The sequence below is a fragment of the Homo sapiens genome, chromosome 4 (genome assembly GCF_000001405.40).
Source record: "Homo sapiens chromosome 4, GRCh38.p14 Primary Assembly".
Classification (NCBI taxonomy): Eukaryota; Metazoa; Chordata; class Mammalia; order Primates; family Hominidae; genus Homo; species Homo sapiens.
In genome coordinates, this window is record NC_000004.12 from 138,257,084 (window position 1) to 138,545,441 (window position 288,358).

Genomic DNA, 288,358 nt, shown 5'->3' on the forward strand with positions numbered 1-288,358 from the left:
CCCACAAATTCAATTACAAGTTATATGGCATTATACCTAGATATTAACATAGCTCCTCATCTGTTTCCTTCCACTTTCCCAGGCTAATATAGTCTCATCAAAGAAAACACTGGTAGAAAAAACACATTCCTCTCAAACACATATGGAAGAGTTACCACAGTTGCCTACATCCTATGACATTTAAGAAATCTCAAAATATTTCAGATAAGACCTATTATACAATTCACGTACTTTGACTGCAACACAATTAAGTTAGAAGTTAGAAACAGGAAAATTAAAATCGGCATTAAAACTCATTGGTCTAAAAGAAAAATAAATGGTAAGAAATGTTACAATTCTTAGAGGTGAATAATAATAATAATAGTATATCTAAATGTGTGAGGAATATACCTTAGGCCACATTGAGAGGGGGATTTACAGCCTTAACTGCTCAAATTAGAAAAGAAGAAAGACCAAAAATTAAAGAGTAACTGTCCAACATAAAAAATTAAAAGCAAGCAATAGGGCCAAAGAAAGTTAAGTAAAGGAGATAATTAAGATAACAAAATAGATGAAGATAAAGTAGAAAAATTCCACAAATTCTAGCTATTTTAAGAGTAGGAAAATAAAAGCAAACTTCTGGTAATATTGATGAATAAAAAGATAGAGACAGAAAATGCAAATATAATATTATGAATGACAAAGGAGACAGTACTAATGATACAACTGAAATTATAAAGAGAACAAGCAAATACTATCAATAACTTTGTTCAAATTAGATTGAAAACCTAGGTGAAATGAACATATTTTTGTTAAAAGTTAACCTAAGAAAACTAACTTGTCAGAATATAGAACACCTGAATGGCACTATCATTAGTAAAGAAATTGAAGTATTGCTAAAATCTCACACAGAATTAATACAAGATCTGGGTGGGTTTACAGGCGATCTTACAAAACCTTTCAAAGATCAGTATAGTAGAAATTTGTATACCCCAAACCCACCAATTCTACTCACAGCAATTTAACTAAGAGAAAACTTTATCCATGTTCACCAAGAGATGTTGACAAGAACAATCAAAAAGCAAAAAATTATAAACAACCCTAATTGCCTTTAACTGGAGAATGCTAAATGAATTGTGTTTTATTCACACAATGCAGCATGAAAAAGACGAAACTACAACTGCCTGAAAAAACGTGAGAAAATCTTAACATAATAAAACCCCCAAAGCAATTCAATATGATACTCTCTTTATAAAGTTTAGCAACAAGCAAATGCAAACCACACACACACACACACACACACACACACACACACACACACACAAATTCCTAAAAGGCAAACTAAACTTTACGGCTAAGGGATGCAAAGGGAGAGGGGTTTAAGAGGTCATGGGTATCCACGGCATTATTTATAAACAAACAGATAAGCAAAAATATGGCCGTGCCTGGACTAATAATGTTGTGTCATAAACCTAGGAATATAATGAACGTCATTCCTCATGCCAGAGGTCTTACAGAAAAGAAAAAGAAGTAATTTTATCTTCTGGTCTCATAGTAACAAATCTTAACCAGCTACTTTACACAGGGAAATAAAAGTTAAGGTTTCACCTCTCTCCAGTTGGCAAATATTTAGGATGATTAACATCCACATGTGGGTGAGGATATGGGGAAAGGAAACCTAAATATTGACCTTCAAATGTAAATTTATACAATGACTTTAGGTAGCAATTTAGAAATATCTAGAAAAGTTAAAGTCGCACTTGCCCTATGAGTTAGGAATTACACTTCCATATATCTACGTTAAATAAATTTCTTTACAAGTGCTCAATGGAGACAAGTACAAGGATCCTTCATTGCAGTGTTGTTTATCACAGCAAAAATGCAGAAACATCACAGAGAAATGAACAAACTGTGGTGTATTCCTACTGGTAAAGTGTATTAACAACTTAAAACCATCAAGTTAAGTGAGAAAAGCAAATTGCAGTCGGATACACAGGATATGATACTATTTAAGTAAAGTTTAAAAGTACACAATACAATTTTGCATATTGTTTATGAATTCATTCAATACTTAGTAAAAGAACATTAGGTTATTACCAATTCCTGAATAGCGAGTAGTTTGCCTATCAGGCAAGAGAAGGGAGGGTTCCAGGGATAAAGCTTTGCTGGGATCCTCAATGTATTATTTCTTTAAAGTAAAAATAAGCTGTGAACTCCAGGAACATGGCAAAATAGCATCTGTTAAACCTAAATCGTGCATCGTGTGTTTGTTACTTTCTTTTTTTCTGTAGGTTTTAATTATTTCATCAGTAAAAATGAATTGAATTAAATTCTATTGAATTATGCAACAAAATAGTCTGCCATCTCAAACTACCTTAAATGCCAGAGAACATCATCCGTTCCACAGCACAACAGAATCATTGGAATCCTTGGAATGGTTTGATGTGTCCAGTCTTGCCTGTAATTATTTCACTCAACTAAGCCTAAATTCCAACACGAAAAAGGAAAGAGATTTTGGGAGGAGTACTTAGCCTTCTGTAATATAAATTTTTATCAATTATCAGAGAATGCTGAAAGTGCTGTTTTGTAACAGATTGTTGAGGTTATATTAAACCTAGACAAACTAAAATCATTCATACATAAGCAATTTCAAAACACCTTAAATAAGGTCATTAAAATCTTTAATTTTTTGTAGTATGTTTCTTTTATAGAAATGTGTAAACTCCAGAGAAAATATATAGAAGCAATGTAAGAAAATTATAAATACATGTATAAATTTAGGTCATATGAACATCTGAAATACCATAATTATGGTGCTGTTTCCATTTCAGAAATTCAACCTATCAAAAAAATGTGGTCCTTGATTTCAATCATGATACTGAGTCATCAAAATGTAACCACAAGCAAGTCTCCACGTGGATTTCCACTCCTTGTTCTTTTAAGAAGCAGGAAATCATAATCTCTGAAAAGGACACACCCATCACCATTAATGACAGCCTATCTACAGTGTAATTTACGTCAACATTCACTTGAATAATTTGTTAGAGACCTTGTACTTCACACTTTGCAGTGGGGAAAGTGATTATTAAAGGAATTTGCCACAGGAAATAGTTACAAATAAGAGAAAAACATTACTGAAGTTGGGGGGGGTGGGCAAGAATCTTAGTCCATAACATAAACAAAATCCATATATTTTAATCTCTTAAATAAAACAAGTAATAAGCAATTAGTTCCAATCTAGTTAAATTCAATTATGAGTTACATGAAAATCTCAATATGAAATTCAGGGCCAGAATTCACTAAAAAGATGTCTATTAAAATGACTAACTCACCATGAGTTGTCACAAAGAACTCTAAACACATTTTAAAGTTTTAAAAAGTGTAAAATAATTTTGCTAAAATTAGATTGTTTTTAAAATCTGTTTATGTTAATAAATATTTGAATTAATTTTACTAAGTAAATTCTCCTTATACTTGAACATCCTTAGGAGGTATATAAATGATATACAAAGTCATATATACCTGATTGACAATTAGCCCTTAGGTGAGAATGTTCACTTTGGACAAGCTGGGTCAGTTCATTGACCTCCTCAGTTTAAGTGTCTCCCCTCTGCATCTGTCATTTTATTCCTGCTTTAGGTAAACATTTAATGACTATTTACCATGTTCCAGGCATTATACTAGGTGGGGATATATAGAGGTTAATAATAATACTAATAAGAGTGTGTAAGTGCCTATCACTGTATAAGCAATTTACAGTCCCCACCATCATAAAATTTACAATGAAGTAGAGAAGACACAACTAATAAATTGATTTCAATTGTAATAAGAGCCAACAAGAAGACCAATAGGAGTCTAAATAACAGGGAAATGGTCTGAAAGGCAGGGTTGGTATCCTTGAGAAAGGACAAGAACACTACCAGTTTCCACCAATTGCTTACTATTTTGCCCCAGTTGCCCCATACAGCTTTTCTCTGAAAACCAATGCTGTATTTCTAAAAACTTTATTAAACCCTTTCCTCATTCTTACCCACTTTTCTCCCATGTCTGATGAGCTCTTCACTAAGAAACCTACACTTGCCCCCCATATGTAGGTAAATATACGTCATCCCACTGAAGATTCAGACACTCATATGAGCATTAATTCACAATTAATTTCCTGCATGATGTTAGTAAAACCAAAGAGAATGCAGGTGTTGCTGATTAAAAGCTGCCTTTCTCCAAAATTGTTACATACCATTTCTACTGCAATCTGTTCTCTTTCATTGCCAGGAAGACAATGAGAGCAGGAGGGCAGAAAAGAAGGGAGGAATAAAAGAAGGTGTATTAGTCTGTTTTCACACTGCTATATAGAACTACCTGAGACTGGGTAATTGATGCAGAAAAGAGGCTTCATTGACTTACAGTTCTGCAATCTTAACAGGAAGCATGATGGGGAGACCTCAGGAAACTTATAACCATGGCAGAAGGCAAAGGGGAAGCAAGGACCTTCTTCACATGGTAGCAGAAGAGACAGAGTGCAAAGGGGGAATGTGCCACACACTTTTAAACCATCAAGTCTCATGAGAACTCACTCACTCTCGTGAGAACAGCACAGGGAAAATCCATCCCCATGATCCAATCACCTCTCACCAAGACCCTCCTCCAATTCAACGTGAGATTTGGATGGGGACATAAATCCAAACCATATTAGAAGGGAAAAAGAAAATAAAGAAAAGAAGAGAGGATAAGAAGGAAGGGAGGAGGAGAGAGGGGCAGCAGCAGAAAATTCATGCTCTCCACATGAAAAGAACTTCGGCACATCTTTTTCCTGTCTTCCTTTTTCCTTCTTCTTCCTCTTCTCTTCTTTACCTCCCTCCTCCTGTTTCTTCTTATCTCCTTTGTCTAACAATACACATAAATGCACAATTTAAAACTGATATCATGGGATATACTCAGAGCTCTTTTCTAAATGCAGTTCATATTGTAATGCAAAAATCAGCTCCTGGATGCAATAAGCACTCCACAGTATTGGAGACGTTTTAAATAAAGCTGACAAATCTCACTTCTCATATTTGCTACAGATTTAGAGTGAGAAGTGATGGCACTTAAATTTCTGCCAGCCACCACTGGCACTGAAATGTTACTTTTGCTGAAGTTTATATCACTACCCTGCCCTTGCTTCTTGCTTATGCCTTTGATTTTCCTCACCTCTTCACCCACTGTACACCGCCCCCAATCATTTCACACCCCCAAATAGCAACCACTCGGAGTTGTATATTTATCTATGACTAGCAGACTAGTGTGAAGTTTTGGTGCAAAGCAAATTGGAGAAGGGCCGTTTCCATATTATAGTGACATAGGGAACAACTTGGAATTAAGAATTAGTTATCTGATTTTAAAGCCTCTTAGCCATTTCTGACGTTGGAGACTTCACCCTTCTTTAATATAGAATGTCAACCATTGCCTAAGTTTCTAGATCTGTCGTTCCCCACCTACTTTCATCTTCTTTCTTGTTCTCAGGCTGCCTAGAGAAGCTCAAAATGCTTCTCACATGACCATTCATAGAAATATGTTTCCCTTTGCCTCACTTCCTACCCAGCCTATTCCTATGCTGAGAGACATTCATTGTTCAACCAAACGGATGGTCTACCATGGTGCTGGTCTCAAGAAACATATTCATTTCACCTAAGAGGAATTCCTTCTCAGTTCTTAAATTAACAGGTTATTTTTTTCTTCTTTCTTACAATTTGAAAGCAGAGTCGTAAAAGAAAAGTAAACATTAAAAAAAGAGCAAGCAAACAGAACAAAGTCTACAAGGAATAATATTGAAAGGTAAAATATGCTAGAATAAATGGTTTAAAAGTCCTGACTAGTGACTTCCAGTAACAGTGCTTCGTTGAAACCGTCATAATGGAATTCTCTCCAGCAAATAGCACAGTGCAACTTTTATTCAGTTTGTATGTGCATGTATGTGTGTGTATCCATCAGTTTCCGAAATTGTAGTAAAAATCTAAATATATGGTGTAATGCAACGTGAGGATGAAGGAAAAAGAATGTTAAGACTTTGGCTAAGTGGTAAAATCCATTAGCAGAAACCTCAAAACTGCAAGCATAATTATGACCCCTGAAAGTCAAATCAATTGTGCATGTCTGTGCGGGGAGTCAGGGTGAGGAGGAGTGGGGCTGAGTTGAAAGAAATGGGAAAAATGAATGTGATTGGTGAAGATGAGAACCTCTAAAGCAGCCACTCAAATGACAAAATACATCAATATGGTGCATTTGTTCTGTCTTTTTCTAAAACTTTGAACTGATCATTCTGCCAAATAAATGAACAAACTGAAACTTAGCCGTCTGTCCTATGCAGCCCTACAATGATTGAATGTACAACAGCTTGTGAAAGAACCAAAAAGGAAAGCCAGGCTGGAGCTAGCCAACAACATATATCATGTGGTAGGAAAGTGTCAATGAATATGGAACTAACATTTTTTTTCGAAAAAGAAATGAAAAGAAAAAAAGATGACAGTTGTTCATGAGAAGGCTGAGAGGGAGAGGGCAGATGATAAGTAAAGCTGACTCAGAGAGCACATGGGTACAGTTTTGAAGTACAGCAGGTAGTTATGCAATGCTTGGTGATTACACCCTCAAATACAGCACGACAGGCAATAATTTAATTTTTCAAACCTCCATGTTAAAAGCAAGTTTTGAATTTGGCAGTGAGGCCTTTTCCTTCCACTAGTGTCAAGTGAGAGTGCAGCCATTTCATTTGAATGCCCAGCTGCAACATTCAGTGCATTTATCATAGCTAGATATTTGACCAAATTTTTGTGACTTCTATTTCTTGACAAGAATAGTAGTAAATTGGACCAGTTTTTGCTTTGAAGTCTTCATATTCAACAATGGAATAAGGGTTCATCTTGTACCTATTAGTATCACATATCTTTTCCTAGGAAACTGAGACAACACTGGTTTCCATTTTTAAAAGAGTTATAAATGTAAGGGGTACAAGTACAGTTTTGTTACATGGATATATTATACAGTGTTGAAGTCTGGGCTTTTAGTGTTGACTGTCACCTGAATAGTGTACATTGCATCCTTAGAGTACCTTCTTACCCTCACCCCCTCTCCCTTCCCTGCCCTTCCAAGCTCCAATGTCTGTTATTTCACACTGCATGTCCATGTGTACACATTATTTAGCCCCCACTTATATGTAAGAACATGCAGTATTTGACTTTCTGTTTCCGATTTGTTTCACCTAAGGTAATGTCCTCCAGTTAAGAAAAGGAAAGAAGGAAGGTGTATTAGCCCGATCTCACACTGCTATAAAGAACTGCCTGAGAGGGGGTAATTTATAAAGAAAAGAGATTTAATTGACTTACAGTTCCACATGACTGGGAAGGCCTCAGGAGACTTACAATCATGGCAGAAGGTACCTCTTCACAGGGTGGCAGGAGAAGAAGAAGCAAACAAGAGAGGAACTGCCAAACACTCATAAAACCATCAGAACAGCACGGGGGAAACTGCCCCATGATCTGATCTCCCCCCACCAGGTCTCTCCCTCAACACCTAGGGATTAAAATTCAAGATGAGATTTGGGTGAGGACACAAAGCCTGACCAGATCAGAAGGTAAGGAGGCAGAGAAGGAAGGAAGAGAGAAAATAAGATATATAGGTAGGGAGGGAGCAACAGAAAGGAGCCACTAAAAAAATAGATGTGCATGGCTGAGTGTTTTATGGTCATTTTAATCGAGAGTATGCTGTGTTCTGAAGTATATATCCTCCTAAAATTCATATGTTGAAAGACTAATCACTATGTGACAGTATTAAAAGGTGGGGCCTCAGAGAGGTGAATAAATCATGAGGGCTCAATGGGATTCGTGTTCTTATAAAAGAGGCCCCAGGAAGCTGCCTTGCCTTTTCCACCATGTGAGGACACAGCAAGAAGGTGCCACCTATGAATGAGGAAATGCGCTCTCACCAGACACCAAAAATGCCTGCACCTTGATCTTGGACTTCTCAGCCTCCAGAACTGTGAAAAATAAATGTCTGCTGTTTATAAGCTACTCAGTCTATGATATTTTGTTATAGCAGCCCAAATGGACTAAGATAGAGTGCCATGAGAAAAACATCCAATTACAATAACTCATGTTTCTATGACACATTTTCAAATATGAGAAAGAAATTGGAGCCAACTATTTTACGGATTTGACAGAACCAAAACATTTTTCCTGTTTTAAAAGATAACGTACAGGCAATCTGTGTCATACAAAGTCTTCCAAAGAGAAAATTTTCAGTGGCACACTTAAAATGGAAAATTAGGAAAAATTTGTTGTTAATATCCTTTGATCATCCTTCCCTCCTCCCTTTTTAGCTGAATATTTTTGTTATATCTTGCTCTATTCCACTTCCCTAATTGTACCCAATTTTCACTAAAGTGCCCCATGACACAAAATAATTCCTTCTTCACTGATAACTTATTTTTCTTTACTTATAACAAAAAAGAAAAAGCAATTTTTGTTGGAGAACTTCATGCAAAATGTGAATGGTTGCTATAAGCCTTAACCTCAAAGAGATTATTTTCTAATTAAAATCAATTAGAGATATATGTAGGAAGGTTTTTTGTTTGTTTTGGTTTGTTAATTGTTTGTTTTAGCATGGAAGCTTTCAAAGTATACCTTGCTTACTCTGAGAGAGTAGCCTTTTATTCCGTGTGTTTTTAGACTAATTACATAACTATTCAGTAGCCTTTCTAATAAGTTGGGGACCTTTGGTAAAAACTGACAACTTATCCTTTTGTTTGTAGCCTTGTGGCATCTTCTTGACTCCTCCCCCTATTTCTAGATTCACTGTCATTGGAGGGTTTATTTCTCTCAAGTGCTACATCAGGTTGATGATGAGAGCAGGTAGTGAATGATCAGCCTCATTCAGTGAGCAGCTATGATTAGAAAGCCTTCTCACCGTTTCCCCAGTGGTCAGGTCCTCAGATACCCCTGCTCACCCACATGCCCAGCCTGTTACTACTGTTCCAAGCCCACCACATGCTAGCCTAGTCCATGTTAGTAAGTTTCTGTCTCAATTTCTCAACACATTCTCTCTTCTGGGACTAGAGCCCTACCATGACTGCATCTCTTTTGTGAGACCTGGACCCTTCATCACCCTCAGAAGCCAGGGTCCCGTAAACATTCTCCTTTACCACCTCAAGTCACTCGCACACACTCACTCAGCCCAGGTCTTCTTATCTGTTACATGGAGGTAACACATCTTCCTAAGGCTCTGAGAAATACATAACGTAAAGAATATAAATTACTCAGCCCAGTGCCTAACTGGAAAAGTTGAGTAAAATAGCTTTGACTATTTTTGCAAAAAGAGACAACAGAAGCATAGATCTCCTAGGCCGGGCGCAGTGGCTCACGCCTGTAATCCCAGCACTTTGGGAGGCCGAGGCGGGTGGATCACGAGGTCAGGAGATCGAAACCATCCTGGCTAACACGGTGAAACTACTAAAAATACAAAATACAAAATAGCCGGGCATAGTGACGGGCGCTTGTAGTCCCAGCTACTCGGCAGGCTGAGGCAGGAGAGTGGCGTGAACCCAGGAGGCGGAGCTTGCAGTGGGCCGAGATCGCGCCACTGCACTCCAGCCTGGGAGAAAGAGCGAGACTCTGCCTCAAAAAAAAAAAAAAAAAAAAAAAGAAGAAGAAGAAGAAGGATAGATCTTCTATTTCTCTCCCTCTCTGATGTTCTGCCTCTCTCTTAAAAGGATGCTTATGATTACATTGAGCCTACCCAGATAATCCAGGATAATCTCTCCATCTCAATATTCTTAATTTGACCACATCTGTAAAGTTGTTTTTGCAATACAAGGTAACATGCTCACAGGTTTGAGGGATTAGGATATGGACATCTTTAGGGTGGTATTATTGAGTCTATAATAAACTAAGATGAGCCTCTCTATATGAAATGCGAAGTGAGATGTGTCTTCTACTTACTTAAAGCTGTGGTTTTTTACTATGTGCATATGTCCACTAACATTTTAAACTAGTTTTTTAGGGCTCTTGAAGAATGTTTAGTTTTGAAAACAATCACTGCGCTTTGAACTTTAACCATATCAGTGAAACCCGAGCGAAAGACATTTCAAAGAGGGTTTAGATTTAAAGCAAATATCTATTCACTCTAATCTGCTTTAAAATCTGTTGTTTTCCTGGAGAGACTTAATCAGGATTCCAAACCATGAATCAAAATGAAATAAGGAATATAGTGCACATTTAAAAAGCATATTTACCATTCATCTATACCGACTAAACACTGTCAAAATATACAGAGCCTACATTTATGAATCAGTGTTTTAAATACTCTACCATAGCTGATAATTCATTTGCTAATTTAAATAATATTTGATATGATTTACAGAAAACTGGTGACCTTCAGTCCCTGCTACAAAATACAGTATGTGGATCTGTGGAGATATTTTCATTCACTCATGGTCATTAATACAAAAGGCAATGTATTTGATTAAACACTATAATTAAACTGCATAGTGGAAAGAACTGAATTAAAAAAAATTTATATACACACATAGGTATAAAATAGTTAGATCTCATTTAATGTCCTGTAGGGGAAGACATATTAGAGTCTGAACTCTAGAACCAGATCTTCTCAATGCAACTCACTAGCTCTGTGATCTTAGAAAAGTTCCTTAACTCTGTAAACTCTTTTTCCTACCCATAAGATAAGGATAATATATGTACTATATGTCATATTATTAGAGGAATTTAATGAGATTATATAATATTAAATCTATACAAGATAGATCTATATTTGGTATATAGTAAAAGTTTGAATAAATATGTTACTATTCTTACCATTTATTTTACCATTTCACATGTTAAGATTTTAAACAAACTATCTTCCTAATCTCCTTTACAGATCACTGAGAACTTGCAACACAGAAGCCAGAGTGAATGTTGCTCTAGAGTAAGTCTTATCAGGTCTCTCCTCTGGCTTACCAACTCAGCCTAAGGGAAAGCAAAAGTCCTTATAATGGCCTGCAAGCTCCCTCAGTTCTTTGATAGTTGCTGCTCCCCCCCAACTCCTCAGTCCACTCCCCATAGTGCCTTTTGTGCTGTTCTTGAGGGAATGCCATCTTTCTTCCTGCCTAAATGCATTTACCCTTGCTCTTCTTTCTGTTTGGAACATTTTAGTCCCACAAATCTGCTGGCTTCCTACCTCTTCCAAATCATGAACACTGACGCCTTCCCTGCCCATCCAGGATAAAATAGCCCTTTGCTCCTCACAACATTCTCAATTACTTTCTGGTTGATTTTTCTCCAGAGCACTTATTCCTTTTCTATCATATGTTATAAATTACCTGTTTTTCTTTTCTATTGCCTGTGTTTCCCATGCATTTATAAACTCTAAGAAATCAGAAAATTTTGTCTCTTTTCTTCATTACTGCATCTCCTTTGCCTAGAACAATGCCAAGGAGATATAAGATATTTTGGTGCCTTTGTTGAAATTGATGCTTTCATTTTCTTTCAAATGAGGGAGAGCCAGACCAGAGCCCCTCATTCACTGTAAACCCCTAATACCATCCTTTGAACAGCATGCTCCCCTCTACTGTTCTCCATTGTCAGGACCAGGTTGTTGATGGGGCTTCCTGTCTAATAATTTTTACACATTCCTGGCTCATTTACTTTACCCCTCACATTTCATGTGGCAAGAGCAAGTATGACTGGAATATATGATATAATGGGAACAGCTTCAAACTCCTTATTGCCATTTGATAAAATGTCCACCCTCTTTATAATAGTCGTCTTCCACTGTTGATGTTTTACTTTGCTAATCACACATGATTCCACTTAATGTTCATGGTAATCCTGTGAAGTACATACTATAATCCCTATTTTACAAATGAGGGAACAGAGTCTCAAGGAGTTTAAGGAAATCTGAAGATGGTGAGTAAGTCCCATGAGAAGTGACTTGGACTTAAAGATGTCTCTCTCCAAAGTCTATGTTCTCAGCATTCTGTTATACTGCCTCTTCAACTGTGGAAAATCTGACACCATTTTTAAAGTCTTGAAACCTAAAACTGCATTATTTTCTGGCATCCCCAGAGAAAAATTAGTAGTTGAAATATATATCAATGTATTTCTACTCCATACAAATTCCAATAAAGATAAATGGTTTCTTTTTATGTTTCTTAAATATGTGTGAATTCCAGATGTAGCTTTGCAACAAAACATCCTCTGTGTTGTTGTAAAAGGCAGTCATCACTTCTGCTGATAAAGGATGGTATAAGAATAATCAGGATATTCACATGAGATTTAAGTCAGACCAGAGAAGAATCTGATTTATAAAGCTGACTAAGTAATAAAGCAGACAGCCATGCTCAAAAGAAATAAACATTGAAAACAAAAGGAGAATGGAGGGAAAAAATGAGTCAATACAAATTATCTGTAGTAAGAAATAAATTAAAAATAAAAATGGAGAAAACATCCTGAGTATGAAAAAAAAAGTCTTCTGGATGAGTAATATCAGATCGCATATGTGCTCTCAGAGTTAGGGTTGAATTGCTGTCAACAGATTCTAGAGGGGCTCGTTTTCCTGACATCTCAATGTGCATATTGCATCTTCCTAAACAACAAATGCTCACACAGAAAGGACATTACCTGGAGCTCAGCCAAGGAGGTTTACCAGTTTACAGGAACACAGTCTATATTTTATTCCTGCATTTTTATTGCAATCATTATTTTAGTCTCACAAATATTTTTCAAAATTTATTCCCACCTTTTTTGTTTTTTAGCCTATCTGAAAAGCATCAGAGCTCAACTCTCCAGTTTTGCAATATGCTCTTCAGTTTAGCATATTATCTTTAACAATTATGTCTAAAAATTGCAACCTAATTGTAACAGACAAAATACCACCATGTTGAGGTGAATGTATTGCATAAATAATTCCTAATGATATTCAAGAATATTTTGTAGTTGAGGACTTATGTCATTCTATTCTTTTAAAAAAATACATTGAAAATATATCCCTAATGTTTGCCCAACCGTAGGTTCTTAAGAATCGTGATCATGTGCCTAGTTGACATATGACTTCATCACGTACTTCATATTGCTTTGGTGATTAAAAATGATTTTAAATGACTAAATTAAAATATACAAATAAAATACTTGAAAACTAGGAAAAGCTAGTAACTTTTAAGGTTACATTATATTTAAATCAAAACCCACAAAATCTAATAAAAAATACAGTTCTGTTTCCTCATTACCTAGGGTGAATAATCAGGAGGCATCAGTCTTTTGCTCTTTTCTTTAGTTGCAATTGATACAGGCACCAGTTTTGCATGTTATAGGTGTCAATATACCAATCTTATTTAACTCTAATTGCTCTATGTCACAGATCAGGGAGGGAGACATGAAGGCAAGTTTCAGCTTTGGCTAAAGTCATTAACTTCTAGTCTCTTAGAAGCAGTGCCTGCTCCAACATGTTGAAGAAACTTGGGCCCAACTATTTCTACAAAGCTCTGTTAAGAAGGCTGAAATTTTGGGTAACCCTTGGCACGTGAGAAAAACATTCAAAACTGCTGTAGACAAGGGGTGGAAATTTAACTAAATTCAACCGGAATCTGAAATTTTGCTGCACTCAATTGATTTTGTTATATTACATTTATTTTAAACAGAAACAGGAAGCCAAAACCAAACATGTGTTCATTAAAAACCCATTTTCAAGGCATGTTTATGTGCAGTGAAAATAGGCACCTCCTGAAAGACAATGAACAAATAAAAATAGTTGATCTACAAATGTGAAGCATCAGAACACTTACAAGATGATTTATTCTGATCTCCAGATACTAAAATGAAGCTTGAATTCACAAATAGCTTCAGCTGTAATGGTTCATTTACTCTCTTGACATTGGTGATATCACTACCAATAATGGTATAACTAGATTTGATTAAACTTATGTTTATTTTCATTTGAAGAGCATTTCATTATGATCATCCTAATTGCTAACTTTTGAAGTTCACTTAAGTTCTTGGCATTTATTTGTCCATTTAATCCTCATAACAAAAGCATTAAAACTTACTCCAATGGGTTACCCTGATGTCTAATGAATTTATATATGTAAAGTGCTTTGTTCCTGGCACAAAATATGAATTTAGTAAGTGCTAAACATTTGGCAAGTAGAATTATTTTCCACATTTTACAATTAGAGAGAACTTTTAAATATAGAGCTGAGCTTCCAGGGTCATGCTCTTGCCCACAGTTCTCTGTTTCATACAGTGTGGACTGTATACAGTTAGAAGTCATGTGCATACACGTCTTTAATGTCTAATTCTCTTCCTATACAGTTCTACATCATCAGTCTCATTTCTCACTACTCTCTCTAGCAATATGCTTTCCTTGCTTCAGAGTGACCTTTAAATCCCAGTGCTACTTCTTACTTCTGGACCAATTTCCAGGAAAGCATATTGTATCTTATGTCTAAATGTTTCACGTATACCTATTTTCTGAGCTTTTTCAGGTTGACTCCATCTCTTTTCAACTTCTATCTTATCTGTATATACCCTGACCTCTTAATATTCTTCATTTCTTTTCTTTGTATAGAGAAGTATGCTTAGGAATACATCTGTTATTCTCTCTTTTGGATTCTGAATTCTTAGGAAGTAGCAACTTTACCTGAAGTCTCTGTTGTTGTTCCATACAAAGTTCCAATGTATTATAAATTGTAACCTTCTAAGGACATCTACGTGAAGAAGACCGCATCTTTGCCAACATGTCCCAAAGAATGATAATAGATCATCAATGATCAAACAAAACTATAAGAAAAATTTGATTATGAAATTCAAATTTTTAACATACTAAATATTGCACTATTGTGATGTAAATTCCAAAGATTCAAACTACTGCTTTTCCTCCATTTAACAGGTCTGAAGTTCAAAAGCAAAACCTTCTATCCATTAATAAATTGTATGCTGTATGTCTAAGAACTGGAGTATACAATTACACAAAGAACCCACAATGTTCAAATAATAAATCACCTTGGTATTTAGAAAGTATTGTGCCATGAATCAAAACCGTTATTAGAATCATAAGATATTTTACTTATGTTACATCAAAGTGACTATGAAATATTACACAGGTTTTTCAGTATGAAGTTATGTAAAATTTTTCTGATATGAGATTTACACATGATACATATTAATATGACAGTCTTGTATTCTAAAAGCATTCTTACACTTGGGAGTGAGTCTGGTAAATTAAGAATGGTCCTGCATGTCTATACTGTACCAGGTATTAATGGGACAATAAACAAATGATTTATCTTATTTAGGTCTCAATTTTCTCATCTGCAAAATGGATGGATTCACACAATCCTGACTTGTTTCTAAATTCTACCAAAAATTTCTAAATATTTCATACAATTTTTAATGATTAGAAATTATTAATAATAATAATTCATTTAGTCATCATATTCTATATTAAATATCTATGGCATTCATAGTTCACTATTGAAAATCCATACTATAGTGCTACACTGCTGATGGAATTATATTATAAGCTGTGCTACTCTGAGCAGTTTTATAATTTATTCTACTTAGAATGTTTCTGTAATGAATATTGTCTTGATCATTATAGGAAAATAATTTCTCTATTAAGAAAGCTTTCAGAGAAAAACTGATAAAATATAAATATTGCACATAAATTTTCAATTGGGTGCTTTTAAAAAAATTAATTCATTAAAGTAATTATAAAAATTAAATATATTTTCAGAGAGGGAGAGGTAAGGATGGTGGTATTTTAGGGTAGTTTGTTATATTATTCGGATGTAAATATTCTTGCCAGCTTCTCCCGCTCTCCTTTGCTTCTGAACCTCTGTTTTTCTACTCTCAACTTATAAATGCAAAGAGAACTAGGGGACATATCAAAAAGCAAACACAAACATATCATCTTAGTAAATCACACCCATTTTCCAAGCATGAACATTGGCACAGTTTTTCTGAAGAGTATATTTCTTTACAGTGATCTCTGTCCACATCGGCTCTGATTATCAATAGTTGTAGAAAACATATTCAGACAGGAGAGACATTCAACACTGAAGACCAGGATGCCAGAGGCAAATAATGACTTATTAGAAATAATTCATTTTAGATAACACTAGGGATTTTTCAAGTAGATGCTCCTGGGTTCTCATGCCTGACAGCTGTGTGAGGTACAGAAATGGTAGCTACTTTCTGCAGTGGCTGTCAAAAGTAACAGCTTCTAAACTTTTTTTTTTTTCAAATGGCTTTTTGTAATGGAAAGGAAAATATCAGAGAGAATGGAAATCAGATTATTTTATGCTCCTCCCTTCCAACAACTTTAAAGTAGATTCAGAGGCTGCCTTGCTAAGAAATTTGCTAGCAACATACAAATAAATCCATTTTCAAAGTAAAATGAACAAAGATGGCATGACTATAAACACATCAGCTACCTTTCTGGATTTGTCCTTATTTATCTCATCACTCAGTTCTTTGCTTCACAAAAGCTTGATTATTCCTGTTAAGATATATTAAGGAAAACATCATTTGAAAGGAAAAGGCAGAGCAAAGATCCAAGTAGTAGAGTATAAGAAGAAAATCTCCATTTGGCTTTACTGTTTTTTTCTTATGATATTGACCTTTATTATTTACTTACAGACTTTTAAAGCTAGAAAGGAAATGACACAATTATCTAGCTCACCTCCCTATTTTAAAGTAAACAAATTTTTGTTTCATTAATGAAATGCAAAAATAATTTCTGTACTATAATACAATATTTCCTAATATGAACATACTTTGATTCTATCTCTAGTATGCTGTTTATTCCAAAGAACATCCCTTTCAGCAGAGTAACTCTTAAAATTGCACAGCAATTGAAGACTTTATTTTCAAATATATTTGCAAGTAACTGTGTCCAATTTTGAAGCCCTAGACTTAGGAACATATGTGTAATTTTTTTTAAGTTACCTGGTAACCTTAGGATAGGTTGCACCTCATCAAACTGGTTATATTATGTGCAGTTCAATGTCAGGCCTGCTGAATCAATTAGAAAAGACATAAACTGAAATATGAGCTATGTCTTGCTAGAATGAAAAATCAGATGTTATGTCTGTTTTTTAGTTTGATATGTGCCCTTGATCTTCAGCTGTCAGACCAACTTTGGATGTTATGTTTTTTATGGTTTACAAAGTATTCACAGGTGTGAGACCCCAATTTTTTTCAAAAAAGGGATTATTTCTTCACAATTCAAATAATCATATATAAAATACCTTGTCTATAAACTACATCTTACTGTTACCACTGAGATATGACATCATGAGTAAAATAGAAATCTAGTCTTACGGTTCTATGTTTTTAAAATGTACCTAAACACACACATATATATTTACTTATTATATACTTATATATATCCACCAACACTTGAATGTGTATCAATTATAAGTCACAGAACTAAAAATCATACAGTATGTGTAATTTTTTATTTGTATTCAAAATCTGTAAACTGAACACAAAGTTTGACAACTTATGGGGTTACAAACCACAAACAGGCATAAAAACATGACCAGAAATTATGGTTTTTTCTCTTTTTATTCTGAAATTAATTCTGTGAAATTTATTCACAATATCAAGGTAAAGTTTGGAGAGATAAGGAATCAGGAACTACTAACATCTGTGACCATTATCTCTACAATATGGGAAAAAAATCTTTAATAGAAATCTATGAAAAAATAACATTGTCAATATTATAACAATTAGGAAGGAAAGAATAGGGAGAAGAAAGAATAGGGAGAAGAAAGATTAGCCAAGCTAATTATGTGTTTAAGTAGATTTTTATCTTGTACTTTATTCCACTATATTTATTTAAGGGTGCCCAGGAATATGTTTTAATTAATTTGTAATATTGTTTCTCAATAAAAAAATCTTCAAACTTTTCACTAAAACATATTATTCACTAAAATCTGCATTGCTCCAAAGAAAATTTTTAGAAAATTGCATTCTATTCAGTGGGCATAATTAGACCCATAAGGCTTCCAAGAACTTTTTAGAAAGTCCCCTTAAATCTTTGCAAATTTTTAAAATAAGAATTCCTGCCATGCACAGATTATTAGGTCAATATTTATATTAAAATAGAGAGAAACAGAATTGTAAAACATGAAATAATTATGTTTGGCTATAATAGTTAACATTCTCCAAAGTGTTTTAATATATTCAAACTTATTTAGTTGAAACAACTCTATATCATAGGTACTTAGTTATTATTACATGGCCCAAGCTTCATCTGTATATCAATTTATCTCCCTGATGATTTCATCCTACCATTGTACCCTTCCCATGGCAACAACAACAATAACCAAAAAACCATCTGAGCTCAACCTGGTAGGCAGGTCATAAGGAATCCATCTCATATGCATCTGTATTTCAAATCCCAGTTGAAGTATTAACAATCTAACATTAAACCCTATTTTAAATATCTGAACACCAGTATGTCCGGTTACAGGGAAAGCCCATTCACTGTTGGTAGAGAGATGATATTGTCTTGGTCTTTGTTTGTGTTTGTTAAAATGCCTCAAAAAATAGGAATATTTTATATGCATTTTATATATATAGCATACCTCTGTATGTATCTGTACATGTGATAACTATTTAAATTACAAGTTCAAAAGTGCAAAATAAGCAGCACCAGAAATCAATGTGATGAAGAATATCTTATTTCTGGACTCAGAAAAATGTCTTTGTGACTTTGGTATACTACCCATCATTTGACAGAGTGAAGAAATACAGATTTTATCTGAGGCCTTCAGGTGCTGGCTTCATTTAAAATTACAAGCACCATCAGCTCATTCAAGTGTTTTGATAATAAAATTGTCAGTAGTCCAAAAGTGATTTCAAGATTTAATTATTCATCACGTGATTAAAAATAAAATTAATATTAACATGCAAATGTGTAGTTTTCTTAACAATATTGGCCAATATTATTTTAAAGAACATCTCTGAATGTTTTCACGTAAGAAAAGAGACTGTCCCAGAAATCCTGGACCCAGTTATCCTGAAGTTTCCTCTGATTCATCAAGTATTTAAGTTTCCAGGCCAACAGAAGCCTGAGGCTCAAATATTTGTAGCAAATCGGTGACTCAGGGCAACACAGCAGAACCCTGAGAAACAATGAAGAAGGAATTGTTTATAATCTTGTGCTCAGTTACACAAAAGATACACATTTATTTTCACCACCACCCACCAAAGACCCCAGAGGATCCAGAGGCTATAATAATAGAATATGTTACCAAAGGAAATACAAGATGACCCATTAAATTTGAATTTCAGATACTCAAACAAAAAAATTTAAAGTATGCTACAGGCACTATTTGGAGTATACTTATACTAAAAAAAATGTTGTTTATCTGAAATTCAAATTTAAATGGGCAATTTTTATTTTTGTTTTTGTTTTGTTATTTTGATAAATCTAGGAACATCTTTACCTCCACATACAATTCAAGGCTGATCAGTGAGGGAAGGATAAGAGTTTTAGACAAGAGGCTAGGCATGGTGGCTCATGCCTGTAGTCCCAGCACTTTGGGAGGCTGAGGTGGGAAAATTGCTTAAGACCAGGAGTTTCAGACAAGCATGGGGAATATAGCAAGACACCATCTCTACAAAAAAACAAATTAGCTGGTTATGATGGCAAATGCCTGTAGTTCCAGCTACTTGGGAGGCTGAAGCAGGAAGACTGCTTGAGCCCAGGAGGTTGAGGCTGCAGTGAGCCATGATTGCACCACTGTACTGCAGCCTAGGTGACAGAGCAAGACTCCATCTTAAAAAAAAAAAAAAAAAAAAAAAAAGGAGTTTTAGATAAAAAATGAAACTGAAATTCTAAACTAATCTAGGCCAGACTGGACTTTTTTCAATACAAAAGTGACAGGAAAGTTTTAAGTCTCCCATAAATCTCATTAAAGGGTGACAAGGAGAAAAAAAGTAAAAGAGTTTCATGTTTTTATGCCCCTCCAATTTCAGATTTTCTCAATAAGACAATTAAATATCCAGAGCTTGATAATTGAGTTCAACTCTGCATTGTTATTAATCCTATCTTAGTCCGTACAGAGTCATCATTACCATCCCTAGAAATAGATGCAATGAGCATTTCAGAATAATAGTTGTGACATTCTTTGAGGACAAATGCAAAAGTTTTGATGTGGATTCTCAGACATCAGTGCAGGTTTGGGAAATACCGACAGCTGAGATGGTGCTGAAAATGAGAACTCTCCAGCCTCTCCTTTAAAGCCTCTGTGACAGACATAAAAGTGCTTGGCTGGATGTTTAAAGTGGGAATCTCATGAATGCATTCTTGATAAAGCTTGCTGAAGATGGTGATTCCTCTGCAGTTTCCAGGGAGCTCTTGTGAGAGAGGGATGTCTAGAAAGTGACATTTAAACACAAACTCAGAAACTGATTTTTCTTTAAAAAATTGAGCCTCTACCTATAGAAATAAGGAGAAAAAAATGTATAAAAGTGGCCGAAGTCTTACATTCTGACATCCCTCCCTAAAGTGTTTGGGCATGCCATAAAAGAAGCAGGCTCATCTAATAGAATGGGCAGAACAATGTATGCTATCCAGCTACTTGGGGAAACTCAGAAGGCACAAAAATACAGGGAATTCTGGACCTGTCCCAGGGAGACACTTTTCAGCCTTGATTAGAATAGGTCATTGAGATGCTTAGAAGACTGATAGCTGATATGAAAAAGAAAGCACCTTTTCCTCTCTGTCCTAGGGACTGCAATGTGCCAAAAATGCCTCTACATGAAAAGATATAAGAAATATCATGAGAGAGCTGTAGGAATAAAATGTTTAAAGATATATCAGAAGGAAAGGAAAATAAATTCTCCACATATATGTCATGGTTATAAACTTTGCTCTAAAACGATGTCCAAAAAGCGATTAAAGATAGCAGAAATGGTAACCAGGTTCAACTGACAAAAGTTGTTGTTGAGGCCATAGTTAACATCTTTGAAGGCAGGCACAAGCTGCAGGAATAACAAAGGAAGCCTACTGTTATAAACTAAATGTCTGTGCTATGGTTTGAATATATCTTCCAAAAGTGTGTTGGAAACTTAATCCCCAATGCAACAATGAGGTGAGGCCTACTGAGAGGTAATTAGGCCATAACGGTGGTGTCCTCATGAATGAATTAATGTTGTTATTGCAAGAGTGGATATGTTATAAAAAGGGGATTTTGGTCCCCTTCTCTCTCTCTCTCATTCTCTCTCATCCTTTCTTACCTTCTCACCATCTACCATGACATGATGCAGCAAGAAGGCCTTTTCAAGATTCTAGCCTCTTGATCTGGGACTTCTCAACCTTTGGAACTGTGAGCCAATACATTTCTGTTCATTATAAATGTATTCTGTTCTAGCAGCACAAAATGGACTAATACAGTTTGTGTCTCCCCAAAATTCATATGTTGAAGTCTTAATGTCCAATGTAATGGCATTAAAAGCTGAGGCCTTTGGGAGGTAATCAGAATTAGATGAGGTCATGAGGATGGAGCACTGTGATATTAGTGTCCTCATAAGAAGAGAAAGAGACACCAAAGTTTCCTGTTTTAATTGCATGAGGACATAGTAAGAAGGCAGCCATCTGCAAGCCAGGAAGAGGGCCCTATACAAGGACCAAATCTGCCAGCACCTTGATCTTGGACTTTCTAGCCTACAGAACTATGAGAAAAAAATGTCTGTTGTTTAAGCCACCCTGTCTGTAGTATTTTGTTAGGGAAGCACAAGCTGATTAAGACATCTACCATTCTCCTAAAGCTAATGAAGTTGATTTTGGAAAAGAAGGATAGAGAGGTCAAAGTCACTGAAGAGAGAAAGAGAGAAAAGACCAAACTATGTACAATCACGAAGATCCCTGCCAGGGCTTTAAGGGAACAGATGATGACTTCTTGGAACATTGTTCATGTGATGACTTCAGAGGCTTGGGAGTAAATCAGACAGACTGACCCTGTTTCCTTGAATGAGTGCTTAAGTATTCGATACCAACTTGGTAGGTCTTCTGCTCATGAACTGATAGGATTCTACCAGAAAGTTAAAAATATACAGAAAGCCCAACTTGTGGCAGGCAAAGAGATAAACTCAGCTGCATAAGATGCTTAAAGAAGCCCCCTCTGAGAATGCAGCATTTAAGATGAGAAGGAGCCAGCCTTGAACAGCGGAAGGCAGAAGAGAAGAGCAGTCCAGACTGACGGGACAGTGCATGCGATCATTTCAAGGTGAAAAAAATCATGGCATGTCTGAAGTACCGAACAGAAGTCAGTTTAACTAGAGTATAGTGAGAGAGCAAGTCACTCAAAAGAATTTAAAGAGGTAAGTTGTAAGTTGAACAGGAAAATAAATGAGTGAATAAATAAATGATTACTCTGAAGAATGATTGCATTCCACTTATTAGACAGAGTTGTGAAGGAGGGATTCTCTAGGTACACAGTGAGTCATGGCAATTTTATAGAGGAAAGAAAGCAAAATGAATTTCTAAGACCTACAGAAAGAATAGCATTTGAAATCTTGGGGGAAAACAACATGTATGTCAGTGGACATGGAGCTCTGTGGTCCAAAGGCCCAGGAAGTAACAAATGGTAAGAAAGACACACTTTTCTTGATGTGCCAAGAAAACTGATGGAGCAGAGATTCCTCTCCCATGACCCCACATTTGAAAAGTACCAGTGCAAAGAAAAGCTCCAGTGCAAAAGCTTGTTGCTTTCCATGAAATTGCAAGATCATCCCTCAAAACAGGTGTTAAGTGGTATCCTGTGTACTTATAATTTTCTTAGTTAGCAAAGAATAGCTTGTAAAACTCATTTTTGAGAAAATGGTGGTTACTCTCATTGATAATTATTAAATATGATATAGTTAATAGTGAGAAGAACTATCTAGATAACTATAACTGTCAATTTCTTGATGCTAAGTAGAATTTAGCCTTCAAGAATGGAGGTTTTTAAATTATTAAAGTTTGGAGCTAGAAAGTAACTTGAAGCAAACGTCATTCTCTCTCTATTTTGCAAATTAGGAAAGTGAAACAAAGATGCATTAATTTAAGAATAGCAATAATGCATTTAATATCGACTAGTTTCGTGTACACTTCCCATTGTTCTTCTTTTGTCCCCAAAGTTAGCATAAACAAGATTTCTAAGAACTCTGGAGAGTGTAAGTGGTATATAAGCACAATATTTTCATTACTAAATTAAATAAATAGAATGGAATGAAGGTTTTTATCTATTTATTTCTGGCAAGAGAGAAATTTGGGGGACTTGACATTTCCTTCTTTGCACGTACACAGTCGTTTTTAGAAATGATGACCTCTAAATCATGCTTGTGTTGTTGCCTAAGGAGCCATGCCTTAGCTAACTCAATAATCTTGCTGCAAAAGTAACCAGTGATCAGATGAGAAGATAAACAATACACTGGTCTCAGAGACATGAGTCTGAGATAGGTTACTAGTCTAGGACCCAAGTAAATTAGCAGGCAAGGATAATATCATCTGCAATTTAACATGTGAAAAATTCAAGTTAGTGTAAATTGTATTATATTCTATGCATAGAAGATAAATCTCACAAGTAAACCCTCGCTATTAGAAATAAGTAAGATTTACAAGTAAATTGACAAGAAGTTCCTCAGGATCATCACTTATTAGTTTGGCTATACGGAAGACATAGAAACCACCCAGTTGCCAAGTACACTGACTTGAATCAAGTGGCTTAGAGAGTAATTTACAAATTTGAATGGCATTATATGAGATATGAATATGCCACAATTCCAAAAACTAATACACGTTCCCATCCCATTCAATTGGATATTATCATTGAATGATCATTTTCTCCGTTCAATAACCACGATCTGTTTACTAATTAAATAATAATTATAGAAAGAAGTCAATATAACAATACATTACAAAATTATCTACTAATTTTTGATGTATAATAATAATACATTACAGACTGTAATAATAATATTTAACGCTTTATCATGTTGGATAAATGCAGGAATCATTGTAAGTGCTTTTAATTAATTATTTGATTTATCACCCAAGCAAACCTTGAAGTAAAAACATTTATTATCGCCATTTCACAAATGAAGAAAGTGAAGTCTAAATAAGTTAAATTACATGCTTGAGGTCACAAAAACTAGTGAGTTGCAGGTGTAAGATTTGAATCCAGAAAATATGATCCAGAGCCCAACTTCTTAATTGTTATTCTACAGTACCTCAAAGTATACAGATAAATGGAAAAACAGCCTTTTCCAAAACATTGTCAACGTTTACTTTAATAGTTTTTAATATCAATCTATTAGTGTTTCCTTGTTATTAAACATCTGTGTGTTATAAATTTATAATATAAAATTCTGCCTCATTTATAGACATTACTGTTACAAAAATACAGATTCTGATTTCAGTAAAAGCATATCAGGTAACTTGTATTAACTCTTAAGAAGAGCCAGAAAATTTGGGGCTAAACAATTTTTCTTTTAATCTGTTGAAGATCTCAAAGAGCTAGCAAAGCAGTCATGAATTTTAGGGCAAAGATCTAGAGGAGAAGGAGAAAACCTAGAGTGGCTAAGACAGTTATACGTTTGACCAACATTATATGAGAGATTTTGGATTCACAGCAATCGCATCATTCTGAAGCACTTACATCATTCTATCCTGTGCAGTTGAATAGAATGTGAGGGGTGAGCCTGGCATTTAGATCCTCTTTTCTCCCAGTGGAATCCACCTAAAAATGAAATAAATGTATTTAAATGATCTAAGATTGCTAGAATTTTTATCTGCCTACTAGATGCCAAGGCAAATCTTCTCTGAATAAAGATAATTGTATCTTAAGCCTCAAACTATTTCTACTAATCTTAAAAGCTAATATACAACACTCAATTACAGAGAAATAAACACATGAAGTGATAAATTCACTTGATCACTTTTGATAAATTAACAAAATAAGCAATAAATAGCAGAAACAGATCCTCAGTGAATCCAGATAAGAAAAAGAGAATTCAAAAGAAATATGCTGCCTAAGCTCAAAAAAAAAAAAAAAAAAAAATGACAGGATTAAGAATTTTGTCAGAAAACTAGACACTACAAAAAAATTTAGGAATTCTAACTAAAAGGTATACTAGTCAAAAAAGAAAACTCAATGGATAGATTCAACAGCAAATTAGACACGACTAAAGAACAAATTGGTAAACTAGAAGATAAGTGAGAAGAAAATAAGCAACCTAAAGCATGGAGGGACAAATGAATAAAACATATAGAAAAGAGTATAGAAGACATACAGGATATAGTAAAGAGGTAAAAGGGTCTATTATATGTGTAATTGGAGAAAAGGGAGATAACAGGGCAGAAGTAATACTTGAAGAGATAATGGCCTAGAATTTTCACTGATTGTTTCAGTCATATATTGGGATACTATAAAACAGTGAAAATGAATGGCCTCCGGGTACATCAGAACAACGTGGGTTAATCTCCTACATGTAATATTGAGGCAAGGAAGCCAAACACAAAGAGTACTATATGATTATGTTAACATAAAATGCAAACACAGACAAAATTATATTGCAATTTGAGAAGTCAGAACAGTGGTTATATCTTGGACAGAGGGAAGGAATACTGATTTGGTGGATCATGAGGCAGTCTTCAGAGTGTTGATAATGATCTATTTCTTAGTCTCAGCACTGGATACCTAGGCATATTTACTTTGTAATAATTCACATATTTTTTGTTTACTTTATTGTATATATGTTATATTTTACATAAAAGTTTAAAAACAAAATGAAAATAATTATTATGTGTTAGTGGGAGAAAAATTATTAATTCAAGAAACAAAAAAATTTTTTCATTCTTAAATCAACAATTACATTTTAAGATTCATATTTGAAATATTTGATTATTGGCTGGGCGTGGTGGTTCACACCTGTAATGCCAGCACTTTGGGAGGCCGAGGCAGGTGGATCACCTGAGGTCAGGAGTTTGAAATCAGCCTGGCTAACTAACATGGTGAAATACAGATACCCCATCTCTACTAAAAATACAAAATTAGCCAGGTGTGGTGGCGCATGCCTGTAATCCCAGCTACTTAGGAGACTGAGGCAGGAGAATCGCTTGAACCTGGGAGGTGGAGGTTGCAGTCAGCCAAGATCACACCATTGCACTCCAGCCTGGGCAACAAGAGCAAAATTTCATCTCAAAAAATAAAATAGAGAAATATTTAATTATTAATAAGACTGGATTTTTCTAATTTTCTAGTCTTTCTATAATTTCTATAATTTAGGACTTTCATGATTTTATAAAATGGTCTAAAACACCTTACTTTAGAAAAAAGAAACTATGATGGTGCATATACAATTTATCTTCTGCTTTCCATTTTTTCTGATTTCCAAAATAGTCAGATAGAATATGTGAATAATAAAAGCTACATGTGAATGTCTTCACTTTTTCAGAATCATGACCCTCTTTTAAATGGTAATACATGCAGGAAAATACTTCTAGTCACAATATTTACTCTAGTTTGGATATAAGGCAGCAAGTAACAAGAGGTGTTCATGTTAAACTATCTGATTAACTCGAATCCTGATTGCTTGCTTGATATAGTATCATTGTTGGGTAATAATCTTTGTGATGATATCTGTGACCTTAAATCATATTTTAATGAGGCTTGAAGAAAGTATGTGCAGTCACAAAGAGTTGAAACTATTTGATAATTTTCACAAGAAAACATCAGCATGCCAAATATAAGTAAATGCATAAAATTATCTTCACATTATTGGGTGTGAATGCTAAAATCGAGAGGTCATTTCACTGTTTAACAAACTCTTGGGAACAGGATACTTAATCATTTATAATTGAAACTGTAAATAACTGTTGATTATGTAAGACATGAATTACTCTGACACTTGCCGAGAGAGGTCTGAAAAGGCGTTTCTTCAATCAAGTGTATGAAAAACAATACCTATCATCCTCAATAATAAATTAATGTTGAAAATGCCAAGAGAAAAGTTATAAGAATCTATATATCTCTGCATTCTTTAAAAATTTACTTTTTAGAGGCAAATCGATCCTCAAAAGAATTCGGAGAAACAAACAAATTCCACTTTATAAATCACTCATAGGTAGGATACCACCCATAATAATAAGAGACTTATAGAGGTCACTCCTTTGTTTAAAACAAAAGTTTATCCACATGCTATTGTTTCTCTACACATTTTACTGGGAGAATTGGAGGGATAGTTTCTATTCTCTGTACCATTTCTCTGGTTATACATGTACCAAATTATTTTTGAAAAATCAAATTTATTTGTAATTGGTTTCATAGAATGATAGTGTTTTCCTTATATCCTTAGCATTTTTGATTAGCCTCCACAGTTCTTTGAGTCACAAAAATTTCTTGTTCGTGCTTGGTAACTAAATTATCATATTTGTTTTGACAATTTGAAAATATCTGTTTTAAAATAATGATGGATAAATACACCAAAAATGTAACTTTTATGTAATCTTATTCTTTTAAAGAAAGATAACTTGCAAGAAAATAAAATTTAAATGTACACCACTATAAGTTTTTTCATATAAATAAATCAGTGAATGAGCAAGTGCTTAGACAGCCAGTTGAACCTCTGTCAATGGGTTTATCACATCATATTAAAATTGTTTATTTCTTTATTCTTCTAGTGCATGTAAGCACTCCATATGTAGGAGCAATATCTTATTTAAATCCCCAGGACCTTATACAATATGGTGCTCAGTAACAATTCTTGAATGAAACTGAGCCATAAAAAGTAGTCTTATTCCTAGAATGCCTCAAGGTTGAGGCAATATCTGCTGGATGTGTTTTTACTTAAAATGAAGATTGAAGAGATGTAGAATGGTAATAGATAAGGCTATTGGGACATGTACACAAACAAATCTTTACTACATTCAGGCATAGACTATTACTAGACAGGATAAACATTATAGAGTTTCTATGAAAAACATTTTTATATTTTAAGGAAATATAAAAACTAAAGTGGAATTAAAAAGGAGGATCTGTCTGTAGTGTTTGGTACACGTGGGTATTGACTAAACAGGAAAGAGACCACGATAGGGAGTAGCGGAGGAACAGGACTTCAAGGTAAGTGTAAGTGGTCTGTCTACAGAAGTAGGAACCAGAGAAGAAAAAATGACTGAGTAATCATGAGTTTAGAGTGAAATGTCATCAGAATTCGTGAGAGTAATAAACCAAGGGAAAATTTCCTTAGTCAAGGCATAATCTAGGAAAGGCATGTTGAGTTACTATTGCTGAGTGATGGTTATGGCACTTTAGGAGGTGCTCCTAGACCTTAAAAGAATTCCCTTTTGGACATTCCATTGAGAGCTCAGTGGCTTATTTCTGCCCTAAACCCCTTTCATCCTCACCTCTTCCATCTGTAGTTGTCCCAACATTCACAGATCTCTCTGCTATTTTACTTTCAAGTATTAGTGTCATGGTTTTCCACCTAAAGTTGGACTCACATAAGAATATCTTTTCTTAGGATCAATTTCCAAGTATGTGCATCAAGCATTTGACTTATCCTGTAGGTCTGGGTAGACTCTAATTTAATCTGTTCTTCCACTTACAATCCCTGGTTAAAGCTCCAAGTGAGGTTTTGGCTACACAAGCTGATGCTAAAAAAGTGCATTGAGTCTAAAAGCACCATTGTCAAGTGAGACTGGAAATTCTCATTCTACACATGCCCAATAATCTGTCTTTTGGGTAATTTCTTCCCAACCCACACTCTTTTCTCCATCAGCTCTGTGCCTATCCTACTCATAACATGCATATACATAATTGCATTTACCGTACATTTTGATTTGATTTTAAAAAGTAGTAGTGTTTTGTTTGCTTCAGGTATATCCTTATTCTTTTACTCTTATATGAATAAATGTCACTAGATTTTAATAAATCAAATATCAAAAAACTTTAGTACTCACCCATAGTCTGTGATAAAATATATTTTGTGGAATGTTTCATCCTTTAAGAAATAGTTTCTCATAAAACTAATATTTCTATCTGCATCTGTGAAAATAATCAAATTTTTCAGACTATTAAACTGTGAAACAAAATGTAATTATTTGATGTTCAGCTCCTATTTTCTTAAAAACATATTATAATAAAAGAAATATTAATGCAAGCAAGAGCAAGAATGAGCCAAGATTTAATACATATTATCACCTAATTTTAAAGTATTTATTGAGTATTTGTTATATATTTAGCATGATGCTAGGCATTATGGAGTCGTGTACGTTTGAATCCTCCTAATGTGTATGGTTACAGATGTTTGGTAGATTATAAATTTATAGAAATAACTATAGTAAAGGTAGGACAATAAAGAGATGAGGACAGTTACTCATAAAACACAAAGACTTTCTTGATGACAAACAGGCATGAACATAGACAGCCTATTTAAAAATAAATAAAAATGGCCGAGTGCAGTAGCTCACGCTTGTAATTCCAGCACTTTGGAAGGCCAAGGCAGGAGGATACCTTGAGCCCAGAAGTTCAAGACCAACACCTGGGCAACAAAGGGAGACCTCGTCTCTACAAACAATTTTAAAAAAAATTATCTAGGTGTAGTGGTACATACCTGTAGTCCCAGCTACTCAGAAGGCTGAGGAGGGAAGATCACTTGAGTCCAGAAGATAGACAGCAATGTACTCTGTTTGTGCCACTGCGCTCCAGCGGGGGCGACAGAGCAAAACCCTGCCTCAAAAATTAATTAATTAATTAATTAATTAATTAATTAAATTAAAATAAAGCAGCTGGTTAAGATAAAACAATTTAACCCCACTTGGAATCAACCAAATGGAAAATATGTTTAAATACACTATTTTTTAAATTGGCCAAAATTTTAAATTATGTCGTCCAATGGTATGATACAAAGCTATGCTGCAGAGCTGTGCTGATAAATGCTTAAGGACTTGCTCTCTGGAGGGAAGTAAAATAACACCTCCTATTTGTAGCATTTGCTGATTTCTGTTGTGTAAATACTCTCACCGTGGCTGATTGCAAGCTACCAAATACACGTCACTAAACACTCGATTGTGAAGCCATGCTTACGATAGGCTTTCCTGAGCCATGTCCACAAATTTGTATACTGAGCAGTTGAGACAGAGAACGTATGATCCACAAAGCCTATAATATGTACTATCTGACCCCTTACAGAAAAAGTTTGGCAACACTTGATCTAGAAAAGAAAGTTCAAAATTTAAATATTCCATGTTTTTTAAAAAAGTTCTGTGAAATTAGATCTATCTAATCATTAGAAAATGTCTTCTGAAAAGCCAAAATGTCTGACTTTACTTCTCTAATTTCCCCAGTCCTTTGTGTGAATGTGTGTGTGTGTGTGCACATGTGTGCTTAGTGGTAAATCCACTTAAAAAGTCAAGTCCATGTACTGTTACATCAGAATTGGAAGATAGATATAAAATGCTCTAAATAAAATAGAGATTAATTGCAAATTCAAATGCATTAACATTATGTGAATGGCCAATTCAATAACTGATTATGTGAAAAATTAATTGCCTGCTTAAGTGGACAATCACACAAAACCACATATCCTGTCTCAGCCCACACAGGTGTTCCATGTCTCCCAGACTTCTCAAATGATTTGGCATTCATATGCCATGGCTAAAAAAGCCAGATGCATATTTTTAACATTCAATTATCTATTCATTCTATAAACATAATAAATGACAATTTTGTATTGGGAACTATATTAGTATTTAGGAATATAGTAAAGAAAGATAGTCCTTGACCTCAAAAAGAATGTCTCTCCCCCACTCCCTCCCCGACCATTGTTATATGTTGTAGGACGCATTCCAAAAAGTACACATTCCTAGGGCAATTAGTTTATGTCTCTGTAATGAAATGGGCAAAGAAATAAAAATGGCTACTGTTACAATTGATACTGAGAAAATGTGGTTTGGCTTGTAAAAATATTTATCAGAGTCTATTGCTTGTACCCAGAATTGCTCCCAGGATGGTGTGGAAAAAAGAGGTTGAAATTGAAAGGAGCAAATTTATTCTGCACAACTAAGTATATTTAACTTTGGATTCTACCTGGTGACTTGGGAAGTTATTTCTAAAACTTGGGAAATGGAGATGGAAGTGGATTTTGGTTAGTGTGACGATGAACTCTGGCAGTATGTTGGGGGGTCTGGAACCAAAAGAAATACATCATGAGTGAGTAATTTCCATATGCAGTCTGACCTAAGTGAGGAATTTCAAAATAACTTGGTACCCAAGTGTAGTTGGTGTCCACACTATAATGAACCTCCATTGTCTCTAAAGCCTGCTACCCAACACAATAGCCTCATATTTGTGCTTCTTTCGGAAAAGGAGACATGTCCACACTTGGGATAAAGCCCTGAGAACCAGGAAGAGACAGGCAGCAGTGGTGATAAGTGATCCAGGACTGACTGCGGAGTGAAAAATGCGCGTACTAGGTGATTGTAAGCACCACCAGGCAGGAATCATCATAAACACCAGAAATGGCACTGGACTCCTCAGATTGTGTGAGATGGAGACTTGAATTATTTTATTGGACATAAAAGAATACTTGGAGACTTGGAAACTTTCAGCTTATTATCATAAACCTGATTTTTGTTTTACATTATGCTTACTTACATCACATCAATCTCCTTCAGTGGGATACAAGCACATGTCATATTTATCTTTATATTCCTCCTGTACCAAGCTTAGTGCATTATAGAGTAGGGGCTCATTAAATTAAGCAGAAAAAGAATTTCAAAATCAGAAAGAAGAGATGATCTTAGCTTCACCATAGAAGCAATATAGAATTGACTGAGGGCTAAACTACTTTTGTCTAGTTGGGTGTCCCCAGCTAAAATAGTGACTCTAGAGTTAAGACTGGAGAAGTTTGGGAAGTGTGAATGTTGGAGAGGAGAAGTTAGATAGGACTTTTCTGTAGCAAAACCTCAAGCTAGGAAAACAAATGTTTTTAAGAGGAGAATATATTTGCCTGTTAGGTAAAGAGAAAAAAGGTGTCCCTAATGTAAATTTGATTTATTCTGTGGATCACACACAATATGGGCCAGAAATTTCTAAACATAGCAATACAATAAAAATCACTAAAAACAGATTTTTTTTAGGTTTATTAAAAGCATATGCCCATGTTCAACCTCATGGGATTCTGATATCCTTGGTCTGGGTGAAAGACTAATATCTATACTTTTACTGTATTTCCCACAACCCGTTAAAATTCTAGAGGAAATTTCCTACTCCTATTGGTCTTTCTAACTTGAGGTCTGGCATGTTTACTGAATTAATTAACAATGTGCTCACCATGCAAAATTGCTCTCTTGCCTTCATAAATTAGAAATTTGTCAATAAAAGTATTTTAATGCAACCTATTTCTCACTTTGTTTTGCTTTAAATGAATTCTCATAATACCAGATACTATATATATCAAATACACTTCTCATTCTGCTCAATAAGTAGAAAACTTAGAGAATGGCTAAAATAAGGCTCTAGGCTAGGAAAAAGACATAGCAAAAAAAAAAAAAAAAAAAGAAAAAGAAAAAAGAGTACTGAATAAACACGTTTTTATTATGTTATCAATGGCCAAGATGATATTGAAAGCACATGTAACAGTAAATATTATTTTCATGCTTCAGATTTCCAATCTACAGTCATGTTCTTGCACTTACTTTGAATACTATGGTAGATGGATGGATGGATGACAGATAGATAGATAGATATAGATAGATAGACATACAGATTCATAGATGAGACATAGATAATAGTTCAATAATATGTAGATGTATAAACATAGAGAGGTGGCTGGAGATAAAGATGGAGTTTTTTCTTAAAGTGAGAAATCTTGGAATTTAAGAAATGCCACACAAAAATACAAAAGAGAAAGGGAAATAAAGATTTCTTTCAATGTAAATTTTTCATTTGCTGTTTTACCTTAAAAATAATAATGTCAATTTCTGTCACATCGTCATGTGATTATATAATGAAGTTGGTTTCAGTATTGTCATTCATCTGTCCTAATTTCAGGTATCAGATGTATTAAGCAGTTCCAACTGAGAGTGTAACAATACCTTTTTAAAACCGTATTATAGATTCAGTGGGTACATGTGCAGATTTGTTGCATGGGTAGGGTTTGGGCTTCTAGTGAGGCCATCACCCAGATAGTGAACCTAGTACACAATAGGTAGTTTTTCAACTATCATCCCCCTATTTCAATTCACTCCCCCTTTTGGAGTTCCCATTGACTATTATTTCCATCTTTATGACCATGTGTACCCACTATTTAGCTTCCACTTATAAGTGAGAACATGTGGTATTTGATTTTCTGTGTTATTTCACTTAGGATAATGGCCTCCAGTCCAGCCATGTTATTGCAAAGGACATGATTTCATTCTTTTTTAAGTACTCCGTGGTGTATATGTACCACATTTTCTTTATCCAATCCACCATTGATGGGTGCATAGGTTGACTCCATAACTTTGCTATTGTGAATAGTGCTTTGATAAACATATGAGTGTAAGTGTCTTTTAGATAACAAAAAATCATTTTCTTTTAGGTGGATGTCTAGCAGTCAGATTGCTGGGTCAAATGGTAGTTCTGTTTTTAGTTCTTTGAGAAATCACTCAAAGAACTGTTTTCCAAAGGGGTTGAACTATTTTACATTCCTACCAACAGTGTATAAGCGTTCCCTTTTCTAGTCATTGTTGTCAATGTCTTTATTTTTTGACTTTTTAATAATAGCCATTCTGATTGGTGTGAAATGGTATTTCATTGTGGTTTTAACTTGCATTTCCCTAATGATTAGTGATGTTGAGCTGTTTTTCATTTTGTTGGCAACCTGTATGCCTTCTTTTGAGAAGTGTTTGTTCATGTCCTTTGCCCACTTTTTAACAGTTATTTGTTTTTTTCTTGTTGCTTGGTAACAGTACACTTTCAAAGACAGTTAAGAAGACATAAAAATTGTTGCAAAGCTCCTTTTCTTATAGTAGGCAGCATAGAAGTTTGGAGTCCACTCGCTACCTACAAATGTTGTGACTTAAGGGTGCCGATTATTTGAAACTATTAAGAGGGAGAAAAAATCTATCCCTCCCCCTTCTCCCATTGAAAGAGCACAATCCTAGGATAGGTGTGCTGACACTATCCCAAAGCTTTCAAAATTGCTCATATATCATCACCTGGTTTCCTTATTACACATTGTACACTCTTAGTTTTCATACACACACACACACACACACACACACACACACTTCTGGTTCTGGAAAAAGAATGTATTTCATAACTGTAGTTTGCTTTCCATGAAAACCACTATAAAATCAAAGGTATATTTTGCAAATGAGGGCATATTAAACTTGAGAACATATTGCATTTATGCCCCCAAATTTTAGTTTATGCTGTAAGCTTAGATCTAGAGAGAAAGGAAGTTCCGTGGAAGTCAAGAAAAGAACTAGGGGAAAGAGTGAGATCGAGATTATGTCTACTGTGCACTTACACCAGGTGCCATTAATTTAGCAAGTTATTAGGCAATCCAAAGGTCACAGCTGTTCCATTACTTCTTGCAGTTCCCATACAGTCAAAAGGATACTGCCCTGTCCTTGCTAGATTAATGAAAACCGACTAAGATCAGAAAAGTAATAAGTTGAAAGAAGATAATTCAGACAGTTCTAAAAGTTACCAGTAGGCCCTGTATTGCCATTTTCCCAGAGAAAGAGGATAACTACTTTCTAGGGGTGCTGGAGCCTGCTCTTGTGGACTCACTAGAGCCTATTAATAAATGTTCAGGAATTTTGTGAGCCAGGTATTACATTGTTGGTCATTTGTAATTGGCCATAGTGGGAGTATGCACAAAACAGAAAGCAGAGAATGCTACAAATCAGGGCCTTTCATTCCCCCTGAGGGCCTATATATTTACCCAGCACATACAAAAATATATCATGGTAGAATGTTTACATTTTTGAAAGATGTAAAAATAACTATTTTGTTGAAAAATGTTTACTTTTAGGCAACTGTTTCTCTTTGTCAAAATTCATAAACCTATGTCTTCATTTTTAGAAATGATCTAGAAAACACTTGCAACTCTATTAATGAGAAAGTATTAATTATCTTTAAAGTAATATTTGGGATTAAAAAATAAATTGACCTAATTTTAACCTAGCCCAATCAACCCAATGTCATTTGAAAATATTTGCTTTTCAGTATTTCCAGGGACACAGAGAGTGTTCTTTCCCTAAACCAAACTATTGACCTAAATTTAAAATTAAATTACACACACACACACACGCATACACACACATGGGTGTGCATGCAGGCACTAAAGAAGGCCACATTGTTCCAATCCAAATACAGTGATTATCATCCACAAAGAAGACACCCCTTGGGGTGTCTGAAATTTACAGGGAAGACAGCTGAGCTCCCAGCAGGCATAACCCATCTGAAGATGTCTTCCTACAAATATCACAGGTACAAAACAATATTGCCTCGCTGTTGAAATTTGACTGCCTGCTGCAATGAAAACACAGGCCTCTGTGAACACTGAATTGAGGATAAAGGACAAAATGTTTAAGTTTATTATACTTTTTATACGTGGATGTTTTGAGACAAAATTATAAAGTTTTTTAAACAAAAATATTTTAAAGCATTGAATTGAGTCCAAATATAGAAAGAAATAGGTCATGAATATCACAGTTTACGTTTATAATTTTTATAAATATTAAAGAACACATATCTTAGGAACATAATGATTTTTATACAATCATTTCTCATATTAATAATTAACTTGATCTCAGTTAATCTGGTATGTCAAGTCAATCTATGCACTGTATCAGGAGAAGACTACAGCCAACAATATTAGATAAATGGAATATACACTTAGTGTATGTTCTATAGGGAGAAAAAGCCTTTATAAAGCTTAAGACTCTTTTTTTGAGACAGAGTCTTGCACTGTTGCCTGGGCTGGAGTGCAGTGGCACGATCTCAGCTCACTGCAACCTCCGCCTCCTGGGTTCAAACGATTCTCCTGCCTCAGCCTCCTGTAGCTGGGATAACAGGTGACTGCCACCACACCCAGCTAATTTTTTTTTTTTTTTTTTTTTTTTTTTTTAGTAGAGACGGAGTTTCACTATGTTGGCCAGGCTGGTCTCAAACTCCTGACCTCATGAGTCGCCCAACTTGGCCTCCCAAAGTCCTGGGATTACAGGCGTGAGCCACCGCGCCCAGCCAAGCTTAAGACTCTTGAATCAAATATTAGTAGCAACTTAAAGCAAAATTGTTTTGCTAAGCATAAGCAATGAGAATGCCTGCTCACCAGGAACTCAAATATATTTCAATACATTTATTTTGTTATTTATTTATAGAAATAAATGACGGCATTGAAGATAAAAGTAATTGTGGATAATATATCTCTATTTCAGTTTTCCTTTTAACTATGAATTACTTTTAAACAATGAATATATTTAATTTAACTCAATTTTAGTTTGGTCATGAATGCTAAATATCCATATCTGAAAGTCTGCTCTAATATGTATTCATTTCTTTGCTGTTCCTTAAATACTTGGATTATTCTCCCACCTCAGGGTGCTTGCATCTACTATTTTCTCTGTCTGGAATGTTCTCTCTGACATCAGGGTGGTTTATTCTCTCACTTGCCCTATGCCTTTTCTTAAGTATCACACTGTTAGTGAGTCCTTCCAATGTGAAAGAGCAAATTATGCTTGTTTCCTCCATCCACATTTCATATTTCTCTTATCATTTCTCCACAGCACTTACTACCAACATACACACACACACACACACACATATACTTTTAAAATTTTATACATACAGACATATATATATGCTTTTTTAAATTCTATTGTCATAAAAGCAGGATTATTAGCTATTTTATTCACCACTAAATCTTGAGCACCTAAAGTGATACCCACATGTAGTGATAGCTCAGTTAATGAATCTTAACAGGGTCAGAAGCAACTCGAATGTTCTCTGATAGCTTCAGCATTACTTAATGGCAAAATCACAGCCATAACCAGAATTAGTACCAAAAAATTCTTCTGTTTAAATACAGTAAACAAGATTTCTGCATAATCCTGTTATGGAATCTATATAATTGTATCGTTCTATATAAAGAAAAAAGGGTTATTATAGCACCAAAGGAAAGCCATTTACAATTTTATTCCCCGAAGAATGCAAACTGTAAGAGAACAAAAAGCTCTATGACCAAAACTTTACCAAGGTGGAGAAAGTATATAGCTAAATCAACAGAATGTTATAAATATTAAATTTATTTTTATATTAGCAAAGAAATTATTATTTTACAAGTGAAAATTATACACCAATCTATAGCTTGAGACTCCATAATTTAAAGGCAGGTCACCTATACATGTAGCCCACAGTAATCACTGGGAATTTTTGCTTCTCACTGACTTGAACTTCTGAATTGGATAATAAACATCTCTATGAGATAAGAATAATCACGATTACTGGAGCACTCTCTATGTTCCAGGAGCTGTGCTTGCACTGGCCACTGTCCCAAAACAATTCTACAAAGTAGGTATTACTTTCCCATTTTTATAGATTAAAAAAAAGAGAGAGCTACTAGAATTTTTGCGCTGAATTAATATTGAAGTTATCAGAGGGCATTTGGGTACCTTCTGACCTTGTGGTTACATTAATTCTTTTAAGATTTATTAATTGAGAAACCATTACATGCAGACATTGCTTAGGGACTTAGCAATGAATAAAAGAGGTAATGATCCTGATACAAATAAGTGATTTAATTAATAAATAAGTGGGTGGAGAAGTGCCAAATATCCTTTACAGAAAAATTCTGAATTATCTATGTAAATATTCTCTCTAAGGATTTGAATCTTAACTCTTATTCATTGATTGTAGACTAAGTGTATTGGCTTATTGATTTGCTTCTAAGGAGTAGAGTGTGGAAAGTGAGGAGAGGAGAAAGAGTAACTTTACAGTGGAGAAACCTGGCAACACTAACTCAGCTAGGTGATCAAGGTCAACATTATTAGTGATGTCATGCCAATAACAAGTGCGCTTGACATGGTGAGATGAGAATGGCATCTCACCTTTGTGATCTTCCTCCTCAAAATACATAACCCTGGTCTAATTATGAGAAAAGCTTTAGATAAATCCAAATTGAAGGACAGTGTACAAAATACCTGTCCAGTACTCAACACTGTCAAGGTCATCAAAAACAAGGAAAGCCAGAGAAACTGTCACACAGGAAACAAAGGAGATTTGATAGCTAAATGTAGTGTGGTATGCTGGATCAGATCCTTGAACAGAAAAATGGCATTAGGGAATAATTAGGAAAATCTAAATAAAGTATAGAGTTGAGTTAATAATAATGTATGTTAGTTGTAAAAATGCACCATAGTAACATAAAATATTAACAATAGGAGAAACTGGGAAAGGAGTAGACAGGAACTCTCTGTAATATCTAGCAACTTTTCTGTGAGTCTAAAACTATTTAAATGCTTTTTAAAAATATATACTTACACACACACATACACACACACACACACACATTCAGCCTCTTAAACAAAAATGCAAAGAGGACATGCCCCCATTTCTGACCAAGCACATTTACTACTCTCCTAACAAAAAAAATGAGGCAAAATGGACCCCAAGATATTCAAACTGGAACCACCATGGAGGATAGTGTTTTACCTTGGATGAGTGAGGATGGCTTTACCGGCTAAGCATAAGAGAGAGACTGTAGAGTATAATTACCTGGATGAAAGATTTGGGGTTTTCTAATTTCAGGGATGGATGGGAGCTTCAAAATCTCAGCTTAACATTAGAACGTCAGGGAAGCTTTCTTTCTTGTGCGTGAGAAAAGGCTCATTAAGAATTTCTGTTACTGGAGGTGAAAATCAGAAGGGGTTACTTTGGAGATATTGGAAGTAGTCTACAAAATAAGCCAGCTATGGGAGCAGTAAACCACAGGAAAACAATTGCCAGAGATGCCTTTAGGGTGCAGGGGCAGAAAAGCTTATCTGCTCAGTGGAATGTGATCGAGTAGTCTGAGGGATTGATTCCTGACTGGGGAGACCAAGGCACCAAAGGCTCTGGTCTCCAAAGTGCCATATGAGCATTGTAGGCCTCAGGTTTAAGAGGTTTTGCCGTTGTAATTAAATATCAAAAAACGCATGAACAATGTTTGCTAGTTACAGTATGTTTTTCCCTTTGTGGAACAAGCTAGTGAACTTTTATCCCCTCATAATATAAATTTGCAATCTATGTTCCTGAAACCTTGAATGTAAAGATTCATATATAATTCTCAATTTAAGAGAAGCCCAAACATGGAAATGGGTTATGCAAAGCAGTATTATAAAGAGTAAATTCAATTTTTGCCTTGATTATTTTGTGTCTCTTGCCATGTCTACACTGATCAAAAGAAAAAGTGGAACTTCTTTTTTCCTTTTTCTTTCAAAATAAACTTTGTCCTTCTGAAAAAGAGACACACACTTCAGGCAAAATAAAAATAGGTACCTTTCTTTTGGGCACTGGCCATTTACTGCTCTTACGTATGATTGCCTTTCTCAGGTGTAATAATTTATTGCCTATTAGTTCACTATTGTGCAGGATCACTTTTCTCCCTTTGGGTGCATGGGTAACTCCATTAGTGGTAATGAACTGTGTCGTGGGTAATCACACCATTAAAACCTATCTACCTTAAACCCCAAAGCTTGAAACCCTCTCAGCTGTCAGTCCGGCAAAGAGAAAAAGAGCAATGACCTGCAAAGGTAGAGACCTGAGAACCTCTGGAGATATTAAGTTTAAGCTTAATAGTGAGTCATTAATAAATAAGATGCAGTATAATTATCAATATGAAGCACATTTAATAATTAATACCTTGCAAACAAAAAAGAAATGAAATACCGAGTGGAATTAGACAGAGGTTATATTCAGTTCCCCTTGACAATCCTGACTTGAAGGAGAATTCACAAACTGTTTAAAATTATGAAAGAGCCATTTCCCCAAAGCTCAAGAAGTGAAGCCACTTAGTAAATAGGATTCTTAACACTCATCTATCTGCGCTCTTACAAACTTTACCCATACTCGACTCTAAATGTACCACTCCTCTCATTTAATTACAACTTTTCATCTTTCAATTAAATATAAAAATGTTCGGTGTATGTGTGTGATTAATAAAAACAAGTGACAAATGTAGCTGAAATATAGCCTCTTTCATCTCTCATTTTTATGACATGGGATTCTTAGAATGGAACTTGCTGGCAGTAACTTCCAGTTTCTACTCACAATCCCAATTTTTGATAACCTATACTTTGTTGAGTAAGGGAAGAGAGCTAATATTTATTGAGCATTCACCAAAACAGATTAATTTTGCAATGGTTACCTTATGTAATTATCTAAACAAGCCTATGTAATTAAGCTTATTAACCTCAATTTTAGACCAGAAATTTGAGGCTAAGAGAGGCAAAATCACTTTCTCCAAGATTACAAGTAGTAGATTGACAATTTCATTCCTGACCTTTCTGATTCTTAAGCCTGCAGTTTTTCAATTCTGTTCCTAAATATATCTTTAAATAGGGTATGAAAGTCTTCTTGCTGCTTTGCAAATGATCATATCAAAGCAACGATGTGTTTATTTATGTAACACTTCAACCAATCACCCATATTATTTAGCAGTTTGTCAACAGGTGGGAAACCAAGGGATAATAGCATTTCTCAAGTCACTGATTTGAAAGAAAATCCAGCCATTGCACTGCATTACTGGCCAGTCAAATCTGTGATGAAAGGAAAGAATCAGGCTTTCACCATCATCAGCTCATAAACTTGGCCACGTCACCAGCCTTCCCCACTGCACTAACCCCTTTGCTCTCCTGAGAGGTTGAAAGAGACAGTTCTAATTTCTTTCTATCACTTTCAGCTTAGCATGAGCAGTTCTAGCCTTCATCATGAAATATGTTCACTTTAGGCTAAATAAAATCAGAGAGGTAACTCGGTATGTTTTAGAGTTCCCAACCGCAATGTGTCCTTTTTTTTTTTTTTTAATTCTCTTCTACTAGAAGACCAACTGCTTACCAGGATATGAGATTTTCTTAGGAATGGAATGTTTTTTTTAGTCATAATGAAGCCACACTTTTACCATCTATGCTCCCAGTGACCCCAATCTCACTTTCTCTACCAAGTGTTTTCCAGCATGCTGTGAACAGTTAGTTGTTCCATACTTTTAAAATTGAATGCCTGAGTTTATGTTTGTATTTCAGATTCTGTTCAAAATACCCCTCAATTCTATTGACATTATTTAAATTTTACAATCAAATTTTACTAAAAAACACATCTTTAAGGTAATAATGATGATAATAATTATAATACAAATAGAGCAACTGCTGTCATAAACTAGTTTATTACTTAACAAGTTTTAATAATTAATAAGTGTTAGAAAAATGACAGAATGCTTACTATCATTAGTGATTTCTTTCTCACTGAATTGAGCAATACAAGGAAGCCTTAGGTTTCAGAAATTCCCCTTCCTCAAAGGTCAGACAGGCAGGTATCATCATCTACTATGACCTAAAGGAAAATGAAAGAGAAATAAAATTGCCATGGGAAATATGAACTTGGTCTAAACTTGTCAAAAGGAATTCATCTATCCAAACAGAATTAAATTAGGATCCCCTATATACGTAGTCTCTCATAATAACAGTTGCAAAATATCACATTCAGCTAATTTCAGGAAATGCCCTCCGTGCTCTTTGGTATCTACCTGAATTCTAGTTGTCTTTCTTTCAAAGCTTCTATCATTGCATTTTCCTCCTGAAGCCATTGTTCTTACTCTGTTCCTTTCTCCATTTTGAGCTCTGTTAAATATAGGATTGTACCACAGAAACAAACATGTAACACAAACTTATTTAACATTGTAAGGCAGATAATGTCATGTGTCATTCTCATCTCTTGCCCAAGAAGCTGAGCCTCTTGAATGCAGAAATGTCTCCTTCCTATATTTCCTCACTGCAACTAGCAATGAGCTAGGCACATGTATTATACTCAATAAGTGCCCATAAACTGACGACTGGGTGAATATTAAATGATCCTCTGATGTTATTGTATGTTTCACTTTGAGCATGTTTCATCATTTGTTATTCTCTTAGTGTGTTTTATTTCCTTTTAATTTATGTTCTGATGTATATTTCTGAACCTGATATGCAAATGCTCTTTCCTTTCCTCTTGATCAATCCAAAAGTAACATTTCATTAAAATCCATCCTTAAATCCAGCCTCTTCCAGGAAGTCTCTGTGATACACCTGTGAGTATTGCTTTCCCCTTCCACAGTCATGATTTCAATGACACTGGCGTGTTCTTAAACATCATTGCCTCACACTATTCTTCAGTGTTTTCTACCACACTTTTTTTCTTTTTTGAGACAGAGTCTCTTCTTTGGGTATCTTCATTTATTTATTTATTTATTTTCTTTCTTTAGAGACAAGGTCTCACTCTGTCACCCAGGCTGGAGTACAGTGTCAAGATCATAGGTCACTGCAGGCTTGACCTCTTGGGGTCAAGTGATCCTCTCACCTCAGCCTTCTGAGAGGCTGGGACTCAGTGACTTGGAGAAGGTGTGGGGAAGAGAGAGAGAGAGAGAGAGAGAGAGAGAGAGAGAGAGAGAGAGAGAGAGAGAGAGAGAGAGACTGTGTTGTAACAGGCATGCTTTTCAGTTGCCAGCCCAATCCCCTTTCCTTAGTAAGAGTCTCCTCTACCCTTCAGCATCAGCTCTTATGGCCCCCCTCAACTCTTTATCTCTTAGTTTCTCAATTTACAATTAATTTGATGAGAATAATAAATTATTTCCTGGCCAGTAAAGAAACTGAATGAGGCAAACATCATTAGAGCTTAATTTAACAAATTAGTGTTCAACTGTGTTGACCCTAAGCAATGACGAGTCCCGGGCATAATAACATGCTGTGTGAATTCTGATGGTGTCTCTCTGTGACTCACAGTCATCACTGCTTCTTGTTGCTCTAGTTGAATCTATTCTTTACTGGCACCCCTTCCAGTTCCTCATAGGCCTGTGGTGCTTTATGTTTTCCACAGCACTGAAGTAAGTTGGAAAAGTCAGTGACATTTCCACAAAGCTTTATGAATAATCAAAAGGGCGAGTCTCACGTCCATGTCTCTTGATTCTACGCATGCTGTTTTCCATGCCCCCTAATCCTGTCCCTTCTTATTCCTTTGCTTCCTCCTGTTTCCCTGTTAAGACTCCCCTAAGACACCTTCTTTTGCAGAAAGTCTTTGCTGACCTCCCAGGCTAGCCTTGCTCTTCTGTCTCTCTGCCTCTGTGTCCTGTGCATCCATCATGGTACTCACTACCTCGGTAATTGCCTGTTTACTTGTCTATCTTCCAAAGCATTCTGTCACCCACATTGAGAGTTCTCTCTAAGTGTATACTTAGAGATGTCTTTAACATCTGTGTCTCTGCTAGAAAGCATTAGGGTGCCTGATAATATAAATTTGAATGAATGAATGAATGAAAATTTGAAGGAAGGCATGAATGAATACCTGTATTCATGAACAGCTATCTCCCTTTGTCTCACAGTCTAGGCTCCTTAGCCTGGTCCCCAGATTTGCCCCCTTCTTCCTTTTCATCTTCATCTCCTGTAACTTTTCTCAAGTTGCCCTGGTGATTCAAGTAGTCCAGTCATCCAGGACTTAACCTTTCTCACTTAAGCCTTGTAGTCTTACACCACAAGTCTGCCCTGGTCATTCTAGTTAAAATGCTTTCTGTTTTGTATGCAGTGAAAATCAAGGTTAGGCTTAAATGTTGCTGCCTGTATGTTCCCTCAGCATTTTGATCATAACACTAATTTAGCACAGATTACATTGTATCCTGGCTGGTGATCTATCTATCTTTCCTGCCACACTGAACCCTTTCTTTAATGATCAAGAGCCATTTGGTTTATCTTTGTACCTTCAAGGAGATTAAATAATTTGCTTAAGATCGTAAAACTGGCCAAAAAAAAAAAAAATGCAGGCAAACCCAGGTATTTTGCCTCCAAATCCAGTACTCTAAAAATATTTCTTCTGAACATCTCTTTCTCTTTCACACTGGCTTAAGAATTTTATTACTTTTACTCATATACAAATACACACATACATACATACACATATATTTTTCTTTGTATCTTCTTTTCAAATACATGTCTCATAAAACTCTGGAAACAAATAAATGTAGTTGGTAAATGCAGAGACCCTTATTAGGGAAAATTCTGAATGGAAAACCAGGTACCAGCATATATTCCCAAAGTTATGCAAACTTCTGTCGTAGTATTTACCATGATTAGGCAGCCTCTTTTGCTGTTATTTCCTACTCCTAAATAGTTTAAGTTCTGATGAATGAGATAAAGACTAATGAAGGCCAAATAAATTGCTTTAATATTCCTACATTTGAAAAAAACCTTTTGAAAATTCCTATATGAAAACCAATTTTGGAGGAGAAACTGCCTGTCAAGCTATAATGAAGCCCAACCAACTGGCCAATCTCTGGTATATTTCTAGGCTGTGTCTCCAGACCTCTTTCACATTTGCTGACAGCAGTTCAAATACTCAACAGAGTGCCCTGGGGGCAGGAGTAAGGGAGGGAGGACTTATTTTAAGTAGGCCAAGTCGGCTTGAAATAAGTGCAGTCTGATCATAGGTCTTGGAATTTGGGGCTTTCTGAACTGTAATCCTAGCTCAGACACTGATCCCTCCTGTGACCTAGGATAAATTACTCAACCTTTTTGCCTTGGTTTCCAGATCCCCTAAATAGGGATAATAATCCTGACCTCAGAAGGCTAGCGTATGAATTAAACATCTGCAAGACCTGATCTTAACGACAGGCGAATGAAGCATCTCATTCTTGCAATATAATAACTTTTTCAACTCAATTTAACAAGAACTATTTCTGCTAAAGAAGCAAAAGGTGGCTGATTCTGGTATCTAACCAGCCTGAAATTGTTGATGCAGCCTCAAAAGGAAATCAGACTCATAAATGAAAAAAACTTGAGGCTGAAAACAAAACATTAACAAAATGTTGATTTTACCCCAAACCACCATGCCTGGTTGGTTCTTTTGCTGTAACAAGACAGTTTCGAGTTTGGCCTTCCTGAGCATTGGGATAGTAGTTAGCTTTCCTGAGCACTGCTCTCCCAAGGTAAGCCTTATCAGTATATTTCTGTTGCTTATTTCAATAGTTTGAAGATATATTTAGTTGAAGAAAGATTCAAACTATGATCACTAACAACTCAAGGACAAGACTTTTTGATAACTGGAAGTTCTATCAAAAGTGATATTTTATACAAAAATTATCTGGGCATGGTGGTGTGTGCCTGTATTCCCAGCACTTTCAAAAGCCTAGGTGGGCAGATCACTTGAGCCCAGGAATTCGAGACCAGCCTGGGCAACATAATGAGACTGTGTCTCTGAAAAAAAAAATTAGCCAGGTGTGGTGACATGCACCTATAGTCCCAGCTACTCAGGAGGCTGAAGTGGGAGGATCGCTTAAGCCTGGGAAGTTGAGGCCACAGTGAGCCATGATCGCACCACTGCACTCCAACCTGGGTTGAAAGCAAGACTCTGTTTTGAAAAAACAAAATATATATATATAGAGAGAAAAGTAAGATTCTGTTATTTTAGCAATACAATTAAATATGTATAGATTAAAGTTACTTTTAGAGTAAGTGAGGAATGTGTTCTAGAACATCATATATAATTCCAAATTCATGCAGATTAAGATTAATATTTCCAAAGGAAAAAAATGTGAAAGAGGAAATGCATTCTTGGAAAGGTTGACTCCAAAACCAGCAAAATGTATCCTTACATTCCTGCTGCTTTTTCTTTTCTTAGCATTATATCTGTCTCATAAAACACAGAGTCGGCCGGGTGTGGTGGCTCATGCCTGTAATCCTAGCAGTTTGGGAGGCCAAGGTGGGCAGATTGCCTGAGCTCAGGAGTTTGAGACCAGCCTGGGCAACACGGTGAAACCCCATCTCTACTAAAATACAAAAAAATTAGCCGGGCGTGGTGGCGTGTGCCTGTAGTCCCAGCTACTTGGGAGGCTGAGGCAGGAGAATTGCTTGAACCCAAGAGGCGGAGGTTGCAGTGAGCTGAGATCATGCCACTGCACTCCAGCCGGGTCGACAAAAAAAACCCAGTCTGTCCTAAATTAACAATAAAATAGAACATGGTCAGTATTTGTCTTTGAATTAGTATCTATTCTGTGTAACAAACTACCCCAGAACTTAGTGGCTTAAAACAATAATATTTACTATCTCACATATCTGTTGGTCAGAAATCTGGGCATGGCATAACTGGGTCCTCTGGCCCAGGGTCTTGCACAGTCATGATGCAATCAAGGTGTTAAAGAAGTTGCAGTCATCTCAAACCTCAACTGGGGGTCAGCTTCCCCGCTCACTTGGAACTTGGTTGCTGGCAGGATACAGTTCTTCATAGGCTATTAGACTGGGCCTCAGTTCCCCACCAGCTATTGGCCCGAGGCCACTCTCAGCTCCTTGCCACATGGGTCTTTCCATAGGGCAGCCCATAACGTAGCAACTCATCTTACCAAAACACACAAGCAAAAAGTGCTGAAGAGAGAGAGAGAGATGGAATATGCCAACAAGGCTGAAGTCAATCTCTTGTAAATTAATATCAGAGGCGACATCCCATCCCATTTGCCATAGTCTATTGATAGAAGTGAGTTGCTAGCTCCAGCTCACACTCAAGGGAAGGAGATTACACAAGGCTATAAATACCAGAAGGCGGAGGTGATCATTGGAGGCCATCTTAAAAGGCTACCTATGGCTGACTTCTGCATACTGTATACTACACCTAACTTCCTTTCCAACATTCCTGAGAGTCAAGAGTGTTTTTTAGTATTAGCATATGCTTTATTTCCCAGTAAATACTTGTATGACATTGCTATAAGATGTTTAAAAACTCTTAAAGATAACAGTATATGTTAAAAAAAAAAAAAAAGGACAAGAGTTAAGCAAATCATTCGGAGATGTGTCACTAACGGTCTGGGGGTCTGTGTAAAGGACAAGGCAGCATTATCCTGTGACAAGAGCAACGACTTGTTTTATAATTCCTTCAGACTGATTCCATGGCTCTCACATAATGCAATTCTTAAAAATTCGGGGGAAAAAAGCTTAGATTTATTTTAAAGCATTAGTTCATGCCCATAAAGTGAGATTTTTACTAACGTGCTATGTCACATTATCTCAAGCTTATGTAAAATATGACCACATTCTATGTCTCTGTGACTATGTAAATAGTGACTATGTGAATGCTTGTAAAAATAAGGCTTATATTCCATATATGTCACTGTGTGAAATGTTTTTGAAATTTAATCCATTAGCTCATTTGGACCATGGTGTTAATTCAAAGTCATATGCTTGATATTCATGTAAGTTTTCTAGTTTTGCAAGAGAAAACATTGTTGCTAAAATTCTTATCCTCCTCTAGGTTGGTTTCATATATATACACACACACACACACACACACACACACATATACACACATAGACATATATGTATATATACCTAAACACGTACATATTTGTACAACATATGTATATTTGTGGGCATATAAAGATTGTGGATAGATGGGGAGAATTTATCACCACCCTTATGAAAACAACTCAAGGTACATTACCTTCAAAAAGAGGGTCAACATCATGATTTATATATTCCTCCTCAACAGTCATCATTTGTTTGCAAAGAAAGTGGTTATCTGAGAATACCCATTCTACTTTTTTTCTGATATTGGTGAATATGAATTTGATTAGAAATGCTACTTTTAATATGTTTGCTTAGAGTCCTGTTACAGTTGTGACAGATACTTTTACTTTTCAGTAAATTCTTTTTTAAAAAAATTTTTCCTTCACTCTGAAATGTTTTATACTTGTTATTTCCAAATTTATGGCTATGTAGATTGCTTTCAGCTTAGTGATCTGAAATAAGATGTATTACAAAAATGTATTTCCATTTCTGCGTCATCAAAGAGAGAAAATGGAGAAAAACAGAAAGTTCATTTTTTTCTCCAAATTTTGTGTCTATGATTAATGAGCTGCTGACTTTGTGGAGAAGGATTCCCCTCTCCACAAGGGTTTCAAAGCATTGTTTGTGCATCCAAAAAGCAGAAGCTCACTCTGAATCCAAAGTTTCAGCTGTTTGAACTCAATGCAACTCATAGTGTGTTGAGGAACAGTAACTAGAAAAAAGAGAAATTAAGCTAACCATTTCTCTCTCCTTTTCACTTGTCAGACTACATCTGTTTAGCCTTGACATTAAATTTCAAATGGGGTATTGCTACATTAAAATGCCAGTGGTCAAAACCCAACGGGAAACAAAGTGTTGTAAAAGATAGCTGAAGAATCTGTAGATGTATTCATTTGCTAGGGCCGCCATAACTAAGTTCCATCACAAACCGGCTCGCTTAAACAACAGAAATGTTTTTTCTCACAGTTCTGGAGGCTAGCTATCTGAAATCAAGATGTTGACAAGATTGGTTCCTTCTGAAGGCTGTGAGGGGAGGGTCTTTTGTCTGTTCCAGGCCTGTCTCCTAGGCTTGTAGATGGTGTCCTCCCTGCAATTTCATATCACCTTCCCTATATGCATGTTTCTGTGTTGAAATTCACCCTTTTTATAAGGAAATTTGTCACGCAGGATTAAATTCCACCTTATAACCTTACTTGAGCTTGATTACCTCCGTAAACACCCTATCACCAAGTAAGGTCACATTCTAAGGTACTCAGGTGTGAAGTCTTCAACACATAAATTTTTAGGGGAAACAATTCAGTCCATAACATTGTCTTATTCCATTCAGTCTAACATAACAAAATATCACAGACTGGGTGTTTTATTCCTCACACTCCTGGAGTCTTAAAAGACCAAGACCAAAGTGCCACTAGATCTGGTGTCTGGCGAGGGTCCTCTTCATAGATGGCTGTCTTTTCACTGTGTCCTCACATGGCAGAAGAAACAAGATACTTCTCTGGGGTCTCTTTTATAAAGGCACTAATTCCATTCATGTAGAAATGTTTTACAGGGTATATAATAACGATTTTCAAATTTCTGAAAGACTGTGCTGAAAAAGAGGGATGAGATTTTTCTGGGCTGCTCTAAAAGACAAAACTAAAATGAATATATAAAATTAGGGAAGTAAAAACTGTCATTAATATAAACAATACATTATTTGAGAACTTGTATATTTCGTAAGAAAGGCTTTGGATTTTGCAGTCATTGAGACAATAATATAAAATCACATCACCAATAATTGCTAGCAGATGAGGACTTATGTTTTTGCCTTCTCTCAGTCTTGGCTATTCCCTTTTAGTAAAATGGGGGTAATAACAGTTTTCATATGATTGCTGTGAAAGCTATATGAGATTATGTATATTTGACATCTAGCACTGTGCTCAGCCCAGATTACAACCTTAGAGAAGATTATTAATATTACTATTACTATTTTGAGTTTTCTAATTATTCTGAAGTAAAGAGACTATTTCAAAGAATTAAAATACTGGGTAGAGGGCCACTTTTCACAGATATTACAGCAATTCTTAAATTGTTTGGAGGTCAAATAAAGGATTTTTAAAAGTGACTTATACATTAATATTTTATGGTTCTAGAAGTAGATGAGAAGCTGAAAGTAGATTGAGTAGCCTAGGTTTTATATCTTCCCCAAACCCCCACCCCCACTAGACAAAAACTAGAGTTTCTATTGCTTACTTTGGTTGTATCATTCCTCAACTACTTAATTTCATAACTTGTAGCAATATTTCCCGTCATTGTTTGATTAATGTTCAAAAATGCCTGTACAAACACCAACATCAATTTTAATATAATCTTCAATGTCAAATATTATCACAAAAACAGCACTGAATATTCAACTGTTGCAGCTCCTTGAAACTGAATGAATGCCCCTAAATACAAATCTGTTGTGGGTTTATTGGAATAAGTACAAATTAATCTCTTCCTCATAAAAGGAAATACAGAGGATCCATCATCCATCCATTCGTTAATTCCTAAGTCATCAAGGTACACCCTGTTGTGTGTCCTGAGACTGCTAGGCATTGGGAATACAAATACTTAGCAGTCTCAGGGCACACAACACGGTATACATCAGGGAAAGTGCCATCTTGCAGGAGTTTTCAGTTTAGTGGAGAAAACATCCAGGTAGACATTTGTTTATTAAAGTGTTACTGCAGGTGATACGGTTTGGCTGTGTCCCCACCCAAGTCTCATCTCAAATTGTAATCCCCATGTGTTGGAGGAAGGACCTGGTGGGAGGTGATTGGATCACAAGGGCGGACTTCCCCCTTGCTATTCTCATGTTAGTAAGTGAGTTCTCGGGAAATACGGTTGTTTGAAAGTGTGTGGCACTTCCACATTTGCTCTCTCTCTCCTGCTCTGCCGTGGTAAGACGGACTTACTTCCTCTTTGCCTTCTGCCATGATTTTAAGTTTCCCGAGGCCTCTTAGTCATGCTTCTTGTTAAGCCTGTGGAACTGAGTCGATTAAGCCTCTTTTCTTCATAAATTACCCAGTCTCAGGTAGTTCTTTACAGCAGTGTAAAAATGTACTAGTACAGCAGGTTACTAAAATGGGCACTTAGCCACAACTTTGATGGTCAGGAAGGGCTTGGCACAAGAAGTGTTGCTAAGCTTAGACTACATGGTTAGTAGTTCACAGGTAAAAAGGAGGAGGAAAGAGTGCTCTGGAAAATAGAAAACTATATGTGAATGTTCAAGAAAGAATATGCATCAAAGAAGGAATTAACCTGGAGTGAGAAGGAACACGATGTGGTGGAAAACTGCATGAGCCCAGAGTCAGGAGACCTTCTGTAGCCATTAAGTAGTGATGCCCATTTCCCATCCGTGAATGCAGGATGCACTGTATAACGCTAAGAATGCTAGCCAGCTTTAGTGTTCATATATTATTTAAGATCTCTTATGCAAATTTTTAAAATGATCACACTCTTATAATGAGATATGAAAAATAGATTGGGGATGACTAGATGTTGAGCTGCTAAAAGCCAAATCTATTTTTTTCTCATCTTTGCAATAACTCAAAGTGCCTAGCATGGTGAAATTATGTAAAATTGAACCAAGATATGCTTCTCTATACAGAAGGAATTTAACATGGAGTCACTCCACAAGTACTGGTTTTTCCAATGGAGAAATGAATAAGAATGGACTCGTTCTGTTAAGAGGAAAGCTCAATCTCCCATGGTGCAGAATGAAGCTGTCTGTGAAGTGCTCTGCAGAGTACTCAAACCGGAAGCCAGATCACGGAGGCCTGGCGTACCTGCAGCAGTGGCTCTCAAACTATTTTACCCCAAAATAAACTTGGTGATTTGTTTAGAATACAAGTTCCCTTGTTTTAGCTTCCTACAGTCTAATTGTGTTGCCCCAGGCAGAAGCGCATGAGTCAGATGTACACTCAAGTTTCATTGCCAGAACCACCAAGTCCTTGCCCCTGACGTTGGGTCTTTCCTGTGTTTTCAACCTTTCGTCTCACTTTAAACCCTACCTCAATCCTTGCTTCAACCACGTGGAAGTGGCTCAAACATACCAGTTTATTCATGCCTCCATGCCTTTGTTATCAGCCCTCCCTCTATTTTAAAATGCTCTTGCCCTTAAAATGCAGTGTTCTGTTTCCCAGGTAACTGCCCACACATATTTCAAGACTCATCTATTTTAAATTTCTTCTCTGCCTTTCTTGTTTAGACTTGACCGCTCACTCCTTAGTGTCTTTACTTTAACCCTGACCTGTGATGTAACCTATAAAACATTTCTCCACTTATTTTTTATACATTTCTTTCTTCTCTATTACAGTATTTGATACGATAAGCACTTAATAAATGTTTGCTAAATGGATAAATGCATGAATGTATGAATGAATGAGATACATTCTAAAACAGTGCCTAAAGCATGGATTCTGCAGTTAGACTGCCTGGTTTCAAATCCTTTCTCTATCACTTACCAGGTGTATGAATTTAGGAAAGTTACTTTAAGCCTCTGTCTCAGTTTCTCAATTATAAATGGGAATGATAATATAGTATCTGCCTCATGTAGCTGTTAAGAGGTTTTAAATAAACTAATATTTGTAAAGCTGTAAAGCACTTAAAAGAATGTCTGGAACATAGTGTTATCAGCGTTTATAAAATAAACGAATATACTACAGCAAAGATGATGAATGTTTAAATTTATATCTAGAAACAGAGATTGAGAGCAGAGACAAATCCACAAGACGTAAGAAGAAAAAAGTGATGGGCTTGATGATTGAGGAAGAAAAAGGACTGGAATGAAGTCTTGGGATTCCAATGGTCACTGGAAGGGGTCGGCAAGCTTCTTCCATTAATTCATTGCCTTTAATTATTTGATCATAGGAAAGGAGAGTCTGGCCTTGTGGAAAAACACACAATCAGTTTCATTAGAAAAGAGAGAGTCAGATGTTTTTAAAACAGCAACAACAATATGCCCTGAATAGTAGAGAAACAAAAGAGCGATTGATCTACAAAGGCAAGACCCAGATTGAGACCACAGTGAACCCTGCAAAACAGAGGAGCCCCTGGGTGGGAGGGGATATAACTGGAACTCTGGGAATGTAACGGGCATGGTGTGCTTGTCTGATGGACAGGGCAGCTTAGGGGAATAAGTCTCTGCAGCGTTGTAGTGAAGAGAGAATACGGGACAACTGCAGGACCACAGCTCAGCCAAGAGTAAGCATAAATTTAAACATATTTCTTGATTTCTCTAAAGTCTCTCTTTTCTGTTAAATACAAATAATAATGCATGCTTCATTCAGCAAGTTATTGTGAGGACTAAATGAGACAGTATTGAAGTTACTATGTAACAGTAAATAAGGTACAGATAATCCTCAGTACAAGCACGATAGTGTGGGACTGCAAAGATGATTGCGCAAAGCAATCTTAATAATCAATGAGAAAACTAATGATTGGGCCTTGGCCTTTAAAAAGTTTTGCCAAAACATCAAAATCTTTCTTGCTGTCATTGACAAAGGTACAAGCAAATAAAAATAGTAAAACTAATACCTAGTACAATATAACTTAAAACATGAGAAATGTTTAAAACTGAAGTTACTTTTCATAAAAACTTATCAAAAGTAGTTTAAACCATGCTTGCCTCCTTGTCATGTAACTAACAATGTGGAGCACCATCTTTCTTTACGCACTGGCGAATTATCATACGCTTTTCTAAGTTCGGATCGGCTTCCCGCATTGTATTCTTCGTTCTTTCAGTGTCTTGAAACACCTCCAAGAGTTTTTTCTAACGTGAAAATTTTCTGCCAGCACTACTTCCTCTAGGACATCTTCATTCTGTTCATCACAACTACCTTTCTCATTTATGTTAAGTTCTCTTTTAGTAAATTTCTGTGGCCTCATACCTAGAAACTGAAATGACAGCAATGTCAATATTCCATAGTCAGCTGTCTTCTTATCGGATCTAATTTCACATCCAGCATTATTGCTTTTCATTTCTTGGCTGCACTTTCGTCTGTTGCACAATTCCTTCTTTTAATCATCCGTTTTGTAAAATGTCATGTGAGTTTATCATGGGAAGACATGGAGGCAACACAATTACATGCTTTGCTGGGTGGTAACTGAGTAACAGATGTGCAGTAGCCATACTGAGGTGATCCGTCACTCATCATGATGTGCATCTGATATTTATGTAGTGATTTCTGAACTGAAGTGCTATCAGTGAGGTTAGAACTTCATGAAATTGCAGTTAATATACCATAGTTAATGAAACGTGAACCATGCTATTGAGGGACTGGTGTTATTTAACTAAATCATGGTAACTGAAATGGATACATATGAATTAGCAAATTGAGAGCTGCCAGTATTTTTAATTTCACCCTTTCAATGTTCTTAATTTCTTTTTAATCAGTAAGACTTATGATTTTATGCACAGCATTGTGATGAGGATCCCCAGGTTTTGATGGTTAAGCTGCAATTTGAGTAAGAGGTTCAAAATTAGGCTTAGTTCCTAACCCCACTCTCTGCGTGATCCTCTTTCCCACACCATTCCAAACATGTCAGTGTGGCACACACCCAGGCTGAGAACCACTGCTCTAAAGCCTTCCACATAATTGAAAGTTTAGTCACTCTAGCTTTGAATTTTTCTGCTTAAAAAAAAATTAAGCTGTTAATTTAGAATTTTTGTGTCTTTGCTTTTAATTATTTCTTCTTATTTTGTTTTTGCTTATTTCATTTCCATTTGCTCATTTCATTGTAAAGAAATGGCTCTGAGAGAAATTTAAATTACCTTTGACTTTTCAGGGTATGCCCCTAGATCTCACTTCACCCCTTTTCCCTCTTTTCATCTCAAGAAACAAAATTAAGAATAAAAGTAAGGGGAGATAGTGTGAGTGAGAAAGAACAGAAATCTAGCCCCATGTAAATTAAAATGTTAAAAATAAAAAAAATCACATATTTTAAAAGGATTTTTCCATTAAACGTAGGAATTAAATAAGAATTTATGTTAGAGAACTAGGTTTGGGTAGACAAAAGCTTTCACGAAAATGTTTATTTTAGGTTTTTTTTTAATATCAAGTATTGTGAATATTTTAAATACGAAATAATAGGGAAATGGCAGAAAAAATATACTAACTAGGTGGAGTATTGCATAAATTTAGTGAATGTAAATGTTAGTTTTAAATACATTGTAGCAAGAAGAAAAAATGCAAAAGACACAATGTGAAGTGAAAAAAGTGGGAAACAGAATACTTTCCATGTAAGACAACAATGCAAGGGAGTTGATGCTTCTGCCCCTTTCCTCACAGCAGGAATGTCATTGCTCTCTCCCTCCCAGCCCTTCTCCCTCCCAGCACAAGCAACAAGATGATGCTTGGCCAATTCCTTAGAGTTACTGCTCAGAAGAAACACTGCAATGAGAAATAGTAACTGGCATGGCAAGGTCCTGTTATCTTCAGGTTCCTGCTATTAATAGAATCAAAATAGTAGACAAAACCCATCCTGATTCTTAACATAAGTTTAATAGTATGCTCCACTCTGAATTTCTAAGCCTACCCCCAACCACATCCCAAATGGTGTACCACTGTGGCCCACTGCCAGAAATAATATAATAATATTCCTCACAGCGGATCAGAGTTATACCCAGAGGAATAGAAGGTCGATCTACCTGGAATTCCTTCTCCTCTTGTTGTGGAGCAGGTTTATTGTGTGCGGGTCACCAACTTGTCTGAGTCCAGTGAGAGAAAACACCTGTGCATACAACAAGCTGCATGAAGAGACTTTTTACTACTTACAGATAGGCAGCAAGACAACAGAAGCCCGTGACACATTGTAAGCCAGTCTGCAAGGCTCAAGAAATTTGCCCAGGATAGATGGAGTGTCCTCCATGCATACCCCACTTGTATCAGCTGAGGGACCCCAGAAAGCCTCTCAACCTTGGTTTTATGCTGTGGGGCAATGAGATTTGCTGGGCTAAAACATTGAAGGTTATCTTATTTCAGTAAAGCGGGGTCCCAGAACAGAGCTCAGGCTGTTCCAGCCAGCCCTCCTTATCTCAGAATGTTGCATTCCCAGAACATTCTACAGCTGTTCTTGAGAACTAGAAATGAGAAAAGGGAGGACAATAGGGCTGGTCCAAGGCCACCCAGAGAACTGTTCTACATTTTTCCTCCCCATCTCCCTTCCCTGCCCCTTTCTCCTCCTCCTCCTTCCTCCCCCTCCTCCTCTTCTTCCTCCCCTTCTTCTTCTTTTCCCCTTTGATACCTATCTGTCCTCCTTAAAGAATTCTAGTCACATCCTGGTAGTGTCCCAGCTGGCTTGAGACCAGAGAGGTTGTCTTTTCTGATAACTTTGCATCCTGAAATGGTGAAAACGAATGCATAAATAACTGATCTTATGGGCTTTTGAAGGCATCTACTCCCCAGTGTGTTTCTAATTCTCTAGGGTAGAATGTTTACAGGAGGACAAATAAACTCCCCTCTTGATAATATTAATCCTCTTTTATAACATATCTGGATTTGTGTCACTTTTCTATTCTCCTTTTACCATGAGTGAGAAGAGAGAAGAATAAAAGGGATACCAAAATATAGGGACTGTGAAATATTGAAAGCTGAGGATTGGGAATTCATAGAAACTATTTCTCTGGATACTATTTTTTCTTACAGCACAACCACATGACTGAAGACAGAGATCATCTGGGTCAGTGTTTCAGAAAATGTTGCCAAGAAACTTCAAATGCAGATTCCTGGACCTCCGTGCAAACTACTATATTAGAAGTGAGAGTGGGGGTGAGATGGAGGAGAGGTGATATTGAGAACCTGCATTTTTTAAAACTTTTATTTTAGTTTCAGGGGTACATGTGAAGGTTTGTTATATAGGTAAGCTCATGTCACGTGGGTTTGTTTTACAGATTACTTCATCACCCATATATTAAGCCTAGTACCGAATAGTTCCTTTTTCTGCTCCTCTCCCTCCTTCAACCCTCCATGCTCAAACAGACCCCAGTGTCTGTTGTTCCCTTTATGTTCATGAGTTCTCATCATTTATCTCTCACTTATAAGTGAGAACATGTAGTATTTGGTTTTCTGTTCCTCTGTTACTTTGCTAAGGCAAATAGCCTCCAGCTCTGTCCATGTTCCCACAAAAAGACATGATCTCGTTGTTGTTTTTTTTATAGCTGCGTCATATTCCATGGTGTATATCTACCACATTTTCTTTATCCAATCTGTCACTGATGAGCATTTAGGTTGATTCTGTATTTTTGCTGTTGTGAATCATGCTTAAATAGACATTCGTGACCGGGCGCAGCGGCTCACACCTATAATCCCAGCGCTTTGGGAGGCCGAGGCGGGTGGATCACGAGGTCAAGAAATTGAGACCATCCTGGCCAACATGGTGAAACCCCGTCTCTACTAAAAATACAAAAGTTAGCTGGGCATGGTGGTGTGTGCTTGTAGTCCCAGCTACTCGGGAGGCTGAGGCAAGAGAATTGCTTGAACCCGGGAAGCAGAGGTTGCAGTGAGCCAAGATCACGCCACTGCACTCCAGCCTGGTGATGAAGCGAGACTCCATCTCAAAAAGAAAAAAAACAAAACAAAAACATTCGTGTGCATGTGTCTTTATGGTAGAATGATTTTAACCCTTCGAGAAATCACCATACTGCTTTCCACAATGGTTAAACTAACTTACATTCCCACCAACAATGTACAAGTGTTTCCTTTCCTCTGTAACCTTGTCAGCAACAGTTACTTTTTGACTTTTTATCAACAGCCATTCTGACTTGTGTGAGGTGGTTTTGATTTGCATTTCTCTAATGTCAGTGATATTGAGCCTTTTTTCAATGCTTGTTGACCACATGTATGTCTTTTATTAAAAAAAAAAGTGACTGTTCATGTCCTTTGCCCACTTTTTAATGGGGTTGTTTTTCTTTGGTAAATTTGTCTTAGTTCCTTATAGATGCTGGATATTAGACCTTTGTCAGGTGCACAGTTTGCAAGTATTTTCTTCCCATTCTGTAGGTTGTCTGTTTGTTAACAGTTTCTCTTCCTGTGCAGAAGCTCTTAAATTTAATTAGATCCCATTTTTAAATTTTTGCTTTTGTTGGGATTGCTTTTGGTGCCTTTGTCATGAAATCTTTGCCCATGCTTGTGTCCTGATTGGTATTGCCTAGATAAGAAAATCTAGAAGAAACTATAAGAAAACCCTAGAAGACACTAGGGTTTTTAGAGTTTTGGGTTTTACATTTAAGTCTTTAATCCATCTTGAGTGAATTTTTGCATACGGTTTAAGGAAGGGGTCCAGTTTCAATTTTCTGCATATGGCTAGCCAGTTATCCCAGCACCATTTATTGAATGTGGAGTCTTTTCTCCATCGCTTGTTTTTGCCACCTTTGTTGAAGATCAGATGGCTGTAGATCTGTGGCCTTGTTTTGGGGCTCTCTATTCTGTTCCATTGGTCTATGTGCCTGTTTTTGTTATCAGTATCATGCTGTTCTGGTTACTGTAGCCCTGTAGTATAGTTTGAAGTCAGGTAGTGTGATGCATCCAGCTTTGTTCTTGCTTAGGATTGCATTGGCTATTAGGGTTCTTTTTTGGTTCCATATGAATTAAAAAATTTTTTCTAGTTCTCTGAAGAATGTTGTGGGTAGTTTGATAAGAATAGCATTGAATCTATAAATTGCTTTGGGCAGTATGGCCATTTTAAGGATATTGATTCTTCCTATCCATGAGCATGGGATGTTTTTCCATTTGTTTGTGTCTCCTCTGATTTATTTGACAGTGTTTTGTAATTCTTATTGTAGAGATCTTTTATCTCCATGGTTATCTGTAGTCCTAGGTATTTTATTTTATTTTTTTTATGGCAGTTGTCAGTTGTGAATGGAATTGCCTTCCTGAATTAGTTCTCAGTTTGGCTGTTGTTGGTGTATAAGAATGCTAGTGATTTTACTACATTGATTTTGTGTCATGAAACTTTGGTGAAATTGTTTATCAGCTGAAGACTATGGAGTTTTCTAGATATAGCATCATGTCATCTACTAACAGGGATAGTTTGACTTCCTCTCTTCCTATTTGGATGTGCTTTATTTCTTTCTCTTGCCTGATTGCTCTAGCTTAGACTTCCAACACGATGTTGAATAGAAGTGGTGAGTGAGAGCATCCTTGTCTTGTATCAGAGAACCTGCTCTTTTTTTCTCAGTGTTTAAAAAAAACTTTTTATTGTAAAATCTAACAGATATAGAAGACTATATAAAATAAACCAAATACCCTTATAACCATAGCTAGGTTTAAAAAATATAATTTTTCCATCCATCTATCCTAATCACAGTCCCTTCCCTCTTTTCAAAAGTAATCACAGTCCTGATCTTTACGGTAATCAAGTCTTTATTTTCTTTGTAACTTTACCACCCAAAAGTTCATGCCTAGTTTAGTTATGCTTTGTATTCCTTTTTCTAGAACAGGACTGTTTTGTTTTTAATTGTTCCTCCTTTCGTTTATTTCTTTTTTTTTTTCCAATGGGGTTTTGGGAACACGTGGTATTTGGTTACATGACTAGGTTCTTTAGTGGTGATTTCTAAGATTATGGTACAACCATCACCCAAGCAGTGTACCCTGTACCCAATGTATAGTCTTTTATCTCTCACCCACTCCCACCCTTTCCCCCGAGTCCCCAAAGTCCATTGTATCATTCTTATGCCTTTGCATCCTCATAGCTCCCACTTGTGAGAACATATGATGTTTGGTTTTCCTTTCCTGAGTTACTTCACTTAGAATAATTGTCTTCAGTTCCAACCAGGTTGCTTCAAATGCCATTATTTCATTCATTTTTATGACTGAATAGAATCCCATGGTGTGTGTGTGTGTGTGTGTGTGTGTGTGTGTATAAAATAATTTCTTTGTCTATTCTTTGAATGATGAATGATGAGCATTGGGCTGAGAGAACCTACATTTTTAACAACTTATTTAGGTGATCCTCAGGAACTCTAAATCGTGGGAATCACTGCTAGCCTATCTCCTTATACACTTAAGAAGCAAGATCTACAGCCTCCAATGTATCACATTTTATTTCCATAAGCCTTCAAAACCGATCAAGGGTGATGAGGATGGCATTATTTATCTCAATTATGTATTTTCATTTTCCTTCCTAAAAGAAGATTATATGCCTCTATCTGTTGCCATGTGACTTGAAATGCTTCTCTTTGGGAAAGGCATACTCCATGGTCTGAGGAGGTCATTTACATCACACTTGGCCATGTAAATTACCATGGCCAATGCAATGTGAGTAAAAGTGATATCTGCTACCTCTGGGTAGATGCTTCAAGAGCCATCCCATGGCTCTGTCACTATTCTTTCCTTTTGCCACAAAACTAAGGTAAGGCTCTTTCCTTCAGTCTCAATCACCAAATAAGGAAGATATGTGAGGCAGACCCACAGCTCTCCTAGAACCTACATTGACAGAGTAGGAAATAAACTGTTATTGTTGTAAAGCACTGAGACTTTGAACTTGTTTTCATTTTTTAATGGAGCATAACATAAAGAAAGATTTTCAATCCATGGAGATAAAGCAATTTTTTAAATTTTCTTTCCCATGACAAAAATATGGCCAAGTAAAAGCGAAAAGTAGCTTGTGCTGCCTCTAAGGTGGTGCAGTAAGTGCAGCTACGAATGCCCATTGAAAGGACAGTCCCAATGTGTATACTAGCTACATACTAGTTTCATCCTGCCTTAGCACCCCCATCCTGCACTGTCTCAAGGACAGCAATAGAGCTTTACTCTGTCTTCAAAACAAGGGAAGGATGGATTATTTGCCCTGCCCTCCTCTTACACATATATACAGTTTGGGCAAAAGGAATACCACCAGGCAAATTGTTTTCAAATCTATCTAATTTCTTCGAGACTTTTCCTGTTTGTTTTTCTAAAATCACCTTCTCTCCTTCCATGGCAACAGGACAAGACAAAACGGTTCTCTTTTAATATTCAAGAGCTGTTGCTCTCAGACAATGTAGTGCTATTCAGCAGAAAAGCCCTATTCAGCATATTAAAAAATCCCATTAACTCTTCCCTTCTCATTACTTGTGAATTACAGATACCCTGGTCAATACCCTTGTCAGAAACTGATTTCATGTTTCTGACATCACAGGTTTTAAACACATATCAGAATGAAAAACAAAGTATATGGCTATTTCTATCTACTCATGTCTCACTGTAAATAAATGAAATGGCAGGGTTCTGAAGTTGATATATAACATTAACTTAATAAATACTATTTGAATCTGGAGACTTATACATGGAAAGGAATTTCCAGAAGCTACCTTTCTTTGGCTCCCAGTCATCTAAATTAATAAAAACATTCTGCAATTAAAAAAAATCTAAAAGATACTGGAAGCAAGTTTAATATGCTGAAAATATACATGCAAGTCTACTCTATACATGAGTGACAAGTAAGTCACATAGAATTATATTAAAGCAATTATTACATGTCATTTGTGCTTCTTGATTAGTCCAGAGTCCCTATATAGTACAAAAGCAAATATCTTTGTTTGATGACAACAAGCCAATAATTCCTCGAGGTATAACTGGAACCATGTCATTTGACACAATATGCTTTAAAATGGTATGTGGCTTCAAAACCCAAAGATTTATCAAATATAATTTTGCAAGTGTGCTTACAGGAGCTAATATAAACCTTAGTTTCAAATATTTTGTTTCAAATGTAAGGAAAAGATGCTTCCATATGGAATAGAGCCATTTAGGAGCCACAATCAATCACTGAAGATAATCAAATGTCCCTGAGCTTCATGACCCAGGCTAATTGAGTTAGAGGTAATGATACTTGAATATCCTCTTGTTGCCTGATTTAGAAGCCCATGACACTGCTGAGATACTTATATTTAACTCTTAACAGGATTCCATTATGGTCCAGAAGCTTCTGAGACTGTTGAGGTTGGAAAAAAAAAAAGGGTGCTCTAAACTCCACCAGGACTACCTCCAAGGGGACAATTCTCAGACCAAGATAACTAGTGGAAATCTGGCAAATTATTTATACAGTTTTTCCTCTTCCTTTCTTAACTACAAGAATTCAAGACATTCCAAGAGGTTTAGGAGCAGTCTACTTGGTCCCACACTTCCTGGAATACCTCAGAAGACCCCAGAATTGTTTTATAACCCCAGGGAACATCCAAATTTCTATAATATGAAAAAAAATACATGCACACTGATTATGGGCTAGACTGTGTGCCTATCAGACTTATATACAACAAACACTTGGATACATCCAGAATCCTTAAATTTTGGGGGTACAAAATATGAGGCTTCATTCATCAACTGGCATTCACCACCACAGGCATTGCGACCCCACCACATTTATTATCACTTTGATGGGGACACGTATGCCCTCCATTTCTCGGGTATTCTTTTCCTTCTCTTACACCTTCTTCTTATATCAATTTCTTCCCCATCACACTTCCAAAATATATGACCATAATAAGAATGCCATCTAGACTGCTTAGGGCATTTGTTCATTAAAAAGCCAACTCTCAGCTAAATGAAGAGCCAAAGATCATTAGAGGTGACAGAGCATGGAATTTTTGAAATGAGTACCTCCCATAAGGCCTCAAATATCACCTTGGCCATTTATGACTCTCTTGGTGTGTATTTTATACACCATTTATTTAAAACAGCTTAGAGAGAAGGTCACTCAGGTATTTGGATGTGGGTTAACATCTAAAATGAACCACGGTTTATTATTCTTCTTATTGTCCACTTACTAAGGATAGTATAGTAGATGGTTGAAGTCTATGGCCTCATTTAAGAAAGTGCAAAAACGGCACTTTTCCTCTGTCCATATTAGAATGAATATCTTGATATTTAAGGCTCTAACCCTTTAGGAGTGAGTGGTAATTTTGTGCATATAGTATATCTGCACTTCATCCTTCTAACTCTTGAGCATAATATTCTAACTCAGGCAGAGAAGAGCTGTGGCAAAAGGATGTTAGTGTTGGCAGCAATGTTCCCTTTAAATGGATTGGATCTATAAGACAATCTTATCAAGCTTGTTCTAGCATAAGTGGCAGCTTTATGTTTAAGAACAAGAGGAGGTAGTGAAGGATACCGTGATGCATCATAAAGCTGCAGGATTTTTACAAGCCAAGATAGATGTTGAGATAATGAGAACAGATTCACTTGTCAGAGGCTCTGATGTCAAAACTGGAGTTTTCCATTATTTTCAAAAAGAATACTTTTTAATACATTCACAACACAAAAGCATGCAACAGCAATTGATGATCCACAGAAATATATGTGATTAATATAAAAAAGAAGCATCTACCTCTGGTTGTCCAGAGTGCCTGTGGGTGATATGATAGTTACTTTAAACATTATATATTTTTGAATGTTAACTTGTGCAAGTCCATCTTGTTTGCTCTCATTAGTCTGGAACTACTTGAAGGGCCATTCTACAAAAAGCAATTCATTTCAGACTATGAGCAGGATTTTTATGAAACTTCTACACAAATGGGAACTGAAGAAATTTAGTCACCATAAGGCAAAAGATGAAGCTCCATCATTAAAATATCTTTGAGAGGAACTGAGAAGACTCAAATGGGTAAGGCTCAGAATGTAAAGAGATTAATACTAAAATGCCCCCAGAGTACAGTGTGAAACTGTTAATGTCCTATGAATTTGTTAACCTAGAAAAAGAATGGGTTGTGAATCTGAAAGTGTGGTCATGTTACAGAAGCATTAAGAGAATTTAGGAATGAGAGGATTGCCAGAGCTACTAGGGGCCATCTGATTTCTTTCTGCGATGCTCTCTGGGTGAAGCATAGAAATAGGCATGATGTCGAATACTTCTGCTTTAAAAGACCAGGACTGAATATCCTAAACAAGGACCAAAGAAAGTATCTTGGATTCTGAAAAGGAAGTGGGGACAGAGGGCATTCTAGTCAGAACTCCACTAGAAAAAGAAATGACTTAACTATTTGTTGCTTACTGATAAACACAATCACTGGACATTTAGGAAAGAAGTTATTTAGTATCAGGGATCAAAAAGAATTTGGAAGGTTCCAACGGGATTAAGAAATGAAAATAGAGGAAGATGTATGAGTAGCTTGTTTCAGTATATAAACCAGTGATGTAGGCATATGGTGAACACCATTTTTTAGTTTGATGAGAAAACTTAGTAGAATTTTATTTAAAAATGTAAAGGATGTCAAGCACTAGGTCCTATTATTTCCCTCAAGACCAGTACCCCCAGCTGCTCCAAATGGAGCAGCAAAGTGAAATTAGCCAATTCCCTTGAAAGGTTGTAGTGGTTCAGCTTCAGGGGGCCTGTTAATTTTCCTTCTCCAGGGGTTCCAAGTGAGGTCTGAGAGCAGAGCAGGGAGGCAGAGTGAAAAGAGGAATTAATAAGCTTTCTAAAGTATTGCTACCCTTACTTCTTTCAAGGGAATTAGTTAATTTCACTTTGTAACTCCATTCAGATCAGCTCAAGTTTGGGAAAATCTCCAATTAAATAGAGGGAGAGGGGAGACAAAGGCAATTGGTAGGAAAGAGAGGGAATGGACAGAATTTAAATCGGTGACCTCAATCCAAACATTGCCCCAAATACTCAAAGTACTTTACAAATAAATATTACATATATTTATGAAAGATCTGGCCAGGACATAAAAAGTTTTCATTTTTGTTAATTTTATTCTTCCTTCGAATCTTGGTAAAACTTCTGAAATATAAATATTTTCTATTTCACCTGAATCACAGGGTTCACAGCAATATCTTTATGCCTGATCCATATAACTTTCTCTCAATTTCTTCACACCTGGATGGTATGAATGTCTCTACCCATTTCTGATATGAAATAACAGTATCATGTGTTTTAAAATTGAAAACAAGAAATAAACACATAGAGGGGACTTCTCCTAAGCACTGCCTTGAATTATAAAAAGGGAAAAAATGACAATTGAATGAAAGAAACTAATAGAAACAAAAATAAAGAGATGATAAGTGGAAGAGGCTAAAAGGGAAGATATACATGAAAATAGTAAGCACATATAAATTACCTATGGACATGAAGTATCATATTTTAAAGGTATTATAAAGGGCTTAAGTCAAAACATTAATTTGATTTATAATATATAGACAATGGACAAATTGTCCCTAAGAAACACATAAAAATCACTGAAATAAATAATATAATACAGCCTTTAGCCTAGTGTAAATAAGTGTTCAATAAAGTACTAGTATTTTAAAATTATTTTCCATTATCTGTAGAACACTACTGTTTATGCTTCTCTAGAATATTTAAGACCTTTTCTTATAAAATAATATTTTACCTTTGACAAACTGGACTGACATGAACCAATAATATTAAAACATTAAGGATATACAGGCTAGTCTTTTGATAGGTAACATGATTAAATAGAAAAAGCACAGTTTTGGTGCCAGGTCACAAATAAAATTTATGTTTTTAGGCAGACTCCATATGTGGCATTGGGCACTTTCCTAGGCCATCTTAAGAAAGAAATATCAATCTTCTTTCAGAAAATGAGGATAATAAGATCTGCTGTGTAAGACTAGGGGACTAGAGGACATGGATGTAAGGCACCCAAGACGGTACATCTGCAGTGTCCAACAAACGATAGCTAGTATTATTGTTACTAAAAGTTAAATATGGGTAAGGCTAGGGCTGAAAAGCCATGTAAGAGCTCATCTTATCAGCAGACTCCCAAACTAGTTTTGCATCAATATAACCTGTATAAAACTTAACAAAAACAGAGATTTGAAGGCCCCACTTCAAATCTGTTCGATCAGAATTTCTGTGAATGCTGTCCAGAAATCTAATTCCAATTCACCATGTTATTTGTATTAATAATACTTAGATGGGCTAGGTCACTTGCCAATATCTTACAGTGTCCATGCAAAAACTAGAATCCTAGTCTTCCTTTGTCTCCATTTGAGCTTGCCTATTATATCACTGTATTTCTATAATCAACTACAGTCTTGTATTCATGGTGTCCTTAGAAGTCTAATTATTATTATTAACCATTTTGTGGTCTGATTTTGTACACCTGGTAAATCTCACTATGTTTTTTTTTTCCCCAAACTCCAGACTCCTCCTGGCAGACAATAACCAAGCATATACTTTGCCCACTTTCTATGGATTCTTCCTGTTACTTTGCCACTGTTTTGTTTACAAACACAGAGCTGAATCAAGAATTCCTATATAGTAGCTTCACTGAAAGCACATAAAAACAATATTTAACCTAAATACAAACTTGTGCTTCTAAACAAGATAGAGTAGCAGGGACCAGATTTACCTTCCTACCTGAAACAACTGAAAATCTGAACCAAATATAGAAAACAACAGTGCTTAAGACACTGGCCATCAGGCAACAAAGGACAGTGATCACTAAAATGTGGGAAACAATGCCTCCCATGCTCCAGCTCACTTCCTAAAGTGAATTTCCAGGCCATCGTGTAGGAAGAGAACAGACTGACAGAACTAAAAAAGGTTCAAATCATACAACGTATTGTTTCTGGCCACAATAAAATTAAATTCAAAATCAAAAACAGAAAGATCCCTAGAAAATCCCCAAATATTTGGAAACTGAATAACCATCTACTAAATAACCTATTGGTCAAAGAAGAAATCAAAGTAAAATTAGGAAGTATTTTGTAATAAATGAAAATGAAAATACACATATCAAAAATTGTCGAATATGGCCAAAGTAATGTATGAGAGAAAGTTATAGCATGAATACGCCTACATTAGAAAAGAAGAAAGGTCTTAGGTTTCACCTTAAAAAAAAGGAAAGAAAATTAAGTCTTTAAGTATAGAAAGGGAAATAACAAAGATCAGAGTGAAAATTAAGAAAATAGTAAACAAAGAAACAATGAAGAACATAAATTATGAAAACCAAAATGCGGTTATTACTGATCAATAAAATCAATAAACTGCTAACCATACTGATCAGAAAAAAAGAGAAAACATAGAAATTACTAATATCTGAAATGAGAGAGGTGCTATCATTACAGATTGTACAGATATTAAAAGAATTATAAAGGGATATTTTTAATAACTTTATAGTAATAAATTTGATGACAGACAAAATGGACAATTTCCTTGAAAAACAAACAACACTTACTGAAGAAGAAATAGCTTGCATAGTCTCATATACTTTAGTATATAGCCTCATATATACTAAAGAAATGAAAGCTGAAATTTAAAAAACCTTCTCACAGAGAGAAGTGCTAAGTGGGGGTGGGGAGGAGATTACAAAGGGGCATGAGAAAATTTTTGGAAATTAATGGCTATGTTTATTATTGTGATGATGGTTTCAAAGATGACTGTCTATGTCAAGATTTATCAAATTGTAAGTTTTCAATATGTGCTGTCAATTGCATTTCAATAATGCTGATTAAAACTGTGATGAAAAAATACTTATTGCATTTAAAAAGCATGTGGTAGTTGGTAGTTTGTATTTGCTCAAGAGGACTCCAAAAATTAATCAGAAACATACAATTCCAATCTTAGAAAATGATCACAAAAAGAACCTTAAACCAGAAAAGTGAGAATCCCTCAAGTTTAATGACATTGTAGATCTTCTAGAGGTGTTTTTTTCCTTTCTTGGATGAAAGGTGATTATTTGAATTTCTAATAAAAAATCTAACATTTTCAAAGATAATGTGTTTACTAATGGTGAGGAGAAAATACCTCTAATCACTATGACTGAAATCAGAGAGGAATAATATCCCCATGTCAAAGTGTGTGCAAGTCTGTCCACACCTGTTTCTATTCATCAACAGTATCTGTGCACTTCATAGGCCTCTCATGAGAATAGAATAAAATAATGCCTAAAAGGAGCTTTTTGTATAAAATGTTTAGTGTTTCTAATATTTTGAATGAACAAGACTCATAAGGTGGAATGGAAAATAATTTTATTCATTTATCAAATCTGCCTTTACATATCATTCACAGGTGATTATTCCACCCTTCACTGCCTCCCACATCCCCAGTTTATATGGAATCTAGGGAAGGTCCCATGATTTTTCTGGTCAAACTCAAAAAAGTAAGAAGTCTTTATTGTCCCAAGCTGTTCTGGAACACTGAGTATGTTCTGCCCAATGTAATACCAACCCTGGATATAATTCAGTGTTAAAGCTTCGCTCCTGATTAACACTGACCACCTACAGTGTGGGAAGAGAGAAGGAACGATTGCCTTCTTCCCTTTTATCCTCTTTGTGCTTCAGCATCTCCTCCTTCAGCTTGCTACTGTGGATTTATTATCTCTCCAGGATCTATACAGAGGAGGCAAAGTAGATAAAAAGGCAGGAGAGTTTTTACTTAGGCCCTGATATGGTTGTGTTGAGGTTTAAAGCAGATCCTTCCTCTTATGAAAATATTCATGGGTTCTTGGGAAACCCTCATCATAGAAAATCATGAAAATCGTTTTTTTAATTATTTTATCATACTTGAAGTTCTGAGAAAATCATGAAAATCTTTAACTAGCAGCCCTCAATGGAAGCACTCCCTAGAGCATTAGTCAGAACTCTTCTCTTCTTGGGTATCTAGCTGTATACTTTCAACATCTTTTTGTTGAGTTTTCCTTGCACCGCCAAGTAGTCCATTTGAAGGAGATCTGAAATGACCCTTGAGCACTCTTTCTTTCTCTCATATGTCTCACAATCTGACCAAAGAAAACTGCCTACATTTTGTATCACTTGGAGCCTAAATACATTCTGTATTACTTTCCTAGGGCTGCTGTAACAAAGTAGCACAAACTGGGTGGCTTCAAACAACGGAAAGTTATTTATTGTCTCATGGCTCTGGAGTTTGGTAATCCAAAATCAAGAGGATGTCAGGGCCATGCTCCCTCTGAACCCTGTAGGGGAGAATCTTTGCCTCCCCTAGCTTCTGGTGCTTGTCGGCATTCCTTGCCTTACAGGTGCATCATGCCAACCTCTGCTTCTGCCATCACGTGTCCATTTTCTTCCTATGTGTCTTTGTCTCTTAACTTGACTCTCAAAATTTCATCTGTCACATATGCCAACCAACACAATGGCAGCCCTGTGCTCTACTGCCACTGGACCCTCAAGCTGATATATGAGGCATTATTCCTCTCTGACTTCGGTGACTTTTTATTAGAAATTCAAATAATCACCTTTCACCCAAGAAAGGAAAAGAATACTTCTAGAAGATCTACAATGTCATTAAACTTGAGGGATTTTCACTTTCTGGCTTAAGGCTCTTTTTGTGATCATTTTCCAAGATTGGAATTGTATGTTTCCAATTGTTAATTTCTGGAGTCTTCTTGAGTGACTACAGACTAACTATTAGGCTTTTTAAATGCAATAAGTATTTTTTCATCACATTTTTAATCAGTTTTATTAAAATGCAATTAACAGCATCTCCTTTCGGAACACGGGTATTGTTAGCATCTATTAGATTAGGGCCTCAGTCAAGACTGAAGCTGAAATAGCTCCATATTTATTTACATACATAATTGTGAGAGTAGAATAACAATAGTTCTATTAAAGCAAATGCATACCAACCACATCTATAGTCAGAAATTTTATTCTTAAGGGTTAAAATAAGAAGCATATGTTGCGCAGAGAATTTCTATCTTCTCTGTTGTTTTCTTGGTGAGGGAAGCCAGATGAGCTTTATTACAAGTCATATGCTATTATTGGCTCATTAATATATAGTGTGACCATGAGTAATAAACCCAAAAGCATAATAACTGAAATCAATAAGTCATTCAGAAAACTAAAATTAGGCTGTAGTATAAATAGCTATCTCTCCAGATAATTTTTGGAGATAAATAATAAAAGTGGTTATTTGATTTCTTTCTCTTCTTTTTTGAGATGGAGTCTTGCTCTGTCGCCCAGTCTCGAGTGCAGTGGCGCGATCTCGGCTCACTGCAAGCTCCGCCTCCCAGGTTCACACCATTCTCCTGCCTCAGCCTCCCGAGTAGCTGGGACTACAGGTGCCCGCCACCATGCACGGCTAATTTTTTGTATTTTTAGTAGAGACAGGGTTTCACCATGTTAGCCAGGATGGTCTCGATCTCCTGACCTTGTGATCCACCAGCCTCAGCCTCCCAAAGTGCTGGGATTACAGGTGTGAGCCACCGCACCAGACCAATTTGATATCCTTCACCAAATTGGTTTGCAGGTGAATTCAGATGAGAATAAAATGGCCAAAAACAAGCATAAAATAGCAAACATGGAAGGCTAAAAAACTTAAAGAATAGGGGCAATAAAGAATGCAATAATTGTGTTAAGAAATGTTGAATACATTTAAAATGATAAAAGGTAAAAAGGAGAAAGTGGTTTTACTGCACATGACTCATGCAGGCAACTAACTTTCTTAGCACCTATTTCTTACAGGAAAATAATTAGCTGCACACATAAAAGCTAAGATTAAATGAGAACAATTTGCAATCATTCTTGAGATGTGGAATGTTCATGATCACATCCCTATAACATGCACTACCACCCACTGCATAGCTCATGGCCCCATTGATCATAATTTCCATCCATCACATGCCAAGAGTTATATGAACTCTTCTTAAGAGAGAGGAATAATAGTTACTCTATCCTTTTTAAATTTCATCAGATAACACCTTTTCTTTTTCCTGCGAATATACTACTATAACTTTATTTGAGCTTATATAATTGCATATGTCCAAACCATTGAGTCAAAATGCTATTTCGTACTATTAAAAATATTTTACATACATGTACAATAGCACTCCTCCTCAATCTCAACCCCTCCAGTTACATGCTAGACTTAAACTGATTCCCTAATGTGTGCTTTATTCAACCATATCAGCTCACATTATTCCCTACTTAGTACTTCTGTGCAATTCAGACCAGCATCAGTGGCTTCCTGTTACACCTATGTGGTTAGAATTACAAAGGGTTTTGGTGAAAACCCAGCTGTGACATTCTCCTTTATTTCACCCCAGTCAAATGTCTGGCTCTTAGAGACCTTCCATTCTCACATAGAATCTGCTACCAACAGGCTCTCTTTAGTTTCCATTTTATGAATAAAAATTTTCAAACTTTGATCTCAGCTCCAGCTTCATTATCCCAAACTTTCCGTGACTTAGAATGAAATTTCAAAACAAATACAGTGCTTGAGGAACAAACACTCCAAGCAATTCAGGGTTCAGGTATGTGGGACTGAATGAATAACCTTAGGATATTTGAGAAGGGAATACAGTTTTCACTCCTGTCTGGGACAGTCACCTTTTCTAAACCTTATTTTCTCCCTTTTCTTGTCTGTTCTTCCCTGACAGCAAGATGCTTTGTATTCTTCAGCTCTCTGTGACTGCCACGATAATTCATTTACAAAAAAAATGTGTTATGTGTCTAATAAGTTACATCTTAGGAATATTTAAATTTCTAAATAATACCAGACAAAGGGAAGAAACTCTTTAAAAGGGGGACCAGTACAAAAATCACTGAGTTATAAAACAGGAAGTGACGCAAATTCTTCTTCCTTGGGTTTCATTGTGTGTGGTAGCTTATTCATCCAATTTTTCAACAAATATTTTTTAAGAGCCAATATATACCTTCATGGTGCTTGAATTCTTTTATCTTATTTCAATTTGTTCTGTACCAGTGTTAGCTGGACATTTGTCTAGCTTCCCTCTCACTTGTGGACTAGTTTCAAGAACAAATTGAGCTGATTGTATGGTACAGTAGTGCCTTATATATAGTACTCACTCAATAAATGAGGAATTTAATTCGTTCTCATCTAGTTCCCCATTGGAAAAAAAGTGCATTGTAATCTTAAGGGACTTTTGCAATATTCTACATCTGGTCAGTGGAAAACAAAATAATTCACTAGCATTTTAGGTGCCAGTATAAAAAACACTTTTTGCATAATGTTAACAATCAAATCATACCATATTGGCACCGTCTGATTCAAATTTGAATCTTTAGCACCAATTTATTTGAAAATTATACTTTTAATTTTTACGTTCTCATAACTATTAAGTTAACTATTCCTGGTTGGTCCTGATGCATTATAGAATTTTATGATCACTATGCAGTGTGGCCTGACAGGATCTATGGCAGGAACAGCCTCACTATGCTCAGAGTGCATTCGTAAGAAAAGCTTCAGTTTTAAGAGGAGTGATATAAACCTAGAATGACAGGGGAAAAGGGTGACCAGATGTAGGATGAAAATACAGTTAAATGAAAAATGGCTAAGGAATCAGAGGATTTTGGACCTTGAATATCAAGAATTTCAGGGGCCCCATTAATGCTATTTTCAAATCTTTGAAGGTGTTGAATTTAGTAAATGAATAAATGATTTATGTGTGTCTTCAGAGACAGGAATAAAACCAAAGCTGAAGAAAAAGAAAATCAATTGCTATCAGTTTAACTATAACTAATTTATTGAATCAGTTGGACTCAGTAGGATACAAAAAGGAAGAGCAAGAGAGTGAGTGAATAAGAGAGAGAGAGAGAAAGAAAAAAGGAAGAAAGAAAGAGAGAAAGAGGAAGGAAGGGGAAAGAAAGAGAGAAAGAGAAAGAGAGAGAGAGAAAGAGAGAAAGAGAGAAAGAGAAAGAAAGAAAGAAAGAAAGAAAGAAAGAAAGAAAGAAAGAAAGAAAGAAAGAAAGAAAAAGAGAAAAAGAAAAAGGGAAAGGGAAAGGAAAGGAATGAAGGGAGGGAGGGAGGAAAGAAAGAAGGGAGGGAGGGAGGAAGGAAGGAAGGGAGGGAAAGAGAGATAAAGAATAAGCAAGCAAGCAAGGTTTTGCCCTCTGACCTTTCATATACACCCCTAGGGTGTTTCTCTTTCCTCATCATTTATTGGCATCTAGGACAAGCCTCTCTGCCCACATTTAGTCACAAGAACAGTCTCATTTCAGTACTTTTCAAAGCCCCACCCAATAATATAAAAAGCTTTGAATCTTATCCTATTTGAAGCTTCTCCCTTCCCCTGTATCTGGCTGGAAATATGAAGTGCATGAGAGATTGGCCTCCTCTCTCTTCCCAGCTCCACTTCTTCCCCTCACTCCCTAGCTACTCTGTGATGGCTCCCAGGTCAGACCCAGGTAGTGAGAGAAGATTAGGCAGAAGCGGCTCAGTTGTATGCGGTTGGTTGAGTTACTTTCAGGGCTTTTTTGCTGACAGTGTTTCTCAACAGTGTTTCTGCAGATTCCTAGAAACTCTTCTACTGGGTATTCCTCCACTGCCGGTCAACCTGGGCAAGGCTGCTCCTCCAGCCGGCTGCTTAGGACTAATCTGGGCTTCTGCTGGGTCCCTCTGCTGTGCTCTCCTTGTCCCTTCAGGCAGTCCTTTTGGGTGGAATCCTTTTCAAGCTGACCTACAGCCAATTCCTTTTGGTGCGATTTAAATCTAGATAATAGTAAGGACATGCATTTGCCTACAGCTGGAGCAAGTGCAGCTCGTTCTATAGCTCACTCTCAAAGTCATTTTTCTTCCTTTTGACACCAGCAAAGCACAGCTCCAGCCACAGCCTCTCCCATTAGACCAAGAGTAACTCAAGTATCACATCTTCACACATCAAGAGCTTGACCAAAACGTTATTTCAGGGTTTTAGCCTGATTCTTCCTTGAAGGTTTCTCACTTAGAGTGCGGTGGAAAGTACCTTCTTCTCCCCTTATCCCAGTGACACAGAAAATGTTCCCCAAAGAAATGTCTTTCTGGAAGGCTTTCAACCCTGGCCTTTTATAGACGCCTGTGAATGAGTGATAACTAGTACAGGCAGGTCTAATTTAGGATCACCCCCTTTGCAAGTCTAGCTCCATGATTTAGAATGTTTTGTTCTCCAACTTTGGGCCTCCGGAGACAACAGAAAATAATTTTAGTGAACATCCTTTGGCTTACCTAAAAATGTTTCAATAATTCAGAGGTTCAGAAAATTTAACTATCAGCCTTATCAGCCTTGTGAACCCCTAGATAATTCAAGTCGGGGCTAAATCTCTATTTTAGACTGTGAGAGAACAGATAAGTCTCCAGCATAGATTGAGAAGGTGATAATCTCTAAGTTCCTTTTAGCTCCTAGGATTTGCTGATCCACAGGCTGCCTCTGTCAGATGAGCCGAGTGGTCTCCTAGTCTTCAAAAACAAACAAAAGGAAGAACATCAACAGAAAACCAGAATGTGATGCAACTCAATAAACATCTCCACATATCCTACTTGGCTATTATGTATTTGATCTCTTCTCATTTTGTTTGAGTTGGCAAATCATGATAGCACCAAGATTGTTATTTCAACTCTAAAATGAAATCTCTAGAGGGATAAAAGGAGAGTTCTGAGTTCAGATGTAATAAGTATTAAGATAATCAGTAGAGGCTTAGAAAAGAAAATAGTAACAACATTGGAACAATTAAGCAATGTGGAAATCTTCAACTCTATTTAAAAATAATTACAATAATGATAATTAAAATAATTTTATTATCATTTTCGTTTCCTTCGGGGTCTTTCATTTTAATTGCACTTAGGCATTTTCTTTCTCAGGCCAGAGTTAGTATCCTCCCTGCCCCCCATAACTTGCTTTGGTTTGATTTCTCTCCAGTAACTGAAAGAATTAGGTTAGCTTTTTCCTAATCTTCCTGATACTGAGGTGATCAGTAAATGCATTTTTTGCTCTCTGAGAAAACTTGGGTGCAGAACTTGTTACTTCTCTGAGTGGTCCTATGGAATACACACATACCCCATAAGTGTGAAATGTAGATTTGTCACCAGAAAGGGGTCCTGATCCAGACACCAAGAGAGAGTTCTGGGATCTTGCTCAAGAAAGAATTTGGGGTGAGTCCACAGAGTAAAGTGAAAGCAAGTTTATTAAGAGAGTAAAGGAATGAAATAATGGCTACTCCAGAAGCAGAGCAGCCATGAGGGCAGCTGGTTGCTGATTTTTATGGTTATTTCTTGATTATATGGTAAACAGGGGGTGAATTATTCATGCCTCCCTTTTTAGACCATGTAAGTAAATTCCTGACATTGTCATGGCATTTCTAAACCGTCATGTCGCAGGTCAAAGTATAACAGTGAGGATGACCAGAGGTCACTCAAGTCGCCATCTTGGTTTCAGTAGGTTTTGGCCAACGTCTTTACTGCAACCTGTTTTATCAGCAAGGTCTTCATGATCTGTATCTTGTGCTGACCTCCTATCTCATCCTGTGGCTAAGAATGCCTTATCTATCTGGGAATGCAGCCGAGGGGGTCTTAGCCTTATTTTACGTAGCCCCTATTCAAGATGGAGTTGCTCTGGTTTAAATGCCTCTAACAGATTTTCTAACATTTGCATAAAGAAAATGGAGAAGAAGGTTAACATTTTGCACCCTAAATCAAATAATTTAAAATTTCTCATATATTCTTGCCTCTGAAACCCCTCTTCAGCTAAACCTCCATGGAAGATTTTTTTTTCTTTTGACTTTTCACTTTCTTACTGCAATATCTTGACTTTGGATCCTTTTCTCCTCTCCCCAGGTTTTCCTCAGAAATTTCTCATTCTTTCCTCTACATGAGGAGTCATTTCACTACCTCAGCACCTATTGCACATTTTTTATATTCAAACACATTCCAGTCATGTTCAGCAAACAAAAAGAGCCTCAAACAGCTCCTGCCATCCTGAGAATACAATTTATCCAAGAACTTTGGCTACTAAAACACACTGACCACAGTTTATCCTCCTCATCCTTAAGGTTTATCAAGGTAGTCTTCTGAATGAGATGTTCTCCTTCTGTATTACTCAGTTTTCATGCTGCTGATAAAGACATACCCAAGACTGGGAAGGAAAAGAGGTTTAATGGGCTCACAGTTCCACATGGATGGGGAGGCCTCACAATCATGGCAGAAGGTGAAATGCACATCTCACATGGCAGCAGAAAAGAGAAGAGAGCTTGTGCAGGGAAACTCCCCTTTGTAAAACCACCAGATCTCCTGAGACTTATTTACTATCAGAAGAAGAGCACGGGAAAGCCCTGCCCCCATAATTCAATTACCTCCCACTGCATTACTCCCACAACACATGGGAATTCAAGATAAGATTTGGTGGGGACACAGCCAAACCATATCATCCTGTCCCTGGCCCCACCCAAATCTCATGTCCTCACATTTCAAAACCAATCATGCCTTCCCAACAGTTCCCCAAAGTCTTAACTCATTTCAGCATTAACTCAAAAGTCTACAGTCCAAAGTCTCATCCAAGACAAGGCAAGTCCCTTGCGCCTACAAGCCTGTAAAACCAAATGCAAGTTAGTTACTTCCTAGATACAATGGGGGTACAGGCATTGGGTAAATACAGCCATTCCAAATGGGAGAAATTGGCCAAAACAAAGCGGCTACAGGCCCCATGCAAGTCCAAAATCCAGTGGGGTAATCACATCTTAAAGCTCCAAAATGATCTCCTTTGATTCCATGTCTCACATCCAGGTCACACTAATGCAAGAGGTGGGCTCCCACGGCCTTGGGCAGCTCCACCTCTATAGCTTTGCAGGGCATAGCCCCCCTCCTGGCTTTTTTCACAGGCTGGCATTGAGTGTCTATGGCTTTTCCAGGCACACAGTGCAAGCTGTTGGTGGATCTACCATTCTGGGGTCTGGAGAATGGTGGCCCTCTTCTCACAGCTCCACTAGGCAGTGCCCCGGTAGGGATTCTGTGTGGGGACTCTGAACCCACATTTCCCTTCTGTGCTGCCCTAGCAGAGGCTCTCCATGAGGGCCTGCCCCTGCAGCAAACTTCTGCCTGGGCATCCAGGCATTTCTGTACATCTGATATCTAGGCGGAGGTTCCCAAACCTTAATTCTTCACTTCTGTGCACCCGCAGGCTCAACACCAATAGAAGCTGCCAAGGCTTGGGGTTTCCACCCTCTGAAGCAACAGCTTGAGCTATACCTTGGCCCTTTTTAGTCACAGCTAGAGCAGCTGGGATGCAGGGCACCAAGGGCTTCACACAGCAGTGCCCCACTCTACTGGTACCAATTTACTGTATTCATCAGTTTTCATGCTGCTGATACATACCTGAGACTGGGAAGAAAAAGAGGTGGTAATGGACTTTTCAGTTCCACATGGCTGGGGAGGCCTGTCAGTCATGGCGGAAGGTGAAAGGCATGTCTTACATGGCGGCAGACAAGAGAAGAGAGTTTGTGCAGGGAAATTCCCCCTTTTAAAACCATCAGCTCTTGTAAGACTTATTCACTATCACAAGAACAGCCTGGGAAAGACCTGCCCCCATGATTCAATTACCTTCCAGCAGGTCACTCCCACAACATGTGGGGACACAGCCAAACCATATCACCTTGCATTGATACATGTAATCTCAATGAAATAATGCAAATTTTCTTTATGCTTTGTTTCTCTGTTCTGCCAACTGAAGCTGAGTGGATAATTTGGGGTATTATTTTCCTCGGTAGTCACAGTAATCACTTTCAACCAGATGGCACAAATATATGAGGAAGCAGTTGTGCAAAGTGAAGAGGGTTCTTGGATCTTGCACAGCTTTCCTGTGCTCTGCATTTTGAAGATTTCTGAGTCAGCAAGCCCTGAAGACATCACCAATAGGATGCTATTTCTTCCCAGGGTCTGCCCATATTTCTCATGGCTCCAAGAACTACATTCCACAAGATTATTTTTATGTCCAACCATACATCTAGAAACTTGTTTAGATGGAAATAATGACAAAAATGACCCAGATGATTATCCTTTGAATTTATAGGGTACTTTTCTGAGGGACTCCAAATTCTTCTAAGGCTAGAAGTCTCCCCGTCACTTCTCCTCCCTAACTACCATAATCCAAAAAGTAGTGATTATACCTATACATGAAGACTTATTTCAAGAATTTAAATACTTTTTAAAGAGTTAACCATAAATACAGAGTCCTGGCATGTTCCACCCATACCTGACGCCAGGAATTATGAAATAGGAAGCTGGCAGTGAGTTACGGTGCCTACTCTGGTTGTAAAGTAGTTTACTTTCTGCCTGAGTAAAGCATTAAGACGTGCGTCAGGTATCGTTAGAGAAGTTGTTCAGCAACTGTCAGCCCCCAAATAATTACAGACCACAGTTTCTCCTAAGATGTGCTCCCCACTTTCCACCATGGCAGTAACTGCCTTACACCACCTGTTCCATCAGCATTGCATGTGAGAATGTGAGGGACAGGCCTGCTGCTTGCCTGAGGTTAATGATTACCCTGTGGATTTTCTCTACGATTTACACATTCTGATGTTTTCCTGCTGTGTATGATCACCTGGCAACTTTTACAGGGAAAGAAAGAAGTGCACTGCAGGTCAAGATTACCCATAGACTTTCTCACTGACTCTGAGTGTGTGTGGGTGTGAGTGTCGATGTGTGTGGTGTGTGTGTGTGTGTGTGTGCGTAATCAACAACATTGCTGCAGTACCTTTGAACCACATTGGAAAAGGAGGAACCAAAGGCAAGAAAACGACTTGAATCAAAATCATCTCTCCAAGTGTATTATTGATCCATAGAAGGAATGTTCTTGTAGGGTAGCAAAATGACTTTCATGAGGGCTATGTGCATACTGCTTAGGACAGATATTACTGCTCTATATATTTAAATTGATGTTTTGCAAAATAAACACACAAAAGCACATGACATGAACCTTCGTCAACATTCCTTAAATACTGCCTTTACTAAGGAAAGCACAGGTCCTCATGTGGTTAAGAGACCATAATTTTGGCCTAGGAAGCTAGTCTTTACGTTGAGAAAATGAAAGCCCTTCGAAAATTAATAGTTCTGCATGTCTTCATTCACTTTACAAGGGCACAACCATGCTGATTCCTGCACTGTAGCAATTTAAGGAGAGTAAGCATCAGCCTCACCTGAGAGATATGAATCATGATGTAATCTTCCCCAGATTGCCCCCATTCATCCAGCCTCCCACAACTTCCCAGTTCACTACAGTAATACACATCTCCTCCAGACACTTCTGAGAGTTGAGGCTGGACATCTCAGTAAATATGAACAGAGCCTCTTTCCCAATAAGTTAGCTAATTTAGGTTAGTACATTAAAATTCCCTGAAATGGTATTTGGAGTCTCTTGGAACATTTTATTCCTTAGGCAAATGTGGCCCAAAATAAAATTGCATATCCCCAAAATGCATCTGTTCCAGGGTTCAGGCCCATCCACAGAAAAATACAGCTGCCTCTCTGTGGCTTACCCTGCCTGGATCCCTAATGAGGCTCTGCTAATCTCCAATTCCTATAAGCGGCTCATTTCTTACTACATCTTGGGCTTACAGCTGTGTGGCTTTTGGGATGAGATTCTTTTTAAAAAGCTATGTTGAAAGGCAATCCATTTGATCAGAGGGAAATATCTTGACTTCATCTTTTATCAGTTCCCAGTGATACTTGGGCTGCAGGTGGAATCCTGCAGTTACCTTGTTTAACATTAAAAATAATTTCATTTTCCTGCCAGAAGCTGGTCTTACTGATCATGTTGCTGCTTAGAAGCCTGGAGAATCATGACTTTTACCTAACTTTTAGTAGTGAGAGATGGCAGATAATTCTAATTAAGAAAGAAACACAGATGGGGAGAAAGACTGCAATGCAGAACAAGAATAACAAGTCTACTGTAGTAGTGATTTCCATAATCCAAAAGAGAAAGGGAAATTGTCAAGGCAGCAGGAATTGCTTTCAAGAGCAGTCTCTACTCCAAGAATAAAGCAGAGATGCAGCTGAACTTACTCAGATGCTCTACTTCTTTCTTCAGTACGGTTGAGGATTTCAATTTAATCTAGTGCTGCAAAACCAACAGTTCAGTAGAAAACACCACCAATTCTGAAGGGAAAATCAGTTTACTATTGCATTAACTATATTTAAATTCAGAAGGTCTGAAGACATTTTCCCCAAGGCATTACTTATTTTCTTTACTTCAAATCATTAGTTAAATCTTCTTTTTGAAGATTTAAAATTGATAACTGTCAATGCCTGTAGTCCTGTGACTTGCTGTAATTGATAGTCTGCTGACTTGGGTGTCTAATACTGTTGTCAAATGATTGAATGTTTATTAATTATATCCCTGTGCCATGGCAATGGCTATTACCCAGGGCAGCATAACATGAATGCTAAATCTGAATACAGTACAGAGAAAATCTAAGATTCTCAATAAATCAGAACCTATTTGTATATATGGCTCTCATAACAGACAATAGATCTTCTATGTACAAGCAATAAAAAACAAGAAGCAAATCTACCTCTAGAATTAGAGAAGTCATAGCTTTAGGGTCAGCTAAACCTAACTCCATGTAAACACATGAAGAGTCTATATTGCCTTCTGGATAATCCATTTATTCACAACTTGAGTGGTTTATAACAGATACAACCAACTCAATAACTCACAAATGGAGAAAGTTGTGGAAATTGATCAAAGAAATACTAAACACCAAGTATCTCTCATTCAACACTGAAAATTTACAAAAATAGTCTTTAACATTCAGAATCTAAAGAATTGTTAATGAGCCTAAAGGACTTACCAGATCAGTGTCAAAGGTCCTGTAACCGAATGTAGAGAGAAATTTGGGTTCTGTTTTGGCTAGAAAGGGATAGTGAAACAATTTCAATTGGTTGACTATTGCGTATCTCACATTTTTTATATAGCTCATTTACTTCTCATGGCAGTGCAGATATTATTGTCTCCATTTTAAAGAAAAATAAATTGGGACCAAGATAATAGTAATAACACTTACAATGATTGTTTTTATTACTATTAGAGTTAACATTTGGAGGAAAAATATGTCAGTTAACCATACTAAGTCCTTTAACTGTATTATCTTACAGGAACCTTTCCAGAAAAGGTCAATATTTTCATCCTCAATTTATAGATGAAGAAATTGAGGCTTGCAGAGTTAGAATAATTCGCCCAAGATTACACAGCAAAAACAATAATGCCAAGATTAATACCACAGTCAAAAGCAGCTCTTTCAGAATTTGTCTAGCAGGATTTCTAGTTTTCACCGGAAAACCTCCCACAAAAATAAAACCAAACAACAACAACAACAACAAAAACCCAGTCACTTCTACCACCAATTGGGACAGATATGATATGCTTTACTTGCTATAAATCTGATAATTTTTCAAGTTACTGGTAATGTGAAATGTGATGGTCCTCTGTAAATTACCAGTAACAAGTGCAATAATTGAAAGTGTATGGTATTCACTAGGAAAATAAAGGCAATATTTAAAATATGAAACCTAGACCAGGCCCAGTGGCTCACACTTATAATCGCAACCCTTTGGGAGTTGATTGCTTGAGGCCAGGAGTTTGAGACCAGCCTGGGCAACATAGTGAGACCCTGTCTCTACAAAAAACACAAAAACTTAGTTGGGCATGGCGGCAGACACCTGTAGTCCTAGCCACTAGGGAGGCTGAGGTGAGGGAGGAAAGACGATTTGAGCCCAAGAGTTTGAGGTTGCAGTGACCTATGATTGTGCCACTGCACTCCAGCCTGGGCAACAGACCCTATCAAAAATACATAAATAAATAAAGCATGAAATCTAGTGTCAGGTATTTGTGGTCTAGTCAGTGATATACTCAGCAGGAGTATTACAGTTGTTAGTCCCTGCATTAGTATAGCAAATAAACAACTTCCATGAACTTCTTACCAAAAAATTTCATGGTGATACCAACATTGCTTTGAGCACCAATAAATACATTCATAGCTCATTATCCTCATCAGTTAACCTTCATCTTATAAAAGCACAATTAACTATTGACTTCATGATTAAAGGTTGTTCTCAATTTCAAGAGTGGGGACCCTTGAAGATTTTGCCAGCCAAGGTTACATTTGTTTTTTGATTATTGCTGTCTCAGCAAAATTATGAAATACCGGCCGGGCACAGTGGCTCACGCTTGTAATCCCAGCACTTTGGGAGGCCAAGGCGGGTGGATCACCTGAGGTCAAGAGTTTGAGACCAGCCTGGCCAATGTGGTGAAACCCCGTCTCTACTGAAAATACAAAAATTAGCCAGGACTGGTGGCACGCACCTGTAATCCCAGCTACTAGGGAGTCTGAGGCAGGAGAATCGCTTGAACCCAGGAGGCGGAGGTTGCAGTGAGCCGAGATCACGCCATTGCACTCCGGCCTGGGCGAAAAGAGTGAAATTCCATCTCAAAAAAATATATATATATATATATATATATATATATATAATTTATATTTATATGAAATACCTTAAGATCTACAAATTGATAAACAGAAAGTTCCAGGAAGAAGTTTGGAAATATTCTTGAATTGTACTAAAGCACCTACAGTATTTCAAAGTAATTTGCCAGACATGTTTTCTAATGTAGGTTTTATAGTTTCTGGGGTTTTTCTACTTACTGACTGCGTGAGGGGCCCAGGAACTATTAGAGTGTGCATATAACAGTGTGTGTCTCTCTACTTCCCAGGCTCCCTTGCAGCTGAGTTGGCCATATGACTGACAGCAAGCCCTGGAATGCAGCCAGAAGTGATAGAAGCCTCTTTCACACCATGCTCCTAAAATATTCCAAGAAATTTTCCAAACCTACTCTTTTTAGTCTGTGCATCTGGAAGTGAAAGTTTTAGAAAGGGTAAAGTCACTTAATGGAAAGGGCCCAGATCTAGCCCCTCGGAGCCAAGCTGTCCAACTAGAAATTCTGCATTAGTATTTGCGAGTGAGTATTAACCTTTGTCGGGCTAAGCCATAGAGAATTGTTTTAATTGCAGTCAGCCTGATTTTATAGTGACCTTGGATCCAGAATATTACTTAGATATTACTAGTATCTACTTCATAAAGTCTCTGTGAGGATGGAATAAGATAATGAACTCAAATGTAAAGCAACTCCTTCTTTACATGAGTTTGAGTCTGTAGTATAAAAATTGTAAGTTATGTGTTTTATGATATATGCCTCTAAAAATAAATACACATGCAATTATACACACACACACACACACACACAAGCATATATATATGTTTGTAAACTTACACCTCGCTCAGTCCATATATTCCTCCACTGTGAATAGAAATGTATAGAAAGCAAGCGGTCTTTAGGGTGGCTATTTGGTGGTTACCAGACATAGAAAAAGAAGGTAATAAAATATAAATTTTAGGACAGTCTTTCGCTGATTATGCCAGACTCCTACCAGCATCTTTCCACACCAGATCAATGGAACAGAAAATTCAATCATGTAGACTCATAGAATGGCAAGCCCACAGGGTGAATGAACTCAATATAGCTCTTTATATCGAAAGCCGAGAAATAGAGAATTCAGGTTTGTGTCTCAATATGATAGCCTCTGCATGTTACTATAAAGCAAATGTGAGCTTTTCCCAAGATAGAAAACTATTGTGACTGATTTCTGGGACTTTTAGAAGCCCCTCTATATGCAACTGAATTAGATAGCCAAAGAACTCTTCCTAACAGTGGTTATTTCTGCATCAGGTGGTAGAAAATGAGGATCACAATTTTAGAAAAGATCCCAACACTTTCTCACTAGAAGTTACAGAAATCATCAGAATGACTAGCATAGGTAAAAATCAGTTATACCTATAGGTTTTCAGAAGTAAAAATATGTCTTTTGGATTTGCTTTTTTTTTTTTTTTTTGGTTAAATAAATATGTATCCTGGAACTTAAAGTAAAATAAAATTAAAAATTAAAAAAAGAAAGATGGACAAAGTACACTAGGCAGTTAATTAGCACAAATAAAATACACGTTGCCAATAAACAGAAGAAATAGTTAACCAAAAAAATTTTCTAAAATTTAGCTTATCTTGAGGCAATCTGGGGAGCTTGGACATTGGGTATATACAAATACCGGGGCTATTTAGGTAATTGTATCACAGGAACCCAGCATTTTTCACTTTTCTCCAGCTCTGTTAAAAAGGAAGGAAAAATGTGTATACTCAGTACAACATTCACTTAATGCCACCAATTCACTTAATGCATTGTTTACATGTGCAATAGATACTAGTTACAGTGTTGAATATAGAAATGTGTACATGTGAGTTATATAGTTCCTATCCAAAAGTCAGGAGGCCCAAGACCCAGGAAGAGTTGATGTTCTTTGTAACATATGACATCAGATCACAAAAAATACCAGAATAGTTTTGTTATATAATTTTCTTGAGTACTAAAATTTTATAAAATTATTCTATTTTTAAAATATGTTATCTTAACATACTAATATTTTGAAAAATTACTTGGCTGTATTAGATATATTCCTATGCATATAGTTTTGTAGGAATACCATAACAAAATATCAAAAGCTGGGTGGTTTATACAGCAGAAATGTATTTTCTCACAGTCCTGGAGGCTGGAGGGCTGCGACCAGGTAGCAGCAGGGTGGCTTCTTCTGTGGCCTCTCTCCTTGGCCACCTCTTGCAGTGTTGTCACGTGGTTTTTTCCTCTGCACATGTATCCCTGGCATCTCTCTATGTATCCAGATGTCCCTTTTTTGCAAGTACACCAGTTAGATTGGATTTGGGATCCACCCTAATGGCCCCATTTTAACTTAATCATCTTTTTAAAGACTCTCCAAATACAGTCAGTCTGAGGTACTGGAAGTTAGAGCTTTAACATATGAATTTTGAGAGTACACAATTCAACCCCTAACGCTATATCATGAATTAAATAATATAGGAGAATATAATAGAATAATCATGGACTTTAGGGGAAATTATATTAGAAACAGATTCCTGGTTGATCCAGAAGTAGATGCATCCCATGGTGGTTTTTAATCCAATGGGGGTCTTTGCCACTGGCTAAGTCATTTAAGAATATGCTGAGTGTCTTCTTCAGGCCAGATATTGTGGCAGGAGCTGTACAGGTCAGCTACAGTCCCTGTCTTAAAGAAGCTCAGAACCCAGTGAACACCCAGGAAAAGACATGAACAATAAAAATTTAATGTAATAATAAATAAGCACAACCATAGAAGAATAGACAGGGCATTAGAAGAGCAAAGGTAACTATCTCATTCTTCCTGGAAATAAGGAAATTTCCACAGTATAAAGGACACTTGAGTGAAATAAGAAGTTGAGCAAGAAGAAGAAAAACGAAGAAAGAGCATTTCAGAGACAGGAAGCAACCTGGGTGAAGTTTAAAAAGTGGCAAATTCTTCTGTATGCCTAGATGAAGATGTAAGCTAGAGAATAATGATGATTTGGTCAGAAGAAGGAAGGGCCTGGTGTACTCTCTAATGCACTTGGACATATCTAGTGTAACGCTGCCAAATAGAACATTCTGCAATGAGGGAAATCTTCTGCATCTGAGGTGGGTTAGATAAGGTGGTCATAGCTCTCTTAAAGAGGAACAAACCACCCAACAGTGCACAAACCACATCTTGGGCTCATGGTTAGAACATCCTGCCACAAGCTGGTAAAAGAGAAGGGGAGAAAGTCCCCAAATTTTTACAAGCACAGAATCCCATGATCAGTGTCTTTGGGCTGACCTATGCTCATTATAATAGTTAAAAACATTGCTATGTAGAGAATTAAGATGCTAAGGAGGCATGCAATATATGTACTAGGATGGCAGCAATAGTGCATATGTGTCCAGAAGACCACAGACAACATGCATAGCAACAATGCCCATTCCCATCCCTTCATGAAAATCATGTAAGACTCTCATAAAGGGAGTTTCCCCAGCATCAGTCGGTGCTGTCTTACTTTTGAGCAGCCTACTTTGATCAGCTGTCAGAGTGCACTTTTACTTTCCAATAAACTCCTTTATTTTTTTTTATTTTTTACTTTTTTGAGACAGAGTTCTACTCTTTTTGCCCAGGCTGGAGTGCAATGGTGCGATCTCTGCTTAACACAACCTCTGCCTCCTGGGTTCAAGTGATTCTCCTGCCTCAGCCTCCTGAGTAGCTGAGATTACAGGCATGCAAACCACGCCCAGCTAATTTTCATATTTTTAGTAGAGATGGGTTATCTCCATGTTGGTCAGGCTGGTCTCGAACTCCTGGCCTCAGGTGATCCACCCGCCTCGGCCTCCCAAAGTGCTGGGATTACAGGTGTGAGTCACTGCACCTGACTTCCTTTGTCTACTTTTATTTGGACTCACTGTCAAATTCCTTTGTGTGATGAAATCAGGAACCTGAACTGGCCCACCGACAACATGTCTGTGCTGTGCAGTATGGTAGCCACTAGCCACATGCAACTATTGAGAATTTGAAATGTGTCTTGTGCCACAGAGTAACCCAATTTTTTAAAAATTTTATTTAAATTGTTTTAAATTTAAATGTAGACAGCCAACATGACTCATGACTACTGTATTTGACAGTGTAGATTTAGAAAGGGTTTTTTATCTTTTTTCTTCATCTATACTGTCCACATGCATAATACACTCCAATCAGATACATTTTTCATTACATGTGAGATGTGTAGCACGATGTTTAAGTGGAAATTTGGCTATGAATATATGGCAACAAGTATTAGAAACCAAAATGAGTTGCAAAATAGATCACCAAGTCAGGGTTCTTCAGAAAAACAGAACCAATAGGATGTGTGTGTGGATAGAGACAGAGCCAGCAAGCTGGAGTTGCAGGAGAGCTGAAGGTGGAGCGCCTGTCCAAGAGCCGGCAGGCTCATCATCCAAGAAGAACTAATGTTTCAGTTTGAGTCTAAAGGCAAGAAAAAGCTGATGTCCCAGTTTCAAAGGAAGCAAGGCAGGAGGAATTCTGTCTTACACAGGGGAGGGTTGGTGTTTTTGTTCTATTCAGACCTTCCACTGACTGGATGAACCCATCCACATTAGGGAGGGCAGTCTGCTTTCCTCCGCCTATTGTTTTTAGTGCTGATTTCATTCCAGAACACCTGCACGGAAACACCTAGAATGTTTGACCAAATATCTGGGCACCTGTAGCCCAGACAAGTTAACTCATAAAATTAACCATCACACCAAGTGAAAGTAAAAAGAGTACTTATTAGAAACTTAAACCTCTCATGCATGTGAAGAACATAAGAGTTTAGACAGCAGTTGTGGAGAGAATTAGTGGGGACCATAGAGAGAGCTACTCATGGGTTAATCTGCTGTGAGAAACACCAGCTCCAAGGGAAAGGATCTGTTCACCTCTCACCTCAACCCTAATGAGAGAGCTTCAACCGAGAGCTTGGTAGGTGTCCTTGCTATTGGAGTGACACAGTGGATTGAAGTCTGATTCCCACAGGGAAAATTCAAAAAGCAGAGTGGGGCTGGCCAGCTGTTCCAAGCAGGAGGAAGGAAGGGGAGGCAGCATATTTCAGTTGCCTGACTCCCAACTTTGGTTGACACAAAGCATGCAAGAGTGTTTGCTGTAACTAGATTTGGGCTACATGTGAACTCCTTTATTACAGGGTCACCCATAGGGGCAAACAGGCCTCAGCATGACAATGCTTAAAATACAGCATTCCTAGAGTCAGAGAAAAGTATATCACCTGCATCAAGGGAAATGTAGATGAGTGCTCTACATCTACATGTACTCTTTAGAAGTCCCAGTGTTGAGACTTCTAAAGAGAACCACAATTTCAGCAACCAAGAAGAAGAAGGCTTTTAACTTCAGCCATGTCCTGAGAGTATGAAATCAACTTTTGAATATACCAGTCAAGTAGGATATTTCCAGCCCACATATCACTTCCTCCACTACATTTAAAACAATTAGAAACCACACTTTTCAACTTGAGAGAAGAGCTTGTCCAAAATGAAAAGTCTGACCACATCCACTTCCCCAACTGCAAGCTTTCCACCAGTCGGCCTTAGTTAGGAAAAGAAGAATAGCTGTAATCTGAGTGCAGTTGGACATTTTACCTGTAATATGAAACTAGACAAATCCAAGAGATGTCTAAGAGGCATAACTGAAGGCTTTTGATGAACATATTTTATGTAGGTAGTGAGGAAGACAGGGTTTTGAATATTATGCTTGGGTTTCTCCTTGTGTAATTCTCCCCAGCTATATATATTTGATGATCCTATGACTTTGTATTACCTAAGATTAATTACAAAGGTCAGTGGTATGGTGGAGTTTTCACCAAGAGCAGAGTAAAAACTAGCTCCAAAGAACAAAGCATTAAGGGACCATGGAGAGAAAAAAAAATCACTCTGTATCTAATAGTTGTGCTTATTTGTGTACCAGATACTTACACAATGGTATTCAAATGGTTGATCAATGAGGGGGAAGGGGTATGATCCCTAAAGCAACATCTTAGAAACTTGGGCTAGGTGAGTGAAAATTTACATTTCAGTAGCTCAAAATGCCTTTTTAGAAAGATTGTGATTCTCTCAAGATGAGAATCTCTCCTATGAAGGATGGGCAGCCGTTACGTGATTATTAAAGGAAAATGACATAAACAGCCTTGTGTTTTAGAAAGCCCACCCTGATACTTATGTGGGAAATAGAGATGGGCTAACTTCAGACTTTAAACAGAAACACCTGCTGGGAGATAAATGCAATTGTTCTGGTGAAAGTTGACGAGAACCTGAGCTAAGAAGATAAGATAAGAAATGCAACAAAGGGAAGAATTTCCGGAGATATTTAAGAGGCAAAATTAACAGATCTTGATAACAAAATCAGATGTAGGTGATGGGAAAGAGAGGCTTTGAGGATGATGTTCAGGTTTCTGACTTGGGTAATTCTTTCTAGCTATATTATAGTAGAAACTCCAGAGGCATGAGCTGTGGCTTGGATCAAGGTGGTCCTTATACTTATCAAGTTAGAGCCAGTCCTGACTTTACGAGGTGGGCGCTCTGCTATATCACATCACTGTATCATATTACCTTCCTGTGATAAGCAGAATAAGGGTCCCACAAAGATGTCTATGTTCTAATCCTGGAAACTAAATATGTTAGGGTACCTAGCAAAGGGAATTAAGGTTGCATGTGAAATTAGGTTGCTAACCAGCTAACCTTAAAATAGGTGTTGCATCCTGGATTTATCCAGGTGGGCCCAATGTAATAAAAAGGCCCTCAAACTTGAAAGAGGGAGGCCGAAGAGTCAGTCTTATGGTGATACAATGTGAGACTTGAACAGCCTTTGCTGAATTTGAAAATGGAAGGGAGCCAGAAATGGAAGAACATAGGCAGGCTTCAAAGCTGGAAAAAAAAAAATCACATTTTTCCCTAGAACCTCCAGAAAAGAATATAGTCAAGCCAATACCTTGATTTTGCCCCAGTGAGACCCACTGCAGACTTCTGACCTCCAGAACCGTAAGATGATAAATCTGTGTTGTTTGAGTCCACTGAGTTTGTGGGAATTTGGTACAGCTGCCCTGAGAAACAAATGCACTTATCATTTATCCTTTCTCAGCAAATCCCTACTCTCAGATTCATCCACATTTCTAATTTGTTTACGTCTAACTAATGCTTTATTTATAGTTTTCTTGACTTGTTATTTGCAACTTATTTAAACAGTATTATAAGCTAGTCATTGTGTGCCTACTGCTGTGTAACTATCACTGGAGTAAGTTAAAATACCAGGTGTATTCCCTATGAAGAGTTAGGCCCATCAAATTATCTCAGTGCAAACATGAACAATAAGAACACCTTGTGTTGCAGTCCCTTTTTTTCTGCTTATCTGATCGCCGTACAACTAAAACATTTCCCAAGTAATAAATAATTTAGTTATAAAATTTGGGCAGCTTTCTGTCATAAGATATAATATTTATTTTGCTGCTGAATTAATTAATGTTTGGGAAATGCCGTGTAAATGTTAGCTCTTATCCTCTTCTTATTTATAGTAAGTACATAACCTGAAACTTTAGTCCATGCAACAGAAAATGCTGTGGACTGTAAGTGATAATGATGGATTATTTGTCCTTATGATTTTATCTGTAACCTGCATATAAAATTCAGAACTTGAAATGATGAAGATAATATCTCTCCATCCTAGCTTGGCCCAACACTCATGAAATGCAGATGTGAATGATTTTTGACTGGCAGACTTCAAAATGAATATGCAGCCACTACAACTTTATGTAACTTTAAAATTCTGGAAGAGGAATGCAAGACTCTGTCCAAATTGTGTGTTTGGGGCAATGAGAATATTATATGTACAGTCCAAAATATATTTCCAAATACAGGTAAACAAAGGCTATTTTGATTCTGTTTTAAGGTCGCAAATAGTCTGTCATGGAGTTTAGATTGTGAGTCTCCCTGCTAGAAGATGGGTCGCAATTGGAAGAGCGCTTTATATTCCCTGCGCCACTGCCAAATGATCCTAGAGGTTAACAGAAAACAGCAATGGGGCTTCCAAAGACAAGGACTGAATCATATACTTGGTAAGACTAGGAATGATGAGAACATTGTATTCTTCAAACAAAGTAACAGCTAGACAGACAGGCAAAAGAACGAAGAATCTGGCCTCCAAGTAATCCTTAATTATAACCCTGCAACCTAAAAGGACAAGAATATAAAGTGGGTCAAGAAGAAATACATGAATTATATAAGTAAAGAAAACTGAAACACATCTCCAGGCACAAAGCAAGCTAGCTGTAATTTACTACTATAAAATTCAAGAATTTTGTACCCTAGCTTATGCCATTAATCCATAAAGATACCAAAGCCTTCAATATAAAATGATACTAGAAGCTGTAATTTAATTAAGGCTGAGGTACTGTAGTTATTAATTACATGTGAAATAGTAAATATTTAAAATATTTGAAAATTGCTCATATTTCTTAAAATTGAGTAATATGCTATAAATCTCAAAAGGCAGGGTAATTGCAGTCTCCGTGGCAAGTCTGTTTGTACAGCAAAACCTGTATAGCATCTCTGGAGAACTAAGGTATAATCTGCAGCTGTGTAATTGAAGAAGATCTGACACATGGAACTATACAAGTTATTTTCAACTAGCAGAGCTTAGGATATTTTTCTTTCAGAATAAAAGTGCAGAATTCTGGATTATAATTCTATTTCTACCACACTAAAATAGCTCACAAGTGCTTATTCTGTGTTAGAAGCAGGCCTTGAAATGGATAGTCCAAATGTGTGGAATTTCACCACTTTTTGACAATGTAATTTTTGATTAATTTTCCAACACCATAAGCAAAATGCACCTGAACCCATATACACAGTGAATCCTGGGTGGGAATATTGATTTAAATGTGTGTTTGCAATAAGTAAACATCCTGAAACACATCATCTTCCTGTTCACATTAACTGCCTCTATCAAATATTGAAACCAAAGTATTTTGTTATTCAAAAGAATGTTGTTTTATGCCTATGTATGGAGGGTTGTTCCAATCATCTTACAGACTCTAGTGCAATATGAGATACTTGTAAACTTCCATAGCCTATGCTGTATGGAAGCTTTGTAGTTTCTTCTCCACTTCCTTAATCTGAGAGTAGTTGGTTTGTCCCTGAGTTTTCCTGGGTGAATTGACTTTCCACCAAGTGTCATCAAGAGAGTTTGATTTCTGGTTCTTGCCTTAATGAATAAGAGTTGCAATTCCAAGTAGTTAACTGTGGACCACACCCAGGTATACCTCTGAAGTAGCCTTAGCGTAAGTTCAGTTAGTAGATACAACCCAGATCCTCTCTACCTCACGACAATCTAGCTAAAGGAAAGGCCACAGGGCTACCAAGGGCTCCTAAGAAGTTTCCAGCTTTTCATTGGCCATTTGAAAAACATCATATCATTTGTGGGACTTGGAACAATGAGGACTCTGTTCTTCATGAATGGACCTTGAGATTGTTTTACAGGTAAAAGGAGGGAACTCAGCTCATTACAAAGACTTCATTCAAGGGCAGGATGTGGCTGGAAGAGCAGCCTCTCTAAGAACATGGCTTGAAAGGAAATCTGTGAGGAAGTAAGAGAAAATGACTCACAAGCCAGCCACATGCACATCAATGCACGTTAGCAGGATGGCAGATGTCACAGGGAGGTAGAGTGCCCTTGGTGCCTTTTGGATCCCAATATTTTAATTTTTACCCCTTATTGTTATATAGTAATATCCCTAACCCTGCATGTGGCACAATTGCTTTAATAAAAACAGTTATAATGAGTGGATAAAGAAAATGTGGTATATATACACCATGGAACACTACTCAGCCATTAAAAGGAACAACATAATGTCTTTTGCAGCAACTTGGATGGAGCTGGAGACCATTATTCTAAATGAAGTAACACGGGAGTGGAAAACCAAAAATCATATGTTCTCACTCATAAGTGGGAGCTAAGCTATGAGTACACAAAGACATACAGAGTGATATAATGGACTTTAGAGACACAGAAGGAGGAAGGTGGGAGGGGGGCTAGGGATAAAAACACTACACGTTAAGTACAATGTATACTACTCAGGTGATGGGAACACTAAAATCTCAGAATTCACCACTATATAATTCATCCATGTTACAAAAAACCACATGTACCCCAAAAGCTATTGAAATAAAAAATAATAAAGACACTTTTACGAAGATACTAGAATTAGTTCATACAAAACTAGCATGGGAGCTTCTTTGGTAGATGATGAACTCTGTGAGGGAGGGACATATTCACTTTTGCATGCCCAGAATCTAGCATGATATTTGGCAGACAGTGGGTGCCAGAGAAGTGTTTATTAATTTGGATTTTTTAATGTCCCTTAATTGTTTAATGTCTGTCTTCCTTAGCATAGGTATTTCCTAGTCTCTACAAACTGTGAATAATGAGGTATAAAGCACATACTTATGGTAACATCATACACAGTGTCACAAGATTGATCCTAACATAGCTTCACTTTTATGTACCTTTTATTTCACTTATTACATAGATGTGAGTGAACACCCCAAGGAAAGACAGGTGTTAGGGCTTTAGACATATTTAAGAACGTGAACATGCACATTAGCCTATAGTTTGGGAGCAACATAAACACTAGAAAACTTCATTAGTCTCCTTCAAGGGTGTGTTCATAGTAGGTACTCAATAGATGTCAAGTGACTGACTGCTAAAGCAATAATGGGGGCTTTGGGCACTTGTCAAAAATAAAAGCTGAATTAATGATGAGAATAAATTTCTGACCAACATGGGAAAAATACCTGTACTATTAAATCCTAGATAACTATAATTGTGCCCAGGATCCCATTTCTTCCATTCCACTAGCTGATTCAAAAGCAGAGCAAATGTGCAAAAGATTCTGTGATATGATTTTCAGAGCACAATTTTCTTCATCTTCCTTTCTTTCAGCCCCAGTAAAAAAAAAAAAGTCCCACAAAGATGTAGGATCTCACTTTGCCTGCGTTAATTCCCTGTCCTTTGCCCAGTTTCTCCTCTCTTGGAAGGCAGAGGCAGCTTCTGATTTTGATCACTTCATGTCCAGGTAAGCAGCGCTGGGAAGCACATGGGGGGAGGTCATTGAAGAGAAGAGCTACCATGCTTCCAGCTTCACTCAGGACACAGACTGCAAAGGCTCAATTGTCCAGAACAAAACAATCTTGATCTGAAGCTTGACAATCCCTATTTGCAGAACACTTACTGGCATTAGCTGAACATTTGCTTTTCTTTAAAACCTTTCTCCCTGGAAACGTCACATGCAGGGTAGCTCACCTCTGTCATGGGAATGGCACCTCCTGTAGTTGAGGTGAAAACTGGAAAGATGAAAAAACTGGCCTGTTCTTAACCTGAACTTCCATGAACGCTTGGGAGCATTCAATAAGGTACTCCAAAGCCTAAGTGAAGGATGAGTGGAGAGGCAAGATAAAAATGTGGTTATTCTTATGACTTAATATCTTGGAAAACTCAGATCTGTTGGTGCTTGATTTATTTGCAGATTTCTATAATGTGAGAAAACTAAGCAGAGCTCACAGGATTAACATTTCTCTATTTTTAGTACACACATACACATAAAGCACAGTTACTCAATGACCAAGGAGAAAACTTCCAAAAAACCTCTTATGCAGGAGAGCCCTGCCCAGATTTTCAGGTCTTGATGTTCAGTTCCATTAGCATAGCAGGTCAATATCCATTAAGTGTAGACAGTCCCTCAGACAGTAAGAACCACTGTGGGTTAGTGGTTCAGAGCATGGTTTTGGAGGTGCACTGCTGGGCTTGGAATCCTAGCTTGCCTATTCAATATTATGTGACTCTATGTACATTATTTAACCCCTTGGAGCTTCACTCTTATCTATGAAGTGGAGAGGAGATGATGATAATGTACCTCCCTCACAAGTATTTAATAAAAGTGATGAACTTGGAAAAGTATATGTAACGCACTGAGTGCTTTACAAGCATTAGTCATACCTAAATTGGCATTTGAACACTACATTAGAAAGAAAGTTGGAGAAAATAGTGGGTAGGCTCTGTTGTCTTAGGATGAGAAAGTATTGTTTAAATGATTTTTAAAAAGAAGAAGAAAATAAAAAATCCTTGGGAGCATAAAAAGAAATAAGGCCCAAGAGTGTTGTGATAACATATTATTCAAGAAGAAGAAAGGTCCTTGAACTACGGCAATAAGGATAAATGTGTTTCTCATGAACATTTAAAAATTTCTGTGATTGAATCAGCCAACCATTAAATTTTAAATTAAGAAAGACTTATAGAGAATATAGACAACCATCTAGGCAACAAAAATGAAGATTAAAAGAAGTATTAATATGATTTTTATGTAATCTCTTTATAATATTAATATAAATGTCTGCAAAGTAGACAAGTGTAGGTATACCAAAACTTCTGTACAAAAAATTAAACTCAGATTAAGTATTCCTAACAAATCAAGCAAGTTGCCCACAGAAAATATATTTTTGCTTTCATATGTAAACACATCTAAATACCTATTACAAAAGAAAATGCAAGAAAAATGCTTTCTTTTTACATTCACCCCAAGGTAGCAATAATGTTACTAGTTCCACTTGGGATTTATTCACATATTCATTATATGAATGATGTATAGATATATACATATGTAGAGAGAGATCAGTTTCCTGACCACTATATTAATATTTGCATAAAGTGTTATGACGTTTTAAATGCATTTGAAATCATTGAACACCATCCCCAATTTTCAAGATTTAAAATTAAGGCCCACAAAGAATAACTAATTTCTCTAAATTATATATAAACTAATTCACAGTCTGATGATAGTTTCTTTTGCTGTGTGGAAGCTCTTTAGTTTAATTAGATCCCATTTGTCAATTTTGGTTTTGTTGCAATTACTTTTGGTGTTTTAGTCATGAAGTCTTTGCCCATGGCTATGTCCTGAATGGTATTGCCTAGGTTTTCTTCTAGGGTTCTTATGGTTTTAGGTTTTACATTTAAGTCTTTAATCCATCTTGAGTTAATTTTTGTATAAGGTGTAAGGAAGGGGTCCAGTATCAGTTTTCTGCATATGGCTAGCCAGTTTTCCCAGCACCATGTATTAAATAGGGAATCCTTTCCCCATTGCTTGTTTTTGTCAGGTTTGTCAAAGATCAGATGGTTGTAGATGTGTGACATTATTTCTGAGGCCTCTGTTCTGTTCCATTGGTCTATATATCTGTTTTGGTACTAGTACCATGCTGTTTTGGTTACTGTAGGCTTGTAGTATAGTCTGAAGTCAGGTAGCATGATGCCTCCAGCTTTGTTGTTTTTGCTAAGGATTGTCTTGACTATACAGGCTCTCTTTTGGTTCCATATGAAATTTAAAGTTGTTTTTTCTAATTTTGCAAAGAAAGTCAAAAGTAACTTGATGGGAATATCATGGAATCTATAAATTACTTCGGGCAGTATGGCCATTTTCATGATATTGACTCTTCCTATCCATGAGCATGGGATGTTTTTCCATTTGTTTGTGTCCTCTCTTATTTCCTTGAGCAGTGGTTTGTAGTTCTCCTTGAAGAGGTCCTTCACACCCCTTGTAAGTTGTATTTCTAAGAATTTTATTGTCTTTGTAGCAATTGTGAAACTATCATCAGAGTGAACAGGCAACCTACAGAAGGGGAGAAATTTTTTGCAATCTATCCATCTAACAAAGATTTAATATCCAGAATCTATAAGAAACTTAAACAAATTATAAGAAAAAAAAAAAACCCCATCAAAAAGTAGGCAAAGGATATGAACAGACACTTTTCATAAGAAGACATTTATGTGGTAAGAAACATATGAAAAAAGCTTATCATCACTGGTCATTAGATAAATATAAAGCAAAACCACAGTGAGATACCATCACACGCCAGTTAGAATGGCGATTATTAAAAAGTCAGGAAACAACAGATGTTGGCAAGGCTGTGGAGAAACAGGAACACTTTTACACTGTTGGTGGGAGTGTAGATTAGTTCAACCATTGTGGAAGACAGTGTAGCGATTCCTCAAGGATCTAGAACCAGAACTACCATTTGACCAGCAATCCCATTACTGGCTATATACCCAAAGGATTATAAATCATTCTACTATAAAGACACGTGCACATGTATGTTTATTGTAGCACTATTTACAATAGCAAAGATTTGAACCAACCCAAATGCTCATCGATGATAGACTGGATAAAGAAAATGTGGCACATATACACCATGGAATACTGTGCAGCTATAAAAAAGAATGAGTTTGTGGCCTTTGCATGGACATAGATGAAGCTGGAAACCATCATTCTCAGCAAACTAGCACAGGAACAGAAAACCAAACACTGCATGTTCTCACTCATAAGTGGGAGCTGAACAATAAGAACACATGGACACAGGGAGGGGAACATCACACGTCGGGGTCTGTTGGAGGCTGGGGGCCAAGGGGAGGGAGAGCATTAGGACAAATACCTAATGCATGAGGGGCTTAAAACCTAGATGATGGGTTGATAGGTGCAGCAAACCATTATGGCACATACATATCTATGTAACAAACCCGCACATTCTGCACATGTATCCCAGAAGTTAAAGTAAAATAAATAAAAATAAATGACCAGGTGCGGTGGCTGACACCTGTAATCCCAGCACTTTGGGAGGCCGAGGCAGGTGGATCACGAGGTCAGGAGATCAAGATCATCCTGGCCAACATGGTGAAACCTTGTCTGTACTAAAAATACAAAAATTAGTTGGGCATGGTGGCGTGCACCTGTAGTCTCAGCTACTCGGGAGGCTGAAGCAGGAGAATCCTGAAGGTAGAGGTTGCAGTGAGCCAAGATCGTGCCACTGCACCCCAGCCTGGGCGACAAAGCGAGACTCCATCTCAAAAATAAATAAATAAATAAATAAATAAATAAATAAATAAATTTTAAAAATAGTAATAATTCACAGGTTTGTCTCACACAAAGAGAGTTTGTGTTCACTCATGGAAGACAAAACAACATTGCATGGCTCATGTATTTGTTTCCTGGGACTGCTTTAAGACATTACCACAAATTGAGTGGCTTAAAACAAGAGAAATTTATTCTCTTCTGGTTCGGTAGGCCAGAAGTCTAGAATCAAGGTGTGGGCAGGGCTGCACTCCTTCTGGAGGCTCTAGGGAATCATGCATTTCTTGCCTTTTCAGCTTCTGGTGACTGTAGGCAATTCCTTGGTGTGTTGTCTCATCTCTCCACTCTGTCTTCACACCACCTTCTCTCTGCAGTCTAACTCCAAACTTCCTCGTATACAGGCCACATAGGATAATCCATGGTAAATCCTCCTCTCAAGACCCCTAACTTGGCTGGGTGCAGTGGCTCAAGCCTATAATCCCAGCACTTTGGGAGACCAAGTTTGGCAGATCACTTGAGGTCAGGAGTTCAAGTCCAGGCTGGCCAACAAAATGAAACTCTCTCTCTACTAAAAAATATACAAAAATTAGCAGGGCCTGGTGGTGGGCACCTGTAATCCTAGCTACTCAGGAGGCTGAGGCAGGATAATTGTTTGAACCCTGGAGGCGGAGGCTGCAGTGAGCCAAGATCACACTACCATACTCCAGTCTGGGCAACAGAGCAAGACTCCATCTCAAAAAAACAAAACAAAACCTTTAAAATCATTACATATTTTGCCATATAGTTTGGGTATTAGGATGCTGGAGGTCCACTCCAGACCCTGTTTGCCTGGGTGTCACCAGCGGAGGCTGCAGAATAGCAAATACTGCAGAATGGCAAATGTTGCTGCCTGATCCTTCCTCTGGAAGCTTCATCTCAGAGGGACACCCAGCCATATGAGGTGAACATATGGGGCTTGGGGGGCTTTTGAAGAGCAACAGTCATCCCACTACAGCCAGGTTATGTTAATAAGTCTACAGGTACCTCCAAAATGGATATTCTATTTCTTAAAGGCTTCAGATGGTAAAAAGCTTAAGAAATCATATTTGTCTCTATGAGGCGATCATTTCCAAGATGGCCAAATAGGAACAGCTCCAGTCTACAGCTCCCAGCATGAGTGATGCAAAAGACAGGTGATTTCTGCATTTCCAACTGAGGTACTGGGTTCATCTCACTGGGGCTTGTCGGATAGTGGGTGCAGCCCGTGGAGTGTGAGCCGAAGCAGGGCTGGGCATTGCCTCACCTAGGAAGCACAAGGGGTCGGGGAATTCCCCTTCCTAGCCAAGGGAAGCCGTGACAGACAGGACCTGGAAAATCGGGACACTCCCACCCTAATACTGCACTTTTCCAATGGTCTTAGCAAACGGCACACCAGGAGATTATATCCTGTGCCTGGCTCGGAGGGTCCCATGCCCACGGAGCCTTGCTCACTGCTAGCATAGGAGTCTGAGATCGAACTGCAAGGCAGCAGCGAGGCTGGGGAGGGGCATCCACCATTGCTGAGGCTTGAGTAGGTAAACAAAGTGGCCAGGAAGCTTGAACTGGGTGGAGCCCACTGCAGCTCAATGAGACCTGTCTGCCTCTGTACCCTCCATCTCTGGAGGCAGGGCGTAGCTGAACAAAAGGCAGCAGAAACTTCTGCAGACTTAAATGTCCCTGACAACTTTGAAGAGAGTAATGGTTCTCCCACCACAGAGTTTGAGAAATGAGAACGGACAGACTGCCTCCTCAAGTGGGTCCCTACCCCCGAGTAGCCTGTCTGGGAGGCACCTCCCAGTAGGGACCAAGTGACACCTCATACGGCTGGGTGCTCCTCTGAGACGAAGCTTCCAGAGGAAGGATCAGGCAGCAACATTTGCCATTCTGCAATATTTGCTGTTCTGCAGCCTCCGCTGGTGATACCCAGACAAACAGGGTCTGGAGTGGACCTCCAGCAAACTCCAGCAGACCTGCAGCTGAGGGTCCCGACTCTTAGAAAGAAAACTAACAAACAGAAAGGACATCCACACAAAAACCCCATCTGTACATCACCATCATCAAAGACCAAAAGTAGATAAAACCACAAAGACAGGGAGAAACCAGAGAAGAAAAGCTGAAAATTCTAAAAATCAGAGCGCCTCTTCTCCTCCAAAGGAACACAGCTCCTCACCAGCAACGGAACAAAGCTGGATGGAGAATGACTTTGACAAGTTGAGAGAAGAAGGCTTCAGACAATTGGTAATAACAGACTTCTCCGAGCTAAAGGAAGATGTTTGAACCCATCGCAAAGAAGCTAAAAACCTTGAAAAAAGATTAGACGAATGGCTAACTAGAACAAACAGTGCAGAGAAGACCTTAAATGACCTGATGGAGCTGAAAACCATGGCACGAGAACTACATGATGCATGTACAAGCTTCAGTAGCTAGTTTGATCAAGTGGAAGAAATGGTATCAGTGATTGAAGATCAAATGAATGAAATGAAGTGAGAAGTTTAGAGAAAAAAGAGTAAAAAGAAACAAACAAAGCCTCCAAGAAATATGGGACTATGTGAAAAGACCAAATCTACATCTGATTGTTGTACCTGAAAGCGATGGGGAGAATGGGACCAAGTTGGAAAACACTCTGCAGGATATTATCCAGGAGAACTCCCTCAACCTAGCAAGGCAGGCCAACATTCAAATTCAGGAAATACAGAGAATGCCACAAAGATACTCCTCAAGAAGAGCAACTCCAGGACACATAATTGTCAGATTCACCAAAGTTGAAATGAAGGAAAAAATGTAAAGGGCAGCCAGAGAGAAAAGTCAGGTTACCCAAAAAAGGAAGCCCATCAGACTAACAGCTGATCTCTTGGCAGAAACTCTACAAGCCAGAAGAGAGTGGGGGCCAATATTCAACATTCTTAAAGTAAAGAATTTTCAACCCAGAATTTCATATCCAGCCAAACTAAGCTTCATAAGTGAAGGAGAAATAAAATCCTTTACAGACAAGTAAATGCTGAGAGATTTTGTCACCACCAGGCCTGCCCTAAAAGAGCTCCTGAAGGAAGCACTAAACATGGAAAGGAACAACCGGTACCAGCTGCTGCAAAAACATGCCAAATTGTAAAGACCACTGATGCTAGGAAGAAACTGCATCAACTAATGAGCAAAATAACCAGCTAATATCATAATGACAGGATCAAATTCATACATAAAAATATTAACCTTAAATGTAAATGGACTAAATGCTCCAATTAAAAGACACAGACTGGCAAACTGGATAAAGAGTCAAGACCCATCAGTGTGCTGTATTCAGGAGACCCATCTCACATGCAGAGACACACACAGGCTCAAAATAAAGGAATGGAGGAAGATCTACCAAGCAAATGGAAAACAAAAAAAGGCAGAGGTTGCAATCCTAGTCTCTGAAAAAACAGAGTTTAAACCAACAAAGATCAAAAGAGACAAAGAAGGCCATTACATAATGGTAAAGGGATCAATTCAACAAGAAGAGCTAACTATCCTAAATATATATGCACCCAATACAGGAGCACCCGGATTCATGAAGCAAGTCCTTAGAGGCCTACAAAGAGACTTAGACTCCCATACAATAATAATGGGAGACTTTAACACCCTACTGTTAACATTAGACGGATCAATGAGACAGAAAGTTAACAAGAATCACCAGGAATTAAACTCAGCTCTGATCCAAGCAGACCTAATAGACATCTTCAGAACTCTCCACCCCAAGTCAACAGAATGTACATTCTTCTCAGCATCACATTACACTTATTCCAAAATTGACCACATAGTTGGAAGTAAAGCACTCCTCAGCAAATGTGAAAGAATAGAAATTATAACAAACTGTCTCTCAGACCACAGTGCAATCAAACTAGAACTCAGGATTAAGAAACTCACTCAAAACTGCTCAACTACATGGAAACTGAACAACCTGCTCCTGAATGACTACTGGGTACATAAAGAAATGAAGGCAGAAATAAAGATGTTCTTTGAAACCAGTGAGAACAAAGACACAACATACCAGAATTTCTGGGACATATTTATAGCAGTGTGTAGAGGGAAATTCATAGCAAAAAAATGCCCACAAAAGAAAGCAGGAAAGATCTAAAATTGACACCCTAACATCACAATTAAAAGAACTAGAGAAGAAAGAGCAAACATATTTGAAAGCTAGCAGAAGGCAAGAAATAACTAAGATCAAAGCAGAACTGAAGGAGATAGAGACACAAAAAACCCTTCAAAAAAACCAATGAATCCAGGAGCTAGTTTTTGAAAATATCAACAAAATTGATAGACCACTAGCAAGACTAATAAAGAAGAAAAGAGAAGAATCAAATAGACGCAATAAAAAATGGTAAAGGGGATATCACCACCGATCCACCAGAAACTACCATCAGAGAATACTATAAACACCTCTACGCAAATAAACTAGAAAATCTAGAAAAATGGATAAATTCCTGGACACATACACCCTCCCAAGAGTAAACCAGGAAGAAGTTGAATGCCTGAATAGACTAATAACAGGCTCTGAAATTGAGGCAATAATTAATAGCCTACTAACCAAAAAAAGTCTAAGGACAGACGGATTCACAGATGAATTCTACCAGTGGTACAAAGAGAAGCTGGTAACATTCCTTCTGAAATTATTCCGACCAACAGAAAAAGGGGGAATCTGCCCTAAATCATTTTATGAGGCCAGCATCATCCTCATACTAAAGCCTGGCAGAGACACAACAAAAAAAGAGAATTTTAGACTAATATCCCTGATGAACATCAATGCAAAAATCCTCAATAAAATACTGGCAAACCGAATCCAGCAGTACCTCAAAAAGCTTATCCACCACAATCAAGTTGACTTCATCCCTGGGATGCAAGGCTGGTTCAACATACACAAATCAATAAACATAGTCCATCATATAAACAGAACCAAAGACAAAAACCATAGGATTATTTCAATAGATGCAGAAAAGTCTTTGACAAAATTCAACACCCCTTCATGCTAAAAACTCTCAGTAAACTAAGTGTTGATGGGACGTATCTCAAAATAATAAGAGCTATTTATGACAAACCCACAGCCAATATCATACTGAATGGGCAAAAACTGGAAGCATTCCCTTTGAAAACTGGCACAAGACAAGGATGCTTTCTCTCACCACTCCTATTCAACATAGTGTTAGAAGTTCTGGTCAAGGCAATCAGGCAGGAGAAAGAAATAAAGGGTATTCAATTAGGAAAAGAGGATGTCAAATTGTCCCTGTTTGCAGATGACATGATTGTATATTTAGAAAACCCCATCATCTCAGCCCAAAATCTCCTTAAGCTGATAAGCAACTTCAGCAAAGTCTCAGGATACAAAGTCAATGTACAAAAATCACAAGCATTCTTATACACCAATAACAGACAAACAGAGAGCCAAATCATGAGCGAACTCCCATTCACAATTGCTTCAAAGAGAAAAAAAATACCTAGGAATCCAACTTACAAGGGATGTGAAGGACCTCTTCAAGGAGAGCTACAAACCACTGCTCAATGAAATAAAAGAAGACACAAACAAATGGAAGAACATTCCATGCTTATGGATAGGAAGAATCAATATCGTGAAAGTGGCCATACTGTCCAAGATAATTTATAGATTCAGTGCCATCCCCATCAAGTTACCAATGACTTTCTTCACAGAATTGGAAAAAACTACTTTAAAGTTCATATGGAACCAAAAAGAGTCCACATTGCCAAGCCAATCCTACGCCAAAAGAACAAAGCTGGAGGCATCATGCTACCTGACTTCAAACTATACTACAAGGCTACAGTAACCAAAACAGCATGGTACTGGTACCAAAACAGAGATATAGACCAATGGAACAGAACAGAGGCCTCAGAAATGATACCACACATCTACAACCATCTGATCTTTGACAAACCTGAGAAAAACAAGCAATGGGGAAAGGATTCCCTATTTAATAAATGGCGCTGGGAAAACTGGCTAGCCATATATAGAAAGCTGAAACTGGATCCCTTCCTTACACCTTATACAAAAATTAATTCAAGATGGATTAAAGATTTAAATGTTAGATGTAAAACCATAAAAACCCTAGAAGAAAACCTAGGCAAATACCATTCAGGACATAGGCATGGGCAAGGACTTCATGTCTAAAACACCAAAAGCAATGGCAACAAAAGCCAAAATTGACAAATGGTATCTACTTAAACTAAAGAGCTTCTGCACAGCAGAAGAAACCACCATCAGAGTGAATAGGCAACCTACAGAATGGGAGAAAAGTTTTGCAATCTACCCATCTGACAAAGGGCTAATATCCACAATCTACAAAAAACTTAAACAAATTTACAAGAAAAAATCAAACAACCCCATCAAAAAGTGGGTGATGGATATGAACAGACGCTTCTCAAAAGAAGACATTTATGCAGCCAAAAGACACATGAAAACACGCTCATCATCACTGGCCATCAGATAAATGCAAATCAAAACCACAATGAGATACCATCTCACACCAGTTAGAATGGCAGTCATTAAAAAGTCAGGAAACAACAGGTGCTGAGAGGATGTGGAGAAATAGGAACACTTTTACACTGTTGGTGGGACTGTAAACTAGTTCAACCATTGTGGAACTCAGTGTGGCGATTCCTCAGGGATCTAGAACTAGAAATACCATTTGACCCAGCCATCCCATTACTGGGTATATACCCAAAGGATTATAAATCATGCTGCTACAAAGACACTTGCACATGTATGTTTATTGTGGCACTATTCACAATAGCAAAGACTTGGAACCAATTCAAATGTCCATCAATGATAGACTGGATTAAGAAAATGTGGCACATATACACCATGGAATACTATGCAGCAATAAGAAAAGGATGAGTTCATGTCTTTGTAGGGACATGGATGAAGCTGGAAACCATCATTCTGAGCAAACTGTCCCAAGGACAGAAAACCAAACACCACATGTTCTCACTCATAGGTGGGAACTGAACAATGAGAACACTTGGACACAGGGTGGGGAACATCACACACTGGGGCCTGTTGTGGGGTGGGGGGATGGGAGAGGGATAGCATTAGGAGATATAACTAATGTAAATGATGAGTTAATGGGTGCAGCACACCAACATGGCACATGTATACATATGTAACAAACCTGCACATTGTGCACATGTACCCTAGAACTTAAAGTATAATAAAAAAAAGAAAGAAATCATTGTCCTTTACCTTTTCCCTGCAACTCGCTCCTCTTAATTAACTGAGATGTGATTGTAGATGTGACAATCTGAAAATACTCACAGATGAACCTCCATAACCTAGAATATAAAAAATTAATAAAATGTTATATATCTCATGAATGCATAAAACATATGTAGATATGAGTCTATTTTGTGATTTACTACCATAAAGTATACACAAATCTATTATACAGAGTTAAAATTTATCAAAACTTGCACACATGCTTACAGACTGTACAGGGTTCCATTTGCAGTCAGGTGAAATGTAAACAAACATAAAGTTGCAGTATTAAAACATAACTGAATAAAATTAACTGTAGTAATGCTGTACTGCTGTAATAATTTCATAGTCACCTCCTGTTGCTATTGCAGTGAGCTCAAGTGTTGCAAGTATCTGCTTAAAATGCCATGTGATGCTAATCATCTCTGCACGAGCAGTTCATCTCATCTCTCCAGTAAATTGCTTATCACAGTAAAAGGTAATCTCTCGTGGTTCTTGAGTATTTCTTATTGTGTTTAGTGCAATACCATAAACCTTGAATTACACCATGAGACCCATTCAAAGTGCCTCTAGTGATGCTGGAGGTGCTCCCAAGAAGCAGATAGGCATGACATTACAAGAAAAAGTTGAATTGCTTGATATGTACCATGGATTGAGGTTTGCACCTTCAGTTGTCATCCCCGCCACCCCATTTCAGACAGATGATTAATCTTCTAAACAGGCAATGTAAACTTATAGTCTCGACAAATCCAGTAAAGTACTATAAATATATTTTCTCTTCCTTATGATTTTCTTAACATTTTCTCTTCTGTAGCTTACTTTCTTATAAGAATACTATAATAAAATGCAAAATATGCATTAATTGACTATGTTATCAGTAAGGCTTCTGGTCAACAACAGGGTTTTGGGGGAGTCAGAGTTATGTGGTGGATTTTCTAGTGCTTACGTTTCAGCACCCCTAACTCATGTATTGTTCAAAGACCAACTTTATATCAATTATGCACCATATTACTTTCTAAAATCTAAAAAAATCTGAATCTTCAAACATGTCTGGCTCAAAGAGTTTCAGATAAGAGATTATGGAACTATGCAATGAGCAATTTCTAGTCCAAGATTTCTCCTCTACTGTTCACCATCCCAACAGGGGGTGAGGCTTATTCTTGGTGGAATTGAATCTGAGACATCATAATCTCTGGTTCATATTTGGTTCATAGAAAAGAGCAGCTGGATTTATGCTCTCTGGGCAGAACATTGCAGATTAGAGGAATTTTCCCTGAGTTGGCCTAAAATAAAAGACATATACCGTTGACATTTGAGGGTTCCTGTGCAAAACACTGGGAATGCTGTTTATTCGCCCTATAGAGATGTCTCAGCCAAGCATAAATCAGAATGAATCAACCTTAAGTCACACTGAATAGAAGTCAAGGATCATTAGACCTTTGAGAACATGAAAGACTAAATAAAATAAATGAGATGAAGAACTCTGAGTAAAAAATTTCCCCAAAGCTGTAATTAATATTCTCAGAAAGGAACAATTACATCCGTGAAATGAGAACAGAAATTTTATTTTTAAAAATCTTCAGAAAATAAATAACATAAGAGGATTAAGAGTATATAATACTTGTATTCATTTGAAGTACTGGAAATTAAACCTGGAGGAAACAACTGTCAGAAAAACAGAACAAAAAGGTAACTACATGGAAAATAAGGAAGAAGTACCATATTAGTCTGTTCTCATACTTCTATACAGAAACTGCTGAGACTGGGTAACTTATAAAGAAAAGAGGTTTAATTGGCTCATGGTTCTGCAGGGGGTACAGGAAGCATTGCCGGATCTGCTTCTTGGGGAGGTCTCAGGAAACTTACAACCATGGCCAAAGGTGAAGCAGAAGCAGGCACGTCTTATATGGCTGAGACAAGAGCAAAAGAGGGCAGGGGAGAAGCTACACACTCTTAAACAACCAGATCTCACAATAACTTACTACCACGAGAACAGCACCAAAGGGATGGTGTTAAACCATTCAAGAAGAATGCACCCCCATGATAAAATTGCCTCCCAACAGGCCTCACCTCCAACACTGGGGACTGCAATTGAACATGGGATGTGGTGGAGACACAGACCCAAACCATATCAAGTACCTGCACCAAGGCATACATTAGTAAAGTTTCAGAACATCATGGATTGTTTTTAAACCTCAAAAACTCCCAAGGGTAACAAACATGCTGCATGGAAAAAAATCAGAAATCAAAAAGGCATACCACTAGGCACTAGAAGATAACTGGCAAGTCTTCAAAATTCTCAGGAAAAACTAATTTCGAACTAGTCTTCTATATCCATCTCATATATTAATTTGAAAAATAGTATATAGACATACAATCTTTTAAGACTATTACCTTCCAAATATCAGAGTAAGTTCCTTGGAGAACACACTTCAAGAAAACCAAAGAGTAAAGAGGAAAACGTGAAATCAAAGAAACAGGAGTGTCCATTTCTTTAAAAGGCAGTTAGAATTTCAAAGATAATACATCTTATAGTAATATATTATCCTAAGAACAATCTCAGAAAATATTTGCTCCAGATTGGTGCCTTAGACTTCACAGTGTGCTTAACCACATTGAAAGAGCTATAGAAACTAAGTAAACAAAAAACAAAGCAATTATTACCTTCAACAAAAACGAAAAGTTATATAAGAAAGAAATTGTGATAATCATAGTAAATCATACGGCTTAGACATTGGTCTAGCCATTATCTATAATAAATTTGTAAACATCAAATATTGAGTAGCAAAAATGATCACTATATCTATTCTAGTCAAATGGGGAAAAGGAATTATGGGAGTGAGTATAAGGGATTGAGTTAGTGTGAGAAAGTGAAATGCTCATTTTTCAGAGTAGAGAGTCAAAAACTAGTACATAACATTTCAAAATCAAGAACTAGTCATATATGTTTGAAACTTAAAAATAAGAAGGTAAATGTTAGAATAAATGGTTAAAAGAGTTGAAAGGTGCTATCTTTGTTACGGAGATACTGGGGTTGTTCTGCTTGAACAGGAGACTGGTATTTTTCATTATAAATCACTGATTTTTTATAAGGTCTTAATTTGATATAAACAAAAATCAAATTTTTAATAAAAAGAGCCTAGTGATTATTTTAGCAAACAAATAAGATTACTATAATTATAATTTCTCACTTGTACAAGTTTAATATTTTCCTTCATCTCCCTTTCCATCTGAACTGCTTTTTTTGCCAGATTAATCTTTCCACAGAAAAGCTCAAATCATGTTGTTTTGCTTAAAAACTTTAAGTGGCTAAACTCATTAACTTAGCATTGGAGATCTTCACAACTTATTTTCCATCTATTTTTCCTTCCATTAATCAACAGATATTTATTTGTGGAGCAATTGCTGCATGTTCTGTTGGAAGCAAAGAGGATATAATGATGAACAAGGCAGATATAATTCAGGTGTTCAAGACACTTAAATTCAACATACTTCTGCTAACATCCTCTTTTCCTAGGCCTTTGTTCTAAACTTTTGACTTGTCAGTCTTCTACTTCGTCTTCAAGTATGCGTGTACAAGCTCTGGTTGTACCTCAAGGCAGAATACAAATGCTACTTCCTTAACAAAGTCCCCAGGTGGAAGTTCATTTTTCTATTCCAAATGTCCTTTGAACTTTAGCCTCACGGCTTTTATGCGTTTTCTCACTATTACAGCAACTCACAAATGTGTTATCATCCCAACTAGAACTTGGGTTCCTTGAGAAGGGGGGTCCCTGAAAGACACATTTTTATATACGCTACGGTTCCCCTGCACATGGTAGATACTTAATAAAGTATTACCTGGATCATCCATTTGGCATTTGGATAGTTTTACCTACAACATCAGAATACCATTTTAATAGTGGCTTATATACTAAGACATTTACTTTTTATTCTTTGTTAAATGTTTCATTATAGAATAGTTTTAGATTTACAGAAAAATTGCAAAGATAGTACAGAAAGCTCCCATGTACCTCATGCACAGCTTTCCCTATTATTAACACTGCACCTTTGGCACAATTAATTAATTAATATTTATACATTATTATTAATTAGTATCCATAATTTGTATGGATTTCCTTAATTTTTACTTAATGTTCTTTTTTCTTTTCCTGGATGCCATCCAAGATACCACATTTCATTTAGTTGTCAAGTCTTCTTAGACTTCTCTTGGCTGTGACAGTTTCTCAGACTTTTCTTGTTTTTGATGACAGTATTACTTTTCTTTTGCTGTAGTAAAATATTACCACAAACTTAGTGGCTTAAAATAATCCAAATTTATTATCTCCCAGATCTGTAGGCTATAAGCCTAATATAGGTCTAACTGGGCTGAAATCAATGTGTCAGGAAGGCTTTATCCTTTCTGGAGGCTCTAGGGAAGAGTCTATTTCCTTGTCTTTTCCAGCACCTAGGGGCTATTCACATTCCTACCATAATGACCCTTGATAGTTTGGAGTAGTATTGTTCAAGTATTTTATTGAATGTCTCTCAATGGGGATGTGCCTGGTATTAATATTTTTCTCATGATTAGACTTGGGTATGGTTGGGTTGGAGGGGGGAGCATCACAGAGGTAATGTAACACTCTCATCACCAAACAAGTGTACATGATTTATCAGCATGACTTACCACTGTTGCTGTGAGCCCTGACCACCTGGCTAAGGCAACATTAGCCAGAGGTAGTAGACAGAATACTAGCCCCCGCCCCCGGCAAATGTCTCTATGCCCTAATCCCTGGAATCTGTGAATATGTCAGGTTACATGACAAAAGGAAATTAAGATTACTAATGGACTTAAGCATGGCAATCAATGGACCTTCTGATAGGAAGGTTATCCCAAATTACCTGGGTAGGCCCAATGCAATCAAAAGGAAGAAGAGAGAGTCAGAGGAAAAGAAGAAAGCAGATGAAGGAAGTAGGTCCAAGTGATGTGATGTGAGAAGAACTGGACCTGTTGTTTTATGGCTTTAAAGATAAAGAAAGGGGACCATGAGCCAAGGAATGTGGGCAGCCTCTAGAAGCTGGAGAAGGCAAGGAAACTGATTCTTTCCTGAAGCCCCCCAAAAAGAATGCAGCCCTGTCCACATCCCTGCTAAGACCTTGATGTTAGTCCAGTGTTAGACTTCTAACCCCAAAACTGTAAGGTAATAAAGTTTTATTGTTTTACATCACTAACTTTGTGATCACTTGTTACAGCACCAAAAGAAAACTAATACATTGGGCTTTTCCACTGAGAAGTTACTCTCTTCAACCTCTTTCCATACTCTACTCTTTGGAGAGAGGCTACTTGTGCACCGTCCATACTTAAGAAGTAGGAGTTATCCTCCGCTCCCTTGGGGCTGGAGCAGCTACATAAACTCTTTGAAATTCTTCTGCAGAAGAAATTTGTTTGTCTTCCCCCATTTGTTTATTTATTTAGTCATTTAGATCAGTATGGGCTCATGGATATTTATGAATATTTAGGATTATAACCCAATATTGCCTCATTTGTTTTATTGCTCCAATTTTTTTTTTTTAGTTTTAGCTATTGACAGCTTTTTCAGTTGGCTTCTGTGTCTCTTTGACATACCTCTACAGTTGCAGGGTTTTTTGAGCATTTCCTTATTTTCTGGCACTACAATGTGGTCCATACTTGTAAAGTCTGATGGTGGAATATGCAGGTTAGTTCAGTAGCTCCACGGTATCATCAGAACATGCCTCTTTCTTTTTGCTCTGCTATCCACAAAGTGCCAATAATGTATCCTTTTATGATCACGTGTTGTCTCCAGAACTTCAAGCATTACAATATCATTCCAAAGTCTTCCCAAGCAGGAAGAGGGCAGGAGCAAAAGAGCTTCCTTCTTTTGTGCCTCTCTCTTATAAGGATGCTAAATCCTGAAAAGCTTCCATTAGATCTCCATTTACGTTCCCTTGGCCAAAACTGGGTCACATGACCATTCCTGGCCCAGTTACTAGCAAAAAGATCTCCATGACTGGTTTTGACTGATCATGTCCACTGGGGCTGGATACAATATCTAACCCCTGCCACCAAAAATAAACAAATTGGAATTTGCTTGCAAAAAAGAGGGAAGGAATGTAGTTTGTTCTTCAGTGGGCAAAAACTCTGCATTTGACTAACAGATAATCTGTTTCATCTTGCTTTATTTTTAATATGAAATGAATTTGAAAGACATAGCAGAAACACTGCACTGACTCATTAATCATCACATTTAAAAATACATTTCTTATGGTCTTGACAAGTATTGACAGCTGAAAAGACAAAAGCATACTTTTCACATTGAAACAAAAAAAATTTTTTTTTTAAGTTAGAAGCCTTAAAGGGAAAGTTACTTATTTCAGGGCTTTGCAATACATATCCCAATTAAGATTCTCAAAAATCAGATTTACAAGGTGACTTAACTGTTTTTGTTTTGTTTTTGATGTGTCAACTTATCTAGGCTACACTGTCCAGTTATTCAATCAATAACTCCTAACCAGTTGACTTTGAGTATGGTAGATTATCCAGGTAATCTAAATGGTCATGACTGAATGAGCTAGAAAAACTTAAAAGCAAGGCTGATGTTGCACTGAGAGAGAAGAAATTCTGCCTATGGAGAGTAGCTCCCACTCATGCCCATATGTTGGAGCTTACCCACGAGCTTCCTTTCCTTATTGCCTGCCCAGTGGATTTCAGACTCACTTAACCAGCTCCCACAGTCCAGTAAGCCTATTCCTTGTAATAAATCTCTCTTTCTCCCTCCCTTTTCCTCCACCTCATCTAGCTTTCTAGCTATCTACTACCTATCTATCATCCATCTATCTGTCTATGTATTCATTCTACTAGTTCTGCTTCTTGGGCTGAACACTGACTGAAACACTTAGAGACAAACTACTTCAGACAAGATCATCTTCTGGTTCTGTATTCTAGTAACATTCCTTCTTCACCCCAATAAAAATGCTTTTTCTCTGAAAATTGCAGTAACTCACATAGACAAAGAATTAGCAGTTTTATTGTGATCCATTCAGTGTTTAGTGTACTCTACCTAAGACACATTCTCCAGAAGAAAATTTCTTCCAAGCTTGGCTAAATTAGAAGGGAGGATTTGAGGAAGGGTTGTTATGAGGAAAAACTAGGGCAGAGTGCAGAAGGTGAGGACACATTCACAAGATGAAAAAGAATACATGTTGACTTTTTGACAAAATAAATATGTCAAAAACATCTGCTGATCTTTGGTGTTTTGAGTACTCCACAGGCTTGTTGACACAATGCTAGAAGTAAACAGGAATCCAAAGCTGACTGATTCCAACTCTGGCCTTTCAACAGGGGCCAAACAGCAGTGCTTGCTTTTATTTATTTGAAAACAACTCCTCTGGCTTCCTTAGTTGTGATGATACTCCAACCCTTCTTCTTTCCGGGACAGTTATTCAGATTTATTGCTTATCTTAAGAGTAATTCATGAACCACAGAAATTATTCTTTCCTATGAATCCATCTCAGGCAGTATCTTCAGATGAAAATCTCATGTTCTTTGTATCTTACTGTCACCAGAGTAGCACAGGGTTTGAAGACAGAATACCTAGGTTTGAGGCCTGTCAAATCTTGTATCAGAACACTCTCTATAGCCCTTTCCTCTTTATTTTTCACCATAATACTCACTACATTCTTACAGTCAATATATCTATTCGTTCCATTGGTTGTCTATCTCCCCTACTAGAATACAAACTCCAAGAAGGCTAGGATTTTCCTCCATGAAATCACTGCCATATCCCAGTATGCAGTGCAGTTCCTAAACATAGTACATGCTAACTATTGAATGAACAAAGCTCACTCTGTTACTCTATCTGTCATGTGGACATAATAATAGAATCTGATTTACTACATTATTATGAGGGGAAAATATTAATACCTGTGACACTCTGGGATATCTCAGTTAGCCTGAACTCAAACTTTCTATAAGGATTTCAACATCTGCTTCTTTCCAAACAGAGGATATGGAAGATAGAAAAATATGGAGCAGAAATAAAGCATTAATTAATTTTAGCCTTGCTCAGAATTTACTATTCTGCTATCTATAATTTTTTAATTCTTTATCTACAACATTGTTGTGGGCTGTAATTCATTGAGAATTTTGTCTGTTCGCTTTAAACTGTCCTCACACTAATTAGGGATTTAGGAAGAGCCTCTGCTGCTTATCATTTAGTCAAGTCAGTCAGCCAGTCAACAAGTAGGATAATTGCTGCCTGGCTTGATGCTGTAAGTGCTGAAGTATTAAAGATCAATAACATATTTGTTCCAGTAACTAATAATAATATCAGGCAAATTTTACTCAGACATAACCCAAATACCTTAGGTTGCACTTGGCAGTTTATATCTCTTATTCTTTCTTTAGTGGAAATGAAAAAGAAAAAAAAAGATATTCCCCCCTGCAATAAAATACTGAACAGAGCTTGCAAATAAACTCATTTGAATATTCAGATTTTAACCCTGAGACCAAAAAAACACAGAAATTTGCAAGGCTTCATTCTCTAATTCCCCATAATTGAGAATGAATGATCCAATGTTAAATAAAATATATTCATGCATTAAGTTCATAGGAACATAAACAAGAATGTTAACAGTGGTTCTCTCTGGGTCATGGGCGATGTTTGTTGTTGTTGATATCTTTATTTTTTTCTGCAGTGAACATGCATTATTCATATGCTAATAATAAAAAGAAAAAAGTATTTTTTCTTTAAAATTGCATTTTAGATATTGGGGTAATAGAAATTTTGCAATTGTCTGCAAAGTCTTGTTACCATTAACTAAGTAGAATAAGGGGGAAAGGTAAAAAACCAAACAGGAGTTTAAAACTTGAAAATAGATAACCACAGGTCATATAAGAAATGTGCAGTCAAAAGTTCAATAAACAAACTGTTTTGGCAGCACAGTTAACTCAAACCATTTATAAGCAACTTCTCTTGGCCCTTCTGATATTTTCCCATAAACACTAGGATATCACTGTGTTTAGGGACTGCCAGGCTATTGGCAGGGGACAAAACACAAAGCACATTTTTTACTAATACTATTTTATTTTAAAATGCAATTGATCTTAAGGTACCTCCACAATTGCAAATTGGGGGCTTTTCAAGTAATTTATAGGGAAAAACTCTGAAGTTTATCTTTGAAATGAAATGAAATAATACCTGCACTTCCTACTTTGGGGAAATTTTATGTTAAATCACGCCAACAGGCAGAGATGACAAAACATCCAGAAATATTTAAGATTTCATTTCTCTTCCTGATAACGACAAGGTTCATTTTGTGCTCTCAGAGGGGAAATCAAATCTGATTTACAGTCAACTACCTCAGAGCCATGATCCACATTTCATATTCTTTAAGCAGCCTCAGCATAGCAGCGATATTACTGTCCTTTCACAATGGGGCTGATCAACTGCCAAAGGCCTGAAAAATCATCAAATGCTTTCATTTAAAACTACCTGTTTCTTTATCATGATAAAGCATGATGCGCAGCATGTGGCAAAGTATCATAATTTTATTGGCAAAAGGAAGCTTGATTTACACAATCTTTCTTTGAAAGGGAAAACAGTAGCAGTGAAAGGGACAGACTACATCTAGATGTATTCTTCCATTCATCTCACTTTCCCTCCTTTCTTTGTTTCACCTAACCAGCAAAATATCTCACTCCCTTCCTTGGCCCTGTCTGAGAAAAGCTCAAGAAAGATAACCAGAAAAGCATCTGAAAAGTAACATTGATCAGCCTTATTCTCATAATCCTCAAATTACAATTCTGATCTTGAACCCCAAGCAGGCCAGCAGTAAGCTAAAAGGAAATGTTAGTGAACAGGCAATGAATTTAAACGTCCAGCAGAAAAGGAATTAAAATGCCTAATCACCCTACCAAGCTCATAAGATGTAGCAAAGCAAATGCTACCTGCCTGAGATTGAATTACCGTTTGGAGCAAAGATTGTTTGCATCTCTTTAAAGATATGTGGGGGTCATATTTTATTGTTTCTAGTTTTCTATTGGAGCTAGATCCAACTTAGTCAAAATTGTGGTGCCTGATAAAACTCCCAGGGGCACATCCACATTCCCAAGTCTGCCCCAAGTCATCATTATGGCCCATTTGGCTTTTCCTTTTTCCTCTTCACAACTGCCATAAATTTCAATGATAAGATTTGGAAGTGGAATAAGGAAGGTAAGAGATAATTTTCTGTGTTCTTGAAGAGATACCAAGATAAAGAATATACTTTATCCATCAATGTTTTCCTCTTGGATAACTGAGGGCAGAAAGTTAAAAAAAAAAAAAGTTTGGAAAGCCAGGTTGGTGATTCAAGGAAACTTTATAAAAGCAAAACAAAACAGCATGGTGAATACTAACTTTAACACAAAGCATAACTAATTGCCCATTTTTCCTTTTCCAGAACCTGAAATCATTTGAAAGAGTTGTATCAAACTTCCTTTGCCTTTCTGCTCAAAATCATTACCTCTTTTTAGAATCACACATTCCCTACCAAGACCTGGACTCTTGCCATTCACAGAAGACCAACATAGCTTTCTATTTAGTAATTTAGTCTTGTTATTGGACCACTTTTTAATTTAAAACATTTAAAGTTCAACTATGTCCCTTTATCTCAGAATTACTAGGAAATGCAGAACTAAAATTATTCATATGGCCAACCCCTTCTATGCAGAGAAAAAAATTTAAAAGTAAAAATAATGTTGCATGAAGGAAAAATGCTTTCCCAGATAAACAAAAGTTGAGAGATTTCATCAACACCAGACCTGTCCTACAAACAATGCTAAAGGAAATATTTCAATCTGAAAGAAAACAATGTTAATGAGCAATAAAAACATCATCTGAGGGTACAAAACTCCCTGGTATAGTAAGTACACAACAAAACCCAGAATACTATAGTACTGTAATTGTGGTATATAAATTTCTTATATCTTAAGTAGACAGACTAAAAGATGAACCAATCAGAAAAAATTACTACAACTTTCAAGACATTCGTAGACAGTACAATAAGATATAAATACAAACAACAAAACATTAAAAAGTGGGAGGATGAAGTTAAAATGTAGAGTCTTCATTAGTTTTCTTTGCTTGTTTGTTTGTTTGTGCAATCAGTGTTGAATTGCCATCAGTTTAAATTAATGGGAGTATAAGATATTATCTGCAGTCCTCATGGTAACCTTAAATCAGAAAACATGCACAGATACACAAAACCTAAGAAGCAAGAAATTAAAACATGTCACCAGTGAAAATTACCTTCATGAAAAGGAAGACAAGAAGGAAGGGAAAAAAAAAAGATAAGACCACAAAACAACCAGAAAATAAATAACAAAATGGCAGGAGTAAGTCCTTACTTATCAATAATAACATCGAATGTAAATGGACTAAGTTCTCCAATCAAAAGATATGGAGTGGCTGAATGGATTAACAAAAAAACACCCAGTATCAGTCACCTATAACAAATACTTCACTCCATAAAGACACACATAGACTAATAAAGGGATAAAAAAAAATTGTCCATGCAAATGGAAACCAAATAAGAGCAGGAGTAGCTATACTTAGACAAAATAGACTTCAAGACAAAAACTGTAAAAAGAGATAAAGAGGGTCACTACATAATGATAAAGGGGTCAGTTCAGCCAGGGGATATAACACTTGTAAATACATATGCAGCCAACACTGGAGATATATATATAAAGTTTGCTTTATATATTTGCTAATATATAAAGCAAATATTATTAGAGCTAAAAAGAGAGAGAGACCCCAATAAAATAATAGCTAGAGACCTCAACACTCCACTTATAGCCTTGGACAGATCATCCAGACAAAAAATCAACAAGAAACGTCAGACTTAATCTGCACCACAGACCAAATGGGCCTAACAGATATCATGCAATGGCTACAGAATAGACATTCTTCTCCTCAGTATGTGGATCATTCTCAAGGATAGACCATATGTTAGGTCACAAAACAACTCCTGAAACTTTCAAAAAATAGAAATTATATGAAGTATTTTCTCTGACCACAGTGGAATAAAACTAGAAATCAATAACAAGAGGAATTTTGGAAACTATACAAACACATGGAAATTAAACAATATGCTCCTTAATGACCAGTGGGTCAATGAAGAAAAAAGAAGGAAATTGAAAAATTTTTTGAAACAAATGATAATGGAAACACAACATACCAAAATCTATTGGATACACCAAAAGCAGTACTCAGAGGGAAGTTTACACCCGTAAGCACTGTATTACTCTGTTTTCACACTGCTGATAAAGACATAACTGAGACTGCGTAATTTATAAAGGAAAAGAGGTTTAATAATATAAAGGAAAAGAGGTTAAGAGCCACATCAGTTCCATGTGGCTGGGGAGGCCTCACAATCATGGTGGAAGACACATTTTACATGATAGCAGGAGAGAGAGAATGAGAGTCAAGTGAAAAGGGAAATGACGTATAAAACCATCAGATTTCATGAGACTTATTCACTACCACAAGAACAATATGAGGGAAACTGCATCCATGATTCAACTGTCTTCCACTGGGTCCCTCCCACAACACATGGGAATCATTGGAGCTACAATTTAAGATGAGATTTGGCTGGGAACACAGCCAAATCCTATCACCCTATCCCTGGCGCCTCCCAAATCTCATGCCCTCACATTTCATAACCAATCATGCCTTCCCAAAAGCCTTCCAAAGGCTAAACTCATTTCAGCATTAACTCAAAAGTCCACAGTCCAAAGTCTCATATAAGACAAGGCAAGTCCCTTCCACCTCTGAGCCAGTAAAATCAAAAGCAAGCTAGTTACTTCCTAGATAAAATGGGGGTACAGGCATTGGATAAACACAGCCCTTCCAAATGGGAGAAATTGAGCAAAACGAAGGGGCCACAGGCCACATGCAAGTCTGAAATCTAGTGGGGCAGTCAAATCTTAAAGCTCCAAAATAACCTCCTTTGACTGAATGTCTCATATCCAGGCCATGGTGATGCAAGAGGTGGGTTCCCATGGTCTTAGGCAGATCTACCCCTGTGGCTTTGTGGGGTATGACCTGGCTCCCAGCTGCTTTCATGGGCTGGCATTGAGTGTCTGCAGCTTCTCCAGGTGCACAGAGCAAGCTGTCAGTGGATCTACCATCCTAGGGTCTGGAGTACAGTGGCCCTCTTCTCACAGCCCTGCTAGGCAGTGCCCAGTGGGGACTCTGTGGGGGGGCTCTGACCCCTCATTTCCCTTCCACACTGCTCTAGTAGAGATGCTCCATGAGGGGCCCACCCCTGCAGCAAATTTCTGCCTGGACCAGGTGTTTTCATACATCCTCTGAAATCTAGGTGGAGGTTCCCAAATCTCAATTCTTGACTCCTGTGTCCCCACAGGTTCAACACCACATGAAAGCTACCAAGGCTTGTGGCTTGCACCCTCTGAAGCCGTGGCCCAAGCTGTACCTTCGACCCTTTTAGTCATGGCTGGAGCAGCTGGGCCACAGGGCACCAAGTCCCTAGACTGCACACAGCAGAGGGACCCTTGGACCAGCCCACAAAACCATTCTTTTCTCCTAGGCCTCTCATCACTGTGTGATGAGAGAGGCTGCTGCAAAGGTCTCTGAAGTGTCCTGGAGACATTTTCTCCATTGTCTTGGTGATTAACATTTGGCTTCTCGTTACTTATGCAAATTTCTGCAGCTAGCTTGAATTTGTCCTCAGAAAATGGGTTTTTCTTTTCTATTGCAATGTCAGGCTGCAAATTTTCTGAACTTTTATGCTCTGTTTCCCTTTTAAAACTGAATGCCTTTAATAGCATCCAAGTCACCTCTTGAATGCTTTGCTGCTTTGAAAATTTCTTCCACTAGATACCCTAAATCATCTCTTTCAAGTTCAAAGTTCCACAAATCTCTAGGGCAGGGGCAAAATGCTGCCAGTCTCTTTGCTAAAATATAATAAGAATCACCTTTGCTCCAGTTCCCAAAAAGTACCTCATCTTCATCTGAGACAACCTCAGGCTGGATTTCATTATCCCTATCATTATCAGCATTTTGGTCAAAGCTATTCAACAAATCTCTAGGGAGTTCCAGATTTTCCCACATTTCCCTGTCTTCTTCTAAGTCCTCCAAACTGCTCCAAACTCTGCCTGTTACCCAGTTCCAAAGTCGCTTCCACATTTTTGGGTATCTTTTCAGCAGCATCCCACTCCTGATACCAATTTACCATATTAGTGCATTTTCATGCTGCTGATAAAGACACACCAAAGAGTGGGTAATTTATAAAGGAAAAGAGGTTTAATGGACTCACAGTTCACATGGCTGGGGAGGCCTCACAGTCATGGTGGAAGGTACATATCATATGGCAGCAGACAAGAAAGAATGAGAGCCAAGTGAAAAGGAAAATGCCTTATGAAACCATCAGATCTTGTAAGACTTATTCACTATTGTGAGAACAGTATGGGTGAAACTGCACCCATGATTCAGTTATCTCCCACTGGGTCCCTCCCACAACACGTGGGAATCACAGGAGCTACAATTCAAGATGAGATTTGGGTAAGAACACAGCCAAACCATATCAAGCACCTACTTTTAAAAAAGTAGAAAAACTTCAAATAAACTACTTGATGAATTTTAAAGAACTAGAAAAGCAAGAGCAACTCAAACCCAAAATTAGTAGAAGAAAAGAAATAAGATCAGAGCAGAAAGAGTTGAAATGAAGAAAACAATACAAAAGATCAACAAAATAAAAAGTTATTTTTTGAAAAGATAAACAAAATTGACAAACCTATAGACAGACTAAGAAAAAAAGAGAGAAGATCCAAATAAATAAAATCAGAGATGAAAAAGAAGATATTACAACTGATACCACAGAAATTCAAAGGATCACTGGAGGCTACACTGAGCAATTATATGCCAATAAATTGGAAAATCTAGAAGAAAAATGGATTAATTCCTAGACACATAGAGCCTACCCAGATTGAACCATAAAGAAATTCAAAACCTAAAGAGACCAAAAACAAGTAACAAGATCAAAGTTGTAATAAAAATTCTCATGGCAAAGAAACACCCAGGACCAGATGGCTTTACTGCTGAATTTTACCAAACATTTAAAGAAGAATTAATACCAATCCTATTCAAACTACTCCAAAAAATAGAGGAGGAGGATGTACTTCAACCTCGTCCTATGAAGCCAGTGTTACCCTGATACCAAAACCAGACAAAGACACATCAAAAAAAGGAAACTAGAGGCCAATGTCACTGATGAACATTGATGCAAAAATCCTCAACAAAAAATATTAGCAAACAGAATTCAACAACAGATTAAAAAGATTATTCATCATGACCAAGTGGGATTTATCCCAAGGATGCAAGGATGGTTCAACATACTCAAATCAATCAATGTGATTCACCATATCAACAAAATGAAGGACAAAATCATATGATCATTTTAACTGATTATGAAAACGCCTTTGATGAAAGTTAACATTCCTCCATGAGGAAAAAAACCTGGATAAACTGGATATAGAAGGAACATACCTCAACACAAGAAAAGAAATATATGACAGACCCACAGCTAGTATCATACCAAATGAGGAAAAACTAAAGTCTTTCCTCTAAGATCCGGAACGTGACAAGGATGCCCACTTTCACCAGTGTCATTCAACATAGTACTGGAATTCCAGCTAGAGCAGTCAGACAAAAAAAGAAATAAAGAGCATCCAAATTAGAATGGAAGAGGTCAAATTATCCTTGTTGGCAAATAATATGATCTTATGCTTGGAAAAACCTAAAGACTTCACTAAAAAACTATTAGAACTGATAAACAAATTCAGTAAAGCTGCAGGATACAAAATCAGTGTACAAAAATTAGTAGAATTTCTATATGCCAATAGCAAACAGCCTGAAAAAGAAATCAAGAAAGTAATCCCATTTACAATAGCTACAAATAAAATAAAACACCTAGAAATTAACAACCAAGGTGAAAGATCTCTACAATAAAAATTATAAAACACTGATGAAATAAATTGAAGAGGACACACGAAAAAAGGAAAGCTATTTCATGTTCATGGATTGGAAGAATCAATATTGTTAAAATGTCCACACTACCTGAAACAATCTATAGATTCAATGCAATCTCTATTAAAATACCAATGGCATTATTCACAAGAATAGAAAAAACAACTTTAACATTTACATGAGTACACAAAAGACCAAGAATAGTCAACACTATCTTGAACAAAAAGAACAAAAGTAGAGGAATCACATTACTTGACTTCAAATTATACTACAAAACTACAGTAACCAAAACAGCATGGTACTGGTATTAAAAAACAGACACATAGACCAGTGGAACAGAACAGGAAACCCAGAAAAATATCTATACAAATGAGTGAACTCACTTTTGACAAAGTTGCCAAGAGTATACATTGGGAAAAGACAGTCTTTTCAATAAATGGTGCTGGAAAAACTAGATATCCATATGCAGAAGAAAGAAACTAGATCCCTATCTCTCACCATATACAAAAATCAAATCAAAATGGATTAAAGACTTAAATCTAAGGCCTCAAACTATGAAAGTACCAAAAGAAAACTTTGGGGAAGCTCTCCAGGACATTGGTCTGGGCAAAGATTTCTTGAGTAATAGTCTACAAGCACAGGCAACTAAAGCAAAAATGGACAAATGCAATCACATCAAGTTTAAAAGCTGCAGCATAGCAAAGAAAACTATCAGCAAAGTGAAGAAACAACCCACAGAATGGGAGAAGATATTTGCAAACTATCCATCTGACAGGGGATTAATAACTAGAATATATAAGGAGCTCAAACAACTCTATAGGAAAAAATCTAATAATCTGATTTAAAAATAGGCAAAAGATATGAATAGACATTTCTCAAAAGAAGACATACAAATGGCAAGCAGGTATATAAAAAGGTGCTCAACATCACTGATCATCAGAGAAATGGAAATCAAAACTGCAATAATATAACATCTCACCCCATTTAAAATGGTTTTTATCCTAAAGACAGGCAATAACAAATGCTGACAAGGATGTTAAAAATAAAAAGGAACCCTTGTACACTGTTGATGGGAATGTAAATTAGTACAACCACTAGGAAAAAACAGTTTGGAGGGTCCTCAAAAAACTAAAAATGGCACTACTACCATATGATCTAGCAATCCCACTCTTAGGTATATACCCAAAAGAAAGGAAATCAGTATGTTGAAGAGATATCTGCACTCCCACGTTTACTGCAGCACCATTCACAATAGCCAAGATTTGGAAGCAACTTAAGTTGAATGGATCAACAGATAAATGAATGAAGAAAATGTGATATATATACACAATGGAGTCAGCCATAAAAAACAAATGAGATACCGTAATTTGTAACAACATAGATGGACTTGGAGGACATTATGTTAAGTGAAATAAGCCACACACCAGAAGATAAACTTTGCATGTTCCCACTTACTTGTGGAAGCTAAAATTTAAACACTTGAACTCATGGAGATAGAGAGTAGAATGATGACTACCAGAGGCTAGGAAGAGCTGTTGGGTGGGGGGACAGAAGGGATGGTTAATAGGTACAAAAATATAGCTATATAGAATGAATAAGATCTCATGTTTGACAGCACAACAGCATGACTAGTCAACAATATATTATTGTACATTTTAAAATAACTAAAAGATATAATTGGATTGTTTATAACACAAAGAAAGGATAAATGCTTGGATGATGGCTATCCCATTTACCCTAGCGTGATCATTACATACTGTATGACTGTACCAAAATAGCTCATGTACCCCATAAATACATACACCTATGATGTACACACAAAAAACTCATGCAACCCATAAATATACACACCTACTATGTACCCACAAACATTTTTAAATTTAATTAACATTTAATTTAATTACATTTAATTAAATTTTAAAAATTTAATAATGTTGCCATGTTTAGACAAAAGAAATTCATAGCAAAATTTGGGGCACAAATTCGGGCCTGTCAATTTTTCTATTTTCTGAAAGTATATATAGCAGATTTATTAAAAAGTAAAATGTAATCATTTGTAGCTTTTGTTGTTGTTGTTGTTGTTGTTTTGAGATAGAGTGTTGCTCTGTCACCCAGGCTGGAGTGCAATGGCACCATCTCAGCTCACTGCAACCTCTGCCTCTGGGGTCCAAGTGATTCTCCTGTCTTAGCCTCCTGAGTAGGTGGGATTACAGGCACCCACCACCATACCCGGCTAATTTTTGTATTGTTAGTAGAGATAGGGTTGTACCACGTTGTCCTGGCTGGTCTTGAACTCCTGACCTCAGGTGATCCACCCACCTCAGCCTCCTAAAGTGCTGGGATCATAGGCGTGAGCCACCATGCTCAGCCTCATTTGTATTTTTAAATATGCAAATTACCTCTCGACAGATTTGATAAATTGATCATTACATTCTTCGTAAACCTCTTTTTTCTTTGTTTAGGGAACCTCTAGTTTTTTGGATATCCTCCTCCTTTCAAGTTGCTAGACAATAGCTCCTTTAATATCTCTCTCCTGTAGTAAATTTTTCAATGTTGAGATTCCACTCATAGCTTACATTACCCTGAATATGTTATTAACATGTTTATTTTGCAGGAAAGCATTTGTTTACTCTTTACAGTCTTCCCTCTCCTTTCAACCTTCACCATTCTTTGGCAGGTAGCTTCTGAACTGGATCTTTGTTTTGATGAGATAGTGAGTGGTGCTCTATTGATGACAGGAAATAAGGGAAAGCTAAACTTACAGAAATAAAGATTTATTGTGGAAGATGGGGGTGAGGCAGTGGTAAGGGTGAAGTTAAGGATTGTAGAAAAAGAGGGTAAGAGATGAAGCAACTGCTGTTGAGAAAGAGCCCTTGGGAAAGAGCTAAAATATTTCAAGGGAACTAAATGAGAAGCTTTGCTATGCCATGAACATCCTTTCTTGTCTCACAAAACCTTGCTAAGAAATGCATATTATTCATCAATATTTCTGAAACTGAATTTGTGTGGGGGTACTTTTTATTTTTTGTCTGTTTGGTTTGGTGTGCAAAGGTATGTTGAAACTGCTCTCAGTTGGAGAAAATTAGGAACAAAAGTGGCTTAAGTTCTGTGTCCTGTTCAGTGCTGCTGTCTCAGCTATCCATTGACTATCCAACTGCATTCCTCCCAGCCCCACTTCAGGCAACTCAGGACCCAACCTGGCCTAAAGTAAACTCAAAAACCTGTTTCTTTTCTGCCATTTCCCATTCAGTAAATGACAGTACCATTCATCAAAGTTGTTTCTACCATAAATCCTGAAGGACAGCTCTTCTCTCTTATCCTCTACTTTACAGCAATCGCCATGTTCTACCTCCCTGATCCATCTCAAATCCATCCCCTTCTCTCCTGACCCAAGTACCTTCATCTCTCTCTCTGGAAGTATTGCTAAAACTTCCTAGCTGATCTCTTGCTTCCAGTCTTTTTCCTTTCAAAAATCAGAGTAATCTTTAAAATGGATCATATCATTAGAGTAGGGCTTCCCACTCTCTTAGAATAAAATTCAAACTCCTCATATTTACTAACAACACTTTTCGTGATATGGCCTCTATTCACTTTTTCATCCAACGTCACATATCCTCCTTTCTTTTCGCATTATGTTCAAGGCACACGATTACTCCTTCATTACTCTGAAGAGCTAAGTAACTTCTTGCCACTAAATAAGTTGTTTCCTTGGCTTGAAAGCCCCATCCCCACTCAATCCCCGATCTTCGTCTAACCCACTCCTTTCTTCTACTCACACTTCCTGTCTCTTTGAATGTCACTTCTTCAGAGAAGCTTCCCTAGCCCTGCACCTCCCCTAACTCCCCTGTCCCTCCCAGACTGATCAGGTCTGCGTTATATACTCATTTTGTTCATAGCACTTATTTCATCTATAATTAAATAACCTTTGCTATAATTACTGATGTCTGCTTCTACTGCAGACTCTCAATTATATGATTTGTGATGTTGTTGGTGGTGGTATTATGTTGGTGAACTGCTAATTATTTAATGTTGTGTAGACAGACATTCCTGGGACTACTATTTCTGTGATAGATTCTTTTAAGGCTAAGACATTAAAAATTAAAAGTTCTATAGATAAATCATATTTATATTTGTTATTTATCTTTCTCTCATTACTTTAAAGGAAAGAGAACACCTAAAATGTCCAATAAGTATAGGAAATTAAGATTGAGATGAGGATAAGACTAAAATAAAAATTCTGGGAATTTCAGCAGAATGGCATTCTTTCTTCAAAAAACATATCAATCACAGGCAAGGACAGAATCTCACACCTACAAGTGCAATTTTTGCACATCTAGAAATAAAGAACCAGTGTCCATTTCAATTCAAATATTACCCTTATTGCTTAGGGAGCTCACAAAAGTAGTTCATTAGTGCTACCTTGGGTGACAGGTTTTTGGTTCTGTCATTATATCTTCTAATAAATGAACTGATGATATGAATCAAATTCACTAAAATCTCTGTTCATCCTGAGTACATTGTAAAAAATCAAAGTCAAGATTATGTGCTCCATGGTATTTCAGATGTAATAAAGCCTAAAGCTCTAACTGCAAAATGAGAATTGTGTGCAGTGAGCTATCTTATTTAACGCAAAATGTTTTGGGGGCTAATAGCCCATGGCATACTGCTCATCAAAATGGACCAAGAGAAAAGACATGTGTTAAATCAGGGCTGACTCTATTGGCACTCACAACTATTTCCAACTCTAAGAGAATCAGTATAAGCACATCTACCCCCAGGTATCTTAGAGGTCCTTCCCTGGGAAGCCACTTTGGTCCATTTCTCCATTTAACATATACTACTTATAATTTTTTTATTTCCTCATTTGATAGGAATTTGATGTGTGTTTAATATATGTTCATGGTATATACTGCTTTAGATTCTATGGAAAATTATAACATGAAATACAGACTCACGGATTTTAAAATAGGAAAGTGATATTTGTAACTTTGACATACACATGTAAACAAAACTAGTGGACAGCTATTTTTAAAAGTGGATATTCTTTTGACATAAATCACATGGTGGGTTTTAAGTTAATTTCAAAATAAAAGAAAGGTCATTGTGGGATAAGTTAAGTCTAAGAAATATTCTTGGAGGGACACAAAAGAGTGTAAGATTTTACCTATACTTTTACCTATAGCTTGAGTGTTTGGTTATGGGGAGTCAAAGAGAACAAACTGGCTGATGTTTGGAAGCAGTAAGAGAAAATATTGATAAGGTGGGGCCACATTAAGAAAGATTTTAAATACTGGATTGAGAAAATCTGAACTCATTAAAAGGGCGAAGTGTTATATTCTTAATGAGAGTGACATAAAAGTATACAAAAGGAAATTACAGATTAGGGACTATATATGCAAATATTAGAAAGACACGTTAAGAAGTTGTGGTAATACAGGTCTAAATTGATGAGGGCCTTGATTGGACAGATGAGAACAAATAACATAATAATTAAGAGTGACACTGAGAAATAAGAACCTGTAGGCTTAGGTGATTGGTGAGTTATGAGAGATTTTAGGAGAAATAATTATGAAAAAGATGAACGTTTTGATATTTGGAATTAGGAAGAGTGGTATTTTAATCAATGAACTTGGAAAATTAGGAGGCGGGCATCTATTTGAGAACTACTTGAGTTTTGTATTTCAGATTTTGCAGTAAAGACAGATTCTAATGGAACTGCCAAAATGTTAGAGTTGAGAGATTCATAGGACCTATGGGTTCAAGTCCTCAGCAGGATTCAGGAATCCTTTCTATAATATTCCTCACAGAAGTATGAAACTTTCTGTATTTAGGAACATTACTAGGAACCCCTTCCTTAAGTTGAATTAAAATGCACTCTCCCATAACTTACACCTAAATTTTTCATTTCTACTTTCTGGCTCAAAACTGAACAAGACTATGTCCTCTTCCATGTTATAATTTCCAACTATATTATAGTCATTGTGTTCCCCCTTTAGTTCCAGCTTTTCAAGAATCCCCTAGTTCCTTCAGATGCAGCTCATTAACATAACTTAGAAACTCTTTATTAACAGAGATGAATAAGGCATCACAAATATCTCCCAACTATGAGAACCACTGATGCTATTTTAATCTTATAGTTGAATTTTATAATAGTCTCTTACAAAAAAAAGGGCAGGCAACTTTCTTTTCCCTAAAAGTAAAAACTATAAAAACTACATTCAAAATTAAAACATCTTAAGTCTAATAAAAGCCCAAGATCAGCAAGTCTGAGAAACCTGTGATTGGACTTGTAACTTGAATGAACAAATAAATTAAAAAGAATCAAATTCAATTTTCCAAAGGATTGTGATTTTCTGCCTTTTTCATGCAACAAATTTGGCAGGCCATAAAGATTTTTGAAAAATTATTGTTTTTATTATCTGATCTTTCTAACAATGCATTTGCTTCTAAACTTTGAAGTGCATTCATGAAATAGAAAAATCCATTTGAGTATCTATTATCACGGAATGGAGACTTGATTTGATGAAACCTCCATACAACTAACAAATGTTTGCCTCCCCAAATGACTTTTGCGCTGGCATTATGCTTCAGAAAATAGATTATTATTATTTATGATCATAATAATGCATATTTACATAATAAGTTTCTCAGAGGAGTTAAAACCCATTTTTGCTTATTCTACAGCACTTTTCATTTGTAAAAGTCAGAAAACAGCAGCTTTGTTGTTGCAAGTGAAAAACTGTGTTAGGAAGGCACAGGCCCCTCAAAGCCAAAGTCAGTACTCAATGTGCCAGCAGTCAGAGGATACCTGTGATTCAACACTCCTGTGATGTTTAATTTTTCCATTCAGTATCAGCAATTCTTATAAAACACAAAATTTTAAAAACTTTAAAAACATATATCAAGAACTATAAACATTTACTGTATGATCAATGTTATATGACATGGAAGAAGCGGCCCAGCCCCAAATCTAATTGAGAAGACAGGATTTCAAAATAAAAAATAATTTGAGACACTTGTGAAAGAGAATATAATGACCCGTTAAGGGAAAGCAGTAGCTAAATTACAGGGTAAGAAGTAAAAAGAGCTCTGTTTTATTCCCTACTCCAAAAACAACGTGAAGCTAGTTATTTATCCCACCTGTAAAACACAATAAAACTGCACACTACAATCTTACCCCAGAAGGATAGGTGAGGATTAAATGTGGGTGTCTGGAGTTTCACAAATGGTGTTGTGATCTACGAATTGCAGTACCTTCACTTTGCTTTTATAACACATTCATGGTCCTTACACACAAGAGTCTACCTTCACCTGTCTAGATATTACATCAACATGCCTCCAACATCCATCTTTACAATCTCCTGAGGATGAGCTGAAGACCAAGCTAAAAATACGATTCAGTGATTGCATATTAAATCATACAAGGTTGAGACATACCAGGTCTCAATTTACTTTTGTAATACAAAATTAACCTTGTAGGTGCAAAATCACAGTATTATTTTATAATTATAGATATATCCTCTATATTTATTAGACATTACAAAATACCTGACCTTCCCAATGTAGGTTAGCTAATTATTTTGTATCTAGCAAGAGCAGATTCATTAAACCTGCATCTCAGTATAAGTGTGACTAACACTTTTTCATCTTACCAGTTTCTATTACCATTGTTTGTGACACATTAATTAGATTTCATATTCAAGTATTAAAATTAAAAAATTTTGCTGAGTGCACCCCAGTGACAGTTAGTTGTTTATAGTATCAAACTGTTCGTGAAAAATGGTCATAGATAACATTATATTTATTTATCTCTATATTTTTAATTCTCTCTACTATAAGCCACTTTGGGGAAGGAAAATTAATTTTTTAAAATTCATGTTTGTACCAATAGCTCCTAGAAAGACATTCTGCACATGGTACACAAATAATACCTATTCATGGCAAGCTTGAAAAATAGTTGGACTGAAATGAAAGACATGCCTTTTTCAGTGCATTGTGTTGTTATATGAATAGAATGTTGTCCATTCATTTTGCTCAGTTTTAACCATTTTATCATATTCTCATTTATATGGGCTTTAAACAACTGCAAATCTAAAGCCCAAGATATCATCTAATGAAGCTGTATTTACTTGTCTTTTCTTTTAATGGTCATTTCCTAAAATGCATATTTTAATAATATAAAATAAAATGCCATAGTGCAGGCATATAATATATAATATTGAGAAATTCACTCTTCTCAAAATGAGTAGAATCAAGGTATGGACTCATTTGAATTACTGCAGATTGCAAAAGATATAGAAATCAACCTTTCTTATTTTTTAATTTCAAATATTCATTTTGAGAAGAAACACATCAATATTCAAATGTGCATAAAAACCTTCAAGTAAATAAAAATTGAAACTTGAAAGTTATTTTGTAAGTATAAAATCAAGAAAATTTTTGATATATATATTCCCTCAACCATCATATTTTCTTTCTTAGAATTTTCTCATCCTGCAACTTTATGTTTCTCTTTCTTTTCTGTAAAAAATGCAAGAAGAATTTACTTGCTACTTACTTCCTCTGAATGGAAACATAGGCAGCCTGTATTTTTAATATAAATGTTTGAGTTTTAAAATAACTAAGAAAAAATTTCAAATGTCTCCCCATAAAAACGATGGGTGAATGAAATGATGGGTATTTTAATTATCTTGATTTAATCAACCATATTGTATACATATATCAAAAATCACATTGTACCCCATAAATATATACAATTATTTGTCACTTAAAAATAATGGTAATAATAAGAATTCTAATATATATTATAGAAACCCTTTATATAAAATAGGAAAAATGAAGGTGCAAAGACAAAGCTTTGGAATTAGGTGAGATGTTCTCTTTTCACCATAAATGTTCTATATCCCTTTGTAACATTGGTGCACTATCAATTTGACTTTACTCAAGTGAGCTACAATGTTAATTATTTTCATATAATTTATTTAGTTTTCACTAAGAGTAGAAAACTATTAGGTACTGGTAGAAATGCAAATGAAATAAAGACCCTGGATCTTAAAAAGCTTAATGTAAATTTGTAGGGACAAAACATAGACCCCAGAAATGAGGAAGAATAATTATAAATAAGAAGTCAATAGGTGCAAATCATATTCTAATTCTACCTATCAAATACGTGAGTCCTTTAAAAAAACCAAACATACAAAAAACGATGGCTAACAATAGAGGTGGTTTCACAGGTTAGCAAGGACTAGGCCTACAAGAAGGCTGCACAAGTTTCAGCAGATGAGGTTCAGCTTTATTTCACATTCATTTGAAGCAGTCTCACTGGCTACAGTGTTCATATTGAAACAGTGGATTAATAAAGACAGAAAGATGACCAATGACTAAGTTATAAAAGTTGTCCCATGATACATCAGCTTTGATCCTGGAGCACTTCTATATTCAATCCTCTCTTGCTTTCCTCTCTGTTTTACATCAATTCACTTTATTTCTAAGTAAATACAAAGTAAAATTATATTAAATGTCAATTAGTAAATAAATATTAACCCTCACTGGAAGTTCAGAAATCAGTACAATTTATTTTGCATCTTCTTTTTATGCTGCTAGATAAAAACACTGCTTTTTTTATTATTATTCAATTACAGTGAATATCAGAGTGGGTTTGCTCACTAATACTGTGATCAGAGAATTTAAGGAAACTGTAAAAAAAAAAAAACAAGCAACAGATTTGTTTTCCTTATGGAGGTTAAATTACATGTGGAGAAATAGTGGTATTCTTCTTTTTCTACTCTCCAACTCTGAAGTTCAGTTTCAACTTAACTTATTGATTCTGTTGTATAGCATTTCAAAACTTAATGAAGCACGTCTCAGGTTTTGAACCTGGAAAACAACAATATCCAAAACCGCAACTTGAAACCACTGGTAAATACAAAAATAAGGAGATCCAAAAGAGAGCAAGCATTAGCAAAAGCGCCAAGCAGACAAAATCTAGCAATTGCTGCAATATCTAAAATACAATAGTGCATTCATTCCTTCTAAAAAAAAAAAATACTTAAAGTGAAAGCTCTCTGTATTTCAATTATAAAATTATGCTGTTTTTCCCAATGGTGTGTATTTGGGTCTGTTGAACCAATATAGCCAGGAACAAAGAAAACTTTCAGCCATATTTGCCTCTAATCAACTTTATCAAGAAGTCAGTATAGGCCAAGGTGCTGGTTCCCAACTCTTACCTGCAGCCAAGCTTCAGAATCACATGGAGAGCTGCTTAATTGGACTTCTGAATCTGCCCACCTTAGGGGTTTTAGGTTAGGCTTAGGGATAGGGGACTGGCTTTCCAGATTTTGTTTTCCAACAAGTTCCCAGGTGGCTGGTACTGCTGATACTGTAATCACCCTTTATGAACACTGGGCTAAAAGAATTCGGACAAAGGAGATTGTCAATAACTGAAATATGTCAACATTTGGGTTCCTCGGAATCTAGCTGAACTGAGAATTTCAATCAAGGAATTTAACTGCTGATGAACGTACCATGTAGAGGCAGCAAATATTTTTAAATTGTTCTAGAAATTACCTAATAAATACTTACCACATGTAATGTCTAAAATTTATCTCATGTACCTAAGAATCGATTTTATTTTGACGACAAGGAATGACAGGTCCAGGAGCAATGCTGGAAAATTGATTTGTCTTACATCCCCACCCCCTCCACTCCTGTTATCACTGTGTGCCTCTTCAACAAATGTGTGCATACGTATACACACAAAACATACCCTTTGCCAGCCCACCGGGAAAACCGCACAGCAGGGACAAGTACACAAACGGAAGCCCACATACCACATGTCTAAATAGTTGAAAGGTATAAATCCAGCTAAAAACTACTAAATAAAATATGCTGTATCCACTTACCTTGATAAATACAGTTTCATAACAACTTGACAGGGCGGGTTCTAATTCAGAATATGCAGACTCAGTGCTTTGTGCCTAAATATTGAGGCTCTAGGAAAACCAGTTCCCCGCTTTCAAGACATTCACCTTCTTTTTGGAACTTCGGCTTCAGCTTATACTATGAGGGGCCTGGGAATTTGTGTACACCCCACAAAAACAGCCATCATCCCTTGGCCACCCTTTGGGTCCACTGCATGGATGCCGTGGCATGGTCTGCCTTCGAAAAGTGGTCCCAGAGAAGATATTTGCCCGCATATGAGGAACAGGGGCAAGGCCCTTTCGCAGGGCAACTCTGGGCTCTCTGGTAGCTGAAATATGGTCTAAAGGGGAAATGTGGGCTCTAGGTGGAAAAGTTCTATTGGCCCCTGCACAAGTCTCACCCCACAGGGATGGTGTGGCCAGAGAAAGTAAAAGTAGGACCTCTAAAAAAACAGAGTCCAGGGAAGCACTATACTCCTCTTCAGTGACCTAGGATCCTCAGTTATTACATATTTTCCCATAACTTTTCGTTTTCTTTTTTTTGAGACTCTGTTGCCCAGACTGGAGCACAGTGGCCCGATCTCAGCTCACCGCAACCTCCTCCTCCCAGGCTCAAGCAATTCTCCTGCCTCAGCCTCCTGAGTAGCTGGGATTACAGGCACGCACCACTACCACCTGGCTAATTAATTAATTATTTATTTATTTTTAGTAGAGACGGGGTTTCACCATATTGGCCAGGCTGGCCTCAAACTCCTGACCTCAAATGATCCACCCACCTCAGCCTCCTAAAGTGCTGGGATTACAGGCGTGGGCCACCACACCCGGCTATCAAAACCGTAAATACTTAATTCATCCTAAATTGCAAGCAATTGTTAACAGAATAAAGTGTTTTTCCTCCTAATGACATTTTTACTTGTACTGAAGCTTCCATTACAAACACTCTGATGGCTGAGTTTGAGGTCTTGGTATAATGAGAGGGCAGGAGAAGTGAGTCAACGGGAAACAGGCATTGCTTCTTATTTTATTTTTTGAGTCCCGGGGTACATGTGCAGGATGTGCAGGTTTATTACATAAGTAAATGTGTACCACGGTGGTTTGCTGCACCTATCAACCCATCACCTAGGTATTAAGCCAAGTATGCATTAGCTCTTTTTCCTAATGCTATCCCCACCCCCATCCTCCCCCAATAGGCCCCAGTGTGTGTTGTTCCCCTCCCTGTGTCCATGTGTTCTCATTGTTCTGTTCCCACTTATAAGTGAGAACATGCGCTCTTTGGTTTTCTGTTCCTGCATTAATTTGCTGAGGATAATGGCTTCCAGCTTCATCCATGTCCTTGCAAAGGACATGAACTTGTTTTATGGCTGCATAGTATTCCATGGTGTATATGTGCCACATTTTCCTTATACAGTCTATCATTGATGGGCATTTGGGTTAATTCCATATCATCGCTATTGTGAATATTGCTCCAGTGAACATATGCATGCATGTATCTTTGTAACAGAATGATTTATATTCCTTTGGGTATATACCCAGTAATGGGATTGCTGGGCCAAATGGTATCTCCAGTTCTAAATCTTTGAGGAATCATCACACTGTCTTGCACAATGGTTGAAATAATTTACATTTCACCAACAGTGTAAATAATTTACATTCCACCAACAGTGTAAAAGTGTTTCTATTCCTCCACAACCTCGCCAGCATTTGTTGTTCATGGCTTTTTAATAATCGCTATTCTGATTGGCGTGAGATGATATCTCAGGCCTTGCTTCTTGATGCTATTAAGCATCTGCTCATGTATTCCCCTAAAGCAAACTTTGATCAGCAGAGGTGAAGGACACAGGAACCAGGAGGCCTGAGTTCTAGTTTTGTTATGCTCTAAACTCATTTTTGCTGCCTAAATCAAAAGACTTTGAGAAAGCTACAACTTCTCTACCATTCAATTTCTTATTTTAAAAAGTATAGGAAAATTAGAGTAAGCCAAAATTTTGCAAAAGGTACCCTAAAGGGTGTTAGTAGATTCTACTTGAAAATAGGTGGCAAGGGAGGTAGTAGCAGGGGGTGACCCACAGTCAAATTAATGTACTTCACATTGAGTTAAATATTGTGAAAGTTTATTTCCTACTAATGTATATTTTAATTATCCAAGAGTAGGCATAGAGTATATAGTGTTCCTTAATGTTATTAGAACAAGGAATTACTGTTTAAAAGTGCATCTAATTGAATTAGTGACACTCAGAACACATGTCAAAAGTGAAATTCAGTGTAGTCTCCTGAGAGATGAAATATGTCCTTCAAAATAATTTCACCACAATACATTTTCCAACTCAGGGGATTTTGATTTTTGTCAGTTTGGTCTCAAGGCAAACAATGAGTGTTAATGTAAAGAAATAAAATGCAATGATGATGATATAGGGATGGCAAATTCCTTTGGATAATATTCTGTTTATGTGGAATAATGAACTAATTCAAGATTTTAATATACTAAAGTATTTAAAAAATTAAGTTATTGCAGTGATTACAGTTTCCTGTTGCTGTTATAACAAATAACCACAGACTTAGTGGTGGATCAGATGATGATTAGTTATCTATTGCTGTGTAACAAAGTATCCCACACTGTAACTCAGAGTCCTGAGTCACAATGCCAACGTCAATCTAGATGTCAGCCAGGACTGAGTCATCCAAAAACTGGACTGGGACTGGAGGATTCACTTGGCCCCCACCGTTGCTGGTTTTGAAGCTGGAGGAAGGGGCCAGGGATGCCAGTGGTCTCTAAAAGCTGGAAAAGGCAAGAAAATAAAATCTCCTCTAGGTTCTGCAGGAAGAAAGTAGCCTTCAGATGCTTTGATTTTAGCTCTGAGAGACTCACGTTGAACTTCTGATCTGTGAAGCTGTAAATACACATAAATTTCTGCTCTTTGAAGCCACTAAGTCTGTGGTTATTATAGCAGCAATCAGAAATGATGCAATCACTGTCGTAATTTAATTTTTAATAATTTAGTATATTAAAATCTTGAATTAGTTCATTATTCCACATAAATAGAGAATATTATCTAATGGAATTTGCAGTCTCTGTACCATTAGCATTGCATTTCATTTCTTTATATAATATTCAAGGTTTGCCTTGAGACCAAGTTGACAAAAATCAAAATCTCCTGAGTCAGAAAATGTATTGTGGTGAAATTATTTTGAAGGACATATTTCATCTCTCAGGAGACTACACTGAATTTCATTTTTAACAATAATTCTTGTGGGAACTGTTAGAAGAGATGGGACTTAAAAATTGCAAGGACAAGTCTGAATGGGATAGAAGGTTGAAAATGCCCACTTAAAAATAAACTTGATTGTTTAAAAATTTGTGTATAAAAATACTTCAAACCATTTTATGTCAGTATTGGAGTTAAATCAGGGTAGAAAAGAAGATATTAACTTACCCAGTAAAATGTACTTAATATTTCTTATCATCTGAAACGTGTTTTCATTTGAATACCTAATAGCAATGTAGTATAAATGTTAGGGGAGACTATAAAGAAGCTTAAGACCTAATCACTAATCTTGGAACATGGACAACCTAAATGAGAATACAAGACAAAATATTAAACATTAAATTACAGTTAAAATTGACATCAGAAGAAATGACAAACTAGCAGGTGATTAATTTCCAAATAAATGACTCAGAGAATAAATTATATAGTACTTCAAATGAAGGAAATATGATCAGAGAGACAAGGAAAAACACCATAATGTAGATAGTATTTTATCTAGGTCTTTAAAATGGCAAGAAATTGTATCGTATAAAGAGGAAAGGAATGCTAAGCAGCTACTTAGAGGTAGGAAAATACTTCTATCATTATACAAATCACTGTGTATTACAGTTATTGGTTACCTGTTTAGGAATTCCTTGAAGATAAGATCATGTTTGACATTTGCACACCAGAATTTATACAAGTCCCAAGCACATAGTACAAACTCAATACATATTTTTATTGTATATATTTCAGGTAAATAACATGATGTTTTCATATACATAGTGAAATGATTACAAGTAAGCAAATTTTACATCACCTTCCATAGTTAATTCATGTCTGTGTGTGTGTGTGTGTGTGTGTGTGTCAAGAGCATGCAAAATATATTCTATTAACAAATTTTTAATGCAATATTATTAACTATAGTCCTCCTGCAGCACATTAGCACTCTAAACTTATTCAACCTACATAACAACAAGTTTTTATCCTTTGAACTACATCTCCCTATTTTCTTTCCTTCCCTACTCCTGGTAAACACTATTCTACTGTTTCTATGTATTTGATTTTTTTCTTTTTAAGATTCCACATATAAGTGAGATCATGCTATATTTGTCTTTCTGTGTCTGGCTTACTTCACTCAGCATAATGTTCTCCAGGTTCATCATTGTTGTCAGTATGTCCTTTTCTAAGGCTGAAAAATACTCTTCTCTGTGTGTATATCACAGCATTTTTATCCAATTTTTATCCATTATTCAGCAACAGACACAGGTTGTTTCCATACCTTGGCTATTGTGAATAATACTGCTGTAAACATGGCAGCACAGATATCTCTATGAGCTATTGATTTCATTTTCTTTAGGTACATATCCAACAAAGGGATTCCTTAGTCATATGTAGTTCTACTCAATAAATATTTAGTGAGTGAAACAGATGACTGTTAAAACAGTGAAGTGATAGTGAAAAAAATCATTTTCACAAAAATAAGTCTGAAAGTATTTTATGAGATGAATTGAAGTCCAAAAAGAGACTTAGATTCCTGTTAAAACGTTGTATTAACTTCCTGAGAAGAAGACAATAAAAACATGAACTGAGGGTTGACAATGAGAAAGGAGGGGATCTAAGAGGATCTAAGACACATCAGTAAGAAGGAAATGACATAATCTGATGAATCTTTAGATCTTGAGGCAAAAGGAGAGTCAAGACAAAGTTTGAAATTTGGATTCCATCTGACCATAATAGTGATGCTGCAGTTAACAAGAAGGAGGAAACGAGAGTGAGAAGACAATTTTAAGGAACTTCAAAATGTTGAGTGAAGTATGATACATACAAAACACACAAGCACCGTGGGAGTGTGCTCCAGTAATTCAGGAGGGAGGATATAAACTTGAGAGCTATTTCACACAAACCATAATTGGAGCCATGTGAGAGGATGAGATTACCAGTGAACACCAAGAAAGAAAAGAGTAAAGACACAATTTAGGAAGCTCCTGCATTTAAAGAAATAAAGGAAAAAAAAGAAGCTAGCAAAGGAAAGAGAGAAAAAGCAGAGATGCCCATGGGAGGCATGGGACAGATAGAACAGGTCAGCAGTCAGGGCCAACTGCTTCAAAGTGAGAAAAGGGGTCTTCCCGTTTAGGAAGTGGTTTTGGACGTGTGTTAGGTGGCAGCTTGTGACCATTGAGCAAGTACTTTCAGAAGAATGACTAAAAGAGCAATTAAAATCATGTATCTCAAAAATCTTTTTGATTCTGAAATTTATTAAACCAAAAATTGACATTTGGAAACTAAAATAATGGCACTCTCCAATAAGAAGTGTCCAATATGCCATCACACCTTCACTTCTGTAATTTCTCCTGGGTGTATATTCAAAGTAGCCCAAGTAATTGCAGGTTAGTGGAGCAGCTAATGGCCAACATGCCCATCTGTGCAAGCTCAGGTGTGTGTGTACTGGAGGGCTAGGGTTCCCCATACCTTGAATCCAGTCTGAGAACAGAAAGGACCCAGGAAATTCAATTTTATCCTGGTAGAAACAGAGATCTATAATCTAGGTGATCCCAATGCTCTTCTAGTAGGGGATTCAAGTAAATTGTGGGCATTTCTTTATTCTTTGGGGGGAGGCACCTAATGTCTGAAGCACAGAAGAAAGACAGCAACCAATCTCCCAACAAAGTGATTGATGCAGTAACATTTTCCCATGATATACACCATGAAGTAGAATAGAAACAGTTTCTTTTAAGACAAGGACTACCTTTACCAAATTTATAGTAAGAATATACAATGTGCCTGTAAGATGAAAACAGGTTAAATTAGCAAAACCTTGGGTTCAAAAAGGTGTATCTTACAGGCCAGTAGATGAAGTACACTGCCTCTGCTCATGCTGACATTTTTGTCAACACACTCTGCTGATTATTCAGGATAACATTTTTCATAATTGGCAAGGCCATGCCCCCTGCGTGGACTTTCTCAGTGAATGTTGAAAATTGCTAAATACAATTTATGTAATTTATTTTTGTCAATGACTTTATTAGTACTTCCACTGCTGAACTGTGTTTGTGGGTGGATGTGTGTATGAAAATACAGCCTTTACTTTTTCAAAAAAGAAGTTATATAATTTTACACTTCATAAATTTAACAACCAAAATGTTATCTGTAAAAAGTGTTTCAGAGAAGCACTGTTTTACCACTGACTGGTTTGATGGGAGTTGATTAGATAATGGTTCTTCAACTGTGTGTTGTTACTGATACTGGCCACATTCCAGTTGGCTGCCAAGGTGTCTAAATGCTCCCAAACAAAAATTACCCATAAAACCTGTGACAGGGTTCTCTGAGATCATGGATACAGATCACTGCACATATGGATGGGCTGTTTTGACTGAGTTTATAATGTCACATTCCTTGTAAACATGATACACCTGTCTCTGTTTAACAGATAGTTTTTGAAGCTAAAACATTTGTTTTCTCCCAGAACTCAGCAATGCCACATTATTTACCGATCTGAACCTGGGAGTCACTAAAACATTCCAGGATTCCAACTATTTCATCTTCAGCTACAATAACCCTTTACTTAAGTAAATTAGCAGAAAAAAATCTGCTTTGTTTTGTCATAAAAGGGGAAGTAAAGGAGAGACAATGAGAGGATCAAACAGTTAAAGGTTTCCATTACCTTTAAGAGATTAAAGACACAGATTTGTAACTATTTTCATTTTTTACATGTTGAAAGTTATGTTTGCTGTTAGTGTTACAAAGAATCAATCACAAAAACCTTCTGTGAGCATCAAGTATATACAAGGCACTGTGCAACAGACTTACAAATTTGCAAAGAAGTGTATCCCTGTTGTCACACTGCTCCAGAGGGGCTTACAACCCATTTAGGAGGATAGGATTGACACACATGAAAAGATACTAAACTGGACAGTAAATAGGTGTCAATCATGTGCAAGGTGGGAATAAAGCAGCTGATGAATGGCAGGTGCCTGTGTCCATCGGAAACAAGGATGAAAGCTGCCCTTTGATTTAAGACCTGATCTGCTGCCTGCCGAGTCAATCACTGGTTGCTACTGTGCCCCTCATCTCAAAATCACTGACTTCAAATGAGCCACTTTATTAGTGTAGGCCTCAGGATTTATTTGCAGCCAGGGCCACAAAATATATATCAGATTTTCAGCTCCTCATCCCCAGCGTTCTGCTGCTAAGCTCCAACTACAAACTTCCATTCCCAAGGTGCATACACATATTCACACTCATCTCTATATTTACTGGATATATCAATCAAAATAATAACATTAGGAAGGAAACATTGGTGCCAATACTTACATACTGCTAGGGCATTTGGAGTTGGGGGTTGAATAATTTCAGAACAAAACCCTTGGGGGTGTATCTTCATAATTATGATGTATATAAAGTGGTGTAAGATAGCAGCATGGAAAATGAACAGTTTCTGAAAAAGAAAACACACTCATGGATTTTGTTTGTGACTATAAGACTTAACTGTTATAATTCAATATTGGTGGATTAAAAATTGATCTTAGCTATTAGATCTTCTCATAATTCATTACTCCATTCCAAATACCTTTATCCAATACCTACCGTATGCCAGGTTCTGTGTGTGATAGGCACTGGGAAGACAAAGATGAACCAATCAGTCTCTGCACCCAAGAAGCTTGCAGTTTAGTGGGGGAGAGACAAGAAAATAAGCTATGGAGAAGTATGCATGTGATTCCACAGAAGAAGAAAGGAGGAAAACCAAGACGGAATGATGCCTGAGATGAATATTTAAAAGATAAAAAGAAAGGAAAAGACACAGCAAGAAAAGACAACACATGTGTTGTAGGTTCATGGGAGCCCAAAAATAACACCCCTTTTCTCAAAATAAGAATCAATTGAGATATAATCCAAAGAAGACAGTAGAGGGGGACTGTTATAAACTGAGTGTTTCCCCTCAAAATTCACATGTTGAAATCTTAACCCCCAGTGGGATGGTATTCGGAGGTATTAGGAGGTGGGGCCTTTGGGAGGTGATTAGGTCATGAGTGGAGGAGTCATAAATGGGATGTCTTTGTAAAAGGGACCCTGAAAATTTCTTCATCCCTTTCTTCTATGTAATGGTGCGGAAAGAAATTGGCAAACTGGAGGAGGGCCCTCATGAAAGCCTGACTGTGCTGGCACCCTGATCTTGGGCTTCCAGCCTCCAGAACTGTGGGAAACAAATCTATGTTGTTTATAGTCCACTCAGTCTATGTCTATGGTGGTTTGTTACAACACCCCCAACTGATTAAGACAGGAGCCACGAAGGAAACCTTAAAAGGAGGCTCAGGTGGAGGATACTGGTGGCATCTGTGGGCAAGCAGACTCTAATAGTGATTTGGTCAGACAGCCAGTTGCAGGCAATGCTGGACCAGGAGAACATGAGGAGCCAAGGAGAATGGACCGGCTCCCGATAAAAAGAAAGAGAAGGAGCTGGCATACTCATGATCACTTTCTCTTTCCAAACCCTCCGATTAGAGAAGCCACAATCTACCTGCTCTGGAGTGAAGAGTGTGAGGATATGAAAAGGGAAATAAAGTCAGGAATGTTATTCTAGTGGAACTTCCTCCCTCATCATAGAAACACCAGACTAGAGAAAGAAATATTCCCTAACATTGCGCAAATGCACAGACATGAAAGAGTGTGGCATGACATGGGATAGAAGCCTTAAATAAGTTGATATGGCTGAAATAAAGTACATATAAACAGATGTAGCTGACGATGAGGCTGTTAGAGGTCATCTCATAAAGCATTATGTTGTGGGCTGAATGCTGGTATCTCCTCAAAATTCATATGTTGAAACCTCATCTCCTAATGTGATGGTATTAGGAGGTAGGGTTCTTGGTAAGTAATTAGGATTACATGAGGTTGTGAGATTAGAGCCTTCATAAAGGTGATTAATGTCCCTATAGAGTCCCCAAAGAGCTTGCTGTCTCTTCACCATGTAAGGATACAGTGAAAAGTCAGCAGTTTGCAATCCAGAAGAGAGCCCTCACCAGAACCTGACCATGCTGGCACCCTGATCTCAAACTTTCAGCTTCTGGACTGGGAGAAATAAATATCTGTTATTTTAAAAGCCTAGTCTATAATACTTTATTATAGCATCCCAAACTATGACATACTGAAAAGAAGCCAGAAATTCTGTATATTTTAGACATTATGACCGCAATATGAAGAACCTATTCCTTATACCAAATCTAATCAGAGTTTTAATACTCTGAGGCCTGTGACCAAATGTTGGTGAGGCTTTCATTCTGTAAGGAATATACAAGTTACTGAGAGTCAGCAGGTGAATAATGGCTAAATGATGGAAATAGTATGAATAATACTAACTGGAAGCAACAAACCATCCCTTCTGCCTGTCTATTCATTTTAGTGTCTTCTAAACCATAGTGTTACTGTGAAAGTTTTGAAGAGGTATACAGTTATAGAAATTTTATTTTCTACATCATCAAACAATCATTCTTAAAAATGTGAGTGGACATAGTTTTAAAGTTATTAATTGCTAACTATCTTATAAAAAAAAGATCAGGTTGGGCACGGTGGCGCACGCCTGTAATCCCAGCACTTTGGGAGGCCAAGGTGGGTAGAACGTGAGGTCAGGAGTTCAAGACCAGCCTGGCCAAGATGGTGAAACCCCATCTCTAATAAAAATACAAAAAATGGACCAGGCATGGTGGCAGGCCCCTGTAGTCCCAGCTACTCAGGAGGCTGAGGCAGAGAATTGCTTGAACCTGGGATGCAGAAGTTGCAGTGAGCCGAGACCATGCCACTGCACTCCAGCCTGGGCAACAGAGCGAGACTCCATCTCAATTAAAAAAAAAAAAAAAAAAAAAAAAAAAAAAAGATCAATTCTGCCAAGTTTTGGCCAATAGAAACAACTTCTGAAGGGATTAAGGGACATTAAAACAATTGTTTTTTATTAACTGCATTGTTAAGATTAGTACCCTAAAATATTCTGTCCAGTTTTATCTATAAAAGATAATATGGAAGGCCTTAAATTAAAATGTGTAACATGTGTATGTGTGTATGCACATGTTTGTGTGTGTATAAGAGACTGAAACATGAGATACTTCAAATTCTTTTCAGAAAAAAATGTTTAAATGTTTAAAAATAAGAAGTTTAAACATAAATACATACAAGTAAACACCAAATACAAAGCAAAAACATTCTAACAGCGGTCCTCTGTTGTTTCTCTATCCATTAAATAAAAATTGCATCAGCCTGAAGTTTTCTCCTCTAATGGTACTCAAAGGTCCTAAACAGAAAACAAAGTACAGGTGCCTTTATTTGCATAGTGTCACCTCACCTAAAGAAAATCCCTCCTCTGCTCCTCTCCACTCTACAGGGCTAGGGAAGTCCTTTGATTCCTGATGCTGAAGTTCCTGTTTGCTCTCAGTATTGTTTGATCACTCAGGGAACAACAGAACAGCATGTAGCTGTTGCCTTTTTGGCACTGGCTTGATATTCAGCAGTAGGTGGTTTCTCACCAGTTTGGCTCTTGCTTTAGGACAATGAGTGACAAGATGTTAGTTCACACAGCATGACTTATGTAACTTACAAAAGAAAAAGATCAGGCTGGAGGTTTGTTCAGCAAATCAGCAAGATTTTCAAAACAAGAATAAAAGTCTTTTCCTTGCCTCTCAAAATAAGGTTGACTTGGCCAAACTAAAAAAGGGCAACTCAGTCAAGAGAATGAATCAATACATTGGGTTAATGCCATTCAAAATAGCCAGTGTGGATTCCCTAAAGAAGACGTCTTTTGGGTGGAGGGGGGTTGAAAACAGAAAATATTATTTATCAATGTGTTTATTTATTTACACAGTGGCCATGTTACTGTAAGGAGTCTAAACCTAGAGGAACAAAAGTTCTGCCCCAGAGTTTCAAGAAACCAAAATTACATGGAATAATTTGGCTTGATTCTAATAAACTCACGTAAATGCTTGTCTCTTGCTTAGAGTATTTTTAGCTCCACAAAGATTGTTTGTCAGAAAGTCAAACATCCCTTCACATGAAAGCACTGTAATAGCCATTTTTTAATTTGGGAACTAGTGTTTTTGAGGTGTCAATTGTGATTTGTTTTCACAGCTACAGGAAAAACTTCCTGAGAAGTTGTATAAATAATTGTTAAAACTCAGAGTCTAGATTTCTGAATGAATCATGAATGTTCACATTTGACTCTTCCTCTTTGCTTCCTAGAAATAACAGTCACACAGCAAGCAAAATTTCCAAGATTGTTCAATATTTAATTACCATGTTTTTCATGAATTTTTCTTAAAAAAATAGAGTCTATGCATTCCTCTGGAGTCTGTAATTCTGATCTTAATATTCTTTCCTATAATTATGTCTTAAGGGGACAATGTTTCCCCAAATTTAAAAAGGTAGGTTGGTTTTGACAGACAATTTAAGGTCCATACCCACTACCCACTAGCCATATATAGATTCTTTTCTAAGATTGTCACCCAATATAATAATAGGCATGTAGGATTTTTCCCCTTATATCTCTAAGAAGTTAACATTTTCCACATATCTTTGAAAACAAAGTAAAAGCAAAATAGCTTCCACAACAACTTTACAATCTGATTTTTAAAATATAACTAGAAGTCAAATACACTGAAAAGCCAACCAAACATGGTTTCAGGAAGCTAAAAGAAAATGCACATCTTATATATAGCAAGGTTCTATTTTTTTCTAAGTCAGAAAAAGTATTAGAAGGGTTATTAGCAGTAAATAAAGCATAAAGGTAGGGTCATACCATGGAACAGTCATTGTGTTAGTAACAAAAGAAATGGACTCATGCAAGCTTACCACTAGCCACTTGATCTCTCTGACTTGACCTTTCTGAGATGCCGGACAATAGCTGGTCTATTCACCCACTAGACCAGGTGGTTGTGAAGTTCAACTCACATCATGTATGTAATGGTGCTTCACAATTTGTAATATACTTAGAAAAAGGTTAGGAGTTATTGTGTAAATGTGAGGTGTTATGATTTTGTTAAGGTAAGGTGAAAGCTGCTATTCTTATTCTTCTATTCCCACTTTAATTCTTTATGAAAGACAATGACTTAAAAAAGTCAATTCATGGTAATAAAATCTCCACTAATCAATGTAGCAATATTTTCAACTTATTTCTTAAGTTCTCTCTTCCATCCTGTAACCCAGTTATGTCACATAACCCTATGCTTTTAGATATAGAAAGAACATTTGTCATTTTATAGTCCCAAGTCATAATATTATAGACAAGGAGACAGAGGTGCAGATATAAAATGAAATTACTGAAAAGGACCTTGCCATAAACATAAGAAGTCAGTAGGCAGTGAAGACTGAGGATTCCTTCTCAGTGTTTTGGCTACCACTGTGGCTGATGATAGTTTTAGGAGACAGTACTGGAGTCACTGATGGCCAATAGGTATCTGCAAAAGCACAAATATCATTTCTATGAAAGTTAAAAATAACAATCATATTTGGTCACCTGTTTTATTTTGTTTGAAAAGTGTCCATGCTGATTGAACAAACACATTCAGGCATGGCACGTCTGTGCTGTGTAGTGTTGCATAGCTTTCATCACCCTAAGGCTGTTCTTTGAGAGAGACCGACTTCATGCTGAACTCAGCATGAGGACAACAGGGCAGGACACCAATTAGTGGAGGCATTTGCACCAACTTGACGGAACCACTGTGCAGGGAAGTTCACGGGAACCAAAGCAATAGCAGAAGCATGTCCTTTGGCAGTAAATAATTAAACTGGAAGTAAAAAATTTATCCTTCATAGATGGGAGTTTGATTTATATTCAAGAAAATCTTCAGCCTTCAGAAAATCTAAGCAGTTACCAATCCCACGTGATCTTGATGAAGCCATGAGAAATTGCACTGTTCTCCTGTACTGCACTTTCTATATAATCTAAATTCACTTTTTTGACCTTCAGCAGAATAGGCATGGAAGCAGAGGTCATGACTCTGTGTTAGCGTAGTATCAAATAGATGCTGTCAGGACCCCAAATCCCTACTCCCTGAAAATAAACACCACTTGCTTGTCTGGCCAGCTAACGCCATATTTTTGTAGTTCACAAGTTTCATTTAACTATAATTTTTAAGTATTATATTTGCTAAGTTTTTACAACATGAATTGTTTTTAGAGAAAAAAAGAGTGAGATAAGTAGCCATGTATTGGCTGTGTTTTTTCTAGTACGTGTTTTGCTTTTAATAGTAATTTCCAGATCTAATTCCCTCTTGGCCTATTTCCATTCAGAGTGCCCAGCTAGAAAATACTAAGAAAAGATCACAAATCAAATGTCTTATGATAATATCCTCAGAAATTTTAAACAGCTCTAAGAGATTTGGCCTCAGACCCAAACATTTACATGATCGCTCAATTTTAATGAGGTCAAACAAGCTGCTTGGCATCTGGCCAGTGCTCAAGGTCTTGGCCTGAGTGGGGAGGGCCATCTTGTTCTTACAGAGAACGTTAAGACATAGTGACAGGTGATAATGTAATGCATGAGGATGCTGCCCTTGGCCATTTCATCTTTTCACCCCTCTGGATTCCCAGAGGCAACGTTTTGGCCAGATGTAAACACTTTTACCAGTAGCTAAGGATCTGAAGAAGAACCACATTTTGCAGAGAAGCATTTTAAAGGATTTAAATAACCCCCTAACATTTGTCACAATGGGTTCATCAACCTGAGAAAACAAGAAAGAAAACAGACCTCTGGAAGTGCTAAGCAGAGTGATGGAGGCTACTAAGGAGCCAAATTAATACAGCTGTATTTTCATCTTGATTTTAAACAGCCAACTCTTGAGTATTAAAGTCACATCAAAGATATATGTTCCTTTATAACTCCTCCATCTTAAATATTATCTTTGAAAAAATTAAGTTATTCTTGAGTAGACTGTTTTTTCTTCAAGTAACAGCAATGTATTTAAGTCTACTTAAATCTTATTTAAATAATTTACTAATTCTATAGGGTTGTTCATTAGAAACCAAGATTGAATTTAAAAAAAATTTAAGGAGAGCAATCTCAGATGTAACTCACTTGGCAAACAATTGCTTATGTTTTTCATTCTAATTATCAATATGAAATTTTCATCTTAATATCTTGCTTAGTACAGAGCCTGCCATGATACCAGTGAGGGGCCTTGTCACCAAATGTGGGAAGGAGCAAAGCACCTATAAACAATCTTAACACTCACTTTTACAATAAAGCATTGAGATTAATACATATATATGGTGTATTAGTCTGCTCTCACACTGCCATAAAGATACTACTTGACTCTGTAATTTATAAGGAAAAGAGGTTTAATTGACTCACAGTTCTGCATGGCTGGGGAAGCCTCAGGAAACTTACAATCATGGCAGAAGGTGAAGGGGAAGCAAGAACCTTCTTCACAAGGTGGCAGGAGAGAGAGAGAGAGAGAGAGAGAGAGAGAGAGAGAGAGAGCACACAAGGGAAACTGCTAGACATCTATCAAACAACAGATCTCATGAGAACTCCCTGACTAGCATGAGAACAGTATAGGGGAAACTGCTGCCATGATCCAACCACCTCCCACCAGGTCGCTCCCTCAACATCCAGGTTTTACAATTCGAGATGAGATTTGGGTGGGGACACAGAACCAAACCATATCATACAAGAACCCAAAGGTAAAAACAGTAAAATCATTCTCTACTAATATTATGTTACCTTAGAATCCACAAAATCCCACTTTTTCATACATTTAAAGGGTTATGAAGAAAGAGTTTTAAATCACAGAAATGAATATTAAAACTTGTTTCAGTTGACTTGTAAATAACAGTAAACTACTTTATTATGGAGGTTGTGAATGTTCTCTAACAGAATTTCAGGCCAGGCATGGTGGCTCACACCTATAATCTCAGCACTTTGGGAGGCTGAGGTGGGCAGATCACTTGAGGCCAGGAGTTCAAGACCAGCCTGGCCAACATGGTGAAATTTCATCTCTACTAAAAATACAAAAACCAGCTGGGCATGGTGGCACGTGCCTGTAATCCCAGCTACTTGGGAGCCTGAGGCAGGAGAATCGCTTGAACCTGACAGGTGGAGGCTGCAGTGAGCCGAGATCGCATCACTGCACTCCAGCCTGGGCAACAGAGCAAGACCCTGTCACAAAAAATAAAAATAAAAAAGAATTTGAGAAAGTACTCATTATAAAATGATGTTGAAAATATAAAGCAAACAAAGTGAAAAACTCAATGGCTCTCCTAATTCCTAAGAAGAGAATTACCATATGGATAAGCAGTCAAGTGGGAAAAGATGACTATTTTCTGAGACCAGAGAGAAGCTCTCTAAGTCCCTCTTGTGTTAAGTCTGTCCTACTGTTGAGAATGTGTTTATGGGGTAGAAATTATTTCCCCATCTCTAATATTCTTTTACCATGCACTCAACAACCTAAGGATATGGTCTTAGGTTGTAGAGATCTTTGAAAGTTACTTTTCTGTGTCACTACAAGCATGCAGGCCGAAGACCAGGGTTGTTCTATACTAGGAGCACCCTCCATCAGAACTTTCTGAAATGTTAGAAATGCGCCATAACTGTACTGTCCAATATGTCAGCCATTACCCTCATGTAATCAAATGTAGCTACCATGACTGAAGAACCAAATTTTTTATTTTATTTTTATTTTATTTTAGCTATTTTAAACTTAAAAAGCTACATGGGTCTAGTGGCTCCGTCATTGGATAGAACAGCTGCAAAAGCAAACATAAAGCTTGTGGGCTGATAATCAACTAGATCTACTAAAAACATGTGTCAGTCTGCACCATAAAGAATAAACTATTCCTCTTTGAAGCATCTATGTTAGTTCTATCACCGCCATTGTTTCGGTTCTTTAATATCATCTGCTGTGGATCTCTAAAAACTGGGAAATTGAAAGCCAGGGTAGAAAATCTTATCAATTAAATCAGCACATTCCAGGTGACAGAAAATATTGGGAACTTGTTCACTTATCCACAGATCACAGGTGTGAAACTTACGTCATGTAGTGCATTGTGCGGCCCTCTTCATACATGTGGCAAACTACCCCATCAGCAACTATGAATAACAAGAGTTTTTATTTGGCTTAAAGAAAGAAATATAAACTTGACTTAATGAGAGTACTCTGACCAATGGAGGAGTTCTTTTAAGAATCAACTGTTTTTACCTCCCAGATAGACAGTCCAAGAAGAAACAGACTTAGTTACATAAAGGAAAATAAAGATCAGATGCAAAGAGTTTCTTTCCAACTTCAATATTAGGCAATGAAATGGGTTCCCAAAGGGTGACTTCAGAATCTCTAACACAGGACATTGTCATACAAGCCATCTGGTTTAGCTTACTGGTGTCATCCACTACATGCTATTTCTAGAATTGGGTATTTTATTTTAGCTGAATATGTTTGGTTGAGTATCTTACATAAAGGTCTTGCTATATTTTTTTCCAGACTTTGGACTCCCACATAGTCTAGTGTGTATGCATAATTATTTCCTTAAAAGTATAAGTTCAGAGTTAAGGTTAATAAGACCTCATATATGTTGGTACTAAGGTTGTTATTTAGTTGTAAAGTGTAGCAATGTGATTGGCACTGTATTGAGGTGCAAAAGATACAGTTCTTAACCTAAGGGCATAATCCAAAATCTAGCCAAGTGAAAGATAAAGATATGATTATAATTTTATTATTCAACACTTCTATTTGTAGAAAAACTCTAGGAAAAAAAGTTTTTAGAAGCATTATTGAGCAGTATGAAATAATATGGATTTCAACTTTTAAAAATTAGGGGTAAGAGAAAAGAAATAAGAAGGAAACAAGTTGACATATTGGGCAAGAATTTAGAGAGAGTAATAAGCTTGGTATGTGTTTATTAGCAGTAGACAATAAGTTTGGAGGATTAATTATTAACTGTAATGCAGAGAATAAAATCCTGCTATGGGCTGTATTTATTAAGCGCAGTTTTGACAAGCAATAATTATGTAAGCACAACATTCCCTTTCATAATTAGTTGGGTTTTTTTTAAGCTTTCACCATTCACAATTTGCCCCCAAAATGTTAACCATAATACAATACCACAGATGCAAAACATTCAGGGGGTCTTCGTGCACATTTTCAGCCTTCTGCAAACACACTCTGCCCTCAGGAATCAGTGAATCTTTGAGACAAGCTCTCCCCTATACCATTGCCCACCTGCACCCCAGGCCACAAACAAAATGGAAGATACAAAACGAGGTGATGCAGGATGGTAAGAAAGAGAGCTTTGGGTAGTGACCAAAGAGAAAGTAGATCTGAGAGACTGCAGGTGATGAAAGAATTAAAAATCCGAGACAAAGAAAGAGCTAGGAGGGTCAAAACTTCAGGAGCCCTGCTTTCCTGTCTCCAGTCCTTGATCTGGCTGAAACTGTGCAGAAGTGAAAGCAAGGGCCTGTGACAGGTGACTCTCTCACAGTTCTTTCTGCAAGAGACCATCTGACTCCTGCCACCAGTGTGACAAAGACCACATGGAGGTCTGGGCTGAAAATCAGATCACCAGCCTCTAGCAGGTAAGGCTGCTACTATTAGATTTGCCCTAAGACTGCTGGATATATTTTATGACAGGTACCATTGGGTAACTCATTGGTTAGGAATGTGGGTTCTGGAGTCAGACTGCCTGAGTTTAAGCTTCAACCCACTGCCTGGCTGTGTGACCTTAGGTAAGTTAATTACACTGCCCAGGCCTCAGTTCCCCTAACTATGAATAGGACACAGTGACACTGACCTTGTGAGTACTAAAGGAAATTGTGTTCAGGAAAATGTTAGAGTAGTGGCTAGTTTGCTATAAACACTCAACAAATATTATATTACTCATTGTTATTTGTAACTTTCTGACTCTCTTGGAATAGTTTAACTGTATTTTCCATAACAAACAAAATTACTGATATTTAATGGCTGCTGAACTGACAGACATGATGGTTTTAGTGGTTGGTAAATCTCATTAAACAGGTTTCTAATAGCCAACTGGTATTTAATGAGCATATTGATGGTCTTACTGTCTTTAAATTAAACCCTATTTCAACCATTTAATTTCTGTTTATAACATACTTCCATCCTTTTAAAAGAAGCATATAAAGCTTCTCTTGAAAAGAAAAATGTCCATTCACTTTTTTCTTCCCTGTTTTATTGACTGCCTAAATTCTTAGTAGCATTTGGGCAGACACTTCGTGCTGTTCAAGCCTATTGAGTCATGTGCTGTTGTGAAATTATTGTCTACCTAACCACAAATGCAATATGCTGGTATAACTTCCTCTTTTAAACAGTTTTTGATTGTCAGACAATCCTAAACATATTCTCTTTTCACTTGACAATGCAATTTTATCTATATGCCCTTCTTTCTTATTTTCCTTTTTGTCTTTGCCCCTTGCAGATGACTTCAATTCCATCATTACTATTCCTGTCTACTTGCAATATCAATATTATTTATCATTGTGTTGATGTGTGCTTTCTTCTATCCCATACATCCTATCAGTATAAACTCTTTCATTATATTGATTAACCAACTCAGTTTATGGCAGTGTTTCTTTATCTGTCATCAATTGATTATCACACATTCATCAGGCACTGGATAGAATTCATAGGATATGCCACAAAGTGAGAAGGGGGATCATTTGCTTCAGAGAAGACACATTTACTGATCATACTGCAAAGAGCAAGCTGACCCCTGCTTGAGATCTTACAGAGAACTACAGAAAATTCACAAAAGCCCCCACAAAAGAGTCTGCTGTGACCATCTGTCAAGTTGTCAGCTGTAAACAACTGCCAAAATGCTAGATCACCTCACAAGGAGCTGTGAAGTAACATCTTTGCTGCCTTTCTTACTTCTTCCTTCCTGGCACCAATCCTTGAAGAGCCAGAAAACTCTGCCGGTGAATTGGAGAAGGAGTAGAAGTAGTATTAGACTAGGTAATAAATCTCTTCCACCCCTACTTCAACTTCTGGCTTCCCACTCACAGCAGACTCAAGCTGCCAGAAAGGAAAAAAACTTCAACTTTAACACAAGATCAAAGTTTTTACAAACACATGCTTCTGACAGTTAAATTACTAAACTGGGGCAGTTTTCTGTGACCTGAAGTAACAAGAAAACTGTATTACTCAACAGTGACCAGAAACATCATGGAATCTGCCTAACTTTTCACAAAGAAATGAAAAGGCTAAACTTACAAACTACATTTAAAAGGATAGAGGGAGAGAACATTTAAGCTACTTCTTGACTATATTCCACAAGTCATCTCTGTTCAATATATCAGCTGTTTCTTGGAAGAGAAAATGGTGATATCAGGGTACACGATGGCTTCCTCAAGAAGAAGCTGTCATGCCCAGGCCAAACTCAATGACAGCCCTTGAATTCATGGAAATTATCCCAGGCAGAACACACATCCTTGTCATCACTGTCAAGGATTACTGATTACACTATCGCATTTCATCTGCACCTACGGACATAAGAAAGCATCAAACTACAAGTCTTTTCATGTCCCCAAGCTGCTAAAAAGGAATCATCTAAAATGCCTCTTCCTGGCCTCCCAGGAAGGTGTTGTAGAGATTCTCATGAAGAATTATTATTATCTCTTTTAAATAATAGCTCGGCATTAACAGAAAATTTTCTCTGTATTATTGCCATCACTTAAAGACAGAACTTATGACACCACAAATGACCCAGAGAAAAGGTAGTTCTAAATCAATGCAAAATAACAAAAGGATAAAAAGCATATCCCCAGAGACACACCAGGAGATGCACACTGTGTTGCATTTATTAAAATGCAGGTGTAAGCATAAGGCATAAAATGACAATATTAAACCAAGAGTTTAAATTATGTAGAATATTTTATAAGATTATAGCTTTAATTTCCTTTGGGGAAACTAAGGTGGAAAATAGTAGTTTCGTGAGACTGTTCACTGTTGATTTGAAAGCCATCTGGCTAATCCGTAGCATTTATTTTTTTAATGAATAAATGAAAATCAAAAGAAGGATGCAATATTATTCAAGAAAAAGATTTGTGCTTTGAAAGTTTTAAAATAATATTGCAACTCCAAAATTACATGTAAATCCCTCAAAATAGACCAAGTAGGCACGTTCTCCCAATCTAATGTCTATTTAACTCCATTGAAACAGGTGATCTATTTCTTAATATTGCCTATGTATGGGCAAGAAATGTGGGTATTTGCTCTGTTTTGTTTTAAATAGAAACTTCTAATTGTATTTTCTTTCTCTGGGAATCACACCTCCAAAGTGGTACACTGTAGGAAATAGGACAATCCTAGGGGCCATGGGCCTTCGTGAGAGGTATAAGTCTTGCTCCATCCCATTTCAGATGTGCAAGATGTTTACTCTGACACGGCCTATGTATCTTTAAGAAGCTCAAATAATACTAATTCAATGCCATTCCTAAGTTATCAAGAGGATCCAACAAGTCAGTGAGCATACAACTGTAAAGACAAAGTAATCTAAAATGGAGATTATTTTATTCTTTTTGTTATAGTGTTTCAATGAGGAATTATATTTCAGTAAAGAACAAGGAAAGTAATAGAAAAAAGAAAGAAAGTATAATGCTATAAATAAGGACCACATATTTCTCCATGCCCTGTTTACCCTAATATGTAAATATAGAGGGCTACAAAGAACAAATAACAATTCAAAGAAATAAAGGGGCCATTTAATATTGAATCACAAAGGCCTCTGACAAACCCCAAATCCACCCTCCTGAAGCAAATCACCACTTTCCAAGACATGGGATAACCTATTGAGTTTCTCTAGCTCTTCAAAGTTCTTTCTTCTTTTGCCTTGTTGTGACCACTTCTCCAAAAGAGGGACTGAAAGCTTACTATCAAGTAACTTTGAATGTCCACATTTTATTCTCCCTCTTCCTTGTGACTTGCTCGACTAAAGGGAGATTTTGTTTCCTCCATTCCAATTCTGCATCAAAATAAAACTGCTGTGTTTCATCACTTCCATGTTTGAAGCATTTGCCTTGATCATTTGGGTAAGCGTAAATTTTTCACCTGCAATTTGATCATTCTTATTTCCTTAGCAGTAATTTTACAGTTTTGGAAGTCCTATCAGAAAACTAAAATTGTTCTGAAAAAAATTGCCTTAACTTTATCTTCCAAATTTTAAAAACAATAGGGGCACATCGTGGAATATGTTAAAAAGTGTAATTTTTAAAAAGCAGAAAAATAATTTTGGGGTTTTTTTGTTGCTGGTTTATTCTTGTTCTTTAAAATAGTCAAATTTGTATTGCATATACATTTGTTATCCTACTTTTTACTTACTATCATGTCATTCACATTTTCATGTCAAAAATTATTTGTAACAAAGTTTAATGCTAGTTATAGTTGATTATTCAGATATAATGCCTAATTTTACAATAGTGAAATTTCAATTGCTTTGTATTGGTTTATAATAAATGCTAGCTAGTTTGCTATGGAAGCTTGGATCTACTCATAATTTGTTTTTTTAAGCATCAGAAATAGTTTTGAATTCAAGCAAATGTCTTTGTAGCACTAATTGAGATATTCAACAATTTTTCTCTGTTACCTGTTAAAACATGAGTTGTTACCTTCATTTTCCTCCTTTTCTTTTTTATTTTAAAGTGCTGCAGTTGGGAAATGTGGTCAGAAACATGTCTTACCTTTTAGAATGATCTGAGATTGTCTTTGGGAGTATCTTGTTTATAAATATGCACTTTCAGTGGTATTTTGAAGCTTTGACAATGGAGAAAGAAGCTTGAGGTTATTTTTCTTAAACTTATAAGGTCACTTGCAAGTCTCTCTGTTTTCACTTTCATTGTTTATCTACAGAATAAAAGGTATAACTATGACCAAGAAGTGAATCGGTTCAATGTGGAAAGCCAGATGGCATGCCACTGTTTTCTCCTTCGTTTCCTAAGGAACACTTTTAAGAAACCGTGGACAGTGACCAACCATCCCCATTTGTACCGGACTGAAGAGTTCCCTAGGATATAGGACTTTAGGTGCTAACACTAGGAGGGTTCCAGGCAAACTAGGATGTTTGGTCACCCCTGAACAATTTTCCAGAGTGAAGTTTATTCAACATCAAACTCTCAGTACTTAAATCCAACTAAGTGAACCAGTTCCTGCTGAAGAGATTCACATTTACAATCCCCTTTCTGTGACAGGGAGTCTTCACAACTGAATCAATTGAATAATCAGAATAATGATGGACATTGAACTTACTCATCTTAGTGATGATGTTCTAAAAACATGTGTGAAGGGTGCATGTACCAGTTATAATATGCCATAACTAGGTGACCTGGCCACCAGTCCTTCTCATTCTCTGTCCCCTCCACTGCCCCTGGCTTCTTGCCCACACTGCTCCAGTCACTCTGGCTTCCTGCAGCTCAAGTGTTTCTGCTTGCAGTTCCCCCTGCCTCTGTCCTTACTCTTCTGCCAAATATCATGTAGTTTGCTCCTTCATTCAAGTCTTGGCACAAATCTCACCTTATCAGGGAGGACCTCCCTGACAACCCATTATAAAATAACACCTTTACTCTCTATCCCTTTACCTTTTATTTTATTTATTTACTTATTTATTTATTTATTTATTTATTTTGAGATGGAGTATTGCTGTGTCGCCCAGGCTGGAGTGCAGTGGCGCCATCTTGGCTCACTGCAACCCCTGCCTCCCGGGTTCAAGCGATTCTCCTGCCTCAGCCTCTCGAGTAGCTGGGATTACAGGCGCCTGCCACCACGCCCGGCTAATTTTTTGTATTTTAGTAGAGACAGGGTTTCACCGTGTTGCCCAGGCTGGTCTCAAAGTCCTGAGCTCAGGCAATCTACTCGCTTCGGCTTCCCAAAGTGCTGAGATTACAGGCATAAGCCACCGCACCCGGCCCCACCATTTTATTTTTTTTTTTATCACAGTTACAAACCCCTGACATGTATTTATGTATTTGTTTAGCGTTTGTTTCCACCCCACTAGACTGTGAGCTCAGAGGTTAAGGTAGGCACTTAATGAATGAAGCGATATGGTAAACACCACCGACGCTGGAGTCAGAATGGCTCGATTGAGAACTCAACTCTGCCTCGAATAATTATGTGACCCTTAGCAGGTTACCTCACTGAAATTTTCTAGGCCCCAGGTTCCACATAGATAAAATGAGGGTAACAATAGCCCCTACCTCTAAAGGTTGTTTTGAAGAGGAAACAAAGTAACACACAGGAACCATTTAGGGCGGTGTCAGGTGTGTGGTAAGTGCTCAGTAGGTGTTGTCCTGTATTGCTACTATTTCCCTCATTAATGAATATGTTTCCAAATATTGAATTAAACAGAAGCATCAAGCCTGGGGTTATCTGAATATGAATATGTAAACTATCAAGATCACAAAATGGCAGATGTTGTATTTAATGTTTGCTATAAAATATATATATATATATTTTTTGGAGACGGAGTCTTGCTTTGTCGCCCAGGCTGGAGTGCAGTGGCGCCATCTTGGCTCACTGCAGCCTCCACCTCCCGGATTCAAGCAATTCTCCTGCCTCAGCCTTCTGAGTAGCTGGGACTACAGCCGCATGCCACCACGCCCGGCTAATTTTTGTATTTTAGTACAGACGGGGTTTCACTGTGTTGCCCAGGCTGGTCTCAAACTCCCGAGTTCAGGCAGTCCGCCTGTCTTGGCCTCCCAAAGTGCTAGGATTACAGGCGTGAGCCACCATGCCGGGCCAACAATAATATAAAATGTTTTGAATGCCAGATCATTTCAAAGTACTTTTCATTTTTGCAAAATTGTTCCCTTTGTAATTGTTACTCTGGTTTCAAGCAGACTTGCTAATCCAACACTTGTGAGCTTAGTAGTAAGTGACTATTTAAGCACATCTTACAGGTTTCCCAAGATGGTCTGGTCTTGGGTTTTACTGAGCACATTTGCATTGTGAGCAACATTTGTATTGGGAATTGTTCCTTTAATTTCTAAGGCATTTACACAACCAGTTTCCCTGACCAGGATCATTTTCTGGGCCATAAAACACACTAAATTTGGTTTAGTAGGAGGCATCAGTGGAAGCCTTTGTCATGAACTCCACCAGCAGGGTATTCCTACAACATGTCACCTAAATGTTTCTGAAATTTTACAGAGTTGAGCAGATGGTTGAGCTCTCTGATATTGTCTATAATGGCCCCACAAAGCTTTGCTTTCATTTGTAAAATTTTAATTTTCAAACAATAAATCATGGACAGGGGGATTAAGAAGTACTTTTTAAAATTATTCAAGGGTATCATCCTATGTGCCTATAAGGAGTTAGATACAGGTTCCTGTTTACAATCTTAAAATCTTTTGGCTTGAAGATGTTTGGGAAGAAAGAAGGGAAGCATGCAAATTTGTAATTTTGGAATTTTGAGTTTTGTCACTGTATTAGTTCATTCTTGCATTGCTATAAAGAAATACCTGACACTGGATAATTTATAAAGAAAAGAGGTTTAATTGGCTCATAGTCCTGCAGGCTTTACAGGAAGGATGGCAACGCCATCTGCCTGGCTTCTGGTAAAACCTCAGGGAGTGTTCAGTCATGGTGGAAGGTGAAGGGGGAGCAGGCACATCACATGTTGAAAATAGGAGCAAGCTAGAGAGAGTGGTGGCGAGGTGCCACACACTTTTAAACAACCAGATCTCATGTGAACTCAGAGCAAGAGCTGGCTTGTCACCAAGGGGATGGCCCAAGCCATTCATGAGGAATTCACCCCCATGATCCAAACACCTCCCACCAGGCCCCACCTCCAACACTGGAGATTACAATTTAACATGAGATTTGATGGGGACGTGTATTCAAACTATATCAGTTACTCACTGAAGGAAGAAATAATAAGAACGAGCCCACCAACCAAAAGCTAGGCAACTACCATACCTCAGTGCTCCCACATCAATTGCATGGCTCACTTTGATATGAGGGCAAATCATAACCGCTCCCTCTCTAAGAGCTACTTTGTGGTCCACAGGAGAGGAACGGCCTCGTGACACTCAAATGGCCCTGGTACTCACAAGTTAACAAACTTCAAAATGCTATTTGAAAGGGAAACTAATAACATTAAAAAGAGGTCACAGTACTGTTTGAAAATCTACAAAGGAGTCATGATCTTTGTTCAAGGAAGTAAAATATTAAGGAAATTTGTGTTAGTTGAGTTCTTGACTGAACATGTGCTATGAATTTCTGATTGTGGAAGCTGCTTCCTATTCGAAAATAAAATAAAACTCTCTTGGTATGCAAATGATAAGAATATGTTTTGGTATCAAACAATATCTAAAAGCAAACTCTCTGCAAAGTATCCCAGAATGGTTTACTTAAGAACATCCTGGCTGAACTTCAAAGTAGAGCCTACTGGAAAATATTTACCCAGACTATTTGAAAAGAGATTTGAAAAGAGAGTTTCATTGATTTCCATTGTCCAGCTTTATTTCATGGATTTCTATCATTTGACTGTATTTTTTATTATCAGTATCATTGCCACAAGAAAGTATTACAGTCAAGAGATGATAAATAATAATGATGATAGTAATTGTAAATCCAAAAACTTTTACCTGTTAATAACTCTGTAACTAACTACAATAAATTACCTTTAGTATACAAATAGGCCTGGTGCAGTGGATCATGCCTGTAATCCCAGCACTTTGGAAGGCTGAGGCAGGTGGATCACTTGAGGCCAGGAGTTCAAGACCAGCCTGACCAACATGGCAAAACTCCATGTCTACTACAAACACAAACATTAGTCAGGTGTGGTGGCACATGCCTGTAATCCCAGCTACTCGGGAGGCTGAATCACGAGAATCATTTGAACCAAGGAGGAAGAGGTTGCAGTGAGCCGAGATCATACCACTGCACTCCAGCCTGGATGACAGGGTGAGACTCTGTCTCAAAAAAATAAAAAATAAAAACAAATAAACCTGTAACTTGTATTTACCAATGCCACATCAAGCAGGACAGCATAACTGACCCAGTAAAAATTATTCTCTGGCTCAGCACAGAGAGTGAAAGTAGCTGGAAATTCATAATACAACCTTCTGCAACTAGATCAAGGCGCTTCCCAGGTTCTTTCGCTTGATTTTACCACATGATTGTGGCCACCATCTTCCCTGATTTGTATCCTCGATTTCCTCTGTTGTTCCCTCAAGTAGCTCTCTGCACATATGATTGTATTCCCATGACAGCTGTTGCTTCTCTTGGTGGGCCTGTTAGTCCAACTGAAACCAGGAACTCTGGCCTGCAGAGATACATTCTGTGCTGAGGACATAGTGGTTCTGTAATTCATCTGAGTTCCAGTGGTTAAGCTCAGTTACTAGGCAACACCACCATGAGACCACAGATCCTGGTTGCACATGTACATGCCTTCTCTGGCTCACCTTCTCCATTAGCCTCCTTTCCCTGGGATTCAGAGAAAAGTCTTTGGAGACTGGGCCAGAAGACAAATAGAGTGATTAACAAAGCTTATCTAAAATTACTAATGATCCTTCATAGCCATGCTGCCATCCCACATCCCAATCTCTGTCAGAGGAAAATCCTAATTCCAAATAATTTATTTAAAATTGGCACAGTTCTGTCATGGCAAAAAAATGCACAGGAGATGGCAACCTTAAAGCCTGGTGTACCTAGCTCTTTTGTCAAGATGCAAGCCTGAGGCCGAGCCTGAAAGTCCACTGTCAACTCTCCTCTACCTGAAGCTCTGAGAGGAGTAGGAAACTCATTCTACTAAAGCCTGCAGTGCTTATGGTGCCAATCTCTGAAAATAAAAGAATTGGAACCATGCTAGAAAATAAAAATGGATTACCTTTGAAGGCTCACATGATAAAAGTAATTTGGAATAGACTTTGTATTTCCCTTAGCCTCACCTTTTACCCATTGCATTAATTTTCCTTACATACCTGTGAATCAAGGCACTACAAATTCATTACTTACTGATAAGACGTGTCCAATTTCTTAAAGAATAACAATGTATCTTCAAATACTCAGATTTAAAATACTGTAGTCCTAGTTTTTTCATACTTTTTGCATTTCTCTTGACACATTTTGGGTGACATAAAATGTCCCACGTAGCCACTAGTAATTATAAAACAGGTACACACAGAATTGGAAAGCACATATTTTATGCTTGATTATTATTTTTCTATCTTTGTCCACCAGTGTAATCTATTCTCTCAACTGAGTAAATTGGGTATCATAATAGCTATGGCAGGGCTAGTGCTATGCAGCCTCCTTTGGGAGTAGGGAGTTTGGGAAGCCAAATAGAGGTGAAATATGAACCAACAGGGTAATACATCTGAAAGTATGAAGATAGTGACATAACTTTTATTCTGGTTGACATGGGTATTACAATTATCAGATCATCAGTGATATCAAATGTGCAGTGAGTCAAATTTGATATGAATAAACTTTCTAATGATATGATGCTTCAAACTTTCACTTGCACTGTAGTTCACCATAACCTTCACTGGCTTCAGGTTGATTAGGTTATCGATAGCTAAAGTCATTTCTTCAGAGAATGCTGCTGGAATCTCAAACACACCCCAATATTTAAATTATTGTATAGATAGTTTAAGACTACTCAAAAGACCCCAAATAACAGCTAGGTAAATTTCAACTTATCAGCTGCCAGAAGTATAGACACATCAGTGAGGGGATTCTCCTACGATTCTGGTACATTTATGAGATTAAAACCAGCCATACATTGCCAAGTGCAATGTCCATCCCAGATGATAGCCAATCAATATTTATCAAGCTTCTCTAGAATGAGACAGAGAAGGCTGAGAGCTAAGAGATCTGTCCAACTTCTGCCACTAATGAGCTATGTGGTTTTGGGAATGTCACTTAGTGTTTCCTGGCCTCGGTTTCTTCTGCTGCAAACTGGGCAAGATAATCTGTGGTCCCATCCAAAGAATTTCCCTGCTCAGTTAACAAGGTCATGGTCATTTACAGAGAAGTTTCATTTTGGAGTCCATGGGAGGCCAGAACATAAAACTTCATAATTTCAAGCACTTTTCTATTTTAAGCATCATTATGTTTGAGGGAAAATAGTCCCAAATGTGTTAAACTAATTCTTCTTAGCAACTTTCTAACAGTCCCCAAATTTATTCAAATTAAGTAGCAAATTGAGACATCCTAGAGCAGATATACATTCAGTTTTAAATTGCTGCCTTTATATTTTACATATCATTGAATTTTCAAATAATACAATTAGCAAAAGTGCAAAAATATAAGTGAATTGAATTTAAACTGTGAAGCTAGAGGGATGGAAGTTTTTAATCACTAGATGTTCCATAGCATAACTGAATCAAGTTGTTTATGATAATTTTATTACCTCAAACCTCTTTTTTATAGAGTTATTACATTTTCTCATGATGTATGATATCACACTTTCAAAGCCCTTTCAGTAATTGGAGCTCCATGAAACTGGCTTCTAAGGCTCATTAATGTGAAAAATTATCTTAAAAGTTAAGTAAATGTAGTTTCACTTTGTTTTAGAACTACCAACTATGAAAGATATTTTCTATATCTTTGACAGTATTTCTAATTAAAGGTCCCTCTTTTTTGTCAACATTGTATCTTCATGAAGTTCATTTACATTAAACCTATTTGTAACAGGATAGATTTAATTTTTCAAACTAAAAATGTGAAAGTGTTCATTTAATCCAAATTGTAAAATTTGTTTCAGAAACCTGACAGCAGGGATATTATCCTTGACTGCTGTTTAGAATCACCTAGGAAATTTGGAGAGAAAATAATTTATATATGGCTGGGCCTGCCCCAGAATATTTAAATCAAAAACCCTAGACGTGGGAGTAGGTATTCGTATATTTTAAATGCTCCCCCAGGGATGTGCAGTCAGGACTAAACTGCCAGCCTAGAGTAACTTCTTATCTCCTTGGTGCAACAGTCTCTGTTGCATTTTACCATTCCCATCCCGATGCCTGCTCCACCACAATGCCCTCTACTTCTGTTTCTAACAGTTTTTCAAAATGCTTCTGAAATAGCTAGCTTTATTTTCTCTTCCTTTGTAACAGTTCTGTAGAGTTGGCAGCACATGTATTATCCCATTTGAAAGCCTTGATTTGACCAAGGGAGCACAAACAATAAGTGATAGGGCAAGAATAAGGATTCAGGCATTCTTATATCAAGTCTAGTGCACTTCCTGCTGTACCACACCGCCTTCCATGCTTGGAACCCAATGTTTGACTTTAATCACTCCTTGTCTGCACACAAAACTATAGTTTGATATTATCCAAAGAAAATGCAAAGAGGGGCCGGGTGCGCTGGCTCATGCCTGTTATCCCAGCACTTTGGGAGGCCGAGGTGAGCGCATCACCTGAGGTCAGGAGTTTGAGACCAGCCTGACCAACATGGTGAAACCCCATCTCTACTAAAAATACAAAATTAGCCAGGCGTGGAGGTGCATGCCTATTATCCCAGCTACTCAGGGGGCTGAGGCAGGAGAATTGCTTGAACCCAGGAGGCGGAGGCTGTGGTAAGCTGAGATGGCCCCATTGCACTCCAGCCTGGGCAACAAGAGCAAAACTCCATCTCAAAAAAACGAAACAAAACAAAACAAAACACAAAGGGGAAAGAAAGGCGACTCATGTTGCGTGTAGTTGAGGCCCACTGACTACCTGTATTCAGCCCATGATAATTCCTTCAAGGGCTTTGGCAAGACCTTCAATGTTTAATTATAGACATTTTATCCTACTAAAGATGAGTCATTTTAATAAACAATCAATTCACTAGCTTTTAGCCAATTATCATTTAGTTGAAGAATAGCAGCTAAAATTATGCTCTACTCTGTTTTTCTCTGTTACTTTGCCCCCTTATTTCCAAACTCCTCTTCCCTAATTAAAACAATTTCCAACTCTGACAGCTCTGGCCCCCACATCTAGAAAGAAAAACAAGAACCTTTACATTCCTGGCAACATATTTTAAATGTATGTAATTAAAGCAGTAAAATTAAAGAAAAAAACATATAAGAAGTGTTTTCAGAGCAAAGTACCTTGACTTCAAGATCTGCTAACACAGAATTACATTAATTGTTCAGTGATTTTGATTTTCATAAATCAATCCAAAATCTCAACATGTTTTCCTCAACAACAGATTTATATTATTTTGCTTGAATAATCCAAATAATTGTTTAAACTGCCTATTTCTCTTTATTTCTGTATAAAAGTCATCCATAACAATATCTCAATAGTGTAACTAACTCAAGAGATTTTTAGGGATTAAAAAACAAATCATATTTTAATTTGAAAAAAATTACATGATAAAGAAGTCTTACAGATTAATTCTCATTTATTGGCTAGTGGTAAGCTAAAAAATGAACATCCCCGGCCATCCAAACATAGCAGAAAGGGGGTGAAAAATTTCCTACAAGCACTACATAAATTAGTGTGGAGTACCAATGAAGAGTAGATATCACGTGCCTAGTTCCAGTGCTTCTTTATGTTGCCTTTGTTTCCTCATCATCTATGATACAGGGATAATAAAAGTTTTTGCCACACAGAGTTGCTGTGAAGATTAAATGAAGTCGTGTATAAAAGCCTTGTAACTGCCTGACACACTGAACAAGGGCTACCTACCTAAGTGTAGGTAGGACTCGTATTATCAGATTGTCGGCATTTGGCATTTTTAATATTTCTTTCCTAATTCTTGCTCTCTCCAAGGTTGCTTCACAGCCAGAACTTTTGTTTTCAAACTCTGAATTCATTATAGGTACATAAACTTACATTGAAGAGCGACTATACTGGTTCATATAGCCAATATTTAAGAGTCCCAAAAGTGGACGATGATTTAAATGAAAGAAACCTCATTTATTGGAATGACTGGATTCGTCGGACCGATGTGCAGAGCATTGCTCCACTGAAGATAAGGTGATTCCTAAGATGTCCCCAATGATTTCAGAACTCCTTACCCTAAGCACACAGACATACACTCATACTCTATTCCATGCCATACAACACACAACAGAAAACACACATGCACACATACATACACACCTCATACACCAGGCAACACGCACACACATACATACACCACCACTACCACATACACACACTGCCAAAAACTTTTGTAGCAATAAGAAGGGAAAAGGCTGAAACTGGAACACATAGGCTGTGGCAAAATTTTAACAACATCTCTACTGATTTAGATTTATACTTCTTCAGCCAATATTAAACACTCTTCAAGACACATTCTTTCATTTGATACTGACTTCAATCTGTGTCTTCCCTCTTCAGAATTCCAGAACTCTTTGACCCTATAATAAGGCCTTCTGACCTCCAGCCTCCTGGACAGAGACTTTTGACCATCCATAAAAAAACTTGTGAATGACTTGATGGTTATGAATGCTATCTTAAATGCTTTACAAACATTATTGAATTTAATCTTCACAATTAACCTTTTGAGGACTATTTAGTGAATGAAGTGAGTTTTGAACTCAGGCTGACTTAGATTGTACAAGCCCACATTTCTACTCCTGCCTCAGCCTCCCAAGTAGCTTTGACTACAGGCATGTGTATCACCATGGCCCAGCTAATTTTTGTATTTTTGCAGACATGAGGTTTCGACATGTTGCCCAGGATGGTCTTGAACTCCTGGGCTCAAGCACCCTCCAGCCTCAGCCTCCCAAAGTGCTGGGGTTATGGGCATGAACCACCATGCCTGGCTTAAAACAACAGATCTCTTAAACATGACTTGAGTTATTCCAAATTAACCCACTAAATAGTGGGAATAGAATTTCATGCTTTGGGACAGAAAACAACTTGATACTTTGTACCCAAACACATAACTCATTTAAATCCTATAATATCCGTTTCTTCCAAGCAGAATGAAATTCTATCAGTTGTAGCTCATATCTTCTTTTATTACATGAGATGAATAAAATAGATTTGTACATTTTTAGGGATTTAAAGTCTAGCAATAGAATTATAGTCTTTATACCTTTTGACAATGACCCTGATACTGCATAAATGTCACCAGTGAATGAAAACTAATTATAGTTCTTCCAGGCTAAAAAGCAGCAGCTGAATACCACTAATTATGCAATGAAGCTAACAATACAACTAAAAACACTGGCAATAAATGTATTCACAGGGAAGACAAATAAAGAATAAATGCAGCAAATCAACCATTGTAGAAAAAAATGGCAAATGCTGAAATATTTCCACATTACACAAAAATTTTAAATAATCATTTAAAGTATTCATTTTGTTATTATACAATGATTACTTCTATCTCAGCACAAAAGTAATTTTCATAGCTGACACATACCCCCAAATGCCCAAATGCCTCTTTAACACACATTGATAATTGCGAGTTTAGAATTAATGGAGATACGCCTAGGCTCAGATGGCAAACAGCTAGAGTTGACATCCAGTTATGCCAATAATCATAGACCAGTTTCTAAGATCACAGTTATCTAAATGATTGAGAAGGAAAAAAATGAGATTTTGTTTGGATTTGGGAGAAATAATTGCAATTCAACTTTGTTAACCTGGCCAAGTTATTCTTCCACACAGACTTCTATTCTAGTCAAATTAGATGCTACATAAAATCCTAAGGATTCAATTGGGACCATATGCCAATTTTATCCTTAATATGGTCTGATTCAGGAGGGACTAAGTGGAGAAAAAGAAATATTGTTAATTTGAATATAAACCTATCATAGCTGGGTATCTATTTGAAGAGTGCCATAGGGATCATTGCCGTTGTCAGGGAGCATTTGCCCCAGAGTGAGTGTGGGATGAGAAATGTGAATCTGCTCTTACCCCAACCTGGGCTCAGTTTTCCTGTGTCTCTTGAGCATCTCACTTGTTATGGACTGTTTAAGGGACTTTCAAGGGTAATTTGGTAAATTTAACTTCGTGTGATTTTTGCCTTACATGCCCTTTTTAGAATCTAATTGTAAGGAGATTATTAAAACTGAAGGTGAGTTTCTCTATAATAATGTATATTTTATGTAAAGAGGCTGAGGATTTTAATACAGTCTTAATAGTTTGAGCTTGGGGTAAGTACTAAGCTCTGTAGAAAGAAATTTGCATATGTTTGTAATATTTTAGTGGAGGAATAGATAGAAATGCTGAAACTAATATCAGCATAAGAGACAGCAAACTAAGTGCTAGGCCTAACTCTGAAATTAATTATATGTGACCCTGAAAAGTCACTTATAGTTTATTTACCTTACAAAATAAGGAAGTGGGAAAGAAAGAAACAAAAGAAAAAGTGAGGTTGGAAGAACCCAGCACCTTATTTATGTCACTAGGAGTAAACAGGTTCTTCTTATTCCAAAACCTGAATAATAAAGAGCTACCTCCAAACACAGTGCGGGGTCATGGCAGACCCTTAATGGACAAGCATAAAACAGTCATGACTCCATAGACTGGGAAGATCAAAATCTCTTGGACTTTATGCAGAGGGAAGTGGGGCTTAGAAAGAGCATAAAATTATGAAAACAATTAGCTACAAAAATGAGTGTGTGTTTTGAATAAGTAAAGCTATTAAAATAAGTTACAAAGTTTAAAAGTTCTTGAAGGACAAACTAAAGATCAACTTTGAAAATAAAATAAGACCATTACTTTGCTTGCAAGGCAAAGGAGAGCCTAATAAAGCAAGAAACAAATTCCGAGGGACTCTCAGAGCTGAACAGCAAAAGAAATATCTTCTATATTGGGGGGAATTCCTAGACAACAAGTTCTGATTGGTTAAGGACAGCATGGCAAAGTCCTTAGAACTGATCATTGTACCCTCCATTACAAGACACCTAGTACAGTTTCAAAGATGCCAGGCATCTGTGTTAGGCACAGGGTCACATGGGAGGAACTTCCACATACTTACACTTAGGAGTTGGTAAAACTTTCCTATAACAATACAAATAGCCTTGGTTGTCTTTCATATGACAATTATTTTGTAACATAAATTCTAAAATCAATATTTTCTCAATTTTATTTTATAATTAAAATCAATGATATGGATCAGTTGCACAATAATATGAATAGACTTAACACTACTGGACTGTACACTTAAAAATAGTTAAGATCATCAATTTTATGTTATGTATTTTTAGCACAATTAAATTTTAAAAAAATTTTTAATAAGCAACAATAATTTAGAAAAGTTTCTTTCAGCTTCACTATTCATTATTGGTAATGTACCTTTTTAGGATTGTTGCGAAATTGGGCCAAACTGCTATATAAGTGAAGCTCTTTTGAGTTTGGCTGTGCAATAAAACACATAATAATAATAATAATAATAATAATAATAATAATAATCTTAAACACTCCAGATTGTTGACTCTTTTTAACTAGTTTGATGTTGATGGTCTCACTGTAGCTGTGCATAAGTTTGATTTTATTTCCATCTATGTCAATATTTATGTCAAAATGCCAAGAAATCTAAATCTTTTTCAATGTTTTCATATGCTTCATTCCTCTTCATTAACTGGATTATCAAAAATCTAAAACCCTATTTATTATCTCTACCCAAAATGTATCTCTTCCCATAAATCAATTACTGCTTTGGATATGATTAAATATCATACTTTATTATTTTTTGTTGTTGTTGTTGAGATAGAGTCTTACTCTGTAGCCCATGCTGGAATGCAGTGGCTTGATCTTGGCTCACTGCAGCCTCCGTCTCCCAGGCTCACAGGCTCAAGTGATTCTCATGTCTCAGCCTCCCGGGCATGCACCACCATGCCTGGCTAATTTTTTTTTTTTTTTTGTATTTTAGTAGAGACAGGGTTTTACCATGTTGCCAGGGTGGTCTCAAACTGCTGAGCTCAGGCAATCTGCCCACCTTGGCCTCCCAAAATGCTGGGATTACAGACCTGAGCCACAGCACCCATCCAATTTTTTTTTAATATTCCACCTTTTTCTGAATATACTCTTAGTTCCCTAAAATTTAAATCTAATGATGATGAAAGAAGAGTTTATTGAATCATTACAGAACATTTTTCCAAAATGCATTTCAAATGGAGTATTTGATCTTTATAAATAATTTTGAACAAAGTTTTTTTTTTTTAATCTACGTAGTGTTTTGTTTTCTCTTTCAAGTGTCCTTATGTCATTAAAAACAAGTTGCAAGGCATGAACCACTTTAAAGTTCAAATCATCCCATTACCCACGGCCTCCAAAGACAATCTAAGTTTTCCCTATCCAAGCAAAGAATGAGAAATGCAAAAAAGGACAAAACTGTCCACTGAAGTAGTCCACAGCCTCTAAAACTGTGGAGGTGGCAGTGCAGGGGGAAGAGAGGGAAGCCACCAGATGATGGGGAGTGAATGGCTCTGGCCTCAGATGCCAGCACCTCCCACTGAGCAGAGTTAGCACCAAGATTTGGGAGACAGGAACAGGGTCTTTCTCCCTGATCTTTGCTGCATATAGCACCCTGGGAAAATGACTTTCAAGCAGATACGGCCTTTCAAAGGGAGGTTCCTGAGAAAGGAAGAGACAATTAGCTATAGTTTTTTTAGTACTAAAAGAATTCACCTTAAAAGCTCCCAGTTTCCTGCCTTTTGAGGGTAAGAGTCATCCTGGGATCAGAGCAGTCTCCAAGGCCTCACCAGACCCTTCTCAGCAGATTTCCTTGCTCACTATAATTGAACAATTTATGGAAGTATCTACAAACCAAGTAACTATATCCTGCTAAACCCAAACAAATTGTATCCCAACTCAACTCCCCCTTAGCTGAATGCAAAAATGCCCGTAGCCATTTAAACACCACCCAAGAGGAAGAGAATTTTCAGAGGAGTCAGAGTGAGATGTCAAAAGTTCTTAACCAAATGCAGGCTAATTGGCTTACTTTTGCAAAATAGTTTTAAATGTATGACCATATGAACCCATTCCTAGGGCCCCTTCTGGAGCCCTGAATGGGACCAAGACAAGTGAGTGACCCTGAAACTCAACCTTTGTATTCACAGTAGGACCTCCTGCTTCAGACTCTAAGCTTCCGGAGAACAGGAACTGCATCTTTTCTATTTCACATACCCAACTCCTCACACAATGCATGATGCAAGTGGGAATCTACATAAAATATCTGATGGATAAATGGAGTAGCACTGATGCATATGAGACCCAGTGTTAACCAGAGGAAGCAATCAACTCCAAGATCAACTGCCAAGATAAAAACCAGGACCAAGGAAAGCTTCTGAGATAAAATGATTTTTAAGATTAACGTAGTGGATATTTCCAATTGTTTTTTTTATACCCTTCATCTGACCTCTCCTTCCTAAATGTGAGAGTTAGCCATCAGTTGAGTATTGTGAGAGGTTGTACCCTGCCACTAATTACAGAAACAAAAAAGGCCAGCTACCTGCTTTCCCGGACTCTAGGAGGTAAAGTTAAAAGAACATGAACTAACCTCTGTCAATAAGATACAACCACCAGGGAATTGCATCTGGAGTTAATGATCGAATCCATTCTAGGAATGGCAAGAGCATCTAGCGTCCAATGGCAGAGGGCCAGCCATGGTGTGCTGTCTTGGAGGCATGACGTGGTGGTGGTACCAGGGCCAGAATTTATTCTCTAGAAGCATCTCTCAAGATGAATGGCTGTACAGAAACATGTTTAACCTCTCTTCATTGTCTCCATGACAACATACTCGACTGTTTCTTCCTTGTCTCCTTTGAGCGCATACCAGTGTGTTGTCCTCCTCTCTCTCTGACCATTTATCTGTCACTCCTGAAGGCTCTTTCTGATCTCCCTGGCCTTTAAGTGTTAGATCTTCAAGGTTCATCATTAGGCTCTCTTCTTTCCTCATTCTATAATCATCCACTGTCAATCTCTTCCACCCCTCTCTGCTTTAGTTCCAGCCATCATCATCTCTAGGCAAGACTATCCCAGGAATATCCTTCCTGTCACCCCACATTACCAACTTCCACCCAACCTCTAAAATCCAGTGGCTACATTGAAACCAGAATAACCTTGCCTAATGGCAATCAGATCATCCTCTGTGTAAACCCCTCATTGGATTCCCAGTACCTTGGGATAAATACCAAAATTCTTACCACTTGTGATGGTTAATATTGAGTGTCAAGTAGATTGGATTGAAGGATGCAAAGTATTGTTCCTGGTTGTGTCTGTGAGGATGTTACCAAAGGAGATTAACATTTGAGTCAGTGGAAGACAAAGAGGCAGACTCACCCTCAATCTGGGTGGGCACCATCTAATCAGCTGCCAGCGCAGCTAGGATAAAAGCAGGCAGATGAACGTGGAAGGACCATGACTGGCTGAGTCTTCCAGCCTGCATCTTTCTCTCATGCTGGATGCTTCCTGCCCTTGAACATCAGACTCCAAATTCTTCAGCTTTTTGGACTCTTGGACCTAGAACAGTAGTTTGCCAAGGGCTCTTGGGCCTTCAGCCACAGACTGAAGACTGCACTGTTGACTTCCCTACTTTTGAGGTTCTGGGACTTGGACTGGCTTTCTTGCTTCTCAGCTTGCAGACGACCTATTGTGGGACTTCACCTTGTGATTGTGTGAGTCAACAATAACTCCTTAATAAACTCCCTTTCATACATACATCTATTCTATTACTCTGTACCTCTAGAAAACCCTGACTAATAGACCATGGTGTATAAAATTCTACATAGTCTTGCTTCTGCCTAATTCTCCAAACTCATAATATGATGTTTGTATATTTGATGAACCAACCTAGCTCCTCTACCCTGACCCTCCTTTCATCCAGCTATATCTTTTCATAATTCAAATCTCAGTTCAAGTATAACATCCTTCAGGAAGTTAATATTTCCCAACTGTCCCACTCTCCCCATGCTCGAAACCTGGAAGCTGTCATTGACTCTTCATTTCCTCAATTCTTTATTTCATCATCTGGTCTCATCATTCTTCCTTGATAATTTTCACCTGCATCTTCACTTTATATTCATACTGTCAACATGCTAGTGCAAACATCATGCTTTCAGAAATAAATTTTTATAATTGCTTTCTGCATGCTTGAGGCTGTCCATCTCACTGGGCATCCCACATACTCCTGCAAAATTTAGAATAGATCCAAAAAATAAAGTAAAATATTCATAATATTATAAGCTTATAGTGATAAGTATAAGGGAACTCATCAGAGTTCTTGAGTATACTAAAAGTCAGCTTCTCAACCCAATCATCTTAGTTCATCAGTCTGCAATCAATGTAGCTAAATAACTTCATTGCCCAAATGTTTCCAATATAAATGACAACTTTTTCTAGAAAAGTGTAATTATTTTCTAATTAGCATAACCTGTGACTCTCATCTCTTCTCCTTTTTTCAAATTGCTCTCACTTTTTAGAATGTCCTCATCTTCTTTTGACTGTAAAAATGCAATCCATCTACATGTGGAGCCTCACTCAGCCCAATTTGTTCATAACTTTCAAACGAGAGAAAAATTGTAAATGAAAGTGATGCCATTTCTTACTATCTACCACCAAGGGGCAGGATGGCAGAGGTTAAGATCAAGAAATATTCAATGCATTGGAAAACATTATAAAATCTGCTCTATTTCTACTACTTTTCATAATACTCTCTCCTTTACTCCTAATTTTTAACACAAAACATTTTCTAAATGTAGCCCATAACTCTCAACTAATCCCCCCATCCTCTCTACTTAAAATATGTCTGCCTTTCCCCTGATAGAGATACGTAATAGGTCATTCTTTTTATTTTATGATTCTGCTTAACTGGATCAATATACTCTTTGTCTACACCTCCAACACACAAGCCATAAATAAATGCACAGCAAAGTCATCCTTAGGAACAAAGACTTCAGTAAGATCACAAGTTTCAGAGTTTTATCCTCAGCATCTCTGTCCTATTCAAATAATCTTGTATGTCCACAGTTATCACTCTCTGGTTTAATTGATGCATCCGTGAAACTTACTGAGATAGAGTAAGATTTCTTCCATACTCAAATGGGATGAAAACAAATGCCTGTTCTTATGCTATCTAAAAGCAAAGATTCCAGCTTTTAAAGAAGTACTCATGAGACCAGGGTGTGGTACAGGAAAGCATTTAATTTGCTGAGGGAATGAGGAGATGAACAATATAGTAGTTATACCACTTACATAGTCTTTTTTTCCCTCCAGCATTTCATTATTAAATTTTCAAACCTACGGAGAAGTTGAAAGAATTGTATAGTATTCACCTACATACTTACTGCCTAGAATGTATTTTGGTTTTGTATTTTTAGAGTTGTTTTTATCATTTTCTATCCATTAATCTGGCTTAATTGGGGATGCATCTAAAAGTAGGTTGTATTAGAGATACCAATGCCCATCACCCTAAAACCCTTCAATACAACTTTTATTTTGGTTTTTGTGACATTAACAATTTATTATCTGTGAAATACACAAATCAGAAGTGTACCACTTGAGAAGTTGTGAGAATGCATGCAACCCAGCAACTAAACCACTGTCCATCACCCCAGCAAGCTTCCTCTTGCTGCTTCTCAATTTCTACTCTCCATATACAGGGACAACTGCTGTTTTGACTGTCTCACATTGGCTTTGGCTAACTAACTTTACGTAAATGGAATTACACTGTATTCATTTTTGCATAAGGCTTCTTTCACTCAGCATAATGTTGCTTTATGCATCACAAGAGCATTCAGTTACATTGCTGAGTAGTACTCCGCTGTATCATTGTATTTGTATAACACTTTTGTTTATCCAGTCTCCTTTCCAGGGCTAGTTTAGGGCTATTAGGGATAGCCCAAAACTATTCTTTTCACACTCTAATATAAGTCTTTTTGTGGATATTTGCTTTGGTTTTTTTCTGGGTAAATTTCCAGGAATAAAATTGCTGGGTCATAAGTAAATACAAGTTTAATTAAAAAAACAAAAAGAGTTGCCAGAAATTTTTCCAAAGTGAGAGTAACATTTTCCACTGGCACCAGCAATACATGAGTAGATCCAAATCCTTGGTAACGTGGCATTGTCATAGTCTTTTAAGATTTTAACTAAATCAAAAATAGCTTCCTTTAAATATGGCAAATCATACCACGTTTTCCTAGATATCTTCATGAGCTAAATAATTAGGTTGAAGTGGTCTGGTATTAAAGATAAAACCGCAGTAACTACATGCAGTAATTTTATGAAGTATCAAAATGATTGTTACTAGTTCATTTAAGTATGGACTGCTAAAAATTTCTGAGAGTTTAATTCCTGTTCCTCTCTCAACAGCAGCTCTTGAAAGACTGGTATTTTATTCTTTCTTATATCTCTACTATGTTTGTTGAATTGATTTCAGCAGTTACATAAAAATTATATCCAGATTAATTATAGATGCAAAGTTCCAAGAGAACAAAAACCATGCCTGTTTATCCACCATTGTATTCCCAGTGTCTAGCACAGTGTCAGGTTTAGTGGTGAGGACTCCAGCTGTGAGAGTCCAGCAAGCTCTCAATATGTACTTTTTATGAATAAATGATTTATTTGGCAGATAATCTAACATTTCTCCTCTAGTTCTTTATCTAGAATAATGGTGACTGTTTCTCAGGGTTCTTTTGAAGTTTGAGATAATATATGTAAAAGTATCTCACACAATATGAGATACATAGTACACACTCACCAAGTATCTTTATGAACTACTACTTTTTATAACTGTAAGTATTATGAAATGTAGCTTGCTTTTCCCTTTTCTTTTCTGTAACTTATGAAATATCCAGTCTCACAGCTGGAGTCCTCACCACTAAACCTGATGTCGCTCATAAGTTCTGGTTCTATAGTCCCAAAGGACTGCTGCACATCTATATTTACATAAAACTCCCCATGTTTCCAAATTCGACATGTCTAAAACCAAATGCTCCCACTTCATTCCTAACGGAACCTATAATGGAACCACCGCATATCCAAGCAGTTACCAAACTTTTCTGACTTCTTTTTCTTCCTATGGACCTTTGTAAAATTCAGTGAACTCTCCCTACATGACACATTTATATTTTACTTCCCATTCCTCCTTTATTTTCAGTGCCAGTACCCTAATCCATGTCACTACTTACCTATGAATTGTACTTCTTGAAATGGCATCCCAACGAAGTTCCTTGTCTCCAGTCTCTCCCTGCTTTTAATCCATACACTTTGCCATGGTTAATCTCCCTAAAGTACTGCTATACTCATTTTACTCAGCCCTTTTGAGGAAGCTGAGGATCAGTCGTATATGTGGTAAGTAAGAGAGACCATCATTCATGTTTGTTTCTCATGGTACCATGCCATGTATATAATAGGTTTCTAGTTAACAAAAGATAGTCAGTGAATGATTCAAATTGTTCAGAAGCAAACAACAACAAAAAAAACAAAAAACAAAAAAAAAGAAAGAAAAATACTGAAATCTGACCAAAACGAAATTAAGTAGCTATCCCAATAAGTCACTTATAGTTAATGTTTTAAGTTACATTTCTTCATGATGTGGAAAAAGAAGGCAATTACAACATATACTTAAAAGTAATTATAAATTTGGGAGTGGTCATGAGAAACAAGGAAGGAAATAAGAAAATAATGTTCTGCTTCAGACAAAGCAAACGATATATCTTAGGTAAAATAATCCAAAACACCTAGAAGGCAGTAATGACAAAAAAGACCTGGAGAAAAGAAAGGATAACAGATGATATATGGGCTTGCACTACAATACAGAAACAGAAGGATGAAAGAAGAAAAAAACTAATGTAATTTTGCTGTAAGCTCAGAGGATTCCTGAGACTGAGCAGAATTTCACCTACAAAGCTCTGGTCAGTGCTGGATATCATGGTGTGTAATAATTGGAAAACACTGGAGGCATTTCCAAGGAAAGCAATAAAAGTAAGCCCAAGAATAGTTGGATATGGGCTGAATCTACACATTGCTTCTGTGCGCAAGTGGACTGTAAAATTCAGTCTCAACCATTTATTTCCATTAACACAGCAGCAAAGAACAGATCAACTTGAAGAATCAAACAGTTTTGCAAACATCTACATTTGTGCGTGCAAACTTATTACCTCTCCAAAAAGTCACTATGTAGTCTTTTTTCAGAATTTAAAACCTAGAGGAGATGGGCCACTTTCCAGGTTTCTCTAGATATAAGACAGGTAAACTCAGATAGATTTTTGTTTCTAATGAACGTTTTTCCTGCTACAAGAAGTGGGCCAACCAGACAAAATTAACATTAACAAGGAGGGAATGAGTGCATTGCTAAAAAAGAGGCACAGTACCTAATGGTTTAAAAGAAGCAGTTTTCTAGTTACATGCTTGGGTTCAATCCTAGCTCCACTAGATATTAAGCTATATTAACCCTGGGCAAATTACTCAACCTCACTGGACCTCAGTTCACTCAAATGAGAATGATGTGAGCACTTACCATCAAGGGAGGTAATAAGGATTAAATAAACTAATACAGCTGCTGCATTTAGAACAGTATCCAACATACAATTAGCGTTTACCAAGTGTTAGTTACTACATATTTTCAAACAGTAAGCTTAAAATCAAATGACAAAGAGCAGTGACAACTGGGGGAACCATTCAAAATTTATAGTCAGAAATTCTGGGTTCAAGTCAGAGCTGTAAGATTTACTTCTGTAAATCTTAGTGATGCCTTACTCTTGTTCTTTGTGCCTCAGTTTCCTTGGATGTGACAATATTTCTTTTCTTATATCAAATGATTGTTATGATGATCAAATTATATAAAATAAGGATTTATATAAAAGACTATACAGGTTATTATATTATGATGATGATCATCACCTCACAGTACACGGTGCTTAATAGCTTTTCAGTAAATGTTGAAGTTAGATGAATCTCATGACAAACCAATTGTTTTCAGGTAATTATTTGAGAAACTTTTTTGAGGTAATTATTAAAAAATAGAAAAGAGAAGACTTCAAATGGCTAACATAAAGCAATGCTAACGGGGGTTTAGTTTATTGATTGACTTGTTTTAACTGCCCAGATTATCTCTAGTTTCAATTTTTGCATATATCAAGTGCTTGTATATAAAATACACAAAGTTAAGGTATTTTATCTATTTCTTATCTCATTAAGAAAAGCAAAACAGGAGAGGGGCCAAGATGGCTGAATAGAAACAGCCCTGATCTGCAGCTCCCAGGGAGACCAACGCAGAAGGTGGGTGTTTTCTGCATTTCCAACTGAGGTACCCAGTTCATCTCATTGGGACTGGTTAGGCAGTGGGTGCAACCCATGGACAGCAAGCAGCAGCAGGGTGGGGCATCACTACATCTGGGAAGTGCATGGAGCCAGGAGACCTCCCTCCTCCACCCAAGGGAAGTGGTGAGGGACTATGCTACCTGCCCGGGGCACTACGCTTTTTGCATGGATTTTTACAACCCGTGGCTCAGGAGATTCTCTTGTGAGTGTAAGCCACAAGGGCCCTGAGTTTCAAGCACAAAACTGGGCAGCTGTTTGGGCAGGCACTGAGCTGCAGAAGGTTTTCATACTCCAGTGGCACCTGGAACTCCAGTGAGACAGGAGACCTATCTACTCCCCTGGAAAGGGGGCTGAAGCCAGGGAGCCAAGCAGTCTCACTCAGCAGGTCCCACTTCCACGGAGCCCAGCAAGCTAAGAACCACTGGCTTGAAATTCTCACTGTCAGCACAGCAGTCTGGAGTCAGCCTGGGACAATGAGTTTGGTGGGGGCAGGGGCAACCACCATTACTGTGACCTTAGTAGGTGGTTTTCTCCTGACAATGCTAAGGAGACTGGGAAGTTTGGACTGGACAGAATTGCTCCTCTAGATTCCTCTTCGATGGGCAGGGAATCTCTGCAGGAAATCCAACAGCTCCAGTCAGGGGCTTACAGACAAAACTCTCATCTCCCTGGGATAGAGCACCTGTGGGGAAAGGTGGCTGCGGTCACATCTTCATGGATTTAATTGTTCCTGCCTGCTGGCTCTGAAGAGAGTGGCTTATTCTGACAAGGGGGTTTCTCCCAGCATAGCACACCAGCTCTGCTAAGGGACAGGCTGCCTCCTCACGTGGGTCCCTGACCCCATGCCTCCTGACTGGGAGAGACCTCCCAACAGGGGCCAACGGACACCTTAGAGAGGAGAGCTGTGGCTGGCATCAGGCTGGTGCTTCTGTAGGATGAAGCTTCCAAAGGAGCAGGCAGCAATCTTTGCTGTTCTATCTACAGTCTTCACTGGTGATACCCATGCAAACGGTGTTTGGACTGGATCTCCAGCAAACTGCAACAGAACTGCAGAAGAGGGGCCTGACTGTTAGAAGAAAAACTAACAAACAGAAAGCAAATGTCATCCTATCCAAAGGTCATCAACCTCAAAATCAAAGGTAGATAAATCCATGAAGATGAGGAAAAACCAGCATAAAAACACTGAAAATTCCAAAATCCAGAATGCCTCTTCTCTTCCAAATGATCGCAATGCCTCTCCAGTGAGGGTGCAAAACTGGAAGGAGCATGAGATGGACAAATTGACAGAAGTGGGCTTCAGAAGATTGGTAAAGACAAATTCCACTGAGCTAAAGGAGCATGTTCTAAACCAATGCAAAGAAGCTAGGAACCTTGATAAAAGGTTACAGGAGCTGATAACAAGAATAACCAATTTAGAGAGGAACATAAATGACCGGATGGAGCTGAAAAACACAGCACCAGAACTTCGTGAAGCATAAACAAATATCGATACCTGAATTGACCAAGGAGAAAAAAGGATATCAGAGTTTGAAGCCCACCTTGCTGAAATAAGGCCTGCAGACAAGAGTAGAAAAAAAAGAATGAAAAGGAATAAACAAAGCCTCTAAGAAATGTAAAACTATGTAAAAAGACCGAACCTATGACGGATTGAGTAGCTGAAAGTGACCAGGAGAATGAAACCAAGTTGGAAAACACACTTCAGTATATTATCCAGGAGAACTTCCCAACCTAGCAAGAGAGGCCAACATGCAAATTCAGGAAATATAGGGAACACCACTAAGATACCCCACAAGAAGATCAACCCCAAGACAGATAATCATCAGATTCTCCAAGGTCGAAATGAAGGAAAACAAGTTAAGGGCAGCCAGAAAGTTTGGATCACCTACAAAGGGAAGCCCATCAGACTAACAGCATATCTTTCAGCAGAAACCCTACAAGCCAGAAGACGGTGGGGGCAATATTCAACATTCTTAAAGAAAAGAACTTTCAACCCAGAATTTTATATCCAGCCAAACTAAGCTTCATAAGCGAAGGAGAAATAAAATTCTTTCTGGACAAGAAATGCCAAGGGATTTCATCACCACCAGGCCCACCCTGCAAGAGCTCCTGGAGGAAGCACTAAATACAGAAAAGAAAAGCCAGTACCAGCCACTGCAAAAACATACCAAAATATAAAGACCAATGACACTGTGAAGAAACTGCATCAACTGGTATGCAAAATAGCCACTAGCATCATGATGACAGGATCAAATTCACACATAACAATAAAACCTCAAATGTAAATAGGCTAAATGCCCCAATTAAAAGACACAGACTGGCAAATTGTATAAAGAGTCAAGACACATCAATGTGCTGTATTCAGGAAACCCATCTCATGTGCAAAGACACACACATAGGCTCAAAATAAAGGAATGGAGGAAAATTTACCAAGCAAATGGAAAACAAACAAACAAAAAAAAGCAGGGGTCGCAATCCTAGTCTCTGATAAAACAGACTTTACGCCAACAAAGAGCAAAAAAGACGAAGAAGGGCATTAGATAATGGTAAAGAGATCAACACAACAAGAAGAGCTAAATATCTTAAATATACATGCACCCAATACAGGAGCATCCAGATTCATAAAACAAGTTCTTAGAGACCTATAAGGAGACTTAGACTCCCACACAATAATAGTGGGAAACTTTAACACTCCACTGCCAATATTAGACAGATCAACAAAACAGAAAATTAACAAGAATATTTAGGACTTGAAATCAACTCTGGATCAAGTGGACTTAATAGACATCTACAGAACTCTGCACCCCAAATCAACAGAATATACATTCTTCGCAGTGCCACATGGCACTTACTCTAAAATCAACCACGATTGGAATTAAAACATTCTTCAGTAAGTGCAAAAGAACAAAAATCATAACAAACAGTCTCTCAGACCACCGTGCAATCAAATTAGAACTCAGGATTCAGAAACTCACTCAAAACCACACAACTACATGGAAATTGAACAACCTGCCCCTGAATGACTCCTGGATAAATAATGAAATTAATGCAGAAATCAAGAAGTTCTTTGAAACCAGTAAGAACAAAGAGACAATGTATCAGAATCTCAGGGACACAGCTAAAGCAGTGTTAAGAGTGAAATTTATATACTAAATGCTCACATATGAAAGCTGGAAAGATCTCAGATTGACACCCTAACATCACAATTAGAAGAACTGGAGAAGCAAGAGCAAAAAAAATCCAAAAGCCAGAAGAAGACAAGAAAAAACTAAGATCATAGCAGAACTGAGGAAGATAGAGAGACACAAAATCCTTCAAAAAATCAATGAATCCAGGAGCTGGTTTTTTGAAAAAATTAATAAAATAGATAGACTGCTAGCTAGACTAATAAACAAGAAAAGGGAGAAGAATCAAATAGGCACAATAAAAAATGATAAAGGAGATATGACCACTGACCCCACAAAAATACAAACTATTCCTATCAAGCTACCGTAGACTTTCTTCACAGAATTAGAAAAAACTACTTTAAATTTCATATGGAATCAAAAAGAGCCCATATAGCCAAGACAATTCTTAGCAAAAACAACAAAGCTGGAGGCATCATGCTACCTGATTTCAAACTATACTGCAAGGCTATGGTAATCAAAACAGCATGGTACTGGTACCAAAACAGACATATAGACCAATGGAACAGAAAAGAGACTTCAGAAATAACACCACACATCTACAACCATCTGATCTTCAACAAACCTGACAAAAAAAAAAGCAATAAAGAAAGGATTCCCTATTTAATAAATGGTGCTGGGAAAACTGGCTAGCCCTATGCAGAAAACTGAAACTTGAACCCTTCCTTACACCTTATGCAAAAATTAACTCAAGATATATTAAATGCATAAATGTAAAACCCAAAACCATAAAACCCTAGAAGAAAACCTAGGCAATACCAGTTAGGACACAGGCATGGGCAAAGGCTTCATGATGAAAACACCAAAAGGAATTGCAACAAAAACCACAATTGACAAATGGGATCTAATTAAACTAAAGAGCTTCTGCATAACATAAGAAACTATTATCAGAGTGAACAGATGGCCTATAGAATGGGGGAAAATTTTTGCAATCTATCCATCTGACAAAGGTCTAATATCCAGAATCTATAAGGAACTTAAACAAATTTACAAGAAAAAAACATACAACCCCATCAAAAAGTGGGCAAAGTATATGAACAGACACTTCTCAAAAGAAGACATTTATGTGGCCAACAAACATATGAAAAAAAGCTCATCATCACTGGTCATTAGAGAAAGGCAAATCCAAACCACAGTGAGATATCATCTCACACCAGTCAGAATGGTGATCATTAAAAAGTCAAGAAACAGTTGAGGCTGGTGAGGCTGTGGAGAAACAGGAACATTTTTACACCATTGGTGGGAATGTAAATTAGTTCAACCACTGTGAAAGACATTGTGGTGATTCCTTAAGGATCTAGAACCAGAAATACCATTTGACCCAGCAATCTCATTACTGGGTATATACCCAAAGGAATATAAATCATTCTACTATAAAGACACATGTACATATATGTTTATTGCAGCACTGTTTACAATAGCAAAGACATGGAATCAACCCAAATGTCCATCAATGATAGACTGGATAAAGAAAATGTGGTACATGCCCACCATGGAATACTATGCAGCCATAAAAAAGAATAAGTTCATGTCCTTTGCAGGGACATGGATGAAGCTGGAAACCCTCATTCTCAGCAAATTAACATAGCAACAGAAAACCAAACACCGCATGTTCTCACTCATAAGTGGGAGTTGAATATTGAGAACACACGGACACAAAGAGGGCAACAACACACACCAGGGCCTGTCAGGGGCTGGGGGGCAAGGGGAGGGAGAGCACTAGGACAAATACCTAATGCATGCAGGGCTTAAAACCTAGATGATGGGTTAATAGGTGTAGCAAACCACCATGGTACGTATATACCTATATAACAAAAAATTTTAAAAAAGCAAAATAATATGTCATTACTAAACTTAAATAATATTCCATATATTATATGTCAAGCTATAGATCATACATTTCATCTATTTCAGAGGTGAGGGATCAATGGATAACATCAAAAATGTATTAAAGTCAACAGATTCAACTTATTTCTCCACAGGCCTCTTCTGGAACTGATTGCAAGGAGTGAAATGGACTAATTTTAGAATAAGCAACTCTACTATGGAACATCTGAAAAAAAAAGAGCACTTTTTAAATTACAGCAAAATATTTTTTGATATAAATTTGTGTCTGGCTTCCGCAGAAAACAGTAGACACATATAAGGTTTTGCTCCAAGAACAGACTGGACAAATGAAATGACATATATATCCACAAGGGACATGTTTTTAAGGCAGTTGTCAGAGGAGAAAGAGGAGAAGCATGTGGAAGGAGGGCTTCCTGATGACTAAATTATATGTATGTTTCTGTATGTCTCATTTCATGGGAACTACCTCTACTTTCAAATGATCATTTCTTCCCAACATTTCAATCTATATATCACTTCTCTTTGTAATGAAAAGCATGTTACTTTTCTAACTTTTAGCCTAAATACTAAGAAATAAAAATTTATTTAATGATCCATTAGACCCACTTATTTCTGTATAGTGGCACCAAAGAGATATTTTATAGAACACATAGTTCTGTTTCTTATGCCATTAAACACAGGAGGTTATTATTAAGAACAGTAATACTGAAAAAGTTTGTTGAGTGCATACTATATGCCAGACAAATGTGGTATAGCTTTTTACAATTACATGGCATTTTTATATTTATTAGTGCATTCGATCCTTATAACAATTTTACAAAGTAAAACAGACGTCATTATCCCGATTTTAAATTTGAAAAATCACCACAGGCAACACCATACTTAATAGTAAAACTGTAGCAGCATTCCCATTACAGTCAAGAATAAGAGAAAAATGTTGCTTTTGTCATCCTTATATAGCACTGTTCTGAAATTTCTAGCTAATGAAGTATAAACACTGCAAAGGAAAAGAGAAAAATTATTTTCTTTGCACGCAGCATTATGGCTCAATATATATAATTCAGCAAAATTACCTTAAAGACCTGAACAGAAAAAAGAAAAACACTGTAGCTGTTAGGTTTGCATATGGCTGCAAATGATAAGACAACTGTAATAAGCAGTGGCTTACACATGCAAAGATTATGCTCTCAGATAAACAGTGTGGAGGTAGATGACAAGGCCACAAAATCCTCAGGGAGCTAGCTTCTTCCAGGTTTCTACTCTGCCATTCCTAGGGAGCCTGGTCAGGTTGGCTCCTGGATCTCACCATCACTGCATTCCAGACAGCAAAGCTTAAGAATCACTGTCCAAAAGTGACATATGGCATTCTGTTCATATCCCATTGGCCAAAATTTAGTCACATGGCCACACTGAATGTCAAAAGAGGGTAAGAAATGTCTTTATACAAAATGGCCATGTGTACAGCTATAAAAAAAAAAATCCAGAGTTCTATTAAGGAAGAAGGGGAGAATGCATGCTAGACATCAACTAAAAGTCATGCTCCCAATACAGTTCAAAATATCCACAAAAAAAAGGAATTATGAGGGAATGAAGTTAATTAAAAAATGCACTAGAAACTATAAAACCTTGCAGAAAAATTTTAAATGTTTTAAATAAATGAAAATAAAGATTATGTTCCTGGATTGGAAGACTCAGTAATGTAAATATCTAAATTCTTCCCCAGAGATCAACCAACTAGTGGTGTGCAACTAGAATAAAATTCCGAAGAAATTATTTGGAATTTAACAAAATGATTCTGAAGTGCTAGAAAATAAGTAAATGACAGTAGGTGAGAAAACTTAGGGAAAAAAAAAAGGCTAGCTGTCGACTCACTCTATCACATTTTACAGCATACAATAAAGTTACAATCATTACAGAAGTATGAAATGGCACAAGAATAGACACCAATAACAATAAGCATAATATTAAATCTAGAGAGACAGGTAATTATTTACAAAAATTTAGCAAATGATAAAACACTGGTGGTACAGGTATATGATGATGAAGTAGCAATATGATTTTTCAAAACATAGTCAAACACTCAAACATCTAATTCTATGCCTAATTATTTGTTTCACCTACCAAAGGTAAAATGGTTCTCACCTCTTTCCTCCTAGTGGCTAAATTCCAGTGGCTAAGACCTCAGGCTCTGGACCTAGAAAAGGCTGAAGTTTAAATGCTGCCTCTATATGTTGGCTGCATAACACTGAGGAACATCCTTCCCTTTTCTAGATCTCCATGGATTAAAGAATTAAGATTGCCCAAAGAAAAGTGTACTCCTTGCCCAGCTCCTAGGAGTTAATCTCTGATATTTTTCTGCCTGTTAAGAGTATCTTTGCTTACCCAGAGGTCTTGGTCCATGTCTCAGGATTATTTATGGTGGGGAACTTGGGCTATGTGCTATCAGCTTGACCTCTGAGGGGGCTAGAACTAAGGTCACCCATGTGGGCAGTCAGCTATATCTATATGACCAACCTCCAATAAAAATGCTGGAAGCCAAGGCTCAAGTGAGCATCTCTGGTTGGCCATGCACCATGCATATTGCCACAGATCATTGCTAGGAAAAATAAACACTGTCCACATGACTCCACTGCAAGAGGAGAGCTGAAAGCTTAAACCTGGTGCCTTCTGGATCCTGCCCTATGTGTCCCTTTCCTTGGCCAATTTTAATCTCTATCTTTTTGCTGGAATTAACTATCAACATGAGGATAACAGCTTTTAAAAGGCTTGTGGGCTCTTCTAGCATATCATTCAACATGAAGGTGATCTTGGAGACCCCTGAGCTGCAGCCTGTCTTCATATCTATAACAGGGGTAATAATAACAATACAACATCATGGGTTTTTCTGAAGATAAATGAGACAATGTCTGTACCGCACTTGCACAAAGCCTGCCACACAATAATTACTCAGTAAATTACTTTAAGTCAGTAGGGGGGAAATGGATTATTCAATGAGTCATATTGAGATGGCCGTTTGACAATTTATGACAAAAAAAAAAGTTAAAGAATACCTCACATTTTATCTTCAAATGAATCTAGGGAAGTTTTAATATTTATTCATAAAAAACAAAGCCACAAAAGAATTTCGGGAAAATACATATGAATATATATCTGTAGTGAGTAAGGGGGTGCCTTGTCTAAGCATACAATTGGAGAGAACTCCCTGAAAGGAAATGATAAATGATCTTAAAATACACAAAAATTTAAGACATTTGTATGCCCCAAACCGCACTCGAACAAAGTTAAAACAGAAAAACAAAGGGTGACAATATTTGAAACACAGATAACAGAGTAAAAGGCTTGAGAGAAAACTGAAAAAGATTAGCATATTTATATCATGAATAGACTCAGAAAAATATTTTCTCTTACTAGTAATCAAAGAAATATGGTATTTTTAAAATGCAGTGTTTTTTCTCATTCAAGCAGAAAGTTTAATTATATTTTTAAATGATAATATGCAATGTTAGCAAGGGTGGGTGTCATAGACATTCTCGTATTGCTAATTGGAATATTAATTGGCATAATTCTTCTGGCTGGCATAATCCTTCTCCACTGTCATCAAACCTCTGACAACAATTCTTCCAAACTTCCCTTCCTCTAAGTTAAAATTAGTATCTGACTTTGCCTTCTATTTCACAGAGAAAATAGAAATTATAAGGCAGATTTTCTTGCCAACAAATCTACAACTCTGCCATACTTACACTGATTCTTTTTCTCTTCTGGCAATTAGAGTTCTGCCTTTCCTCCTGGCTAGAGCCAATCTTGCTTCCCTTGTTCCAGACCCTAATTCCCACTCCCCGTGTTCAAGAAATTTATACCACAATTTATACTTCCTCTCATTTAGAGATCTTCCTAGTATCTACCACTTTAATTTGCCTCTTACTTAATTGACTTCTTGTCAGTCTTATTTGTTAGTTTCTTATTCTTTATCTGACTTTGAATAGCCATGTACCGAGTATTCACTATTTCTAGTGATCTCATCTAGTCCCATGGATTTAATATCATCTCCATGCTAATGATTCCCCAAATTATGTCCCCATACATATCTCTTTCTTGAAACCAGTATTCACACATCCAGCTGCCTGCTTGATATCTCCACTTGGATATCCAACAGCAATCTCAAGGAAAATAAATCCCAAACAGATTTCCTAATTTACAACACCCCACATACATGTTCTTCTGGTTTCCTTGTCCTGGTCTTGGCAAAAATCTAGATGTTTTCTCAGATTCCTATTTCTCACATTCCCCCACCCACTCCACCATCTATCAACTCCTATCAGTTCTACTCCATAATGATATCTCTTTTCACCATCCTGCAGGATCAATACGAAACCAAAAGAGCTCTTGGATATCCTATGGAGTCATAAGAAAGAGCTTCCACAACTGTACTAAGGGGTGGAACTAAACATATGGCCCATAACATCTCTATCTGGAATGGTAGAGCAAAAATATTCTCTTTTTTATGGGTATTTCTATATAAATGTGTATCATTACAAAGATATAGAAAGAGAAACATGCCATCATATTAAATAAATAGTGGTTACTTTGGAGTGGCAGAATGATTGAAAAGTAATGTTTATTCTTTGCGTTTCCTGTAGTTTTTACCTTCTTAGCTATGTGTGTTTATAATTTTCATGTGACGCTATTGAAAACTAGAAAGATGTATCTAATAAAATAGCCTCAAAATATAAAAAAGATAGAACTCAAAGAAATTGATAAATCCACTATTATGATAGATTTCAATAATCATCTCACAACAGTGAGAAATTAAGCAGACAAAAAAATCAATACAAATATAAAGTATTTTAATAATAGAAGTAACAAGCTTGATCTAATTGGACAGAGATATAACTGCCAACCCAACAATTACAGAACATATATTTTTCACATACTGTGATTAATATTTGTTAATGTTTTTTATGCTTGAAAAAATGTATATTCTATAACAAGCAAGTCTCAACCATTTTTTTAAAAAAGGTCCAATATAGAATTACTGACCAAAGTGCAATTAAGTAGAAATCAATAACCAATAAACATGTGAACAAGCAAAATATCCACGTATATGGGAAATTAAACACTTCTAAATACCTTAGGAACAAACAAGAAATCTTAACAAATGTTAAAAGTATATTTCAATTTTCAAAAATTCCAAAAATTCAACTTGTTGATGAAACTGTTGGGAAACAGACTCTCTCATACTCTGATGATGTTAAAACAAAGTAATTCCCCTATGGAGGGCAATTTTGGTGACACTAATAAAAAAGATATAAATCTACCTCCTGACCCAACAATTCCATTTCTAGGAATTTTTCTTATGAATCTGCTCATGTACAAAATGACGTATGTACAAGATTATTCATTACAGTACTAGTTACTGTAGCAAAAGATAGAAAGTAGCACAAGTCTCTCAATAGAAAACTAGCAAAACAAGTTTTCACTCTTCCTCACAATGAAATATTATGCAGCCATAGTAAGGATTAGGAAATTTGTATGAAATTTTCTGTAGATAAGGTACTCTGTCTAGAACAAGGGCAGGAAGTTTACAGTATATTTTCCCTTTTGTGTAAGAAAGAGAAAAATCAAGAATAGGTGTTCATATTTTCTTGTATTTACATAAAGGAACAGTGGAAGAATGCATGAAAAATTAAGTCATCACCCATAGAATGTCAGGGAATAGAGTGGGTAAGGAAACACAGGCACAAGATTCCTAAGTCTACAGTTATTCTATAGTTTTGATTTTCAGATTATGTGCATATATTAGCTATTCAAAAATAAAATACTAAAAATTTTAAAATAGAAAGACAACATAGAATTTGTGGAATTAATCAAAGTAATACCTAGATGTAAATTTAAAGCCTAAAGTACATATTTAGAATAGACAGAAGGTCAAAAATTAATAATCTAGATAACTAACTTAGAGACAACTAAGTTGAAAAAATTAATAACTAAAGTTTCTAACTTTAAGGATTAGAAAAATAAAACCAAGAAAGTACAAGGAAAGAGATAAATATAAGTATAGAAACAATAAATATTTTGAAAATCTGAAAATAAAATGTAAGAGGATCAATAAGGACAAAAGTTGTAACCTCTAGACAAAAATGATCAAGGGTACAGAAAGAAAACACAGAGAGGCACAGACAACAAATATTAGAAATAAAAATAAATAAATCTAGAGAAAGTGCAGCTCAAAGTGTAAGGGTATTTAAGAAACTGCCTAAGATTACATATGCAATAAAATTTAGGGGTAGGCCTCAAATTCAAGACTTCTGACTCAAAACTAGTGTTTCACTTATTCATTTCTATGTTCCTGAGACATGTCTTCCCATAATCAATTCAATCAATAATCATTGGCCTGGATAAGAGAAAGGAAAGCTAGGCTGGATGCGGTGGCTCCCGCCTGTAATCCCAGCACTGTGGGAGGCCAAGGAGGGCGGATCACGAGGTCAGCAGATCGAGACCATACTGGCTAACACGGTGAAACCCCGTCTCTACCAAAAATACAAAAAAATTAGCCGGGTGCAGTGGTGGGCGCCTGTAGTCCCGGCTACTCTGGAGGCTGAGGCAGGAAAATGGCGTGAACCCGGGAGGCGGAGCTTGCAGTGAGCCGCGATCCCACTGCACTCCAGCCTGGGGGACAGGGGGAGACTCCGTCTCAAAAAAAAAAAAAAAAAAAAAAAAAAAAAAAAAAAAGAAGGGAACACTAGCAAGTACTTGATTTTTCTTCTCTCAAGCAGCCTCTCATTCTTTGTATATACTTTGTCCCACTTCTTCCTGGCAAGGAATATCACTCAAAGATGTGACTGCTGTACAAATTAGGATTCCAGCAGCTGTTTCTACTTTTCTGGAATTAAAAGTCTTCAAGGCCAAACCTGAAACTTGAAAACAAAATCTTTAATATTAACAGAATTTTTAAGACCATGAACTCTATCCACCTCACTCCTGTTGCTATTGCAGCACTGTGTATGCTGCAGACATTCACTCTAAGAACTCACTGAGCCACATCACCTGCATCACCTTCCAAGGCCCTTCAAACATCTGGACCCACCATGTCATTCACAAAATCTAAGGTACTGGCCTGGGCACTGTAAATTTCCTTCCACTCTGACATTCTGTGATTCTGTGCCTTCAGGAATGTGAGAAATCACTGAAGGATATGTTTCAGAGATCTAGACTGGTTTACCACTGATTAGGTTAAGCAAATCGGGATGAGACTTTCAAAAGCTAATAGAAATTGCCAATGCTGAATATTTACCATTATCCAGATATTCATATTCTCTACTCTTCTTGATCTACGAGTTTAAAGATAAAACACCAAGGGAAATAGCATCAAAATAATGATCAATAGATCCATGTATTGTCAAGATTTCAAGTTTCATTTGTAAACTCCAGCCTAATTTTAGAGAAGTGTTGCCTACAGCTTACAGGAAAAAATAAATGTTAAACTTGTAATACAAATTTATACCTAGATCTATTGTAACTTTAAAAAAAAAAAAAAGGCTATTCCTAACTGCATTATCTTTCTTTTTAAGAGGAAGCAAGTTACCTAAAGACCTTAATCAAAAAATCGAATTACTGCTCTCAATTCCTTCATCCCCTGAAACAAATAGTACACATCACACCTACGACATAGCAGGTAAGGTATACATCACTGTCCCTTGGTTTGCGGTTGGCCATGTGACTTACTGTGGCCAACAGGATGTTAGCAAATGTATGGTGATGCAAGTGATCTTGCACTCTTGTACTCTGCCTTTGTCCATGAGAAGAACATGCCTCTGGAATCTGCTGGCCCAAAAATGAGAAGGAATACACACAAGCCAGGACTCAATCCTTAACCTTAATCCAAGTCCAACTGAGCCTACCATAAGTCAGCTTTAGCCAGCTGATCTCATGGGCGAGAACGATAGGATTTCGTTTGTGCCACTGAGATTTTTATGGTTGTTTGTTACACAGCATTATTATGGCTATATTTGACTAATACACTTACCTACCCAACAACACTTATTAAGATAACCTTAACTATGAAATACATTTCCAAAAGAAAACATGCTTTACAATTCCAGAGTACTAACAATGAAAGGGAAAAGAACCTTTAAAAAGTAGATCTTAGGAGGAAGGGGTGGGACTCAACAACACGGTGATAACGTGTTACAGTAACAAAGCCCTTTTTAGTAAGTATTCTTATCACATCTGTTTTGGAGATCATAAAACAAGAGGCTCAATAATTAACCAGAAGTAGTAAAAACAGCATTTCTGCTTAGGTTTTTCTGGTTCCAAATCTAGTGCACCTCCAGTAAGTAAAGTTCTTTTCAAATATTCTTTAAAAATAAATAAATAAATAAAGACGTCGTCTCGCTATGTTGCCCAGGCTAGTATCAAACACCTGGGCGCAAGCAATCCTCCTGCTTCGGCCTCCCAAAGTATTGGGATTACAGGCGTGAGCCACTGCATCCAGCCTCAAATATTCTAATGGTAGAAAGTATAGAAAGAAGTCTCTACACTTTGGGGAAAGCTGTGTGTCACTCAGAAATTAAATAAGGTTGTGTTCTAAAGCAAGTGCCTGCGGGTTCATTTCAAATCACTAAACCATTGATGGATAAGCTTGGTTTCTCAATGAAAACATCCAGCAGTGGGGTGAAAGACATTTATGCAGTGTTTTCTAGGAAAACCCTTAGAAGACTAGATGAAATAGAAGTTCCTTAGAGAGGGAGGGTGAAATCTCCACTTCAAAACACCCACCTCTAAGACATGAATTTATTGTCTTTCCAAAATAGAAATTAAAGTTTTCTCATGGATACTCATTTATGAAAATGCTCTTTATTAAAAACATATGGTCTCTAGCTGATTCAGGAATGCTCATCTGTCTTGCCATTGAGTGTATATCATTATGTAAAATTCTTATGATCTCTACATCCCTAGAGCCATATAGAGTTTTCTCTTTCATTCTTGCATCTCAAGAGGAAAATACAGAGATGTTACATGAATTACTCTTTCTCTAGTGTGAACATTTGGCAGGGATGATATCATTCCAGATGCTTTCTTATTTTTCATCTGTTTAACGACCTTACTCATCGGAGAGTTGGAGGGTTTCTAAGTTTGGCTCTATCTGGGTATTATGGGGAAGAAGTTGAAAGCATTCTTGCCAGCGGTGTCTCAATTAAGACTGCCAAACAAAGCTTCCAGTGTATAAAATGATCTCTGTTCCCTCCCTGTTCGGTTATGGGGAAAAAAATAATATATATATATATATATATATATATACACACACACACACACACACACACACACAATTATTAACATCTACCTTCAAGGCCAATAAGAGAGAGTTAAACGTAAGCAACACGTTGTGATTCTGCTATTGAGGTAGTAATTGATAGTTTCATGGACATCAATAATTGTTTCAGGGCCAGGATGACTAAAGACTTCAGATTTATGTTATTAAAAATACATAGATGAGTGCACAGTGATGAAAATGTTGGACATAGGCTACTCTAGAAAACATGTGCTTGGAATAACTTTTAGCAGGACTGATCTCCTGAGATTCTCCAAGTAATTATAATCTCAAATTTTGTTGAGAATCCTGTGTATGCCATTTAGATATCTTATTGTTACATAATGTGTTAAATTTATTTCCAACAAAGTAATGAAAAAATATATAGATGAATTTAATTAACATGAAGAAGTACAGAAACAATTTACCTATGCAGAATTCAGCTATGCCATTGTCTTATTCAACCAGAAAGAATACCTAACAAAACCAAAATTAGGCAGAAAAGACCAATTTCAGGGGAACTAAAGTAGGTGTGACAAAATAGATCCTCCTCTCAGAGAGCATTTATTCTTATTTTTAAACATTTGTAATAATTCAGATTTTCCATTCTCTGTATTCAGAGTTGATTATTTAAAATGATTTAGAATTCAATTTAGAATGTCATCTTTTTTTTTTTTTTTTTTTTTGAGACAGGGTCTCCCTCAGTCACCCAGGCTGGAGTGCGGTGGCATAATCTCGTCTCACTGCAACCTCGGCTCCCCAGGATTAAGTAATCCTCCCATCTTAGCCTCTGGAGTAGGTAAGGTGTGCACCACCACTCCGGGCTATTTTTTTGTACTTTTAATAGAGACGGGGGCCTTGCCATATTGCCCAGGATGGTCTTGAACTCCTGAGCTCAAGCAATCAGCCCGCCTCAGCCTCCCAAAGTGCTGGGTTTACAGGCATGAGACAACGTGCCCGGCCAGAATGTCTTGTCTTTTAAAAAAATATTGTTTTAAATTTGGTGTTGCATTTTCTTTGAATGTGTAAGATTGCATTAATGAGAAATTATGCTCTTTAATTCAGAGGACTTTGGAGACCTTCATTCCAAGAACAACATACCTACAAACTGACTAATTTTAAAAAATTAAAATATGCTACTATGCTTTTTCTCGCCTAGAGAAGGGATGATCTCAGCAGTCCCATATCTGTATAGCACCATGAAGGCCAGGGCTGTATATCTCACTCTGCATTCACCTCGCACTCCATAGAACTTATCTGGGCATTTATAATTTTTTATGCTAGTGCTAATGACAATGAAGAAACATGGGATGAATAGTTCACCCATCCCTAAGCATTTACAATTTTCCTGCTACTTTCCATGGAACTACTATGATTTGGGAAAAAATCATATAAAATTATCATTTATTTGTGTCATCACTTTAAACTTGCTATTACCCTGATTAGGCCAATGCATTTGCATTTGTCTTTCAGGTTTTTAAGAAGTATACATAACTTTCTCTTTTTTTTTTTGAGATAAAGTCTCACTGTGTCACCCAGGCTGGAGCATAGTGGAACAATCACAACTCACTGCAGCCTTGACCTCAGGGGGTCAAGTGATCCTCCAGCATCAGCCTCCCAAGTAGCTGGAACTACAGGCACATGCCACTGTGTCTGGATATTTAAAAAAAAAAAAAAAAAAAATTCTGTAGAGGCCATGTCCCACTGTGTTGCCCAGGCTGATCTTGCACTCCTGGGCTCAAGCAATCCTCCTGCTTCAGCCTCCTAAAGTACTGGGATTGCAGGTATGAGCCACCGTGCCTGGCCCTTAAGTTTCATGTTATGTGATAACCAAGTCTTTACTGGGAGCCTAAGAACAGGGCAGTAACAAGTGTAACCATGTAATGTCTTTGACATAGTGCTCTGCATGTATGGACAGAATCTAGGAGGGCTGATTGGAAGTCTCGTTCCATTGGTTTCCTCTTTTCCCACTGCCTTGTCCCTCCTCCATGGTCCTGGCTTTATCCTTGTTTTTAAAGTAAACTAAATATGGCCTGAGAAAGACTTCGTATTTCTATATTTGAGTCCTTGTGGACAAACTGTAACCTAGCTTAATAATCAGACAAGATTGAAAACCTAACTTCGGAGTTTGTGCCTGTAACAATAGCTGAGTCTTGGCCAATCCCAGCGGCCATACCTTCAATCATTTACAGACTGCAAAGTATTCAAACTGTGTTCAAATTAAGGCAAACGCCAACCTGTAACCAATCCAGCTATTTCTCTACCTCACTGCCGATTTCTGTACACCGTTTTCTTTCTTTATCTATAAATTTGTTCTAACTACGAGGTATCCCTGGAGTCTCTCTGAATCTGCTATGATTCTGGGGGCTGCCCAATTCTTGAATCATTCATTGCTCAATTAAATGTGCTTAAATTTAATTTGACTGAAGTTTTTCTTTTAACATCCTGAATCTAGCCTTTTGATCCCTTCCTAGTTTCAAACTGAGAAAAGAACAACAGATCTTTCTTCTTCAGAGACCAACATTTACCAAAAAAAAAAAAAAAAGAAAAAAAAAAGTTTATCTCCTACTAATGCTCACGGCATTTATACACTAAAAGATCCTTCCTCACCAAGACTGAAATAGAAACGATTAAATAAGTAAAGAAATGAAGAGGTAGATAATCATTTTCTATTCATAGGCATGTTCATCAAAAACCACAAAGTATGAAAAGGATAATGATTGGATAAGAGCCAGGCCTTTTTGCATTCAATAAGGCATAGCATGAACCTGGCAGAACTTTTATCAATAGCATCTGTTGTTATTTCTCATTACAGTGAGCAAGCCATGACCTCAAGTCTACACCATCAAATAGCCATGGAGATGACAAATCTTCCTTTGTGATATAATGTATTTCCAAATGCAGAGATTTCTGCCATACTTGCTGAACAACATATATACAATAACATATATAATTATCTCCTGAAACACCAACCAATGTCTATCTAAAATTTAGATGCTGTTGTTTGGGAGGTGTAATTTTTTTTTTCTTAAAACATACATAAAAATACGTTTTTAAAAAGCTTACTTTCTCTGTGAAAATCTCCAATCTAAAAAAAAATGAGAGTTAATATTAAAAATTGAATAGATCCCTATTTTAGGTATCCATTCTTTTTTTATTTTTATATTTTTATTTTATTTATTTATGTATTTATTTTTAAGAGGCAGGTCTCACTATGTTGCCCAGGCTTGTCTTGTACCCCTGGGCCCAAGTGATCCACTTGCCTCAGCCTCCCAAAACGTTGGGATTACAGGCATGAGCCACTGCGCTCGGCTAAGTATCCATTTTGATTTTAATAATCAACTTAAAAATACATAATTACTTTTTTAAAGCTATTTATTAAAATTTTTAAAATTTAATAGGCAATCTTACCTTTTCAAAAAGAACTTCTAGTATGAACCATGAAATACGCCACTTAGCAGATTTTATTTTCACATTGTCCTATGCAAATAATAAGCTAAAGGATTTTTTTTCATTTAGAACAAGTGAGATGAAATAGTTGTTATTCTTATTTTGATGTTCTTGAAAGGCATATCGAATGAAGCTTATCTACAATAATAATGATTGATGAGCTTCATCTAATGATAATCCTTAATACCTTAGAGAACAATCTCAATAGATCCAAACAGCAACAAAATTCTGACCCAATGAAGGGCATCGTGAGTAAGAACAAAGAGGTGAATTAGTAATTTAAATAAAAGCATATTTAAGTCAATTCTAGCAATGCAAAAAGAAAAGAGGGTTAACATTGTAATTTAAAATTTCTGGGTGTTTATTCCAGCAGTGACACTTCAGAACAGTGAATGTTAAGGAGTTTAGTTAATTTCTATGAAGTTTACAGTTTACATGTATTAAATGGGCACTTGCTTAATTATTTGCTCTCTTGATTTTAAGTTCTACCAGGTTACAGTCCTTGTCTTTCTGGTTCATTTTTGTGTTACATGTGTCCAAAATAATACCCATGTCTTGGTAAATGCAGAATAAATATTTGATGACTGAAAGAATGAAATCATTCAGCATTCAATAAAGATTTATTGTAAGCCTCATCTGGTCCAGAAACTCTTCTAGTTGCTGGGTAGGGATGGGACAAAACAGAGAAAAATCCCTTCCTTTGTGGAGCTTATACTCTAATGGATAAGATGATTAACAAAGCAAATGGGCAAATTTGATACAAAAAACAAATCAAAACTGGAAAGGAGGATATGAAATGTTGAGTGTTGGAGCAGGTGGTGAAATTTTAGTTAGGATTGCTAAGAAAGTCCTTAGCAAGAAGGTGACTTTCAAGTAAATACCTGAAGAAAGTGGGCTGCTCCCTATGTCGCTATCTTGGAAGAGATCATTTCAAACAGATGGGACAGAAAGTACAAAAACCCTGAGGCAGGAGTGGTGAGAAAACAGCACAGGGCCAGTGTGATTTACCAAGCAATGAATGGAGGGAAGGAGGATGAAATCAGAGAGGAAAAGGGAAGAGGAAAATCATATGACTTGTTGGCTAAGGCAAGGACTTTGGCTTTTATTCTGAGATAGATAAGAATCTACTGGAAGGTTCTGGGCAGAGGAGTGACATAATCTGACTTACGTTTGAACATGAACACTCTGGCTGCTGTTAATAACAGACTACAGGAGGGCAAGGATGGAAGTAAAATAAACACCTACTTCGTAGCATTTTTATAAAAATTACTCAAAAAAGTATATAAGCCCAGCACAGACCTGTCACTAATTGCCCTTGCTTAAGGAGAGCAAGTATCCCCTATTCTCATAGGGAATGCCTTTCCTGCTCCGACAGACGCATATACAGAGGCTCTGGGTTGTCACCATTAACAATCCCAAGAAACTACACCTCCTTTAAGGTAGCCCCGGAATTGGGGGTGTTGGCTTAATACAAGCAACAATAATCAGTGGACTTCCCCTTGGCCCCCCTCCAAAAAAAGAAATGGCCCTGGCATCCAATGGAGTCATTCTGACAAAGTGAAGTAGCCATCCTATCTGCCATCTCTGCCCTGTACCAAGGGAGCTCAATCACTTAATGTTGAAGCATCAAAGGGTTGTGAAGATGCTGGGAATTTAGCTGTTAACAAAATGTTTATATCTAAATTCCACAGTACTAGCATCAAAGGGCAGCCATTCACATCAACATCAACTAACAAAGCACACAGGGGTGCTTTATACTCACTCCATGTCTAATATGTTTTCCGGAGGAAAGGCTAAAGGCTACATGAAACATGACAAAATCCATGAACCCTAATTAAATTTTGCCTTAAAACACCATCATTAGACATTAACTAGGGATGTTTTACTCTCTGAAGGAGTAATTGCTTAGTTTTATTTCTTAATAATATAAAAAAGAACTTAGCAATCTGAGGGGAAGCAGTCCAAGCAGTCCTGACTTTGCAAACAAACAACTGAGCAGGAAGTGTTTCCTTCCCATTCTGTCCCCTTGCTGCTCGTACTTGTTGAAAGATTTCCATTCCTATTTCTGGCCTCGCTTCACTGCTATTCCTGGGAGGGTTTGCAACAATTCATTCAGCAATGGTTTATTGAGTGTCTACTTTGTGTCAGGTGCTATTCTAGCTGTTAATGATAAAACAGTAAACCAAACAGACACTGCTCTCTGGGAGCTTAACTTCAAGTACCTATCAAAGTTAAGGGAGAGGAAGAGGTGAGGTCAAGAAAGGTTGATCCACCTTCAGATTCTCCCTTGACTGCATCTCTCCATCCCCAACCACCCTCATTGGTGGGCTTCATTAGGTGCCAACAATAGCCTTTTTTCAGAAGGAAAACACTTCAGAATAAGTCAGGGCTTTCCTCTGAAATGTTGAGGAGTCACATACCACTTCAAAGGGATCTAATAACCCACCACATCATCTGTGTGCATTTGTGCCTGTATATGTAATATTGAGCATAAAGAAAGAGAGACAGAAAAAGAAGACAGAGGAGACGTGTTGGAAATTTTTACATAATAAAAAAGTGGAATCCAGGAATATCAGGCTTTTTTTCATCTTTTGAAGTATCTTTTAAAATGTGGGGATTTTACCTTTAATAATTATTATCATCCCCATTCTGATTTTAGTTTCTACAGTTGCCACATCATTCAGAGCTACTTTTCTCCAGAGGATGTTGACTAGAATTACCTACTATGTAAGACACTTTTTGTTACCTCCTCAGCTTCCTTTCCTCATTCTGCTTTCCTACCAGAACACACATTTTATTCAGAGATCCCCTGCCTATTCATGATGCTGGGCAACTTGACATTCCCAGCTCCAGCAGTATTCAATCAGCTTGGGGCATTCCCAGGGACATGTTAATACTTTAGGAGTGGATGTATGACCTAAGATGACTGAATGAAAGAAGACCATGGCCAGGGGAGAAGTTTTCTCTCTCTCTCTCTCTCTCTCTCTCTCTCTCTCTCTCTCTCTCTCTCTCCTGCTAGATAAAAACAAGAGATTAGAGCTAACACTCTGAGAGACAGAAACTTAGCCCACCATTGAGCTCTTAAATGAATCAAACCTGAGGCTACAGGAGATGACAAATGTCCTTATTGTCTAAGCCCATCTGAATCAGGTACTCTGTTACTTGCAGCCCAAAGCATTATATCAGATACACACTGGAATTGTCACAGCTCTGGGCAGAAGCAGGATTTATTTGCAGTTCAGATTCCAAACAGGAAGAGATTCTTCACATCACAGGATCTTTTAAAATCACTCCTGTTTTTTATAATATGAAAAAAGAAAGCTGTGCCAGAGCACAATAATCTGATCCCAACAGAGAACATCCACACAAAACTCTCAGGTTAGATTTTAACACTACAGTGCCACTGCATTATAGTATTACTTTGGGTACTCAAAGATGGAATTTAAATAAATGCTTAAGTAAATACCATATTATAGAAATAGGGTTCTGAAATGGCTCTGCCAACAGCTTAACTGTACAGGACAGGAAAAATGTGGGACATGAGAAAAGAATTGAATCCAGATTGGACTATACATATTCCCTAAAACCAGTGGTCCCATTTCTTAAAGGAGAGGAATGGGAGACAGATAACAGAAACTGTGTATCTTATATATTGCATTATACCATAACATATATACACTATAAACGTGCAGTAAATTTTGTTGTTTTTCTTATAGCCTGTTCAGTCATTCTCAGCAGGACCTGTTCTTAAAACCATAAATAAATTCTAAGTACTGTTACCTGTAGATATATTGATAGATTATGGGAAATCCTTTCTGACAGATTGTTTGCAAAGATGGCTACATCAATTTCTCCAGTTCCTAGAAGCCTATGTCTCTGGAAGTTGACTTTGCTACTCTTCTCCAGATGGAACTATTTTCCCTCCTCTTGATGTGGGCTAACTCTGTCCTGTGACTTGCTATAACTAATAATGGCAGCAGAAGTGATATTGTGTAACTTCAGAGCCTCAACTTCAAAAAGCCTTGTAGCTTCCTCTCTTGCCCTTTTGCTGCCCTGAGACTGCCACATAAAAAAGCCCAGACTAGCCTGCTGGAGATGGGCCATGAGAGAGACCTTGTGAAAAAGCCTGGCCCCCTGTCCTGAGGCCCCAGCCATGTTACCGAGACTATCTGGAACCAGCGAACTCCCAGTCAACATAGCGACTGACAGCAACCTCATCAATGACACTGGTGAGACATCAGAGGCTGATCCTAGTAAACATTTCAGAATTGCAAGCAATTAAATTATTTGCAAGCCACTAGGTTTTGGGGTAGAAAACTGATGCATCCTCCGTGTCTCCCAAAGTCAGGATTCTGGTACCACATCAATCCCTTGCAGGACTCTATCTTAAGGAATTTTTTTTTCTTTTTTCTTCTCCTTGAATATGCAATGTGTTATGCTGCAAGTAAATGTCTTAGAAAACCTCAAAGCGTTTGTAAGGAAGGAGTCATTCTGGAAAGACAACAACTCCCTCCTCGATGGAAGGTCCCATTCTCTCCATTCTATACCTCTGACACCTTCCCTCTATCTATACCTCTGACACTCTCCTCTTTTCCTTCTACCTGCCTACCATAGGTCACAAGAAATTTGTCCATAATTGGAGCTAGAATAGTGGAAAGACATGTTCCTATTCCAAGGGCCACAGCATCTGGATGGCCGTGTCACACATTCTATCAATACAACCATTTAGGTGTGCTGCATGGTGGGCTTTGGTGAGCTGGTCTGAGACCTAATTCACATGTGCTGTATTAATTATAAGTCCCAAACCACTAACTTACAAGCCTATTTTGTTATACCTGTAGCCAATTAATTTTTTATTTTACTTTTTTTATTATACTCTAAGTTCTAGGGTACATGTGCACAACGTGCAAGTTTGTTACATATGTATACATGTGCCGTGTTGGTTTGCTGCACCCATTAGTGGTCAATTAATTTGAAAGTGAACTCAGGAGGGTGAAATCAAGAAATGTCTTTATTCTGCCAGGCTGACCTTTGGCTCATGCATCCAGTCTCCCTCTTCTGTTCCTTGGCAGCATGGGGTTCAGACTCCACAGCTTTCAGATCACTTTCAAGGCTTTAAAAACTCCAATCAATCCCAAAGCATTAGTCTCTGTGCTAATTCAAAGCTTCTCTCCTCTTTTCAGGATAAGCCTTACTCTGGATATTCAGTCTAGATGTTCTAGACTCTACTTGAGAATTTCTGAACCTCAGCACCATTGATATTTAGTATCAGATAAATCTTTGTTGGAGGAAGCTGCCCTGTGCGTTGTAGTATGTTCAACATAAACCTGGCCTGTACCCAACTGATTCCAGTATGACCCCCTAATTGTGAGAACAAAAATGTCTCCAGATATTGCCAAATGTCCCCTGGAAGGCAAAATTGTCCCCAGTGAAGAATTACTGCTCTAGACTATCCATTCTTAATAAGGATGATATTGCCCCCATGGGGATGGTAATTGGCTCCTGGGGGGCAAAAAAAATATGTTCCAATGATCTGTGGACCCCAAAAAACCACAGTACCCAGCATACAGTATGCCTGTGGCATACAATCCACAGAGGAAGGGGAAGGCAGTTAGGAGAAAAGTCAAAAAATAGCACCTTGGGAGAGCGGAATGAAAAAAGTTTATGAAACACGGCACTAGACCAATGGTGGGGTGTGAGATCTGTTTCTTCCCTCTTCCCTCCCTCATTTGCTTTGCCAGTGGGGGTAAGTAGTGGAGGGGCAAAGTCTTTTTACTTAGCTGGTGTTATGTAATTCCCCCTAGCTGTTGAATTCCCCCTGCTATGGCAAGCATCAAAGGCGGGTCTCCTTGCAGTCCTGGGCCTGGGTGGCTTTTCATGGATTCCTACTTTGAATATCTGTGTGATATGGCTAGAACACTCTCCAATTTCCCTCCAGCAATTAACCACACACAGCATCTTTCTGCTGGAGACCCTCAATTCCCGTGGAATGCTCTTGGGTGGGATTATTTAGAGATGGCTTATTTTGGCTCCCCTGATCCAGAGGAATTTCCACTGTCTTATTCTGCCCAGCAGTGATGGCAGCTCCAGCCACCTCTAGCCTTCACACCTCTCCCAGACAAAGGCAGTCACTAGTTGCTGTGCCTACCACACCTGAGGGAGCTCACATCTGGATCTATAAAGAGTTCTCTAGTCCTCTGCTTTGGTAGTAGTACAAATGGGAGCATCAGAAATATACAATGGGTAGCTCAGCAAGCCTCCAGGCAGGAAGTAAGACACAGGACTGCCTGCTGGCACACAGCTTTCCCAGGTGTCTTGGTGCAGCCCTCACTTGCCTTGAGGGAAAAGTATCTCTCTCCCCTCCTTCATCCACTGCTCTTTCTGCTCCAGTAAGTACCTTTACTTATGTGGGCGGAAGCTGGGAAAGCAGGGTTGATAGTTTGGCCACCTTTTAATAAGTGTTTTGAGGATCTGTCTAAAACCTCCCTATAGAATATTTTGTTCTCAACTTTGTGGCACCGTTAGAAATTCTGAGATGACAGGATAACACTCATTAAATGCTTATTTATACAACCCATTGGGGTTGATTGGGACTACATGGGGAGAGAATAAGTTAAGCCGGTGTTTCCCAGTCTGTCAGCTGAAAAATTGGGATATCATTAAGAGTTCTGCAAACTGATTTGTATTCTTTTTTATTCAGTCAACAAACACTTAGTGAACTCCTTTCAGGAGCACCTGTGGATACTACAGGCAACAAGAAAGGCAAGGTCTCTACTCTCATGAGAATAGTTTAGCAGAGGAACATAACTAGTAAACAATGCAATGCCAGATTGTAATAAGTGCTGTGGAAAAAATAAGGCACTTAACATTACAGAGTGATTGGGGGGATAGGTGGAGAAGAGTGCTGCTTTGGAATGAGTGACCATAGAAGGGTTCTTTGCAGAGGAAATATTTGGACTGAAATCAGAATAACAAGAAGGAGCCAATCTTGTGAACATCTTGGGGGAAAAAATTCCAAGGAGAGAAAGAGCAGGTGCAGAGGCCCCAAGCAGAAGTGAGCTGGGCATGTTCCAGAAGGAATGCAGCCATGGCGCTGGGGGTGGTAACAACGGGAGAATGCTGCGAGAGGACAGAGAAGCAGCTGGGAGAAAAAGAAGATCCTGGGAATAACAGGAAGCCAGAGGGATTTGGGTTTTTTTATAAAAGCGCTTTTTAAAAAAAAAATTAATTCTGGGATGATTGCGTAGGATGTGAAGGTTTGTCACATAGATAAACATGTGCCATGATGGTTTGCATCACCTGTCAACCCATCACCTAGGTACTAAGCCCTGCATGCATTAGCTATTCTTCCTGATGCTCAAGAACTGCCCCCCAACCCCAAACAGGCCCCAGTGTGTGTTGTCCCCTTCCCTGTGATTCATGTATGCACGTGTTCATTGCAGCACTAGTCACAATAGCAAGGACATGGAATTAACCCAAATGCCCATCAGTGATAGACTGAATAAACAAAATGTGGTACATATACACCATGGAATACTATGCAGCCATAAAAAGGAATGAGATCATGTGCTGTGCAGGACATGGATGGAGATAGAAGTTATTATCCCCACCAAACTAACACAGGAACAGAAAACCAAACACCATATGTTCTCACTTATAAGTGGGAGCTGAATAATGAGAACACCGAGGGATTTCAAGTGCAACAGTCACACTACTCACAGACTGAATCTGTTTCACACACGTGTGCCACAACTGTCCATATGCATGTAAATCTTGAAAATGATACAGACATGCATTGAACATGTTAATAAATGTCTGGCAGCTTTCTGTCATGAGGAGAGGGATGGTGACATACGTTGATGTTAAAAGTCCTTATCTCTGAAAATATTAGAAACTACTGCCTGCTCTGCCTTTCTGATTTTAGATTTATTTGTACAAATTTGAGTTCCTATTCTTTCTTCTACACTAAGAATAAACAAAACTTTACGAAGAGGAATATGCATACAGACTCACTATGTATCTTTCCTGAAAGGACCCCATTCTGTATACAACAGACAAACCTGAGTGTCATTGACGGGACAAGCACAGAAATGAGGTATCACCCTCAGGCAAGTATCTGCATTCTTGAAAGAAAAATTACTCCTGTAGAAACACAGTATCTGATATCTCCAGGGATTCTGCATGTTTACATTTCAAATAATTTGGAGTGAACCAAGAGTGGTACTTTATCACCTTAATGGGCATAGATTTTCACTAATAGAGGTTATAAATACAGTTATTTACAATGATTTAAATTGAAAGCAGGCTGTTTTTAGTGGCTGATGCCAAAATCATCCTGGAACTACCTCTAACTTACTATCAAAGGCTTATTTACCATAATTGACTGTCTCATTGTTTTACCTTGTCTTTGACCCTGTACACCAACCATGATGCTCCTGAATTTAAAAAGAGAGTGATTAATGTGGCAAGTGCAGAGACAGTCAGGCTTGTATACCCCAATGGGGATACGAGAGAAGTCTGATAAATAATAAACACCACCACTTTCTCACACTCTGACTCCCTCTTTTGCTGCATCTTCCAGGCAGCCCTGGAACGAGATGTCACTTATTTTAAAGCCAAATATACCTTTGTGCTACTCTAAACTTATTTATGCCCTGGTCAGGAAAAAAATATTTACATCTAAAAATGCTGAACCATGAAACTCTAGCTACAGGAAAGATGACTTGTATAGATAAAATGTTAGCATCAACATAATTTCCATAATCATTATTTCTTCTCATGAAACAATTCTTACGTTAAGTGGTTAACTACGGGTATTCTTCCTGCTCAAATTTCTCTATGAGACAAATCCCAAATGAAAAGCTTTTAAGGTTGAATGTAAAAATCCTTTAAGTATGAGGAGAAAATAACAAAGAAAATCAATTCTGTGAATATAAATGATAGAAGAACAACGGTTTTCTGAAATTAAAGAACAACAATAGTGAATTTTAAATTCATTGTGTGTAGGATGTACACAAATAGAAATGAAATATCCAGCTTCTAATTTCTTAGTAATCAGGAGTTAATGAATACTATAATTCACTTTTGCTTTCAAAGATCATTTATATCTCCCTCCCACTATTTACCTATTAGTTTTTCATCCTATTGCTAGTAGGGCCTATTCTGATAGCTATTAGTTTACTAGAAATTGTGCTCTCTCTTTCTCATAAGGAGTAAAGTAAGTCAAGTTACTGGAAATTAGTGGAATATTCAGTTAACATATGTGGTGCACAGGCATAACTCTGAGATATTGCTGGTTTGATTCCAGATCACCACATAAAAGTGAATACTACAGTAAAACAAGTCACAAAAATGTTTTGATTTCCCAGTGCCTATAAAAAATAGGTTTGCACTATACTGTAGTGTATTAAGTGTACAATTGCAGTATGTATAAAATAACAATGTATATAACTAAATTAAAAATTCTTTATTGCTAAAAAAATGCTATCATCTGATCATTTAGCAAGTCATAATCTCATTGCTGCTGGAGGGTCTTGCCTCCATGTCAATGGCTGCTGACTAATCAATGTGGTGGTTGCTGAAGATTGGAGCGGCTGTGGAAATGTCTTAAAATAAGACGACAATGAAATTTCCCTCATCAATTGACTCTTCCTGTCATGAAAGGTTTCTGTGTAGCATGCAATGCTGTTTGGTAGTATTTTACCCCCAGAACTTCTTTCAAAATTAGAGTCCATCCTCTCAAACTCTGTTGCTGCATTATCAACTAAGTTTATGTAATATTCTAAATTCTTTGTTGTTATTTCAAAAATGTTCACAGCATATTCCCATAAAGATTCCATCTCAAGAAACCACTTTCTTTACTCATCCGTAAGAAGCAACTCCTCCTCCGTTGAAGTTTCAACATGAGATTGCAGCAATTCAGTCACATCTTCGGTTTTCACTTCTAATTCTAGTTCTCTTGCAATTTTGACCATATCTGCAGTTACTTCCTCCACTGAACTTTTCAAAGTCATCTATAAGGATTAGAATAAACTTCTTCCAAGCTCCTGTCTATGTTAACATTATGACCTCTTCCCATGAATCATGAGTATTTTTAATGACACCTAAGATGATGAATCCCTTCCAGAAGGTTTTTATCCTTCTTTGCCCATACATATCAGAGGAATCACTATCTATGGCAGCTACACCTTAATAAAATGTCTTTCTTCAATAACAAGACTTGAAAGTCAAAATTACTCTTTGATTCATGGGCTGCAGAATAGATGTTGTGTTAGAGGGCATAACAACAACATTAATCTCCTTGTACATCTCCATCAGAGCTCTTGGATGACCAGGTGCATTGTCAATGAGCAGTCATATTTAGAAGAGAATCTTTTTTTCTAAGCAGTAGACCTCAAGAGTGTGCTTAAAATATTCAGTAAGCCATGTTGTAAACACATATGCTGTCATCCAGGCTTTGTTTTTCCATTTACAGAGCATGAGCAGAGTAGATTTAGCGTAATTCATAAGGAGCCTAGGATTTTCAGAATGGTAAATGAGCACTGGCTTCACCTAAAGCCACCCACTGCATTAGCCCCTAAGAAGAGAGTTACCCTGTCCTTCGCAGCTTTGAAGCCAGGCATTAATTTACCCTCTATAACTATGAAACTCCTACATGGCATCTTCTTTCAATATGAGCCTGTTTTGTCTACATGAAAAATCTTGTTGTTTAGTGTGGCCACCTTCATCAATGATCTCAGCTAGATTTTCTGCATAGTTTGCTGCAGCTTCTACTTGCTGCTTCACCTTGCAATTTTATGTCATGGAAACAGCTTCTTTTTTTTTTCTTTTTTAATTTTATTATCATTATACTTTAAGTTTTAGGGTACATGTGCACAACGTGCAGTTTTGTTACATACATATACATGTACCATGTTGGTGTGCTGCACACATTACCCCGTCATTTAGCATTAGGTATATCTCCTAATGCTATCCCTCCCCCTTCTCCCCTCCCCACAACAGTCCCCTGTGTGTGATGTTCCCCTTCCTGTGTCCATGTGTTCTCATTGTTCAATTCCCACCTATGAGTGAGAACATGAGGTGTTTGGTTTTTTGTCCTTGCGATAGTTTGCTGAGAATGATGGTTTCCAGCTTCATCCATGTCCCTACAAAGGACATGAACTCATCATTTTTTATGGCTGCATAGTATTCCATGGTGTATATGTGCCACATTTTCTTAATCCAGTCTACCATTGTTGGACATTTGGGTTGGTTCCAAGTCTTTGCTATTGTGAATAGTGCCGCAATAAACATACGTGTACATGTGTCTTTATAGCAGCATGTCTTTTCTTAAATCTTATGAAGCAACCTCTAGCTTCAAACTTTTCTTCCTGCAGCTTCTTCACCTCTCTCGGCCTTCATAGAATTGAAGAGAGTTAGGGACCTGCTCTAGATTAGGCTATGGCTTAAGAAAATGCTGTAGCTGGTTTGATCTTCTCTCCAGACCAATAACATGTTCTCCCTATCAGCAATAAAGTTGTTTCTTTTTCTTATCATTTGTGTGTTCACTGAGGTAGCACTTTTAATTTCCTTCAAGAACTTTCTTTTTCTGTTTGTTTACAACTTGGTTAAGCGTTTGGTGCAAGAGGTCTAGCTTTTTGCTTATCTCAGCTTTTCACATGCTTTCCTCACTAAGAGTAATCATTTTCTAGCTTTCGATTTAAAGTGATGCAACTCTTCATTCACTTGAACACTTAAATGACATTGTAGGGATGTAAATTGGCCTATTATCAATATTATTTTGTCTCATGGATTAGGGAGGCCTGAGAACAGGAAGAGAGTCAGGTGAACAGCAGGTCGGTGGAAAAGTCAGAACACATTTATTAATTAAGTTCACCATGTTTTATGGGTATGACATACTATACTATAACATAGTATGACATATTATACTATGTGTGTGACATATTATACTATAACAGTACAATAATGACATCAAAGAAGATGGATCATAAATCACCATAACAGATAATAAGAATAATTTAAAAGTTGGAAATATTGCAAGAATGAGCAAAATTGACACAGGCACAAAGTGAGCACATGCTATTGGAAAAATGACGCTGATAGATTTACTCAACACTGAGTTGTCACAAGCCTTGAATTTGTAAAAAACACAGAATCTGGGAAGTACAATAGAGTAAAGCACAATAAAACAAGGTGTGCCTGTATTAACAGAGAAATGTCATAAATGCTGTGTGGAGGGAAGTAAGATAGAGGAGGGAGTGTCAGCTATTGGTATTTAGATTACTGGGCTACAGTAAACTCATACGTTGCTGTCAGCTTCATGCTTTATTCAAATATGTTAAGATTATTCTATTTTAGTGATAATTTCTTCCTACGCCTATCAAAAGTTACAAATTTGAATCTCTATTAATACATCTATGGTAACTCTGTAATAAGTTGGGAAATGCATTGGGTTTAAATCTTGCCTCTGCCCTGTAGCATCAAATTATGTAAACCTGTCAAGTTTCAGGTTCTATATCATGTTATATGGCAACCTCTGTGCTTGGCACAAGGTAACTATTTATATCAGTTAGTGAATGTGATTCTAGTATATCCACTGTCTCTGTTTGAGGGAATTCTTTCATTCTTTCTGTTATTCTTCTATGCATTTAAATATTTACTAAGCACCAAATATATACCAAGCTTTAAACCAAGTGCAGAGATACATGGACATGACAGAAGTCCCTAACTTTAAAAGGCTCACAATCAAATGGGAATTTTATTTTTAACCAAAAGATGTTCTCAAATTGGGAGTCTTCACATTTGTTAAGACTTCTGCACTCATACTGGAGCTTTGTGGCTCACTACAACAGATTTCACAGCAAAAGTCACTGTCTCAGAATTACTCAAGCCAAAACCTACTTAGCAGCAGCCAGTATAACTAAACATAAAATATAGATTAACAAAGCTTAAAGTTAAAACCTAATAACAGAATATGTTTATACACCTTTTCAAATCTCCAGATATAATTTTAAAATTCTGTTTTTGGCAGACTTTTCCAAGACAGTACCAAACTCCCTCCATCTCCTCTTGGGTATGATGTAAAGCCCACACATGTCAAAGCCAACATCACCCAGAGAATACCAACAGAGAGAAAACAGGAGAGGAAGAGGCCAACATAGGGTTTTATTAGTTTGTGATATTATCAAGATAAATGACACTGGGACATTCCCTCCAACACCTTCTGGATGCCCGAGTTCAGGTAGAGAAAATTACTGCTCATCTATTTATTCCTTGCTTTTTCCCTACCAAACAAACTGACATGAAGTGCCAGGATGACATCATATCTGGGTTGACACTGACTGTAGTAAGAAACAGAGAATCTGAAAAGAATAGGAACATGACTTATCTACTCCATTTGGCATTTTGTTAACAACTCACTACATCTTTTGAACCCTATCAGGCATCTTAAGTGTTAGCATGTATTCAAATTCATTAAGATAAGACCAATTAGCTTTCCATTTTCACAGAAATGACTGATAAATTACATTTAAATATGTAATATTAATGAAGAGGGGATGCATGGGAATGCCTTACTGAACCTATTTTCCTAATTTACTGATAAATTATCACATCAATTTTCCCCCAAACCATTATTTTCCCAATGCTGTACATTGGTAGGGCTGAATGGCACCCAGAGCCAGCACATTTTAAAAAAGCCAAGATCAACTAGATAAGTTTGGGAGATTGTCCCAAGGCAACAAAACTAAAAACTTTATTGACATGAAGCTCAATGTTCCTGAACTGAACCTCCAGCATAGACTAGACACCAACAGGAAGACTTGGATTACAGACACTGGGGCTTTCTCTCCAGCACCAAAATAGCCAGTGGATTCAGTCAATGCAGTTGTGGGAACGCCAATTGTATTGTTCTATTGATCTGGAACAGAGTTAAGTCAATCAAAAGAATCAATGTTGTTAGACCGCGCACTAAGGAAAAGAGCAGAATCAATTATTCAGGGACTTTATGTTAAAAAAACAAAATAAAACTTTTGTTCTCTAATGGATATTGGACATGTGCAAGTATTTTTGGCCTGATCTATTCTAAAATACACATTAGTTCCCCACTGAAACCAGAATAAGGAATGCCATTAAAGCTACCAGGGAACAGATCTTACTCTCATCTAAATGAACTATATTGGTTTTATCCTCTCTGACACACACACACACACACACACACACACACACACACACACACACACACGTTAGTTATCAACTGTGTCAGCTTGAGTAAAAATTAATTATTCAAATGGATTTTTTTCAACTGAATTCAAGAAAATGTTATGTATATCCTTCCATCAGGGACTTTTACTCTTTTTTTTGGAGCGGGGGGGTACTATGGTCCACTTTCAGAATCTGATGAAAATGGAAAGAACCTCTTTGTAGAAAAATTAGATATTTGCATTGATGCATTTATATATATTCACACACTCAAATGCACAAAATATTGCATATTAATTTCAGGAACATCACAGATTCTCAGAGCCATTAACTCAGGGTTAAGAACCCCTGTTTCATGTACTTGCAATTGAGTTAAGACACTGAAGGTCTGAAGCAAGGAAGACAGGGTTCCATGTACAAGGATATGAAACAAAATGGTATGACTGGGGGAGAAATAACAGTTCGATAACCCTGAAACACAAACAAATGGGAAGTGAGAAGACAAATGGTGGGCAAAAGCAGGGCATTAAAGGCCATATATGTCATGTTAAGGAATTTAAGCATTTATTACAGGATGCTGTAGCCCCCAGTTTCTTATTATAAGCCAAAAACATTTGCAAAGAATCATCTAGGATCATTTACTGAATTAAAACGGGCCCAGGAATATGCATTTCAAGATCACTGCTCAGCTAACACTGGAGTATATAAAATTTTAGAACCCTTCAGGGGGCCTGAGGGAGGAAGTGCCACAGGTAGTAAGAACAACAGCCCAAGGGTTCTGAGTGGGGCTGGGGATGACGATCAGATTTTCATTTTAGGTGCAGCCGCCTGCAGGCTTCAGAGTACAGGTTTAATGAGGCCAGACTGAAAGATGGAGACTAGTTAAATCAGCTTGCAGAGAGATTCTGTGCCATGTACTAAAGTGGAAGTTGTCCTCAGGACAGATGTGGAGGATTCTTAAGGACTGAAAATTAACAGACTCCATTACTGAGAAGTACAAAGAGGGAATCAATGATGACCGGGTTTTCTGGCTTGAGAGACTAGCCTGATGGCAGTATTACTATTAAAATGGGTATAAAATGCAGATTTAAGAGGCAAAATAGAGTACAGATTTGGATTTTGAGATATGTAAGGAACATCTGGTGGAGATAAACACGTGTCTGGAATTTGGTGGAGGTGTCAGTGCATGCAAGGCTTCAGATGCCTATTTTGTCAGGTATTTTCTCCTAGGACGGCTCTCTCTGAAGACACCACAATCTCCTCTGTGGGCAGCAAACTGCAGGCATTCTGGGAGCACACTTGGGAGGCGGTGGGGGCCTCACCAGTTACTTAGTCCCCCTGTGCTCAGTCAGGATCTCCTCCACCTTCCATTTGCCTGAGCTCCAAGTCTGGAGCTGCTCTGGCTCAGTTCTCCTTGTGCCTCTCAAAGCCTCGAGGACTCAGCTTTTCTCTTGCCACCATTCTCCCTGCCCACATTGTCTTCCCTGGCTCTACCATGTCAGCCTCCACCCTTCCGTCGCCTGTTTATCCTCACTTAGGGTGATATCAGGTTCTACCTCCGTCCTAGAGTTTCATAAGTACATTTCTGCACTTTTGTCTTCAGCCTCATTGTTACTTGGAAGCCAGTTTCTCAAAAAGAGAGGGCGAGGAAGAAAAGACTTAGCTATCTTAAATGTAATTAGCATTGCTCTTGTAATAACACAGACATTTATTTCATTGACCCAGCAGTTCCATTTCTAGGAACCTATCCCAAAGAAATTCTCATTTTAAGTGCACAAAGATGTATGTACATTGATTTTTTTCATCATTATTTGGAAAAGAAAATTTTGAAAAATTGAGGCAAATATAATAATCACTAAAAATAGAGTGGTTGAATAAGTTATGGAGCATTCATACCATGTAATACTACATGGCTGGCAAAAAGAATCAGGTGAACCTAAAAACTCAAGCTAATAATCTTTTGTAACATTGTAAACTATTATACAAAATCATAATATTTCATAATATTTTATAAAAAATATTCTTGCCTATAACTTAATTCATTAATATCTCCACCAATAAAACACTTAGCCACAGGAGAAGAAGCAACTTGTGCCCAGAAATACCAACTTAAGTAGGAAAACAATGAAAAATTTGAAGCACTGGGGACAAGTGAGTACAATCAGAATTCAGCTGCTGAAAGCTAGAAAACTGAAAAATAGTGGAAAAAACAAAAATACTGTTTTAGATAATTGAGATATGAAGACACAATTAAATCAAGAAAAAGTCCAAGTTTATACTGAACATCTGCAGATATTGCCCTCCAGATAGCAAACCATACTAAAATATTCTACTAATTGAGACAATTTGGTATCATGAAGAAATTAAAAAACAAGTCAATAGAATAGAGACCAGAAGCATACCCACACATACATGGGAATTTTAGTTATAAAATTTATAATAAAATTGATATTTAAAATGAAGGGAGGACATGGACTATTCAATAAATGGTATAAGACAATCAACTGTTTGTAAGGAAAAAATAAATTTAGATCCCAGTTCCACAACTAGGGCTGCAACATTGAATACAGCATTTACAAACTACAGATGGATTAAAGAACTAAATTTGTGTGTGCATTTGTTAGGGGGAAATTCAGAAGGATATTTTTATAATTTTAGAAAGTAAAAGGCCTCCCTAAGCAAGCTGTAAAGAAGAAACGTCCTAAAGCATAAACTGACAGTTTTTAGCTCATAAAAATTAAAAGCCTGTTTATAACAAAGACTAAAAACTGAGTCCGGGACAAGTGACTGACAGAGAGAAAACATCTGTAGCATATTCTACAAAAGCTGAAGATCTATAATATATAAAAATTACTTGACCTTTTATTAAAGAAAGCCAAACAGCCCAGTAGAAAATAACACAAAAAATGAATAGGCAATTCCCAGAAGAAACAGCAATGACCAACAAACTTACGAGATGAAACCACCTCACCGATTATTAGGGAACTACAAAGTTTTAGAATAAAATATCAGGGGGTGGGTATTATTGTGGTAAGAACACTTAGGATGACATCTACCCTCTTAACAAATTTATATGTGCACAATACAGTATTGCTAACTACAGGCACAATGCTGTACAGCAGATCTCTGGAAGTTATTCGTCTTGCATAACTGAAACTTATCTATTGAACAGCAACTCCTTTTTATCATTTTTTATCTCTCAGATTGGCAACAGTTAAAAAAATTAAGTATGTGTGAGAAATGCAAGAAACAGGCATTTTTGTACACTTTTGAAATGAGTATAAATTAATGAAATCTTTTTGAAAGGCAATGTCAGGAATAAAATTCAAGAATTTAACATCCAGTTTGGCACGGGCATTAGCTCTTCCGAACAGATGTCAGATACCACCGGTTGTTAAGGTCCTGCCAACACACTGTCCCCAGTATGCACCAGCTGAATATCAACTCCAGCAGAATTTATCCAGTCTTAAATCATGTGTGCTCTTTGACTGGGCAATTCCATTTCTAGGAATCTATCCAAAAGAAATTCTCTTTTAAGTACATAAAAGATGCACACACATTTATGTTAATTTTGTCATTGTTTTGAAATGCTAAAAAAGAAAAAAAAATAGAAACATCCTAATGATCACAAAAAAGGGAGTGGTTAAATAAATTATGACACATTCATGCCATGGAACACTATACAGTCAGTGAAAAAAAAATAGAGGTGACCCTAAATAGGCCAATACAGAAAAATACGGCATGATATTAAGAAAAAAACAACAGCAAGTTGCAAATCACAGACCAAAATTTACATATTTAATCCCATGTATTTTTAAAATATTCATGTCATGATAGTTAATTTTATCGTTAATGTGACTGAATTACAGGATGTCCAGGTATCTGGTTAAACATAATTGCTGGGTGTGTCTGTGAGAGTGTTTTCAAAAGAGATTAGCATTTAAATCTGTAGACTGAGTAAAGAGGATTACTCTGCGCAATGTGGATGGGCATCATCCAATGCATTGAGGCTCTGGATAGAAAAAAATGGTAGAGGAAGGGATGATTGGCACTCCCTCTCTGCCTAAATGCTTGAGCTGGAACATCAATCTCCTCTTGCCCTTGATACTCCTGGCTCTCACATCTTCAGACATGAACTGAAATCTACATTATTGGCTCTCCAGGTCTCAAATCTTCAGACTACACCACTGGCCTTCCTGGGTCTTCAGCTTGCAGACAGCAGATCATGGGAGCCCTCAACCTCCATAATTACATGAGCCAATACCTTATAAATTGCTTTAGTGTATACACACACACACACACACACACACACACACACGTGCATCAGCTGAGAGGGATACATTCTGAGAAGTGCATCATTAGGTGGTTTTGCCATTGTATGAACAGCATAGAGTGTATTTATATAAACCTAGATGATATAGCCTACTACGTACTATTCACGACAGTAACATTTGTACAGATTTGGAACCTAGGAGCAATAGCCCACAGCATATAGCCTAGGCTATTGCTCCTAGGCTCCAAATCTGTACAAATGTTACTGTGCTGAATAGTGTAAGGAAATAGTAACATAGCATTTATGTGATAGGAAATTTCAGCTTCATTATAATCTTATGGTACCACTGTTGTATATGTGGTCCATTGTTGAACAAAACATCATGACTGTTTTTTAAATACACAAACACACACACATACACATATATATATGCATATACACACATACACATATATAGACAGACACATATATATGTGTGTGTATATATATTTTTATTGGTTCTGTTTTTCTGGAGAACTCTAATAGACATTTATTTGTATGCATAAGTTTTCATATAACAATGTGTATGAATCCATATTCATAAATAGAAAAGAGGATGCAAGAATCTGTAACACTAGTTATAGGAGTTATAGTTAGGAAAGAATATGGAATAGAAGGGTGGAAAGCAGAAGAGAGGCTTAGCATTTTGTTTTGCATACTCTTCATTGTATATATCATCTACAATGAGAAGACATATACAGGTACACCTCGGTTTATTGCACTTTGCTTTATTGCACTTCACAGATATAGCATTTTTTTTCTACAGATTAAAGATTTGTGGCAACTCATGTCAAGCAAGTCTATCAGCACCACTTTTCCAACAGCGTTTGCTTACTTCTTGTCTCTGTGTCACATTTTGGTAATTCTTGCAATATTTCCAACTTTTTCATTATTGTTATATCTGTTATGGTAATCTGTAATCAGTGATTTTTGAGGTTACTATTATAATTGTTCTGGGGCACCACAAGCTGCAACCATATAAGACAGTGAACTTAATAAATGTGTGTGTTCTGACTGCTCTGCTATCTGGCTCTTCCCTTATCTCTCTCCCTCTATTCAGGCCTCTCTATTCTCTAGGACACAACAATATTGAAAATAGGCCAGTTAATAACCATACAATGGCCTCTAGGTGTTCAAGTGAAAGGAAGAGTGACATCTCTCTCACTTTAAGTCAAAAGCTAGAAATGATTAAGCCTAATGATTGAGGCTTGTCAAAAGCTGAGATAAGCGGAGCACTAGACCTCTTGTGCCAAACAGCCAAGTTGTGAATGTGAAGGAAAATTTCCTAAAGGAAATTAAATGTGCTACTCCAGTGAACACACAAATGATAAGAAAGAGAAACAACCTTATTGTTGATAGGGGAAACATTTTAGTGGTCTGGATAGAAGATCAAACCAGCTACAACATCTCCTTAAACCAAAGCCTAATCCAGAGAAAGGCCCTAACTCTCTTCAACTCTATGAAGACTAAGAGAGGTGAAGAGGCTGCAGAAGAAAAGTTTAAAACTAGCAGAGAGGTTGCTTCATGATGTAAAAGTGTAAGGTGAAGCAGCAGTGCTAATGCAGAAGTTGCAGCAAATTATCCAGAAAATCTATCTAAGATAATTGATGGAGGTGGCTACGCTAAACAAAAGATTTTTGATGTATGTAATCCCAGCACTCTGGGAGGCCGAGGTGGGTGGATAACTTAAGGTCAGGAGTTCAAGACCAGCCTGGCCAACATGGTGAAACCCCGTCTTGACTAAAGAAATACAAAAATTAGCCAGTCATCGTGGTGGGTGCCTGTAATCTCAGCTATTTGGGAGGCTGACGCAGGAGAACTGCTTGAACCCGGGAGGCAGAGGTTGCAGTGAACCGAGATCACGCCACTGCACTTCAGCCTGGGTGACAGAACGAAACTCCATCTCAAAAAAAAAAAAGAGATTTTCAATGTAGACAAAATAGCCTTCTATTGGAAGAAGATGCCATCTAGGACTTTCATAGCTAGAAGTCAATGCTTGGTTTCAAAGCTTCAAAGGTCAGGGTAATTCTCTTCTTAGGAGCTAATGCACCTGATGACTTACAATTGAAGACAATGCTCATTTACCATTTTGAAAATCTAGGGCCCTTAAGAATTATGGTAAATCTATTCTGCTTGTGCTCTATAAACCTAACAACAATGCCTGTTTGATAACACATCTCTTTATAGCATGGCTTAATATTTTAATATTTACTGAATACTTTAAATCTACTGTTGAGACCAACTACTTAAAGAAATGTTTTTCAAAATATGACTACTCATTGGCAATGCACCTGGTCATAAAAAAACTAAAGGAGATATACAAGGAGAATTTTTTCACACCTGCTAACACAACATGCATTCTGCAGCCCATGGATCAAGGAGTTATTTTAACTTTCTTTTTTTTCTCATCTTTTATTTTTAAGTTCAGGGGTACACGTGCAGGATGTGCAGGTCTGTTACACAAGTAAATATGTGCCATGGTGGTTTGCTGCACAGATCATTTTATTACCTAAGTATTAAGCCCAGCATCCATTAGCTATTCTTCCTGATGATCTCCCACCCCTACCCCACCAACAGGCCCCAGTGTGTGTTGTTCCTGCTCATGTGTCCATGTGTTCTCATCATTCAGCTCCCACTTATAAGTAAGAACATGCAGTGCTTCGTTTTCTGTTCCTGCATTAGTTTGTTGAGGATAAGGCCTTCCAACTCCATTCATGTCCCTACAAAGGACATGATCTCCTTCCTTTTTATGGCTGAATAGTATTCCATGATATATTTGTACCCCATTTTCTTTATCCAGTCTATCACTGATGGGCATATAGGTTGATCCCATTTCTTTGCTATTGTGAATAGTGCTGTAATGAACATACTATGCATGTATCTTTATAATAGAATGATTTCTATTCCTTAGGGTATATACCCAGTAATAACATTGTTGGGGCAAATGGTATTTCTGCCGCTAGGTTTTTGAAGAATTTTCTCCACAATGGTTGCATTAATTCACACTCCCACCAACAGCGTAAAAGCATTCTTGTCTCTCCATAACCTTGCCAGCATCTGTTGTTTTTTGACTTTTTAATAATAGCCATCCTGACTGGTGTGAGATGGTATCTCATTGTAGTTTTGATTTGCATTTCTCTAATGATCAGTAATGTTGAGCTTTTTTTCATGTTTGTTGGCCACATGTATGTCTTCTTTTGAGAAATGTCTGTTCATGGCCTCTGCCCACTTTGTAATGGGGTTGTTTCTCTCTTGTAAATTTGTTTAAGTTCCTTACAGACTCTGAATATTAGACCTTTGTCTGATGGATAGATTGCAAAAATGTTCTCCCATTCTGTAGGTCATCTGTTCACTCTGATGATTGTTTCTTTTGCTGTGCAGAAGCTCTGTAGTTTAAATAGATCCCATTTGTTAATTTCTGCTTTTGTTACACTTGAAATCTTTGCCTGTGCCTATGTCCTGAATGGTATTGCCTAGATTTTCTTCTAGGGTTTTTATAGTTTAGGGTTTTGGGCTTAAGTCTTTAATCCATCTTGAGTCAATTTTTGTATATGGCATAAGGAAGGGGTCCAGTTTCAATCTTCTGCATTTGGCTAACCAGCTCTCCCAGCACCATTTATTAAATAGGGAATCCTTTCCCCATTGCTTGTTTTTGTCCAGTTTGTCAAAGATCAGATGGTTGTAGGTGTGTTGTCTTATTTCTGAGTTCTGTATTCTGTTCTATTGGTCTATATTTCTGTTTTTGTACTAGCACCATGCTGTTTTGGTTACTATTGCCTTATAGTATCATTTGAAGTCAGGTAGCATGATGCCTCCAGCTTTGTTCTTTGTGCTTAGAATTGTCTTGGCTATTTGGACTCTTTTTTAATTCCACATGAATTTTAAAACAGTTTTTCCTGATTTTATGAGGAATATCAATAGTAGTATAATGGCAATAGCATTCAATCTATAAATTACTTTGGGCAGTATGGCCATTTTCATGATATTGATTCTTCCTATTCATGAGCATGGAATGTTTCTCCATTTGTTTGTGTCCTCTCTGATTTCTTTGAGCAGTGTTTTGTAGTTCTCCTTGAAGATGTCCTTCACTTCCCTTGTCAGCTGTGTTCCTAGGTATCTTATTTTGGTAGCATTTATGAATGGGAGTTCTTTCATGATTTGGCCCTCTACTTGCCTGTTGGTGTGTAGGAATGCTAGCGATTTTTGCACATTGATTTTATATCCTGAGACTTTGCTAAAGTTGCTTATCAGTTTAAGAAGCTTTTGGGCTGAGACAATGGTGTTTTCTAGATATAAGATCACGTCATCATCAAACAAAGATAATTTGACTTTCTCTCTTCCTATTTGGATACGCTTTATTTCTTTCTCTTGCCTGATTGCCTTGGCCAGAACTTCCAATACTATGTTGAAAAGGAGTGGTGAAAGAGGACATCCTTGTCTTGTACTGGTTTTCAAGGGGAATACTTCCAGCTTTTGCCCATTCAGTATGATGTTGGTTGTGGGTTTGTCATATATAGCTCTTATTATTTTGAGGTATGTTCCTTCAATACCTAGTTTATTGAGAGTTTTTAACATGAAGGGATGTTGAATTTTATGTAAGGCTTTTTCTGCATCTATTGAGATAATCATGTGGTTTTTGTTGTTAGTTCTGTTTATGTGATGAATCACTTTTATTGATTTGTGTATGTTAAACCAATCTTGCATCCTGGTGATGAAGCCAACTTGATTGTGGTGGATAAGCTTCTTGATGTGCTTCTGAATTTGGTTTGCCAGTATTTTATTGAGGATTTTTGCATTGACGTTCATCAAGGATATTGGCCTGAAGTTTTCTTTTTTGTTGTTGTGTCTCTGCCAGGTCTTGGTATCAGGATGATGCTGGCCTCATAGAAATAGTTAGGGAGGAGTCCCTCCTTTTCAATGTTTTGAAATCATTTCACCAGAAATGGTACCAGCTCTTCTTTGTGCCTGTGATGGAAATTCTGCTGTGAATCTGTCTGGTCCTAGGGCTTTTTTTTATTTTTTTGGTTGGTAGGCTATTTATTACTGCCTCAATTTCAGAACTTGTTATTGGTCTATTCAGGGATTCAATTATTTAAGAAATACATTTATCAGGTTATAGCTGCCACAGATGGTGATTCCTCTGATGGATCTGGAAAGAGTAAACTGAAAACCTTCTAGAAAGGATTCACTATTCTGGATGCCATTAAGAACACTCGTACTTCATGGGAGGAGGTCAAAATGTCAACATTGACAGGAATTTGGAAGAAGTTTACTCCAACTCACATAGATGACTTTGAAGGGTTCAAGACGTCAGTGGAATAAGTTATTGCAGATGTGGTAGAAATTGCAAGAGAACTAGAATTAGAAGTGAAACCTGAAGATGTGACTGAATTGCTGCAATCTCATGATAAAATAATGGAGAAGGAGATGCTTGTAATGAGTGAGCAAAGAATGGTTTCTTGAGATGAAACCTACTCCTGATGAAGATACTGTGAACATTCTTGAAATGACAACAAAGTATTTAGAATATTATATAAACTTAATTGATAAAGCAGTGGCAAGGTTTGAGAACAATGACTAATTTTGAAAGTTCTTCTGTGAGTAAAATGCAATCACACAGCATCACATGCAACAGAGAAATCTTTCATAAAAGGAAAAGTCAATCAATTCAGCAACCTTAATTGTTGTCTTATTTTAAGAAATTGCCACAGCCACCCCAGCTTTCAGCAACCACCATTCTCATCAGTCAGTAGCCATTGACATCAAGGGAATACCTTCCACCAGCAAAATTATTATGGCTCACTGATAGCTCAGATGAACGTTAGCATTTTTTAGTAATAAAGTACTTTTAATTGAGATATGTACATTGTCTTTTAGATATAATGCTATTACACACTTAATAGACAATATAGTGTAAACATATCATTTATACACATGTTTATATGCACCGGGAAACCGAAATATTCAGGTGACTCACTTTACTGCAATATTTGCTTTATTGTGGGGGCCTGGTACCAAACCAGCAATATCTCCAAGGTATGACTTCATTGTAATTTTTTTAAAAGAACTAAAAACATATATGAGAAGCTCTCAAATTATGAGGCACATTCTTCAAAATCAAGCATAACTAAAGTACGCATTCACCTTTAGAACTTAAAGTCAATGTCACTTCTCAACATATAATCTGAAATATTCAAAGTAAATGGAATAAGCCACATCTCAAGGGCAGCATTCTAAATGGAATTTATCGAACCATTTTTAAGTTAGCTAATTTTCAGTTTTAAATATTTGACCTCTAGTCCTTATACTCTCTTATATTCCCAATTTTGTGCTTTTCTTTAAGGAGAATTCCTAGAAGCACTTAGGGAAAACAAGCTAGCTCACTTGTTAAACATGGAATAATCTGAACCAAAAGCCCAAATGCATAATTGGTCTCCATAGTTTTTGGAGCAGAACATTGTTTGCAATTGATATTCCTCTCCATAGTTACGGTATTTTATTTCATATTCTGTATCTCTAACTCCACAAGGTGAATGACCAGGCTTCCAGTTATAAAATGTCTGTGCCTAACTCTTTAATGTCTATTATATCTGCTATATAATGTGCCATAAATGTGAAACTCAGTCCTTAAAATATTAAACAGAATTTAAAGCTAACAAAAATATTCAACAAAAACACTATATACAACCAGATCTCTGCTTTATAGTCAACAATACAACTATTCAGGGGATTTTTTTAATTGGGTAGCCTTAATCAGTAAGGGAAAAGCCATTAGGTGATGGAGGGGTCCATACCCTGAGAAACTCAGATCTACAAATCCTTATCATCTCTGCCTTGTGAGATGACACAAAAAAATAAAGATATCAAGGGCTCCAGTGCTGGTATATTCTGAAGAGCTGCATTTCTCACAAGCAAACCTATTCTATCTAATTTACAGTTGGTTCTAGAACATATTTCTGTTATGTTTATTAAATACATATTTTTAAAATCACATATTCACCAAATTAACTGTTCTAGGATATTTCCGACAAGGAATAAAGGAACTAAAAGACCCTCATCTCAATTCTATGTCATATTCTCCTTTAGAATGCGTGGAGAACAAAACAGTAATTTAAATAAATTGAGTATATTTTCCTTAGGCAATTAGACTGTGTTTTCATTTAACTTGCCTGATGTATATTCTTCCTAGATTCCTATGAGATAAATGAGCCATTGTTTTTAAGGTGACAAGAATACTCAATGAACTTGGGACAACCTAATGAAGTGATGGTTGAAGTCTAAATACAAGACAATCTAAACTCTCCTATCCTTAGAGTAATTTAGGCCTATGAGGTTTGCCTCTAGTTTTAATTGTGAATTCAACTTTTTGATGAATGTACTGTGTGAGATTATAGTTGTTCAAATAATGGAATTCAAATGGTATCAATGCAGATATCTTTATATCCTTTAGAGAAGAACTTTTTCACTCTCACTAACCCGGCTCCACAAGGCAGAGTGCAATACTTTTCTTTTCCACATAGCTAAAATCACAGAAAAGACAAATAACTGGATATTTTAAACCAAAAATATTGATAATGTATGATGAATTTTTAATTTTTTTGTTGTTCTACCTTAATCATTAAATGACCTTCTATAGCATCTTAAGTTTAACAAATCTTTTGAGAACAAAATGTGTGATTACTGGATGTCATAAAGAGGCCTTTTGTTTCCACTGCAATTTGAAACATGATGTTCCAGAAATCAAAACTGCGTAGCAGAGCAAATATTCATACATTCTCAGCTGTTTCAGCTTATTTCTTTCAAAAGGTTATGGCTTTAAATGCTCACAGGCAAAAGCAAGATGCCTATTAGAGTGGCCAAATGGAGAAAGACAAGGTACATAGAAGACAAAGCATGAACTGCCTCCCTAACCCTAATTATTCAGAAGAGAGAAACAAAGAAGAAAGTGTGCATTGCTATGCTGCTAAATCAAGGATTATTCCACTTCAAATCTGGTCAAGTCTGATCAGTGGAGGCCTATATTTTGTTAGGTATCCAGACAACAAACCTGACAGGTGGCTTGCAAAATGTAGGGAAGCAAAGACTTATTGTTTAACCCACATTCTTGACATAGATAGGAAAATATAGCATATCTGAGGTTATTCACTCAGCCCTTTGGAGAGCTGGTCCCCCATTTCTCCTTCACCCAATCTTTCCAGGCTATTGCTCTGATGCAGCATCAAAGCCAGTAAAAGCACATTTGAAAATGAAAGGTCTATCACATTCCACGCTTCTTTTGAAACATCAAAAAGGCACAAAAAGAAGCGGTAGGACTAGAAAAAGCGGACAAGGAGCAGGACAGTGCCTGTTAGAACGGCAGGAATAGCTGGAGGTGAACCAATGTGAGGTCTATGAAAAGGCAAGTGAGAGAACCAGAAATTTGCTGCTGACAAGATGAAACAGCCCACAGCTGTGTCATGCTAATAAAAAGTTAATTTCAACTTTCAGACACTCTTCATGGTACTTTACAGTTCAATGGCACCAAGCTCATCCATTGTGCTGCATCACCTGCAAAGGCTGGGTCTATCTACAAGCTCTCAGAATCCAGATAGAATTGGAGGAAACTATTTTACTCCTGGAAGATGTCCATGGGGATAAGAACATTTGCGATCAGGTTGAACTGCTACCCCAGTATCCTCGCAAACTGGAGCTTCAGGCATCTAATAAGTCCTAACACACAAACACGGGTGGATCAGGAGATTTTCCTTAGTCCTAGTTCATGCCATCACTGGCAAAATCTGGGGATAAGCAGAGTTTCAGCTGAAATAAAAAAATCTTAAATACCTTGATAAATCTGTGGCCACCCTCATGACCTACTTCTTTCAGGCTGAAACAGACAGCCTACAAAACTTTTTAAAAAGTCATGTCCCTAAGTTTTCTACTGTGTTATTTCCTGAGACCATAAATCCAAGTTGTTATGTATACCTAGAAGCTGCCTCTAGAAATCTTGTGCTTGGTGATGTTTCAAAAATACAAGTAGAAAACAAAAATCCAATAATTCTTCACATGCACATCTTCTCGGTGCCATTGTACCCTGACCTCAGAAAATGTCATAGTGGCTATTTCACTCTATAAAGTTGAATAGGCATTACATTTCCTGCAGTAGCCATGTAATTTAGAAGAGCTATGTATTTGAAATTTTAAATCCTGGATGTGAATTTCAGCTTTGTCACTGATTGTTTCATTGTAAGCAAGACATTTAACTCTGTTCCAACCCACATCCCCTGATGCGTAAAATGAACTATAAAAGCTGCCCTGCCCTGCCCTGTTCACTTTACAGGGATGTTATCAGGAGCTAATGAGAAAAATCCTTTGCAAACTTATAGAAAAGTATACTATTATTACACATAACAAGATATTGCTGTGCCTAACAATGAGTATAGACAACGTATTTGTTGAATTAATGAAAAAATTAATTACTCATAAAACTAAGAAAAATTTACCATATGACTTTATTTCAACAAATATATTTCAATTTAATGTACTTTATGGCTCATGGTTGCAATATCCTTGAAATTCCATTGCATAGCCCTGAAGATATTAATTATGTTTACTCTAATACTTCTGTTTGCTATCTTAACTGTTTTTCTTAGATACTAGTTCTTCTAGTGTATTTAGTGTCTCAAATATAGAGATGCTTCTTTTTTTAATATCCACTCAATTTTAATTATGTTACCTTTTATTATTTTACAGTTTCAAAATATGTATTTCAAAAAATGCTGTTACAGTTGCCTTTACTGCTCTATATGATCTGGAATAAAAGAACACTTAGAATTAGAACACACAAACATCAAGTTGTAATACCTACTTGTCCTGAACAATTACTACCAAAGGGATATAGTTTTTAAATAAGCAGATGTGTGGCAATGAAAAATAAAATACAAATTCGTTACAACAGCAAACTTTGCTTTAGTGGCTATAGAAAGAAGGTGGTTTTATTTTCTTTTTTTCAACACATCTGGTTCTGGCAGCAAGTTATATTATGCATTTAGAGCAATAGGTGCCCTGAAAGTTTTTTTTTTCAGTTTGTGCATGTCACTTGAATCAGAAACAAGACACATGAAAAAAATATCATCCTCAATAACCCCCAGTAACTCTCCCTCCAGAAGGTCACAATGTTAGTGAACTCAAGGCTCTCACTGGTGATGGTATTTTACAATGAAAACACAAGAAAACCCTTTAGGGTCCAATTTTCACATCACATTCTCCAAATAGTAAAATAGTAGCTCTACATGTGGATGAAAAGGAATTTCAATTTCTTCCTATTTGTTTTTAGTCATACCATATTAACATATATCTGGATTTAATTAATTTCCAAAAGGAAAATTTTAGTTACCAAATATTTCAGAAATTTAATAAGGCATCACATATATGTAATTAGCACTTATCTGCCAAAAAAATTATATGTATATGTATTTATTTATCTTAACTTCACTGAAGTTCTTTTTTTCTGGCTAGTCATAAAAAACAGGATTAAGTGATCAATGCTGGCTTTATTTCTTCATAAGCAATAATTTGGGTCTTTTTCATTCAATACAACTGCAGCATTTTCATAATAAATTCACAAAAGGCAATACAAAGAAACATCTACTGAATAGGCTTCTGTCAAGCAATTCATGTTTTAAAGTTAGACTCTATACCAAAATGGCGTTATGGTATTATAGGCATTTGATTTTTGTTTTTTTCAGTATGTCAGTTCTTTATACCATTATTTTTTTCTAGCAGGAGATAATGTATAATCACAAAGTAAGGCCTAGAGACCATTTACAGTTGTTTGCAATATCATGGTCAGACTTAACTCTCAAGAGCTGATATAAACCAAAGTGAAAAGAAGTCAACTAGAACCACATTTGGTCACATTCGAATAGTCTCCAAAAACACTTTGCTAACATACATGTTTCCTCCTTCTTGACAGATTTTGTGTTAATTTTATTAAAATTATAATGAATAAGCCTGCAAAATTTTTGTAGAGTTCTTTTTCTAGGGGACTACTATGTTCAAATGAATGTTTTTAATTTGCAAAATGTCATTAGTAATGTCCTTTCTATAAACATGGTTGGCAAAATAAGAAGGCACAAAAGAGGGTAACAAGAAATGTTTTCAGCTTTCAGTGAAGAGTACAAAAGCATGTACCTTTCACAGTAAAACATGTATCTTTCATAGAGTAAAATATTCGGTAATTGATGCACAAATTGAGCTACAAGAAAACTTCTCTTCAGGTAGGTCCTGAGGCTTGAGGAGAGAACGAGTTTTCCTAATGACGCACTTCATGTAAAATAAAATGTAAAGCTGTACATATCTGTTTGTTTTTTTTTATTATTATGTTTTAAGTTGTAGGGTACATGTGTACAATGTGCAGGTTTATTACATACGTATACATGTGCCATATTGGTATGCTGCACCCATTAACTAGTCATTTACATTAGGTGTATCTCCTAATGCTATCCCTCCCCCTTCTCCCCTCCCCCAACCCCACGACAGGCCGCGGTGTGTGATGTTCCCCTTCCTGTGTCCAAGTGTTCTCGTTGTTCAATTCCCACCTATGAGTGAGAACATGCAGTGTTTGGTTTTCTGTCCTTGTGATAGTTTGCTCAGAATGATGATTTCCAGCTTCATCCATGTCCCTGCAAAGGACATGAACTCATCCTTTTTATGGCTGCATAGTATTCCATGGTGTATATGTGCCACATTTTCTTAATCCATTCTATCATTGTTGGACATTTGGGTTGGTTCCAAGTCTTTGCTATTGTGAATGGTGCCACAATAAACATACATGTGCATGTGTCTTTGTAGCAGCATGATTTGTAATCTTTGGGTATATACCCAGTAATGGGATGGCTGGGTCAAATGGTATTTCTAGTTCTAGATCCTTGAGGAATCGCCACACTGTCTTCCACAATGGTTGAACTAGTTTACACTCCCACCAACAGTGTAAAAGTGTTCCTATTTCTCCACATCCTCTCCAGCACCTGTTGTTTCCTGACTTTTTAATGATTGCCATTCTAACTGGTGTGAGATGGTATCTCATTGTGGTTTTGATTTGCATTTCTCTGATGGCCAGTGATGATGAGCATTTTTTCATGTGTCTGTTGGCTGCATAAATGTCTTCTTTTGAAAAGTGTCTGTTCATATCCATCACCCACTTTTTGATGGGGTTGTTTGATTTTTTCTTGTAAATTTGTTTAAGTTCTTTGCAGATTACTTTAGCCAGTATGGCCATTTTCAAAATATTGATTCTTCCTATCCACAAGCATGGAATGTTCTTCCATTTGTTTGTGTCCTCTTTTATTTTGTTGAGCAGTGGTTTGTAGCTCTCCTTGAAGAGGTCCTTTACATCCCTTGTAAGTTGGATTCCTAGGTATTTGATTCTCTTCGAAGCAATTGTGAATGGGAGTTCACTCATGATTTGGCTCTCTGTTTGTCTGTATAGGAATGCTTGTGATTTTTGCACATCGATTTTGTATCCTGAGACTTTGCTGAAGTTGCTTATCAGCTTAAGGAGATTTTAGGCTGAGACAATGAGGTTTTCTAAATATACAATCATGTCATCTGCAAACAGGGACAATTTGACTTCCTCTTTTCCTAATTGAATATCCTTTATTTCATTCTCCTGCCTGATTGCCCTGGCCAGAACTTCCAACAATATGTTGAATAGGAGTGGTGAGAGAGGGCATCCCTGTCTTGTGCCAGTTTTCAAAGGGAATGCTTCCAGTTTTTGCCCATTCAGTATGATATTGGCTGTGGGTCTGTCATAAATAGCTCTTATTATTTTGAGGTACATCCCATCAATACCTAGTTTATTGAGAGTTTTTAGCATGAAGGGCTGTTGAATTTTATCAAAGGAGATTTCTGCATCTATTGAGATAATCATGTGGTTTTTGTCTTTGGTTCTGTTTACATGATGGATTACGTTTATTGATTTGTGTATGTTGAACCAGCCTTGCATCCCAGGGATGAAGCCAACTTGATCATGGTGGATAAGCTTTTTGATGTGCTGCTGGATTTGGTTTACCAGTATTTTATTGAGGATTTTTGCACTGATGTTCATCAGAGATATAATCTCCTGGTGTGCCATTTGCTAAGACTGTTGGAAAAGCACAGTATTAGGGAGGGAGTGTCCCAATTTTCCAGGTACCATCTGTCATGGCTCCCCTTGGCTAGGAAAGGGAATGCCCTGACCCCTTGCGCTTCCCGGGTGAGGTGATGCCCCGCCCTGCTTTGGCTCACACCCCGTGGGCTGCACCCACTGTCCGACAAGCCCCATTGAGATGAACCTGGTACTTCAGTCGGAAATGCAGAAATCACCCGTCTTCCGTGTCGCTCACACTGGGAGCTGTAGACTGGAGCTGTTCCTATTCGGCCATCTTGGAACCTCCTCCCATGTTTGGTTTTAACAGCGGACCCATGGTTTATAAAATATAAGGCAATTAAATGAAAGAGAAAAAACAAAATACTTTCATAAACAAAGCAACTCCATCCACAGCCTCTGTTCTTTTTACCACTCAGTGGGGTAAAATGTCCAATAAAATGTAAAATGCAGCATATGCAATCATGTAATCTAAAAGCTTTTCATGATAACCCATTGCAAATTGCACTTGACAGTTCACCACAACAATGGAAAACTGGCCCCTGGTTGGTTCACACAGTCCTTGAACCCCAAATTGAAGTCACCAATAAAACGATCTGGATAAAAAGTTTGCAGCTGTGCTCAGCCAGCTAGTTCCACCCACTGGGTGTGAGCTGAAGACCCAGGACACCACCTTGTACTGTTCATTTGTGGGACTCTCATCTTCAGACAGGTAGTCAGGTAGCTCTGTGTTCTGTTCTACCACAGGAAGGTCTTGGAATGGGACCAGCATCTCTTCTCCACTTTCACTTTTCACAACTTACGGAGCTTTCATAACCTTGGTTGATGCTCTCGCTGATGCGAAAGCCTCAGCTTTCAAATCTGAACGGATTCACACCAAGCCTTTGAACAGCCATTTGAAAAGTAAAGCTAATAACACCTTTAATTTTTAACAAAGCCTCTTCATATAGATTTCTCGAAGACGTATCATCAAGGCCGTCTATATGCAAAACCACTGTTTTGGCACGTTTGTTTGCAGTTCCCAGAAAAAACTGAGCTTTCCTTCAATATGAATTCATTTCATTGAAACTATCACCATCTGCCTTATTGGAGGACTGAAGTATGTCATAGATTTCAGAGGCCAGAAGTTTTGTTTCTCCCAGAGTTGCAGTTTTCTGTATAACATTTTGTAGGCTCAACATCATACCCAGTTCTCCTTTCATCTTTTCTCTGTTTGCACGGTGTTCTCCCAAGTATCAAAGAGCGAGCAAAGCCAAATGGACTGGAGGGTTGGGGTGGTCCATAAATAAAATAAGGCAAGGCAGACATCCCTGATCCTGGACTACAGCTCTTCTGTTTAATGGATCTGCTGCTATATCCCCTAACTGGTTAACTACCGATAGAGTATCAGACTCTTCATTCATGGTGGAGGTGGAAGAATTCATCTTCTATGCCATGCACATGAATAAAATTTTAAATTTGCTCCAGAGCTTTAGGAGTTCAGAGCCTGCTGCACCATCGGGCCACACCTACGGATGAGGTAGAAACCCAGGCGGCGTGAGCCCCTCGGTTCACAGCCACAGCGTCGGCGATCGCAAACAACTGGACTAACTCAGGGAGCCAAAGAGCAAGGCGCTCTTTGGCGGTGGGGAAAGGAGTTGCTTGTTTTCAAGTGTTCAATGAGTCAGTGTTATTTGAGCACCTTTTTTTTTTTTTTTTTTTTTTGATACAGAGTCTCACTTTGTCACACAGGCTGGAGTGCAGTGGCACGATCTTGGCTCACTGCAGCCTCCATCTCCCAGGGCCAATTGATTCTCCTGCCTCCGCTTCCCCAGTAGCAGGGATTACAGGCATGTGCCACCATGCTCAGCTAATTTTTGCATTTTTAGTAGAGACAGGGTTTCTCCGTGTTGGCCAGGCTGGTTTTGAACTCCTGACCTCAAATGATCCGCCTGCCTTGGCCTCCCAAAGTGCTGGGATTATAGGTGTGAGCCACTTTGCCCGGCCAAGCACCTTTGTTTTTGAGAATGCCAGTTCTATGTCTTTGCTACTCTATCCTGCCCAAGGTTATTGTGGAAGAATGGTGAGACGCAGTACCTAGTGAGACATATTGGTAGAGTCTCTTCTGTGAAGTGAATTCCTCATTCTCCTGATCTTAGTAACCACCAAGGACACCTCTCTACCTCTGCAGAGCCAGGACACACAGTGACTTTATTTGTACATCCAGTGCACACAGTAACCTCATAATATGAGCACATATGATTATTGACCCATTCTCAGAAAAAAGCAAGGGTCCAGAAAGAGGCAACCATCCCAGCTGCGGCAACTAATAGATAGTACCTGGTGATTGTCCCAAGGCCTCTTCCCTCCTGCTGTCTGTTAACTGTGAGAGAGAGGACTGGCAAATAGCTCAACTTGCCCAGGAGACTTTTCCCTCATGGTGTATCACTTTGAATGTCTCTCTTTCCTATTTTTCAGAAGTGCTTCAATATTTCCCACCCTCTGATAAGAATTCATTCTTGTTTTTGACTTGATGATATGAAGGAGACACTAATTGCAACATGAACAAAAGAAATTAGCTTAGAAAAATTCCTAAGCAATGGTTTGCTCATCACTCTGTCTCTATTGGTTCATCGACTTATTATGAAAATAACACATGCTTTCAGTTGGAAATTCAAAATAGCACAAAAAGGTATCCAAAGCAAAGTAAGTCTTCTTCTCAGCCCAGTCCCTGAGTCCCACTCCCTGTAGATAAACGCCATCGACCATTTCTCATATGCTCTTCCAGAAATTTTCCATGTAAATATACGTCTATAGACATTATTAAGTACCTTTCTTTTGTTTAACTTAATGATATATCTTGAAGATTTGTCCATATCAGCATATGTAGATACACTAAATACAACAATTTATTATATGACCACATCAAAATTTGTTTAGTCAGTCTCCTGTTGATGGACATATGGCTGTTTCCTGGCTTTTGTTTTTCAGACCTCTCTGTGTACAGGTGAAATTAAAATCAGAGGACAAATTGCTACATTTGCTAGCAGGCCTTACAAGATTGGCATGTTTTAAATTTTAATAATATTGTCCAATTGCATTTCAAAGAGGGTGTAACAATTTTTACAACACCTGCATTGCATATGTACCTGTATCCTTACACCCCTAGCCACTGTGAATTTCCGTATTTTATAACTATTGCCACTATGATAGGCAAAAAATTGTTTCATGGTCTGAATTTGTATTTCTTTAATTATGAATGAGACTGAGATATTTTAATATGCGTAAAAATGTATTTTTCTTTCTGAACTCCTCTTTCATACATATCCTTTGCCTATTTTGTGAGGTCATTTATATTTTTCTTGTTGGCCTATACTAATGTTTTATACATATATAGAGGGGATATAGTACATATACAGTGCAGATGTGGTAAAAATTTGTACAACCTCTCTGGAATGCAGTTGGAGATGAAGATGCATGTGTACAAAGTACAGGGTTTTCTTGTTTTGTTTTGTTTTTTGAGACTGAGTCTCTCCCTGTCGCCCAGGCTGGAATGTAATGGTGTGACCTTGGCTCACTGCAACCTCTGCATCCCGGGTTCAAGGGATTCTCCTGCCTCAGCCTCCTAAGTAGCTAGGAATACAGGCGCACGCCAGCACACCAGCTAATTTTTTGTATCTTTAGTAGAGACGGGGTTTCACCATGGTGGCCAGGCTGGTCTTGAACTCCTGATCTCATGATCCGCCCGCCTCGGCCTCCCAAAGTGCTGGGATTACGGGCGTGAGCTGCCGCATCCGGCCCAGGTTTTTTTTTTAATTTTGCCTTTTGCCTTTAATTACTGTAGTTTTCCATGAAATAAATTTAATATTTTATAGTAAAATTTATTGCTCTACCTCCTTTATTGCTAATATCTGCTTAGATTTTTTTTCTTACTTAGGAAAATATTACCCACTCCAAGATTACTTTAAATTTTCTTCATGATGCCTTATAAAATTTTTTTAGTTTTGCTTTTTATCTTTAGAGCTTTGGTAGAAATTCAAAATAGCAAATCTAGAATGTACTTTAATGCAAGGAGTGAGACACAGAACTATTTTTTTTCTAAATGACTGAAAACGTCTCAATGCCATCTATTAAATAATCCATCTTTCTTCACTGATTTAAAATGCCACCTTTATCATAGACTGGATTCCCTGAAGTGTTTGGACCTACTTAAGATTCTATTCTGTTCCATTGATCTGCCTGCCTATGCAGATATTTTAGAAATGAATACATTTATGTAGCTATAATTTAGCCTATGTGGGTCTATTTCCAGGCTTTAGTTAATTGTATTCTACAGTATGTTTATTTGTCATTGTGTACCTCGGTTTTGACTTCCTCAAGGGTAAAAATTATGGATTCTCTTCCCTCTGTAATTCCCTAAAACATGAGTCTCTGCCAAGTTTGTCATTTTGAAAACTGAAATCAAGCCATGTCCTTAGGCAGAACCAGTGGTGGTCTGAGTGGTTTCAGTGAGTGAAGCCCCTGCTCAAAATATTCAACCTCTAAATGTAATATATAAAACACTGTGACAGTTTATTCCTTTCGTTAAAGGGACGCTCCTTTAAACACTAATACCGTGCATGCTGCTGAGAATAATTGTTCATTATAATTTCTCCTTGGTCTAAGTTTTGGTAGAAAGGCAACATGAACTAACATTTAAGGTCCATGAAATGTGTTAAGAATAGCACATATTCCGTCTCATTTAATATCACAAAACAGCCTACAAAATTGGTGTTATTTATCTCACTTTACATAGGAGGAAACAGGCTTAGAAAAGTAAGTTAATTTGCCAGCTTAGTTAGTGGCAAACCCTGGATTCAAACCCAAGCCTGTTCGATGCCAAATATCACATTCCTACTCTCCTATGCCGCCTCCCAGAGACAGAGATCCTCAAACAATAATGGAAAATAATCTTCACTTCTTGTCCCAGCCATGCAGTGGCTCCCTTGATCACTGAATGGAGAACAATTTCTAGCTACAACCATGCTTAGCAGGAAACAGGACCATGATAAATGATTGACATCTGCCACAGAAGTCAAAGGCAGCAGTGGCTATACAGGACACTGTATTTGTCATTATTGCACTACAACACAACACAGGAGACCAAAGGAACATTTTCCCAACTTCACAGTTATGTTCAGGAACAACCCTAAAAATCAGTTGATCGATAAAATTTCACTCCCTAAATAAAGCCTAAGAAGCCAAAGTTAAAAATAAATTTTGAGAAATATAGTAAATAAAAGAGAGATTTATATGTGATATCCAAAGTATACCAGTCCTGCCAACTTGACAGGCTAAATATTCAGCCTCTTTTTGTAATAATCAACTTGGCTCTAGTAGTCATAGGAAGTTACTACCTCAAACCAATTTTCCCCAGGCAGAAGAGAGAGAAGAAACTCTATTCCATTCTAGAGCTATGTATCAAATGAAGTACCTGAACTTTGAATCAAGCTCTACGCAGATCCACCAGTTCTAAGAACTGGGCCCCTGGGTTTGTGTGATACTCAGTAGTTCCACATCTGGCCTCTCTGGAGTAGCCATTGAGTGGCCACCCAACTCCTACTCCTCTTTCCTCTCCCTCAGGGATCTGCAAATTTATCTAAGTTTTCTGCCCACTTCCACAAATTCATATGGCTCAGGTAAGATTAGCCCCACTCCAGCCCCTCATAGTCCAGGTGTAATCCCATGCCCTTTGTCAATAACTGGATTAGCAATGGGACTAATTGCTATTTGCCATTAGCAATGTGATTGGATTCAGAGTCCTGAATTGTGGTAGAGGTCTGCTCTAAGCATAAAAAAAAGTTTTACCTTGCTCCTCTGGAACAGCACCAGGGAACAACCATTACTTTTCATCTGGCCAGTCTCCTTTGCTGATATAAGATCCGGAACTGCTGCAGCACATTCCCACCAGCCACCATTCAGAGGAGGGCAGAGTCAAAAGGATCACAAGGAATTGAACCTGTAGCCATCATGGACTCAGCCATGATGCCCACAATAGCGCTGAACTTGCAGTTACTGAAGCAGTAAACAAGTTTAAATTGTAAGCCATTACTGGCCTCCAAATGTTTCCTAACTGACCTCACTCATACACCTCCACTATGAATCTCTGAGGTACTCTCTAAACTCTAGACAAGGGCTCCCAAAGTATTTGCCTACTTAAAGGACACTGTAGGAGTTAAGAGCATAGGCTCAAACCCTGGCCCTGCCACTGATTTTCTGTGTGACCTTGGCAAGTTACCTAAACTGTCCAAGCATGTTCCTTCATCTATAAACTGGAGATAATCGTCACATCTAAGAGTTGTGTGAGGATTGAGGCAACTCATGCCTAGTGCTTAAAATCCAGCCTGGCATGTAAATACTGTCCTGATTATGTGTACTTTCGTCAATGCCTGTGCCTGATTTTCCTCTCCCCAACAGTGACCCCAATTCCACACTTCCTGTGTTTATTTGGATTTTATAATCTTCAATCCTGAATCTAATCCATGTGTCTAGCCACTGCACCCAAGTCATTCCAAGTTCGGACCCTTTTCAAGTACAGCTATATTCATTGACATTTTCCCGTCTAGGAATCCCAGGGATGATATAGCTAATGTAAGCCTGTACCCTAATGAAATACAAGTCTAATGCTAATTGGTATCTTGTAGATTTTAATCCATTCTTCTTACCACAGCACTACTTCTTAAGAGCCTGTTTCTGTGGGTTAATGTATACAGAAAAATACGGTACTAATTACTATGGACATTTAGCTTTGTTTCTCTATGAACAATTATCCTACTACAGTAACCCTCCCTTCCCATTTGGCCCCAGCTGTTTAATTCATTAGGTATTACTTTTTTTTTTTTTTTTCCTATGAGCTGTTAGGCTGAATTTCAAAAAGAGACTGATCAGGAAAATTTTCAAATACATCTTTCAAATTTCTTTTCTCCTTGAAAATAAAGTTGAACAGTCCTCATACCATTAAATGTGGCAATTCAGTTGACGGGACAGCTCCTTTCAAAGTGCATACCTATGGCTATTTTCCATACCCTGGCATTGCTTGTCTGCTGCTTTCCAAGCAGGTTCACCAGGAACTGTGCCATGCTCAGCTATCATTTTCTGCTTATAAGAAGTAAGTGAGAGATCAGGATCGTTAGAGTCTGTAAACACTTGAATGCTTAGAAATGCAAAGCAATGAGCTATTCTGCAGGGCTGCCAGAGAAAAGGAGTGGAAAGAGGAGAAAAGAAATTATGTCTTCAGACTCCAATGCGTACCATTCTCACATGATGTCTAAACAGACAGGAATTCAAGTTGAGCGTTTGAATGTTAAAAGAGAATAGACAATGCAATGATCTTCCCAGCAAAATAGCAGCCATACATGGGCTGCCTTGAATGGAAAAGGGAAGAAAAAAGGAGAAACAAAGATAAAATGAGACACAGGGAAAACAGGCATACAGATTGTCCAGGAAGGGTACAGTTAAGATTTCTGTAGTTTTACATGAAAAAAAAAATTCTGTTTCATAAAAGGAATTCAAATGAGAGAAATAAGAAAAAGTCAGGCTGAACTTCAGAATCCATGATACCCTGATCTATAATATTTCCTCATCTAATTCCAACAATTTCAGGTAGCCAATTCAATGCTGTGTAATTCTGAAAATGATTCATGGGACCAAAAAAGCAACTTTGGAGCATCTAAACTACCTGGTTCAAATTTGAGAACATTATTTTCATATTTTTCTTTAGCTGCTCCACAGTTCCATGGCAAATTAATAGAAAGCCAGTGAGATTTCAATGTGTGGGCTGTATTGTTCTTTTTTATGCGATGTGTATAACCTTTCCCCATCTGCACAGATACACAGAGGCCTATTTTGGTGTGCTTTTTTAATTTGCTGCTTGTCCATGAAATGCAATGTTCCTGAGAAACTAGAGCGGTAAAGAACTTAGAACAGGTGATAAAACCTCATTTTTGCACTGTCACTCAATGACATTGCACTGCTGAAGCCGCACAGCAGTTAATGGCCATGGAAATTATACTGGTCCACAAGCCCTTGGACAGGAAGAAAACTAACTGTGAGAACTTGAATTTTACTGAAAATCAAAAGCCAACTGACAGGACGCTCTCTGAACTCACCCAGGAAATGCTTAGTCATCAGATATAACAATACTCAGAAAAAGATTCAGAAGCAAAACCTAGGGAATTGTTTAAAAAAAAAAATTCTCACACACGTCAGGATGAATTTTATAAAGTATATGAAAGGCTGTGCAAAAAAGTAGATTGCAAGGCAGTATACCACAGCCATCAAATATCTAGTACATTTTTAAGTTCAATAAATTCCTAGTCACTGTAATTGTGCCTAAAAACACAGAGTAAAAAAAAAATGGCAAAATAAGCAAAGAATTATTTTAAAGCTAGAGGATAATATTTTTCTAAAAAAACATAAGGGAGTTATGGGTGTACACAAAGACACATATAATGAGGATGGCTATGTAAAACAGTAATTCCTCACTCATGAGTTCCACAAGTGTCTACTGAATACCTACTCTGGGCTAGTATCTGTTCTATGTGCTGTGGTTATAGCTACAAACAAGACAACATCTCTACTCCTATCGAATTTATTTTCTCATTAGGAAGAAATGCAAAATAAATATATATATGAAGCTACATTCAATAATTGTAAATGATCAAGATCAGCCACTTTGCTTAGTATTTCTTAAAATTTATTTTGTATAGACAATTCCACTGGAATTTACTCTACATTCATACCAGCTATCGTGAGGAAGAGAGGTAGAAATCTATCTGGGCCACAGCACCTTTTCCCACACTTAAATAACATGGCTCCTTTAAGTAGAGTATGATTATATTTATGAAACGTACATTTTTTAATTTTTTCATATTTATGGGTTGTTACACAGAAACCATCTTAGTGCCAATAAGTATTTAACATTTACCACTTTCAGCAGGTGAAAGAATTTCTATCTCAGCTTCATTATAATTATGCTAAACACTTTCAGGTTTCCATTTTCCTTTTTTTTTAAATAATGAAATAAAATGCAATCAAATATTCAAATCATTGGACAAACAACCATACAAAAGTCAATACTGCTGAAAATGAATCGTCACCTAGCCCACAGCTCCACTATGCAACAGCTTGAATTTTTGTCAGCTGACATAAGAGAGTCCAAATTTAATAGTGAAAGGCAATTAAGAAGGGTGAGAGTATAATGTAATAAAAAGGTGGATTGTATGGAAATTGAATTTTTAAAAGTCTCTGTACCAAGAGAGGCACAGGTGCTGGACTGCCATAATTGACAATGGAGCCTTCTATTGGAAGGCTATCCTGGGACCCAGTATTCCAGCTCTTGTCTCTCTAGGGTGGGAAAGACAGGGTTCTGAGCCCTGACTGAAGTCCAAAGAAGCCGTTAACATAATGTCTGCCATACTACAGTTCCACCCAAAGAGTACGGAAGACCAGATGCATTAATCTACTCAGAGGCAAAGGATGGGAGAACAGGGAACTAGGTGATTGGTGCCATTTCTCTGTCTGTCTCTTTTTTTTATACATCCACACGTAATCCAGTGAAATCACATATGTGGGCTAGTAAGATCTGCAATAGGCTACACATTTTTGAAGATGGCCCACAGAAGTTTCTCTGTACCAATGCCCTTCAGTGACTCCTTTACTCTCTCTGAGGTTCAGTTTTCTCACCTCTATAATGAGGAAGGACGATTACATGAAATAACCTTTGTAAAAATAACATACTATTGGCCGGGTGCAGTAGCTCACGCCTGTAATCCCAGCACTTTGGGAGGCCAAAGCGGGCAGTTCACCAGAGGTCAGGAGTTCGAGACCAGCCTCACTAACATGGTAAAACCCCGTCTCTACTCAAAATACAAAAATTAGCCAGGCGTGGTGGTGCATACCTATAATCCCAGCTACTCGGGAGGCTGAGGCAGGAGAATCACTTGAACCCGGGAGGCAGAGGTTGCAGTGAGCCGAGATCGTGCCACTGCACTCCAGCCTGGGTGACAGAGCAAGACTCTGTCTCAAAAAATAAATAAATAACATACTATTAAGCAGGGACATAGAAAAATCTTCAATGTGAGTTACTGAATAAACAAGCTAGTGTCATTCTTAATAGGTAACTAAAACTGCGTATACTGGTGAGAGTAAAAATTCATCTAACCCTAGATACATCTATCACCTATCGCTAAGATAACAGAATAATCAAGAATAATTTTTATTTTTATTTTATTATTATTATATTTTTTTGAGATGGAGTCTCACTTTGTCGCCCAGGCTGGAGTGCAGTGGCGCGGTCTCAGCTCACTACAACCTCTGCCGCCTGGGTTCAAGCAATTCTCCTGCCTCAGCCTCCTGAGTAGCTGGGATTACAGGCACCTTCCACTGCTCCTGGCTAATTTTTGTAGTTTTTTTTTTTTTTTTTTTTTTTTCAGTAGAGACAGTGGCCAGACTGTCTGTACAGTGACCAGTACAGGCAGTGGCCTGAGGTGGCCAAGATCAGCCCACCTCAGCCTCCCAAAGTGCTGGGATTACAGGCATGAGCCACCACGCCCAGCTAAGATTAATTTTTAAAACAACATTGGAACTTAAGACAATTTTATTTAAAATACAGCAAAATGGATATGATTGGTGAATACAGAACTTTAAAATGTCCTATGAAATACAGAATTTAATTTTGGATAAGTCAGTTGCCTGTCTTCCTTTTCATATTTTTAGTTAAGCTTTTGAAAACATTAGTTTTTCATATTATTTATGTCTATTTTCCTAATGAAATTTGTTTATCAGAGAAATTACTGCTTATGAATCCATGGTTTTGTCTATTTATGTCTTTCAATCAGCTATAGAATAACATTTTAAGTGTATAAAATACAAATTTTCTATTCTAGAAATAAATGCACAATACTTTGTTTTCTAAACCCTTTAATATTTTTCTAATCCTGTTAGACTTTTAGTAATGTTTTTAATTCCACAGTTTTCAAAGGATTTTTTGTGAGACACTTTTCTATTTTCTTTAGAGTGGGTTTAAAACACTTCAGAATATAGCAATCATTGCTGCATTGCATGTATATCACATTCTCACAATACCATGAATAATATATAAGAATCAATGATGATTTTATATCTGATTGCTGGCTCAATGCCATGTTACAAAAAAGAATTGCTTTGTGTGTATTCTAATATTCTCCTATTTTCTCTTGAGAAAATTAGTAGTTTTGCAGTCTTTTATCCTCAATCAGTTTTACTTGGAATTCTTCAGAAATACAAGAGATTAAGGGTCATATACGGAAACATATTCAACCTCAAACATATTGAAATGTATTCAATATTCAACCTAACTAGAGTCTGTTGGACTCTATTCTGTTCTCAACTCAAGAAAAAAAAAGTTAGACTTAACTAGGCAAGATTAATTTATTAGAGGTCCAATGTTTAATTTTAAGACATGGAATTATGTTTTAATATGTAATATTAATTACTCAAGGCTTACTATATAATTTATTAACATAATTCCTAGATTTTCTAATGTTAAAAAACTCAGAAGATTAATATATACAAGGAATGCCACACACTGACCATCTCCAGAACATAATCTGCCACTTTCACTCACAGCATGTCTGAGAACCAACACTGTGTAATGCCCTCACAAGTTTCCCTAAGGAAGTTACATTGGGCAAGTTATGCTGCAATAACAAGCAACCCTCGAGATCTCAGCAGTTTGAAACCACAGCAGTTTTATATCTGCCTCATGCTATGTGTCCATCATAGGCCTCTGCTCTCACAGCCTCTCAGGGATCCAACTTGCTTGTGTTTAAACAATCACTGAAGAAGTGGGAGAAAGCTTAATTAATCAAGCAGTAAAGAGTCTTCCTAAAAGTCATAAACATCACTTGTTCTCACACTTCATTGGTCAAAGCAAGCCACATGGCATCACCCAAGTTCATGTGGGCAGGGAAGTACAATTCCTCCGTGAGCTAGGGATAACCAGATATATTTGGTGGACAGCTCCTACTCACCTTGTGATAAAGGAAAGAAGTAAGAAAGCAGAAGTTTTAACAATCGGCCCAGAAAATACCCAAAGTCTTTTCAATGACATTCATCCTATTTCTTTATAATGCACACCAGGAAGAAGAGGATGAACAGAGTAAAAGTTACCATTTCCCTCATAGTATATTCTACCTGTAAATGTAGGGTTTAAATGATCTTTTCTTCCTCTTTTGTTTCCATGATAAAGCTAAATGTGAACTTGGCTGGATTCAGAACTTGCGTCTATTAGATTAAAATGGATAGTTCCTAATGTTTATTTACAGTCTATGCCAGATGCTATTCATAGTGGCTTATGTGGATCATCACATATAATCTTCATAGCAACTTACATGAAGTAGGTAGATACTATCACCATCCTCGTGTTCCAGATAAAGAAGGTTAAGAAGAACACAGAACTCGTTAGTGAAAGAGGGTAGATTCCATTTCAGGCATGGACTCCACACCACACACTCTCAATCAACATACAACAGTGAGTAACACTGATAAAATATTTTATTATATAATGCCACTTGAGCTTGTATCTTTGTATAAATGCCAGTGTACGACTGTAATTCCGAGAAAGAGTTTCCAAAACAGTATTCCAGCATGTTCCTCCATTTTTGAAAAAAACCGCTGGCTTTTCACTTCATAAGATTTCATACATTAAATGGAAAAATATGTAAAGAGTGTTTTGGAGCTATTTTATAAACTTTACATGACTCTAAACTAATTAGAGAATTTAAAATTTTACCAAAAACGAGTAAGACTGAAAATTTATGAAGAACACACTGGGATCATGACAATATTCACAGATGCCACATTTATAACTCTGGAATGGCATCCATGGAGACCATGTAAATGTCACCCCCTAAAGTTGTGCAGTGCACAATGTGTATGACCATATGCTGAGGCCCTAATGTTTTTATGGGAAATCTGCCATCACTTGTATTTCTATTCTGATGCTGAGTCTTAATATGCAGTCTTACTTTGATTTTTGTTTCCCAAATAGCTTCAAAATTGTAATACCTTAAGTTCTTCTCCAAATTGGAAGTAGAGAATGTTGTCATACTGACATGAGAAGCATTATAAAAACCAGTCTTAAATGAGCCATCTCATGTTGTCATTTCATTTGCTTAAAGAGTCAGTGTCTGGGTCTACATATGTAAATTATATTAACTGAACTGGAGAGCTGCAAAAATAGTTGAATTTAAGGAACTATATTTACTCAAGCATATAATAACAGCTAATCAATTCAACTATTTTAAAACGTCTTAGAAATATGTCACATACAGACATTATATGTACTGGTATCTATGGGGGGAAATCATAATTATTTTCAAGCATGCAAGAAAGAAACACTACTTCAGTTTATCAACTTCAACAGCTTCCTATTAGAATCTCAGGAAAACTGCTCGATTATTCCTCTTCTTCCACAGGACCCCATTACAGGCCCCACGGGATCTCTCCACTATTGCTATTGTGTCTTAATTTTGTTTTAATCCTATTTTCAATCCTCCAATCCACTCCAATGTCAGCAAAGTGCTGTTGATCTTGAGAAGTCCTTTGTTGTAAATCCCACTGAGCCACTTTCTGCAGAGAAGCTCCCCCTTTGAAGACTTGCCCCAGTGGTCTTTGTGTTGGCTGCTTCACTGAAGGAAAAAGCAGCATGCCTTAGGTAAAAATTTTTTGCAGTGCCTTTTCAAACAGTATTTGTACACTTTAGTAGTCATCACAGAGTCTCTGCTGACCTAAAAGATTTGCAGCTTTATAAAAGCTGTGGCAGATGCTAAGAATATTCATCAACCCTTTTCTTCTTTTGAAACAGGCCCAAAAATGAATGACTTGTGGGCAAATATTGATTTCTTTTCCCAAAGATCAACTATTAAGCATGAAAGAACACCTAAACACAAAATCGAAAGGTTTACCTTGTCAAACTAGGACAGAACGTAGACCACCGCACTTTCCTACCTGAGGACACAAGGGCCAGGGAACAAATCAGAAATGTAATGTCTGTGGCACTTCTCTGTGAGTCTTCTCTGGCAACCGAAGCTGAATAAATGAAGCAACATAAAGCTGTGCTTCTCCAACTTAAACTTTAATGTGAGTATCAATTACCAGGGATCTTATTAAAATACAGATTCTGATTCCCTGGGTCTGGGATAGAGTCTGGTATTCTGCATTTCTGACTAGCCTCCAGGTGATACTGATTCTGCTCATCTAGGGACCTCGCTTTGAGTAGCAAGTGTTTAGGCCACTTACTAGCAGGAACTAAGCACAGTATCCTACAACAGCAAATGTCTTTCCAACAAGAAAGACGAGAGCAAATGCTGATGCCACATCTGCACTGCCTCAGAAAATAAAGAAGGGATGAGGAGCCCCCGAGTGGCACTCTGTGCCCATAAAAAGATCACATCCACATGAGAAGGATTGAGTGAGGCAATGGGGTTGGTGCAAGGAGCTCAGCAATCCCTCTGCTATGCACTGGGGGCACTTGGTTTGGTTTTCACATTACCAGCCTCAGCGAGGTGGAACAGAGGATTACAAAGGGATAATCTAAATGGCAATTGCAAGTGTATTGCTGTGGTCACCAGCACCTTTTCCATCAGTATTTTCCATTTCTCCAAAGCCATATGGAGCAGTTGATCTATTTGGGTGATTTCTTAAGAGAAAATGAACAATACATGGTCCCGAGTGGTAAGTGTAGTGAAAGTTAAAAATGATATTTTCTTTTATCCCAAAGACTCCAAAATGTTCACAGATCTTACTATTATCATAAAAATAAATGACAAAAGGGATTTAGTTCAGTTAGAAAGCATCCTGCTATTGGCCATGTAGATAAACTTAAAATAAAACACACTGTCTTCTAGCCTTCAGCAGCTTCTAGCCTTCAGCAGCTTCTAGCCTTGAGCATTGAGATAAAAGTCCAATATGAAGTTTCCTAATGATTTGAAGAGCTAGCTGTTTTAACAGAGATCATGGGAAAAGAGTTAGAAAAAGAGAGATTTCAAATCCAAAACTAAAAAAAAATAGTAGATGTATGCTTCAATAGATTTGTTCCTTTAGCATATGCTCCATTGATCTTTCTGAAATTCTTCCAGGTGAGTTACCTGCTCTGTCCAAAAGGGATCACCATCAAAAAAATAAGAAGTCTTTTTAGACTAACAATTCCCTTTAGTTGAGGCAGAGACTTTGGCCAAATTTACAAAGAAACATTTTTCACTGACTTGCCAAAGATATATATCAAGAGTATACGTAAAAATGAAAAAGAAATTAGACACAATTGTTTAAAAGCCAGTTATGAGAGCACCAAATCTACAGTGGTAGAGATTTGAGTTGGAGCCTGATTAGAAGGAGAACAGCCAAACAGAACCTGGCCTGACTTATAATATTACACCCAAAGCAGGGACAATCTAATTGGTGGGCTGAGTAGGTAGCCACCTACATGAAATAAAAGGGTTGTAGCGAATCTTCCTCTATCCCAGTCCAAAAGCATCTTTTGCCTAAAATTCCAAATTAGACACCCTATTCCTATTAATATATCCATGGGAGAAGTAACACCATAAATTCTCTTGAATCCTTAATATATTTCATTGGTTTGTTATTAGAGCCTCTTTGCATTATCTAGCCGTAGACACATTTTTTAATAGGTTTTGGGTGGAACGACCATCCTGGCTAACAAGGTGAAACCCCGTCTCTACTAAAAATACAAAAAAAAATTATCTGGGCGTGGTGGCGGGCACCTGTAGTCCCAGCTACTCGGGAGGCTGAGGCAGGAGAATGGTGTGAACCCAGGAGGTGGAGCTTGCAGTGAGCTGAGATTATGCCACTGCACTCCAGCCTGGGCAACAGAGGGAGACTCCGTCTCAAAAAAAAAAAAAAAAGTTTTGAGGGGAACAAGTGGTGTTTTGTTATATGAATAAGGTCTTTAGTGGGGATTTCTGAGATTTTGGTGCACCCACCACCCCAGCAGTGTACACTGTACCCAATGTGTAGTCTTTTATCCCTTGCCACCCCCCACCCATTCCCCCAAGTCCCCAAAGTCCAATGTATCATTCTTATGCCTTTGAGCTCCCACATAGGAGTGAGAACATGCAATGTCTCGTTTTCCATTCCTGAGTTACTTCATTTAGAATAATAGTTTCCAATTACCTCCAGGTTGTTGTGAATACCATTGTTTCATTCCACTGTATGTCTGAGTAGTATTCCATGGTATTATGTATCACATTTTCTTTATCCACTCATTGATTGGTGGGCATTTGGGCTTGTTCCGTATTTCTGCAATTGCAAATTGTGCTGCTATAAACATGCGTGTGCAAGTATCTTTTCTGTATAATGACTTCTTTTCCTTTGGGTAGATACCTAGCAGTGGGATTCACTGGATCAAACGGTAGGTCTACTTTTAGTTTTTTAGGAATTGCCACACTGTTTTTCATAGTGGTTGTATTAGTTTACATTCCCACCAACACTGTAACATTGTTTCCTTTTCACTGCATCCTCACCAACATCTATTAATTTTTGATTATGACTATCCTTGCAGGAGTGAGGTGGTATCACATTGCGGTTTTGATTTGCATTTCCCTGATAATTAGTGATGTTGAGTATTTTCTCATATGTTTGTTGGCCATTTGTATATTTTCTTTTGAGAATTGCCTATTCATGTCTTCTGCCCTCTTTTTGATGGGATTGTTTGTTTTTTACTTGCTGATTTGTTTGAGTTCCTTGTAGATACTGGATATTAGTCTTTTGTCAGATGTATAGATTGTGAAGATTTTCTCTCACTCTGTGTCTTGTCTGTTAAATCTGCTAATTGTTTCTTTTGCTGTGCAGAACCTTTTTAGTTTAATTAAGTCCCATCTTTTTATCTTTGTTTCTGTTGCATTTGCTTTTGGCTTCTTGGTCATGAAGTCTTTGCCTAAGCCAATGTCTAGAAGGGTTTTTCCGATGTTATCTTCTAGAATCTTTATGGTTTCAGGTCTTAGATTTAAGCCCTTGATCCATCCTGAGTTGATTTTTGTATAAGGTGAGAGATGAACATCCAGTTTTCATTCTTCCACATGTGGCTTGCCAATTATTCCAGCACCATTTGTTGAATAGGAAGGGTGTCCTTTCCTTGCTTTATGTTTTTGTTTACTTTATTGAAGATCAGTTGGCTATACATACTTGGCTTTATTTCTGGGTTCTCTGTTGTGTTCCATTGGTCTCTGTGCCTATTTTCCTGCCAGTACCATGCTGTTTTGGTGACTATGGCCTTATGGTATAGTTTGAACTCAGGTAATGTGATGCCTCCAGATTTGTTCTTTTTGCTTAGTCTTGCTTTGGCTATGCAAGCTCTTTTTCGGATCCATATGAATTTTAGGATTTTTTTTTTTCTAATTCTATGAAGAATGAGAGTGGTATTTTGATGGGAATTGCATTGAATTTGTAGATTGCTTTAGGCAGTGTGGTCATTTCACAAGCTGCTCCTGCTTGCTTTTGGTGTCCATGTGCGTGGAATATCTTTTTCCACCTCTTTACTGTAAGTTTATGTGAGTCCTTATTTGCTAGGTGAATCTCTTGAAGACAGCAGAAACTTGGTTGGTGAATTCTTATTCATTTTGCCATTCTGTATCTTTTAAGTGGAGCATTTAGGCCATTTATATTCAATGTTAGTATTGAGATGTGAGGTACTATTCTATTCATCATGTAATTTGTTGTCTGAATACCTTGGATTTTTTTCATTGTGTTATTGTTATATAGGTCCTGTGAGATTTATGCCTTAAGAAGGTTCTATTTTGGTGTATTTGGAGGATTTGTTTCAAGATTTAGAGCTCCTTTTGGCAGTTCTTGTAGTGCTGGCTTCATAGTGGTGAATTCTCTCTGCATTTGTTTGTCTGGAAAAGACTGTATCTTTCCTTCATTTATGAAGCTTAGTTTCGCTGGATACAACATTCTTGGCTGAAATTGTTTTGTTTAAGGAGGCTAAAATAGGACCCTAATCCCTTCTAGCTTGTAGGGTTTTTGCTGAGAAATCTGCTGTTAATCTGAAGGTTTTCCTTTATAGGTTACCTGATGCTTTTGCCTCACAGCTCTTAAGATTCTTTTCTGTTTTGACTTTAGATAACCTGATGACTATGTGCCTAGGCAATGATCTTTTTGCAATGAATTTCCCAGGTGTTCTTTGAGCTTCTTGTGTTTGGATGTCTAGATCTCTAGCAAGGCAGGGGAACTTTCCTTGATTATTCCCTCAAATATGTTTTCTAAACTTTTAGATTTCTCTTCTTCCTTAGGAACACCAATTATTCTTAGGTTTGCATGTTTAACATAGTCCCAAACTTCTTGAAGGCTTTGTTCATTTTTTTAAATTCTTTTTTCTTTGTCATTGATGGATTAGGTTAATTCAAAAGCCTTGTCTTCAAGCTCTGAGGTTCTTTCTTCTGCTTGTTCAATTCTATTGCTGAGACTTTCTAGTGCACTTTGCATTTCTCTAAGTGTGTCCTTTTTTTTCCAGAAGTTGTGATTTTTTTTAATGCTATCTTTTTCACTGAAGAATTTTTCATTCATATCCTGTATCATGTTTTTCATTTCTTTAAGTTGGACTTTACCTTTCTCTGGTGCCTCCTTGATTAGCTTAACAACTGGCCTAAATTCTTTTTCTGGCAATTTGGAGATTTTGTCTTGGTGTGGATCCACTGCTGGTTCGCTGGCATGATCTTTTAAGGGTGTTAAAGAAACTTGTTTTGTCATATTACCAGGATTGTTTTTCTGGTTTCTTCTCATTTGGGGAGACTATGTCAGAGGGAAGATCTGCAGCTCAAAGGCTGCTGTTCAGATTCTTTTATCCCATGAGGTGCTCCCTTCATGTGGTGTTCTCCCCATTCCCCTAGGAATGAGGCTTCCTAAGAGGCAAACTGCAGTGATTGTTTTTGCTCTTCTGGGTCTAGCCATCTAGTGGAGCTATCAGGCTCCAGGCTGAGAAGTTTCTGCAAAGAGTCCTGTGATGTGATCCATCTTCACATCTTGTAGCCCTGGATACCAGCACCTGCTCTGGTGGAGGTAGCAGGGGAGTGAAGTGGACTCTGTGAGGGTTCTTGGTTGTGTTTTTGTTTCTGCACTGGTTTTGTTTCAGTTGGCCTCCAGCCAGGAGGTGGCGCTTTCAAGAGCACATCAGCTGTGGTACTATAGGTAGGATGGAAACTTGCCCTAGGGACACCTGGTTAAGTATTCAGATTTCTCACGCAGTGGGCAGTGTCATGGAGCTCCCAAGAGACCTTTGTCTTTGGCTACCAGGGCAAGTAGAGAAAGACCACCAGGTTGGGGCAGAGATAGGTGTGTCTGAGCTCAGCCTCTCCTCGGGCAGGGCTTGCTGTGGCTGCTGTGGAGGATGAAGGTGTAGTTCCCATTCCAATGGAATTATATTCCCAGGGAGATTATGGCTGCCTCTGCTGAGTCACACAAGTTGCCAGGGAAGTTGGGGAAAGCCAGCAGTCACAGGTCTTACCCAGCTCCCATACAGCCTGCAATTCTAAAGACCGGTCTCACTCCCACCATGCCCCCCACAACAGCACTGAATCTATTTCCAGGTGCCTGGTGGCCAGGGCTGAGAACTTGCCTCAGAATACGAGCCTCTCCACTAAGAAAGCAAGCTGACTCACAGGTTTTCGGCATCTCAAGGAGCCCACAGTGGCGATCCAGTTCCTTCAAAGGGTCTGTAGATTCTTTCGGCTTTCCTAACGTGTTCCTGCAGTAGTTCTTGGAGCAAAAGTTCACGATGTGAGTTTCCACACGTGCTCTGTCCATCTGAGTGGGAGCTGCAAGCTAGTCCAACTGCCTATCCGCCATCTTAATCCTTACTCTAATAAGTATTTCTGTTATGAAAAAAGTAAGGAGAGGAGCAAAAGAAAGTCCAGAGTCAATGCAGGGCTGATTAGCAATCCATCTAGGGGTGATTATAAGAGTACTCAGATATCTGGTGCTTGAATACAGAATCAGACCTTTACCAAAGGCAATATTCTTTAAATTTTTGCCTACAATGGCAATCACAGCAATCACAGAACATGAGCAACAGGCCACAGCTGGTGCCCCATACCTCAAGCTAAACCAAGCTAAATACATATAGTGGCTCTTTTAAATTAGAAATACAATAACTGAGATTAATTGTTTGACACAATTTGGGTAAAACAACCTTATTGGATTTTGTACACTATAGTTGAGGTATTCCAAATAGACAGGAAATAAAGCTCTTCATAACCTGGATTATTTATATTCACTTAGGAGACACGTTTTCTTCCTCTAGCAGGATAGCATTTCTGGTAGTAAACAGCTGCTTCCACCTCCACATAACAAATGGCTTTGACTCACCCCTGTTCAAGTGATCTAGTCAAACTCTGTCAGGAGTAACTTGAAGCAGAAAAGTACACATGTTGCTTTTTATGGAAATGGATAGTAAAAGTGTGAGGGAATGGGTGCCACAGGTAATGCTGTCACATCAAAAAGACTTTGAAGAGATGCCAGAGACAAATTCTCCTGGTCCTCTGCATCTCCTTTTTCTACTTAACTACATTGATCCCCCCTCAGGTGTCCTTGAGGTGACTCTGAACATCCTGATAATGATTTTCAAACCTAATACATTTCTACAATTGTGGAATGAATGCCTCTGTGAAACAGAGAGATGAGCTTGAAAGAAAAGATGAAATTTGCATGTTTCTTTGCAACCAGGGTTTTCTTTCTTTTTTTTTTTTTTTTTTGGAGCTCCAACTTTGTCTTTAATCATCAAAAGTTGCCCCTTGACAAAAGGATGGTATAGGAAAAAGCAGTGATGTATGGTGGGTTTTAGCTGATCACCATTGACAAAGACCCTCTTCATGACCAAACTTTATTCAGGCTTCTCTGAGCCCACTTCTCAATTAGGCCTCAACTTTGGCCTATAAGAACTGCAAATTTCAGCACAGTTTCATCCACCTGACCCCCAGACACACACACACAGACACACACACACACACACACACACACACACACACAAAGAGACTTGAACAAACCCTAGCATAGTTTTTATTCGCTCAAGGCCATTTCCCTAGTATGACAATTGACAATTCCAGCCCTCTTAAAATGCCTTCCTGAGACAGTTCAATGCTGCCAAAAGGCCATTTCCCTAGGATGACAATCCCAGCTCCCCTTAAAATGCCTTCCTGAGACAGTTCACTGCTGCCAAATGAATTTACTGTTTGTTCAGGCCAAAACCTGACTATAAGCCCTGAGTCCCTTTCCTTACAGCATGTACTTTAGAAAACTTGCAATTGTAAATTTTTTCTCTCTTCTTTTAAGATGTACCTTCCACGACCCAGGACTGTCTTTCTCAACAACTTGGAAGCCATCCCTTTGTAATGTAATGATCAAGAAAAATAGGGCCCATGCCTACCTGTCTCCATGGGAAGGTAGGAGCTTAACATTCTTTTCTTTTCTTTGATTTTACTTTCTTTATTTCATTTCTTTTTTATAGTTCTTAATTTTTTTTATTATACTTTAAGTTCTGAGATACATGTGCAGAACGTGCAGGTTATTACATAGGTATACATGTGCCATGGTGGTTTGCTGCACTCATCAACCCGTCATCTACATTAGGTATTTCTCCTAATGCTATCCCTCCCCTTGCCCCCTACCCCCTGACAGGCCCCAGTGTGTAATATTCCCCTCCCTGTGTCCATGTGTTCTTACTGTTTGACTCCTACTTATGAGTGAGAACATGTGGGTTTGGTTTTCTGTTCTTCTGTTAGTTTCCTGAGAATGATGGTTTCCAGCTTCATCCATGTCCTTGGAAAGGACATGAACTCATTCTTTTTTATGGCTGCATAGTATTCCATGGTGTATATGTGCCACATTTTCTTTATCCAGTCTATCATTATTGGGCATTTGGGTTGGTTCCAAGTCTTTGCTATTGTGAATAGTGCTGCAATAAGCATATGTGTGCATTTGTCTTTACAGTAGAATAATTTACATACCCAGTAATGGGATTGCTGGGTCAAATGGTATTTCTGGTTCTAGATCCTTGAGGAATCACCACACTGTCTTCCACAATGGTTGAACTAATTTACACTCCTACCAACAGTGTAAAAGCATTTCTATTTCTCCACATCCTCTCCAGCATCTGTTGTTTCCTGACTTTTTAATGATCGCGATTCTAACTGGTGTGAGATGGTATATCATTGCAGTTTTGATTTGCGTTTCTCTAATGACCAGTGACGATGAGCTTTGTTTCATATGTTTATTGGCCACATAAATGTCTTCTTTTGAAAAGTGTCTGTTCATATCCTTCACCCACTTTTAGATGGGGTTGTTTTATTCTTGTAAATTTGTTTAAGTTCCTTGTAGATTCTGGATATTAGCTCTTTGTCAGATGGATAGATTGCAAAAATTTTCTCCCATTCTGAAGGTTGCCTGTTTACTCTGATGATAGTTTGTTTTGCTGTGCAGAATCTCTTTAGTTTAATTAGATTCCATTTGTCTATTTTGGCTTTTGTTGCCATTGCTTTTAGTGTTTTAGTCATGAAGTCTTTGCCCTTGCCTATGCTCTGAATGGTATTGCCTAGGTTTTCTTCTAGGGTTTTTATGGTTTTAGGTCTTACAGTCTTTAAATCTTTAATCCATCTTGAGTTAATTTTGTATAAGGTGTAAGGAAGGAGCCCAGTTTCAGTTTTCTGCATATGGCTAGCCAGTTTTCCCAACACCATTTATTAAATAAGGAATCCTTTCCTCATTGCTTGTTTTTGTCAAATTTGTCAAAGATAAGATGGTTGTAGATGTGTGGTGTTATTTCTGAGAACTCTGTTCTGTTCCATTGGCCTATATATCTGTTTTGGTAGGAGTACCATGCTGTTTTGGTTACTGTAGCTTTGTAGTATAGTTTGAAGTCAGGTAGCACGATGCCTCGAGCTTTGTTTCTTTTTGCTTAGGATTGTCTTCGCTATGTGGGCTCTTTTTGGGTTCCATATGAAATTTAAAGTGTTTTTTTCTAATTCTGTGAAGAAAGTCAATGGTAGCTTCATGGGGATAGCATGAATCTATAAACTACTTTGGGCAGTATGGCCATTTTCATGATATTGATTCTTCCTATCCATGACTATGGAATGTTTTTCCATTTGTTTGTAACCTCTTTTATTTCCTTGAGCGGTGGTTTGTAGTTCTGCTTGAAGAGGTCCTTCACATCCCTTATAAGTTGTATTCCTAGGTATTTTATTCTCTTTGTAACAATTGTGAATGGGAGTTCACTCATGATTTGGCTCTCTGTATAGGAATGCTTGTGATTTTTGCACACTGATTTTTTTATTTTTATTTTTTTGAGACGGAGTCTCGCTGTCGCCCAGGCTGGAGTGCAGTGGTGCGATCTCGGCTCACTGCAGGCTCCGCCCCCCGGGTTCACGCCATTCTCCTGTCTCAGCCTCCCAAGTAGCCAGGACTACAGGTGCCCACCACCACGCCTGGCTAATTTTTTATATTTTTAGTAAAGACGGGGTTTCACCATGTTAGCCAGGATGGTCTCGATCTCCTGACCTCGTGATCTGCCTGCCTTGGCCTCCCAAAGTGCTGGGATTACAGGCATGAGCCACCGCACCTGGCCGATTTTTTGCACATTAATTTTTTATCCTGAGACTTTGCTAAAGTTGCTTATCAGCTTAAGGAGATTTTGGGCTGAGACAATAGGGTTTTCTAAATATCCAATTATGTCATCTGCAAACAGAGACAATTTGACTTCCTCTCTTCCTATTTGAATGCCCTTTATTTCTTTCTCTTGCCTGATTGCTGTGGCCAGAACTTCCAATATTATGTTGAATAGGACTGGTGAGAGAGGGCATCCTTCTCTTGTGCCAGTTTTCAAAGGGAATGCTTCCAGCTTTTGCTCATTCAATATGATATCAGCTGTGGGTCTGTCATAAATTGCTCTTATTATTTTGAGATATATTCCATTAATACCTAGTTTATTGAGAGTTTTTAGCATGAAGGGGTGTTGAATTTTATCAAAGGCCTTCTCTTCATGTATTAAAGTAATCATGTGGTTTTTGTCATTGGTTCCGTTTATGTGATGGATTATGTTTATTGATTTGCATATGTTAAACCAGCCTTGTACCCCAGGGATGTAGCCAACTTGATCGTGGTGAATAAGCTTTTTAGTGTGCTGCTGGATTTGGTTTGCCAGTATTTTATTGAGAATTTTTGCATCGATATTCATCAGGGATATTGGCCTAACATTTTCTTTATTTGTTGTGTCTCTGCCAGGTTTTGGTATCAGGATGATACTGGCCTCATAAAATGAGTTAGGGAGGAGTCCCTCTTTTTCTACTGTTTGGAATAGTTTCAGAGGGAATGGTACCAGCTCCTCTTTGTACCTCTGATAGAATTCAGCTGTGAATCCGTCTGGTCCTGGGTTTTTTTTGTTTTTTTGTTTTTTTTTTGGTTGAGGCTATCAATTACTGCCTCAATTTCAGAACTTGTTACTGGTCTATTCAGGGATTTGACTTCTTCCTGGTTTAGTCTTGGAAGGGTGTGTGTTTCTTCTAGATTTTCTAGTTTATTTCCCTAGAGGTTTTTATAGCATTCTCTGACAGTAGTTTGTATTTCTGTGGGATCAGTGGTGATATCCCCTTTATCATTTTTTATTGTATCTATTTGATTCTTCTCTCTTTTCTTCATTAGTCTGGCTAGCGGTCTATTTATTTTGTTAATCTTTTCAAAAAAAAAAAAAACAACTCCTGGATTGATTGATTTTTTGAAGGGTTTTTTTCTGTCCCTATCTCCTTCAGTTCTGCTCTGATCTTAGTTATTTCTTGCCTTCTGCTAGCTTTTGAATTTGTTTGCTCTTGCTTCTCTAGTTATTTTAATTGTGATGTTAGCGTGTCAATTTTAGATCTTTCCTGCTTTCTCCTGTGAGTATTTAGTGCTATAAATTTCCCTCTAAACACTCCTTTAGCTGTGTCTCAGAGATTCTGGTATGTTGTGTCTTTGTTCTCATTGGTTTCAAAGAACTTATTTATTTCTGCCTTAATTTTGTTATTTACTCAGTAGTCATTCAGGAGCAGGTTGTTCAGTTTCCATGCAGTTGTGCAGTTTTCAGTGAGTTTCTTAGTCCTGAGTTCTAATTTGATTGCACTGTGGTCTGAGAGACTGTTTGTTATTATTTCCATTCTTTTGTATTTGCTGAGGAGTGTTTTACTTCCAATTATGTTATCCGTTTTAGAATAACTGTGATGTGGTGCTGAGAAGAATGTATATTCTGTTGATTTGGGGTGGGGAGTTCTGTAGATGTCTATTATGTCTGCTTGGTCCAGAGCTGAGTTCAAGTCCTGAATATGCTTGTTAATTTTCTGTGTTGTTGATCTATCTAATACTGACAGTGGGGTGTTAAAGTCTCCCACTATTATTGTGTGGGAGTCTAAGTCTCTTTGTAGGTCTCTAAGAACTTGTTTTATGAATCTGGGTCCCCCAGTATTGGATATATATATTTAAGATAGTTAGCTCTTCTTGTTGCATTGATCCCTTTACCATTATGTAATGCCCTTCTTTGTCTTTTTTTGCTCTTTGTTGGTTTAAAGTCTGTTGTATCAGAGACTAGGATGGCAACCCCTGAATTTTTTTTTTTTTTTTTTTTTTTTTGCTTTCCATTTGCTTGGTAAATCTTCCTCCATCCCTTTATTTTGAGCCTATGTGTGTCTTTGCATGTGAGATGGGTCTCCTGAATACAGCACACTGATGGGTCTTGACTCTTTATCCAATTTGCCATTCTGTGTCTTTTAACTGGGGCATTTAGCCCATTTACATTTAAGGTTAATATTGTTATGTTTAAATTTGATCCTGTCGTTATGATGCTAGCTGGTTGTTTTGCCTGTTAGTTAATTCAGTTTCTTCATAGTATTGATGTTCTTTACAATTTGGTTTGTTTTTGCAGTGGCTGGTACTGGTTGTTCCTTTTCATGTTTAGTGCTTCCTTCAGGAGCTCTTGTAAGGCAGGCCTGGTGGTGACAAAATCCCCAGCATTTTCTTGTCTGTAAAAGATTTTATTTCTTCTTCACTTATGAAGCTTAGTTTGGCTGGATGTGAAATTCTGGGTTGAAAATTCTTTTAAGAATGTTGAATATTGGCCCCCCACTCTCTTCTGGCTTGTAGGGTTTCTGCCGAGAGATCAGCTGTTAGTCTGATGGGCTTCCTTTGTGGGTAACTGGACCTTTCTCTCTGGCTGCCCTTAACATTTTTTCTTTCATTTCAACCTTGGTGAATCTGACAATTATGTGTCTTAGGTTGATCTTCTCAAGTAGTATCTTTGCGGTGTTCTCTGTATTTCCTGAATTTGAATGTTGGCCTGTCTTGCTAGGTTGGGGAAGTTCTCCTGGATAATATCCTGAAGTATGTTTTCCAACTTGGTTCCATTCTCCCCAGCACTTACAGGTACACCAATCAAACGTAGGTTTGGTCATTTCACATAGTCCCATATTTCTTGGAGGCTTTGTTTGTTCCTTTTCTTTCTTTTTTCTCTAATCATGTCTTCACATTTTATTTCAGTAAGTTGATCTTCAATCTCTGATAGCCTTTCTTCTGCTCAATCAATTTGGCTGTTGATACTTGTGTATGCTTCACGAAGTTCTTGTACTGTGTTTTTCAGCTCCATCAGGTCATTTATGTTCTTCTCTAAACTGGTTATTATAGTTAGCAGTTCCTGTAACCTTTTATCAAGGTTCTTCACTTCCTTGCCTTGCATTAAAACGTGCTCCTTTAGCTCAGAGGTGTTTGTTACTACCCACCTTCTGAAGCCTACTTCTGTCAATTCGTCATCTCCTTCTCCATCCAGTTTTGTTCCCTTGCTAGTGAGGAGTTGTGATCCTTTGGAGGAGAAGAGGCATTCTGGCAACCAGGATTTTCTAGGCTATTGCTTGATTCAGAAGAATATCCTCCCGGTTTTTCTGTGTTTGAAGTACAACATGTACTCAAGCAGCTAATGGATCTGTTTCTGACCATAATGCCATCTTTGGAATGCAAACCTTGCAGAGTATGCATCAGACTGACCTTTGCTTCCCTGCTACTCTTGATCTTGCTTCATACTGATATGTTCTTCCAGAAAGAGCAAAGGCATGAGGGCTAAACGATCCAGCAGAGATTAAATGAGAACATTTCTTAAATTCTGTTTTTCTTTAGGTAACTAACTGAAGCCTCTCTAAGGCTGCAGAATCATTCACTCACATATTAATATCACATGCATATATATCACTTTGAACTTCTCTAGGCATATCTAGGGGATAAAAGAGTAAGCAAGACAAAGCCTACAACTTCATGGAACCTACACTGTAGGGGAGATAGACAATAAAGAAACCAAAATTGTCTGTATACCTGTCATGCAGTCTTGTGTCGTCATGAGTATTGTGGAAAAAAAAGCCTGGGTAAAGGGATCAAGATGAAGGGACTGTGCACACCCACAGTAGGTTCATTTGAGAAGGTAATCTAGAATAAAGACCTATATGAATCAGAGAAGTGGTCCTTACAGAGGAAATAACATGTCCAAAAGTCCTAATGGAAATGGAAAATTAGTATTTTTGAGAAACACGAAGAGCCAGTGTGATAGAGCCTAAAGCGAGAGTAGTAGGAAATGAAATCTTGTGAACAGAAAGAGGCCAGATCTAATGGATTCTGAAAAGCCATAGTAAGAAGCTGTGTTTTTGTTCTGAGTGAGCTGCTGCAGGATTTTGAATAGAAAAATGACTTACATAATCTGGTTTACATTTTACTCAGCTAACTCTGTAACTCTCAACTTGGAGGAAAAGTCTTGTGGGTACCATCAGAAGCAGAGAATGTCTTTCTCTAAAATGTAAAGAAGAAATGGTTAGGAAAAGGGAATCAAGAGCTCTAATTTGAACATGTTAAATTTGAACATCCTCTTTAGACACCAAGTGGATATGTTGAGGAGAGAGTTTGGCATAAAAATCTGGAGTCCAGATGAAAAGAAAGGGCGGGAGCTATAAATTCCAGAACCACCAAAAAATAGATGATATTTAAAGCTATGGTACTGAACGAACTTCCCTAGGAAGAAAACATAGAAAAAGAAGAGAAAGCACCCCAAAATCTTTAGATCAGGGAGAAGAGGAGCCAGCAAAAAAAGAATGGAAAGGCACAATTGCTGTAGGAATAAAACAAGGGGCCAATAGAATTACCCAAGCCAGTAAAACAAATATGCTTCCAGAGGGTGGAAACGTACAACAGGGTTCAGTGCTACTGATACTTCAAGGAAGATTAAGACCGAGAAATGTCCACAAGATTTGGCAAAAGGAGAATCATTGGTAACTTTGATAAGAAGGATTTCAGTGGTGTGTTGAGGATGAAAGCCATAGTAGAATGGGCCAAGGAATGACTATTAAATCATTCTTTCAAGGAAATCCCACCTGAAAGGGGATGTGACATCAGGTCTGGAGTAAAGGATTTTGTCAAGGAAGATTTTAGAATGTCTTTGGATGTTGGTAGAAATGATTGGATAGGGAAGGAGAAAATAATGTCAGAGAAAGAGAACATAATTGCAGGAGCAAAGTCCTTGAGCAGGCAAGAAGGATGGGATCCAGCATATAAATGCGGAATTGGGCTTCAAAAGAAACAGGGTTTTTCATGCATTATAACAAAAGAAAAGGCCAAGTATATGGATACAGGCACAGGTGGACTCATAGTGGTAGGAAATAACAGAAATTATCTTGTGTTTGTCTTTATTCTCTCAGTGAAATGAAACAAGACCATCAATTAAATGTGAAGGGAAAGGGTGTCAGATGCTGGAGGAGCAAGAGAAGATGTGAAGCAGTGTCCCAGAGGGTGCTGGACTGAGCTGACCAGGGAACACTAACAGCTGTCCGGGCAGGGCAAACTGCCCACTTGAGATTTATGGTCAGAAGCTAGATGATCCTCTGACTATCATTGTTTCAGCAATGTTAATGGATGGAAAATTTGGATATAATCTTTATATTCTAAGAAGGCTTTTTAAGTTTATTTTAAACTGAGGGGGATAAAAATAGAATAGAAATCATGTTATCATAGGCAACTATGCACGAATGGAAGGATGCTTAAAACCAAACTTTGTAACCTAACTTTAAAATAATAATAATGATCTTTATTCTCATTTCCCTCTATACATAAATTTGCCCCATATAAGATTAGAGGGCCATTTTCTTTGATTTAAAGAGTACTGTACCATCAAGGGATATACTTCTAATCTCTGCCACTAGAAAACTGTAAGATCCTAAGCAATTATTTAATCTCACTGCAGCAGAGATAGTAGGTTAGCACCTCAATGTCTTGTTTGCCTTTCTCTTAGAAAGAACTCTCAACTCCTTAGCTGAGCAGATGGCTCCAAGAATCAAGACTACATTTCCCAACTTCTTTTGCAGCTAGGTGCGCCCATGGAACTAAATTTGGACCAATGAGACATAAAGAAAAATGGTATGAGACAGCTTCTAGAAAACTTCCTTTAAGAACGTGACAGGTTCTCCTTATCTACCCTTTAATATCTTCCTCCACACAGTGGCTAGAGTTCTAGTCATCATCCTGGACCGTCCTAAAAATGGCAAAACAGTTAGCTAGATAGAGTATGAGTCACTAACAGTTTTTTAGAAGCCACATCAACCCTGGAATACAAACCTCCACCCTTCAATAATGTGAGAGAGAATGCTATCTCTATCAAGCCAACTGAACTGAATCATGATTGATATGCTTAGTCTCAAGTCTTAGTTTTCCCTTCCTTAAACTAAAGCTATCGTCAAGTTTTCTGTGCAAATGTAAAATTATCATTTACAATGCCATTTCTGTTTCAGAGATCAAAGTGGAATCTAGCTTCAATTGTATGTTTAATGCCCTCCTGAAATCTATTTAGTGTTGCCAAGGAAGGTGATACCCAGAGTTTTAAGTCCTCTCTTCACGTGTACATCTCCACAGAGTTAATGATCATAATGTTTGATCTCTGAGGTTCAGCAACACAGTTCTGACTCTAGACTTGGTTTGACATTTAGCGCAAACAGGCATTGTGGGGTATTTTCTATGAGCTACTGGAACACCCTCCGCCGAACAGTTCCACTAGTTTGACTCGCGTATTGTCCTATGTAAAAAACAAAAATGGAAAATAATACCTCTTGTGAAAATTTACTACCAAATCATCCTTTCTTTAGCCATTCTGAATAAAATGATCAGTATCTGCCATAAAGTTTATTAACTAAGGAAGGATGCCTTTATTTTTAGTTCTAAAATGCTATCACAAAAAGTACAAAAGGAAACATGCCAGATGAAAACAATTATTCAAAACAAGTTTGGTAAAACCTATGATCTTTAGGAAATAAAATATTGAACTTACATTATTTTGATAATTTGTAAGTAACGGTGTAAAAATGTTTTCCACATTGCTGAACTAGAACCCTTTCCCTATCATTTATTAAAAGTCTCCCTGGATTTTCAGGCAATTTAGAGAAATGTAACTTGCAGGAGAAAAAACTTATAAAATATAGTGTTTTAACAAAATTTCTCTTTTTGCACACTACACAAATAATACTGAGCCAACAGAAACTTTCGTAAAAGCCAGCATGGAAGTCTGTCTCTGTATTTTTTTTTAATCTCTCTCTGGATTTAATGCCCTCATGAAGCTTGAATGGAATATATGCATGTCACAGCATGGCAGAGGGATAATATATTTCCCCCTGCTTCACTGAGCATGAGTTGTGTATCTTGCCATCTTGAGAGTCCACAGTGCAGCACGTTTATCCCTATTAGAAAAGCTCAGTCTAATAATATATGGATGCTGCAGCCATTTATGACAAATATGTAAAATCATAACCTTATATATTCTGGAGATGGATGCATATACATTGAATCTATTAACTATGCACTGACAGATTTTTGTTAAAACTAGGTTTTCAACCTCAAAGACTAAAAGGGCAAATAAATTGATTATATTTGTATATTTATGTAGCCTCAAACTTTAATTTCAAGGCAGAAAAAAAGAGCAGTGCCACTGTTGCCACTTCGGCCATACTTGGATTCACTTTGCCCACCCTGAGCACACAGCTATTCAGATCAAGGCATATGTTTATAAATACTGTTTGATTAATTTTGATAAGACATTCAGCTTTTTATCATCTCATTTTAGAAATGAAGGTCACAGCAATGAAAGAGTATATTTGTAAAAGTGACCAAAAAATAAGCAAATATTTACGGTTCAAATCCCAACATTTTCTAATTATATAACCTTGGGCAAATTTACTTAACCCAAGTCTAGTCTCAATTTGCTCACCTGTAAAACGGGGATGATAATCATACCTAACTAATAGGATTGTATGTAAAGTGTTTAGCATGTCATTGGGACTCAATAAATGTTGGCTATTTTCATCATGACTATTCCCTCAGAACCGTCGCCAGTATATCAGTGGGAAAAAGTGAGCATAATCTGTGAAAGAGAGTAGGTAGGAGAGCAATCATTAACTGTGCTCTCCAGTTACTCTTATCTGCTCCCAAGGGGTATAATGTGATGCTGTCTCTAAACACACCTGAGAAAGACACAAGATCCTGAGAACAGCACAAAGGCCTGATAATCCCTACAGAAGTCTTGTTTTAACCAGACTTAAACCGTACACTCCAAAATTTAGGTCTGCATCTACATCTAATTAGTACACAGAAAAACAAACAACCTTACAACCAAGAGAAAAATGGCCAGGGGTCACTTGAAGAGAGCAATAGGATTAGATTTTTTTTTCCCCTCTATAACCATAGGTTATAGAATTTGCATCTTTCCCATCTCAGATTTAGCATTTCTTGGAACAAATTGTGCAAAACTATGTCAATTAGTTGATCCTCTGTGTTGATAAGGCTATACATTCATTCCTCAAATTTTTTGGCTTTGTGAGTCCAAAGCCACAACAGTGAAAAATAATGTTTCACACCATTTTCCATAAAGTTAAGGATTCAAATACCTTGCCAGTGTTAAAATCTCATATTTGTAATATACCTGTTTCTCTAATTAACACAGCACAGTCATTAATATACTATATTATGTTAGGAAGTCATAATTGCAGCCAAGCAGAAAATAATTACCATCTATCAGCCTTTATGCTTTACAAAAGCAAAATTATTTTTCCTTTGTTGTAGAACTTCCCCAGGACAAATAATAGTTTTACAGTGGCAACACTTTCATTTCATGATCCAACTGCCAAATGTCTCTATAAAACTGTCATATATTCTTCTGAGCTCAACTCACATGCAGCTGTTTCAATTTTAAAATCTAATCAAAGAGCAAATACTTCTCATTCCATTGTGAACAGCTGGTAATAACAACAGTGAAAAATATAGGGTCTCTTTCAAATGTGTCTCCATGTGAAAACAAGTTATTTCATATGTCTCTCAGGTCAGATCTATAAAACAATTCCTTGAAATTAATTCCTGTCAGCAAACCTGTAATGAACACCCACTCTAATGTGTATTGTTGGACAATGTGCTCTTGGAGGTACACAGCACGTGCCCTCAGGCAGCTTATAGATCATTGGAAAACAAGACAAGTAAGGGGCACAAAGGGTTACAAATAACTGTAACACAAAGGCAGAATAAGATAAAGGCCTGAAAGAAAGATAAACATTGTTACAAGGTTCAGAGGCAGAACAATTCAAGATCATTTAATTAGATAGATTGGCATCATTGAATGCAATGAGAGGTCGGTAGCACTTCATCCAGCAAAGGGCTGGGCATTCCTGGCAATGGACACAACATTATCAAAGATCCTAATGCAAGAAAGCACATGATGTTTTGGGGTCAATAAGTAGTCCACTGTGCTTGAGTCAAGAATAGCCTCATGTAATGGACTTCTGTTGTTACTGCTATCCAGGATTCATTTATTTAGCTTCTAGGAACAGCCATATTTTTCTCACCATCCTTCTCCCTTCAGTGGTCCATAGGGTCTGAGTGACCCTATTTTGCTCCAAAGAGAGAAATGAGATTTTCATAGTACACTTAATTGCAATGACTGATGGAGGAGTGGGTAGGTAGCTTAATCTGCCCAATCAGCATTATTAGAGCTAATAGACAAGACCATTGCTATTGTCTTCTGCTAATGAACAAGGAAGTCTGTGACTCCCGGATCTGCTGGCAATCATTTTGTAATGATAATGGGACCAACAATGAAGCAGACCAAGAGATGGCAAGAGAGAGGTCAGATCCTTCTACTGTAACTGCAGATAGGTGTGTCTGGCATGGATGCTTCAAGGGCATTTCAAACTCAATGTGTCCCAAAGCAAACTCTTTATCTCCCCATTATAATTCCCTTACCTATCCACCAAAACAAATTATTTTGTGTTCTCCACACTTATCAATGGTGTTACCATACACCCAGTTATCCAAATTAAAAAGTTGAGAGTCAACCACAATTCCTCCTGCTCTGTAAATTCTACATTAGTCTGGATCGCCAACCCCTGAGGAGTCCATCTTAGTAATAACTTTCCATTCTCCCTCTCCATCCCTACACTCCTGCCTTCACGTCTCCCCAGAGGCCTCTGAGTCTGGAGATTAAGAATTTAATCTCTGCTGTCAGATAAATTAGGATTCACATTCCTACTTTGGTCCTTATTAATTCCAGGATCTTTAACAAGTTCCTTAATATCTCTAACCTCAGTTTGCTCTTCTGTAAAATGGGGATAGTAGTTATTCCTACCTGACAGTGTTGCAATTAGGATTATGTAAAATTATATGTAAAAAGCTTAGAAGAGCATGTGACACAGAGTAAGCAACCATAAGTACTATTATTCTTATTCTGATAATCTTCTAATTAATCTCTCTTCCTCCAAACCCTCATTATTTTTTATCCTCTAAATGATTTCCAGAGTTCTGTAAATATGTCACTTATCTGAATAAAAAATGTTGATGGTTCTTCTAGTTTGTTTCTTCAAGCTACACAGACACAATACATTGGCAAATTGTGGAATTAATTTACTTTGTCTAGCCACCATATAGTCTACTTGAAGAGAAAAGATATCAGAGTGTGGCACATGTGGTTGACTAGAATAGTTTGATGGAACACTTTCTTTCAGGTTGGTGTGTGCATGCACATGAAATTGCATGTATGTGTGAACGAGAGAGAGAGAGACTGGGTCACAATATAAAATGTCTTACTGTGGTCACGGTAAACAAATTGAAATCCATTGGCCTATGGAGTAGAGTCCAATTACCTCAGCATATCTCTTCACCTCAGCATGCCTTTCAAGATAGTGATCCAAACAAAGTCTGCATAATGACTGCATTGGACCTCTTGCCATGTCTCAAAGGTACATTTCTATATCTCCTTGTTTTGTTTTACTTTTTAAATAAATTTTATTGAGGAAAAAAATTATACACAATAAAATGTACCCATTTTAAGTATACAACGTGGTAAGTTTTAACAAACACAGGCAGTCACAATCCAGATATAGAATACTTCCATCACCCCAAAATGCTTACTCATGTCCATTTGCAGTCATTCACTCTCCAACCTCTGGCCCTAGGTCACCACAGATCACCTTTCTGTTCATTGATTTTGTCCATTCTTGAATTTTATATAAATGGGACCATACAGCATGTATTCTTGTGTCTGGTGTCTTTCACTCAGCCTAATGTTTCCGAGATTCACCCATGCTGTTGGGTATATCATTTGTTTGTTTCCTTTTATTCATGAGGAATATTCCATTTTATGGATATACCATGATTTGTTTATCCATTTTCCTACTGAGGGACATTTGAGTTATTTGTAGTTTTTGTCTATTATGAATAAAGCTTCTAGGAAAACATATGTACAAATCTTTGTGTGGATATATTTTCATTTCTCTTGGGTAAATATCTAGGAGTGGAATGGCTTGGTCTTCAGGAAAGTGTATAATTAACCCTATAAGAAACTGCCAAACAGTTTTCCAAAATGGCTATACTATTTTATATTCCCACCAGCATTGTATGAGGGTTCCAGTTGCTCTACTTCCTTGCCAGTCAGTACTTGATATTTAGGTCTCTTTAATTTTAGCCATTCAAGTGGGTATATACAGAGGCATCTCACTACAGTTTTAACTTGAGTTTTTCTCATGTCTAATGATGTTGAGCAACTTTTCATGTATCATTTTTGGTCATTCTTTTATCTTCTTTCATAAAATAGCCTTTCAAATAATTTGCCTATTTTTATTGGGTTGTCTTCTTATATATATCCTTCAAAAATGAAATATTTACATATTCCTCACTTGTTTTATGTGATTTCCTGTGTGTTTGATGACCATCCACTCTGTCTCTATCTGACATATTTTTTAAAGTCCGGCTCATAGGTCTCCTTCTCACTGGAGGCTTTTCCCTACCTCCCCAGTGACTACTTTCTCTGGGCCCTCACAACGTCTGGTTTCCACATTCCTCTGTAGTGGTCCTTACCAGATTGCATCATAATTCAGGGTTACATCCTGAACCCTGATAGAATAGAGCCTCTATCCTTCCCTAGATTGTGAGCTCCTTGACAGCACAAGAGGATTAATTTTCTCCTTTGAATCTTCCCAGGGCTTACTACAATATCCAGCATATTTAAGTACTCAGGCTTACCTGAGTACTTGGATGATTTAGATTCAGAAGCTAAGAGAAGGAATAGTGAATTATTGAGATTAAAGCCATGGAGGGGTGAGTATGACTTCAGAGTATTGTGGGAAAATATACAGGAATTAATTCATTCATTCACTTATTTAACAAATATTCATTTGGCTCTCACTGTGTACCAGACACCTTAGATGCTAGGATGCAGAGATATATGAGCTAGACCAAATCTCTGCTATGGAATAACTTAGCCTATAGCAAGAAAGACAGATCCATTACTCAAAAGTTAAAGTACAGTGTGACAAGTATGATGACCAGGGAAACCCAGGATGCTAAGGGAGCTCATAGCAAAATCCCTAACTCAGGCATTGAAATCAAAGGGGACTTTCTAAAGAAGTGCTATCTAAGCTCTGACCTAAAGGATGCGTCAAAGTGGCTCAAGTCAAAAAACAATAGAACAGCAGGTTATACAAAAGCCCTGAGATAACAAAGAAAAAGTTATTTCAGGGAATTGCAATAAGTGAGCAGAGCTAGAGAACTACTTTTTGGATATAGGAAATAACTACAGAGGAAATTGTTGGTGATAATTCCATGAAATTATCAACAGATACAAGATAAAGAATGCTTACAAATGTTTATTTTTGTCATGTGTGAGAATCTCTTTTTCATTCCCCCTCCACCATAATCCCACCTCTAACAACTACTTGTTTGATCTTGAGAAAATGAAACCTCTCTGTATCTGTTTCCTCATTTTTATCATGAAAAGAATAACTTCATAAAGTTGTGTGAAGTATGAACTAATGCAGGTAAAATACTGTGCCAGGAACTAGCTAGACACTCACCAAATGTGTTACTCCTCTTGGGCACAAACTCTGTTTTGCAGCAACCATATATCTAGGTGAGCCAAGTAACTAGTTATCAACAATAAGACATGACCCCAAGGGTTGGGTCAGTTTTGGGCTAAGGCAGTTAAGATTAGGTGTGCCTTTCTCATAATCTCTCACTCTTTCTTTTTATGGTAACTTTGGAGTACACATGTTGAATATTCACTAGGAAGAAGCCTGGTTCTCTGAATGACTGCATGGAACCACCCACACCTACCTTCTGCTTGCCTCATTGGCCTGTGACATGTGGTAGCAAAACAAAGAAAAAAGAAAAAAAACTTGTATTATATTAAAATACACAAAGGATTTGGGGTTGTTTGTTACAGGGGTTATCCTATCCCAGTTTATTCAAACATTTAGCCCAAGCAAGGCACGGTGGCTCACACCTGTAATCCTGGCACTTTGGGAGGCCAAGGCAGGTGGATCATTTGAAGTCAGGAGTTTGAGACTAGACTGGCCAACATGGTGAAACCCCTTCTCTACCTAAAATACAAAAATTAGCCAAGTGTTGTGGCAGGTGCCTATAAACCCAGCTACTCAGGAGGCTGAGGTAGGAGAATCACTTGAACCAGGAGGCAGAGGTTACAGTGAGCCGAGATGGTGCCACTGCACTCCAGCCTGGGTGACAAAGCAAGACTCCATCTCAAAAACAAAAAACAAACAAACATTTAGCCCAATGTTTAGTGTATATTAAGCATGTAAAACATGTCAGCTGAGGATGCTATAATTATTTGTTTTTTTTTTTTATTACATGAGACAATATGAGATAGTTATTCAGGCTCAAGCTCCGAAGTCAGACAGAATTGGGTCTGACTCCTGAATCTACATTTACCAATTTTGTTTGTTTCCTTGGCTAAGTGGCATAGTCTCTTGTGCTTATTTTACTTACTCATCTGTAAAATGAAGCTAATAACAGTGCCTACCTCATAAGGTCATGGTGAGCACTGAATGAGATAAAACATGCAAATCTTTTGTAACACCCACACATAGTAAGTGCTCAGTAAGTGGGAGCTACTAAATAATATTGAGAATGGAATCTGATATTAGGGAATATTGAGGATTTGTTGCTGCATTTGTACTTCATGCAGTCACTCCAGGAATGTTGTTCTTAATGCATATCCGTAGTATTTTCAGGTCAGTAATTACTCTGACTGACAAAAATAATAATGTGTTAACAGATCAGGCCTCCAGTGCTCATAAATTATTCTTTGTCTCTTTCCTCAGCAAGTCAGGGTTCAAGGGATTTGAGTTGTTATTGGCCTCCGAGGTTTTTCGATGGCTGGTTCTCACTGCTAATGCTCCTGGCATGCTCCATTTTCCCCAGTGCCACAAGTTGCAATCAACTCGTGCTGGCAGTTGACTTCTTTTAATATTTGTTGCTCCCTTTCTGCCTAGTACTTGTGGCTCTATCTTGACATGAAGCCATTCCTGTTATTGCCATTACTAACTAAATAGCCCTTGGACTCTAGCTGGGAAGCAGTACCATAAATTGCTTAGAGTTATCCTATTTCCTGCAAACAAAAATCCAGGCAGCTTTAGGCCCATTTTTACTTTATTATTTATACGGCCAGACCATTTATTGCAGGATACGGCCTCTCCCTGGGTTGAAGTAGGGAAATTATTCCATTTCCTATTGTAAATGGTGCAACTCCTGATTCAGCAGCCTCGACAGGAGGCATACTTGGAATGGAAGAATTTGTACATTTGTTGCTGAAAGTACAAATTCATTATCTGTGCCCTATTCTTCTTTGGCACTTAAAACAGAGTGGGATAAAGAGACAGGTTTTCATATCTCTTTAGCCATTTGGTCAGGTTATTGCTGGAGAGAGAAAGATGAAGAGAGATAGTGTGGACAGCATAGATTCATTGTAATGGTCTATTGGTTCCACTTAGTGAAGGCCTATTAATTGCATAACATGCATCTGTATCTGTGTCTTTCAAATAACATTTCTAACCACCTGGAGAACTGCTAAGAAGGCACAGAGGGACATATAAAGAATGGGTGCAATTAGAAAATTACCATCGAGGATGGAGAAAGGTTTGAAGAAGGAGAAGGGAAAGATGCTCCTACTTCAATGCTGTAGGATTTTTTTTAATAGAAAAATACTCTGTTTAACTATGAAAGCCTTTTTTGTAAATTGCTACATGAGTAACAGTGGCTAAGGGAAGTAAATTCATCAGTGAAGGAGAGGGTGTATTGTGAAAAGTAGAAGGCGAGCTGGGAAATTTCTGATTGACTGAAAAGAAACTTTTATTTTTCTATTTTGATAAAAATCTGCTACAATTACAGTTTTCATTCCTCTTTATTTCCCAGTGAAATTCCGTTTTAATGAAATGTGGAAATTAATAACTACTTGATATGTTTTAACCCTTCCTAGTATCTTGTGTCCACTGAGAGACCCCAAACATCTCCTCTTGGCTGAGATTGTGCATCTCTGTGGAAGAGGAAACATCCTATTATCCCCGTAAGAGAAGCTGTCAACTGGTGGAATACTTGTCATTTCCTGACAGTACCATTCATCTAGCATGTATTATTGCAGTATTATCTCCCTTAACAGACTATAAACTGCTAAAGAACAAAGGGATTTCTTTAAATGTACTGTTTTGACTATCATACCTAAGGAAAAAGGAAAATAAGTACCTGAAATTTTTGAAAATATTTAGGTTTATATTTATTTGAGAGAAGAAAATGAATAGCAACAGATCTTTTCTATTTTTATTTTAGATTTACTATATTTTGCTCTGCTAAAAAAGGCAAAGGATTCAATAAGAAGTATCTCTGTTTCTAGAACATTCTCAAGCAGAAGAAACAAGCTGGTTAGGAGGTAGTTTTTTTCTGATGTGACCAGTTTGATGAAGTGGATTAGTGAGGATCAGCCTCTCTCCTCTGGTAAAAAGGGACTGAGAAATCACTGGGAGAACCAGAAACTGGCCTCTGACTAGCACACTTCTCTCCTTCGGATGATGCTTTGAAAACTAAGTCAACTCTTTGGTTTCTGAATAGAAGCCCAGCAACAGATAAGTTGCAGTCCAAAAGGCTTGACGGATATGGCACCTATTGGTAGCCAGTTTCATTAAAGAAGGATACCTAGACAGCAAACTTATTTTACCTTGAGTCTAGAGGTGAATATTAAGGGAATAAGTGGTTGGTACCTCTACTTCAATCTTGGTCCTTCATATGCCCAATAAGTAAATAAGTCTCTGTTTCAGAAGTGTAAGTACTATCAGGAGTAATTAATTCCATTTTCTGTCCTGATAGTTGAGGCACTGTCGTGGGCTATTTCTGCTACTAACCTGGGTCTTCTTATGAATCCAGAACAAGATTTAAGGGTAAAACTGTGGTGATAAGACCCAGGGAGGAAAAGGTCATGCTGTCTTAAGCTCCATCAAAAGCAATTATGAACAGCAACAGGCTATGACATTCAGGACATCAGTACTAGGGAATAGCACTTAGAATTAAGACTTGAATTGGGTTTGTTAAAAGTATTGTACATGAAGACTTCCATAGTGTCTCTTATAGCTTATACTAGAAAGATTTTGACTAAGCCTAATGTACTACCAGCCAGGAACCACCTAATCTTATGCCATAATGTTATTTTGGACCGTGGATAACAGTCATATATGACTTTATTTTACTTATATCAACAAGCCTAGTATTTTATAGTTGTTAATTCAAAAGTACTTGTTAAATAAAATGGAATGGAACTAAATAGATCCTCTTGAAGAATCTAAAAATTAGCTAGATGTGGTGGCTCATGCCTGTAATTCCAACATTTTGGGAGGCCAAGGTAGGCATATCGCTTGAGCCCAAGAGTTCAAGACCACCCTGGGCAACATGGTAAAACCCCATCTCTACTGAAAAATAAATAAATAAAACATTTTTTAAAAAACCTACAGTTTAGTGTATTTTCCATCGTATGACCATGCTTTGTGTGACTTTGTTATGGAGAAATGATACATTCAATTAGAAAATATATATACTTTGCCTTCCATCTACTGCAAGAGTGATCAAAATTGTTACCTTTGAGGAACAAGTTTTCAAAGGCAGGTTTGCTGTCATATACAAGACATAGTGGAGAATCATAATTAAGTCATGTAATATCACTGATTAAACAAATGTATATCATGGAGACTAAAAGAAACATATTATATGATAGCCATTTCTGTAATTACAGCTACTTAAGAGGCTGAGGCCCAGGATTACTTGTGCCCAAAAATTTGAGGTTGCAGTGAGCTATAATTGTGCGACTGCACTCCAACCTGGGTGACGGAGTGAGACCCTGTCTCTAAAAAAAAAGAAAAAGTGCTGCTGGGGTGAGGGTGACAGACAAGATACCTGACTAGACACAGCCAGGAAGTCTTGCTCCAACCAAAAGAATCCAAATTATCAAATAAACCACCATATTTTAGCAGATCTTTGGAGAGAAAATGCCAAGAGTGGATGGAGAGGCAATGGTGAAGCTGAGGCTGAAGTCGGAGGAAGCTGTGAACCCTGCATGGGGTACCTGAACACCAGGGCAAGTTTCTGGCCCAGAATGGCTTCTGGGAAAGGGGTGAGTGAGGGAACTGGGGGACTGCTCACTTTTACCGTGGACCTCTGGGATCCTAGCTATAAGGGGACCCCACATCCCCCATGGATGTATGAGCTGGCAGGGGAAATCTCCCTGGGGTACAGGCAGAAATAGGTCTTCAGACAGTGTGGGGCCTGGGAGCTTTTGTGCATTGGGCAGCTCCAGCAGAGAGTGGCCATAGACACCCATCACCCAGGGCTCCTCATCCCCCTCCAGTAGGCACATGACCTAACTGTCCTCCAAGCCAGGAGAGAGTGGAGCCAGCTTCGCTGGGGGACTGGGACATCTGCTCGGTGACGTCTTCTGCCTGGCAGCTCCTCCCAGGGCCCATGCCTAGCTGCCCTGTAGAAGTGAGTGCACAGCACAGCCCCTAAAGCCCAGCCTGAGTGCAGTGCTGCACCTGAGTACTTTCCCAGTGACCCAGGAGCACAATGGATCCCCTAGTGCAGCTAGAACCTGACTGCGAGCCACAAGGCATCCTGGTGCCCCAGGACTGTGGTGCACAGCTTGGAAGTATGAAGCCAAGATCTGTGGCCAGCACTAGAGCTGTGGAGGAGGCTGCACCCTCAGACCACTGAGAGGGGAGAGATGTGCAGGTTCTCAGGCCAGGGCAGAGTAGGGTGTGTGTCCTCCATAGGGCCAGTTTAGAAAGGTTATGGCATATCTCCCTGCTGCAGCTTCTACCTGACAGGGCCCCACAGCCCAGGAGACCTAACAAAAGAAGTGCACATGCAGTGCAAGTCTTCAGAGGGAGATCCACCAAGGCCCAGGAGTGGATCTGACGAGGGACCATCTCTCCCTCCACCACAACAACAACAGAGCATCACTGCAAAGACAAGGAAATACAAAAGAGCCCCATGGCTGGGTATTAACCTAGCTACCAGCCATTACACTTAACTGCCATCTACTGGATCACAGTCCAAACTACAACAACAAAAATTATCCTGCTAATACATACACCTGTGAAACCAAGTTCAAGAATTCACCCACACATAAAGATACTGTACAGAGCCCTGGCCCTCTAAAAGCATTCATAAATGAAGCCAACTGACTATACTCAACTTTCACCACAATTAAAAGAACACCAACCCCACCCCCCCGACCACCAGATGAGAAGAAAAGAGTTCTGGCAATTCAAAAAGCCAAAATGTCCCCTTACTTCCAAATAAGTACACTAGCTCCCCAGCAATAGTTCTTAACCAGTCTAAAATGACTAGAATGATTGACATAAAGTTCAGATTCGATGGCAAGGAAGCCCATCAAAATTCAGGAGACAGTTAAAACCCAATCCAAGGAATCCAGTAAAATGATCCAAGAGCTGAAAGAAAAAAAACTTTTAGTTTACTTTGGTTCTTTCTTAAAATAGCTATTTTTGAGGTTTGAAAACCTCACTGCAAGAATTTCATAATACAATTAAAAGTATTACCAGTGGAATAGACCAAGCTGAGGTAAGAATCCCAGAGCCTGAAGACTGGTTCTTTAAATCAATTCAGTCAGATGAAAATAAAGAAAAAAGAATTTTTTAAAAATGAATAAAACCTCTGAGAAATATGGGATTACGTAAAGAGAACAAATCTACAATTCATTAGCATTCCTGAGAGAGAAGAAAGAATAAGCAACTTGGAAACTATATTTGAGGATATAGTCCATGAAAACTTCCTTAATCTCACTAGGCACATTGACAGGCAAATCCAAGAAATGCAGAGAACCCCAGCTAGATACTATACAAGATGGCCAGCCCTAAGGCACGTGTTCACAAGATTCACCAAGGTCAATACAAAAGAAAAAAGCTTAAAGGCATCTAGACAGAAGGGTCAAGTCACATAAAGAGATAACCTCATCAGGCTAGCAGCAGACATCTAAGCAGAACTTGTATAAGTCAGAAGAGATTGAGGGCCTATTTTCAGCATCCTTAAAGGAAAGAAATTCCAATCAAGAATTTCTCCTAAACTTCATAAGTGAAGGAGAAGTAAAATCCTTCTCAGATGAGCAAATTCAGAGGGAATACATTTTACCTAGACCAGCCTTACAAAAAGATCCTTAAGGGATTGCTAAATATGGAATCAAAAGAATGACACTTGTTACCACAAAAACACGCTTAAGCACATAGCTCACAGGCAGTATAAAGCACCTATACAATCAAGTCTATATAACAACCAGCTAACAATGCAATGACCTGATCAAAATCACACATATCACTACTAACCATGAATGTAAATGGATTAAACAAACCACTTAAAAGTCACAGAGCGGCAAACTGCATAAAAAGACAAGACCCAACAATCTGTTGTCTTTAAGACACCCATCTCCCATGCAGTGACACCTACAGGCTCAAAGTAAAAGGATGGAAAAAGAGCTACCATGCAAACAAACAAAAAAAAAAAAGAGCAGGAGTCGCTATTCTTATATCAGATAAAACAGTCATTAAACCAATAAAAATTAAGAAAAGCAATGAAGGACATCACATAATGATAAAGGGTACAATCCAACAAGAAACTTAACTATTCTAAATATATACACACCCAACACTGGGGCACCCAGTTCATAAAACAATTTCTTCCTAACCTATGAAAAGACTTAGACAAGCACACAATAATAGTGGGATACTTCAACACCCAATTGACAACATTAGACAGATCATCAAGCCAGAAAACTAACCAAAAGACCCTGGACTTAAACTTGACACTTGAGCAACTGGACCTAAGAGAAATCTACAGAACACTCCATTCAACAACCACAGAAAATTCATTCTTCTCATCTGCACATGGGATCCAGATAAAGCATGTTAACAGGAAAGTTTATAGCCCTAAACACTGGTATCAAGAAGTAAGTTAGAAAGATTTCAAATTAACTATCAACATTTTGTCCTAAAGTAACTAGGAAAAAAATGAACAAACAAATCCCAAAGCTAGCAGAAGAAAACAAACAACTAAAATTAGAGAGGAGCTTAATGAAATTAAGATGCAAAAATCCATACAAAAGATCAGTGAAACCAAGAGTTGGTTTCTTGAAAAAATAAACAAGATCAATAAACTGCTAGCCAGATTAACAAATAAAAAAGAGAAGATACAAATAAGTACTCTCAAAAATTACAAAGATGACATTACCACTCATCCTACAGAAATACAAAATATACAAAAGATCTTCAGAGAATACTATGAACAACTCTGTGCACACATATTAGAAAATATAGAGGAAATGGATAAATCCAGGAAACACACAATATCTCAAGATTTAATCAGGAAGAGATTAAAACTCTGAATAGACCAATATTGAACTCTGCAATTGAATCAGTAGTAAAAAACCTACCAACTAAAAAAAAGCCCTGGACCAGATGGATTCACAGCCAAATTCTACCAAATGTACAAAGAAAAACTAGTACCAGTCCTACTAAAACTATTCCAAAAAGTTGAGGAGGAGGGATTCCTCTCTAATTCATTCTATGAAGCCAGCATCAGCCTAATACCAAATCTAACAAATCTGAAAGAGACATGACAAAGAAAGAAAACATCAGGCTAATATCCCTGATTAACGTTGACACAAAAATCTCAACAAAATACTAGCAAACCAAATCTAGTACCACATCAAAATATTAATTCACTAAAATCAAGTAAGCTGTATTCTTGGCATGCAAGGTTGGTTCAACATACAGAAATCAATAAATGTGATTCACCACATAAACAGAATTAAAAACAAAAACCATATGATCATCTCAAGAGATGCAGAAAAAGCTTTTGATAAAATCCAACATCATTTCATGATAAAAACCCTCAACAGCTTAGGCACTGAAGGAACATACCTCCAAATAATAAGAGCAATGTATGACAAACCCACAGCCAGTATCATACTGAAAGGATAAAAGCTGGAAGCATTCCTCTTGAGAAACTGAACAAGACAAAGATGCCCATTCTCACCATTCCTCTTCAATATAGTACTGGGGGTGCTGGGCAGAGCAATCAGGAAGAGAAAGAAATAAAGGCATCCAAATAGGAAAAGAAGAAGTCAAACTATGTCTCTTCATAGATGATATGATTCCATACCTTGAAAACACTAAAGACCCCACCTAAAGGTGACTAAAACTGATAAATGACTTTAGTGAGGTTTCACAATACAAAATCCATTTACAAAAATCAGTTGCATTTCTGTACACCAATAACATCAAGGCTGAGAATCAAATCAAGGACACAATCCCATTCACAATGGCCACAAAGAAAATGAAATACCTAGGTATATAGCTAAGTAAGGAGGTGAAAGATCTCTGCCAGGGAAACTACAAAACATTGCTGAAAGAAATTAGAGATGATACAAATAAATGGAAAATTGGAAGAATTGATATCATAAAAATGATTATACTGCCCAAAGCAATTTACAGACTCAGTACCATTCCTATTAAATCACCAACATCATTCTTCACAGAGTTAGAAAAAAAAAAACTATTCTAAAATTATTTCAAATTATTTTGGAACCAAAAAAGCCTAAATAGCCAAAGAAATTCTAAGCAAAAAGAACAATGCCAGGGGCATCAAACTACCTGAATTCAAAGTATAGTATAAGGCTACAGTAATCAAAACAGCATAGTACTGGTACATAAACAGACATATGGAACAAAATAGAAAACTCAGAAATACAACCGCACACCTATAACCATCTGATCTTCTACAAGACCAACAAAAAAAAGGAATGGGGAAAGGACTCCCTATTCAAAAAATGGTGCTGGGAAAATTTATTAGGCATATGCAGAAGAATATAACCAGACACTTACTTTTCACCATATACAAAAATTAACCAAGAAAGATTAAATATTTAAATGTAAGACCTCAAACTATACAAATTCTAAAAGAAAACCTAGGAAATACCCTTCTTGACATTGGCTTTGGCAAAGAATTTTTGGCTAAGTCCCTAAAAACAATTACAACAAAAATGAAAATTGACAAGTGGGGCCTAATTAAACTAAAGAGCTTCTGCACAGCAAAAGAAACCATCAACAGAGTAAACAGTCAACCTACACAATGGAAGAAAATATTTGAAACTATGCATCCAACAGAGGTCTAGTATCCAGAATCTATAAGGAATTTAAACAAATCAACAAGCAAAAAGCAAATAACCGCATTTTAACAATGGGCAAAGGACATGAACAGACACTTGTCAAAAGATAACATACACAAGCAGCCAAGAAACATATAAAAAATACTCATTGTCACTAATCATTAGAAAGATGCAAGTCAAAACCACAATGAGATATCATCTTATACCAGTCAGAATGGCTATTATTTAAAAGTCAAAAAACAACAGATGTTGGTGAGACTGCAGAGAAAGGGAAATGCTTATACATGATTGGGGGATATGCAAACTAGTTCAGTCACTGTGGAAAGCTGTTTGTAGATTTCTTGAAGAACTTAAAACAGAACTACCATGGGACCTAGTAATCCCATTACTGGGTGTATACCCAAAGGAAAATAGATCATTATATCAAAAAGACACATGTACTCATGTTCATTGCACACTACTCACAATAGGAAAGACATGGACTCAACCTAGGTACCTATCAATGGTGGACTGAATTTAAAAAAACATGATACATCTATGCCTTAGAATACTGCACAGCCATAAAAAAGAATGAAATCATGTCCTTTGCAGCAACAAAGAGGGAGCCGCAATCCTAAGTGAATTTATGCAGGAACAGAAAACCAAATACTTTATGTTCTCACTTATAAGTAGGACCTACACATTGAGCATACATGGATAAACATGGGAACAATAGACCCTGTGGACTATTAAAAGGGGATGTGTTGAAAAGCTACCTATTGGGTACTATACTTAGTACCTAGGTGCAATATACCCATGTAACAATCCTGCACACGTACCCCTTGTATCAAAAGTAAAAGCTGAAATTTTTAAAAAGAAAGAAATATAATGTGGATTGGTTAAAACAAAACTTCTGAGATATAAATGACTAAGTTGTAGTTTCTTGTCACTAGGACCCATTACTGATGAAACCATTCACGTATTTTCGTCGCCTGTTCTTAACATAGGAAAATAAACATGAAAGAGAGATGAGTTTTCTATCATCTTTATCTCCAAATCTCAGATTACTCTAGTCACTGGTTGGAGATGGAAGGAGAGAACCCACCTCCAAGTAGCTAAAGACAAAAAAAAAGGAAAACATTGATGTTATTTTAGCATAAAATATAGTCAGTAAAATCTTCAATGGAGAAAAATCAACCAAACCAAAATCTTTGTTTGAGAAAATATAAAACCAAACCAAACTGAAAAATTCTGGAAAGAAAAATTCCCAAGTATCCCCCATAAGGCATTGCATCATTTATTATCACTTAATATACTAGGTGATGCAAGGCCAGCTCTACAGTAGCTGAATCATTCTCCTAATGAAGGGTTTTCTTATATTTCCAAGGCATGGAACACATAGAAATTAATAAATCTGGAAAGAGTAGTAAATACTTACTGTGCACACAAATGACCTGCAAGGGTTCAAGAAACCCCAAGGCCAATGAAGTGTGCATTTCAAAACCATTCTCCCTAGAAAAGTGGTCAGCAAACATTTTTTGTAAAGGAACAGTTAATATTTTATTTAAGTTTGTTCTAAATCGCTCTCTGTCTCAAATATTCAACTTCAATGTTTTAGCATGAAAGCAGCTATATATATAAATACACAGATAAGTGGCCATGGTTGTGTTCAATAAAACTTTGTTTATAAAAACAGGAAGTGCTAGGGCTTGGTCCACTGGCTATTGTTTGCCAACAGTCTCTAGAATAATGAAATGGTAACTGAGTGAATAGGCTCTGGACCTCATCATCCCCAATACGCCACACATACACACACACACATACACATACTTCAACCAAGGAAAATCTATATTTATCTCTTTTACATATTTAATTTCCATGTGAGGTTTTGTTTGAGAATAGTTAGTTCTATTACACAATTGAAAAACAAATAAATAAAGCTATGAAAACCAGTTTGGTAAACATTTATTATAAAATATATGTGTTTTATATAGATATATACGTATATAAACATATATACATATATAAACACATAATTATAAAATATATGTGTTTATTATAATAGTATTATTCAACTAAATTCTACTATGTTTTTCAAAATATAAGTCAAGATTCAAGATAGTAATGTGCTTGAAAAGAAGTTTCAGCGCTTTTATTTACCTGTTTAAACAACTGATGAATTTAGAAACAAACTTTCATGGGGTACCTGAATATGGGGAAAGTTTCTGAAAATTTAGGGTGGGAGAGATGCCATCAAGATGGCTGACTAAAGGCACCCAACATTTGTCTCCCCCACAAAGAAGGACCAAAACAACAAGAAGATAACAATACATTGAATAGAGTGCCAAAGGAGAATGCTAGAATTCAGCAGGAAAGTGACAGGAACCCTCTGACATATAAAAACTCAAAATGACAGTATAAAGAGGAAAGAAAAGCCAGGGCAAGGATTGGCTCAGAGCCAGGAGTGACTCTCTAGTGCAAGGAAAAGAAAAGCAAGAGATCCCCAACAGTTCACATTTCCACCACCAATGCCTGCAATATTAGCTACAGGACAACACCTCAGCCCTCACTTGCCCTAAGCTGGTACAGGGAACTTCTTAGTCTACACCACTACACTGTCTCAGAAAGAGAATTCATTCTACGTCCCACCCACATCCTCTGAGACCCAAGAAGCTGTATAATGACACCATTTTGAGGTCTGAGCCAACAACAGACTACTTTCTGCTCTGGGGTCCAACAGCTCCTGCATTCCCCCACAATCCTGGTGGGCCATGATGACATCCCCCCTCAACATCCATTCAGAGGGCTTCAGTGTTGTGTTATGTACTAAACCCAGCAGTGTGACTGTATCCCTAGCATCTGAACCCACACAGCTCCCTACACCCCAGGGAGCAAATGGTCCAGTACCCCAGGGAGGCTGCCACAGGGAATAGGTAAGCATGAAATCCCCAGAACCTGAACATAACCTGACTGGGGCCACTGCCACTGATACTGACCCTGCCGCCTCCAGCAACAAGGCCACCACACACCCATGCATGCCACCCAGGGGTATAAAACCCATCCCATCCAAGCCATTGACACCACCACAGGAACCCACATAAACCACCCAGAGTCCCATGGACCAGTGCACTCAGCCCATTGTCATCACTCAGCCCATTGTCAATGGCACCTGTCCATATCACCCAAGAGCCCAAAAAGGGGTCCACATGGCCCATTGCTACCACTACAACCATATGGCCCAGCTGGAGCCCCTGGACACATCTGCCCAAGGCCTGCTGCTGCTACCACCAATGCCTGCATGCATTTCCCGGGAACCTGAAGACTGTGCATTTGGGGCTTCTACCACCACTGCACATGCCTATATACAACAAGAAGTGGCTTAGGGATCTCATCCAGGGCCCACGACCACCACAGCCAGTACCCAACCATGCCACCCAGGGGCCTAAGGTCTGGCCCACCCAGTGATCCATTCCCCAGCAGATCCTCACCACAGCCTCCAGAAACAATTGCAACCTAACTCACTGAGGAACTTCCAGAAACCGATGACATTGATTACAGTAGAAAAAAAATAATAACACAGAGACTACACTGCAGGACCCATCCAGAACCAAAGCCAAAATACCCTACCCAACTGACACTATAGATACATCTACAGGAAAAGATGTTTCCCTATAAAAGCTACTCTTTAAAAATGAAATCGGTGACCATTAAAAAGTCAGGAAACAACAGATGCTGGAGAGGATGTGGAGAAACAGGAACACTTTTACACTGTTGGTGGGAGTGTAAATTAGTTCAACCACTGTGGAAAACAGTGTGGTAATTCCTAAAAGATCTAGAACTAGAAATACCATTTGACCCAGCAATCCCATTGCTGGGTATCTACCCAAAGGATTATAAATCATTCTACTAAAAAAACATACATGCACATGTATGTTTATTGTGCCACTGTTCACAATAGCAAAGACTTGGAACCAACCCAAATGCTCATCAATGATAGACTGGATAAAGAAAATGTGGCACAAATACACCATGGAATACTATGCAGCCATAAAAAAGAATGAGTTCATGTCCTTTGCAGGGACATGGATGAAGCTGGAAGCCATCATTCTCAGCAAACTAACACAAGAACAGAAAACCAAACACCACATGTTCTCACTCACAAGTGGGAGTTGAACAATGAAAACACGTAGACACAGGGAGGGAAACATCACACACCAGGGCCTGTCAGGGGGTGGGGGACTAGGGGAGGGATAGCATTAGGAGGAATACCTAATGTAGGTGACGGGTTGATGGGTGCAGCAATCCACCATGGCACGTGTATACCTATGTAACAAACCTGAACGTTCCATACATGTACCCCAGAACGTAAAGTATAATTTTTAAAAAAATGTAATCAGTGACTGTTACACCAGATGTGTATATATTGACATGAAAACACAAGAAACATGAAAAAGTAAGGAAACACAACACCCCAATGGGACACAATAATTCTTCAGTAAAAGATCCTAAATAACAGGAAATCTATGCAATGCCTAAAAAGAATTCAAAATAATAATCTTAGGAAATCTCAGCGAGATACAAGATAATACAGATACATAATACGAAGAAATTAGAAAAACAAATCATGATCTGAATGAGAAATTTAACAACAAGATAAATATCATAAAAAAGAACCAAACACAAATTCTGGAACTGAAGAAAACAATGAATGACATAAAAATATAATTGCAAGCTTCAACAATATAATAGATCAAGCAGAACAAATAATTTCTGAACTTGAAGACAAGTCTTTTGAAATAACTCAGTCAGACAAAGAAAAAAATAACTTAAAAGAATGAAAATTCAGTGTGACATATGGGGCACCATCAGGAAAACAAATATTTGAATTTTGGGAATCCAGCAGAAGAGATGAGAAAAGACATGGAAAACCTATTTAGTAAAATAATAGCTGAAAACGTCCCAAGTCTTGTAAGACATATAGACATTTAGATACAGAAAGCTCAAAGGTCTTTAAACAGATTCAACCCAAAAAGGTCCTCTCTGAGGCACATTATAGGAAAACTGTCACAAGTCAAAGACAAAGACAGAATTCTAAAAACAGCAAAAGAAATATCACCAAGTCACATATGAGGGAATCTCCATCAGACTAACAGCAGATTTCTTATTAGAAACTTTACATACCAGGAGAGAAGGAGATAATATATTCAAAGTGCTGAAAAAATAATTGTGAGCCAAAAATACTATATCCAGCAGAGCTGTCCCACAGAAATGAAGGAGAAATAAAGTGTTTCCCAGATAGGCCAAAACTGAGAGAATTCATCACAACTAGACTAGTACTACAAGAAATACTTAAAGGAATTCTACCTCTGGAAGCAAAAGGACAATCAACCATCTATCATCACTAAAACACACAAAAGTATAAAACTTCCTGATAGGGCAGATGCACAAATAAGAAATAAAAAAGAATCAAACATTATTAGCACAGAAAACCACCAAATTGCAAAGACTGTAAGTGAGGAGGAAAGGAAAAAATTATATGCAAGACAACCAGAAACCATCTAACAAAATAGCAGGACTAATTCCTCACACAAAATGACAACCTTGAAGGTAAATGATTTGAATTCCCCAATTAAAAGGTATAGACTGACTGAATGAATTAAAAAAAAGAAAAAAAAAAACAAGATCCATCTGTCTGCTACCTACAAGAAACTCATTTGATCTGTAGATAAACAAACTGAAAGGGAAAGGATGGAAAATGATATTCCATGTGAAAAAAAAACACAAAAGTATGAAGAAAAGCAAGCATATATCACATAAAATAGACTTTAAGTCAAAAACATAAAAAGAAACAAAGAAAGCCATTCTGTGATAAAGAGATCTATTCAGCAAGATGATAAAACAATAGCAAATATATATGCTCCCAATACTGCCCAAATATCAAATATTATTAGAGCTTAAGAATGAGATAAACTCCAGTACGATAATAGCTGAGGCCTTCAATATCTCATTTTCAGCATTGAACAGATCACCTAGAGAAAAAAACAACAAAGAAACATTGGACTCAAACTGTGCTATAGACCAAATGGACCTAACAGCCATTTACAAAAAATTTCATCCAACAGCTGCAGAATACACATACTTCGCATCAGTACATGGAACATTCTCCAGGATATGTTATCCCACAAAACAAATTTCAACAAATACAAAATTTGAAATCACATCAAGTATTTTCTCAGACCACAGTGGAATAAAACTAGAAATCAATAACAAAAGGAACACTGGAAACCATACAAATACATAAAAATTAAACAATATGCTCCTGAATGATCTTTGGATCAATGAAGAAAAAAACATTTTGGAACAGACAAAAATGGAAACAGCTCATACCAAAAGCTATGGAATTAAAAACATTACTAACAGGGAAGTTTATAGTAATAAATGCCCACATCAAAAAAGTAGAAACATTTCAAATAAACAACCTAATGATGCACTGTACCTCAAAAAACTGGAACAATAAGAACTCAAACCCCAAATTAGTAGAGGAAAATAAATAATAAAGACCAGCACAAAACTAAGCAGAACAGAGACTTTAAAAACAGCACAAAAGGTCAATGAAATGAAAAGTTGGTTTCTTGAAAAGATAAACACAATCAACAAATCATTAATGAAACTCAGAAAAAAAAGAGAGGAGACCCAAATAAATAAAATCAGAAACAAAAAAGGAAACTTTATAACTGATAGTAGAGAAACACAAAGGATCATTGAGACTATTATGAACAACTATACACCAACCAAGTAGAAAACCTGAGAAAATGGATAAATTCCTTGACACACATAACCTACCAAGATTGAACCAGGGAGAAATACAAAACATGAATGGACCAATAATGAATAATGAGATTGAATTAGTTATAATAAATCCTCCAGCAAAAGAAAGCCCATGATCAGATGACATTACTGTGAAATTCTAACAAATTTTTAATGGTGAACTAATACCAATTCTCCTCAAACTATTCCAAAAAATTGAAGATAAAGGAATTCTTACTAACTCATCCTATGAGGCCAGCATTAACCTGATAAAAAAATCAGACAAAAACACAATAAAAAAAGAAAACAGAACAATATCCCTCATGAATATAGTTTCAAAGCTCTTCAATAGATACTAGCAAGCCAAATCCAACAGCACATCAAAAACATAATACACCCAATCAAGTGAGATTTATCCCAGTAATGCAAGGATAGTTCAACATATGCAAATCAGTAAATGTGATACATTACATTAATGGAATGGAAATAAACCATATAATCATCTTAATAAATGAAGAAAAAGCACTTGATAAAATTCAACATGCTTTCATGATAAAAACTCTCAACAAATTAAGCATAGAAGAAATACACCTCAACACAATAAAGACCATATATGACAAACCCAGAAATAACATCATACCGAATGGGGAAAAGCTGAAAGACTCTTCTCTAAGAACTGGAACAAAACAAGGGATGTCCACTTTCACCACTTTTATTCAACAGAATACTGGAAGTTTTAACCAAAGCAATTAGGCAAGAGAATAAAATTAAGGGAATCCAAATTGATAAAAACGGACTCAAACTGTTCTTTGCACACAACATGATCTTATATGCAGAAAAACCTAAAGACTTCATGAAAAAATTCTTAAAACTAATAAGCAAATTCAGTGAGGTTGTAGAATACAAAAACAACATACAAAAGTCAGTCGCATTTTTATACACCAATAATGAACTAGCTGAAACAGAAATCAAGAAAGTGATTCCATTTATAATAGCTACAAAAATTAATATACCTGGGAATAAATGTAACCAAAGAGGTAAAAGATATCTACAATGAAAACTACACTAATTTAAGAAATTAAAGAGGACACACACAAAAATGTAAAGACATTCCATACTCATGAATTGAAATAATTAATATTGTTAAAATGATTACACTACCCACAGCAATCTACAAATTTAGTGCAATTTCTATCAAAACATCAGTGTCAGAAATAGAAAAAGCATTCCTAATGTTTGTATAGAACCACAAGAAAAAAAAACATGAATAGACAAAGGAATGCTAAACAAAAAGAACAAAACTGAAGACATTATACTACCTGACAAAGTGTGAAATTACCTTACAAAGTCATATCAACCAAAATAGCATGACAAAACATGTAAAAGCAGACATATAGACCAACGAAACAGTATAGTTACACCAGACATAAATTTATGTGTTTACAGTCAGCTAATTTTTTACAAAGATTCCAAGAGCATACATTGGGACATTCTCTTCAATAAACGGTGTTGGGAAAATAGAGTATCCATATGCAGAAGAAGAAAACTAGATCCCTATTCCTCACCATCAAAATGGATTAAAGGCTTAAATATAAGACCCAAAACTATAAAACCAGTAGAAAAAAAGCATATGTAAACACTTCAGGACATTGGTCTAGGCAAAGATTTTATGGCTAAGACCTCAAAAGCACAGGCAACAAAATCAGAAATAAACCAATGGGACTATAACAAACTAAAAAGCTTCTGCACAGGAAAAGAAAACAAAAAAGCAAAGACACAATCTTTAGAATGCGAGAAAATATCTGCAAACTATTTCTTTAACAAGGAACAAATATCCAGAATATATTTTTAAAAGCTCAACATTACTAATCATCAGGGAAATGCAAGTCAAAACCACAGTGAGATACCATCTCATCTCTTTGGAAAAAAAAAACAGTTTTCCTCTGCTTTCACACCACAACAATCATAACACAGACGAAGACTTCTGTGACAAAATGTGTGGGGAGTGGGGAGGGGAGCAATTCACCAAGTGCACAATCAGTTCTGTGCAGACATCAGATGGGTGTCCTACAATTCAATTCCAACACTATCTACTGGACATAATGTCATATCCCACAGGTTGTGGGCTCAGTCCCAAAAACTGTCCTGCCTCCTTCAGAAACCAGTTGCAACTCCAGGCCTCCAGAACTTCTGATGAATGGGATTTAGGTTGGGGTTCCCATGACCCCCTATTTGGGTTTGATTAATTTTCTAGAGTAGCTCACAAAATTCAGGGAAACATTTACTTACATTTAACAGTTTATTATAAAGGAAATTGATACGGTTTGGCTCTGTGTCCCCACCCAAATCTCATGTCAAATTGTAATTCCCAGTGTTTGAAGAAAGGCCTTGTGGGAGGTGATTGAATCATGGGGGCAGACTCCCTCCTTGCTGTTCTCATAATAGAGTTCTCATGAGATCTGTTTGTTTGAAAGTGTGTAGCACTTCCCGCTTTGTTCTCTCTCTCTCCTGCTGCCCATGTGAAGATGTGTCTGCTTCCCCTTCATCTTCCGCCATGATTGTAAGTTTTCTGAGACCTCCCCAGAAGCAGAAGCCTGTATGAGCCCATGGAACCATGGGCCAATTAAACCTCTTTCCTTTAAAATTACCCAGTCTCAGGTATGTCTTTATAGCAGTGCAAGAACAGACTAATACAGATATTATAAGGCAAGGTATGTGTGAAGAAGCATGGAGATCCCATGCCTTTCCTGGATACACCACTCTGTGGTAATCTTCATGTGTTCAGTTATCAGAAAGCTCCCCAAATCCTGTCTTCTTTTACCTTTTATGGAGATGTCATTGGATAGGCATGATTGACAACCACGTAGAAATGTGACTGGACGTAAAAGGTATGTTCTAAACCCAGCAAAGCCTGTCTTTACAGATTCTTCTTGGCCTCTCTGAGCAGCATTTCTTACTCCAGCGTTTGGGGCAGGACCCTGTCTTAAATGAGGGTCTTATCACCCACAATTAAATACAGTCCTAAGATTCTGCTTCATTACAACAAAAAATGGTAACAAGGGATATGGGAGTTATAAGCCAAAAACCATGGACAAATATATTTGTCCTCCAGAACTTCTCTTGAACTGGGTTTAAGTTGGGGTTCCCATGATCCCCTCTTTGGGTTTGATTAATTTGCTAGAGTAGCTCACAAAACTCAGGGAAACACTTTACTTACATTTACCAATATATTTATATCTAAACATATATACAAATAACATCACATCACCCCAGGTAGACAAGCTATTATCAAAAAGGCAAAAAATAAGAATTGCTGGTAAGGATGCAGAAAAAAGAGAACTCTTAAACACTATTGGCGCCAATTAAACCACTACAGCCATTATGGACAATGGTATGTAGGTTTCTCCAAAAACTAAAAATACCATATGATCTAGCAATCCCACTACTGGGTATTTATCAAAGAAAAGGAAATCAATGTGTCAAAGGGATACCTGTACCTCCATGTTTATTGCAGCACTATTCACAATAGCAAAGATATGGAATCAATCTAAATGTCCATCAGTGGATGAATGGATAAAGAAAATGTGGTATATATTCACAATAGAAGACTATTCAACCATTAAAATAATGAAATCCTGTCATTTGTGGCAACAAAGTTGAGCCTGGAGGACATTATGTTAAGTGAAATAAGAAAGACACAAAAAGATAAATACCATGTGTTCTCACTCACGTATGGGAGCTAAAAAATATAGCTCATAGAAGTATTATGAGCTATATTTATTATTATAGTATTATTATCCTCTATTATCATTAGAGGATGAGAAGGGTGGCAGGAGAGGAAGATAGGGAGAGACTAGTTAAAATATACAAAGTTACAGCTATATGGGAGGAATAAGTTCTAGTGTTATTTAACACTCTAGAGTGAATATGGTTAACAATAATTTAGTGTATATTTTCAAAAAGCTAGAAGAGAGAATATTGAATGTTCACAACTCAAACAAATGATCAATGTTCTAAGTGATGGATATAATTACCCTGATTTGATCCTTACACATTGTATGCACTGTATGCCATAAATATACAAAATTATTACATGTCAACTAAAAAATAAAAGGAAAAAAAATTTAGGGTGAGATGAGTAGATATATGGCACTTTTAGCTAATTAATACCTAGACTTCTTTAAAGAGCTTCCTTGCTATTCCCAGGGAAAGCTTCAAGTAGACTTTTCTTTCTTACCTAGTTTGCTAATAGTTTTCAAACTTCAGTTACATAAGATTTACTTAGGGATGATTATGGAAAATACAGAATCCAATGACTTTCATTCCGAAGGTCTGGGGTGAGGCCCAAGAATCAGCAGTTTTAACAAACATTCCAAGTTAGTGTACCACACTTTGAGAAACATCACTGTAGAGTGAAGTAATAATATAAACTTCCTGTATTTACAAGAGGATCTTGCCCTTATGAAAGTTGGAAAAAATAGGATAATAATATGTTTTTTAGACCCATGTTCTCTGTATTGTGATTTTTTTCAATGACATGTGTTTGCCCTAGGGGTCTGAAGAATATTTTAACTTTTTTGTTGTTCTATTCACTGTTGTTTACTGATGTCTACTCCTAAAGGAAATGTTTTTAAAAGGTACAGAAACACAACTACACAGAGATACGATCTATATTTTAAAGGAAGATTTGGTTTTAGACCTTTCTCAGATGTGTTTAGGGAGTTGAGTTCCTATTCAGTTCTAAAAGCATCAACCCTCAGTGGACACCAGTGTTGTAGTCAGCCAAGTTGAAATCATTGTACAAGGACGTATTTTCAGCAAGTTCCAGACTTCATTCAAAAGGGAAAAGTTTCTTGTACTTTGTCTTCATAAAGAGTAGCTGCTGTAACTTCGAAGGGGAAAAAAAAAATCACAGGAACTAGAAGTATTGATATCTGATTTAAAATGCAAAAAACAAAAAAAGGATTACAAGAGAAAAGGAGCAAAATGTGTTCAGTGTGCCAAATGCAAGCATGGTAATAATCTGTAAGCATTTAGAAGATATAATGAATATTTCCTTAGGAGGAAGAGTCATCATGTAGTTGAGTGCAGGGTGCTAGGACAAGGAGAAATGGGTCCTGATTTCTGTGTAATTTTCTATCAAACTCAAAGTTGCTGATTACATAGTTTCAGCCATTTTTGAAAAATGTTTTTGGCACACACAAGCAAAGCTCTTAACTAATCCAGGACTGCTGATGTGAATGCAGCAAGAATTTATTTACAATTAGGTCTAACAGTCCCAAAGGTAAATCTATTTTTTAAAGTCATTAGGAAACTTACCTCTGCAAAAATTCTACTTTCCCCTCCCCCAAGGGTGTCAACTTGGGATAGGTGAATCAAATAATAAATTTGCTGAGTAGCACAAATACTAGTGAAGACTTTGCAGCTCTCATGATTTCTGCTACCTTTTAAAAGCTTACACGTTCTGTTTCCCTTTCAGTAAGCTATACTAACCAAGAAACCCAGGAAAACACAGACGTTTGCTGGCATGAAAGATAATTTATAATTCCAGAGTAAAAAATGCTATTTATCTACTGTCATCTTCAGGCTACATGCCTCATCTGCATTCATATTTTAATGTTGATTGATAATATTTCTTGCTTCTTTCATTGTAGTTTCCTCCCCAAGATTTATTTTCTCAGAAAGGTCACTTCCACACTACTGTATTTCTGAGACTACATCTTTCTACCTTGCCAGGATATTTTTTCCTTATTACTTTACCACATTATGTATTATTAATTAAAAAAACTGATTTGAAGTCATTTATAGCATAGTCAAGTGTTTGTCTAAGGATATTTCCATGCAATGGGAATTTTTTGAGTTTGGTCTACAGAGCAGAAACATCAGTATCACCTAGAAGAAATGCACAATCTCAGGATTCATCCCAGATCTGCAGAATAAGAATCTTCATTTTCACAAGATCCCACAGTGATTTATGTACACTTTAAAGTTAGAGAAGTAGAAGGTTTTACAAGGTCAATGACTGTAGTGAGGAGCCCCCATCTAGCCCCACTACTCCTAGGATTCTGAGTCTGCCATGCCTTAAGAGATTGTTCTCTACAGATTCGGTGGTGGATCTGCCAGAGATATTTCTCCTGTGTTTTCTCTAGTGGGAAGAGTACCAGGGTATCATTTAGCATTCTGTCACTCTGTCCAGGGCAAGACCCATAGACAGTAACATTCTGAAGAGAACTAACTAACTCTTCTCTACCATTATATCTCTACTGCTAGAAAGCAGTGACTGGCATATAATAGCTGTTCGCAAATAAAATGCAATTGGAATCCTAGAAGCACCAAAATCATTGGTGAAATATTTAAACATTTCAACAACTTGAAAGAAATGTATGGTCAACATGAAATTACCTACCCTCGTAGTTTCATTGCTACTGATCAAGTCAAAAGTATTGTTTTGTAAGATATATAGTCTACTCCAAATCTAAGTCTTGACAAAAGCATAGTACACTTTGGTTAGGCTACTGACTCCAAGCTACTTACTGACATCATAGAACATGTATTCTAAACTTTTGAGGACTTGTTTAGACCTAATTATATGATAAGCAAATGGTGGAAACCCAATAAATGCTACTGACAGGCTGACAAGATTTACTCACCACTGGCTTGAGTCTTTGTGACTCAGTTCAGCCTCAAAGGAAAAGAATTCACGGCCTTCCCCATCCACTCTGTAGCTGGGCAGCCTTTCACCAATGCAGAGAACTAATTGCTTCTTTGTCTTTGGCTTGCATATCGCTTATTACTGGCATGACGTTCCAGTACCCAAGAAGCACAAATAGTGATCCCTGAAGCTGCTTTAACCTTTTCAAACTCTAACAACTTGATTGTATGCTTCATTACACTCCTCAGGATGACAGTCTGAAACAGAGAATTCCACCAGCATCCTTCATTAGTACTTTCTCCCCCTTCCCAAGATACCAAATGTCCTGCAAGTACAGGCAGAAACTTCAGCATCCATCCCTCAGTATTTTAGTGCTTCCTGTTCCTGGGCACATTTCCTAACTATTAAATCATGTGTGTGTTTTGAAAACCATAAGCTCAATGAGCTTTGCCCACTCCAGCTTGCCCCAGGGCATATAAACCCTTCACTAGAAAATTCCTCTCTATGGGGGTTTTCTTTCACAAAGCAACAACATTAGCAAAAACTCAAAAACTCACAAAACTGAGATAAGGTAAATAGAAACGAAAACAATTCTAAAAAGGCTGGAAAGATTTACTGAAATTACAATTACCATCATATTTGGTATAGGATATGAAGTTCCTGCTAATCTGATCCTTGCCTTGCACACTCACCACCAGCGGTCCCCATATCCCAGCCTATGCACTGCATCCCCTGCTGGCTATGCATCCTCACAAAGACACACTATAGCTGTTCACACTTGGGTCTGCCACTCTACTGGGTAAATGTCTACTCTTCTGTGACAGCCTTGCTCAAATAACTTCTATCAACCCTACTTAAACCACAGGTCATTTTCCATCCTGCAAGCAATGTATAAATTTATATAAACCCTAGTTTAGTGCATTTCATATTTATGATAATCATTTACATATGTCTCTACCCTAGAATGCAGGATATTTTTACATTCTTCTAGTGAGAAGAGTAGTAGGGTGTCATTTAGTACTCTGTCACTCTGTCCAGGGCAAGCCACATAGACAGTAACATCCTAATAAGAAACAACTACACCTTCTCTACGATTATGTCTCTACTGCCAGAGAGCAGTGACTGGCATGTAATAAGTGTTCACAAATAAAATATATATGGAATCCTAGAAGTATTTAGTTAGTTGGCACTACATATCCAGTGCCCATTTAAGTAAGTACTTGACACTGAATAAACAAGGAAACAAAAAATAATCACTAGGTTATGCCTAAAATTAGAGACATTTTAGGAAACATTTAAGACCCACTAATATGCCTTCATAATTAGACAAAAATTCTATTAATAACGTAAATGTAAAAATGTTTCCTATAATAAAAGCGTAATAACACAAACATGTGAAACCATTAGGTCACTCGCCTTTGAGAAGTTTAAAAATAAAACTACAGAAATTGCTCCTATTTGGCAGGAGTTAATGAATTCTGTTTATCTCAACCAGAAGCAATAATGCTATTAATTTGAATGACTGAGCGGCATCTCAGTCTTTACATAGTCCAATTTCCTCATATAGTCCCATAATCATATTATTTTTCTGAAAATTTTGCTTAAATACTAATATGAGAGCATCCCGAAGCAAACCAAAAATGATATAATTTTATTATATTTTCACGTAAAAAAAAAATTAAGAAATAAAATTAGGGTCTAGAAAAATACCTTCAGTGGGCCAGGGCCAAGATGGCTGACTAGAAGCAGTGGCGATCAGAGGCTCCCATAGAAAAGAACCATAATAGTTGTGAATCCTGTACTGCAACCAAGGTATCCAGGTTCTCTCATCAGAACTGACTAGGCAGCCGGCATGATCCACGGAAAGGAAGGAAGAGCAGTGTGGTGCAGTGGCCCACCTGAGAGCCACATGGAGCAGGGGAGCCCCCACCCCTTAGCCAAGGGAGGTGGTGAGTAAGCATGCTACCCAGCCAGGGAAAACATGCTTTTCCCATGGAACCATGCAACCCATAGATCGGAAGATCCCACTGGTGAATCCATGCAACTGAGGCCTAGGGTCCCAAACTTGGAGGCATGCAGATTCTCAACAGTCTCTCAGCTAGAATCTGCTTAAGCCTGCTGAGTTTTCTGGGGGAGGGGGATCAGCACCAGAGTTGTGGCTGCCTGATGTCTAAGCCTTTTAAGCTCCTTGTGGGAGGGGCAACAGCCAGCACTGAGACTCATAACTGTCTAACATGCTAAGCTCCCTGGGTGGGGGAAGGACAGCATCCATCTCTATAGATCCAATCCATGCTTTTCCCCTGCTGGAGCCAGGGAGACTGGACAGCTTGGTTCCAAGAGGTGTGCCCCACAGCCCAACATACCAGCTGTGGCAGACTGCAGCCAGAGCACCTCTTCAGGCCTGACCCTGACTCATCCTTCCTCATTGGGCAGGGCCTCCCTGCAGGAAGGCCAACAACTCTAGCCAGAGGCTCAGGGACAGAAACCTGAGCTCCCTGGGCCTGAGCCCCTAGGGGGTGGGGTCACCACAGTCTCTGTGGACCAGCAGACTTACCCTTTCCTCCTGGTAGTTCTGAGGAATCAAGGCAGCCCAGATGAGTGAGTATCCCCCAAGCAAAGCACACCACCTCCATCGAGGGACAGTCAAAGTGCTTTGTTAAACGGGTCCTGTTCCCCATGCCACCCAAATAGGCAAGACCCTTCAACAGGGGTTGTCAGACACCCTATACAGAATTGATCCTACTGGCATCAGGTTTGTGCCCCTTGAGGTCAGAGATCCCAGAAGAAGGAGAAGACACCCATCTTTGTTATTCTCCAGCCTCTTTCAGTGGCATCTCCAGGCACGGGAGCAAACCAGATGAATAGAGCCTGTATTGAACCCCAAGCAAACCACAGCAGCCCTACAGAAGAGGGACCTGACCTTTGAAAGAAAAACAAACAAACAGAAAGCAACAACAACAGCATCAACAACAACAAAAAAGTCCCCACAAAAACCCCATCCAAGGGTTAGCAGCCTCAAAGATCAAACCTGGACAAACTCATGAAGATGAGAAAGAATCAATGAAAATATGCTGAAACCCGTAAGGCCAGAGTGTCTCTTCTCCTCCAAATGATTGCAATGTCTCTGCAGCAAGGGTGAAGAACTGAACGGAGGATAAGATGGGCAAATTGACAGAAGTAGGCTTCAGGTGATGAGTAATAAGAAACTCCTCTTAGCTAAAGGAACATGTTTTAACCCAATGCAAAGAAGCTAAGAACCTTGATAAAAGGTTAGGGGAGTTGCTAACTAGAATAACCAGTTTGGAGAGGAACATAAATGACCTGGTGGAGCTGAAAAACACAGCACAAGAACTTCGAGACGCATACACAAGTATCAATAGCCGAATCAACCAAGTGAAAGAAAGGATATCAGAGTTTGAAGACCACCTTGCTGAAATAAGGCATGCAGACAAGATTAGAGAAAAAATAATGAAACAGAACTAACAAAGCCTCCAAGAAATATGGGACTACATAAAAAGACCAAACTTAAAATTGATTGCAGTACATGAAGGAGACAGGGATAATGAAAACAAGCTGGAAAACACACTTCAGGATGTTATCCAGGAGAATTTCCCCAACCTAGCAAGATAAGACAACATGCAAATTCAGGAAATACAGAGAACACCACTAAGATAGTCCATGAGAAGATCAACCCCAAGACACAAAATTATCAGATTCTCAAAGGTTGAAATGAAGGAAAAACGTTAAAGGGAACCAGAGAGAAAAGCCAGGTCACCTACAAGGGAAGCCTATCAGACTAACAGTACACCTCTCAGCAGAAACCCTACACGCCAGAAAAGAGGGCCAATATTCAACATTCCTAAAGAAAAGAATTTTCAACCCAGAATTTCATATCCAGCCAAACTAAGCTTCATAAATGAAGGAGAAATAAAATCCTTTACAGACAAATAAATACTGAGGGAACTCATCACCACCATGCTTACATCGCAAGAGCTCCTGAGGAAAGCACTAAATATGGAAAGAAAAAAAACAGTAGCAACCACTGCAAAAACCACACCAAAATATAAAGATTAATGATGTTATGAAGAAACTGCATCAACTAGTGTGCAAAATAACCAGAGAGCATCATGATGACAGGATCAAATTTACACATAACATATTAACCTTAAATGTAAATGGGTTATACGCCCCAATTAAAAGACACAGGCTGGCAAATTGGATAAAGAGTCAAGACATATCGATGTGCTGTATTCAGGAGACCCATCTCACATGCAAAGACACACGTAGGCTCAAAATAAAGGGATGGAGGAAAATTTACCAAGCAAATAGAAAGAAAAAAAAAAAAGCAGGGGTTGCAATCCTAGTCTCTGATAAAACAGGCTTTAAACCAACAAACGGCAAAAAAGACAAAGAAGGGCATTACATAATGGTAAAGGGATCAATGCAACAAGAAGAGCTAACTATTCTAAATATATATGTACCCAATACAGGAGCACCCAGATTCCTAAAACAGGTTCTTAGAGACCTACAAAGAGATTCAGACTCCCACACAATAATAGCGGGAGACTTTAACATCCCACTGTCAATATTAGACAGATCAACAAGACAGAAAATTAACAAGGATATTCAGGACATGAACTCAGCTCTGGATCAAGTGAACCTAATAGACATCTACAGAACTCTGCATGACAAATCAACAGAATATACATTCTTCTCAGTGCCACATGTCACTTATTCTAAAATTGACCACATAATTGGAAGTAAAACACTGCTCAGCAAAAGCAAAAGAAGTGAAATCATAACAAACAGTCTCACAGACCACAGTGCAATCAAATTAGAACTCAAGATTAAGAAACTCACTCAAAACCACACAATTACATGAAAATTGAACAACCTGCTCCTGAATGAATCCTAGGTAAATAATGAAATTAAGGCAGAAATCAAGTTCTTTGAAATCAATGAGAACAAAGAGACAACGTACCAGTATCTCTGAGACACAGCTAAAGCAGTGTTAAGAGGGAAATTTATAGCACTAAATGCCCACATCAGAATGCCAGAAAGATCTCAAACTGACACCCTAACATCACAACTAAAGGAGTTAGAGAAGCAAGAGCAAACTAATCCAAAAGCTAGCAGAAGACAGAGCAGAATCGAAGGAGATAGAAACATGAAAAAGCCTCCAAAAAAATCAATGAATCCAGGAGCTTGTTTTCTGAAAAAATTAACAAAATAGGCCACTAG

At 37.4% G+C, this 288,358-nt stretch overlaps 2 long non-coding RNA genes and 2 pseudogenes across 2 annotated transcripts, besides 3 other annotated features; 2 read left to right on the forward strand and 2 right to left on the reverse strand.

Annotated features, from left to right (window-relative positions):
* Positions 1–20,031: 20,031 nt before the first annotated feature.
* On the reverse strand, positions 20,032–55,604 carry LINC00498 (long intergenic non-protein coding RNA 498). Its single transcript, NR_198994.1, has 7 exons — positions 55,211–55,604; positions 41,769–41,862; positions 41,465–41,575; positions 29,610–29,729; positions 28,957–29,041; positions 24,656–24,736; positions 20,032–20,390 (listed from the first exon to the last, which is right to left on the reverse strand). It is a non-coding gene; the product is annotated as a long intergenic non-protein coding RNA 498 (long non-coding RNA).
* On the forward strand, positions 52,628–167,261 carry LINC00499 (long intergenic non-protein coding RNA 499). The gene is made up of 3 exons (NR_051987.1): positions 52,628–52,764; positions 104,213–104,319; positions 166,965–167,261. It is a non-coding gene; the product is annotated as a long intergenic non-protein coding RNA 499 (long non-coding RNA).
* LOC124900888 (uncharacterized) lies at positions 80,447–80,505 on the forward strand (annotated as a pseudogene).
* Positions 135,587–135,666: an enhancer, noted in NCBI's record as "active region_21912". NCBI's record gives its function as "activates an Ori minimal core promoter by ATAC-STARR-seq in GM12878 lymphoblastoid cells {active_cell/tissue: GM12878}" and the evidence as "EXISTENCE:reporter gene assay evidence [ECO:0000049][PMID:35858748]".
* Positions 141,209–141,831: an enhancer, noted in NCBI's record as "OCT4-NANOG hESC enhancer chr4:139319446-139320068 (GRCh37/hg19 assembly coordinates)". NCBI's record gives its function as "activates a minimal SCP1, AML or CMV promoter by ChIP-STARR-seq in naive and primed H9 embryonic stem cells {active_cell/tissue: H9 hESC(naive and primed)}" and the evidence as "EXISTENCE:reporter gene assay evidence [ECO:0000049][PMID:30033119]".
* Positions 148,537–148,596: an enhancer, noted in NCBI's record as "active region_21913". NCBI's record gives its function as "activates an Ori minimal core promoter by ATAC-STARR-seq in GM12878 lymphoblastoid cells {active_cell/tissue: GM12878}" and the evidence as "EXISTENCE:reporter gene assay evidence [ECO:0000049][PMID:35858748]".
* LOC100131429 (armadillo repeat containing 1 pseudogene) lies at positions 220,150–225,224 on the reverse strand (annotated as a pseudogene).